The sequence below is a fragment of the Gymnodraco acuticeps genome, unplaced genomic scaffold (genome assembly GCF_902827175.1).
Source record: "Gymnodraco acuticeps unplaced genomic scaffold, fGymAcu1.1, whole genome shotgun sequence".
Taxonomy (NCBI): domain Eukaryota; kingdom Metazoa; phylum Chordata; class Actinopteri; order Perciformes; family Bathydraconidae; genus Gymnodraco; species Gymnodraco acuticeps.
This window is the reverse complement of record NW_022991091.1, coordinates 2,540,521-2,828,878: the sequence shown is the minus strand read 5'-3', so window position 1 is coordinate 2,828,878 and position 288,358 is coordinate 2,540,521. Positions and strand designations below refer to the sequence as shown.

At 40.7% G+C, this 288,358-nt stretch overlaps 2 protein-coding genes and 1 pseudogene across 2 annotated transcripts; 2 read left to right on the top strand and 1 right to left on the bottom strand.

Moving 5' to 3' along the window:
• Positions 1–11,681: 11,681 nt before the first annotated feature.
• On the top strand, positions 11,682–31,331 carry LOC117560107 (histamine N-methyltransferase-like). Its single transcript, XM_034236880.1, is given in 8 exon segments — positions 11,682–11,719; positions 14,135–14,281; positions 15,667–15,719; positions 16,543–16,650; positions 17,515–17,550; positions 17,553–17,644; positions 17,818–17,911; positions 30,610–31,331. Coding segments are annotated over 7 exon segments (882 nt in total). The 5' UTR covers positions 11,682–11,719; positions 14,135–14,144; the 3' UTR covers positions 30,972–31,331.
• A 6,770-nt stretch (positions 31,332–38,101) lies between these two features.
• LOC117560099 lies at positions 38,102–40,189 on the top strand (annotated as a pseudogene).
• A 15,286-nt stretch (positions 40,190–55,475) lies between these two features.
• Positions 55,476–231,699, bottom strand: thsd7ba (thrombospondin, type I, domain containing 7Ba). The gene is made up of 29 exons (XM_034236864.1): positions 230,843–231,699; positions 218,209–218,385; positions 185,370–186,201; positions 182,485–182,733; positions 181,449–181,618; positions 174,946–175,104; positions 165,132–165,332; positions 141,774–141,965; positions 139,339–139,570; positions 135,063–135,178; positions 133,253–133,385; positions 131,808–131,911; positions 122,803–122,994; positions 102,084–102,350; positions 101,023–101,201; positions 87,732–87,737; positions 85,840–85,973; positions 84,667–84,823; positions 72,339–72,476; positions 71,714–71,827; positions 69,853–69,973; positions 68,046–68,191; positions 65,850–66,018; positions 62,422–62,595; positions 59,305–59,400; positions 58,071–58,153; positions 56,881–57,076; positions 56,512–56,599; positions 55,476–56,203 (listed from the first exon to the last, which is right to left on the bottom strand). Exons 1-29 carry the CDS (start codon positions 231,552–231,554, stop codon positions 56,122–56,124), a joined length of 5,619 nt encoding a protein of 1,872 aa, XP_034092755.1. The 5' UTR covers positions 231,555–231,699; the 3' UTR covers positions 55,476–56,121.
• Positions 231,700–288,358: the final 56,659 nt, after the last annotated feature.

Sequence of the window (288,358 nt, the reverse complement as noted above, 5' to 3'; positions counted from 1 at the left end):
CGCGCGTTCATGTGTGTTGGAGGAGGGGCTCTGTGAGGAAGTGGCAGATTTTCCCCGGTTTGACTGCAAAATACTCTCACTTTTCTCCAAATGATCTAACCCTTACCTTTAAGAACAATTCACACACACACACACACACACACACACACACACACACACACACACACACACACACACACACACACACACACACACACACACACGTTGGAGCCCCCCCTTGATGTGGGGGTTGCGATAAGCCTGGGGTGTAAATGCCTATGTTAATTAAGACACTCTGTGAGAGGAGAAGAGAGGGATGAAGTGAATTTAAAAAAAAAAGAAATAAGCTCAAATTAAATAAAAACAGCAATTAATTTTCACTCACCTGAGTGAAAATTAACATCTAAAAACGTTATTGTCCTCTCTAGATTTGATTCAGGGTTTGTTTTAAATGGTGTGTGCTGGCTAAGGATGTTTCTTTTCAAGTTTTTGTGAAACTGTTAACTACAAGAAGTATCTGTTTGCAAAGAGGTTATTTTCAAAAGATCTTATTTAGGTTTTAATAGTGATACCTAAGGATATTCTCTTTTAGTATATGGATTTGTGAACTAATGTGTAATTACTTTTATTAACTATAATTGCACAGGATCATTCTAAGAAGAGTGAGAAGGCTAATGAGCCAGCACCATACCTCCTCTATGCATTTTCTTGACCTGTATCTGATCTTGAAAAACTTGACTCTTTTAAAAAAAGTTATTTTTCATCTATCATTTTCAACCATGCAGCAAGAGATCAAATTTAAGAATAAGTAATAGTTTGTCACGATTTTACAGGAAATAGTCAGTGCGCGATGTCACATCTTAAAGACAGCTTGAACTGGATAAATGGTTAGTCTTTTTTTCAAACATACCGTACGTTCTGCATGTTAGTATATCTGGCCAATCGATTTAGACCCTACTGCCCTAGACGCATGCCCTCATTAGGGAAGTCACGCTTTGGGAAGAGGTGTTTCATTTCACAGATCCACCTTGATTGTTGTTGTGAGGGGTGAAGGAAGAGGGACGGGGGAGGAAAATTCAGAGGATGAAGAAGCAGAAAACATAACTTGTTTGTAAAACGGACAGCACGTCAGTTTCAAGAAAGATGACACCGTGTTTATGCATGACATGCAAAATATCTTGAAGCCCTATACAAAAAAAAAAGGTACAAGTATATTGTGTTGAAAATATCGCAAAAAGTCGTAATTTTGTATAATGTATTAGTTGCATGTTGTATTTTGCTAGAAATCACTATGTAGTTTTTCAAAAAATATAATGGAAAAAGGAGAGAAAGACAAAAAACAAAATATCACAGTATGTTGAAAAAATATGAAAAAGTAATGTTTAAAATAACATGAAAGAAATCAAAGTAACGCTTCTAAAAAACATATATTTTAGAAAAGTAATGTTAGTCATGTCAAGTCATCAAGACTGCTGTGTTTCATCGAAACAGTGTTAAAATCACAAACTTGCCTTTTAGAGAGACATAAAGAAAACAAATTCCTTACAAATTAATGAATATTTTACCCGGTTAAAAAGGTTTGCATCCATTAAAGTGTAACTAAAAGTATCTTAGTAACACAAGAAAAGAGAATAAAGCATTGATGTCAACAAAACTGGATTGCTCCATTGAAATAGCGTTAAAATCAAAAAGTGCCTTTAAAGAAAATGTATTCAGATAAAGTATTTTATTTTCAGAAATGTTTAAGGTTTTTGCATACATAAAAAGTGTATCTTACAGTTCCTTAGTGAGAGAATTACACACAAATCTGCAGAGTGTCACTAAAAAGTTTTACACAGGGACTGACATTCTGTATGGGGGTTTCACCTGAGCTGCTGCGGGGGGAGGGCGTTGAAAAGGGGGTGAGTATGTTTGGCTCTCGGGGGATGGTGTGTTAAGAGTCACAGTCTTAAAGAAAATCTGTTCAGAAAAAGTACTTAACTTTCTACCAGTTGTAAAGTTCTCATACATATAAAAAAAGTAAGAGACTTACTGTTCCTTTGTGAGAGAATTACACATAAATCTGCAGTGTCTGTAAAAAGTCTTAAAATCACAAAACTTGCCTTTTAGAGTCAGAATCCTAACGAAATCTACTGACACAAAGTCTACTTCATTATCTACTTTTTCAGCTTTTATACACAAAAGTGTATCTTTCAGTAACTTTCTCAGAGAATTTAAGCATAAATCTGTCAAATGTTTAAAACAGCCTTGTTTCACTGAAATAGCCTCAAAATCACAAACTGCCATTAAGAGTCAGATTCTTAACGAAATCTACTAATACAAAGTACTTCATTATCTACTTTCAGCTTTTATACACAAAGTGTATCTTTCAGTAACTTTCTCAGAGAATTTAAGCATAAATCTGTCAAAGATTCTTAACGAAATCTACGGACACAAAGTCTACTTCATTATCTACTTTTCAGATTTTATACACAAAAGTGTATCCTTCAGTAACTTTCTCAGAGAATTTAAGCATAAATCTGCCAAATGTTTCAAAAAACAGCCTTGTTTCACTGAAATAGCCTCAAAATCACAAACTGCCATTAAGAGTCAGATGCTTTACGAAATCTAATAAAACAGAGTACTTTCATGGTAGTGGTCAGCTTTTAAAAAAGAAAAGTGTATCTTTCAAAAAATATAATGGAAAAAGGAGAGAAAGACAAAAAACAAAATATCACAGTATGTTGAAAAAATATGAAAAAGTAATGTGTTTAAAATAACATGAAATAAATCAAAGTAACGCTTCTAAAAAAACATATATTTTAGAAAAGTAATGTTAGTCATGTCAAGTTATCAAGACTGCTGTGTTTCATCGAAACAGTGTTAAAATCACAAACTTGCCTTTTAGAGAGACATAAAGAAAACAAATTGCTTACAAATTAATGAATATTTTACCCGGTTAAAAAGGTTTGCATCCATTAAAGCGTAACTAAAAGTATCTTAGTAACACAAGAAAAGAGAATAAAGCATTGATGTCAACAAAACTGGATTGCTCCCAATCAGTATAACTATTTGATTTTTGTGTGTGAAAAAATAAAAAAGTGTTTTTTTACATTTAAAAACTGTTGTCTTCATTATAGCAAGGGGGGCGTGTCTGATACATGTGTATTACAGTCCTTCTTTTTGTGTTTTTCAGTGTTTTTCTGTGTGTCTGTACACACAAAACACAAATCATTTAAAACAAACCCTGAATCAAATTTAGAGAGGACCATTAAGAGTCAGAATCTTAACGAAATCTACTAATACAAAGTACTTCATTATCTACTTTTCAGCTTTTATACACAAAAGTGTATCTTTCAGTAACTTTATCAGAGAATTTAAGCATAAATCTGTCAAATGTTCAAAACAGCCTAGCTTCACTGAAATAGCCTCAAAATCACAAACTGCCATTAAGAGTCAGATTCTTGACGAAATCTAATAAAACAGAGTACTTTCATGGTAGTGGTCAGCTTTTTTTAAAAGAAAAGTGTATCTTTCGGTAACCTTTTTTGAGAGAATTAAGCATAAATCTGTCAAATGTTCAAAACAGCCTTGTTTCACTGAAATAGCCTCAAAATCACAAAATGCCTGCACACTGGAATGTGCTATGACAGATATGGCCCTCTTGGGCACTCTGGAACAAGGTAGCGCTCCATGGAACGAGCAAACCCCCCATCCCTCAGCATACAAGCTCTTGGATTTAAAACAGAGGGAGGGCACTGTAAAGACAAAGGATCAAATGTGGAGGGCAAAGAAAATCTAAAAATCGACTTAGTATCAAATAAATCATGTTTGAGTGCAAAACGTTTAATATTTTCCTGCTAACCTTGAATTATCCTGTCCTGTCGTTTCGCTCACAGCTGTTTCTAACACATGACATGCATTGTTTTACAATTTATTACATAAGGTGAACATGTTTATGTGTTGCACAGGATATAATGGAGCCAAGTACGTATTAATAAAAACAAATGCTAGCTAACTGACTTGCATGAATCAAAATATATATGTAAACCTCTATTATCAGTCCATCCTTTATGTTCTGTTTTTTATTCCGCTAAAACCATCTTCTGTGTTTTTCTACCCTATTAAGCAAAATAACTCTTAACACTGGAAATGTTATAAAATGTTAAAAGGGCTTCTTGTGCTATATACACAATTGTCCTTCATTCAATTTGTCACTTAGGTTGCAAATAACCAACATACCCACTGACAATTGGACATCAAATCAGGTTTTTCCCCTCTTTTGGTGTAAACTGAGCTTGTGTCTAATCCATTCGAGCCAAACCAAACACGAGTAAAAGGAGAACAAGACTTTTTCACAGGCTGTGGAGAATGCTGCTGAATAAGTCAAACAGACCAACACAGAGCAGAAAAGGGAACATTTGTCGCCACATTAACATACAGACTCCTCTATCAGTTTTTGATTTATAAAGAACCTCTCCAAAACTTCACAGGCCAAATTATTCAAATTTAGACTGATGTTTTCTCATTTTGTGACCAAAAAGCGTAATTTCACACAAAAGTCCCAGTCAGTCTATTCCAACAGACCAAGTGGAAAATCTCTCAAACTATTTAAACACAAAGCGTCAATTTGGAGATTTCTTTCTTGATAGCCATATTAAAAGATACCATTGATCTTTTTGTTCAATTTGTTGGTTTGCTCTCAAGTCCTTATGGTCAAGAAAATGACTCCATTTGTGGTGGAGCAAAATCAATGCAAATTAATCCTTTTTTCATTTCCCTGTGAATAATTCAATTCTTTGTACTTTTGTTTGGGGTCCGTGAGCTAAACAAAATCATAAAAAAGTGGAGAATGTGAAAGTTTATTGGCCAGTGGAGGAGAGAGATGACCTCGCTCATCAGTGACAAAGACTCCTTTATGGCTTTGGTGTGAACCCATGACGCAGGCCTATTCCACTCTGACTGACCAGCACCACAGGACATCCAATACGTGCAAAAATGGTGCCTCAGTAAAATCAACTCTTTTTAGACGCATAATGGAGGTTAGAAAACCGAAAAAAAGCCGTAATCTTTGCCCATTCTTTAGTGCAGTGGTTCCCAAACTTTTTGTGCCCAAGGCACACCAAAGGACAAGTAAAGATCTCAAGGCACACCTATTGTGCAAAATAGCCCTTATAACACGTGTTATCACTCATATCATGTAAAATATCTGTAAATGTGCATAATTATTTACTAATGCCAAATCAAATGTGACAAAGACAACTATATTACTCATGAAATATTTATTAACGAAATATTTCAGAAATTAATTTGAAACTTTATCAAATTAGGTTTCATCAAAGCAGCAACACACTCATTTAAACCAGACAGGTCACACAATTAACATTTCAGCAATCAGCATTGAAACATGTGCTATTGTAAATATTTTGCCGATTTACAAATTAATGAGATACATGTGCCTGTCGGGGCGCGCAGCATTTTGTAATCCTTGGTGGCACTGAGGAGAGGGCCACTCGCAAGTCCTGTTCAACAGAGAGCCGTGAGTCCCGTGACCTCCTGTTGTTCTTCATGTAAATCAGAGTAGAGAACGCCAACTCCAGAGATGGGGTCGTTACGATTTTTTAAAAATATATTACATATTACTTTAAAAAAAGTAATATATTACACTACTTCGTTACTATCTACATAAAGTAACTCGTTACTTTACTCACCGAGTACGTACGAACTTGTGCATGCATGAGTGGCAATAACTTTCCTTACCAGCAGGCGGCGGTAGTGTGTATTTGTCATTCAAAACAGGCAACAACCGGAAGACATAGAAGAAGAACAGACGACGTGATATAAACAAACAACAAATAGCTGTGCGGTAGCTTCACCTTAGCATGTGTTCGTTGCAGGTGTTTGTTGAGGTTTGACGTGGTGTTTACAGCAGTGGATAACAGCTTCTGGCCTGGGCACAGTTTGCACCTCACCGTCACATTCCTGTCTATTCTTCGGACGAACTCAAAATAATGGGCATCGAAAGTTATCGCTGACTCAGCCATGTTTATGCAGCACTGCACGTGGAGATGTGGACGCGCAAGTCGCGCAGATTACGTACATATAAACCTACAAAGTACTGATATTATAGTAAATACAAAAATTATTATTTTTGTGTAGTTGTATATTGCAATAATAACGTATGGTTGTCACAAAATCCCACGGCACACCGTTTGGGAACCACTGCTTTAGTGCACATACTGAGGGTCGGGGTGACGGACTGCAGGCCTGTCGAAGACACCAACAGATTTATTATAAATGTTTCGTTTACAATACTATTACTATATATGAAAGCAAAAAATAAAACACATTTTCATAAAAAAACATTACAAAAATGAAAATGTGTTTTAATTGTTGCTTTCATATATAGTTAGCCCTAAGTTTACTCAAGTGCCTTTAATAATAAACACTTCTTAACTGTAAGTAGATTTTTCTTGAAATATAAGATGTTAAATTTACTTTTTTTTTCTAAGTGCGTTTTGTTACCTCGATTTTCCTAAGTAAATGTTACTCCCCGTTTTTTTCAGTGTACATAGCCACAGGCACAGTTCAAATTTACTTTGTAATACTTAAATATTGTTTTAGCAACCTTTTGAAATGTACTTGAGAATTTTCCTGAATGATGTGAACCGGTAAAGAGTTCAAGCTGATCATGGCTCTGTACATGACTGTTTTCTGTCCCATATTTGATTTAGATTTGGGTAATACAAACCTTCCTTCTATTGTATGTCGTGTTTGATAGTTGTCAAATTATAATAGTAGGCTATGTACATTTTAATGCAGCATTGTACAGAGGCCAACACGCCTTGTTGACTTTCGGGCATTTTGAAGTTAGTCTGTTTCATAATTGTAAGTGTTTTGTGAGTATATTTGAAATGACTAGGTTTGCTACATGAGATAGCTAGCTTACAGCAGATCTGCAATAATATCGAAGGGCATCATGCAATCAAATTGTTAAAATAGGCCAATAAAACTTATATTTTTTATTATTAGTTTCTACTGACAGTAACAGTTGGCCAACTTTATAATCCCCAAACATCCACAAGTGCTCCGGTCCCAGCTGTGTGAATCACTTATTAGTGTCCTCGTTTCTGTTGTTTTTTGAAGTATACAAGTTGGAAGTATTATGGGCTGTAGCGCGTTGATTGGTTTAAATTGTGTACAATATTTTTGTGTTTTCCCCCTTCGATTCGGAGAAACAAATCGTTTTTTGGGAGTTTAGGATGGCCGAAGACATACACTACCCATAATCCTTAGCTATTGTTTGGGACTACAGTCCCTTTGCTTGACAAACCCTGTGATTAATCTTCAAGCTCTGTGATTGGATGTTGGAGTGGCAGTGTGCCAAGGTTACGCCGAGCGTCAAACAGCTCTATGAAATGGAATGAAACCACGGCAGACTATCCAAAACTGGACTCGAACGGGTCCAGCCCCGCTCCCCTCCACCAATCAATGTTGTGTAATTAACAAGGATAAACTGATGTTTTTAGTTGATGTGTAGGCCTACTGCAGATTACTATGCAAACTTCGAGACCGGAAATACTGTTTTCACCCCAAGCTGTTGCCTGGTAACGCAATTCTGTTGATAGTTATTGTTACGGTGTGCAGGAAGCAGGACCCAAATGCAGATTTAAGTGACAAAATAATTCCTTTATTTCAAGGCTACAAGATTCAGAGACAGAACCGAACACTCACCGCAGTTTACTCACAACACAAGACAACCCGACAAAGAGAGACAGAAAACCCAGAACTTAAATACACCCAGGACTAATCACATAAACACGACAGGTGAGGAGGGAGGAGAAAACACAGAGGCACCAGGTGAACACAATCGGGTAATCAGGGAGGGAAACGGACAGAAAGCAAACAGGCAGGAAACGGGGGTGAACACTTTACAAAATAAAACAGGAAACCCAAAGATAGAAAAAGACAAGAAAAACACCAACACAGACAGATCCTAACCGTACCCCCCCCCTCAAGGGACGGATCCCAGACGTCCCAAAACAAAAAAAAGTCCAAAACCTCAACAGGGTGGATGGAGGGGGTCCGGAGGAGGGACGCATCACTAAGCCACCAGGGTGGGTGGAGGGGGTCAGGAGGACGGGACTGAACTGACCGCCCAGGGGCACGGCAGAGGACCAGGAAGGGGTCTCGGGCGGACGGCCCGGGGGCAAGGCAGAGGACCAGGAAGGGGTCTCGGGCGGACGGGACGGGGGCAAGGCAGAGTCCAAAAAGGGGAATTCGGGCGGACGGCCCGGGGGCAAGGCAGAGGACCAGGAAGGGGTCTCGGGCGGATGGCCCGGGGGCAAGGCAGAATCCAAAAAGGGGGACTCGGGCGGACGGCCCGGGGGCAAGACAGAGTCCAAGGTGGGGACCATGGAGGGGTGAAGGCAGCGGCAGGAAGAGTCAGGGGGCCGGGCCCGAGGGCGAAGGCAACGGCAGGAAGAGTCAGTGGACCGGGCCCGAGGGCGAGGACCGCGGCACTCAGGGGGCCGGGCTCGAGGGCGAAGACCGCGGCTCTCAGGGGGCCGGGCTCGAGGGCGAAGACCGGACAGCTCCGGAGGCCGGGCAGGAGCCGGTGTCGACCGGACAGGATCCGGAGCCGGTGGGACAGGTGTCGGCAAGATTCTCCACGGAAGAGGACCAGGAGCAGGACGGCAGTCGTCGGGACCCCCAACGGGACAGGACATGGGGTTGGCAGGACCCCCGGCAGAAGAGCAGTCTGCGGGACCTCCAACGGCACAGGACATGGGGTTGGCAGGACCCCCGGCAGAAGAGTAGTCTGCGGGACCTCCAACGGCACAGGACATGGGGTTGGCAGGCCCCCGGCAGAAGAGCAGTCTGCGGGACCTCCAATGGGACCTCCAACGGGACAGGACAAAGGGTTGGCAGGAGAGTAGACGGCGGGACCTCCAACGGGACAGGACAAAGGGTTGGCAGGACCCCCGGCAGGAGAGTAGACGGCGGGACCTCCAACAAGACAGGACAAAGGGTTGGCAGGACCCCCGGCAGGAGAGTAGACGGCGGGCCCTCCAACGGGACAGGACAAAGGGTTGGCAGGACCCCCGGCAGGAGAGTAGACGGCGGGGCCTCCAACGGGACAGGACAAAGGGTTGGCAGGACCCCCGGCCAGGAGAGTAGTCGGCGGGGCCTCCAACGGCACAGGACAAAGGGTTGGCAGGACCCCCCGGCAGGAGAGTAGACGGCGGGACCTCCAACGGGACAGGACAAAGGGTTGGCAGGACCCCCGGCAGGAGAGTAGTCGGCGGGGCCTCCAACGGCACAGGACAAAGGGTTGGCAGGACCCCCGGCAGGAGAGTAGACGGCGGGACCTCCAACGGGACAGAACATGGAGTTGGCAGGACCCCCAGCAGAACCTCCAACGGACCAGGACATTGGGTAGGGACTTGAGACGCGACTCGAGAGGGGACTCGAGAGGAGACTCGAGAGGGGACTAGAGGAGAGACTAGAGGAGGAACTAGAGAAGGGAACTCAAGAGGGGACTCGCGAGGGGAACTAGAGAGGGGAACTAGAGCGGGGATTTGAAGTGGGACTAAAGGAGGGACTAGAGGAGGGAACTGGAGAGGGAACTGGAGAGGGAACTGGAGAGGGAACTGGAGAGGGGACTAGAGAAGTGACCTGAGGAGGGACTAGGGAAAGGACTAGAGAAGGGAACTCGAGAGGGGACTCGAGAGGGGAACTAGAGAGGGGACTAGAGGAGGGACTAGAGAGGGGACTAGAGGAGGGACCAGAGAGGGGACTAGAGAAGTGACTAGAGATGGAACTCGAGAAGAGACTAGAGATGGAACTCGAGAGGAAACTGGAGAGGGGACTTGAGAAGAAACTTGAGAGGGGACTCGAGAGGAAACTTGAGATGGGACTGTGGCAGCTGGGGCCAGAGCTGGGGCCAGAGCTGGGTCTGGAACCATGACTGCGGGGCCGGAATTGAAGCCAGAATCATGGCTGTAAGGTCCGGTTCTGGAGCCGGAAACATGGCTGTAAGGTCCGGTTCAGGAGCCGGAAACATGGCTGAATGGGCCGGCTCTGGAGCCGGAATTGAAGCCAGAATCATGGCTGTAAGGTCCGGTTCTGGAGCCGGAAACATGGCTGTAAGGTCCGGTTCTGGAGCCGGAAACATGGCTGAATGGGCCGGCTCTGGAGCCGGAATTGAAGCCAGAATCATGGCTGTTAGGTCCGGTTCTGAAGCCGGAACCATGGCTGTAAGGTCCGGTTCTGGAGCCGGAAACATGGCTGTAAGGTCCGGTTCTGGAGCCGGAAACATGGCTGAATGGGCCGGCTCTGGAGCCGGAATTGTGGCTGCTCGGGCTGCTAGCCTGGCCTTGCGACGACTCCTCTTAGCAGCCGCCTGAATACTCCGTGGACCTCCATAAGCCAGCCGAGTTCCGGAATACAACTCCTGGACAGGAGCAGGAACTGGGGCAGAAGCACGGGTTGACTTCAGGCGGAACCCACCAAGGCGTATGGTGCCAGGTTGGGAATTGGGAGACATGGAGTTAGCATGCCTGGGGCTAGCAGGCCGAGAATCACATGTTTCAAGGAAGTCCAAAATCCAGTCAGGTAAGAACTCCACAAAACATAGTTTCTCTGCTGCCAACCGGTGCGCCTCTACCAGAGCGGCCCTCTTCTGCCGAACACTGTCGCTCCCTTCCACCAATCGAAGCAGCAAGCCAGATAGAAGGTAAAATGCTGTAATTCTACCTCCCATGGATCATCTGCTGGGTCCATTTGTTAGGTCGGTTCGTAATGTTACGGTGTGTGAAGCAGGCAGGACCCAAATGCAGATTAAAGTGAAAATTCCTTTATTTCAAGGCTAGGTGATAAACAAAGACAAAACAGAACACTCACCGACGAACTAGTCATGACACAAGACGAACCGACACTGAACACAGGGAGAGACAAGACTAAATACAGGGAGGGGTAATCACAAGACGAGAAACAGCCGGGCAAGGGAGGAGAAACACAAGGGCCACAGGTGAAAACAATCAGACAACTAGACACACCAGGGACACTAACGACGGGAGGAAAAACACAGGGAAAAGGACCCGACAATATACCCAGAGGAAAACATGACAGGGAGAACAGCAAAACACCCAAACCAAGACATAGAAAACGTCACATAACACAATAATCGTAACAGCTATAATCCAAATAAAAACTCTCTCAACCACACAGTGTTAACAACATCAGCCAAGTAAAAAAGTTATTTACACAGAGGCATCAAAAGAGTGACCTTATCTGCCTTATTAATGCTTTCTTATATGTTTGTAGAATTTACCAATATGCAATCGCAGCAGCTGTGTTTCCAGTTAAATATTTCATATGTGAATAAGGCCTGGTAAAGATAAGATAAAATGGACCTTGAATAACCCCGTATAGAAATGCAAGTGTCAAGGCAGCAACAGAATGAGAAGAAAGCACCGATATTACAAAGATGTATAAACAATAAAGATGTAGGCCTATTAACAATAAAAAATAATAATATAATAATAAGCCTGTAAATTACTTTGTGTTTTTGAGAAATACTCAAAGGCCGTTGAGGACTAAATGCAGGTATTTTTGGGCTGATTTTCTTTGCCATCTTTGGCCCTCCTCTTAAAGGAAATCCGTAATTCCAGTGGGAGGGTTCAACTGTATTCAGACCTGTATATAGTCTATGATTCAGACCTCTAGAGATCTCTACGGACTCACTCCTGCACGACATGTAAGTGTTAACTGATCGTCTTGTCTCCATTTGTGCAGCTTAAACACCATGCGAAATTATTGCGATAGTGAACGAGCGTTGTGACGTTTACTGAGCGTGCAAATATCGCCATCAGCCGTAATGTTACACATATCGAGAGACACTGACGCGACAGGCTCTCTATCTCTCTGTTTGAGGCTGTTTGAGTTTCAACTGCTGTTGGAAACATTTCTGCACACACAAGGGCAGTTGTGTTATGATAGTGAAGATATAGAGAACCGCAGTGACGCATCCTAAAACCCGGATGTAAACTCCTTCCAGTTCGTCAAAAACGCAATGCAATTTCTTCATAGGATTTTGGAAAATAGCTCAAAATAAGGTCTGTGGTTGACACACATTTAAAAGACGGATCACGTTTTGTTCAGCCGGATAATATCCACATGTCTATCCTACTTTTATAATTTTCGAAGCATAAATCTAGTCGCAAGAAGCAAAATGCTAACGTTATGCTATAAAGGAACTACAGCAGGGTCGCTGCTTCAACGTCACGCCAACTTAAGATCCATATTCAAACATACAGATTGTAAATGGTACAAGTTGAAGTGTTTGTTTGAACAGTTTGCAGGAGGCAGGTACTTGCTTTCAAGCAGAACAGGTTAAACAAACTTAGCGGGAGTGTTTTACATGTTCGGTGTAATGACGTAAAACGGCCTGGACAACTTCTGTAGTCCTATTCAGCCACTTGTTAACAACCATCGTTTTTCAGACACGTAAACTCTTCAAAAATCACCAGCTGATGTATTTAATGTCGTAGAACAAAATGTGATCTGTCTGTTCAATTTGTGTCGAACACAGACCTTATTTGGAGCTATTTTCCAAAATCCTATGGAGAAATTGCATCGCTTTTTCTCGAAGGAACCGGACGTGGTAAAAATGCTAACTTACTTCCGGGTTTTAGGACGCGTCACTGCGGTTCTCTATGACGTGCAGCAGCTGGAAACATGCTCATGTTCAGCGAACCTAGCCAAGAATGTTAGCGATCCGCCAGAATGAAGTTCGTTTCACATTGGGAGTCCGCCCTTCAATATCCAGCAACAGGTTCAACCAGTGGACTGTGTAAATATTGGAGCCGCGGCTGAGAAAATATAAGTGTGTGTGTGTGTGTGTGTGTGTGTGTGTGTGTGTGTGTGTGTGTGTGTGTGTGTGTGTGTGTGTGTGTGTGTGTGTGTGTGTGTGTGTGTGAATTGGACCTTGGCACGGTTACGTCACCATACTCGGGAAGAAAAAAATGGAAAAAGAAAAATCTCCAACGAAGCGTTTTGGGGCAGCGTAGACAGGTCTTTTCTGTGTTAGAGTTTTACTCGCTTCAGGGTGTACTTTGAGGGTTTGCTTTGCAGATCGTTTACATGCATAAAAAGCTACATAACACACAAGGGGACGGGTAATAACCAGAAAAGCATGACATGGGACCTTTTAAAAGAAATGCGCTGCAGTTTAAAATACGAAGCAAAGTAAAAAACATAACACATGGAAATGAGCTGTCACATTGGTACAAAGGTTTCTTCATTTGCATGTGTTATGGCGCATTTGTGTTTTTATGTTTGCATAGTTTTTGAAAGTGCATCAAGTTTCTCCTGATGTAAGTGTTTTGGGCTTTTTAGCGCATTTGCCCCCGGCGGCCACCATTACTTAAATACTTTGGTACAAACCATTTTAGAGGTAAATATTGTATATTTTGTATGGATGGAGTTAGACTTGTCTTGTATTTAAAATTATTTCCAACTTGACCATATCTAACCTTTTAAAGGTGGGGTAGGTCATTTTGGAGAAACCAGCTCGAGTGCGCTAGAATTTGAAAATACATAGCCGGAAAAAATCTGCCACTTCCTTACAGAGCCCCTCCTCCAACACACACGAACGCGCACATGACCAATGAGGGCACGAGATAAGTTTGTGCACAGATGGAAGGCTGACAGGCAGGTAGGCCATCCAGTTATTTTAGCCGGGCTGGCTAAAATGATTGGAGCGTGCTTTTTACAGCGCCACGGCTTCCACAGATGACTTTTTTTAATGGATTTTTTGTCAAAGCACTTCAGATATTCATTGCTATCGGGATGTTAAGAGCATTCCATGCAATATAACAAAAAGTGTATCTCGAGCCGGTTTCTCAAACTTACCTACCCCACCTTTAATTACTGTTTGCATGATGATGCTTAAAAACAATATTAGCTTAGTAATATGATGACACTATAAAGGCCCATTATGACAAACGTAATACTTTGAGTACATTTATCTGATAATGCTTTGTATTTAATTAAAAACTGTTATTGTTTCCTATACTGTAGTATTACTCCTTTTACTTATGCGAATGATATATTATATTAACATTCCGGCCCTCTTAGCTGTTAATGGAAATATGTTGTGTTTTTGTGCCAGATTATTTGCCATGGCCTCTCCACTGAAGAGTCTGGTTATTGATGATAACAGGTACCAGAAATCCTTCCAGCTTTTTCTGGAGCGCTCCTCTGAGCATCAGTGTATGCAGGACTTCATCCACAACACGCTGCCAGATATACTGGCCAGGTAATCTGCCACACACACACACACACACACACACACACACACCACACACACACACACACACACACACACACACACACACACACACACACACACACACACACAACACACACACACAACACACACACACACACACACACACACACCACACACACACACACACACCACACACACTCACACACACTTTCTATGAGTGAAGCCACAGACCTTGCCATTGACAGTATAATAAAAATCATCAGAAGTACATTCAAATATATTGATGTACTCTTCTATACTAGAGTGTTTGCCAACATTTCTGCATCAAGTTAACTGATTAACTCTCTAAAATCAGTTAGTACAAAATGCAACAAAGTACAAAAATACCCCAAATTTGTCGAGAGAAAACAGTGACATGTTTATTTTTCCGTATTTTAAATGTTTTCAAAAATGTTTGATTATGTCATTTTTGTTTGACCCGTACATCATTCTTAGATTGTCAGAACTGTCAAACATTAATATTGGCTTTAAACAATCCTGTTAAAGTCAAACCGTAGTGATACAGTATAACTTGTTATTCAAGTGTTGTGATAATATTGTTGCTGGATAACTAAATTACCATAAGCCTAGAGAGATGTTCTTAACCTTTGAGCAATCCAGGGGGGAGACATAGAAAAGATGCATTATTTAGTAGATGAAGGCAGATTAGCGGAAAATAGAAGTGATTGTGATTAACACGACAGATTCAGAGAGGCTGATTATTACTAAGGAGGATCAGCCTCATACTTCACTTGTTTTTCCTTAAACTAAAAGTAACTTTGTGCTTGCAAGAGTGTATACACCTCCAACAATTACACTGTCAAACAAAGTTAAAGAAAATGCAGTGTGAAGACTTCTGCTGCAAAGGCTACGAACAATTAAGCAGTGCAGTGTCAGTTTGTTATGACTAAACTTAGAACCCCAAACATAACATATTCATATTTTATGAGTAGCTCCTGCCTACTGTCACTGAAATGCTTACAAAAACGAAATAAATGATTGCACACATGTACATAGCTAAACAAGGTGTGCATACAGTATGTGAATGACAAGAAGTGTATATAAAATGTCCCTTCTTAAAATGTTCTATGTTCATATAAGCTTGAGCCTGAGAGAACTCTGTGAGCAGGAAGCAAATCTGGAGTGATATCACTCCCAAGTAATTAAAACAGATAATAGTGTTATTAAAATCAGTTGGTGATTGACAGAACATTTCATAGGAAGAATGAAAGCCCCGAGCCGGGAGATGCTTCAGATATAAGAACATCTCGCGATGTCAGGCAGAATTGACGGTTACAGCCCCAATCGGCAGGTAGGAAGCTGTGAGTTTTTAAGTTGAGTTCTTAAGAAGTGCTTTTCTGCTCTCCCCTCAGCATTGGAGATGGAAAGTCCCATCTAAATGTCATTGGAGTTGGAAGTGGAGCTGGTAAGAAGACTCAGTATAGGACACTTTAAGTGCCAAACGTATCTTGTGTTTTGTGTGACTGAGCGACCTCTGCTGCAGACAGCGAAGGTGAGGAGGCGTTGTAGAATCAGCCTGCAGCATTAGTTCCTTTGGTACTGCTGTTATGCGGCACTAAAAACCTTTACCCTTATTATCAGTGGTGAGAGTTTGAACCCATCTACCTGGTTGTCAGATTAATCTTTAACCTCGGTCGTGGACGGAGTGACCTCACTAGTGTGTGGTTTCACTGCATTTTGTTTTCCAGTGCTCATGACACAGCAAGTCTCATTTGTTCCTGATCAAACTCACTACATGCACATGAGTGCTATTACCCTTCACTTATGTCGGAGCCAATTCCTTTAATTTACCTGAGCTGTCATGTCAGTGTCATAATGGAGCGGCGGTACAGATTCTGTGATGGACTGTAAAATCCATTAGAATGCCTACAAGGTATTATTCAATCTAATCAGAAAGATTCAGCGCCTGTCCACATCGGATTATTTACTTGGATGTACTCTTGTACATGGAAATGTGTCAGATTCAATAACTAGAACAAAATCACCTGCATGTGGCAAAGTTATATTTGGAGAAAAATCCTAGTGAGCTTTGACTCGAGGCTTTTCTGAGATTATAGCAACATCAAATGTATAATTTCCTGCATACCTGACAAGTACAACTGTTTGAAATGTGGTGACATGCATTTACTTTTATAATTGAACAGTTTGGCTGCTGTCGGGAGAATGGGTCGAGATTTTATTAGCAAAAAATGGGTGTTTTTCAAAATAAGAACTGTTGGCTTGTGTAGGTGAGATTGACCTCGAGATGCTCTCCCAGCTCCGTCTGAAGCACCCAGGGGTGACGGTGGATAATGAGGTGGTGGAGCCTAGCAGCACGCAGCTACATCAGTACAAAGGTACAGTCTTATAGGCACACACATATCTCTCAAACCGCACATTTATACTGTGTCTGTATATTCACATGCCCCCAAAAATGTGTTCCGATATGTAATTTAACAGCATAAAAAAGGCTATATATTCACATTTGTTGTATTTCAATGCAGAGAATACATTATATGTCTGCCCTTGGCTTTCCCACTTATACATAAATAATACAGTTATACATGTATTACAGTAGCAGGGGGATGGTCCTTTGACCACCAACCCCAGAGTCTAGCCCTCATGTCAGCAAGTATCCACCTTTCAGAATCTCTTTTTGAGAAAAACTGTGACCAGGAGTTTAGAACAACTTCTACTAGTTCTACTTCGAAATATTCACACAAACAAATGTATTCAAAATGCTACCCTAATAAAAGATGTAGGCAAACTGTGATCCTGAAGTTCCTCTTTCTTATCTTTTGTGTCCATCTCTGCTGCATTGAGTGCCAACAACTATTTTATTTCCTGTGGGTGGCTCAATTACTGTAGCCAAGAGTCTGTTGACTCAAAACTTTACCAGAATTAGTGTTTTCTAAAGCGTCTTGAAATCTTTTGTGATATCAAGACTTGCCCATGCTTGCCTCCTTCGCATCGGCAGTTTAAAGAAAAATCAATGTTGGATGGAAAAAGATAGTTGAAACTAAACTTATCACAAAAAAAGATGTGTTTCCAACAATGTGACAAGCAAATGTTATAGTCGTAAATGCAGAGACTAAAATATCGAAGTAGCAGAAAAGTATTTTTCTGACCTACATAAGTTATTTTATACTTTCCCTGTGTGGTTTAAAGATGTTTCATTTACACAAAGTAACATTGATTCTGTTTTGTGTCTCTTTATATAGTTATGGTGTCACAGAAACCAAATTTAGATCACATAAATGTACCTGGAACAAGATGACTGCCTCCGAGTTTGAGGAGCAGTGGAGAGTGAAAAAGATGACTAAGAAGGCTGACTTCATTCACATGATACAGGTCGGTGACACTGACGTGTGCTTCTTGCTCACAGACTATATTTTTGACACAATCTAGGTCGTATTCGCGCTCCACAGTAATTAATCCCATTAGAACATCTGTGTAGCATAGCGTTCTAATTAGGTGCTATGTGAATCCAGTTACCAGCTCATTATCTGTGGTGAAATATACAGATGCTGTACTATGTGAAGGATCCTGGAGCTACCATCGAGTTCTTCCAGAGCCTCCTCGACAAGAAGGGGAAGCTTCTTATCATCCTAGTATCTGGTGAGTGGATGGATTTAATCTCATATTATCCATTTTTTATATTTTCTTCTCTCTGATGGCAAGGGTTGGTTATGCTGTATATAGTCAGCACACCTATTTTCTATAGATTCAGTACAGTATTCAGGGAACACAATCATTTTAGAAATATATAAATATACAAATACCATAACTGTTGTTATCAGAAGTTGTGAAAACAAGAGAAAACCCTACATGCGCAAATAAGAATTATTGTTGCTTTCATGATACAGGGATACAACTTAATATATTGCAAAACTGTCAAGCATGGTGATAGATATCACTTGAATTGAAAAAAATAATAATAACTTGAGAAAAAACAGTCAGGGTACAAGGAACACACCATCATATGCATAACATCTAAGTGGAAAAGGTTTATTTTTGTAAGCATCTAGAAAAGAGGGATCTGCTAATGATTTATCACAGTCCAAAACACTACACTTTCTGTGCTATCTCTGCCACATATCTTTGCATCTTACAATACAAAATCAATACAGTGTTTGTTAAGAGTTGACCACTGTTACACAAATCATAATTGTGATCATTTGAGACCAATTTGCTGCTAAACTAATGATATTCCCATCAGTCTCAGCTTTATTTGATATTTAGTGCCAATTAGCAAACATAGATAGATAGAGTTGGAGCTATGAAACGCCGGGTTACGTATTGTAACCCTTGTTATATTAACACAGGCGGAGCCCTCTACTGGACTCTATGGGTACTACCTTATCATGCAAGTATTCACCTACTGAGATTTCTATAGACGTAGCCGGCCCCGGGGCGGGCCTACCTGAATGCGTGCGCATCTCACTTCCGTATAAATGGAGGCCTCGCCTCCTGACCAACATCCTACACCACTCTTCAGCGAGCGGTATAGGACAGACAGTGCCCCAAGGTAGAGGGCTCCGCCTGTGTTAATATAACAAGGGTTACAATACGTAACCCGGCGTTATATCTCTCACAGGCTCCGCCCTCTACTGGACTCTATGGGTACAGTGGGCGGAGCCCCGATGTATGCACGCACTGTCGTCCAGCACACCGTTCCAACCTCACTGTCCCTGACCAGCTTTAGCAGCCGCTGCGCCTCACCTCACCTCTCCCCTCGGTTGTAACCGTGGAGAAGTTCCAGGCTGCGGCCGATAGAGCAGACCCTGACGTGCTTGCCTCGCAAAAAAAGTGTGCTCGAAAACAGTGCTGAGGGCTCCCCTGCGTCCGATTATAGGCAGACGGGGAAAGTCCGCAGCTGTATGGGTTCACTATGCACCCTCTCTCCTGAGTCCCTAAAGAGCACGGGGAGAGTGCAAGTGCCCCCTATGTCCCCACACTCAGACACTGACCCCGTGCAGAGTGTGTACGGACTATAGTATGGAGGGCTCTCCCCCCCTCCTGCCCCAGGCAGGCGAGGGGAGCCCTTTAGCCCCTAGGGCCCAAAGCGCATTAACGTCACCCCCCGCGACTCCCTCCAGGAGTCCGGAGAAAGTAAGCGCATTTACGCCCAGGGAGGGATCAGATGCAACCCGGTATCACGGCAAGACGTGAACATGTGACGATTTACCATGCTGGGAGACGTGAACATGTCACGGTTTTCGTCCCCTTAAAACGTGACAGCTACACGGTATTGTTTAACCCATGTTAACCAGTGGAGAAATAACCGGAAAATACCAAGCAAATGCTCCCCCGACGTAATGATTTATTTTTTAATAGTCACACTCATTACAGCGATTTTCTTGTTGCCCCAGCTGGTCGACACCTCTTTTAGCATAAACAAAGGCTACATTAATGTATTAAATCGATGTTAATCATGCGTGTGGATGTGGAATTAACGGACGTGACGTTGTGCGATTGAGTTGCCAAGCAACAGCTTCGGTTCATGTTAATTTACAAACTATTCAACTACAAACCGTAGTATATTTAAAAACTGTTAGAGGCCTCACAAAATACTTTAATGCACATTAAAATGTAAATGTGAAGGAATGTGTGTATAACAAATAACATCGGTCATTAAACGAAACCGGAAACAGACGTAGGCAAGATCCTCAGCTCGATGATTGGATGGTTATCCGCAATGCATGCTGGGATTTGGGTTTATGTGATGTGAAATCTGAAAACGTTTTTTAAAAATACAATAATACTTTATTCCGAGTGTGCTTGCTTTACTCTTTGAAAGTCATCACATAACGGCTTTGTAATACACGGTTCGGCTGCATTAAATATGACATATCTGCCGTAGTTCTCTATTTATAGAGCCCTGCTGAGAAGACTTCTGGACAAACAGGAGAACTGCCGCCAAAACTGAAGATGTGACGTGGATCATAAATATATAAGCAATTAAACAACATCTTACATTTATTTTCACACAATGCGTCTCCTTGCAGTATCAACACTAATTCGGCTGACTTTTATATTTGATCCAATTGGTAGATAGGCTGTATTTAAACCATAACCGTGCAGAGCTGATAGAAAGGGACACCTGGTGGTCAAAGCACGTTATTGAATTTTATTATTTTATTATTAGATATTAATAGGATCTCTATAAAGTATATTCATTACTCGTTATTCTCTACTAATAGTTCATTAAAGACTGTATATAATGACTAGTTTGAACATCCCTTTCAAGATTTCAAGATTTTATAAGCTAAGTTTTATTGACATATCATATTATACACAACTACTGTGTAGTTATGCAATGAATGAAAAACTTGGGTCGCAGGTTCCTCAACAGTGCATTACAAGACATCTATCAATATGTGTGTATACTCCACCATTAAACTGTCATTCTGCACATTTCTTATACTATCTACATACATCTTATAAGAGTATAATACATATGTATAATATCAGTTTAATAATAAACAAATAATAAACAAATAAGTGCTTAAATAGTTAACATTGCAGGAAAGCAATATATTAGACGTTAAGTACTTTGTCAGGCTTAATATTTATCTGTAGATACAAAATGTCACTGTGTGTGCTGTGTGCTCTGCATGTGTGACCATTAAAGAATCAGAATCAGAATACCTTTATTAGTTCCACAGAGGGGAAATGTGCAGCGTTACAGCAGGAAAGAGCCACAGACGTGTTGCATATCTTACATGCGTTAAAAAAGTACTAAGTTAGAATAAAATAAACAATATGCTAAAAAAGTACTAAGTTATAATATATTAAACAATATGCTAAAAAAAAGATAAAAAGTTACATAATTTTCAAAAATACAGATCAAAAACAAAACGGCATATATATTGATTTAGTGGCCAGGTATAAATTACACAGTTATTAATGGCATATATATATTGCACATATAGCACATATTGCACAAAGTTGGTTTGTATTTAGCAGCAAGGGGTGTTATAGTCTGTGTTGTGGTGTGTGTAGGAGGGTCTACTAGGGGCAGTGCTGGTTGTAAGTCTGACCGCTGCAGGAAGGAAGGACCTGCGGTTTCAAGAGGGTTTCATCCCTCCATATTCTTCTTAAAGCTTTTTTCTTATTCAAAATAAGACCTTAACCTAAAGTACTCTTTAATGTTTAAATTAAGCCTTATTAGTTTGTCTGTTTTGCACATCCTCCTATTAATATCTAATAATAAAATAATACAATTCAATAACGTGCTTTGACCACCAGGTGTCCCTTTCTATCAGCTCTGCACGGTTATGGTGTAAATACAGCCTATCTACCAATTGGATCAAATATAAAAGTCAGCCGAATTAGTGTTGATACTGCAAGGAGACGTATTGTGTGAAAATAAATGTAAGATGCTGTTTAATTGCTTATATATTTATGATCCACGTCACGTTTTCAGTTTTGGCGGCAGTTCTCCTGTTTGTCTAGAAGTCTTCTCAGCAGGGCTCTATAAATAGAGAATTACGGCAGATATGTCATATTTAATGCAGCCGAACCGTGTATTACAATGCCGTTATGTGATGACTTTCAAAGAGAAAAGCAAGCACACTCGGAATAAATTATTATTGTATTTTTAAAAAACGTTTTCAGATTTCACATCACATAAACCCAAATCCCAGCATGCATTGCGGATAACCATCCAATCATCGAGCTGAGGATCTTGCCTACGTCTGTTTCCGGTTTCGTTTAATGACCGATGTATTTTGTTATACACACATTCCTTCACATTTACATTTTAATGTGCATTAAAGTATTTTGTGAGGCCTTCTAACATGTTTTTAAATATAACTACAGTTGTAGTTGAATAGTTTGTAAATTAACATGAACCGAAGCTGTTGCTTGGCAACTCAATCGCACAACGTCACGTCCGTTAATTCCACATCCACACGCATGGATTAACATCGATTTAATACATTAATGTAGCCTTTGTTTATGCTAAAAGAGATGTCGACCAGCTGGGGCAACAAGAAAATCGCTGTAATCGAGTGTGACTATGAAAAAATAAATCATTACGTCGGGGTAGCATTTGCTTGGTATTTCCGGTTATTTCTCCACTGGTTAACATGGGTTAACAATACCGTGTAGCTGTCACGTTTGAAGGGGACGAAACCGTGATATGTTCACGTCTCCCAGCATGGTAAATCGTCACATGTTCACGTCTTGCCGTGATACCGGGTTGGTCAGATGCCCACTAACCCACATACCCCCCCTCCTCACCAGTCCTGTGTTGCCCCAGCAAGCACAGACGCTGAGAAAGAGCCAGACATATCCAAGAGATAAAACGTTATGAAGGGGCCTGGCGTTGACCAAGACGCCGCCGTGCATATGTCCTCCAAACTCACACCGTTGAATAAAGTTGTCGACGCAGCCACAGCTCGTGTGGAGTGCGCACGGACCCCTGTGGGACAGGCTCTTCCTGCCTGCTCGTAGGCGTGTGCAATGCCTCCGCAAAGCCAGCCTGCCAGGTGTTTCTTGGACAGAGCTTTTCCAGTCACCCCGCCACCGAAGCACACAAACAGCTGTTCAGTGCGTCTCAGGGTAGCTGTGCGCTCTACATAACATGCTTGCGCGCACCGGGCAGAGGAGGTGTCATTTAGCTTCCCTGGCCACACCATGGGTGGAAGACTAAATCCCCCCAACTGAATAGCCCTCGACCTGAATGCACTCCTTAGGGTCTTGGGCACAAAGGAGGGGTTCGGTCTGAGTGTCGCCCCGCCCCGGTCACCCCGAATCAGTAAACAGCTCGGGTGCACCGACAGAGCGATTAACTCGGACACTCTTTTGGCTGCCGTTAAAGGTGACATGTCATGCTTTTCCGGTTATTACCCGTCCCCTTGTGTGTTATGAAGGTTTTTATGCATGTAAATGGTGTGCAGAGTCAAAACCCTCAAAGTACACCATGTAGCGAGTAAACTCTAACACAGAAAATACCTCCCCAAAACGCCTCGTTGGAGATACGTCACTGTCCATTTGATTCTTCCGGGTACATCATGATGTCATGTCGTCCCCGGAACGAAATGGACCAATCCGTGGAGCTGTTACATTACGTCCGCGGAGCCGTTACGTTAAGCCCCCGTTGATTGGTCCAAATTGACCAATCCACGGACTTCCTCACACACTCAGTGCAGGCAGCTCTGCTGATTTCTCCTCCCTGGCTGCAGGCTGATAACAGACAGTTGGGATCGCGGCGAAATTCTCTCTGCAGACCCATTCTCACAGCGTTTATCAACCTTTTTCTTACTCAATATCAAGCCAGACTTATTGTTTTTACTTCGGCTGTGACTTTGTGTGTCTTCAGGGTGAGTTTGGCTGTGTTTCGCTGTGTATCGCTAAACAAGGAAATCACACCTCCACGGAGCTCAGCGCGATTCACAACGTCCCGACTGGTCCCGACCAATCGGAGCACACTGGGCTCACAGGGAGGGGGGGGGGGCAAGAGCTGCAACGAGCCGTTTAGTGGAGAGAGTGAATACTGCTGAATACACATATTTTACAGAGATGCTGTATGCGAAACCAATGTGAGTTTGGAAAATTGCACAGTATAAATCTATTCTAGTAGACCTCAACAATGGAATTATGATCAGTGGAAATGGCCATGACATGGGACCTTTAAGGCAAGTAGCAACGCTGTCTTCCACGACATTGCTTTCAGGGAGGAGAGTTCTAGAGGCTCAAATGGCTCTGTGACCAGAGCCTCGAGCACCAGCGGCAGGTCCCACTGCGGGGTAGAGGCGCTCCCTACTGGGCGCAGCCTCCTGACCCCCTGTAAAAACCGCAACATCAGTGGATTAGAAAAGGCTGACCTGCCGTTGAATCCCTCATGACAGGACGAGATGGCTGCTGCATACACTTTACAGTAGAATGAGCAAGTCCTCTGTCCACCAATAACTGTGAAAAGGACAAAATAGAGCCCAACTCACAATATAGGGCAGGGGTCGGCAACAGGCGGACCGCGGTCCGGATCCGGACCCAGACGCCGACCTATACGGACCCGGAGCTATAATCAATACATTAATAGGGGATTTTTTCAGCGCCTCCCGCTTTTTTAATGCTGATTTGGGTGACTTGTGTAATTCGTGGAGAACCGAAGAGTTTTCGTTTTGGGGGTGGGGGGTTGATTGATTGAAAAGTTTATTAACAGCTTGTATATTGGGTACAGTACAGTACAGCTCAAAACATACAATTGTTAAGGGGATGCAGACCAGAGAAAGACTTTCGTCTTGTTTACATCAGGGTCCCCCATTTCCAATTCATCATATCATTTAAGACATATAAGACATATTTGACATACAGATGGCTTATTTACAATTTACATACAGGTGGTTTTTTACATACAGATTGCTTATTTACAAATTTCATTTTAAATTTCGTTCTAATACATCCTAACCGGACATTTAAGACATACCAAGTCTACAGATATACAGTTAGTAACAGAGTCTAAAATGCGAGTATATACATAGATGGGGGGGGGGAAGCTGTCCATTGAACGACAGGTTGAGATTTGTACCATTACCGGGGTCAGTTTTGCAATGCTCTCCCCCGAAGGTGCTCTTTAAGAGAGGTTTTGAAGGTAAGTATAGTTTTACTTTCCTTTACAGTTGTGGGAAGAGCGTTCCACCTTGATGTGGCATAATTGCAAAACGTGTATTCCCCCTTTTTTGTGCCAAATCTGGGTTTCACATGATTTGTGGAGCTCCCTCTGGTGTTATGATCATGGTATTCCTTGACCTTTGGGAAGAATTTTGACATGTACATGGGTACCATAGAGGTGTAGTGGATCTTGTAGACCAGGCCCATTGCAAGTAGCTGTACTCTGTCGTCTACTCTAAGCCATCCTAGGTTGTCAAAGTGGGCAGAGGTGAGGTGGGTTCTAGATGAAAGGTCAAGCAGTAGTCTGACCAGTTTATTTTGCGATGTTTGAAGTTTTATTTTTAGCGCCTTGGAGGTGATATGGTACCATGACGTGCAAGCATAGTCATAGTACCCTTGAATGAGTGCTCCTGCCAGAGTTTTCAGGGTGTTTTTGTTTACCAGAGAGAAGATCCGGTATAGGAATCTAGTTCTTTGATTGACTTTTTTTATTACATTGGATGCCATTTTGTCACAGGAGAGGTTTGCCTCAAGAATAGATCCTAGGTATGTAATTTCCTTCTTACTTGTGACAATAATGTCGCCCACTGCAACTGAGAAGTCGTCGGATTTGCTGAGATTATGTTTCGAACCGAAGAGAATGTGGGTGGGGAGTCCGTCCGTCAGTCCGACTGACGGACAACTTCTCACTCCAAAAAATAAGAAGAAATCTAGACCGCAAAAATAATTAAACAAGCGAGTACCTGATTTTCCTGGCCAAGGACAGGTTCCTTGAACACAACACGAGCGTAACGTGTCTTCACGTGGTATGTCTCGTCTGAAAGGAGTGCTGACAGAGAGCACCGAAACGCCGCTCCAGCCCTTCAAATATTGCAGTACCCATAAGGAGCCGTACACATACCGCAGTGTTTGCGTGGCTGTGTCTTTAGTTGTAAGCACAGTGGCGATCTGTTGTTATTAGCATCTGGTTAGCTAGCTATGCTAACGAATTTAAAGAGCTTTTCTACAACCAGGTGGCAGAGAGCTCTCTCCTGAGAGGCTCAAATAACCTCAGCTCAGTGAGGTTAAGGCACACCTTGATATGATCATTATAGTTATTAATGAGACTAAATGAAAAACAGGTATAAAATACTATATGACAGTAACAAAAAAGTTGTTAAAAACAACAAGAATAGAGTTTAAAAGGGGAGTGATTTGTAAAATATCCAAAAAGAAAAATCTGCTTACAGTTCTGTTTCATATGGATGTTGAGAGATGTATCCATAGATCTCTTCATGTTGCTCTCAAAGTGCACCAGATTGATGCTTTTAACTTCAATATTTAATATTCCCGGAGCATGCCCCCCGGACCCCCCTAGAGGAGGTTAGGTCCCCCCCCCCCACTTAAATCATGTTCACATGGTCCAGGATAGGAAACTAAATACATTTGCACACATCTTGTGTCCATATCTTTCTGTTTTGGTGGTCATGCCACACCGTGCACGTGCATGCATGAGTCATGGTGAGATATCTGGATTAAGAGGTTGCTTTTTCTTTGCACAGCATGAAAGAAAGGCCAAATGAATGGGCTGTGATTTTAGTTTTTTTAAGCAGAGGTTGAGTTCAATCATTTGTATGGCCCTCGGAGGATGTTGTAAAAATTGAAAGGAAAAAGGTTCCCCACCCCTGCTGTAAATAATAATAAAAACCCTTGATTTATAACTCAACATCTCTGTCTCTTATTGATCTGAGTATATTATAAAGAATAGCAGTTAATTGAAGCATTATAGCACAGGCCTTTGTCAGATGGTATATTACGCTGTTTTTTTCTGCTTCGAATAGTTCTCTTTTTTCACCATACCTGTGTTTGCATCACTGTAACCAATGAGCACCTGCATGTGTATGAGAATGGCCCTGACACCATTTCAGCCCAGATTTACAAACTCCTGGCAGGACAAGCTCGAGCTCAATTCTCGCACTGAATAAAAAAAAGTGAGTGAGGGACTGCAATATATGAGGGAAAGAAAGAGAAACTTTAAAACTGTTCAATTGTTATGATGTAAATACTGATATTGTTCTATAATCGTCTGAAACAGTTAAGTCATGATGTGAAACGGTTAACAAAGAAAAAGGGAAACTCAAGCTGCTGCTACACTTTATTTTATTTATCTAAAATTAAGCACTTTAAAGATGCACATATTTTCAAAAGCTATTTTATTTATTTTCTCTATTTTATTTGTAAATGCAGCCCGAGAGGAACATTACACATATCCACAGTATTTACTGTATATCTGTATAGTTCAATGTTAATAGACAATAAATATTGTTGTTTTTGAATTGTACTTTCTTTATTTGATTGGCAGTCAGTTGTTGATTACATGCAGACCTTGATAAAGCTGCAGGCTACTTCAATATATATCACAGTAATTCATAAAGTTAGACATTTTGAATTTCCGGACCTTTGCATGGGGACATTTTCTCTAACTGGACCTCGTTGAATTTTAGTTGAATACCTCTATTTTCCGCTCCTCACACCATCGCTGGAATCCCAGCCACTTCGGCCTGTAACAGGCTGTGGTGGATCCAGCTCTAGCTGCCTGGATAGACTGAATAACGCTGTCAGACAATCCACCCTGTCTCAGCCTGTCCGTCTCAGGAGCCTGGAGAGGTTGGCCGAGAGTGGGTAACGCCCCGATTGCACCTGCCTCTTGAGACATCGCCCCCCAGAACTGGGGAATTGCCCAGGGCTGGCCCACCTTCATCTGTGTCATCTCTGAGTACCACGGAGCCCCAACGCGATCCGGCACTACCAGAATGACTGCCAGACGTTCTCGCCTCACTCTCCCCAGAGAGGGAGAATGAGACGCAGCGGTGGAAAGGCGTATAGCAGCTTCCTTGGCCATGGCTCGTGTGCAAACGCGTCCACCCCTAAAGGCGGGTCGTTGCTCAGGGCCATGGAGAACCACAGGGCACAGTGGCTGTTGCGCCGGCTGGCGAACAGATCCACTTCCGTTCTCCCGAACTGGGCCCAGATCTGCTTCACCACCTCTGGGTGAAGCGTCCATTCGCCTGGCAGGGGGCCGCCCCTCAACATGAGGTCGGCCCCCCTGTTCTCCAGTCCCGGGATATGGAGGGCTCTCAGAGATAAAACCAACTCTGAAGCCCATAACCACAGCCTCTCTGCTGTGGCCAACAAGGTGGCGGAGCGGACTCCGCCTTGCCTCTTGATATAAGCCACTGTGGTGCTGTTCTCGCTCCTGACCAATACATGTCTCCCTTGAATTAGGGGCATGAAATGCTGGAGGACTAACACTACCGCCCGTAGCTCTAGGAGGTTGCTGTGTCGTGTTTCTGTTAGAGACCAGCGCCCACCTATAGCCCTCTTCAGGCAGGTCCCTCCCCATCCTGTTCCCGTGAACACTGTGATGTAGGAGGTCATCCGTCCCAGTGGAGACCCCCTCCGGAGGCGCCCGGGAGACCCCCAGAACCGGAGGTTGCCCTCCACTGAGGGGGGGATGGTCACCAGCTGCCGTTTGTGCCTCTTGGGATCCAAACGCAGGCTGGAGAACCACCTCTGCAGGCGGCGCATATGCAGTAACCCCTGCGGACCACAATGTGAGCAGCCGTCATGAAACTCAAAGTCTGCATGACAGTTAAAGCTGTCACTGTCGCCCCCTGTCACAGCCTGTGAACCGCCCGGAGAAGGGACGCAATTCTGCTCCCTGACAGGGTGGCACGTAGCGCGCCTGCATGGAGCACCACTCCCAACTACAACGCCTGTTGGTGAGGTATGGGGGTGCTCTTTTTTCAATTGATCGCAAAGCCTAATTTGGTTAGGTGTGTGATCAATTGTGCTGTGCAAAGCATTGCCTGTTCCCTGGACCCGGCCATGACTATGAGGTCGTCTGGGTAAAAGAAAAACTCTCATGACGTGGGCGCGCAGTGGCCACACATTTACTGAACGTGCGTGGGGATAGGGAGTAGCCGAACGGTAATCTGTTGTACTCATAGGCTATCCCCTGGAAGGCAAAACACAGACACTTTCTGTGCTCTGGAGCAATTTCCACATGAAAGTATGCGTCTTTCAGGTCGATGGTGGTCAACCAATCGCACAGTTTGCCCCATTAACTGTTTTTATAGTTAACATGCAGAATTTTCTGCAGGCAATGTAGCGATTCGGGCTGCTTAGATCTAGAATAGATCTGAATTCCCCTGTCTTCCTGAGAACCAGGAAGTACATGGAATAAAGACCATTTTCTCTGTGCTAAGGGTGCACAACAGACACAGCCTGTTTCTGCTACCTGAATCTCGGCTGAGAGGAAACCAATCTCCTCCTGGGCATCCACTTTGTTAGTACACAGCTGAGTTTCCATTCCCCATAACATTGTGTTAATGGAAAGCCCTCAGCTGTGGGGCCGCAGCTATGAAGCTGTCTCTGGTGACCCGTTCCGCCGCAAAACTCCCCGTGAAGGGAAGATTTTCCCATGGAGGGTCGACAAAGAAAGGGCCGATTATTTACTGTGGTCCCTGAGCGCACCGCCGCGCGTTCCACCATAATGCTGTTTAATGCTGGCTAATAAACGTATTAGCCAGCTAAGGACGTAACCCTTTAGCTTGTTACTTGTAACAAGCTAAGCTACCAAGCACACAAACACCTACGAACGGGGTTAACATGTATTATCATTTTAGACTTCTTGGAAGTTCTGTTAGTACATTCAAGCGCACAGCACGACATTTTAATTGTCTGGTATTTGTAACAATATTCCCGAAAAGACACAATCACCACGAACACAGCTAAAGCTAAAGGGTCAAGTACAGTACTATGACTAACTAACGTTGTAGCCTCTATGGTTGTAGCCTAGCAGAGTGGACAAGTTGCTGTTAGCTGACAGTGAGGCATATACATGTCCATCAAAGTGACCACGCCCTAATTTATGCAAAAACTTTAAGACCTAATATAAATAAAAGGGTCGTGTTAGAAAACAATTCACTCACAGATTCATAATCATGAAGGTGGAATCTAACTATATCGATAATAATATTTATTGCATCCATGGGTAGAAACATGTTTTTTTCTGCTGTAAAGTTGGCCATTTTAACATGGGGGTCTATGGAAATTGCTCCTTTCTGCAGCCAGTCCCTAGCGGCCCATGTATGAACTGCAGTGTGTGGCACGTCCGTATTGGCGTCCCGGCTGTTCCCCAGAGTTTGCCGCTTGGGTAGTACCCATAGAGTCCAGTAGAGGGCGGAGCCTGTGAGAGATATAACCCTCTTTAATGGTCACACATGCATACAGCATACACAGTGAAATTTGACCTCTGTATTTAACCCATCCTAGTAGGAGCAGTGGGCAGCTATTGTACAGCGCCCGTTGAGCAATGGGAGTGGGGGGGTGGGAGGTTGTCCAGTGCCTTGCTCAAGGGCACCACACATTTAGAATGCTAGCATGCTCAGATGTTGAACAAGGTAAAAATAGTAACTGTCAAGAAAAAAAATTGGACAAGAGCACATACACATTTTGTTTGTTAATCGTGCAAACATATGAAAACGTTTACTCGCCTTGCCTATATTCGAGTAAAAAAGACCTAAAAAAGTGTGAGCATGTTAGCATGCTGAGGTTAGCATGTAGCTCTAAGCACTGGTAGGCCAGAGTAAAGCCTCGAGAGCTGCTAGCTCGGCTGTAGACTCTTATTTCTACTTTCATATAATCTTTTCTAGGTGAGAGTGGTTGGGGAAAGCGGTGGCAGACCTACAGGAGCCAGCACTGTAACACAGAAATAAGTCAGTGTGTCACCACTGGAGACATGAAAAGCTTTCTGGACTCCAAGGGTGTGAGCTACCAGAGCTACGAGCTGCCTTCTCAAATGGAAATCACCGAGTGTTTCACAGAAGGGGATGAGAAGGGAGAGCTGCTGCTTGATTTCCTCACTGAAGTGCTGGACTTCAGTAACACAGCCTCTCCTGAGCTCAAAGCCGGTGTCCTGGAGTTACTGCAGCACCCAGACTGCAGCAAGGAGTCCAACGGCAAAGTTATCTTTAACAACAACCTTGGGGTCATAGTCATAGATCCGCAAACTTAGAAACAAATGCTTAAAGGTGGGGTAGGTCATTTTGGAGAAACCAGCTCGAGTGCGCTAGAATTTGAAAATACATAGCCGGAAAAAATCTGCCACTTCCTTACAGAGCCCCTCCTCCAACACACACGAACGCGCACATGACCAATGAGGGCACGAGATACGTTTGTGCACAGATGGAAGGCTGACAGGCAGGTAGGCCATCCAGTTATTTTAGCCGGGCTGGTGTCAGTACCATATGTGCTCGGCCTACCAGATCTGCTCGGAGTCCGTTACGCTTACCAATGACGTCACGCATTGGCTGTACGGCAACCCAAGAGGTAATAATAATAATTCTAAATAAAACAGGAAGTTAACCTAAATTACATTTAAAGGTGGGGTAGGTAAGTTTCAGAAACCGGCTCGAGATACACTTTTTGTTATATTCCATGGAATGCTCTTAACATCCCGATAGCAATGAATATCTTAAGTGCTTTGACAAAAAATCCATAAAAAAATGTCATCTGTGGAAGCCGTAATACTGTAAAAAGTACAACCAATCCGTTTAGCCGGCCCGGCTAAACGGATTGGATTGCCGCCCTGTCTGTCAACCTTCCATCTTGTGCATGCACAAATGTATCTCGTGCCCTCATTGCAGCAGTACTTCAATGACTCGCCAGCAACAGGGCCACTTTCACCAGTCTGCTGACGTCATGTGCGCGTTCATGTGTGTTGGAGGAGGTGCTCTGTAAGGAAGTCTGAAGGAAGGGGCGTATTATTTTCGGCTGTGTACTTTCAAATGTTAGTGCACTCGAGACGGTTTCTGAAACTTACCTACCCCACCTTTAAGACACTGCAACGAAAGTAACACAAACAATGTAATATCCTTTTCCGTTTCACAGAACACAAATTGGGTTATTTACATAATTATGTTTACACTGGTGACATTTACGGGACACAATTCACTGGGTTATATAGTGTGTGTTGCACCACGGACGAGTTAGTGAGTGCACCTGTGTTGTGTTGTCATTCTAGCTTGTGTAGCGTGTATCCAAGATCATCCTGCTTTGCTGTAATGTGATGGAAATAAAGTGTGTTGTTCCATACTAAACACGCCGCCTACGACTCCCATTTATCGGCTCTACAACACTGTCGATTGTTCTTTTTTAACATTCAAACATAAAAAATAACAATCGACATTAATCTGAATGAGGGAGGTGATTTATTATTATCATTACAATGTAATTTCCTGATCATTTAAATATGAATATGGTGAAATACATTCTTACAATAAGCGAGAAATTGATTTAACTCCTGTTTGACAATAACTGTGAATTTATTTCCTTTTATTTAAAATTAGAAATCAAATTTGATCATACACCAATAGGGAAGGTCATACTCAGGTGCTAACATGAATCTGAAGGAAATCCTAACATGGGGGTGTCTAAATTATGTGGTTTTTTTAATGGGGAATTCAAATATGAGCTTATTTAACTCATCTCTAACCTACATCGTTTTGTATTTCTAAATTGGCAATTTTACCCTTTCGAACCTCTGTATAAGATAGTAAAAGATATAAGGGAAATAATTTATATTGACAAAGCCAAATCCTTTTTAAATATGTATTTACAGGTGAACTGCATATATAGTTGCAAGAAAAAGTATGTGAACCCTTTGGATTCTCCACACATAGCGTTGTGTGTTCCTTCCAAACAACTCAACTTTGGTTTCATCTGTCCACAGAATATTTTTGCCAGTAGTGCTGTGGAACATCCAGGTGCTCTTTTGCAAACTTCAAACGTGCAGCAATGTTTTTTCTGGACAGCAGTGGCTTCCTCCGTGGTGTCCTCCCATGAACTACATTCTTGTTCAGTGTTTTACGTATCGTAGATTCGTCAACAGAGATGTTAGCATGTGCCAGAGATTTCTTTAAGTCTCTAGCTGACACTCTAGGATTCTTCTTCACCTCATTGAGCATTCTGCGCTGTGCTCTTGCAGTCATCTTTACAGGACGGCCACTCCTAGGGAGAGTAGCAACAGTGCTGAACTTTCTCCATTTATAGACAATTTGTCTTACCGTGGACTGATGAACATCAAGGCTTTTAGAGATACTTTTGTAACCCTTTCCAGCTTTATGCAAGTCAACAATTCTTAATCGTAGGTCTTCTGAGAGCTCTTTTATGCGAGGCATGGTTCACATCTGGCAATGCTTCTTAAGAATAGCAAATTCAAAACTGGTGTGTATTTTTTCTAGAGCAGGGCAGCTTTAACCAACACCTCCAATCTCGTCTCATTGATTGGACTCCAGGTTGGCTGACTCCTGACTCCAATTAGCTCTTGAATAAGTCTTTAACCTAGGGGTTCACATACTTTTTCCACCCTGCACTGTGAATGTTTACATGGTGTGTTCAATAAAAACATGACAACATATAATTGTTTGTGTGGTATTAGTTTAAGCAGACTGTGTTTGTCTATTGTTGTGACTTAGATGAAGATCAGAACCCATTTTATGACCAACTTATGCAGAAATCCAGGTAATTCCAAAGGGTTCACATACTTTTTCTTGCAACTGTATATAACTGGATAAGATTACAAAGAGCAATCTTCTGACTTCTTGAACTTTGCCAGGTTGCACAAGTCCTGCTTTGACTCAGGCCCTTTCTCACTTCTCTTATTTTTCATTTCCTCACTCCTCGGTCTCACCGGAAGTTGATTTGTCTGCGCCATCTTATTTTTGCCGGAGGACCGAGGAACGATAATGGAGGAGCTATAATCGAGGAACCACCAGACCATCCTTCGATGAAATCCTCAGACACTCGCCCCGCCCCCTTACTGTGTATCGCTCACTGATTGGACGATGCACTGATCTGATGCTTCTTGACATGAGAGCAGTTTCCCAGCGGAGTGAAGAAAATACATGAAACTCACGGGAGTCACTCCTCAGTTTATACCGTGTTTTGTTTCAATTAATGTATCATTTAGTTACAAATATGTGATATATCTGAACAACAAAGTGGTCAAAAATCATTTTCTTCATTTATTAGAAACATTTTCATGATCGCTTTTTTCGTTTTACATTTTCATTATTGTCATTTCCATTCAGTCAGTCATTAAGTGCTATTTAAAATGAATTAATTTGCTACATATCCAAACAAACAAAGTTTGCAATCCAATGAATGTTAATCTAACTGGGTTTTGAGAGATAATCTCTTTTTCTTCTCTCAATTATTTTATTTCTATTGTGCACTCTAATCAATATTAATCCAACATAGTTCGTTTATACATTTTAAGAATGGCGTTTATCTTTTTTGATTTTATTTATTTGGGTCTACAACAGATGATACAAATGTTTGTGACAGTAAATGTGTACTAACAGAGGCGGGGGTGTTTGTGAAAACAACGGGGACAGAGCTGGCTGCTGTCAGACGATCAGCTGTGCAGCGTCATCACAAACGGACTTCGCTTCACGTGACGCCCCGGAGGAAAGGACGTCCCATTGCTCTTAAAACTCATTTCCCTGCTTCTCGTGGTTTCCTTGCGTCCCTCCATGCTTCCCTGGTGGGAGGGACTAGTCACAGGGAAACGACGCAAGTGAGGGACGCAAGGAATCCATTTAACCGAAGTGAGAAGGACCCATGGTACTGACACCGGCTAAAATGATTGGTCGTGCTTTTTACAGTACTCCTGCTATCGGGATGTTAAGAGCATTCCATGGAATATAACAAAAAGTGTATCTCGAGCTGGTTTCTCAAACTTACCTACCCCACCTTTAATAGCCTTTGGTGATTTATACATTTGCAGTAGAATAACAGCATACTTGAATCGTTTTTTTAAAGGGCGATTGATTCCCATTGTACAGTGTATTATTTACTGTATTTAATCAACAAGCGTTTAGCCTTTGTGGGATATGCAACCCGGTATCACTGAACATGTGACGATTTACCATGCTGGGAGACGTGAAGATGTCACAATTTCGTCCCTTCAAACGTGACAGTTACACGGTATTGTTAACCCATGTTAACCAGTGGAGAAATAACCGGAAATGCCAAGCAAATGCTACCCCGACGAAAGGATTGATTTTGTAATAGTCACACTCGATTACGCCGATTTTCTTGTTGCCCCAGCTGGTCGACACCTCTTTTAGCAGAAGCAAAGGCTAAATTAATGTATTAAATCGATGTGTGTGGATGTGGAACCGGAAACAGTAATAAATAATAAAATAATACAATTCAATAACGTGCTTTAACCACCAGGTGTCCCTTTCTATCAGCTGTGCACCGTTATGGTGTAAATACAGCCTATCTACCAATTGGATCAAATATAAAAGTCAGCCGAATTAGTGTTGATACTGCAAGGAGACGTATTGTGTGAAAAGAAATGTAAGATGTTGTTTAATTGCTTATATATTTATGATCCACGTCACGTATTCAGTTTTGGCGGCAGTTCTCCTGTTTGTCTAGAAGTCTTCTCATCAGGGCTCTATAAATAGAGAACGGCAGATATGTAATATTTAATGCAGCCGAACCGTGTATTACAATGCCGTTATGTGATGACTTTCAAAGAGAAAAGCAAGCACACTCGGAATAAAGTATTATTTTATTTTAAAAGAAACGTTTTCAGATAAACACCAAATCCCAGCATGCATTGTGGCTAAACCATCCAATCATCGAGCTGAGGATCTTGCCTACCTCTGTTTCCGGTTCCACATCCACACACATCGATTGAATACATTAATGTAGCCTTTGTTTCTGCTAAAAGAGGTGTCGACCAGCTGGGGCAACAAGAAAATCGGCGTAATCGAGTGTGACTATTAAAAAATAAATCCTTTCGTCGGGGTAGCATTTGCTTGGCATTTCCGGTTATTTCTCCACTGGTTAACAATACCGTATAACTGTCACGTTTGAAGGGACGAAATCGTGACATCTTCACGTCTCCCAGCATGGTAAATCGTCACATGTTCACATCTTGCCGTGATACCGGGTTGGGGATATGCTTAGTTTTACATGATTGATTTTTTCAAACAAGTTATTTTCTATAATTGTATTGTGTTTTTCTATGCCTGTGCAAAATGAATATGGCTTGATTATGTTTTTTTCTATAACACAGTGTGTTTATTTGTGTGCGCCACCCAAAATGTAAAGACCTGAGTTTTAATCGGCTTTAGACATCGTCCTCAGGTTTCATCATGAAAGCATTTGTAATGGCCAACAGCTGGCAGGCTGTGCTACCAACCCCATTACACTATGGCTCCCATTGGATCATATTACTTTGGAAGTGTAAAAATAAATGGAAAATTCAACATTGAATTTTCCATAGAGATTGAGCTATTCAATTTAATAAGCTGGAGACTCCTGCGGGAGTGTCTGCATTTTATGTCTTCGCTCTTGAATTTTATATATTGAAATGGTTGTATTATATAATATTTACATCAATGAGAGAACATGATCAAAACAAAAACCTGTTAAAGCTTGGGTTTCTGTTTTGTAAAGAAGCTGTTGTAGAATTATAATGTGAAAAAGAGAAATGATATATATATATATACACACAGTATAAATACATATATATTATAACAATTTAGCACTGTTTCAATACACAGAGCACTAATACATCTCCATTTAAAAAATAGAACATGAGATGCATAAAACTCTACACAACTTAAATAAAAAGCCTGAGAAAGCATGTTTCCTCAGCTTACAACCTTGAACACTGATATTCACATACTGATACATGTATCACTCTATAGGTCAGATAAACACTGAGGACTGTAGAAGGAAATTAGCTATAATCTGGCATAATTCATATCTTCTCTTTTCTGAGATTAATGTATTTGTATGCATGGCCTAACTCTGAGTCCAGTCAAAAATAACTGTCACTGATATATGAAGTATTGGCTCCATCTTGAGGGCATTAGCAGTAACTTTCTGTATGAGAGAGAGAGAGAGAGAGAGAGAGAGAGAGAGAGAGAGAGAGAGAGAGAGAGAGAGAGAGAAGAGAGATAAGAGAGAGAGAGAGAGAGAGAGAGAGAGAGAGAGAGAGAGAGAGAGAGAGAGAGATAGGTAGGTAGAGAGAGAGAGAGAGAGAGAGAGAGAGAGAGAGAGAGAGAGAGAGAGATTGGTCTGTGGAGTTTGGTAGTGAAGCTTTGAAGCTTTTCAGCCAATTGGTTTCCAAGGGTTCATCTCATGAGGCTTCATTTGAACACAAACCAAAGTTTTGGTCAAACTGTGTAAAACAGGCAGATTTGATGTCTCAACAGTTTAATGATTTTGATTGAAAAGCCCAAGGAGGCTGGTAAACATTGCAAAGAGGGATTTGTATTCCTTAATAATATTCGTAAACTTAACCATGTTGTTGTAGCCTGAGAAAGGCTAAACCATATCAAAGAATACATTTATTAACTACATTATCACATTTAGCTGTAGCTTTTATAAACAAACCAAAAAGACTTATTGACCAGTCTTTGAACCAGGGACTCTGCGGTTGTGAGTCAACTGCTTTCCAGCTGAGCCACAGCACTCTTACTGAATCTACCCGAAAACACTGTATCATATTTATTCCTGTTTATTCATTTAATCATGTTTTTATTCCTACATTTATGCTTTTATTTATTTATACTTATGACATGTTCCGACCTCTATATAAGTGTGGGCCTGAACTCTCTTAATTCCATCGTGTCACCGGGCCCGGAGGGGTAATATCTTTCTTATTATACATCCATGGGTATTATGAGCGTTGTGATTCAACCGAAGCACTTTCTGAAGCAGTTACGTGGTATTGAGGGGCAGCGAGGCTTCGTTTGTCATCGGTGACATCACTGGACCAAAACGATACAAGCCTCGATACAAGCTTCACAAAAAACTTCCGGGATTACTCGACACACGCTCCGAAGCCTCGGCGCAATACGTAGAGAGTTTGTTGTCCTGTCCTCACACACAACTCTAATTCATCCCGGTACCGAAGTCGGATCCGCTTTTCCGTACCCAAACCTACTTAAAAGTGAGACAAATCAACTCTTTGCCCTCCAAAAATCCGCAGTTGAATACTGACAATTTCGGATTGATGTTAAATGTTGTACAATTGTTGTCTTTTGTGGTAAAAAAAAATCATTGCAACTTCTTTTAATTCCAGCCGCTATGTGTAATTTATTGCAGGAATCAGTCATGGCTGCAAACGGAAAGCAGACCTGTTATGAGGGCAGGATTCTCCAAAATTACCAGGTATACCTAGAACAGTCTGGACTACACAAGCGCTTTCTCCAGGGTGTTCACCACATCCTGCTGGGGGAATTTAAAAGGTACAGTACAAGAGATGTCCTATTCATTAGAGGTCTTAAGACTTTTCATTTGTTTGCAGTCACTTTTACTGTAAATCATGTGTTGATGCAGAATTGGAGCTGGTAAAAGCAGCCTGGATGTTCTTGGTGTTGGAAGTGGTGGAGGTATGAGATACAGAAGCAAGTTCTGTTGTAAAAACACAACATGTTCCTTTATGCCTCTCTCACACACACACACACACACTGCTGTAATTTATTTTTTATATTTTTGGAGCAAAAGAGTCAGTGTGTGATCTCAAATCGAAAGTCTGGTGGCCTCCAGGTGAGATGGACTCTGCTGCAGTCCACATTCCCTGCAGTCCAGATCACCGCTGACATTGTGGAGGGCAGCTCAAAACTTACTGACAACTTCGAAGGTATTAACCATTTAGAGCGCTGCAAAATCAAATATATTTTTGGTACTTGTGGGTTATCTGTCGCAACTTTTTTAGTTTTTTTCAGACTGTAAATACACACTTTTTTTCCTTTGTTAAGACTCTATAAATAACCCCAACTCCTAGGATGAATGATTTTGTTATTTTGAGAAATGAAAAAGTTAATGTGGAGAAGCCAGTTTACCGCTATTAAAAAGTGACGACAGATTACCCACAAGTACCATATTTTTGTATCATTTCCTTCCACATGTGTCTTTGTCTCTTTCAGCGGATCATGCAAATACAATCCAAGTTATATATATTTGTTATAATTGTTATTTCTGTATAACTGTTGATTCAGCTCTAACAAATGTTTTTTTGGCTATTTAACATTGCATGGTGATTGTTTAAAAACATTTGGGGAGATTATTAGGTTATCCATTTTATTGGCTTACTCATAACATTTGTTTTGAATCATAAAACTAACTTCTGTGTCCTCAAAGCACTGTGGGCAATTGTGGAAGTTAATGGATTGCTAGCAACTATACCTGTTGTTCTGATGCACTGTATACGTTACATATCTTGCAATTATATTGTCTGCTTTGTTTTTGTATGTCCAATTTATAGCTTTGGTAGCAAAGACCGCCAACCTTCAGAATATCTCCTTTGCTTAGCATTTGATGAACAGTGAGGACTATGAGAGGCAAGTCAAAGCAAAAGGAGACATGAAGACATTTGACTTCATACACATGATTCAGGTAAAATAACTTAGATTTTTGGATTCTTTTTTAAATTGAAATTATTATTTTTAGGGTTCCCTTTCAGGTCTTCGTGTCCATGCATTGAGAGCAAATAAGCATTACCTTTTCTGCTGAAAAAAAAGTGTTTATCAATCATCAGTGTATAGTCTGACATATTTGTCCTAGACATGAAAACACAGACTGTGTACTTGCATGGATGCAAGCTTTAATTGAAAATATTAAAACTTTCCCATAATGCTCTCCTTCACAGATGATCTACTATGTGGATAACCTCACCGACACCATCAAGTTCTACCACAGCCTGCTGAAGAACAATGGCATCGTGGCAGCCAGTAAGAAGTTATGCTGTGTTGAGTATTGTTGAGGCTTCTGGATAAGATCATTAATGACCATGAATCCCTCTTGACTGTAATACAATTTGAAATGGTAACCATTATTAGCAATCTACAGTATTTCTTCTGGCATTAATGTATTTTTTTCATCTCAAACCGTCCAGCTAACTGTGGCAGTGACACCCTGTGGAAGGATTACAAGAAGGAGCTCTGGGTAGACTCCATCACAGATTGGGGCTCATCAGAGGAAGTTATCACCTGTCTAAAGAGCCTGGGTCTAAAATACAAGCACGCCATTCCCCACGTCTTCGACATCTTCAATCCAAACAGTCAGATCGGAGAACATCTGCTTAATTTCATAACATCCAAAGATCACTTCTACCAGTACTTCACCCCAGAGATCAGAGCGGGCATGTTGGACACTCAGCTTAAGGATGCAATTGTAAATCACAATTTCAACCGTAAATAAATGAAAAATTGAAATGAACAAACAAAAGGTTAGATATGGTCAAGTTGGAAATAATTTTAAATACAAGACAAGTCTAACTCCATCCATACAAAATATACAATATTTACCTCTAAAATGGTTTGTACCAAAGTATTTAAGTAATGGTGGCCGCCGGGGGCAAATGCGCTAAAAAGCCCAAAACACTTACATCAGGAGAAACTTGATGCACTTTCAAAAACTATGCAAACATAAAAACACAAATGCGCCATAACACATGCAAATGAAGAAACCTTTGTACCAATGTGACAGCTCATTTGCATGTGTTATGTTTTTTACTTTGCTTCGTATTTTAAACTGCAGCGCATTTCTTTTAAAAGGTCCCATGTCATGCTTTTCTGGTTATTACCCGTCCCCTTGTGTGTTATGTAGCTTTTTATGCATGTAAACGATCTGCAAAGCAAACCCTCAAAGTACACCCTGAAGCGAGTAAAACTCTAACACAGAAAAGACCTGTCTACGCTGCCCCAGAACGCCTCGTTGGAGAATTTTCTTTTTCCATTTGTTTCCAATTCACACACACACACACACACACACACACACACACACACACACACACACACACACACACACACACACACACACACACACACACACACACACACACACACACACACACACACACACACACACACACACCACACAACCCTTATCTTTTCTCAGCCGCAGCTCCGTGAATCTCCACTCACAGTTCACAGTGTGCTCAGGCTGAGTTCCGCGGTGTCTCGCAGACCCCTCGCAGCAACCAGGAAACGACACCAGTAATCCAGCTCACACTGTCCGCTCCTTGAGCCTCAAAGGGCGGGGCAGCGAGCCCCGCAACGTCCCGCCAACACGGCACCCAGACCCCACGCAGCATTCTCATCTGTTTGTCATTACTTGTGTCCTTTTCTGGTTGCTAACAAACGCCGTTGTAACGATGGTTGTAACACATAAACACACATCAGAGCACAGTGGGCTCATAGGGAGGGGGGAGGGGGGCAGGAGCGTGTAGGACAGGCGTGTAGGACAGAGAGTGAATACACATACTATACAGAGATGCTGTATGAGAAAACCAATGTGATTTTGGAACATTGAACAAAGTAAATATATTCTAGTAGACCTCAACAATGGAATTATGATCAGTAGAATAGGCCATGACAAGGGACCTTTAATCTAAGGGTTTTGTGGCCGTTCTAGAGCATCAGTATCAACACAACAGTATTTCAGAAAACATCACAGCATTTCACATTGGACGGAAAGGGTATTCCTTAGGGAGAACACTTCTTGTTTGTGATTGGACAGAGCCAGCCAGAGAAGCACTGCTGTGATTGGTTGTTTTTGCTGCCAGTCAAGAAATTACGCTTCGTGATTAGCCCAACACATCAGCCGTTAGCTGTTAGCACACACTCAGAGCTCATATCTGTTCAGAAACTGGACAAAAGTTAAAGATATACAAAACACAGACTGTCTATGTCATGGCGAATACAGTCGCTGCTTTATTTATGTCTGTATGATGTTGTTGTGAGTGTGGACGGAGCAGCTACAGGTTAGTTTAGCCTGATCGATCCGATTCCGATAGGATTTACATGGAGATACGGCCCGCCCGCTCTCTAGCGTCTTGTTTGAATGACAGGAGTAAACACAGAATTAATGCTTTATTAATTCATGGTTTTTAAGGGGCTTATCTCCATGTAAATACTATGGTAGACTACTCAATATTCGCATCGCTCTAATCACTCGAGTTTCACCGTGGCTGTCAGCTGTGTTTGCTCCTGTCATTCAAACAAGAGGCGCTGGAGAGGGGGCGGGGCGTATCTCCATGTAAATCCTATGGGAGATACCAACTAGAACAAAATCAACATATTTGACCGTGATTTAATTGTAATACACGTTTCAAAGTGATGCCGAAGTAACTACATACTGATAACGGTTAGTAAAAACCATGAATTAACGCTTTGACAAGTCTGCAGATAAGACGGCAGGCGAAAAGCTTTTAAAATGTGTGTTTTCTGAATGGAATCGGATCCATCAGGCTAAACTAACCTGTTGCTGCTCCGTCCACACTCACAACAACGTCATACAGACATAAATAAAGCAGCGACTGTATTCGCCATGACATAGACAGTCTGTGGTTTGTACATGTTTAACTTGTGTCCAGTTTCTGAACAGATATGAGGAGCTGTGAGCTCTGAGTGTGCTAACGGCTGATGTGTTGGGACCGGTTGGGACATATTTCGCTGTCGAGCGTTTACCAATCACGAAGCGTCATTTCTTGACTGGCAGCAAAAACAACCAATCACAGCAGTGCTTCTCTGGCTGGCTCTGTCCATTCATAAACAAGAAGTGTTCTCCCTAAAGGAATACCCTTTCCGTCCAATGTGAAATGCTGTGGTGTTTTCTGAAATGCTGTGGTGTTTTCTGAAATGCTTTGGTGTTTTCTGAAATGTCGTTGTGTTTTCTGAAATGCTGTGGTGTTTTCTGAAATGCTGTTGTGTTTTCTGAAATGTCGTTGTGTTTTCTGAAATGCTGTGGTGTTTTCTGAAATGCTGTGGTGTTTTCTGAAATGCTGTTGTGTTTTCTGAAATGTCGTTGTGTTTTCTGAAATGCTGTGGTGTTTTCTGAAATGCTGTGGTGTTTTCTGAAATGCTGTGGTGTTTTCTGAAATGCTGTGGTGTTTTCTGAAATGTCGTTGTGTTTTCTGAAATGCTGTGGTGTTTTCTGAAATGCTGTGGTGTTTTCTGAAATGCTGTGGTGTTTTGTGAAATGCTGCGGCGTTTAGTGAAATGCTGTTGTGTTTTGTGAAATGCTGTGGTGTCTTGCACTTCAGGGCCACCGTACAATTTAGATAGATGTTCTCCTTTCAGTCATCCCACTGCACTGCCAATATTTACACAGTCCACTGGTTGAACCTGTTGCTGGATATTGAAGGGCGGACTCCCAATGTGAAACGAACTTCATTCTGGCGGATCGCTAACATTCTTGGCTAGGTTCGCTCAGAGCTCTCTCTATATGGCGCTGGGTTCGCTGAACGTGAGCATGTTTCCAGCTGCTGCACGTCATATCTTCACTATCATAACACAGCTGCCCTTGTGTGTGCAGAAATGTTTCCAACAGCAGTTGAAACTCAAACAGCCTCAAACAGAGAGATAGAGAGCCTGTCGCGTCAGTGTCTCTCGATATGTGTAACATTACGGCTGATGGCGATATTTGCACGCTCAGTAAACGTCACAACGCTCGTTCACTATCGCAATCATTTTGCATGGTGTTTAAGCTGCACAAATGGAGACAAGACGCTCAGTTAACACTTACATGTCGTGCAGGAGTGAGTCCGTAGCGATCTCCGGTCTGAATCATAGACTATATAAAGGTCTGAATACACTTTGAACCCTCCCACTGGAATTACGGATTTCCTTTAAGAGGAGGGCCAAAGATGGCAAAGAAAATCAGCCCAAAAATACCCGCATTTAGTCCTCAACGGCCTTTGAGTATTTCTCAAAAACACAAAGTAATTTACAGGCTTATTCCTATAATTGTTTTATTGTTAATAGGCCTACATCTTTATTGTTTATACATCTTTGTAATATCGGTGCTTTCTTCTCATTCTGTTGCTGCCTTGACACTTGCATTTCTATACGGGGTTATTCAAGGTCCATTTTATCTTATCTTTACCAGGCCTTATTCACATATGAAATATTTAACTGGAAACACAGCTGCTGCGATTGCATATTGGTAGAGTAAATTCTACAAACATTGTGGTATAAGAAAGCATTAATAAGGCAGATAAGGTCACTGTGACCTTTTTACCTGTGCTTCTGCTGGTGATTTGATGTATATGAATGCACCTGCCAATTGCCTGGTCAAGTTAGATGCTGCGTATCACAGTGCACTGAGATTTGTGACAAACTGTAAAGCATTAACCCATCACTGTACCCTGTATGCAAGGGCTGGTTTACTTTCACTAACTGTACGGAGGCTCAGTCACTGGTACATTTTTATATACAAAGCCATGTTAGGGAAACTTCCATCTTATATCTGCTCCCTGATCTCACGGAAAATTGTTAGTGGCTACTGCCTGAGATCGAATGCTGTGGTTTTATTAAATGTGCCAACTGCTAGGACTGTCTTAGGGAAGACAGCTTTTAGATGCGCAGCTCCTCTGTCTTGGAATAGTCTGCAAATTAAATGGAAACTGAACAATCTGGTGCCACTAAATGTTTTTAAAGCTCGGTTGGATGCTAGTCAATCGGAAGCTATTGGTACCTGTTTATGTGGATAATTATGTAAATGATGCTGTATGATGTCCTTTTGTTGTTCTATTTATGTTTTTATGTTTCATGTGGAACTACTTGAGCAGGTCTCCCTTGAAAAAGAGATCAATGATCTCAATGGGATTTATCTGTATAAATAAAGGTTTGAAATGAAATGAAGGTCACTCTTTTGATGCCTCTGTGTAAATAACTTTATCACTTGGCTGATGTTGTTAACACTGTGTGGTTGAGAGAGTTTTTATTTGGATTATAGCTTAACAATATGGGATACGCATGGGCGTAGGAAGCATCCTGAATGAAAAAAAAATAGATTTCCTGTATTCTGGTGCATTTGGTTTGATACTTTTATGTGGCTATACTAGCATGAGGAAAATGATGGGTGCATTTTGTAATTTCATCCAGTAGTAAAGAAAGGAAACATATTTGATTATTAATTCAGAGCCGTCTTTGAATGAATAAAAAGCAGTTTAAATGCCAATTTTTTGTACATTTATATACAACAATAAATATGTGTGAGTGCATTGAGAGATATTGTTGTGGAGTCATTTATATATAAATCGCAAAATACATTTGTGAATCCTTCTGTGAGCATTTATTAATATTGAGACTGATCTGACTCCATACAGATGTTAAGTTCACCTAGGAATGGTATCATTGACTTAAATGTTCAAATAAATGTTGCTCTTCAGTCTATATTGGTCATATGATGCCCCTTGACTGAAATGTTTCCTGTTCAATATCCCCACTGATTTCCTTAACATTCTGGGATGACATGGGTCACAATTGACTCTAAACTGTCATTTCCCTTTCATCACTCACCTTAGCAACGGACCTCTCTCCACTGTCCCTGTGTTCTGCCTCTGACTCACTCTCAAGCGCCTAGATGTCAAGAGAGGTGGTGAAGTGATCATTATTTATTGAGCAGTATACTCTTTCACATTGAATCATAACAAGTCATACTGAATGTAAATAAAACTGACTCTAAAGTAAGTCCCAGGACATTTTGAAGACTCAAAGTCCCAAGCAGTAGGTAGAATATTAGCTAGTCTATGTAATGTGCACAGCAAATAAATAGTTAACTGAATACTGGGATGGAAATTGCCTATAAGCACTCAGTAAAACATAAACACACACAAAAAGCTTCTGAATGATAAGAAGTATAATTAAAACATAATGTACATTACCATTTTGAGAGAGAGTACCTAAATTAAAGAACTCAGAAAATAATCTCTTATCGAACTGAGGCCCCAGTAAAACACACTGACTGCGTCTCTACATGGACATCATGGTGTTTACATGAGCAAAGAGAGATCGGGTAATTCATGTTCCCTGTTTACATGATAAATACTAGTGACCTGGCATTTCGATGCCTTTTCTCATCTAAACTATTCAGTATTTGTATCTCTCTATCATGACATAAAGACGAAACTCCTCCCCAGAAGTGAGACGCTTTTGCCGCCGCCGCCATCACTGTTAACTGATTAACTGCTACCAGCTGAAGACTTACTTTCCTCTTCTTTGAAAAATCTTATGTCCATGTTGTCTGGGGAGAAAACATATCAAACCAAGAGATCGTCAGCTTTGATTTTCGCTGTATTAACAATGTCCTGAACATTTGGTGCGTGTGCCTTACCTCCGCTACCGGCATCGCTTCATACAACAGATATGAGCTGTCCAGTCCAACTATGACAACACTCCTTGAACATGCGCGCGCTATGGGAGAATCTGCCTTGGTACAAAGTAGCAGTGAAAACATGGTACGGAGTTTCATTGATTTGGGCATTCTCTAAATAAGAAAGTGGAATGGATTTAAGCAATCATACACGAGAGGCCGTTATTGAACGTCATTATTGGTACGACACAGTCGGCCTCAAGTGTATGATTGCGATTATATTACACAAACTATCATTGTAATCATATATCGTAAAATAATTTCATAATGTGGGCTAATTTGCTCCCAAACCTACGCTTTCTGCTTGAGTTAATCTCCGTCAGAAAGTAGTTCCGAAAGTATGTTCCCATGGTAACGATAACCGATCAATCGAACACTCCTGCTACCCCGCTTACAGTTATTGATATAATTATAGTAGGCCTAAATCATATATTATTAACCAATTTATTGAAAACAATTTATTGAAAACAATTCTTGAATTAGGCTATTTAAATATCTGAGTAATCACTGTGTGGGATTAGCGGAACAAATCAAATCAGGCTGTCCATGTGAACATTTTGGGTTCAGAATGAAGGTGGATGTTCATGCTGCCATTAAAAGTGCAATTCTTGAAACAGCTCTCCATGAACTCCATGCCAGACTTTTTTGCAGGTGGTGCTGTGGTGTTCACGGGTAGGACTACGTTATAGGAAGAGCTTTCCTCCAGTGGCCGTTTCATGGCGTGTCCCGGACCGGCAAAAAGCGCGTTGCTCCACATCTTTCTGTTGTCTAGAGATGGAGCCCAGTAGCTGCGAAGCGATGACTCGTTTTTATGTCCGCTAACGGACATGATTTCTCTGGCCTCCAACCCAACAAATCAAAATTAACTGTAAAATCTGACATTTTGTAGCTACCGATTTCCAACGAGAGACAATGTATAACAGTGTAACGGCTGTGTGTCGCTAAACGTCGCTATGGAAACCACACGATGTAGGCCAGGCCTATTCAAATGGCGGCCCGCGGGCCAGATGCGGCCCAGAACCAACTCCCGAGTGGCCCCGCCTCCCGTAGCCAAATTCCTACACTAGTGCAGACCATGAACGCAACACTCCGCGTTGCATAGAAACCACTAAACCACAACGCAGCACGTTTTTTGAAAGTGCATCTCGTGGTGCTGCTAGTAACGGTGATGATGGCAACTCTAAAACATGTCTCTCTCAACTCTGAAGCGTAAACAGAGACAAAACGGTCATTGATCTTGTGGAGCAGATGCGCGCATTCCAAGTCAAGCTGGACCTTTTCGCGACCGACTTGAGTACGGGTTGGATGCTGCATTTTCCGACGCTCCACAAACACATCACATCCCCGGCACAAATCACGGATGTGATGACAGATGTCATTGCGAGGTTGAAAGAGAACTTTGCCGGTCGATTGGATGGACTTGCTCTGCCCACAGAGGTGATGGGCTTTGTCAGAGACCCCTTCACTGTTGCAATAGAGGGGGACGTATCAACCAGAGCAAAGGAAGTGGTCCCCTGCATCGACGAGGGGACATTTACACTGGAACTTATTGACATGCAGTCATCCGTAACCATGGCACAAGAGCAGCGCACTAACGGGCCAGCGAAGTTTTGGAGTGATGTCAAAAAACAGCAGATCCCTTCATTCAAAAAGTAGCGATCTGTGTGCTCAGTATGTTTGGATCAACATACACATGTGAATCAAGCTTTTCACACATTAACTCAATAAAAGGTAGCACTCGCTGCTCCCTGACTGACAGTACTCTTCACCAATGTCTTAGGATTGCATTGACATCCTATGAGCCAAAAATCACTGCTCTTGTTCAAAACTAAAAATGTCACTTCTCCCATTGAGAAAGTCAGCGATGACAAATCACACATGAGGTGATAGTAAGCACCTAGTTTACTATAGTAGACGTGTAGTGTAGTATTCATTCATAGTTACCCTTATCCCTTGTTATGGGTTTGTGCACTGAAGGGTTTGACAGTTATTTTTGTATTCATTTAAATGCACTTTGTAATGTGTCTGGGTCAAATGTGACCAAAACGCATGATTTTTTTGTTATTACTTGAAAAGTGAAAAAATAGTATTACTATAGTAGGCTACTACCTCTTTTTGTTACATTGGAGCTCTTTAACTGTCTGTGAATGCACTTTTGATGTGCGTGTGTCATATGTATCCGATTTTATTTTGTATGTGAGGACATTTATTAAGACTGCTATTATTGTATTCAGTTAAATGCACTTTGTGATGTGCCTGGTTAAAAACAAAACCTGAATATTTGACTTCTAAAGCAAACAAATGTAATGCTACAACTGTGCATTTTTTTCAGATTCTGTTAAATTAATGCTAATTTGTTGTGTTTTTATGCACTTGTTGACGTGCCTTTGTTAGATGAACAATGAATACAAATGGCATGTTTTTCATCGCAGTAATATGTGTTGGTTTAAAATGTGTCATTACCTGCTTTTTACAGGCCGCTGAATGTCTGGCCCAGCTGAATTTTGTAGTTATAAAATCTGGCCCAACTGAATGTGTAATTGAATAGCCCTGATGTAGGCTCATGGAAGTAGTTTCGGTAGGCTAGTGGCGTGTGTAGGCCACTGGATACTTTGTGATTAGGCACGTTCTATTTGATCGTTGTTTGATCGTGGAATCAAACACGCCTATTGACCAATCAGAGAGCTTGCTCAAACCTATGTGTTATAGAATTGATAGTGAAGCACTGACACAGCGCTCTACAAAGTGCGGCGAGTGGATAGACCGATTCACGGACTTTCCACATGGTAAAAGTGGGGGGGTCTAAACTAATCATTTGAAAAAGTGGGGGGGACTTGTCCCACCCTCATATAATGGCTGCGACGCCCAAACTAATCATTTGAAAAAGTGGGGGGGACTTGTCCCACCCTCATATAATGGCTGCGACACCCATGCCACAAAGACGTTATCAGGGACAGCTGCAACAGAAGTAAACACCATTTACTGTAAAATTATAATAGTAGGCTATGTACATTTTAATGCAGCGTTGTACAGAGGCCAACACGCCTTGTTGACTTTCGGGCATTTTGAAGTTAGTCTGTTTCATAATTGTAAGTGTTTTGTGAGTAGCCTATATTTGAAATGACTAGGTTTGCTACATGAGATAGCTAGCTTACAGCAGATCTGCAATAATATCGAAGGGCATCATGCGATCACATTGTTAAAATAGGCCAATAAAACGTATATGTTTTATTATTAGTTTCTACTGACAGTAACAGTTGGCCAACTTTATAATCCCCAAACATCCACAAGTGCTCCGGTCCCAGCTGTGTGAATCACTTATTAGTGTCCTCGTTTCTGTTGTTTTTTGAAGTATACAAGTTGGAAGTATTATGGGCTGTAGCGCGTTGATTGATTGGTTTAAATTGTGTACAATATTTTTGTGTTTTCCCCCTTTGATTCTGAGAAACAAATCGTTTTTTGGGATTTTAGGATGGCCGAAGACACTACACTACCCATAATCCTTAGCTATTGTTTGGGACTATGTCCCTTTGCTTGACAAACCGTGTGATTAATCTTCAAGCTCTGTGATTGGATGTTGGAGTGGCAGTGTGCCAAGGTTACGCCGAGCGTCAAACAGCTCTATGAAATGGAATGAAACCACGGCAGACTATCCAAAACTGGACTCGAACGGGTCCAGCCCCGCTCCCCTCCACCAATCAATGTTATGTAATTAACAAGGATAAACTGATGTTTTTAGTTGATGTGTAGGCCTACTGCAGATTACTATGCAAACTTCGAGACCGGAAATACTGTTTTCACCCCAAGCTGTTGCCTGGTAATGCAATTCTGTTGATAGTTATATCATATCGCATTAACACCATATTCCAACGTGCATTGCGGCTAAAACATCCAATCACCGAGCTTCAACTATAGCTGAGGATATGGGGTAATCAGTTCAGTGGTTGTGTATTGCTTACGTCTGTTTCCGGTGACTTTATTTTGAAATTCAGTTCCTGACGGACGGCAAAAAAGCCCGATATTATAGAATTAAACAAATAAATAAAAACAAGGATAATTTTTAGCTTTTGTTATTTAGAAAAGAATAACAAATTAGAAGGAAAAAAATATTTTAAAAATACATATTTCAGTATTCTGAGCCTCATTTATTTTCCTCACGGACGGCAAAAAAAGTCCGACATTATACGATTTAAAATAAAAACAATAATCGTGGCTTGATATTGAGTAAGAACATGTTTTTATGAACCACACAGCTTCCAGTCTTTCAAGACCCGACCGGACAAAAAGACGTGGTGCAAGCATACTACCAATGGAAATACATTGTTTTTAAAATCGTTCTGTGTGACACGAAAAAAGGGGAAAATCGTGTTGGTGAACACGAATCAATAGATTAAATGTCGTGACTATAACACGAAATACCGTGAGACTGGGTTGAAGATTTGGGTACGGAGGAAAAGAGAAAGGGTTTTATTTGTTGCTGCTGCGTGAGTTCCCCGACACACCGGGACACATATTTATGTATAAAAGACATAAAAAAGTGCATTTTGCATGATAGGTCCCCTTTACATTTTTATGTATATGCACCATGACATCAAGTCGAATTCCTCGTACGTGTGAACCTACCTGGCAATAAACCCGTTTCTGATTCTGATTCATTTCTGATACTGATTCTGAAAATGTCAGCAGAATTGTGAAGCATGATATTTTATTATGTTCCAAAAGACCACTATAAGAAACAAAGATAAACTGACTTAATGCTTATTTTTCAAGGAAAGATGAAAACGTTAATACGTCTCTTGGCTGTCCATTTCTCCTTGATTTCATTGAACAGTTACTTAAATGTTAGTCTTGGAATAAACCTTTTGATCAGGGGCGGCAGGTAATGAAGCTAGATAATTCAGTCAATGATGAGATAACTATTAAGAACTTATCACTATCAGAGTGTTAACTGTTTTAAATTCTGTCAGACTTTGCAGAGGGAAGCTTAAACTTTGTTTATGCATTTCATGTTTTTGGCTTGTTGTGTTTAATTGTGTTGTTGTACAGCGCTCAACCATCAGTAACCATTTTAAATGTGTGGCAGTAGCATATTAGCCAGACATAGTTGAATGTCTGTAGCCTAATACATTACATTACATTGCATTTAGCTGACGCTTTTATCCAAAGCGACTTACAATAAGTGCGTTCGACCAGGAAGATACAACCTTGAAGAAAACAGAATCATCAGGTTTCATAGAGCCAAACATTTCAAGTGTTACTCAACTGGCTTTAGATAAGCCAGTCCTTTATATAAGTGCTTTGTTAGCAGTTCTTTGTTAGTAATTCTATCGCTCGAAGTGGAGTCGAAAGAGATGAGTTTTCAGTCTGCGCCGGAAGATGTGCAAGCTATCTGCTAATAAGCTTTTATATAGCATTATTATTGCTTTGTGTTGCATAAAAATGCATTAGCACCTGCTATACACAGTACCCTGTAGCTCCTGTGCTGTGCGTTATTGTATGTCAGTAGCTGCATATAATCACTGTTATAATACATAATTACGTCTTCTGCGGTGATTAAAACAGGTATGATAGTTTTAAATATGTGTGCACACGCCACCTATGCCTAAGCTTATATAAAATAGTGTTGCTAGAGCATGCATAACACCAGGACACTTGCTGCATCACTGTGTCGTGCCTTCATTGGCTCAGAGTTGAAGCCAGGCTGAACTTCAAAGTCCCCTCTTTAATTACACCAGCTTGCACCATCGTATCTATAAGACTTCATTGGTTTCCATGTGCCATCTCCGCACTCTCACCAAGGTGCTGGTCTTCGTATAATAAGGACCGATGTACCTGAAATCGAGATGATTAGAAGTCTTTAGGCGGAAAAAAGAATGTTTATACTGAGCTTCACATCTTTGGATTGAACTCCCTCTTGTATCTGATGAAGCAGAAACTCAGTCTGACAAACTCTGTCTGATTCAGTACTGGATACTAATTTGGATATCAAAGTAAACAGCTGCCTCTCTCTCTCACACACACACAAACATGGAGACACACATACATTATATAATGCTAAACACAAAGGTCATATTTAATGAGCGTCTACAGTCACATCTCCGTGAGGGTGTACTTACACACAGCGGTGCTTTGAGCATGAGTTTGCATACCCGCGATAAAAATGCTAATATGCTGATGTTTACCAAGCATAATGATTGCCATGTTAACCATTGCGGTTTAGAATGTTAGCATGTATTTGCTAATTAGCACTGAACATAATGTACAGCTGAGGCTGAGGGGAACATCATTAGCTGTGTAGGAATATGGTCATAGTATTATATTAACTTTATCCACAGTGGCTCTCTACATTTTCTCACGCTTAACTAAATAAATAGGGATATTTCAAACTATATTTAATAAATAATAACAGTTCAGAATAATGTATAACCAACTCAAATCACCAGAGGTAATAAACAACCATTTCAAATATTTTCTGGGGAATATTGAGTTATTGTTTTAGGAACTTTTTTGCTGGGGAATTATATAAATAATTGTTTGTATTATGTATTTTTTGTCAACAATCATACATATTTAATCTTTATTTTTCAAAGTAAGTGTTTTCTTCTCCCCGGTGCTTGGTCAGCTTTCTATAAAGTCTTTTGTAGTTTTATCTGCAAACTTTTTAGAGCTGTTCAGCAGAGAGATAAGGCTCGGAATATAATAACTCCTGTTATTGGCCACACCAAGACCTTATCCTGTAGGTTTAAACAATTATCCCAAAAAATAAAATAATGATAACACACATTTCCTAAAATGTTCCTTTACAGAAATGAATAAAATGTTAAGATTTAGCTCGACAGTACAGTATATTACAAAAAAAGTCCTGTAACCCCTAAATCAGGACCTTGCGGACCTGTGAAGCTTCAAGCAGTCCCAGGTAACCCTAACCCAGGTTGGGAAGCAGTGCACTACAAGACAAGTTAACATTTTCAAGTTATTACAATTCAACCTGAAGGAAACAGGAATATCTGTGCCAATTTTCTACTGGGGCACGCCCAGGCATTTACACCTCTTCTTGATACTTTTCTGTGACCCTTGATATAAGTATGATCCAGATACAGATATCAGGTCTGCATGCAGTTCCAGTATGATACTGTGATTCCTGGTTCATTTCAGGCTGATGACTTGTGTTGCCAGGTTTATACTTTGATAAAAAAAGGATGTTCAATAAAAGAAAATTCCATAAAGTCCAAAAAATCATGTTCAGGATGTGTTTTCTTTTTCTGGAAAATACAGTAAAATATTCAGTTTGGGAAGATAAAACTGTAAGAATTGCATCATCCGCTGTGGTGAATACAAACATATAATTCCTACCTATAATAACTCAGTAATGAATGTAAATAAGCTTTCATCATTTGAAAACGTTATGCATTGTTCCTGCTAAATATTCATTAGGTTCCATCTACAAACTACAGCATCTAGCATTTTATTAAAATGATACAGCTCGAGGAAATAAATGCATTGTGATTAAAACCAGACGCCGTCGCTATTGTCAAACTGTTCACGTTGTTCACAGAAACCTGCACATAAGTCTCAAGAGCCAATAACATGAGATGAATTGGACATGACAAGATCAGCCTGGCGATCAGATGGCCGTGACACAAGCGTTTGGATTCAACCCTCGCTTAAACAAAAGTGACAGTCTTAAATAAATGAATTTGGTGAGACAAAAGATTTAAACACCGTTTCCCTCACAACCTGCGAGCATCCTGGGACTATCAGAGCGGGAATCTGACTGGAGGGCAAGATGAATCTTATCAGCTTCTTACATATTCTGGGCTCTGCCTCGGAGCCGGTATCAGTAATTACAATTTATTAGGATTTGAGAGTCAAGGAGCCGATGAAGATCACAGCAGGACTGGAGCATCTCGCCCACATTTCACTCAGTTTGAACACGGGAATGTGCGACCAAGAGGAAAGTCTGCAGGGTTTTATTTCCACATGGTTCCACAATTTATTTTGAATTTTTGTCCAGCTCTCCATGTACACACAATAGTAACACAAATAGCATGGCACTGTAAACAATGAGTGAAGATACTTTTAGTTTTTCCTGGATACAACCCATTAGAATCAGGTCAGAAGTTGGCTGTTTTATAATGGAGATGTCACCAGATAACGTGCTTATTAGGTGATCATGTTGTCTAGAAATGTTAGATGTCTCACAATTGGATTCCACATATTCTTCACAATGTCTCGCTGTTGACCAAATGTTAGAAACAACGCATTAAAGAAAACTACTGTAAAATGTTTAGCAACTTGTAAAAAGGAATATTCGCAAAGGCATCTCGGAGCACTTTCTGTCAAAAATGGATCAAGCATGCTTACATACAATCAGCTGTGTAAATATAATTGTAACAACTATATTTGAACAGCCGTTAAGATTATAGAGTCACTGGTAAAATACATTCAGAAGGAGGTCAGATAACACAAGACCAAATCTTCATTTTGTGGAGGCAGGAAGAGCAACAGCGTAAACTCTGGTCAGTGAGAAGAACACCAAATATTAGGAACCTCGTTTTCCACTGGCTGGACGTAATAATGCACTGAAGGACCCATGCATTTATGATACTAAATAATCCAGAATTTGGGAATGACTGGTACTGTGATTACTTTTGTGCATGATCTGAACAAATACAAAAAAAGAGGTAACCTATTTAGTAAATATGTGCTCATATTTCTTTTGGCATTTGCTGTCTTTCAGGGTATTAGGATGGGATGCAAAACATGAAAATAATAACAGGAAGAAAAGAACACAACGCTCTTAAAAACTAGCTTCCCGCATTGCTCTCTGACTTTCCCTTTAGGCGTAATGGTAGGGAATTAATGGTGTGAAAAGAAACTGAAGTATGACATCCCTTTGGAAGAATTAAAACATAGTTGCTCTAAAATACACTGTGTGTGATCCAGTGGACAATTCCTCCTCTCTATTCTGCTTTGATAAACAGTTACTTTTGTTTTGTTTGATGAAAAGGTGTGTATGAGGTATGATGTATTATGCTGGTATCTGAGAAAATACATTAAAGGTTTGTGTGTGTTCTTTAAATCGTTGACAGCTGTTTTTTTATCAAAGCAGTCTGACATTTTTTAGGGCTTAATTCCACAATTTAGAAGTTGAGTTCAATGAGAATCAGGGAAGGAAAACGTACTGCATCGTTGTTTTTTGTTAAACTCAAGGCAAGCCTGCATTTGGTTTCCACATTTACACAACATATGGCATCACAATCTGACAGCAACAACTTGCATTACAATTAAAACACTAGAAAAGTCATTTGAAAGGAAAAACAGAGGTGAATCAGCACTAATGTAGTGCATAGAAAATCGTGTTTATTCTCAGGAATTCAAAAAAGGCTGTTTGTTTACCTAAAAGGTGTGTGACATTTCCTTTTACAAAGATCGGGCACTGATGAAACAAAGTCAAATGTCAAACGTTCTGTTTTTCCGTCTTTGAATGTCATGACTGCTCACTCGAGATGTTTTGTCTCCCTCTTGACACATAGACGAGACAACCCATCAGGTGGTCCCTTTGATTCTTGCCAAAACAAAAACCTTGAAAATCAACATCTGTGGATCCACTCAGTAATGGGCCTGATGACTTGTGGGTTGACACCACTTTATGTTCACATTGCAAGGAGTTAGAAAAAAGAAACTAGAGGTCCATTCATTGTGTATGTCTTGAGACCTTTTGTCTCCTTTTTCCCCATGTTCGCCTCTTCTTCCTCCGGGGGTACGGTTGGTTGGAGCCAAAGTTCTGGGCCACATCGCCCTTCAGCAGCAAATCAGGTTCGTTCTGTCCGCTGCTTTTTTTCCAGTACAGCAAATATCCCCCCCGGCTCAAAGCGGCCAACAATCAGAAGTATGTGATGGACGTGCTTGCTTACAATCTGAACGCAGTCAGGAGTGTGCGAGGTGGAGCACGTCCCTGTGAGGTATAACAGTTACATATCCAAGTCGCCATCGTAGGCCAGGGTCAGGGGTTTCTGCGGCGGGAGAGACGCCTTACTGCTTTTGGATGGATTACTGAAACAAATAGAAAAAGAAAGAAAAGTTGACAGCGTATCTGACTTAGCAGAACACGACAACCCAACTTTATTTCAGTCTTTACAAAGAGTTCCATTATCTGATAGCAGCTGCACACAGCAGACAAAATACACTGTTAGGAATATAACTCATGCTTGACAAGGTTCTTTTCAAGGAAAAGCAGATGGTTAGGACTTAGCTTCGCTTCTCGGTCTGTTCTCACCTACCATGATGGCCTACAATGGCTCTATTGTTTATTGGAATTTTGCATAGTGAGCAATCTCTTTAGAAAGCAATAAAGTACATACCAGACCAAGAAGGATAATGCAATAATGAAGAGTATTAAGAAGAATCCAACGGCGGTCACGGCGTAAACCCACAGCTTTACTCTTCCATCTGTGCAATCAAAAAGCAGCTTTATTACAAACTTTGAATATATCAACATATACAGCTTTTGACTTGAGATCTTTTTCTCTCATATGCCAGTATAAAGAAGTTATTCTCCTTTCAACAGGAGCTACTAGAGTTTCTTGACATTTGTATGGTCAACTGACAGCCAATTTAAAACATTGACACAGAATGGATTCCACCCACAACCTGGAGATCTGGGAGCTACAAAGGCAGGAAGGATCTCATTCGCACTGGCCGAGCTGTTAGAAAGATTTCCATTTCAGTACCTGGGCCAACAGGGCGCAGGGTCCACTCGCCGAAGAGGTCCTGGGCCTGAGAGGGCCCCGGCTTTAATCTTCCAGAGTTGGTTTTCACATCAGCTTTCTTGTTGTTGTCCACCCCCGGGGTCCTGGTGCAGTAGTCCAAGAAGCCGTGCGTGGTCATCACTTCAGTGTAACCCTTCTCACACCCACACACTCCGCTCTGCATCGGAGGGAGAACATCATTTTACAGCCAGCACTAGACCACCGCGATCGTTACTTTCCCACCGCAGGAAAACCAGCCTGCGATGTATAGGGACTTTTAGATTTAAATCATTTCTGCAATTAACGCAGGTTGATTGATTCCAACCGTGACATTAAACTGTGCTCCTCAGGGGGTAGGTTACAGCGCCACCACCCAGATCTCAATACTGATAAAAAAGCCAGAGCTAGACTAGAAGGAAAAAACTGAAATATAATTAATCAGATAAGAGTGATTTTTCCTTTTTTTAAATTTTTTTTTAAAATTTATTTTATACACAACATAATAAAAAACTGTTAAAATGATAATACAGAAAGTACTAATCAACAACTCAGGAAGGAAAAGGGATGAGAAAAAGTAATAACACTAACATTTGAAGGATGTATCATTAATTATCATACAAACATTAATTGTCAACAACTAACATTAGTAATTCAATAAACCTCACTCATTTTGCAAATTGTTGTTTAAGATATGAACATGATTTTTTAATTCTCATGATTATTTCCATTTCCACAGTTCATCTTCCTTGTAATTTGTTATTATAGGCTTTTTAATGCATTTGACCTGCATTAAACATCCAAAATGTCAAATGTTTCCTAAATGCTACACCTTTTTACTTTGTACGTGCAGTTACGTGCAGGGTACTCTAAGGGGCAGTAAAACTTCAAGCTAATTATTCACCATTTTCACAACAGCTTGAGTGCAGTTACCCAACCCCCCCCCCCCCCCCCCCCCCCCTTTCATCAAGGTGTAGTCCCTAACTGACACTGAGTCCCCACTCATTGGTATTAATGTGATCCTGCTTTAAATGCCTGTTCTTTACAATTAGAAGTGGCATCTGTCAAAATCCATTTAACTGCTCACGTGGAAAGTGTTAGCAGCAGGAAACAGCAAAACACACAGAGAGAATTACACAGATCACAGCTGCCTGATCAAAGAACCATGATCTTACCGGTGTGCAGTGTGAGAAGGGTTTGGTGCAGGGAGGATGGCAGTGTCTGATCGTGGTGGGCCTTTTCTGCGGGAAACAACCCCCTGGAGGAAGACAACAGGTTCTTATTTCTGTTCCTGTACCCATTGATCACTAAATGAATGCACTGTCACACCTGATTAATGGGCCCGGTTGCCTATCACGGTCCCTGATCAATTTGTGAACATTTTAATTCCAACACGGAAAATTGCATGTCAAAATATCAAAGAGTAATGCCTTGGGCTCTTGCCTTCTCTGCGGAGCGAGGTTATCCCTTTTTGGCTCATATTTGCCAGAAACACTTCCTTACAGCAATACGATCACATTCAGACGCTATTTACAGCACTTCAAGCTCGCCTAAAGCTTTTGTTCCCACAGCGCTATTACCTTTGTTCTGTTTCTCTACGCTTCTTGATTTTCTTTTTCTCCCACAAATACAAATGCATGATTATATTTATATGGATTGAAAGCCTCCAAGCTCTGGGCTATTGATTACTCATGTTAAGAGGGAGAGGAGGAATCAATGCTGGCTGTGCTGAGTATTGGCAGATCAAATAAGGTGTTAAATTCAACTAGAACGCTATACTAAAAGTATTCCTCATGTGTGTGCGTGGCTATAATTCTGTGTGCTATAACCTATTATGCATTATTTTTTAAATGATGCCAATAGATTCCCTTGCAGGGGGATACTGAACACATCTTGTGCAAAATCCAAATATTTTGTAATGATATTGAGGTTTGCGAAATGCATTTCATCTATTTTTGCATCTACCTGTCTGCCTTGTTTCCAAGCATTCAATTATCTCCAGAACTAACAAGAAAATCAATTGTAGATGTATTTCTAAACCCCCTGCTGCAAGAATCTCTGACAAAATTACCGGTGTGATATCTTTTCCCAGAATGAAAGAAGATGGATTTCCTGTCATGGTAACGCTGGCAAACTCCTCAGTGAGCATTTAAACTAGCTGCATTGTAGAACACATGTGCAATGCAGGCTATATTGAAAAATGAGACCTTGTGCAGCTTTTTGCTGTTAACACTGATTTAGTTTAGTGCCGGGGAACAAAAAAAAAGAACTGGGACACTTTGGGCTGCAGTGTGCATTAGGCAAGATATACAGTAGATAGTTATGTAAGAATTTGGGTCAGTGTGTTCCTCTGAGTGCTTCTGCGTGACACCTTTTAGGGTGAACAGAAGATATTTGGCAGCTACTCACCTGTGACATTGACACCATCGGAGCGCTGGCACCACACCGCCCGCTTGTTGTTGCTCCATCCTCCCGTCCTCCACTGGTAGCTGTGGCATTTCCCCCCTGTAGCAATGGCAGAGACGATGCTCATTAGCAGTTTGTTTCGGGCACTGGCCTGTCGTCGGGCTCCTGTGGACATTAACTACCACTTCTCCTGCTGGCCCCGCTACTTCACATGATATAAGGTAAGACATGTTGTGTTTGTAATGATAGGAAAAGTGCACATGTTTCTGCTAGAGGACAAATGCATCTTTGGAGGAAATGAGAGGGGAGAAATTGGCTGGAAAAATATGAAAAACCTCTTATTTCATAAAAGATAGGCTCTTATCTTTGGGGAGCTGAGGGGAACATTCATTTGAGAAGAGGAACAGATAAAGACACAAGAGCCTGATTTTATGAATCAAAGTAAATCTTGGCACACATGTCGTGTTAGTTATGAGTAGAAGAAACACCATAGGAAAGCACATACTTACATTAGTCACACAGCTAGCTACAAAGGTGAGCTAGAGTCAAATGAAAGCCAATACCATGATACATAGTTTAAAAAACAGCTAATAGAAAATGAAAAAATACCCCAAGACTGTGTGACATATATCAAGGTATGTAGGTAAAACATTAAAAAGAGTAAAGATTATTTAAGTAAGCAACTAAAGATGTAAAAAACGTATAATAAAGACACAAATAAATTCATCTCACAGAAACAGTGAAACACAAAGTGGACACAGATAGTCCAAAACAATAAATAAGTAATGCCTTGAGAAACACACACAGCTCCCTTGGGTCATTAAGTCATTGTAAAGCCTTCATTTATCATCAAAATGTGATAATTGGTGTGACAATCGTGACTATGTTGAAAATCGGACACTTTGATGATAACTCTTTCGTTCGTTTTGCCAACATGTGATACAGAATCAATGATGACTTTGCAAAAACAAAAATTGGCTTGAAAAGCACTTAAAACACCCTTTAGCCTTTTTGGATAGTCAGCTCCATAGTGAAACCCAAATAAATGCTCCTGTCCATTACAGTATATCTGTTATATGAGCTGTGGCAGTGTGTGAGTTGATGAGTGTTTTGTCGCAGTAATACTTCCCTCACAAATGTACGTTTAAAAGCTCACAAATACACACTGATTAAAATAGCCAAGTGAGGTATCAAGTTCAACAGGATGAAACAGAAATCTTTTGACGTGGCCCTAATAACAAGTATTTCATGTTTATTGGGGGAAAATTCTTCACTTTAATATTCAATCTTAAGAATCAGAGGCATTTGTTATATAGGTTTCTGTGCATGTGAATGGTCTGCAAAGGCTAACATCCAAAAGTTCCCTCCAGAGGGAGTTTTTCTCCCACACATTTATTTCAGTAACGTAGTGACATCACTATGTATCAATCGCGCTTCTTTTTGGCTAGCACTCCAAAAAAGTGTAAGTGATAAGCTAAGAGCCGAGACATCTCTAAGCGATTGACCAATCACAACAGAGCCGGCCAGCTAACCAATCAGAGCAGACTGGGCTCTGGTTTCAGACAGAGGGTGAAAAGAGGTGCTGCAGCACAGGCAGTATGAGAAAAATAAAGCACCTTTTGAACCTTAAATACGATAATACTTTATCATATCAAGTGTGAAGTTCTTCTTGCATGACATGTACACATGTCACAGTAGAGGGACAAAATACGAATGTGAACCTGAACATTTTCATAATTGGGCCCCTTTAAAGATCCAAGGCTTGTTGTCTAATTGTTGTATAAAAACGTTAACATAGTTTTGTTTGGTCTGGGTTCTCCACATGGCAACAGTGATGTAGAAATGTACTCAGGGTGTGTGGACATCACGGCTGTGTGTGGTAACAGGTGGAAATGTCCTTTAAACATAAGAGGTCAGTGAAACAAATACAAATGTTAATTTACCTTTTAAACGTGTTTTACAGATTATTTTCCAGGTCTGTTTAGGGTCAGAAAAATGTCCATGTTTGAAATCACACATCAATGTAATGTCTGTCCAAAATTCACTCTCCTTTAGTTGTTTTTGGACTTGACCAACTCCTGAGGGAAATATTTGGCTCTTCAGCTGATAAATGCTCCACTATGTTCGGCAGCCAGTCATTAGCTTTGTATGTCTGCTGTTTAGTGCTGGTCGAGTACTGGTTTCATCTGAGGTTTTTTTTTACTGAAAATCGAGTTGGAAGACGCTTCAATGCTCCATTGAGCTGAGGGCTGGGGGGGATAATTCACTGGCTTTGTCACCTTCAATCTTTTCAAATCCAATGCAATCCATTATTAGAGGCCCTATTATGCTTTTTTGGTGTTCTTCCTTTCCTTTTTATATAGGCTTTTTTTTTACATGTAAATGGTCTTCAAAGGCTAAAATCCCAAAGTTTTCTCCAGAGGGAGTTTCTCTCCCCCTCTCTGACACTGTTATTTTCTTCCGTAACACAGTGTCATCACCAGTGGCGGCTCCAGAGTATTTGTGTTGGGTAATCTGTGGTAGGGCTAACCCATACAGTGGTGGGGCTCAAGTCAGTATTTGCAATGTAATTACACACTCCCCTTGACAGTGAAACGCCACGCGTGAGGTTTAGATTATTTCCCTGTCTCAATCCAAATTGAACTGTATGAAATAAAAAGGCACATTTGTCTTGTAGTAAATAAAAAGGGCGACCTGGAGCCAATCCTGCAATTTCTCTAGAAGTGAAAGAGTTGACTTGCTGAAAACCCAACCCCTGCAGTGGGGTCTGGGGGGATTCTCCCCCAGGAGATTTTTTGAAATACTAACATAAAATACACATTCTGGTACTCTCTTGAGAAGACAAATAAATACATCTATTACTACATGACATATTTAATAAAATGAATGCCATTTTAGTTTTTGGTTACTTGTTGTTCTGAAAGCTGAACCTGCTGCTCCTCACAGAGAGAAGAGGGAAGAGGCTGTGAATTACTTTACATTGTGGATAAGGGTGGATAGCCCCCATTGTTCTGTGTGTCAAATGAAAGACAGCTCACACACTCATCTGATTCATTAATCCCATCGCATCCTTAAAGGTATATAAACGCATTTTTATTTCAATAACAAATGTTTCAATACCTTTACAGGGCTGGGTCTCGAACACTTGAAGTGGGCAGCTTCCCTGGTTCTCCATGACCTGAATGATCACGGCTCTAGAGCGAGCTTGGCGCCCGGTGGTCTCGAAACTCCGTCCCTCCAGGCAGGTCAGCTGGCACGAGCTCCATGACGACCACACGGTCAAATGGCAGTCTCCTGAGGGCAGAAAGAGACAGAAAAACATCACTGATAGGCACAAATCTATCAGTAACACTTATTTTTTCCAGATACTTGAGGCTGGTTTATATTATCTTGCAAAACGTATTTCAGAGAACTTTGTATTGGCTCCCCTGCTAGCTCTAGGAACATTCCAAAGAGATCAGAAACAACTTCTGCGGCTCATAATGGACCGAATTCACAAAAAACAAATTACTCAGACAGCCCAGCGCAAATTCAGAAGTAATAGACCAACCAGAGAAATACAATACAAGCTATACCTCTGAGCCGAAATACAATAGCAACACCCAATATGGAAAATGTGTCTTTTAGGAAAAGAAAATGTGTTATTAGCGGATTTAGAGTATTCTGTGTGTCAATAAATAAGTTGTCTATCAGTTTCTATCTCGTAGTTCAAGCATTGATATCCCATGTAATCCTATAAGGGTCAGCTTGTAGTGATAACATCACCCCCTCAGCCAGGAGAAACCCTCTGATTCTCTGCCCTGAAAGCCCATTAGTGAGCCACGCATATCATTATCCTTCATCTTTATATGGATCCACTCAATCAGCCCATCCCTCATGCTGTGGAAGCATGCTGTGGCTGAAGCTGGAGGACACAGCCACACACACACTGTACATCACATACATGTTGACAACCCCTCCCCCCCGGCCCCCGCGCTGCGTCTACCTCCTTCACGCTCGACAGACATACAGACACCAAAACACACACACTTCTGCTGCGGCCATCAAACACTTCTGATGCCGAGCCAAGGCTCACAGCAGAGGCGGCCCGAATGATGAATCACGGCGTGGATCAGAGGAGAGCGAGAGGCGAAAGCAAGCACTGTAAGATGTTGTCTGTTAACAGAAAAACTAACAAGAGCCATGAGACATCAGAGTTGTTCTTTTATCAGATGGTAATGATTCTCTTTTTAAAAAACAGGTATATTCTGTTACCCTTGTAGCTGGTTTGCACAGCAACTAAGTAGGCCTACAGACAATAAAGCTTCATTACACGTTTTCAGTGTGGAGACCAAGACAGTGATAAGTGAAGCAGGTTATTGCTGTCAGCTCTGTTGCCTAAAAGTGGATGAAAGAGACAATACTACAAAGGGCGTGATCTACTAGCTTCTAGGTGCTGTGGTGATTTTTATAATGATACAATTAAAAACCATCTTAATGCTTTATGGCATAGTTCTATAAATAGAACTGGAGGGAACTTTGGGATGTTAGCCTTTGCAGATCATTTATTTGCACAAAAACACAATACAGGAAAGAGAAAAGACAAAAAACAGCTTATATGGCTTAATCTGGTGCATTTTTATGATGTTCACGTGTGAATTGTTGCTTCTTAAGTAAATGAATAAAAAGAAAATAATGGGTATTTTAAAGCAGTTTGATTTAAATGTTTCAATCCATTTTTACATTTCATAAAGATGATTTTTTTCTGACAAGTGGTGACGTGATATACCTGAATACTTTTTTCTTATTACAATGACTCTATTTTTAAGGTACAGCGTGCATGCACAGTGCCCGCAGCACTCTGCCAGCACTTTTATCATTATATTTCATCGAAAAAAGCATTCTATGTGTTTGATGTGTACCACAGAAAGCCGCAGTCGCACTAAAGGGAAACAATAAGGACATTCTTCTGACACTAATCGCCAGCAGTGGCAGCCTGTGGCTGTAGGCTACTGCTAGACACATTTAAGCACATGAACATGCAGGGCCTTTTATTTAAGATTTATTTGATGTCTATGTTTAATTAGCATCTGATTTACTTAGTAATTATTGTCTGGGACATGACATCATAAATAATAAGTGTTAGTGGTGTATTTGGTCTAAGATGAAATGCTGTGTGATGCACCGAAGACAAACTCATTTGTCCCCATTGCAACAGCAGAACATAATAGTACACTAAAATAAATAAAGACAAAAAGAAACAGAGCACTGTGTGTTAGGAATATAACACAAGGAATAATATTGAAGCAAGCACATTGTACTACTTTAAATTCGGAGAATGTTTCGGTGTTTTCAACCCACACATTGCTTTAATTTTTCATGCATTTTTGCTTAACTATAGGTCATAACACATCTTCTGCAGCCAGCTACCATGCCACACAGACATATAATGAGGCATGGCCGATAGCCAATTACAGCTTGTTGTTATTGACAAATTAAATGAGCAGGTTTACAAATATATTTATTTAATGAGGCAAATGTTCCTATTTTAAGATGATGGTTCCCTAGATTTCCTTTTGTGGGGGCTATTGGATCTTGTCTTACTGTCATTTTGCTGGTCTCAAATTAGGTTGTCTTAAACTGTTATGAGGTTCATTACTTTAGCAGCTGGTAAGGGACAACACATGCAGCTCATCAGTTGCATAAAGCCCAACCACTTCCAGTATTTCCTGGGTGCCAACACTGATTTTGCTGCCAGCCCTCAGGCACTCTTACGCTTCATAATGATGCACTGCGATTATTTTCTAAGATCATCATTCCAAATGTATCAATCATTGTGATTCAAAAGGGTACATTGGGGTAAGCTGGCATATTTTTTAAAATATGTTTAGTTATCTCACATTTTAATTAAGTATTAAGTAAAAAGTTCTTGGTTTAACTAGTTTTATTATGTTGTTGCATTTGTATTACTGCCATTCGAAAATCCTTGCTTTAGCACTGGCATACAGCCTCTTGGAGTGCAGACATCTCATTGCTGTGAATGATTTTAGTTAGCAACACTGTTGTGTAAGAAACCATTAGATCTTTCAAATCATTGATTGTAAAAAATGTCAGTATTGACTTTTGCAGCATTGATGCTCTTAGGCACTGCATTAAACATACATGTGAACTTTATTCTATCCAAGTGGTCATTGTGTCCTTTTTAACAAGTTGTTACTGGACCTGATCGACCAGATAATGTTGAGTTAAAAGGTTCATTAGTTAATCTATGACATTTATTGATTTTGCAATAATTATTTATCCGTGGAAATGTCAACCGATTGGCAGAGGGGACAGTGTATCGGCAGATTCCAGCAAATTAGGTTTTCTTTTCATGAACAAGATTATTGATTATGAAGCAAGTGACCAAGGCCGAATAATTATTTCCATTACATAAATAACGTGTAGTAGTTTTGGTCTATTTGAGCCAATTATAACATACTGTATGGTAAATGCAACTAGATAAATAATAACACCTTATATAGTGAATGTTAATACATTTGAAAAGCAAATAATTAGAGCAGCTTTACCTGGGCAGGGCACGAAGCAGGGCTGCTCCATCTCCTGTTGGATCCGCTGCCTCAGCTCATCTCCACAGAGCTCCTGGTCCACTGGCTGGAGGGGGGACTCGGGCCAGCTGCCCCGGTGGACCACACATGACAGGCTCCTTTTCCGAAGCCCCTCACCACACTCTGCATCCTGTGAGGACACACACACAAATTGGTCTTTGTAAGATTTATCAAGAGATGTTTCCTCACAATATATTGAGGAAAAGGTCTTGACAGAAGCATCTATGTGACTTTGTTGGATACTCACTCCCTATGTTCATTCTATACATATATTTATGTAAATGGCATATTGTTCAATTTGTATATAGTAAAGGTGCACTGTGGACTTCAAGTCTTAACTACCAAGACACATTTTGTGTTATTTCCAAATGTCTAAAACAGTTCTGAATGCATTTCCTTCATGAAACATTTGCAAAGGCAATTTATTTGATAATTAAAACAAATATTGATTGTATTAATACATATTGAATTTCCCTTCATTCCTTTATACTAAACTAATGTTTACACATTTCACAGAGTACCTTTAATTAATATGGCAGTTCAGTCAGATGTCATTTAAACTATTAAAAAAGAGATAGAAAGAAACATGGATTGCTATTTGCTAGGGTTGCAAAATTCCGGGAATTTTCAAAGATGGAAATTTTCCACGGGAATAAACGGGAATTTATGGGAATAAACTGGGAATTTTCTAAATTGAAGGTTGGCTCTTCATAGGGAACTTAAATATAGTTGGGGAAAGTATTTTAGCATAATCTTGACTAAAACAAACAGATGCAATTCAAGTACACCTGAATATCCATGCCATAGCACACTGCTTACTGCATGGCTATTGAGACCACACAAAGGTTCGCAACAGGCTCACAAATGTGAGAGTGGAAAAACTGGACAGAGCCATCCTCATTCATTCATTTAACATTTTGAATGGGACTTTGTGGGGATTTTTGGATGGGGGTTGTAGAGTTATATTTGTATTTATTCATGTTAGCAAACTATGGATAAGCTTAAAATGGGAATAATTTGGGTAAAACTGTGAGCTGCATTTGGGGCCTGTTGACATGTGTTTTTGAGGACAAAGGAAGATGGGGGAAGGTGAGAGCATGTCCTGATTTGCATTCAACTTAGATCTAGCTACCGTGTTTGTGATATTAAGAGAGGTCCCTTGGGTTTCTCTGGTGGTTATCAATAGTAGCAGTTAAGTGAATACTGTTCAAACAATACCTGTGTTTGTGTTTTATATTGATTTCTCTGTTTTATCCTTTCATAAATGTAAGGACTACAAATGGCTATAAACATTCTGGGCTGGTTGGAGTAAACAGGGTTTTATTGCTCTGTGGGGGAGGTGTAGGTATGCAGGCCTTGAGACCTTTTGTTGGAAAGTGAGCCGGTTTGGTTTCCTGCTGGCCAGCGTTGCGTCTCCCAATGAGATGACCTGAAAAGATGACCAGCTGACCTAACACCAAACCCCTCCTTCTTACTCTGGTATATATCCGGTGGATCCCTGGCGTTCGGCCTCTTCTTCACATGCTGCCCTCGGGTGAAAGTAGCTCTGCAGTATGCGAACCAGTGCAGGAGTAAGCCGGCATTACTCCTTAAGCATTACAATATAACTGTAATATATCATGTTGTATTGTAATGATTGTATTGCATTGTGATATTGCCATTAAAGTAGATTATTGTTAACGGTTACTTTGTGGATATGGATTCCTTCCTGTATTATAAACAGCTTCATAGGAACGCGCGGAGATTTGAAAAGCGGACCAGATATCCCTTTAAATCTCCAACAGGGTGCATTTTTGTTCATTTTTGAATGAGTGAGGTTGAGGGGGATGAGTAACATTTAACTCAACATTCCTGTGTTCGTTCTTCAATGAAACAAATAATTGTTCAATAAAATAATTAAAACTAAAAAAAAAAAAAAATCATGTTTTTTTGTTTAATTTTGCATCAAATATTTCCAAAATTCCCCAGCTTACTTCCCATGGAAACTTTCCGGAAATGGGGCGGAAAGTTTCCGGTACATTTCCGGAAAGTTTCCATGGGAAGTTTGCAACCCTACTATTTGCTAATCAAAACAACATTTCTTTTTTGTAATGTCACATCAAGGTTAGACTTAGTAATCTCCAATCAAGCAAAGCATTCACAGCACAGATCGAATACCTCCACAGTGCATGTGGACCAGTCACTAAGCAGCCACGTGTAGCAAGGCCTTATGGGACACGGTTGAGTCTGGGTGACCTGGTTTGGACACGGCCGACCCTCCTCATGAGCCTCCTGCAGGATTCTCCTGGTGCGCACCGACTGACCTGCACAACAACAAAGCATATACACTGTTGGGTAACAACTGAGAAAGTATATTTATATGTAAATAACTCCAATGTTCAAGCCCTACATCCTTTATACCTATGATTCTTAAACAACATTAAGGGCCACTTTTATTATTATGACAAACTATTTCAATAAAGAACAAAACACTGTGGGATTCATAGGAGTGGAGACCATGTGATTGGTGGTGAGAGAAATAAATGCATCACTGCACAAACAAAAGGCCCCATAAAATAACTGTTAAAAACAAGTGGATGGAATGAATGATGATTTATTTAGGAGTGGAAAGACGCTGCACCTTCTCTTTAGCCCATAATATGTTTTCCTCATGACAAGCACCATACATCTGTGTCACCGTGCCACTTATGGTTTCTAGAAAAAAAAGGTGTTTGGTTCAAGTGAGTCATTTATAATGGATGAGAGGGAAGTTTGGTAAATTGCAACAGTAAGTACTGGCTGGAGTAGGTTTACTATGTTGTAACAGCTGAATGTGTGGGCCCTCTGAGGCTTAGTAAAGGAATGGCCTGGTCTCCATCAGCCTTCCAGTAAAGACAGAAGCTGTGTGTGTGTGTGTGTGTGTGTGTGTGTGTGTGTGTGTGTGTGTGTGTGTGTGTGTGTGTGTGTGTGTGTGTGTGTGTGTGTGTGTGTGTGTGTGTGTGTTCGTGTTATGCCAGGGGAGATGCTGAGCTCCATGGGCCCCAGGCTGACGTGAAAAAAAAGGACGTTCAGCCCTGCCATCTCAAAAAATCAAACCAAAACATTAGCACTCCCGCGGGATCCTGACAGAACACGATCCTTGAGTCGTCTGACACAGATACGACGCAAATCCCTCATCAAGGCTGACAGATTTGTTTCACAATGTGTGAAAATGAACACAGAGTGTGGCAGAAACAGCAATAGTGACAGATCGAAGGGAGACAGACAGACAGAGTATTAAATCCCCAGTTGGAAGCGAATGTAAGTGTGAGTTTATTGGAATGAGGGGTTAACTGCGTGGGGGGACGAAGAGCCAAATTAAAATGAATTAATTTAAGAAGATGCTGTTGAGTCTCTCTAATTAAGAGAATAACACGTTTTTGGTCCGGGGGATTGGCTTTGGGAGACCCCAGACAACAATGTATGCATCCCGGTTAAATAATTAACTTTTGCATTTTGAATGAGGTTATAACATGGCTTTCTCAAAGAGATGATGAGCATTCTACAGGTTTTTGATTACTAATTGCATTTTTGAAATCATCCTAAGGAAAGGTATATATTTGATTTAGGAGCAGTGAATCATTTATGACGTCTCTAAAGGTGACCTGTATAAAATTGAATTTAAATCAACCTGCCGTTCTTAAAAATCCAACCTCATGAAGTAAAGTCGTTTACAAAAATGAGCCTCGTACAGAATAAAGTGGGAATATTAATATACATTATTGAAGAAAGGAAAAACTCAGCACACTGTTTCCCTGTATAATAAGGCGGTGGATTACACATAAATGTAAATATTTGAATGCATTTCAAATGTATTCATGCTGAATTAACATCTTGGCATGTGCCCGAAAAGAAGGAATAATGATACCCCGCACATGTGGTCATCTTTGTTTATCAGGTTTGGGTTCACGGCGTTTGAATTAAGTTTGTTTTCTCGCGTGTTTACCTTGGTTACCGCAGGTGTGGGAACATTCAGCCCACGGCGACCATTCAGAGAGTAAACAGCTGACAGGACATTCCACGACGCAGCTCTCCATCAGCCTTGACTTGTTGATCAGACCCAACTGTGGAAAACAACAAAAGATTGAGGAGGGACGACTAATTATTTCCACTAACAAGAGAGACTGAGTACCCAGATTTGCATAATTGAAATAGGCTGCAGTTCATTTCAGGGCAGGGAAGATGAGGCAATTCAACTATTTTACCATTAACCTTGCTTTCAAATGTTATTGAGCTACATTATTTGAACATTTATGAGAGGGAATCGTGCTGTTTAAGGACATTATACCTAACACAGGTGACAATATCACATCCTTCATAGCCATAAAACTGGGTATACCAGAAGTTAACTGCAGGTTGTGCCACAAGACTGATAAATGGTTTGCAACCAACCATTACAAATAGTACAGCAACTACTGTATTGAATAGACAGTAACTTGTAGCATCTTTAAGAGTTGCATCTATCTTTGCATTAATAAATCTAGGCAATACAATTTAATAACGTTTGAGAATAAAGATGTTGATGAGATTAGATACAACATTCTCACATAAACAAATTGGTCAACTGGGCTTTCAATTATGTATAAGCCAGTGGAAACAAGAAGAAGTGTTGTGCTGCAGCACCAATCAATAGTTTACACTCTCCAAACAAAGTGCAATACAATATTCCAATTGTTCTTGTTAGGTGGCTCTATGTCATTTGGCGCTCTATTTCCTGTCCCCGTCGGCATTGGTTAAGAGTTCAAATATATGGTATATGAAAAGAAAACAAACATTAGAGTAACAATGCCTGCTTATACCTCCATGTCTATATCCATTGCCAATTAAAACAAATCTGAAAACTGGCCCTATTTAGATTTTTTCGGTTTCCCTTTCCTGCAGTGTGTTATATAGGTTTTTGTAATGGTCTTCAAAGGCTGAAATCCCAAGGTTTTCTCACACACTCCCCCGCCTGCCTGAATAGCTCCATTGGACTCCTTTGTTTACTTCTGCAACATAGTGATTATATTGGCTAGCGCTCCAACACATGGTATGTGATAGGCTAAGGGGCAGGACATCTCTGAGCGGTTGACAAATCACAACAGAGCCGGCCAGCTAACCAATCAGAGCCGACTGGGCTCTGGTTTCAGACAGAGGGTGAAAAGAGCTGCAGCACAGGCAGTATGAGAACAACTAAATTATGAACTTTTTGAACATTAAAGCAAGTAAACATGTCACAGTAGAGGCATACCAATTAAAATATGAACCTGGAAATTAGCATAATAGGGCCCCTTAAAACTAACAGGCCCTGATCAGACAAAGGAACATTTCAGCCAGGGGTCACCTTTATGGGTTTTGTTTTTAAAATGACTGTGAAGATGCAATTTTTGCTGCTGAGCACCTCACATGTTTCAGCTTTATTCACCTTGCATATTCGCAGGAGTACCCTGACACATTGAGATGAAAAATAAAATTGTGTTAAAGCGCAACTGTTGCTGGATACCCGGGAGATATATTGCTTTACCAACTGTAGAAACCACAATGCAAACAGAACACAGCAGCCTGGAGGCAAATTAGTGAGGTATTTCTCGTAATTTGTTTACATTTATTTAAACTATACAAGACAATTAAGTAATGTACAGAAAATGGTTGGGGTTACGCTAATGTTAACACTCATTTGGTGTTTGCCCAGCAAGAACAACAACACAAAAGATGCAGAAAACTGCCAAAAATGCAGATTCTTATCTGGGCTTTTTTAACAACATGCTTTCTGTTGACTGTCAGAAATGCATATGTAAATGATGTGTGACTACACAATATTACCACTGCTCGCACTTCTTCAAGCTCCACAATCTTGCCATCGCTGCGAATACAGTCCAGAGACGTAACCGAAAACCCGGACCACAGATGGCCGTTTTCACCTGAGCTGGCAAGTGCTCAGTCTGCAACACACACACACACACACACACAGCACACACACACACACACACAACACACAAACACACACCACACACACCACACACAAACACACAACACACACACACACACACACACACAACACCACACACACCACACCAATACAATCACACACACGCACACACACGACACACCCACCACACAACACACACATACACACGACACACACACACATCACACACACACCACACACACACACCAACACACACACCTACACACACACACACAGCACCACACACAACACACCCACACACACACATCACACAAACACACAACAATCATCATATTAACCATACATCTTATTCCACATTATTCACCTTCGAACAGGCAACAATGTGCTCAATTCTATAGTTTGGGAATCTTTACGTGGCCAAGCACAAATACCTCGCTTCATTCAGTTCAATACTTTGGCATTGAGATTCAAAATTCTATACTGTCTTCCTGTTCCAACTCATCCCCTTATATCCCACCTGAGACTTTGTAGTCGTAGGAGAAGCAGCTGCTGTTGAGGAGGCAGGGCTCGGTCTGGACCATCTCTGGACAGGCTGAGCTTTCAGAGGCGGGAAGGCGGAGGACGTGTCTGCTCCGGTTCCGCGCTGCTCCTTGGTCACATTGCTGCATCAACAAAAGAAGCATGTCACCGTCAAGGACACATAGTATATTTTCAGAGATGAGTGGGATGGGATGAATTAAAGGCGTCCTTCAGCAGGCCAAAGAAACCTAAAGGCCATCTCCTGCATTTATATATATTGATAATAATGCTTTCAGTTGAGGCAACCTAAAGTAAGGGTAAGGAATGAGTGCTTCTTTGTGCAATAGTTTAGATTTTTGAACACTAAATGTAAGACTTGAAGGAGTGCAACAAATAGGTTATAGTTATTATTTATATATAAGGATTTTTTTATGTGAAAAATGTACGAGTTATAACATTCTAACGTAATGAGAAAATAAATTGCCTTTTTAACAGCAGTAATATTAAACAGCCAATGTGGCTAGGTGCAAATAGCATTGTTCACTCTAGTCACTCTGTTCACTCTAGTCACTCTGTTCACTCTAGTCATCGCATCTGCCTGAATAAAATATTGTTATTCTGTATTCAGTTTTTTTGGGAAATAAAATTGAGTATGATTTTTCCACAAAACTCAAAACAACAGAGTGCCCTTTGAAGCCATGTTACATTCGATCAATCTAATATCAGAACAATAGCTTACAGTACTTACATAATTTGCTTGGATTTTGGAAAGTGGGGGTTAGTAGGATGGAATGGATTTCACCATTGGTTATAATAAAAAACGTTTCTTTCTTTTTTTGGAGAGCAGAAGTGTAGTAGCTAAATATGGTCACATTTGTATTTTCAAATGTCCTTTTGTTGAAGATGTAATTAACACATTGTGGAAGTGGTTGCTTTTTCACAATTATTTTCTTGTTTTTGAGAAGCTATGTCAATTATATAAAAGTACCGTGATTGGCATCTTAATGCGTATCCATGACCGACTTGAGTTCTGTTATAAACTACGATTTGCTTTTATGTAAATGTCAAGAGGGTTGATTTTTTGTTTGGAATGATTTTTTAAATGTCACTGAATAATTGATATGGGTAAAGTGAACATACTGTATAAAAAAAATAAGTGTGTGATACGCACATGAGATGAAACTCATTATGCTTTTAAAGCCATGGAGATTTCTTACTAGAAGATGTGTTTTTTTTAGTTTAACCATTTTAAAATAAATGTTCCTTATATCTTAATCGAGTGATATCAATACTTCTATACTACAATTGCAATTTTTTAATGAACGCTCTCCTTTCAAGCCATCCTACCCATAATTTGAGCCTATTCTGCTATGAAAGAACTTAAGGCAATTACATGCCCTCAAAGTCTGTATAGCAAGACATTTATGCTAAATTCCAATTTCAATAGTAAAACCCCATTATGCACTTTTACCATCTTAACCTCATCATCCCAACCTTGTTCCAGAATCTTGAAAATCCACACAGAAAATAATCTTTTCTCTTGATATGACATTATCTATCTAACTATGATGTACATCCTAGAGATAGTATCCTATAAATATGATCAAGTATCTCCGCGTTGTGAAACTTTAGACTTTAAAATACCTTAGTTTCTGTGTAATCCTTTTTAAACAAGGTGTTATTTCTTTTATGGGAAACTCCACAGTGTGCACATTTACTGACAGAAATCTGTATCAACATCCTCTTATATCACCCACCTGAGGCCTTTGAAAGAACTGGGACACTTGTTTGAATGGAATTCAACATAACTTGACAGGGAATAAGCTAACTGCTGCCTACAGTGTTAATAAAGGCTGTCATTTCTGTCTGAATGATCCTGCAGAGAAGGCAACATGGCAGATACCTGCATTTACTGCATTATTGACTTGTATGCAGGGCTGTTGAAGGCTGATGAAGAGGGATAATTATTAAAATATTAATTGAGTGCCACATTTACCTAGCATCTACAAGGGACATGCAATGCAAATCACCCACAACAGTGGAAATCTGTGAAGAGAGAAGGTAATAATGTGTGAAAATGTGTGGAGGAACTGTCAGCTCTGAGGAAAGAAGAAAGATTCCTCTGATACATTTCTCTGCGTTGAGCTGTATTTGCCCCTCTGCTCCTGATGCTTCACACCATGCACCTCCATCACTGTCACCTCCTAATGAGGGGCCTCTGTGTGAGGCTCATGAATCAGCTGCAGTCGTTGAGCCCCTAATGTTTTCACACCAACTGTCACACAGCCTTGCACATGCCTTTGTATGCAACAAACAGGAGATCCTACAATCGGAATGCTAAAATGCACGTTTGGTTGTTGACGTAAAAGAGCCAAAGTTTAGAAAAATCTTCATCCATGCAAATAATAATAACAATAATGGGTTCCATTTATAAAGCACTTCATATTTGATTTCAAATCCCGAAGTGCTACAAGTAGTGAGCATGAACAGTATAAATAAACATTACACAACACGGTAGAATTAATAAAGAGCAATACAAAAATAAAAAATAAATAAAAGGGTGATAAAAAGGTCTAGGCAAAGGCTCTTTTGAAGAGATGGGTTTTGAGGCCTTTTTTAAAAGCCTCCACGGTCTGTGGTGCTCTCATTTGGTCGGGGAGAGCATTCCACAGACTGGGAGCAGCCGAGCAGAAGGCCCGGTCTCCCATAGTACGGAGCTTAGTCCTGGGGGGTTTGATGAAGTTGGAGTTGCTGGAGCGGGTGGTCCGCAAGGAGGTATGGGGGGTGAGGAGTTCCTTGAGGTAGGGAGGGGCAGTTCCATGGACACCCTGGTGGGTGAGGACGGAGACCTTGAATTCGATCCTCAGTTCCACGGGTAGCCAGTGTAGTGCTTTAATGGATGGGGGTGATGTGATCATATTTGCGCACTCTCATCAGGATCCTAGCAGCGCTGTTCTGAATGTATTGGAGCTTCTGGATGCTTTGAAATTGAGGCAAAGAGGAGGCAAATCCTACTTTGATTGAGCTAAGTATCGTTGGTGTTTTTAATTTTTAATTTAGTTGTTTAGCCCCTCATGCTATAATCATGTGTATTTTCTCCATTCCTGTTCATGTGTCTTCTCGCAATTATCACTGGCCCCGTGTATCTCGTAATCGATATAACCGGCCTGCTCTCGTCTATCCCACGTGCTCCACTGAGATCCAACATCTAGTTTCTGGTGGCCTGTGGAACTGCCAGTCAGCTGTTCCTAAGGCTGACTTCATCTCTGGCTACACCTCCCTGCAGTCTCTGGATTTCCTTGCTCTCACTGAGACCTGGATTACTCCATCCAACACATCCACCCCAGCAGCTCTCTCCACTGCATATTCCTTCTCCCATACACCCAGACCCACTGGCAGAGGAGGTGGCACTGGTCTCCTGCTCTCTCCCAAATGGAGCTTTTCCCTCTTCAAGCTACCTAACTTTACTCCTTCCACCTTTGAGTTCCATGCCGTCACAGTAACCCATCCTATACAGTTAACCATTGTTGTTCTCTACCGTCCACCAGGCGCCTTGGGGGACTTCTTGGAGGAATTAGATCATCTCCTCTCACACATCCCTGAAACTGGCCCTCCCGCTGTACTTCTCGGAGACTTCAACCTCCAGATGGGGAAGATAGACGAACTAACATCTCTGTTAACCGCCTTTGCTTTCTCACTCTCTCCGTCCCCACCGACTCATAAAGCTGGCAATGTCCTTGATCTCATATTCTCAAGGAACTGCGCTACTTCTAACCTCTCTGTAAACCCGCTCCACACATCCGATCACTTCTTCATTTCATTCTCTCTATCCCTTTCCAAACATAACAAACTAATCTCTTCCCATCCTACACTTGTCCGCCGTAACCTTCGCTCCCTCTCTCCCTCTACCTTTGTCTCGTCGGTGCTCTCAGCCCTCCCTTCCTCTGATTCGTTCCAACTACTGCCTCCAAACTCTGCTGCAGAAACTCTCCTCTCTACTCTCTCATCCACTCTGGACTCGCTCTGTCCTCTGACATCTCGGCAGGCTCGTCAGTCCCCTCCGGCTCCCTGGCTAAATGATGCACTGCGTGCTAATAGAACCGTCCTTAGGGCAGCAGAGCGGAAATGGTGGAAATCCAAACACCGTGACGACCTCCTAACCTATCAAGCTCTCCTCTCCTCTTTCTCTGCTTCGATCTCTCAGGCAAAAAGCACTTTCTTTCAAGATAAGATCCAATCTTCCTATTCCAATCCTAAAAAACTATTTTCCATCTTCTCCACCCTCTTGGACCCTCCAAAAGCTCCTCCCCCCTCCTCACTTCTGTCAAGCGACTTTGTTACCCACTTTGAAAAAAAGGTTAATGATATTCGCTCTTCTTTTTCTGACTCACCTTTACTCACCGCTGGGTCACCAGACCTTCCTTCCACCAACACACTAACCTCCTTTTCCCCTCTCTCTCCAAGTGAGGTTCTTACCCTCATTACCTCTGCCCGCCCTACCACCTGTCCTCTGGACCCTATCCTTTCAAACCTCCTTCAGACTATCGCTCCTGATATTCTACCGTTTCTCACCCATTTCATCAACACTTCTCTAACTTCTGGTCACTTTCCAAACAGTCTCAAGGAGGCAAGAGTAAACCCTCTCCTAAAGAAACCCACTCTCAACCCGTCTGATGTTATAAACTACAGGCCTGTCTCTCTCCTCCCGTTCCTGTCTAAATCACTTGAACGCGCTGTCTTTAAACAACTCTCCTGTTATCTCAATCAGAACAACCTTCTGGATCCGCACCAGTCTGGTTTCAAGGCAGGTCACTCCACAGAAACTGCTCTCATTGCTGTCACGGAGGAACTGCACACTGCCAAAACTGCATCCCTCTCCTCTGTCATCATCCTGTTGGACCTGTCTGCTGCATTCGACACGGTGAATCATCAGATCCTCCTTCGCACTCTCCAAAAACTTGGAGTTTCAGGCTCTGCACTTTCCCTCCTCACCTCATACCTGAAAGACCGTACCTACAGGGTGACTTGGAGAGGGTCTGAGTCCGACCCTTGTCAATTAACTACGGGGGTCCCTCAGGGCTCTGTTCTTGGTCCCCTCCTCTTCTCCTTGTACACAAACTCGCTCGGATCAGTCATTAGCCCGCATGGTTTTTCTTACCACTGCTACGCTGACGACACCCAATTAATTCTGTCCTTTCCCCGCTCAGAGACCCAGGTCGTCGCACGCATCTCTGCTTGTCTAGCTGACATCTCTCAGTGGATGTCTGCTCACCACCTCAAGCTCAACCTTGACAAGACTGAGCTGCTCTTCCTCCCGGGAAAAGATTGTCCAACTCTTGACCTGACAATCAACATCGGCACCTCAGTTGTTTCCCCGACTCAGACTGCAAGGAATCTGGGTGTGACCCTAGATAACAACCTGTCCTTCACTGCAAACATCGCTGCTACAACCCGTTGCTGCAGATACACGCTTTACAACATCAGGAAGATACGTCCCCAGCTGACTCAGAAAGCGACTCAGGTTCTGGTCCAGGCTCTCGTCATCTCACGCCTAGACTACTGCAACTCCCTCCTGGCTGGTCTACCTGCATGTGCCATCCGACCTCTGCAGCTCATCCAGAATGCAGCGGCTCGTCTGGTTTTCAACCTTCCTAAATTCTCCCACACTACTCCGCTCCTCCGCTCCCTTCACTGGCTTCCGGTAACTGCTAGAATCCACTTCAAGACACTGGTACTTGCTTACCGTGCTGCGAATGGATCTGGCCCTTCCTACATCCAGGACATGGTTAAACCGTACACCCCAGCGCGTGCACTACGCTCTGCATCAGCCAAACGACTCGTTGCGCCCTCGCTGCGAGGGGGACCCAAGTTCCCATCGGCGAAAACACGTGGGTTTGCTGTCCTGGCTCCAAGATGGTGGAATGAGCTCCCCATTGACATCAGGACGGCAGATAGCTTGCACATCTTCCGGCGCAAACTGAAAACTCATCTCTTTCGACTCCACTTCGAGCGTTAGAACGATTAGCGAAGCACTTTTATACTAATAAAGGACTGGATTACCTAAAGCCAGTTGAGTAGCACTTGAAATGTTTGGCTCTATGAAACCTGATATACTTATATGATTCTGTTTTCTTCAAGGTTGTGTCTTCCTGGTCGAATGTACTTATTGTAAGTCGCTTTGGACAAAAGCGTCAGCTAAATGCAATGTAATGTAATGTAATGAAATTAATTTTTCCATTAATTAGCACTTATTTATTAAATATTATGAATATGTCTTTATTATCAGGCTATGTTCCACAATCATTCAAAGTAGCAGTGATAAAACCGCTTCTTAAAAAGCACAACCTCGATCCAGAGGTTTTAGCCAACTATAGACCTATTTCTAATCTTCCGTTCCTCTCAAAAATTCGTGAGAAAGCGGTCGCAAAACAGTTGTGTGATTACTTAAAAAACAATGATTTATTTGAAGCTTTTCAGTCTGGGTTTGGAACACATCATAGCACAGAGACAGCTCTGGTTAAAGTCACAAATGACATTCTAATAGCCTCTGACAAGGGACGTGTCTCTATTCTTGTTTTGCTCGATCTCAGTGCTGCATTTGATACTATCGACCATGATATCTTATTGCAAAGACTAGAGCACTTAGTTGGCATACAGGGAACTGCTTTAGACTGGTTTAGGTCCTATCTATCTGAACGCTCTCAGTTTGTACGTGTCAATGATGAATCTTCCACGCAAACCAAAATTAGCCATGGAGTGCCACAGGGCTCAGTGCTCGGACCTATTTTGTTCACATTATATATGCTTCCGTTAGGCAATATTATAAGGAATCATTCTGTAAACTTTCATTGTTATGCGGATGATACTCAACTATATTTATCAATCAAGCCTGATGAAATTAATCATCTAAATAAAATTCAAGACTGCCTTAAGGACTTAAAAACGTGGATGACCTTAAACTTTTTGATGTTAAACACGACCAAAACTGAAGTTATTGTACTTGGCCCGAAGAATCTACGAAACAAATTATCTAAGGATATACTAACTATGGATGGCATTAATTTGGCCTCCAGTGAGACTGTAAGGAATCTTGGTGTTATATTTGATCAGGATTTATCCTTTAACGCCCACATAAAATCAATTTCAAGGACCGCCTACTTCCATCTACGTAACATTGCAAAAATCAGGCATATCTTGCCTCAAAACGATGCAGAGAAACTAGTCCATGCATTTGTTACTTCAAGGCTGGATTATTGTAACTCTTTATTATCAGGGTGTACCAAGAAGTCAGTCAAGTCGCTTCAGCTGATTCAAAATGCTGCAGCTCGTGTACTAACCAGAGTTAGGAAAAGGGACCACATTACTCCTGTTCTGGCTGCCTTACACTGGCTCCCTATAGAACACAGGATATAATTTAAAATTCTTCTTCTCGCCTACAAAGCCCTTAATGGGCAGGCGCCATCTTACCTTAAAGAACTCATTATACCCTACTGTCCTACTAGGGCATTGCGTTCCAAGAATGCAGGGTTGTTGGTTGTTCCTAGAGTCTCTAAAAGTACAATGGGAGCCAGAGCCTTTTCTTATCAAGCTCCACATTTGTGGAATCAGCTTCCAGTTTGTGTTCGGGGCGGCAGACACCCTATCCGTTTTTAAGAGTGCGCTTAAGACCTTCCTTTTTGATAAAGCTTATAGTTAGGGCTGATTAGATCCAGCCCCTAGTTTTGCTGATATAGGCTTAGTTTGTCGGGGGACATCTTACTTCTTCCTTCTCTCTGTCTATACCTGTGTACTCTCATGTTCCGATTAACCCAGCTTCCCCAAATGTCTTTCTTTTTGGTGTCTATATACGCCGGGATCCGGAGTCATGGATGATCCTGCGCTCCTCTGTCCTGGATCGCGAGCCCTGGATCTTGAGTCGTGGCTGTGGTCCTGGATCATAGGTCCTGGATGGATATCCTCGTGGATTCATCTTCCTATTATACACACATGCATTTCCAAACATTTGGACTACCTATGTTGCAAATGTATTATCTTTTCAATTTACACACGGCATCTATTGCACGTCTGTCCGTCCTGGGAGAGGGATCCCTCCTCTGTTGCTCTCCCTGAGGTTTCTCCAATTTTTCCCTTTAAACTGTGGGTTTTCTCCGGAAGTTTTTCCTTGTACGATGTGAGGGTCTAAGGACAGAGGGTGTCATATTGTCATACTTATATTTTGTACAAACTGTAAAGTCCACTGAGACAAATGTAACATTTGTGATATTGGGCTATATAAATAAACATTGATTGATTGATTGATTGATTTTGTTAGGGATCCCGATGAGGAGTGCATTGCAGTAGTCCAGCCTGGAGGAGACAAAGGCATGGACCAGCTTTTCGGCGTCAGACAGAGTGAGTGTGGGGCGGAGTTTGGCGATGTTCCTGAGGTGATAAAAGGAGTTATTGCACAGCTGTTTAATGTGGGCCTCAAAGGTCAGATGGGCGTCCATTTTAACACCCAGGTTGGTGACTATTGAGGAGAGGGTAATGTCCTGGCCGGAGAAGGTGATGGTGGTGATGGTGGATGACCGAACCTGGTGTGGGGTGCCAACTATAATGGCTTCGGTCTTGGAGCTGTTGAGTTTCAGGAAGTTTTGCTTCATCCACGCCTGTATCTCCTCCAGGCAGGCAGTGAGTGTGGGTGTGGGTGAAGGCAGGGCTGCAGAGGAGGTAGGGTTGATCCTGAGGTACAGTTGGGTGTCATCAGCGTAGCAATAGAATGATACTCCATGTCGGCTGATGATAGAGCCAAGGGGGAGCATGTAGAGTGTGAAGAGGGTGGGGCCGAGAACTGATCCTTGAGGGACACCACAGGTGACGTTGTGGGTACCCGACTCTGCCTCGCCCAAGGAGACGTACTCTGTTCTCCCGGTGAGGTATGATCTGAACCAGTCAAGGGGAGAGTCAGAGAGTCCGATGGTGGAGTGCAGACGATGGACGAGGATGCCGTGATCGACGGTGTCGAAAGCTGCAGTGAGATCGAGGAGGATGAGGAGAGAGGGAGAGCCAGCATCAGCCGTCATCAGCAGGTCGTTGGTGACCCTGACCAGGGCAGTTTCTGTGCTGTGGCCTGAGCGGAAACCAGACTGGAACTTCTCAAATAAGTTGTTGGAGTTTAGGTGGTCCTGGAGCTGAGCAGCAACTAGTTTTTCCAGCACCTTTGATAGAAAAGGAAGGTTGGAAATGGGTCTGTAGTTGGCCAGGACACCCGGGTCAAGGGAAGGTTTTTTGAGACGAGGTTTGATGACAGCGGTTTTTAGGGCAGAGGGGACATGGCCAGCCTGGAGTGAGAGGTTTACGATCTTAGTGATCATGGGGCTCATGGTACAGATGTACGATTTTACAAGAGCTGACGGAAGGGGGTCCAGGACACAGGTGGAGGGCTTCATCCTCCTAATGATGCCCTCAACCTCTCGCTGAGAGATGTCCGTGAAACAGCGAAGATTTGCTAAAGCAAAAGCTTCCAAACTGTAAACTGAGTGGTGTCACAGGGAGTACGCTCACTCCTGATGTGCAGTATGTTTGCAAGATGAAAACACACACCGGTAATGAGAGCTGATGGATTTTGTTTTCCTGCCTCACAGGTCACGGTAGGCAATTTGTTTTCTCTTCATTTCAGTTCATTATATATAATATATATAAGTTTTATAACATTACTGAATACTGTTTCCTAAATTAACATATACAATTCCGAAAAAAGTGCCTCCATAAACATTCATCTGTTTGCATCTTGCTATTTATTTATCTATATCATATTTCATTTACGTGTATATAGACTCTTCTTGCACTATTTCTATTTTATTGTATTTACTTGCACATCTTACAACATTCTCTTGTAGTATTTTATTTATATTCTGTTATTTCTTGCACTATTTGTATTGGTTTTATCTGTTCTATGTCCTATATATATTCCTGTTGCATTGTTGGAGGAGCCTGGGACAGGTTTTCATTGCCATATCTACATAGTAGCTGCTGTGCATATGACAATAAAGCCTCGAATCTTGGTTTCTTTTGGCGGAAAGTGTAGGGCATTATCTCACATGAGCCTTATTTCAATAAAAATATGTATTGATGATATGTACTCATAACATAATAACATTGTGTAAAAACAAAACTTTAATGAAGTATGTTTACTTCACCATAAAGATCGCACTGTCTGGGTTTATTATCGATTGTATGGTTTTGCTTCTATTCTATAGGGTATGGCAGCTAAATGCGATCCCCCATAATAGCATTTGTATTGACACAGTTGGCTTTTACATACATAAAACATTTAGTGTTATTAAGCATTACTGTGTCACCCTCGGACCCCCACAATCCCACAATGCTCATTCCAGCTGAGTACAGGAATGGCCCAGGGCTGTACAACTACTCCATGTTCATTAAGAAAAACAGTGGACTTGCCTTTTTACACCAAACATTTCTGTGTTCACAAAAGTTAGTGTGCGAAATAAAACACTTATGTTTCTTCCAGGACATCAGGAAGTAGGATGTGTCTTTTTAAGATTAGCATTAATGTCTTGATGAATAATGACCCACTCAACAGTTGTCACAAAGGTGCTTTCTCTATGAAAGCATGGTGGGTTTATTCTGTACTTAATGGAAAGATTTAGTTGAGGAGTTTTGCAAATGTGAGGTTTATAGAACATTTGTAGAATGCAATAACTGTTAACCTTTGACTCTTCTTCTACCAGTGGTGTTTTATAATTAAAACTATGATGTATAAATGTATAGAGCCTTCGTTAGATTTAGAAACCGTTGCGGTTCAATTCATGCAGACAATTGTGAGCAGAATAAATTCACTTTGATGTGTTTTGTTCTATTGGGAAAGGGCTCGGTATATTGTAATATAAAATACATTTTATTGTTTCATTATCATTGTGTAAAATCTCACATCCCAAGTTATCTTACATATTTTTATGGTATGAGTTTCACTGCTTCCTAGTGTCCTAAAATCGATTGTTAAAGCAAAATAAACAATAAATAAACATTGATTGATTGATTGATTGAGTACCATTTCATTGTAAAACAAGACTGAATTCTTGTTTATGAGCTCTGCCTACTTCAGAAGTCATCCTCTCTACACACTGTATTGCACTACATGTGTTAAATGTTTTCTGGGTTGATTTAACTGTCGAAACAAATCACCAGTAACAGTTTATAAGGCTGTCACAGTTTAATGAGCTTTCTAGTGAACAGTTTAAGCATTATTTTATAGGCAAATTCATTAGATGGCTCATTTTTACTGATGTTAAAATGTCTGCCAAAGCTTGCTCACTAAAAGATTGAATGAGACAAAATGTCTGTGGAGAAAACTCGGACTAAGTAAGTCATCTCTCTCTCTATCTCTTTTTCCCACTCTGCTCTTGCTCTGACTCCAATGTTCCGGTCCACTGAGCTGTTGTGTTTGACAGGAAACATATAACACGCCTACGTGGCCGGGTGACCAGTAGCCTGGGGCTGGACACACAGGGCGACCTGTGCTAAGTTTAAGACTGAGGGCATCGAAAATTGGAGGCACATTATTACACTCAATTTCATTTGCAGTACCAAAAGAGCAGTTTCAAACCACACAAGGTTACAGAGCAGCTGCTGGTACACTCAAGAGATCTTAAGAACATTTACTTTTATTAGTAACAATTACAAACATCTCCATCATGTGTAATTAAAATATGTAGAATATATCAACCTATATTAAAAAATATTTTTAACCTTACATTTTTTAGAAAGACTTATGAAACATTCTTGTTTTTTTTTACTGTTTTAATCTGCAGCTGTTGATCATTTGAATTGCTAAATCTATTGCAAGACTAAATAATTGGAGTGGCGTCTAATTACAAACATCACAAATGTCAATGTCACAAACCAGTTGAAACTGGAAATGTGATGACTTATGACCAGCAGCCCAACAACCCATTCATTTGAAATGATATGTACAGGTTTAAAAAGTGAGAAAGACAGACATTTTGTTTTAGCGTATCTTAAACAATTAGCTCACTTTTCTGAATATTAACAAAGAAAAATAATTAAATAATAAATATTTAACTACATGACAAAATGGAAAAACATGTCAAATATAACTTCCCACTAAGATATTAAATACAATATTTATTTCAAATACACCAATAATGTCATGGATGTTTAAAAATGTGTAAAAAAACTAAAAACTTCTCTGAAAAAACTGTGTTCGCTTTTATGCTGATAACACTGGACATGTTTTCAATGATACCAATAAATGATCCCACTTTGCACGTCAACCTATCAACCAACCAAGGAAACAGTAAGTCAACTCACCACAGGGCAGTTGGTCCAGGAACCCCAGGGTGCCATGACGCAGTCGTTGGGGCAGGCCAGGAAGCAGACCTGAGCTGTGGGGGGGGTTTCCTCCTGATCACACAGACTGTCCTCCAGCGTGCTGTTCTCCCCACTTGCTGCAGTCTGCCTCACACACCTAGCAGAGCAGCAGATGCAGCTTTATAACTAGTCTCATGGGCACTCCTAACTGGGTCCTTTTTTGAGTTTTCATACACATTTATAAGTTTCTACAGTTGCGTTTTTGCAAGTTGTTTATTTCAAAAGTCTCCACAATTTTGTTTTCAATGTGTCTAGGCTCTCCAAATATGTTGCTGCATAAAACTGAAATGGTTTTGATAAAAAGTACTCTTTTCACTACATCAATGGCAACTTTGTTTTTAATTTCAAAAGACTGAGTATTGCATGAAAACAGACTGTAATATTTACCATTGAATCTAGACCTTAGGCTGTAAACAGATTAGATATTTAGAAAATAATGGTGTGTGTGGTAAAATCATCACAAATCAGATACACTTTTAGCATATTTTCTCTTCCTGTTAAAAGATGTGACAAACCTGAAAAACAGGCAGGTGTTTAAGTTTCAAACTGTATGCACATTTAAAAAATGTGGAAAATAAGAGGCAATTTCTAACTCCAAGATTGTTGGTCTACCAAAATGCAGATGTATAAGCCTTTTCAACAGCTAGGTAGTTGGTTGGGACTCATTTACCTCACACTCAAAGGTAGGCTTATACTAAACAAGACCAATTAAATTGCTTTTCACACAATAACACCCACCCTCTGATGGAGCATAATCCAAAACCAACACTTGTAGATGTTTCCTGCAGAAAAAAGGACATACCTTCACTGCTTCCCTCTGTGGCAATTTTAAACAGCACTAAAAAGGCACTGTGGAAAACCTAACAACTCTCATTAGTAAGCAGCAGTTTGTTTCAACTGTTTGTTTTCCCCTGGCATTACAAGTGTCAGGATGGGTGTGAGTGCCAGCTACAGGTGTGAGTGCCAGCTACAGGTGTGAGTGCCAGCTACAGGTGTGAGTGCCAGCTACAGGTGTGAGTGCCAGCTACAGGTGTGAGTGCCAGCTACAGGACTGTTGCCAGTGTGTGTTGTGGTGCCAGGCTAGCAGCGCACTAAGCTAACCCGCTCACTGACCTGATCTTGCGACTCTGGACTCCCTCCCCGCAGGCTGGCAGGTCGTCCACAGTGTTGATGGTACAAATGGACCAGTGCTCGATCCTCCACTCATATTGGCCGCAGTCACGGTGGCACGGCACAGCCTCGTACACCTGCACACGTACATGCAAATCCACGCATGAACAAATTCACACACATACACACAAGGAAAAGGACACACATGGGGGATTATAGAACGTTTTGGGGAATATAAAACATATTTGGGACACTTTCACTTTCATAATACACAATACATAATGTAACACTAAGAGAAAAAGCAACAAGGCATCATTTCTTGCCCTTTTCTTGAAACCATATGTCAACATGCCACTTGAAATTACAACATATGGTAGCATTCTCTTCTTGTATTCAAAATCAAACACTTGCCCTTTATGACATTTTGTCCCTGTGGACGTTAGTTTAGTATACATTACCCAGTAATCCTTTTTGTATCTGGAAAAGGACCCTGATATTTTCTACATTCAGTGTTGGAATATAATGTGAGTATCAGAAATGAAAAGGATTATTCAACTCCAGAAAAGAGCACCTTTTACCACAGTGGGGCTCTGAACTTACAAATGAGCACTGCAGGAAAGGACACAAATGTATTATGACTAACACTATTCATACTTTAATAAGACCCATGTATAATATGGAGGGAACAGCATGCGATGTGTGAAAGGAAAATGACCATGGCAGTAAGGCCCTTCAGCCGAGGATGCAGTTGGCTGGATGTAGAGCCTATTCTCTTCCTCCCTCTCAACCTGTGACTCTGGCATGGCTCTGTTACCAAGGGAGCAGCTAGCGCAATGCTCCTGTAAACACATGTTTACTCTCTATTTATGTAACAGTCTGCCACAGTAAAAGGTATACTCTAGAGGACAATTTGTGGAAAAAGCTATGACAAGCTGTAATGGGTGTGCAAGTGTGTGTGTGTGTGTGTGTGTGTGTGTGTGTGTGTGTGTGTGTGTGTGTGTGTGTGTGTGTGTGTGTGTGTGTGTGTGTGTGTGTGTGTGTGTGTGTGTGTGTGTGTGTGTGCTACAGACTGTAGAGAGGGAATGAGTGTTGAGTATTCCCTCTCCTAGAGGCCACACAGATGCCTATTACACACCCTCATCATCTCCCATCTGTCCCTGCAGATGCCCCTGTTGGGTAAACTGGCAAATGCTCTGCACTTTCTACACCACTACTGTAGAAACACAATTCCAGCTTAACAGGGCATTTTCAAAAAAAGCAATACGATAATCTAGTTACTTCCCTGAAATGCAGACACTTTTTACTGAGCACCTATGCAATTTCTATAATCAGAAATCATGTGACCATTACACTCGCAACATTGGTTATAGTGGCATAACACAAAAGGTGTCAAACGTTTTTTCGGTGCATTCCGACACGGAAGTACTGGATTCTAGACTGAAGTACATCTTACAGTAGGTCGCACACATTTACGAAGATGAATAGGCTATCATAAAAAATCAGCTAATAGAGAGTAGACCAACATCTCTCATTGGTTAAATGAGCAATATCGATTAATCTCTATCCTCTGCTCTTTTGCTCGGCTTTAGACACTTTTGATAGCTAATACAAAATGATATTACACGGCTCTGCACACCCTCAAAAACTTTATCCTACTATTGGAATAATTGTGTAAAGTAAGTCCTTCTTTAGAAAATGCCAATCTGAGTCTCTCCAGTTAATACGCAGATGAAATATCATCCCAATGCACTTCACATCCATGTATCACTCTCTCTTTTAAACTAATGTTATTTTTCTCGACCAAAAGGGTCACAGGAGTGTATGTGACACATCCAACATGCATTTAGTCTTCATTAGCTATAGCAGAGTATATGTACAGAATGAACGGCACTGACCTGAGCCTGCGTGGATGTCCATATTAGCAGTGCATGACAAGCCAGAAGTTGGGCAGGGGAGAGAAGAACAATGATATGATCATTAGTTTAGATTTTGCCCGCAGTGACAGCAATGCATAGTTTTGCGCAAATTAGATTTGTTTTCTTCTCGAAAAACTGCATTCTGCTGCTGAGTGTTTCATTAATGACGGTATAAGAGGATGAAATACTTCATCATTTGCAGTGAATCTAGAGATATTTTGCCAAACTGAATGATTCATTTTAAGTGCTGCAGTTGGTTGCAACAGCTGTGCAATGGCCGGCCCTGCAGCTGAAGGCGACTCTGAGAAATTAATTTGTCTTGAGATGGCGAGAGGGAAGTCAGCGCGAATGAGCATATATCGGAGGTGTGCTCTGTATCCAAACAAGGTTACTAAAAGTGATTGTTGTGTTGTCGACAAGAAAACCAATTTTTCACAGTTAAAGGAACTTTATAAAATCAAATCTCTGACCCAAGACAGAACTAAGTTTGCTGCCTGTAATGATACAACCTAAGATACTGGTCTATCTGTCTCACAGAAAGCTAAATATGGTAAGCTTAATGCAGTGACAAATGGTCATAGCTATATGTATGCTGCAAAGCATATAATCTGTCTTCATTCATTCCTTCATGCACTCGCCCTGGATCAGCTTAAAAGTATCCTAATTCCTGTTCTTAAATGGCAAAATAATGTCTGTGCATTGAAATGTCTCAGCAAACGTGTATTGCATGTAAAGTAAATTGCACTATTTGGAAACTTTCTACATTTTTTCTCTTTAGAAAAACGAAATACAACTTCAAACGTGCTAAAAACTCCATGCAAACATACATCATGTAAATATAGGCTGTTGGTGCGTACAACAATATATATGTATACAAGTAAACACACATACAGAAAGACACATGAGAGGCAGCAACAACCCCTCTGCAGGAATGGCACATTCTTATTATTGTAAACAGAGAGAGCCTTAGAGAGGAGCACAGTCTTCGTTAAATCTCATTAACTGTCATAGTGTGACTACAACTTCAAATAGACCGCGCTATAACTGTCAAAAGGCCCACGGATGAGTTCGAAACAATGGGTCTTATGAGGAACAGTGGGTCTATTCCCATGTGATGATGACCTCTCAAGTACACCCATGAAAAGAAAAGTTGAAAATGTGCCAACACATAAAGCCACCATTAGGATGGCTGCCTGTGTGAGTAAGACTATGTGCTCAGTTTTTGCTGGAAAAATACATCTAAGCAACTGTAAATGATTTACATTAGAGCATGTAAGATTAAAGGCAGCCACAAACAACCTGATCCAATAAACCAACACACTGTATCAACAAATGTCAAATTACCCGTTCATTTGGAAAGCATAAAATATGATAGCAAAATCCGCAAAACAACGTCAGAGCAACAAGAGACTCTGTATCAAGGCAGTGAGAAGTCTCAGTTTGTCATCTGCTCTTAAGCCGAGCTGACACACTGATCCCTTAACACTTCCTGATGAATTAAGGCTGGGGGGGATAATATAGCTGGTCTCCTCAGGGGAGCACGACTGCCACGAAAAAAAAAATAAGAGATCAAAGCAGCATGGTATGCTACGGGAAAATCAAAAGATGTTTTTCTGTGGAACTTGGCGTACGGAGCTACTCACCCTCTTACTGTGTTCGACATAAGGCAGCAAGCTAAATTTCCCTGGCATGCATAATAACCCTGGCCATGTTTGGTATCTATCTACAGCATAATATTGTTGTACTGTAGGCTTGTATTAAAATGTTAGCAACACCTAGTGGCACAATTGTACAACACTCACAGTGAACCTGCAATGTTATATCAGCTTTATTTTTCCATGTATTCAGAATCACATTAGCACTCACCCATAGCCTCGAGAAACACGACCGTCACTGCTCCAAAATTAATTTGAGCGACTAAGTTGGTTTACATGTCATACTCTCTCCCTCTCTTACAGTCTTCCAGCTAGGTCACTTACCATCAAGAATGTCAATGAACCTTACGAGGCCTTACAAGATGTATGCCTGTCATCCTTCCTGGGCTGCTGTGTTGACTCTATTGCAGGGAAATGGACCATGAAGCGCTATTTCCATACATCTCTGAAATAATTTCATTTTCTCATTTACTTTGTATTATATTACCAGGACACAGCTGAACCAGAAAGGAGTGCGTTAGCAGAGACGTTTAACTGGCACTTCATTCTGCATTCACTTTGAATGGTGAAAGGTCTTTATCACATATTTACACACACACTTGGGAATGAGCTCTAAATCACGTAATAGCCAATTAAATCTTTCTTAAACAATGGTAAATCCAGAATACAGTTCAGTCACAACAACACTTGCCAGCCCCATGGGTCTGACTGTATACTGTTATTCTGTCTCTAGCTTTCGAGACTAGTATTTTAGGGATTTCTTCGTTATTTTAATCGTTTCAAGAAAGAGTAACTTCTGGGTCTGAAAGTGAAATTTATGTGAAAGTGGCTTTAACCTGGATTATTTTTAATGTCCAGAAAGGTATGACTCAACTGGTTGCAAAAAGAAGTCTGATTGTATAGAAGCCTATGAGAAAATGACCTTATAACTTGATTTATTAGGCTCATGGTCTTAATCACTTGTTTAAAATGTTTTTAAATACATCATGATGATCATTTTGTAAATTATGCTCCCATTTAGAGTAAATAAGACAATAAGGCAGAGCTTGGTTAGGGTATGGCTACCTTGTGATTGATAAATTGTTAGCATTATAACTACCACAGCATTCTTTCCAATAAGAACCAGTAATTTGCTAGCTTCAGTATCACAAATGATACCAGTTAAAGTTAAGTGTGGCACCATGATAACCAAGCTACCTAGCTAAGCTGGTTCACCAGGTCTCACTGTCGCTCAAATCAACAGTCTTGTCCAAAAATGCTCACTTCTGATTCCAAACAACTCTGCAGAACTCAAGGCTTTAAAACAGCAGTCAAAAATGCAATAAGTGATGTCCTAGGTTCTTAAGCAGCCATTTGGTAAATACTTAAATATAAAAAGAACATGTATGGTGTAAACACTACTAGAAAAACCTTACATTCTAATTAGTTTACTCTTTCTGAATTAATGTGAATAAAAGCTAAAGGTTGGTGATTCTATTCATGTTTTAATGATTACATAATTCACTGCAAATGGGCAACAATTGTGTCTTTAAAAAAAATCCTTCAAGTTATCGAATGATGAGCATGATGAGCATCCCATTCACCGTTTTCTAATTAGCAGATAGAAGCTTTGATTAACCTTTGTATCGGAAATAAATGCTGTGGACCATCTGGGTGTCTGGAGGCTTTACGCTAAGATCGAGAGGCTCATAAATGAAGCCTTTTCTTGGTGACAGTGCTTTAAGCTGCCTTAATAATATGCATGATTTGTAATGCAAGGAGACACCTCACTTTTTGAACTGGGCCTAAAGGGGGAGAAAAACACATGCCCAAGTACTGCTCTACATTAATTACACCTCATTGGCCTTACAGCCCGTCCACACAGCGGCGTGCGTTGACGCTTGCCGGCGGGCGTGTCTGACACTCGACCAACAACCAATCACATGAATCTCCCGCCCCTGACACACAAGCAGCGGTTTGATTGGCTAGAGCTTGTACTGGCATATGATTCGATTGGCTGACGCTTCTGCCGAGGCGTCAAAAGTTGAACATTGCTCAACTTTTGCAGCGAGCCACGCCAGCAACGCTCCGTGTCGCTTCCCACGATGCAGTTCGGCTAAAAGTGACGTCACCCCATTCAAAGTGAATGGGCAGAAGCGTTGGAAGCTTCAACGCATGCCGCTGTGTGGACGGGTCGTTACCCCCAGTTTCCACTGGGTCCGTCTGCGCCGCGTCACGGCTGCGCCGCGGTTTTGGTCCGACCTCCTCTAGCGCCATAACCCACCGGACGCGTCCCAGAAGCGTTTCAGAAGCGTAGCGTCGTGCGTATAGGCTCACAGTTTTGTTATTGATTCAGGCATCCTGGACATTTGTACTTCTACAAGAAAGTAAGTAGGCTACGTAGTTAAATGTTTTATTTTTGTGTCAGGTTTAAATTGTGTTTATTGAATGGCTCTTTACTGTACCTACAAGTATTAATTAACTTTAAAACATTAATATGTAGTTGTTACCTTCCACTCCATAAACTGCAGCGACTAAAAACCAGGCCTTGTCCTTTCTGATGTTGTCCTTGTAGTAAGCATTGGTTACATCATATAAAATAGTGTTTTTCCACTTCCATGATAAAAACCTCGTCATCCATTGTGCGTATCGTAGTGGAGGTGTTGTGATGAAGGAGGGGGGTCTGCTAAATTAGTATATGTGGGGGATGGGCCTGGCCCGGATGCTCACCTTTCCACTTCCTGCGAGGGGGGGCTGCCTGCCCGACCTTATGTTACGGCTGTGCCGCGGCAAAAATAGGATTCATCCTAATTTTAGAGAAGCGCTGCGCCGAGCCGCTTCTGGGCCGCTTCTGGGCCGCTTCTGGGCCGCTTCTGGGCCGCTTCTGGGCCGCTTCTGGGCCGCTTCTGGGCCGCTTCTGGGCCGCTTCTGGGCTGCTTCTGGGCCGCTTCTGGGACGCTTCTGGGACGCTTCTGGGACGCGTCTGAGCCGTAACACGGCGCGTGTGGTGGAATAGCACCCATTGACTAGAGTGGCCGGGACCCTTACGACCGCCGCGGCGCAGCGCGGCGCAGACGGACCCGGTGGAAACTGGGGGTTAGGTAGCTCTATCAGCAGTTGGCTCCAAATGTATTTCTTCTTAATGAAGGAGAGAGACAATTTTAGCACCTGGGCGTAAAAACAAGAACATGTTTCTCTTTTATCTCTTTCTGATATTTGGGATACATGTCATCTAATATATAGAAATGCCATGGGCTGTTGAGTCTTATGAAATGAAAGATGGTAATAGATCCCAAGCAATGCATTCAAGGCTCTCCTGGTACCCACATAGACTGTATATATAAAGTGTACTCCCTTATATCAGTGAGAAAGAAGCCAACTTCTCTCTCGTGACATAAAGTAATACAATACAAAGGTACAGTAAATGTAGGTCCATCCTCATTTTTTATTTCACCAATGGTCATAAAGGGTGGGTCATGACCTAAAGAACAAGATTGCCTACAGTAAAACACAGCAGAGTGGAGGGAAATAGTTAAAATGAGTAAACATGTAATTGGTAAGTGACTCAACAGAGACTTGTATTTGGAATCAAGCAGAGCCTATTGTGTTGTTATTGTTGACAGATGTCCTGTGTAGGCCTATAATAGCAGACATTGATAGTGTTTAGTGAGGCAGAGTACATTACCAGATGTCTAAAGGCAAACTGGGAGCAAAAGTCAAATGCAGTTAAAAACACCTGGACGTTAAGCATGTCTGATAATCAGGTGATCAGTGTTATTGTGGTCTATGCGGGTAGCAGTGGCTGTAGAGACTTCAAACAGCAGGTATAGGTGTCTCTTTCATGTAATCTATATGGAGCATCACCGGAGGAGCTGCCAGAAGCACTTCTACGCAGTGGGTAGCAGGTGTTGAACTTAAAAGATAGCTCGATCATCACTCTTTCAATCCCACATACTCTTGATGCAAACAAGCATCCCAGGACAGAACCAACTTTCTTCATCCGTTGACCGGCCTCATGAGAGTCTATGCTCATCTAGTCAACATATACAATTGTTCTTGAATAGACGCAGGACACTAAAAACCTCCTGGTTGTGCCAATGCTTTTCTGTATTTTTAACCTTGTGTGTTTGGCACTGCTACTTGCCTTTAATATTGCACTGGAGGCAGGTCCAGATAACTAGGAAGTGGTGAACTTACGTGACAAATAAGATTATGCTTAGGTTAACATCATTTAGTGGGAATGCTGTTAACAGCATTACAACTATCTGTTCTTCTACGCACAAAATTATTTATTCTTATTATTCCGCCCGTTATTTTGCCGGTCTTCTCCTCCCGCATTGAACATTGCAGAAACTCCGTTCAAACATCAAAACGTTCAGCTCGGTCGGGAATCGATTGCTATTACTTTTATCATTCATAACTTTCATAATTCCAAAGATACATCCCATAATTCATCCCAATGAATGAATTAAATGGAGAAATTCTTCAGACTTCAAAAAATCTTCATGCGACTTCAACTGCAAACTGTTCATTCATAGTTTCACTCAGAAACCTCATTCCAACTTTAAAATGTTACACATTGACGCAATGACGTCTTTGAGCATTTTAGATGCAATGACATGCCTAAAAGGAGAGCTTTGTGGAAGGAATATAAACCCCTCAACAAATGAATGCCTTGAATTAACTGTATCTGACTGTTTCTAGGTGCTCTTTAAATCTCAAAGTACCTTGATAAAAACAGCCAGCTGCATATGCATAGCTTACTGACATTTGCAAAGTTCACCCACACCCAGCTGACTGAGCCAAGACATCCAATAAGTACAAGTAAGCCCCTCAAAAGCACTACATGGTTAGTTTGGTGAACTAGCAGCAAGCTCTGGAACTTTAAATTGATAATGTTAATATATACGGTAAATAAAAGCATTTGTCAAATAGACACTCACAAAGAAAAACAATGACTTATACTCGTCTCTCGTTGTGCGCATTTTGTGGGCATCCATTCATGTTAAATTGGTCATTGCTCGAAATCGCAAAATGCGCTCTTCAGCAGTGATTGTGGAGCGCACACATGATTATGTCCTTCATGAATCTGTTCAGAAGTGGCATGATCAGGATGTTGGAAGGCATTAGCAGCTAGGTGGTGAAAAGTGTTGAGAGCAAGACAGAGGAATGCGTTGTATGTTCATGTTAGACCGCCGCGGCATACTATCAGGTGTGCGCATCTTTGGAATCGTATGTCTAATGTTTACAGGCTTGCCATTAAGCAGCTGATTCTTTTTTGTATTAGTTATGATTTTAATATTACAATGTTTGCTAAAGAGGCAATTCATTACTGCCAAAACACAACACCTCTATTCAACATATTTTACATTTACCTTGTGTTTTCACACATAACTTGAACCCACGTTACCCATCATACAAAGTGTTTGCACATGAAAGTGACGTAATTATTAAGTACTGTAAATTATCCAGAGATGGGTAGGCCTACTCGAGTGCCGATTTTCGGGACTCGTGACTCGACTCGGACTCGCGCACTGATTGACGCGACTCGGACTTGGACTTGTGAATTCTTGCGCATGATGACTTGAACTCGGACTCGTGAATTCCTCCCCCCCCCCCCCCCCCCACGATGACTCGGACTCGACTTGGACATTGACGCTCCGATTTGGACTCGGACTCGAGCAAGTTTTCTCTGGAGTCTGATGTCCTCTATCCTGGCTTGTGCACCTGTGAGGCGAGTTCACGTACTGGCCCCCGCTGTTCCAGTCAAAACATGTCTAGGACACACCCCGCATCATGCTGTATGCTTTCACACATTCTGCTTCCACATTGGAAAAGAGCAGCGCAAAATGCTTGTTATGTGGAAACAAGATTGAAGAGAAGGCTCCATAACACATTACTCTAAGGATCGAGTTCAGACATATAGGCTGTGTTGAACACTATCATCAGAGTAACGTGATCTAATCAATAAATAAAGATTCAGCCGATAACACGAAAGCACATGGCTACTTAGCATGCACAATGAAGTCATTCTGCATGCTAAGTAGCCATGTGCTTTCTGGGGCTTAATCTTTATCTTAACCGGTAAAAGTTCCTTCAAAATAAGAGTCCCGATCGTATTACTATCAAAATAAAAGTGCAAAACGAAAACTTTACCATAGAAAAATATTGGCATACAAATATAATCATTTCTCTAAAAGTTAACTCATTTTAAATATAGTTGGACATATTAACGGTCATTTACAATAATAATATTAATATTAGTAATAAGCTTTATATTTGTAGAGCACCTATTACAAGAATTGTAGCCAAACTCGCTTCACAGTAGTTCAATAGACAGATTAGTATAACATGACAGGATAAAAGCAATGTAGAGGAGCAGCTATACATTTCAACACATATATCCACAAAGATTAATACATGAAGACTTGTGACTCGGACTTGACTTGGACTCGAACACAGGTAATGATGACTCGGACTCTGACTCAACTCGGACACTCCTTGGGTGACTCGGACTTGGACTCGGACTCGAACACAGGTAATGATGACTCGGACTCGACTTGGACACTCCTTGGGTGACTCGGACTTGGACTCGGACTCAAACACAGGTAATGTAGACTCGGACTCGACTCGGACACTCCTTGGGTGACTCGGACTTGTACTCGGACTCAACTACGACTCTCCCTTGGTGGCTCGGACTTGGACTCGGACTCGAAGAGTGGTGACTCGAGAGTGACTTGGACTCGTGAATTGGTGACTTGACTACAACACTGAAATTATCTGATCATTATTTTTCTCTGAGCTCAATCTAGCTAAGTGTTGTAAATAGCAAGTATGAGAAATGTATCTGTCAGCCTTCCATCTGTGCATACACTTATCTCGTGCCCTCATTGGTCATGTGCGCGTTTGTGTGTGTTGGAGGAGGGGCTCTGTAAGGAAGTCTGAAGGAAGGGGCAGATTTTTCCCGGTTGTGTACTTTCAAATTCTAGCGCACTCGAGCTGGTTTCTCCATTCTTACCTACCCTACCTTTAAGGCACAGAGGGCCACAGCGCTTATTAAAAGAGTCTTTATTCTCCAATCAAAGCTCATTCTCTGTCAATACACCATGCGGCATTAATACAACGCAAAAATCTGTGAAACAGAAAGCATCAAGGCAAAACATCCTATTCAACCAGCCTTGTTTCATTACCACTGTGACCTTCACAAAGCAGATTCAAACATTAGAGCACAAATGGACGATGTACTGATTCAGCTGCATTCTAGCTGCAGACCATTGCAGCTAAAGTCCAACAATCATCAAATCATGCAATTATAATGACAGGGAATATTATTAAGATATTTAACTGTATGGAGCATTTTGTCCCCCAAAAAATATTGAGTTATTTGAAAAAGTGAAAAAGAGGAATGGTGAAATGCTTTTCCCCTGTGTCCCATTCTAGCTCATCACCCAAAAATAGACCGCTCTCACACACACACACCTCCAACCACACACACCATATGCTAGAGCAGGGGTGCCCAACCAGCCGATCGCGATCGACCGGTCGATCACGGGGAGATTCCCAGTCGATTGCGAGATGTGTCTAAAAATAGAACAACAATATTCTGTTTTATCGTTAATGTCCTATAACATAATCTTCCTGTGCCAGAATAATGCACTTGAACGCATCAAAGCTTTGTGATTGGCCGGCTAGACCCCATGTGTCGGGGCGTGGCTGGTCGGCAGTGGGCACTATTTCGCTGAGGTTGTCCGTGTCAACAGGAGTGACAGTCCGCACACACACAAGACCGCAATTATGGCAGAAGCAAAAAAGCCCAAAATATATCATTTTCACCCCGAGTGGGAGGATGATTGTTTTTGTATCTATTCCAATTCAAAGTCCATCTGTCTCTCATCTCCAATGCGAGCGTAGCTTTATCGAAGAAGGGTAATTTAGGAGCGGCATTTCAAAACAGTGCACAAACGCTACGAGACGGAATTCCCTCCTAATTCTGCCCTACGCTCCCAAAAGGGGAGGGGCCTGAAAGGACAGCTAAATGCACAGCAGTCCATTTCCACCAGGCCCAACAACAAGAGCAAGGCTGCTACCAGAGCATCTTATCGTGCCGACGCGCTTTTGGGGGACAGTAAAAATAACAGTAGCATTTCAACAGGTTTTTGATATGATAAAAACTCAAGTTAGATACCGTTATTAATCAGCTGTAAGTTTTATTTTGTTTGAACTTATTCATTATAATTATTGTACAAAATGGTATAAGAATGCAAACTTAAATTGATTATAGTCTATTATCAATTCAGGTTAAGAAACTAGTGTTGCTTGCATCCTATTTTAAAGGGATTTCTTTTTATACTCTACTAAAATGCAACAAAAAAAGGGTTTGATTCTATTAATGTTGACTTTTTTATTGCACTTTGGCAACAGATTCCTGTAGCTTGAGATCTGAGTTGTCTTATTAGTAAGCCTAATTTTAATGCCAAAGAAAGGGTTCAGAGTCTTTTCTTTTTTCCTGTGTCACATTACCCACTGTAGTGACGTGTGAATAAACTCCAACTCTGTATCAACAACACTGTTGTGTAACTTCAGTTAAATACTTGTATGTGTGTAGATTAGAAAGAGCAGGTAAGATAAAGGATCTGCAGTATTTTATGGAGTATTAATCGTACAAAAGTCAGTTTTATACAAGTAGAAGTGTGTATTTACCTGGTAGTTTACCTGGTCAGTAATGGCTACGCCTCTCTATTTGGACTGGTAGATCTCGGCAGACTGGCAACTTTAAAAGTAGCTCTCGGTTCAAAAAAGGTTGGGCACCCCTGTGCTAGAGGGTCCTCTGAGGTGGACAGGAAGGATGTTCCTCCATAGAATAGGGCCAGTGTGAAGAGAGTGGAGGCCCCAGGCGTTATTAAAATGAAAAATAACTATCTGCCTGGCACAGTGGCTGGCAGACAGTTCTGTTGCATTACTGTATATGGAAATATACAACTTGATATCCCAGCATTTGGCGGTAAACTCATGTGGGACTTTTGATGAAATTCAAATCTCCTGTAATTATAGATCCCATTTGTGTGTTCTGCATTGACATCTCTCTGAAGCAGTCTCTCAGGGCATCTTTATTAAAATATGGGCTACAAATAGCTGTATTTTCCAATCAATCTGTGAAGATCCCTTCATCAGCAATTGGATGTTTGCTGGTAGTTTTAAATGAAAAAAAAAAAAGCTGTGAAATGTTTTTTATTTTAATTTTATTAAAATAGATTCTAGTCAACAACTTTCTTGCACACCAGGGAGTTTAACAGACAATTTATTCTAATACAAATATTTTGACATTATATTTTGAAATAGATTGGATGCGTCAGTTTGACTCTATTAAATTAAAATAGAGATTTGACATTCCACATTCAATCTGTCATTAATCAATTTACTTGTACCTTCAGAATACTTTTTCGTTAATTAACTTTTCTACTTCTGAAAAGCTTCCCTTTTAATGTAAAATGTACAATGATAAAAGCGAAGGAAGTACAAATTAATGCAGGCCTACTTAGCTCACATAATTGACCAAGTAAGACAGAAGTTATGATGCTATGTTCTGCGTGTGTAAACAGCACATTTCACTTTTAATGTTACAAGACAAAAGGTGTGTATCGGGGTGTGGAGGGTGAACGTAACCTAATCTAATAAAGAGCGGAACAGGTCTTATTACAGCCCAATGCACACCGCTTCAACAACTTAGAGAAATCAAAGTTGACAGGCCTGCTGTGCCGATTACAGTTGCCAAGCTGTGATTAGACAATTGCTGTACTGGGGTTTTAGGGTTTATTGAAAACACGCCTAAAGTAGAATGAGTAAAAATCCAGTGGAATATAGTTCTTCATTTATTCTATTCCCAACACTCAAATATGAGGGAACTAAGAGATCCAAAATGATTGTTCTTGGTGAGTGACACATGAATTATTCATCTACATTTTTAGTTTTTTTGCATATAATCTTAAGGCCTACCACATTAACAGCACTCTTACAATTTACTTCACTCCCACACACTCTGTTCGGCATTGTGGCCATTTTTGCTCATTATTTTAATGGTGGCACTTTCTCTTACTCGTTGTCTCCCTCTCTATCTCTCCCCCTATCTTACTTGCTCACTCAGCCATGTGATGAGAGGATGAGTCGCGACGCACTGTAAATTCCATCTCAGTCAAGCCGGTCACTTCTGGCCGGGGCTCGAGGCGAAACATCTGCCGGTGGGAGCGAGGCCACACTTTGGCTAAAGAGGAGCTCACAGCAGGCGATAACGGAAAGAGGTGGCTATCCATTAGGAATGAGAATAATATCTCTCATGCTGCACCCAAACAGAGACTAAATGAAGTGCTTGGCAGCAGTTGTGAATAGAGCTGTGAAGTGCACCCGTTTTATTTTTAAAACCCTGTCAAGAAGTTGAGTTTCCTTGTATAAAACAACATGCTTATTGAACAAGAGTAGAGGTTACACTATCTTTCCACCCACACTTTGGACAGGTGTAATTTTCCATAAACGGCCAATTTGATTGAGTCAACAATGGGGCCCCGTCCACCCTCAGGATAAAAGAGGTCATGGGCAATATCGAGCTCCAATTTCATTGGCGAGGGTTATTACAGTGCATTACTACGGGGGCCATATAGACCTTGTTAGTGGGCACTTAACCATCTGTACACAAATCTCCACTTGAACACACTGGAATATTTTTCACACAGCCATGCTCATCTCCTTACTGACCTCTACAACAAAGTGTCCTTTCAAGCCCATTCAGGCATACAGGCAGCATTCATAAAACACGTCCCCTCTTTAAACCGTGACCTCATGAGAGAGGTGTGCTGTCACAAAATATTCAGCGCTACGGATAAAATCTGACTACGGAATATCAAACGCTCCCATCTGTCCACTTCTCCCTCTCTGCCCACAAACCCCCCTTCTTTTGTTACTTGACACCGCCATGTTTTAATTCCAAGGAAAGGGCATGTCTTGCAAGGCAAATTATTTGGTCTGACTGGAGACACCAGAAAATGAACAGGTCATCCAGGAGGCCCACTGGCAGATGGGTGGTAAACCTTATCATTGAAATGTGAGCAGAATGCAACAGTGCCACTGTGTATTCATGCGACTGAAACAGAGCTGGAGCGCACTGGAGATGTGTGAATAATTTGAATGAACTACAGCATGCACCGTACTAATGTTTCCAGTAAGAGAATGATGTATGTGAAGTAGCAGTGCTAACGCTATTAGAATAACAAGCATATTTTACCACATTTAGCATGGACTCTCTGCCCATTACATGTATTATGGTGGTGGACTGAGACCTCATCTGCATTCAATTATATGAGCCACCGGAAACAATCAAATCCGGGAAGAAGAACAATGTAGATGGATGATGAACTCAAGCTTGTTTGGTCATTTCTGCTGTATCTCAATATAAAAGGTCCATAAACTGTATAATACCAAGTGTTGGACAGTCTAACAATGGGTCTTAAGAAATTCCATTATGAGCTAATTTTCATTTTAAGACAGACTCATAACATAGATATCTGTGTGCTGTCACAATAGCAGTGACCTTCCAGAATGTGTACTGTACTGTGGGTATACTTTATAAGCACCGGTGCACACCTTACCTGATTTTTCAGATCCAGCTTGGGGCATGGGCGTCCCCCGTTGAAAGCTTTCTCCCTGAGCCACTTGGACCTGATCTTCAGCCCGCTGCCACAGGAAGCACTGCAGGAGGACCAGGCTGACCAATCGCTGAGCTTACAGTCCAGGGGGCAAGGGATGTGGCAAACCTCCACCATGTAGCCTGAAATTGAACATTGGAAGGGGAAGCCTGATTCAGACTTGCTTAGCGGCTGCAGTGAGGATCAAATTAATAATGTCAGACAGACATGCCACTGGCTTGCACCCCGCCAGACCTTGGACTTGCTCTCTCTGACGCCAGGAGATAATTACCTGACTAATGATTGTTTCACGCATACAGTGTGCCAACACAGCATAGTGAGACTGCTTAAGGGTTAGCACACTCTATAAATAAAGTGTTTTGTTTGTCTCCTGTAGGGCAGCAACTAACAATTGTTTTTATCATCAATTTATCTGCCTATTATGTCTCTAATGGTTTACTCCATATTTGAAGGTGATGTCTGTAAATGCCTTGTTTTTCATTGTAATATAAATATATGCAGTTCAATATGATAATAAATCAGAAATGTCAATATTTAAGGGACTGAAAGGAGCATTTCCTGCCAATATTACATCGAAGATTACCTTAACAATTACATTACATTGCCAATATTTTTTCTCAAATGATCCATCGATTATTAAAGTAAACAAGCAGCTGTAGTTTCTAGACAACTTAGAAAAAAGAGGACAAAGGTGCTAAAACTAAACAAAACAGCCTAAACATTTCAATTAAAACCTATCCACAAGTTTGCATTTCAATGTCATATAATTAAAATGGTATTATCTCATAATCTGGCTTTAACAATATCACCATTTCTGATTATTCTGACCATTTATTTTAAATTAAAAAAATAGGGCTGTGACTCACAGCTGACTTGTTAGATCAAAATTAAATAACCAGAGCCACCCAACAAGAAATCCTTATCCAGAACACAATGTGAGCCCCAATTATAGTTCAAAAACAGTAAAATACCAAGTAACTGCAGCATACTCCTGTGCTTCCTACCTGAGTCTGTGCAGAGTGAGGGGTTAACCAGGTGTCCCTGCTGGTTGATGCAGGCCACAGCCCTGTAGCGCAGCCCGTGGCCGCACTCCTTCACCTCTCTCTGGCTCATCCAGCCCTGCAGGGAGCCCGGGGCCGAGGGGTCAGGGAGGATGCATGCGGACCAGTTACCAAAAGGCTGTGACAAAAACTCATCACAGGGACACGTCTCGCTGTGCTCGAGCGGGTACAAGTCCTTATCCAGACAATGTTCCTTCTTTTTACTACGACCTAAAGGAGAAGATGGACAAAACAATACAGAGTTACTGAGCACTGGCTGGGTGACGAATGTATATGAATAGTGCTACAGAATGCATTAATACATTTATTTAAATATCAGTTTATAGAGAGCCAACTGGAATGGCAAAAGGGGATCTCTGATCAACATGTTAATACAAATGTTAAGCACAAACACTTATTTTGTTTATTTATTTATGATCATATATAATGCATCCCGTATCATATAGCAGTTCAGCAAACTAGAGTACGATCAAACCATAAACTGAGTGTTCATTGTTAAAACCACTCTGGAGTCGGCCGGAAAACATTTTAAAATAATAAAATAATACTTAATTCCGAGTGCTCTTGCTTTTCTCTTTGAAAGCCATCACATAACGGCATTGTAATACACGGTTCGGCTGCATTGTATATTACAGATCTGCCGTAGTTCTTTATTTATAGAGCCCTGATGAGAAGACCTTTGGAAAAACTGAAAAAATGCCGCCAAAACTGAATACTTGACGTGGATCATAAATATATCAACAATTAAACAACATCTTCAATTTCTCTTCACACAATACGTCTCCTTGCAGTATCAACACTAATTCGGTTGGTCAAGCAACACACCAATCAGAGAGCAGCAGTGAGCACAGCTCGGGCTGTGTTTTATATTTGTATTCTTTATTTCTGACGTATTTCACACAAAAAACCTTTAGTGGAAACGTTTTCACTTATATGATTTTTTTTTTTAAACGGCAAAGTGGCAAGGCTTGCCCACCCTGCGTTGAGGGGGCACAGTGACTCATTTGGGGGGGCATGGCCCGCGAATGACCCCCCATGACGCCGACCCTGAGTAATAGTGTACTGGCAATGTGTGGGGAATACCGCGAAAATGAACAATAGGTTTATTGATATATATTTTTTATCGATAGTCATGAACTTTTTATTGGGACAAAATAGACCCTCCATTAGCAAACGTTTACTCTGTGTTAACGTTATTTTGGTGTGTAAAAGTGAGATTACATGTTTAGATGATTAAATTAATCAATTATTCGTCCCACAACGGAGACATTTACAGTGACATGTTTTTGCCATCGATTATTTTATCATACTGTTCTGTACAGATGAGACTTTGTCATAGATTTATTTATATGTGTGCCTGTTATTGTATACTGAATGTAAAGTAACTGGAAATACCTGTGTGTGTGTGTGTGTGTGTGTGTGTGTGTGTGTGTGTGTGTGTGTGTGTGTGTGAGAGAGAGAGAGAGAGAGAGAGAGAGAGAGAGAGAGAGAGAGAGAGAGAGAGAGAGAGAGAGAGAGGAGAGAGAGAGAGAGAGAGAGAGAGAGAGAGACTCCTTCTCCAACCTCCCAAACTTTCTTTTTATGTGTACATTGTTATTTGTGCTTGAGCAACATTTTACTTGAACTTTCAATGAAATTAGTTGTAATTATTGTCCTACATTTTAATTTGTTTTACAGAGAGGTTTCACAGCTGTCTGGGCCTAGTGGCCTACAGGTGGCGGCGTTTATCCAGCAGCCAGAACATCCATCTGTGCCGGCCCCCAGGTCAAGATCTACTGTGGCTCAAGGGCCTTCACCAGAGCCATCACCACCTGGACCAGCAGACCAGCATCACTACAGCTGCCTCCACCTCCATCTGCGGCTGCCACCAGGTCAAGATACACCTCAGCACAAAGGCTCCACCACAGCCATCACCTTCAACCCAGTCAGCAAGGAGGTCTCGTATAGCACTTGTTCCCCCCACCTACACAGCAGCCCATGCACCATCACCCCCATCTTCACAGCAGCCAGACCCACTGTCTTGGAAGACAGACAAAGACCTTGACACTGTCTTGACATTTATAATGAATAGTTGGTTGAAAGTTCTGATGTTCAATATTGTAAATAGTTAGATTTTCCAGTTTCTTATATTTATATAAATAGTTGGTTGAAAAAAACATTTATAATAAATTGTTGGTTGAAAAAAAAGGTTGAATGCTCAATTTGTATTTGTACACATCACATGAACCTTGTTATGTAATATGAAGTCATTATTCAGTCCTGATGTATCTCAGTCCCTGCTGTGGTGAAAGTAGAGTGATAAACACCTTTACTCAAAATTCAAATTAATTTGTTTTCATTTGAGACATGAATAACACATTTATATACAGTTTAATTCAAATATTTCACTGCTTTTGTGATCCTAAGACTTTATAACCTAATCTAAAACACCAAAACAATTCGATCACATGAGTACATTTGTGTTTTCACAAGAGTTTTGAAGATGTTCCGAAAATCGGATGTCAAATGTTAAGCTTTTGAGCTTTTTGATATGTAACACATGGGGTGCCATGTTAGAAGAAATACATTTAAAAGGTGATTTAAGAAAACATCTAAAAATCGAGAAAATACCCTTAGACTCCAGAGGGTTAAATTGTATTATTGCCATTGTCATTGACACTGGCCACATGGGGCTGATTCTGTGGCAAATGCACTGCAGCTGACCACGCCCCCCTGCAAAGGAGGGGGGCGAGGCATGAGCGTCATGTTACCATGCTGTTACCATGCCACGTAACCTCTCATTCCCCTGATAGGTGGAGAGTTGCCCATATAGGCGGAGCTCCCCGTTTCTGACTTCAGAACAATTTCAAATCTGTATCAGATCCATTGCAGCCCCGTTTTTAGAGATTTGGGTAAGGAGGAAAAGAGAGAGGGTTGTGTTTTCTGACACACCGGGGGACACATCTTCATGTATAAATGACGTACTAAAGTGCATTTTGCATGATAGGTCCCCTTTAATATCTCAAAAAGAAAATGTAACATTACAAAGTAACACAGCAACACTCACTCATTGAATGGAGAAACATACTTGATTGTTTACATCATTGTTTTTAACAGTGACTGAGGCACAAATGGCAATATAGATATGAATAAAAAGCAATACAATACAACTATAAATGTAAACATACATGTAGATAATGTGAAGAATACTATTTGGATTCAATTGTGTATACCACTTGGCAGTGGAAACACTATCAAAATGTCATAGACTTTGAATTGATTTACATTTCAGAAAGTAAGTTTCAAACACTAGCGACGTGTGGTTTTATCCCAATCTTAAATCCCATACTTTGTTGTGATGCATTTAAATCACTACATTTAATCTAAGAAAAATCCATTACATCATCAATGGGAATGTTACCTTTTTATTTCTAAGAACAGGCAGTTGGATATAAATGTGTTCACCACTGTTTCCATCGCAGGAGTTAATTAAAAGCTCTTTCTACGTTTCTGATTACATAACACAAATGGTTTCCAAGTTTTGACGATTGGATTAATGTACTCTTCCTTGGAGTTTGACTTTAATCATAACAAATGCCAATCAGTCAAACAAGCTGGACGCCCGGTGGCAGGAAGCCCTTTCCCCTGTAGTGCATATTCAGAAGCACTTTAATTGACCTCAGGGAATGATTAGTGCTATTTGAAAGCATATTCAACTTTATTTTTTGTTGCGAAGCCAGGGAATGTTTCACACTTAATGTCTGTTAAACTCCACTTCATCTAAACTCTCTGGATGTTAGACCAGAGTAATTGCCATATCGAAACAGCACATTCACAGTAAGTAGAATGCAAATACAAACAACATTATCGTTCAACTTGAACACCTTTATTATGTCATTTGTATGCAAATGTGGTATATTTAGGCATCAAACTTACAGTAAGGACATAGTGTGCGACTATAAAGACCTGAAAGACTAAATGATACTTCAGTTGAGAGAAAATACAGAAAGACAATTTATTTCTATTTGAAAAGCTCTTGCCTTTTTTCCTCCTAATGCACGTCTCTATATTTTTCATCCATGACTTCTCACCAGCACAGAGTGGTTGCTGTTTATTATTAATGATTAACGGAACAAAATTGATGTTAAATCTAAAAACAAAATGTGTTTATTATATGAGTGTTGTTAGACTTTTGGAGAACCGAACCTAAGGGAGCGTTGGTGGTGTGTTACAGTTGTGCTTAATATATTTTACAGGCTACCCCTTAGGTCACATGTGGCCTAAAACCCCATTGGTGATGTTTATATCACTCAGCAATTGGATAGTTTTCATACAATGCTTATGGCAATTCCCTAAAAACCTGTTATTTCTGTTCCCAGCCTTACAACTCATGAAACATAAGATGTCTTCAGGATGTCATGAAATATTCTAAGGCTTGTTCTGATGGACCATTTGGTGCCATTTCAACAACCAACAATCAATTCATATTAGAACATTTCCTTTAAAATGTAATATACACCTCATGACTCCAGCACAAAATCTTTTGTCTTAGGGGGAGGATTATCTTTTCATTTCAAGCTATCTCGGTTAACATCTCCATTATGACTATTAGAGCTAACCTCTCAATAAATTCCACATCAGGCTTCAAATAATTAGTCCTGTTCATTATGTTCATGATGAGTAATAATAGATTGAGTGTGAGCAGCAAGGTAACATCACAGCTGAAAGGCATGTGATGCTCTCGAAACACTGTCATTTTTAATATCCGGGGAAGAAACAGACGCAAACAGTCAAGCTGTCCAAATGCTTCACATCATTGAATAGAGTTATATAACAGAGCAATGGGGTTTTGTTTTTAACAGCTATCAATATTCCGCAGTCATTAACATTATAGTGTTGCTGCAGTACATTGTTTTCTAAAACATGTTTAGAGAGTCAATGCTGTCAACGGCTCTTGGTGTAAATGTCAACACTAACCAAATCACGCATTTGATGAGAGCGCCGCACCACATGAAGGATCTGCATTCAGTTATGTAGTAGAGAGAGACAATACAAGCAAAGGAAACTGTCTGGATTGGATTAAAGGTTAAAGCTTCTGACATATCTTTATATATTATGATGCAAAATGCTATTAAAATAAGTTTCCCCAACTCATTGACTACATTTAAAATTGGATTTATAGACAGACACGGCCCATTTTTAAGGGTCTAAGAAACATGAATGCAAACATTTTTCAAACGTAATACCTTGACTTGAGCCAGGTGGAAAGAAGTAAAGAAACACACACACACACACACGCAAGCACATACACATTCAATTAAATTCCTTTATTTATCCAGGTGAAATCCCATTGAGATCAATGATCTCTTTTTCAAGGGAGACCTGCAGCAGTAGGTTCCACATGAAGACATAAAAACATAAACAACAGAACAACAAAAGGACATCATACAGCAAAATCATCCAACAAACATCCAAAGTCTGGTGAAAGAGTTGCATCGCATTTTTTCTAATCCTGGTGTACTGGTGCCTCCCTATTTGTTTCATGGATCCTGGGTGTCCCGGCCTCCTGTGTGCCCAGTGAGCAGCCCATCTGTTTCTGGAGTGGGGCTGATTGCAAACATTCCACACAGATTGTGAACTCACTGCCATCGCACTGCAATTCACCAACAATCTGTTTCATCTACGCACACTGCTGGTGGTTGAGTGTAGAGTGCCAGAGTAACATCACTTCACTTTGACAACTACATTACTGGCAATATCACCACATAGACCAACAGTCACACAACAATCTGCATGTGAGACGCCAATATCTAACTTGGTTTAGCCTTATGCATTTTAATTAAACCCACATTTTCATAATGATCTTTGTGTAATATCTGTTAAGCTGATGCGCCATTAGCAGGCATGATACTGTATAATCTTCTTTTGCCCTGAAACACTGTCAGAAAAGTGCTGAAAAGTATCAGCAAATGTGGATCGAGTGAAAGAGCTTCAGCTTATTATAGAATAGCCATGTTTGAATGAGCTTGAAAGACATGTCAATAAGTAGGCAAAAAATGATTGATGTCTCCTTCAAGGAAATGTTAACACAAACCTTTCTGCCTTCCTGTCTGTTATGGTCTAACTGAAATGTTTAAAACTATAAAAATCTGTTGTTGCACAATCATGTTGGAATTTCCGTTGGCAATTCTTAGATTTATTAATGTCAGTCCATGTAGTGTGCATGCATTCATGCAGCCTGCTGCAGTTGCTTCTGCTAGGTTGTTACTCTTTTTCCACTTTTAGGTTTCTTAGTTTATAGTACTTTTTATTTTTCTACTTGCAACTTCCTACACCCTCTCCTAACCTGCGTGGAGGTGGAGTTTTTGTTTCTTGTATCCCACTCGCCACTGTTGCATAGTGACAAACACTTTGCTGCCTTGTTTACACCAGGGACCGGCTGACATGTATGCCATGTCTCCCCCTCTCATCTTGGCCAGCGTAAGATCACTAGCTAAGAAAATGGACGAGCTAATGGCGTAAGCTAGGAGTGAAACCAAATATCTGGAGTGTAGGTCAATGACGACAACCTTTCAATCGACGGCTTCCGGTCTTTAGAGGGTCCCTAGGCTGTGGAGGACGATCCTGTGCCTAAGACGCCATGTCCCAGTGGCTACACTGACTTTCATTGCACTGTTTTACTTGAACCCCATAAAAAGGTTTGTATATATTTTATTCTTAAATTATGCAACTGTCACGAAAACGAAATTCCTGATTCTGATATGATCTTAAGTTAAGTTTGAGCACATTAAAACATTTCTGAGGGTTTGAGGCATACGACTAGACCCATCAGCATGATATTTCTGTGCCAGTTTATGACTGCTAAACATCAGCTTCAATTGGGAAAGTCGTTTCTGTCAAAGTTACAGATAACAAATTGTTCCTGTCCAGATTTGCAAGCCTTCAGTAGTAACACTCCATCAATGCTGAAATGTTTCATTGTAGCTCAATGGAGCAGTGTTTAGCGTTTGTGTCTAGCAGTTCTTGGTTGAGTGAGGGAGAGACAGAAGCTGCACAAGGGGCCTCACCTGATTGGAGCAGAGGCTAAGGTCAGCATTGAAGTTGTCTGGTGGCAGTAAATATACACTGGACGTTTGTCCATGAATAAACAATGCAGCACCAAAATACCTAGGAAGACTCCGTGTCTTGCTCACCAGCTGCTAGACGAAACTGAAAAGGAGAATCTCTAACCCCGGCACTAAATAAAACTATATATATTTATGTAATGCCTTTTTGTTAAGCATTACCTCAAGTGTGCTTGTAGGCTTACTGTCAAGAAAATATACTTAAATTGTACATACACCCGAGAAACAAGTGTTTTATTTTTATATTAAAGATTTTTTGCTTTTAAAATATTTTATGAATTATGGTATATATGGCTGTCAGGAAAACAGTCGCAGAAAAGTTGCATCATAAAAGAAGCAAGTCTCTATTTCAGTGGGCTTCAGCTCTCCTGTAACATAATGCCTCGTAAAAAACCCATGTACTCTGTGGGATAGGTACATAATAAATACCAGTGAATTTCTCTCCAGCCCTATCATATACTTTCAGTTATGATATCTTGCACTCAACCCCCTCAAACACACACATATTTCTTAATATTTTACTAAATTATATATTTCTCAATACTATTAAATTATCAAATGTAGTTAAACGATCAAATATAAGCATGCTATCAGACCATTTAGGAGAAGAAATGCTCGTGAAGTACAGAAAAGAACAACGGCAAAGATAAAACTGAATTGTGAATATTACGTTCCCTTTTTGGGTCTAGGGGATCCAAAGGGAAGAAACACGACCAGAGTAGAATTGGTATGAATTATAAGTGGTTTTATTATACCTCTTCGTGGTAAAACAAAATAACAAGGCAGGCCGGGCACAAACAAAGGGACCAGATGCTCATTAACAACAACCAAAATAAAGAGACTCCAAAAGAGAGTTTAAGAGATTATCCAGGGTACTATTTAAAGGGGAAAACAAAACCTCACGTTAACCGTGGTACAACTGAACTGAGGAAGGCTGCACACCCACAGCTGTAGCTGATCAACAGGTGCTAGTTACCTGGGTCTAAGCTGTTTCACACTGTCCCTAATTCTAAATGCTGTTCAACAGGAGCTAAGCAACCTGGGTCTAAGCTTACACAATATCACACACAACACACTACTTAGCACTCTGCAAAGCAGTCTAACTAAGCATAGAATTACAGAGTTTACGGACACAACAAATAATGTAGTAGGAGGCTAGAGGCGTCTGTCTATCCACACAGAGCCTCCAGAATGATGTCCTTGCCCGGCCTTTATACTCCTCCCCCGGGTGACGTGGCAGAAGCGGGCGGGGATGTTGTGAAGGCGGGACGGCCAATGACAGCTGACGGACTGCACAGCTCATTCACATATACACACAAAACAGAGTTAAGGGCACAAGGTAACAGCGGCTGTAACAGTGACATTTAAAAAAATCACTTCCCTTAACCCTCTATGGTACGCACTATGATGCCATTTGGGAAAAAAATGTTTGGAGTGTTTTTTTGTCATATAATAGACTAAATAAACATAATCTAAAGACATTTTAAATAAATAATTATTTGGGGGTACTTTTTGGGGTACGTTGCCTTGAGGCAACAACGTACCATAATGGTAAGTTATGAAAAAGAGAGTTATTGTTTCAAATTTGAACAAAATGTATTTAAAAACAAATGCAAAATACTACATAGCCTTAACAGGTTAAATTGCATGCCAATTCAAATGTGAAAATCTTTATTTTTTATATTTTAACAAGATTACATGTCTGAAAGTTGCCTGCAGGCACATTGTACAATTGTGAAACAACCTTTAGCAATAAATACGCTTAGAGCCTAGGCATCTTTCATCAAACTTTATTGAGCCATTTGACTAAATAGACTCACTGCTTGTGGAAGTTCATGAAGCAGTTATTGTCAGCAGTGTACGTGTACAGGTACGTGACACACTTTGATCACTGCACTTTCACCCTTACAGCCAGGTTATTTGCACCGGCCCTTTTTCTCCACCCACACAGGCCAATGGTCAGTGTGGTCTTGATGCACATGTGTTGATGGCACTGATGAGGAAGAACCTCTGTGCTTCTTCTCAGCCAGGTCTCTGTCAACATTATGAGATGGTCTCCCCCTCTTTTTCAAGACTTTCCTCTCGTTGCAAAGACAACTTGCAACTTCAGCTTTGAATTTCAGCAGGCTGTACATTTCTTTCTTGGGGATGCACTTCCTTGACATGATCTTTGTTCTGTAGAGAGCAATCAGCGAGTCTAGAAGATCCACTCCTCCCATACTTTTATTGTATGCATGCACGACACTTGGGCATGTAACCTGCAATGTTTCTTTCTTTTTCTTATCCCATCTTTGCACAGATCATTGGGTTGGCTTTAACATCAAATGTATCTTGGTTAAATTGTAGAGATCTATGATGAATGGTATGCTTTTGAACAGTTTATACCTAAACACACAATACCCCAATATCATGGTGAATCCATAATGGTACGGTGTTGCCTCAAGGCAACATTTACAATTGACCATAATGGTACGATGTTGCCTCCAGGCAACATTTGCATTTTAACAAGTTTCCATTACCTAATTAGCAAATTAAGTATATTAAACTATTAGAAAATAAGGTTTACTCACCTATTATTGTGAATACATTTTTTTCCAGACAAGAAATGCGCAGGAAATGACGTTTTTAGACACATTTCTTGGAGAGAAATGGCTGAGCTGATCCTTGTGGGAAAGGCGGCAAACAGGGTCTTCAAATTGGCCACCAGAGAGTCTTGGGACAAATTCAAACACTACTATTGGTTCCTTATGGTCCTGCCTCTTTTTTAAAGTATTGCATCATAATTTGAGATGTATTGTGTGAATGTAAAAGGCAAAAAATGGGTATGTTGCCTGGAGGCAACATCATATAGTACCATAGAGGGTTAAGCAAATTGACCATTTGAACTGCAGTAGTTGTATAAAAGGCCCGGCTAAAATGATACCCATGGGGTACTTAAAAGCTTATTCTGACAAAGAAGAGAGTTGGAGCAATTTTAAATGGCTCAGTAACAAAGCTGTATAGTGTAGCTAAACCATTTATCTGCAGTTCAGCTTTTACAGAGACACACACAAACTCTGCTCTCTAATCTTTGAATTGAATACCCATACAACATTCAACATGCTGATTGACGAGAAATGATACTCAATGCAAATAAAGCAATGCAGAAAAAATGAAAATCCATAATTTAAAAGAAATAAATTCCACCCAAAACAAATCAGATTCTATCCTGAGACAATTTTTACTACACCAGTATCTCCATAAATGTGTGATATTAAAACACATCATTATGTTATCATATAAACGTTTAGAAATCACTATAATGAATTAAAGTAAACTGGCAACATAAAGTATAGAGTAAAGGCCCCTACACACCAAGCCGATTTCGGCCGTCGATAGATGTCGATAGATGTCTGGCCGTCGATGAGCGTCCTGTCACCCTCAGATTGGTGTGTCCCGCACATGGATGCATAATAATAACTGGATACAGCATGGGAGGCGGGGCCTAATTCATTCCTATGAGAGTTGCTCATTGGCGCATGAAGACAAAATGGTCCAACTTTTAAGAGAGCGAAACGTCACGAAAGTATTCATATAATCCGTTCTTATTGTGCATCCATGGGTAAAGGTAAAACTCATGTAGTACTGAACACGTCACATGAACGTGCTGGGCGGCGTGGTCCCGTGGGTTAGATGCGCGTTCATAATGCAGAGGAAAATAACTCAGAATAACGTTATTAGCACATTGTACAACTTGAGGACCGAATGTTTTTGATAAGGGCTATACAAGTGTTCATACTGGGTTGTTTATTTAGTTTAAAAAAAATTATCCAACGATTTACAGACATCTCTTTCCCAATGTTAGTCAATGGGAAAAAGTCTTTCCGGGCCCAGCGACTGATACGGAAGTGTAGTACCGTCGTTTGGCCACAACGAATATTTTCCTGAGAGTCCGGCGCACTTCCTGGGGGCTTGGTCCCGCCCTGTTGTGTCTTTTCGGCCATGCCGACACCCATGCCCGGCGCCGTGGGAGGGCCAAGGAGGGCCAGGCCGGGTAATCTATGGTAGGGCTAACCCATACAGTGGTGGGGCTCAAGTCAGTATTTGCAATGTAATTACATACACACTATATCGCCCCCCTTGACAGTGAAACGCCACGCGTGAGGTTTAGATTATTTCCCTGTCTCAATCTAAATTGAACTGTATGAAATAAAAAGGCACATTTGTCTTGTAGTAAATAAAAAGGGCGACCTGGAGCCAATCCTGCAATTTCCCCACAGGTGAAAGAGTTGACTTGCTGAAAACCCAACCCCTGCAGGGGGGTCTGGGGGGATTCACCCCCAGGAGATTTTTTGAAATACTAACATAAAATACACATTCTGGTACTCTCTTGAGAAGAAAAATAAATAAATCTATTACTACACGACATATTTAAAAAAATAAATGCCATTTTAGTTTGTTGTTACTTTGTTCTGAAAGCTGAACCTGCTGCTCCTCACAGAGAGAAGAGGGAAGAGGCTGTGTGAACTACTTTACATTGTGGATAAGGGTGGATAGCCCCCATTGTTCTGTGTGTCAAAATGAAAGACAGCCCACACACCTATCCAGGGGCGGACTGGCCATCGGGACGAATCCCGATGGGCTGGTACTGAAGTGGGCCGGTCGGACGATGTGGGTCTGCCAGTAACCGGCCTGGGCTCGACATTATAAATGGCCCGCTGGCCCGGAAGCACTATTTAGACACCCCGGGTCAGCATAACGTAGCCTACTTTCCACTTGCCCGCTCAGGCCACTAAAAATATTGCTTTAAAAAAATTGTCCTGTGGTATAGGTATTTTGACTAGCAATTTAGTTAAATTGTTTAGTTTATCAACGCTACAACATAGCGTTCCGTGAGTTGTTGGATGAAAAGCAAACAGCTGTTTGCTGCGGAGCGCAGCGCGAGCAGGCTCCCGTGAGTGGGAGCGCGTTCCTTCACTACAGACTATTGTATTCGCCAAAAATGTTTTTAATACCAGCAGTAACCGGCCAAGCGCCGGGCAAAAAACAATCTTCAAATAAAAGAAAGTCACCGGAGGAGTTAAAGGAGAGTGACAGAGAGCATGAGAAGAAGAGGGAGAGAAAGTTTCAGCCAGCTTGATCGATGGAGTTGGCTTCTAGTGGTGCAGTGACGCATCCTAAAACCCTTTTATAATCTATCGATTAGATTTATGATTCGAAAATTATAAAAGTAGGGTAGACATGTGGAGATTATCCGGCTGAACAAAACGTGCATTTATCAAACAGGTTTGTTTTCCACAGACCTTATTTCCAGCTATTTTCCAAAACCCTGTGGAGAAATCCCATTGCTTTTTGTCGAGGGAACCAGCAGCTTACTTCCTGGTTTTAGGATGCGTCACTGGCTGCACCTCTCAATATGATGCCAATATAAACAAGGTCTTCTGTCTGCTCTGTACATCAATGCCGACCTATGCTGACAAGTAGACTAAGTGAAGAGTAGACAATATAAAGGTATTGGCGAAATGTCCCAGCAGTTTAGGATAATGAGGGTTCTAATCTAATCTACTACATAGCCATTACATTTCTAACTCCTAATGACAGGAAGGCAGAAAGTGCATTATACAAATAATAATACTCATAATAATAGCAGAATTTGTTTTAACAATGACCACAATATCATTATTTTAATAAACCAAATATGAACAATTGAGGAAAATGTGGAAGAACTGATGATTCAAATGTTATAGTACAAGTAGTAATGTAGTTAGTGCATACATTACTATTGCAAGAAATGTGTTCATTTTCTTCATTATTAGTAGATTTTTTTTTTTGGACGAATGCTCCGGGCCAGTGGTTACAATGGTGGGGCCAGTGATAATACAAGTCCGGGCCGGTGGACTTACCCTTAATGTCTACCTCTGCGTCACTAGCACCCCCCCCCCCCCGACAATTTACTAGCGGTATTTAGCTACTTGCGGTACCGCGGTGGGCCGGCGGTACCGTAGTGGGCCGTTCGAGAGTCCCGGGCTGATTTGTAGTCCCAGTCCGCCCCTGCACCTATCAATCATCAAACCGTGGGGTCTTATTTCATTACGTGTTGACTTCTATCAACACGTAATGTTGTATCGATGTATATAGAGATGTACTACCGCAAAAGTATTCTCCGTCGGGACTTCCTGCAACAACACCACGCCGTTATCTTAATTCTGATTGGCCAGAAGACATTATCAAAGATGTTTTATTGAGAAGAGATCACTACGTGACAAAAGTTTTCAAAACCGTTTCTAGTCTTCGGTATTTCCAGACAAGTGGCTACTGAAATCAATCTTACTAACCAGAGATGTTCACAAGTCTTTTTTTGCAAGTCCAAGTCAAGTCTCAAGTCTTTGGTCACGAGTCCAAGTCAAGTCTCAAGTCTTTGTGGGGTGAGACTTGATCAAGTCTCAAGTCTTTGGTCACGAGTCCAAGTCAAGTCTCAAGTCTCTAAAAAATAAAAGTCTCATGTCTCTTCTGGTTGTAATAAGCCTTATATTGTCTGCTGCTATCCAGTCTGTTAAGAATACTGCACAGATATCTAAGAAATTCAAAGCATTTACTGTATTATTATCACTCCTATATCTATTAGCATACAGTATCAGTACTGATTAGTTGTTTGTTATATGATCACTTTAAACAGGCTATTGCAATGCAATATGAGGAAAAACATCACACTTTAGCTAAATGCAAACAACTTATAAGCAAAACACTTCAGAATCAGAAATCAGTATCACAAATACTTTATTAATCCCCCGCAGGGAAACTGTGTTAAAAGTACTTAAAAGTATACATTTGTTCTGTGCCATTTGCAACTAAAAAACTATTGCTGCAATATTATCTGAAATATACTGAACTGGTGATATTAAAACATGACCTGTTCCAAAAGAGATATCTACCATTAACACCATTTACCAGCCAAATGCTGGTAAATCATGCAAGTGGCTGGTACTGTATGTTGCACGCACCAGCCAAAAATAACAATGGCAATCTATTGAGTGGCTGGTAACATTTCAACATTCACTAGGCTAGCCATTTGGCCAGTGGACAAAAATGTTAAAATTTGACCTCTGCAACCGTATTGTTTAATTACACTGGGTCTCTAATTACATCTTTTAAGTCTACTATACAGTAAATAAACATATTCCTCTATCCTCTCACTCAAACCCAGTGTAATGGTAACCTGATAAACCTGTAACATTAACGTTACGTGGTCAACAATAAACCTGTAACCTGCCTATAAACCGACAGATGTATTTATGTATGTAACTATGTATTTTTCTACGTTTAACGTTAGCCAGTAATGATTAACGTTACCGACCTTTTTTATGTCATGTCAAGAGTTGGATGTCAACGCCACTCAACGCAAACAAGTGTGACAAGCAAACATTCACTCATCTTTTCAAATATTCAGTTACAAAGCTAGTAGCAAGCTAAGTTAACATTATATAGCTGATGCTGAGCTAAACATGTTTGCTAACCGTCCATATGCGTTAATGTGACTGACCTCTCCGGGTGAGTTTTCAAGTGCCTGATGAAATTTGACGTTGTTGCACCAGCATCATTGATTTTAATATTGCAGACTTTGCAGTGTGCGCTCTTTTTGTTGGTGCCGCCGGCGTTTTGTTCAAAGTTTTTATAGTTGAACCTAATTAAAAGCGGTCCAGCTGCAGGTGTCCCGCCGGTCGCCATGGTGTGACCATGATGTTAATGTTAAAGGTGGGGTAGGTAAGTTTGAGAAACCGGCTCGAGATACACTTTTTGTTATATTCCATGGAATGCTCTTAACATCCCGATAGCTGGCCCGGCTAAAGTAACTGGATGGCCTACCTGCCTGTCAGCCTTCCATCGGGGCACAAACTTATCTCGTGCCCTCATTGGTCATGTGCGCGTTCGTGTGTTGGAGGAGGGGCTCTGTGAGGAAGTGGCAGATTTTCTCCGGTTGTGTATTTTCAAATTCTAGCGATCTCGAGCTGGTTTCTCAAACTTACCTACCCCACCTTTAATACGCCAAAAATAGAAAACACAATGATTGTTCACGAGTCCCAAAATACGAGTCCAAGTCAAGTCCGAAGTCTTTTGAGCAGGAGTCCAAGTCAAGTCTGAAGTCTCTGTGTGTGCGACTTAAGTGCGACTCGAGTCCGAGTCACAAACTCGAGTCCCCATCTCTGTTACTAACTGCCGTCTGTGCAATTTACTCCGCGCGAGTTGGTGGACTTTATTTAGCTTACTTTAACATCATTTTTCATGGTGGGGCTAAGCCATTTCTTGGTATGGCTATAGCCTACCCCAGCCATACCCTGGCGCCGCCACTGCTCTCCGAGTGCAACGATGAGGAAGCTGCCATCCTTAACCAGTGTGCCTTGCTCGTGATTTACCAGTGTTTGTGCTGCCACACACACAATGTTTCAAAAGTGGTTTCTATGTTGCCCTTTATTTATGTATGTATTTGCGATAAGTGTGTCTTTGCGCAATGCTGTTGGCCTTGCTGTTTGATATATATATTGTGCCGCAGGCCCGCAGCACGTGACGGTGTTGTGTGCCCTCCTATGAAAATCATATGCCCTCCCTTTAGATTTGTTCTGGCGCCGGGTCTGCCGACACCTTCCGGGTCTGATTCACCTTGTTGAATCGGCCGTGGAGCCTGCGGAGGCTGTCGGCAAAATAAATCATTCTGATTGGCTGCAGCTTAGCGAAATACTATTTGCCTGAATAGAGTGCCACAGTGACGTCACAGTGACGTCCTAAAACCCGGAAGTAAACTCTTTCCGGTTCCTTCAACAAAAACCAATGCAATTTCTCCATACAATTTTGGAAAATAGATCAAAATAAGGTCTGTGGTTGAAACAAATTGAAGAGACAGATCACGTTTTGTTCAGCCGGATAATATCCACTTGTCTACTCTACATTTATAATTTTCTAATCATAAATCTAATCGATAGATTTATGATCGATAGATAAATGATTAGAAAATGATCTGGCTGAACAAAACGTGATCTGTCTCTTCAATTTGTGATTACAAATAATATACTGTTAGTAGGCTAGTTAAACCAATAATAATTATACGGCTACAACTGACAGTTATGTAGGCACATTTTTATTTGTTCTTAACGCTGTGTGATTAAAAGAATAAACACAAATAGCAGGATAGGCACACATATTTGCTACATCTTGCCCCACTGATAAGGCACTGCTGATACTGTTAAAATATTGGCATAGTTCATCCCTGTGCTGCTTGGCTCAAGCTGTAGCATGTAGCTATTTGTTGTTCACAGTCTGTCTTCTGGTTGCCTCTTTTGAATGACGAATACACACTACCGCCGCCTGCTGGTAAGGAGAGTCATTGTGAATCAAGCATGCACAGTGCGTACGTGCTTATTGGCCGTCGGCTAAAGTCTTTGCTGTGTGTTCCAGTGCGACTGTTTGGCCAAGACGCAGGAGACGTGAGGCGACACAACAGTCGTGTTCTGTCGGGACGTGTTCTTTGGTGTTTGTTTGGTGTGCAGGGGCCTTTAAATGTTAAAGTTTTCAGAGCTCTTAAAAAGGAGTTCTAAATGTGTTAAATGAAAATTAGATCTTCATTTTGTGTTTTGCTGATATTGAGACCTTCAATCTTTTCTACCATGGTGTCATTTAGTCTATTCGTTACAAGTACAGTATCAGTAACATACAACAATGATGTATGAGGGATCACACTAATCTAAAAAGGCTGTGATTGCCACTGTGACTCAGAAGTCGGCACATCCAACATTAGAGCTAGGCCCCGTGTACACGGAGACGAAACGGGTGTTATCCGCTACAGTTCTCTATATCGTATGGACGGTTCGTTCACACGATGCCGTAACGGAACCGCGGAAACTGAGCCCTCAAGCGATAACGGGTCCCAAGGTGGGTAGATCTGCGGACGGAACGCTCTGGGGGGTCAAACGGCTCAGTGTGTACGCCCGATACGCCACAGCCCCGCCTCTCCCCACCTCTCCTGCTCACTCCCGTCATTGCTGATGTGTTTCGCCAACAACAACAACAGTGTTCCGAGTGTTTCGAGCCAGGTCCCAGTATCTCGCAGGACAGTGCACCCAGCAGGAGCCTCCAGCAGACCCCCCCGCACGGCAAAGTTTCCGTTAGCCGGTAATTACCGGACTATGACCGGTAAAATATGCTGAAGACCGGCAAATCTAAATCTCTCCGGTCAAAATGTTGCTTATTGTTTAGGTGTCCTTTGACACGCAGGCAGTCATATAGAGATCAGCTGCTGCTGACGGAGATACGCAGCTCTGCATGATCACCTGCAGCTCCACCCGCTGTGATGGAGCGGTGAGCGGAGCAAAACACACGCTTCAAGTTAGATCATCTCACTTAGCTATGTTAATTACCTCTCAAACTACCTAAACTAGTTATAAATATGTTTATTTTTACTGTCGGGTCACTCATTAGTGGATCAGCAGCTGCATGAGACGGATACTGATGGGCTGTCAGGAGATGGGGAGGAAATGAGAGGCTCCTTGTATTATTCTTATATTATTATATAGTGTCATTATTCATTTGTTTTAAAGCTCAATAAATAACAAAGAAGACCTTTGACCGGCACTTTTCTAATTTTGTCCAGGAGATTTAAACTTTGACGGACATATTCTAAAAATGATAACGGAAACTATGCCGCACGGTTCCCTCGTCCCTTGGAAGAGGCGGATAGGTGGGTGTTTTTCATCTGCTGGTGGACTACCGGGGAGATTGAACGTCCTGCCCGGGAGCCAGGCTCAGAGTTAGTGGCAGTGGGTGCGGTGCACCTGCCTTTTACAGCAGGAGCACACGCTCGCCTCGGGGAGGGAGACAAAGAGAAACAGAGGCCGCCGAAAACATTGGTTCAAGTAGTTTAGGAGTGTATCTGAGCATGCAATCATCAACAAGCAAGAGAGCAAAATGCACCTCAGACCAGTCTACTGATTAAATATAAAGCAAAAGGATAAGCCATAACACAGCTACTATGCAGTAACGAAGCACACATTGAGAAATAGGCGATGGTACATATTCGTCCCTATGGCCGATATAGAAATATTCACTTAACCTAATTTGAATTTCTTTGGACTTCAGAGGAAACCTCCACAGGATAAAGATGCCTTTCAAAAAGACTCCTCTTTGGACTCCAGAACATTCCTAAGCCACCTATAATGCTGTTTGAAAGGTCCCATGACATGGCCATTTCTACTGATCATAATTCCATTGTTGAGGTCTACTAGAATAGATTTACATTGTGCAATTTTCCAAACTCACATTGGTTTCTCATACAGCATCTCTGTATAGTATGTGTATTCACTCTCTGTCCTACACAGCTTGTTGGAGCTCCTGTCCCCCCCCTCCCTGTGAGCCCAGTGTGCTCTGATTGGTCAGCTCGCCCACTCTGTTCTGATGAGTCCACCACCGTTACAGTGGAACATCAGTGAGTATGTGTTACTATGGCGTTAGCAACCAGAAAATGACACCAGTAATGACAAACAGATGAGAATGATGCATGAGGTCTGGGTGCCATGTTGGCGGGACGTTGCGCGGCTCCCTGCCGTTTCCTGGTTGCTGCGTGGGGTCTGCGAGACAGCGAGACATCGCGAAACACAGCCTGAACTCAGCCTGAGCACCATGGATGCGGGAAGGGGGGGTGCTGAGGGGGCTGCAGCACCCCCATCTGCGAGGCTCCACTAGTACCCGCAAACACGGCGGACCTACAGTGTAAGCGCGCCAGAGTTTCGCCGCTGCGAGGCTCCACCAGCACCCCCTCCAGCGCGTCACAGTTTTGCCGCTGAGAGAGTGTGTGTGTGTGTGAGGAGCTCCACGGATTGACCAATGGGTCCACTTGGGTATGGTCACGTCACTGTACCCAGGAAGAAAAAGAAAAATCTCCAACGAGGCGTATAGACAGGTCTTTTCTGTGTTAGAGATTTACTCGCTACAGGGTGTACTTTGAGGGTTTGTGACTTTGCCAGAAAAGCATGACATGGGACCTTTAATATGAATACACATAAGATGTACAGCTATGCTCCTTTTCATGTGAATGGCCCAGTATGCATGCTTCATGACACAGTGGTCTGATGATCAGAAGGAAAACCAGTCAAACAGATAGCAAAACTCTACCAAAAGTCAAGCAATCACATGGTTTTCTGAGCGAGATAGTAAACATCAGAGGCGTCACCTTAACAAGCCAAGGTACAAATCCAATAAATGTGTGTTTGTGAGTGCAAAGGAGGTTTGGGATGTCTGAAGCTGACAAAACAGTAAACGGTTACAATGTGCTGAGGCGTGGCTGCTCATTTTATGTCTTTGTCCTTTCAAGCCCTCAATTAGTTTAGCGTGTAAACACACTGTGCTATGGGTGATAAGTGGCAAGATACGATGGGGGCTGGTGAATTGTGACAAAACAAAAATGACACTGGAGAAACAAATTAGATGTATTCATTGTGTCCTTTGTACCTTTTCCTGCACGAGCATCTTGCCACTATCCAACCTCCATTTTATTGTATTCGTAACAGGGCTACTTTGATAGGGTTAGGGTTATACTGAAGCATTAACCCATTCTTTATGTATGAATGTAGTTGGGTCCAACATAGAAAATCCAAAGAGACATACACTGCCACGAAGAGCATTTCCTTAAACCATCTTTTGGAACATTACAATGATTACTGCAATATGGCCTAAGGATGCTTTAAACATGGCTGTATTATGCAAGCGGCTGTATTATGCAAGCAGATGTGTTGGTTGACAACTTTCTTAACCACACACTTAAAACCTAGCTTAAAACCCACAGTGGTTTCACTTTCCATCACCTGACAGAGAAATTAAAGCAAGTGTTAAAGTGGGCAGTGAAGAGTTTGAAAGCAGAGCTATAATGACCATAAGGACGCGCTGAACACAAACACACGCTCTTTCCCAAATGAAGCCTACCGCAGAGCTCCGGGCTGATTCCACGTGCTATATTCTACGATTCTTATAGAAGGAGACAGGATGTGTTTACTACAACCCCTCCAGCATCAGATCAAATATTCATGAAGACAAATAGTATCCAGCCTGGTCTGCAACCACAGCATGTAATTCTTATTTTGCCATCTGCACTGGAATAAGGGATTACACGCTGTGAGGGACCTAATTTAGACCAGACATAACACAACGGGGACAGTAGGAAGCTACAGTAACAGAACAAGAACCAGAAAGAGGCTTGGCTGGATTGCAGTACTGCATGTACGCCTGTCAAAGAGCAAGTGGTTTCAAGTGCACGAGAATATGCTGCCATGACAACAACCCTGAAGATCAAGGAATGTAGACCAGTTTCTCTTGGACTGACTGTACAAGGTGACTACTTTCTGTTTCCAACTGTGGTGCAAGCTACAAGGTTGTAGTAGGGCAATGACACTGGCTGATGGAGAGGTAGAGAAATATAAACAGCAACAGATATCCAGCGTTAAAATATGGACTGAGGTTTTACAGTGTGAGAATGCATGAGCTAAGAATCCAATCTCCAATCCAATGTTGCCTGAGAGATATCTATGAAGAAAAGTCTTTACCTGTGAGTGAACGCTTGCGACTGTGGGAGCTGCCACATCCAGCGCATTCAGAGAACTTGGACCAAGCAGTTAGAGTGCAGTCATCCTTGCAAGTTATCCGGCACCCTCTGATCTGGGGGGGGACGGGGCCGGCCCATCGCAGGCAGTCTGTCATGTTGGCCGACTCACCGCTCTCCTCTACACAACTGATTCCTGCAAACATAGATGAAAGCAACGATGTCATTCCAATTACACACATAACAGATCACATCACAATCATCCGTGGGGTTCTACATTTTCCGACATATTTTTTGAATGGTTTTCTGGCTAGGATAAGCTTGATTGAAGGACATATTTATCTTCACGGTTTGATTGAGCAGAAAATGGGAGGGGCAGGTGTATTCAGTTCTTTATGTTAGGTTGAATGGTCTTACAAAGGAAGACATAATTGTTATTGTATAATTCATAGCTTTCTGCTTTCATGTTAAGATCTAGTGAAATGCTAATTCAACCTTTAAGCACAACATATTGTGCCAATTATGATTTATTAAGTAAACACAATGCATTCATGATATTCGATTAACCTGAATGCTAAATACTTCTGACAGAATGATGTATATACCTTCCGATCAGAGTATTGGTATTTAATCAAAGAGGGATAAAGACATCACAACCGAGTGTTGCAGCAGCAATATCTTCCTCTGTGTGCTAAGAATAATCACTTAGAGAACACAGTAGGAGCAGATGGGTTACTATTTATTTTTGAAATACTACTATAATGAAACACACTAAATCAACTGAAAGCAGTCCAATGCGGTTGCTTTTGATGAGTTTGGAAAATATTCAATTGAACACATTTTAGATTTTTTCTTTGCATACTCAACATTTTTAAAGAAGCAAGGCCACTCTGCCAGAAAGGTTTATGTAGTTAAGAAAAAAATAACATTATGCAGTTTTACGAATTGAAGGTAGGTATATGAAAATACTTCAAAAATAATATATCCACTTTAAAACACAAAGCCTTAACTTCAAGTCTCCTATTTTACAAAAAAATTAACATGTGATTCCTAAAAGAATGATCTAATCTGTGGCAAAAACTTTCAACATACAAATGTTTTAGAATCAAACTGGTAAATATCTTCTCAGGGATGGAAGCGTCAATATTTTAGAGATGTAGACGTTTTTATTTGTCTTATTTGCATTGCCATTTTTATTGTTTATATGGCAGGATATTGAGCAAACACACTATTTGTTCTGGATTACATTATATATCCAACTGTCTATCAAGCATAACCTTCCATTTGCTCTCTCAAATGCTGATATGATTGGACTAAGGCTCAATAATGCATGTGGGCTGTATATCATAGTTAGATAAAGATGTTTACAGGTTTATCAAAGCATCTATTCTACAGAGGGGATGCTGTGGTCCAAGCATTACATTTCTTGAAGTATGGCTCATAAGAATAAACTAAACACATGTGTTTTCAGGATGTGAATAGTCATTGTAATAATGTAAATCAAGTGGGAAACCTAATTGAAACACTCCCAAGATAATTTGAATTACAATGATCAGAAGACCTACAAGGTGGGAAAGTAATAACTCTCCTAATTTCCAACACTGATACCCGAGCCTGCATTTAACCTGGCATGAATGTTTGCAGTGATTATTATAACAGTAGCTCAGCCCTGGCTTAGAGGGAAGCAGCATACATGAGGAACCTTAGCAGTGATACATCTGTAATGAGTTAATTAACATCAATTAAATAAAGAAGAAAACAAAATGAGTAGTTGTTTGGATGCTGGCTGAAGAGAGAGAGGAAGGAGCATGTTATTTTTATTTTTTCCAAGGTGACACTGATAAGGCAGGAGTATTTGATTGGATTGTAGCTTCCTTAAACATTTTAATTAGAGCACGACAAAGGATAAAACCATGTTCAAAACATTGCTGTCTCATGGACACTAGGACTAGAAGAAACGTTTGCCAGTAAAGGAAACTTCTCCTCCCCCCCAACGCCTCAACGCCTCTGCGGATCCACTGATACACAAACATGTCTTCAAACATCCATTCCATTGATTTCTATTTGACTTTCAAATTTTGCCCTCTGACAAAAACGGTTGGGTTTTCTACATGTCTGTCGAGGATGTGTGGGATGGTCATTTACATACAAGGTCTCCACAAAGGTATTGCATGGGAGCTGATAGCTTCACTAAAGTGCCTTTATGTAACAGCTGCAATCACAGCGGTAAAAAAACAACCTTTTATTTTGAGATGTACAGGTTAGAGCGATGATACTATAATGACCGATCAAAGGTGAATCTTACTTTCGATTAGACAAACCTGTTTGATACAAAGCTGATAGAGTATAAGTCCAATAACCACTACTGTAGGAATCGTTTCACGTCCATATGGTATTTCCTTTTGTCTATTTGACTTAAATAGTGTTTTTTCACCAGTGAAAGCGTCATCCCCAATTTGTTTTATAAGCAAAGCCAAGTACTGACATTTTGATTTTGAACCCAGAGCCATCCATTTTTAACATGTTTATTTCAACCAAAGCCCATTTTTGTGGCTTTTCACCATCTCCTCTCACAAATGGTAACAATTGATGTCACAGTACGCCACTGACAGGGATCATCTTTAATTATACAGCTACTGAGAAAAGGTGAACACTTTTGAGGGTTGGTTGAAAGGACAAGCTTTGAAGCGGCTCGACACTTTCCTGGATAATGTTGTAGACTTTGAGCACATCCTTTTGATTTTATATTTATATTATTTTATTTAATAATGTTTTGTTTCAACTGAAAGCTTTTATCAATCTGACTCAGAAAATGTTCTATCATTATTTTAAAGACAACCTTTTTGAATCCACTTAAAAACCCCTGCCATAAGATATTCTTTATGTTAAAGACGGACTGCTTGTATAATGTTTTTCTATATAATGCCTTGTGAGGAGCGATGTGGATTCATCATACCCATTAACTCTCCTTTTTCCCTGCAGCAGAAGATCAATCATCACCATGACTCATTTTCTAGTGAATCACTGCTCAAAACAGTTTGATTGCGACTCAGGGAGCGATACAACACATCCATCTGGTTAGGAGCCACAAGTTGGCCGAATGCAGTCACAGCGGGGTGTAGTTATTTTAAAAATCCATTGGCTCACTCACTCACTCCAAGGTATCAGCTGTAACATAATACAGCATTTCCTAGCCGGTTGCATTTAGCAGAAGATGTTCTTCAGGCAAGGTTAAGATTCATCTTCTCAAATCTTGTCTTATTTAGTAACAGCTCTTATCTGTGACCTCCAGCGTGTCGGATCACCGTTTGTACAGCAACACTCACCTCACTTGGTTCAGACATTTGCATTCATTCAACATGCAGGCCTGTATCCGACAAGGGGCCAGACACTCTGAGGTGGGAGGAAGCATTCACTCAAGCCAAGGGCATTTTGGCTTTGTAAAGCACAAAACCAATTGTGTGCTGAAACTTGGCCCAGATTCTAACCTTACAGTACATGCCTGAGCCAACGTCCAGCGGTCTGACAGACTGCGCTGTAGATCCCCGGTTGCTAATTGAACTGTTCTGTAACTGCTATTTGAATGTTTCATCATCAGTAACTGTTTCCCAGGGCAGTGTAATGTTTCTTATAAAGAGTCCAATTTCCAACCAACGCTCCCGTACAGTAATCCTCCCAGGGAAGCCAACCTGGCACCAAGAGTGATGCTTACCTCAAGAAAAATAAAACAGATTTCAGCAGTGGCTGTGTGCCTGGTTCTGCCTCACAGTTATGTTAGTTCAGCCAGAATGTCACTGATGATGCAAAACACATAGGTATACTTGTAATTAAAAGAAAATGTAGCCATTTGTGGGTGTCCAACTAGTGAATGCAGTCATTTGAAGCAATACAATTACTCAGTGCTGTTTCCATGCTGCACCAACTGCATCCAGCAGCATTATTTTATCCCTCTATGGCATACTGTTGCCCTCAGGCAACAAACCACTTATTTCGACCTCACACTGGCCCTCTAAATATTGTAATTATTTTAAATATACACAATGTCACCTGACATGCTGGTGTCCAATAAAATGAGGGAATTATATGGGTGTGGCATTTTGTCTGGGTGGAGCATATACAGTCTATGGGGTGGAGCAGTCCTTTCTGCAAGCACAGCTGCAGGGGACTCAGGGCCACCACTTGGTAAGATACATTTCACTTTTTAACATATTAGAAATGTACACAACTTAAAATAAAAAATACATGCATGTGCAAGAATACGTAAAGAAGTATATTTGATTGTTTAAAGACTTATTATGTATTTATTAATTAGCTAAAATTATGTTTTTTTGTTCGTTGCCTCAGGGCAACACTGTGCCACTTGGACCACTTTTTTCCAGGCAATATCATACAAGTGTGCTCAGCTGTAAAATGATAAACCTCATCAATGTTTTTAGCTCTACTGATATTTACAGGAAATGGACAACAAAACATGTCATGGGCAGAAGGGACACGATCAGGCTGTTAGGGCTATTCCGTCTGACAATGAGGACAGTGAAGGTCAAGATAGGTTTACACACACACACACACACACACACACACACACACACACACACACACACACACACACACACACACACACACACACACACATACACACACACACACACACACACACACACACACACACACACACACACACACACACACACAAAGAAAGAAAACCTTTTGAGTTGTTTTTTCTATTGCTTCTGAATTGTAGAAATTCTTGGTGTTTCAATACCCTCGTAGCACAGTGTTGCCCTGAGGCAACAAACCAACCCCTGGTTGAGGGGTGAGGGGGGGTCACATTTTATAATTTATATAATATCAGGGACCCCTAAGCTCCTAAAACACATGGTGAAACATTTTCCTCCCAAAATAAAAAGTCATGCCATAGAGGGTTCATTTGTAAGCCTTACTGTTGTTTACATTTGTACCATGTCTGTCTTTCTTTTCGCTGCTGAAGAAGGATACATCGTACATGTAACCATTGATGGTCCAAATGTTATGGCCACATTGTATAAAAGCTGTACGATTCTCTCTTGGCTATAAGGAGCAATAATTCTATCTCTTATACTATTTTACAACAACAAAAGCTTTAGCTTCAATTAACTGTGACTCTGTTTATATTGTGTTATGTTTTAATGTCCTGTGTGTTAAGGTACTGGATCCACAACAGTTTTAGCAACGTCATTTGTTGTGTTTGTCATTGTTACAAGGCGGTGCACTCTTTATTTCCCCTCAGAAACAGACTTCCTAAACTCAGCCGGTTGCAAGACTAGATACCTAGAATTTCAATTTTGTATTGTAAACTTGTTACTTCATACATCCTTGGTTAAGTTTGAAGTTATCTTGGGTTGTGTAACTCCGTACAAAGGCAGGAGCTGATAAGATGGTCGTAAAGAAATCTCGGGAAACTGAGTGCCTGGAAACTTCTGAAATCAGCCTGTCTCAGAAGTTATACACAGAGCTGCAGCAAATGTCGAAGCAGACAGGCGGCAATAACATCCATTTTCTGTTTGATCAAAAGACAGTGTAGCTTGACCAAAAAATATATTCTCTTGTAGTTAGGAATACATGTTTATCTCGCTTTCCCATGAAACGCTTAAGGATAGGATAAGGATCATTGGGTTTGCTAATATGTTGAAATGGTGTAGCTATAAGCACTTGTAAATGTTTAATTCATATAAAAAGTCATCTTAAAGCTCCTATATTCTACATTCATGCATTCTCAATACCGTGCAGAACTTTAGAGAGAGATGGGATCAATTATCATTTAATAAAAAATGCTTTATTGATTATTTTAATACATTTTTTATTAGGAAAGTATATCTTAATAACGAGTAATAAAGTACACCGGATATAAAAGCACCACTGACTCTTTGCTAAATATATCAAATGTATTTATCTATGGCTAATATGACGTATAAGACATGTAGGTTTTAGTTGAAAGACTTCTTAGACATTAGTCACCACGAGATGCTGCTGAAGAAAATGCAGAGGAGAAGGTGACCTATTTAGCGTTCCAGGATGAATATCTGACTTGATAATGCAGCACAACCTGCTTTTTCAAATGCAGCTTTTTCAATGAAGGGAGATATCTGAAGTAGATACCATCTGGCACACACTTCCCACAGGATGTGAATACTAATACTAGAACTACAGTGAATATGAACTGCATGGAAAATAACATTGTTGAATATTATGAGTGTTAGTGAGATGTATGTTAAGGAAATCTGAATTGCAAGCAGCAAAACAGAGAAGCAAAGAGGCGCTCCAAAAGGGAATAACGCATAATGTGACATTGGACTTCATAACATGCAAGAGTTATTACATGAACACAATAAAAGCTGTACAATGTCATCAGTAGTAGAATTATCTAAATTAGATTGTATTATATATTCTGAGTGTGGGTGGATAGAGGATATAAAGAGCTCTCTTCGGGCATCATAATCACATCTCCTTGAAAACACAATGAGAAACCCCTGCTATAACTTGCTGTCATTACATTTTTGATATGCCCTTATCCAATTAGCTTATTCCCCGAATATGGCCATATTCCGAGCAGCTGTGTCCTAATTATGCTCCATTTTGGCATTTATATGTTATTTTGCATTGAGTTGGTTCAGCCATCCACTGAGTAAAAGAAAACCCTAGATAAAATCTTTGTTGCTTCAAATCTATATTTAAATCCAGTGTTTCTACTGTCTGCAAATTCCAAACCCATGCTTCAGTTTTTGAAATGTCACAGGTATTTAACTAAGTCATTTTCTAATCATATTCAAATAGGAAGCTTTAAAGGTCAACGAGGCATGCTCCTAACCTGAACACTACAGACACTTCCCCCCTCCTCACTCAAAAGTCATAGAAATTCACTCGTGAAATGTCAGTGATATTTATACTGCCAGGTTAAAGTGAAAGCCGAAATGCTAGAAAGTTCTCAAGGCAGCAAAGTCAGCCCCTGGAAACTTCCCTTGAATCACACCAGTAAATTAGATAGAACAGCCAGTTTCTGGGATTTATTGGGACATTTTGCCCTCCACTAAACGAGTCTGAAATGATCCAATTAACACTCTAGCGCTTTAACGATTTGCCAACTCCACTCAGAAAAAACGCAGTTCTTTTTGAAGGGCAGTGAGCAGTTATCTGCACAGTCCAAAAGACGCTCAACACAGCAAACACTCGCAGAGCACACTTAATCAGAGGTGTTAATCACAGGGATACAGTACTGGAGAATACTTATTATACTTATCAATACGGTATCATGCCAACAGTAATGATTGTAATGTAGTTCAGGCAATATGGGGGCTACAGCAGACAAACAGCAGCAGCACATCATTATCAGTTGTATAACAAAAGAGAACAATTTCCCCCAATGCAAAAACATGTGTTTTGCATTCAGCAGGAACCATGTCGTAGGAAACTGTTTTACGAAATAGTTAAATGTCAGTAAGTAAAAATAAACATGCAATTATCTTGTAGCTTTGATTTGTTGGAAATAGCTTGTTTCAAGTGAGGTATACGGGTGCATCTGAAAAACAACTTAATATATTTAAGTACCAGGAAATCAAGTTCATAATACGTTTCTACCGTGTGTATTTATGTTGTATACAAAGCATTGTACAGCAATGTACACGTACAACCAGTGTGTTCTATTGCAGATTGTTATATTGACAGTCCACAATCACTAAGAACATGTGTAAGATAACCACAAAAAAACTTTAAATATATACCATACATCATTATATTTAAGTAGAGTAACTAAAGCATGAAAAGGTGAAAAAAAATGTATTGAAATCTATACGTTCTTTGTTCAAAAATATGACATATGTCATGTCATAAATTTTCCTAATCATACTTTTACTTATGTACTATTTTTGATGCAGTACTTGAAAATGAAAATGTTTACAGTGTGGTTGCAGTTATTTTTCTCAAGTAAAACATCTGAATACTTTCCACCACTGGTTGTTTGTACTTTGACCCTTTATGCTGACAAGGAAAGATTCCAAGCTCATCATTAATGGGAAAACATGTAAGAAACAACAGGGAGAGCGACTTTTGCGCAATCTTTCTCCCAGGATTGACACTGATGTGTGTACAGAGGTTAAAAAAACATAGTACAATTACAACATAGACAAGACATATGACAACAATGTATCCAGGTGGATGCAAATAAAGTTTCAGGCACAGCAAACTAAAATATTGTAGGCGTCCAGCTGGACAACGGTAAGAAACTACAGGCAATTAAATCCACAAAATAAGTGGCAATTTACTAATGCACGTCTATGTGCCCATATTTTGCTGGGAAAATGCACGTGGGTGCGTAGAAATGTTGGACAGAAAATGATTTGCATCCATTTCGGGTGAAGCAAGGTTCACTTACCACTGTTTACAAGTCACAAGTGACAAACCTTCTTTCTGTTAATTAGGAATAATGCATGTTTACAGCTTTGTTCTTATCCTGTTACATTATTAATGGATTGTGTTCACTGAGAGGTTATTTTATTGCTAATTTGCGACTGTATGACACCAGAATCTGAAACCGTGCAGCACATATTCGTCATTTCATAAAAAGCCTCGATTGGAAGAGCACTATTGTATGCAATTTCCTAAAGTTTATTGCGTGAGTACTTCTCCACGTCTGTATGTATGGTTTGTGTTGGTTTAGTGTGTAACACGGCTGATTGTTTTTTGTCAACCTGCTGATGTGCTTGTAGCCATCTGACTTGCTGCATTCATTAATAAGAAACTCGAGTCGTGATAAGATCATCAAGACAACAGACGGAAAGGTTCATCTCGTTACACTCTCTGGACAAATTGCCTCCATCTTTTATGCTTCCATCACTTGCTTGTTAAAAGGAGCAGTTCTGAAAAGGGCTATTAGGTCTCATTAAATAAGGAAAGTAAATAGATGGAGGAGCAAGGTTTAAAATGGCCGCGGCTGACAAGTGTACAGAGCATGATAGCAGAGAAGAGAAAAACACTCGCCTCTTGTTTCCAGACCGTTTCCACAGGCTTCTGCCGGTCCAGATAATCCACGGCGAACAGACTCTGGAACCAAACTGCAGCTGTGCCACTTGTGTGTTCTCCACCTGCACGGAAACAGACAGACTGTGGGTTGACAGTGGGCTGCTTTTAGAGCTTCATTTACACAGCAAGTAAAGGATGGCCCAATCTTGTGTTGTTTATTTTGGTTTATAATTCTAGATCTGCACCACATTCATGCAATGCAACCTTTATATAGGCAGGGAAAACTGCCATGTGTCATCACTGATGGTGCAATAAATGAAAAAAATGTTGCAATGTGTCTGAGCCACACTGCTAACGTAATTGGTTATCCGGAGGAAAAGGTGTGATACATTTTGGTGTTACTCTACTTGAATGTCTTTTCAATTTCACTGCCAGGAATACAATGAACTGATAGATACTATTGGTAATTCATTCAAACTTTAAAACATATATTTATAAACTCCTTATTATAATTTGATAATTGAAAGTCATTATTAACAATCTAGAAAGGCATTTTCATGACATGCATTGTTCCACTTTACTTCATTTCTCTGACAGCTGGAAAGATTTGAGTTTTGAATCCCACACTGTCCATTTAAAAATCAGGACTCGTGTCCAGAAGAGTTGAATCTGAATATTCACGAGGATAAAGTTCCTTTGTGTGTTGAGAACAGTGTCCCACTTCTTCAACTGTAAAACCCATTTTGGATCAGCTGGATATGCATATTCACAAAGTTTAAAAACAGGTTGGTTTTTTTGAACTCATGAAGGATACATGGTTCTCACAGGAAACAACAATACTTTACAAACATATGATAATCCTAAGTAATATAATGTATTCCTGTAGAACTAATTAACAAACAATGTTAGCACAACCCTATGTGTAAAGCAGTAAAATACAAATACACATAAATCCATCAGTATTATATAATCCCTCAAAGTTAAACATAGATATCTAAAGGAGTCCCATTCCAACATTAAATATGACAGCTTTTTATAGAAATGTAATTTCCAGTCGCTGCTGGGTGGTGTTAGCCTATCATTTCAGAGTTTTATTTAGATTTCCATATTTTAACCAATATGCAACATACATATTATTTTACTATAGTTTTAAACCAAAACGGTATTTTGCTTTTTCATCACAGCTGTCATTCAATTCCTTTCCTAATAGGTGTGATTTAAAGATGATGATGTTATGTTGAAAGGTTTCCGAAATGTATGTATCTGACAATTTATCTGAACAAGCACAAATATGCAGCAATGTTTAACAGTAGTTAGTTACGTTACATTATAAGCTGTGAGATAATGTATGTCAAAAGCTAAAGTATCCATCAAAAACAACCTTGAGTTGCAGTTATACTACTATACAGCAGACAAACTTATTCTTGGATAGGAAAGAAAAATGGTTTAAACAGTGTTTTTACCTATAGTCCAGACACACAGGAAGCGATTCACACTCTCTTTCCTCATACAGTGTGTCTGGGCACTCTTGACCTCCATTAGCAGACCTCTGAATGATGGTCCTGTATCGAGACTGTGTAGCAGCAGTGTCATTTCCTGTTGAACGTGGAACACAATCTTCACAAAAAGGCTGCATCAGGTGGCAGAGTAGTTGCACAGTTGTATTCAAATGAATGTTTTCCAGGAGGAAGAGAAAGGAATGAGACTAAAAGGCTGACTTGTGTTGTTTGGGACACTATATAAATGGTGACACAATATCAGCAGTGCAGTGTAAGGTCTTAAAGTTGGATTATTATCTGGCCCTGCTTCTGTGATGTCCTCCACTTCACTGCGGTCTGTTTTTGGACACACTGCAATGTAATGGCTTCATTTGGCTCACGCTCCAAGGCTCATTACACAACGCTAATTACTAAACATTGAAAATGGTGCAATTAAGACAGTGATTACATCATCAGTGCACCCGAGACGAGATGCCTGCTCAATTCTTATTATTATTAAAAACAATTAAACCTTTTTTATTTTATTTCCATGATACTCACAGTACACATATTGAAACCCATTAAAAATCAATTTTCTTCTTCATGTGTCGGCTTAATGTAATGGACAGTTAACATTGTCATTTACACTTAAATGTGATTATTGAACACACTGGAGACGTCAAGGAAGAGCATATTTGTAAAGCGGCATTTTAGTATTTAGCAGCATTTAAATACTTGATAATGCTTGCCTCATATTCACAACAAATGTAAGTATATGCTGAATAACTTACTATTATTTTCACGTTAGATTAGTATGCCTATTACTTTTTTAATTTCTTCATCAATTGTTTGAGCTAAATAGTATTTTTAGTTTTATTAGGAAAACATATATATTTTTTATTTTGGAATAAATCAGTCAATCAATTGTAAGCCATCGCTATGGTATCAATTTACTGATACATAATCATACTATTTTTAGCTCTAATATTTAGTAACATACCAGTATGTAACTGTAAATATGTAATTGTTGTTGTACTATTAACAGTACACTTAGGTTTTGATTTACTCTATTTTGAAGTACACTATATTTACCAGGGCCATACCCAATAGTTTGAAGCTTCATTAATTACAATGAAACCCTAATGTATGAATCAACGTTTAATGCTTCTCTATTCATTCAGTTTAAACCCTGTGTGTCTTCACAGGTCATGAGGCTACACTAATGCTATTTGTATACTCTAAATGTATAGGACTAAATTCCACTGGAGGCTGTTTCAGACTCCATTATCAATAAATCCAAGAGTGTTGTGAAGTTCAAACGTCATAATCGATTCATAAAAATACCTAATGATGCTAAAAACTACACCATTTTTTAACGTGACAACATTATCAGCTTCAATTCATATTCCCTGGTGTAAACATCATGTTTACCATGATCAGAAAACAAAGTGCTCCACTGCTTGTCACACACAAAGAGAGATAACCTGTATTTATGGTGCAGTCTAGAAGCAATTTAACAACACCATAAATCAAATGTATAAATACATTTTTTTCTTTCAATTATTTTATAGTGATAACGTCATCATATATCAGATCTGAAAGCTTCATTTGAAAAGCTAGAGTATTTGTGTTTAATAAGAACAAACAAAACCTTTTTCAAAACATTTCAATACTTACCAATAATTATAGGAGGACTTTTATATTAGAATAGAAGAGTAATTTGTGTAAAAGTGTTGTTGTTGATGTGTTAGACAGGCATTACCAGGAGTTAATATAAATGCATGAGGAGAGCTACCTGGCATACAGGTTGATGGGCAGGCCGTCCATTCGCTGAAGGGTGTAACAACGCAGTCTGTCTTGCAGGGGAGCAAACAGGGCCGGACGGTTTGTGGACGAGCAGAATCTGAGCACCTAAACATGCAGACAAACAGAGGTCTTAAATCCCCTTCACTCCCCAGGCGATAAATGATAAATGTCCTGGGTCTCGCTGTTAACAGGAGAGTGCAGTGAAACTACTGCCCTGTCCTTGACATCACACATCTCCCCACAGAAAACATAATTGATGACATGCCACCCCCCACCCCCCGCCTGCACGCTCAGGAAAAAAGGAAGAGAAATATAAAAATTGCAGCTTTCACTCACATTCAGTTGAAAACCAGAGCACAAAGAATGCCTTATGAAAAGAAAAATCCTCCCGCCATTCAAGCACACAACTAATTTGTTTACTTTTAAAGCCAAGTTATCTTAAGGTTGGACACATAAACATGTTTATATTGATCAAAGAACAAAATGTCTGGCTTGTGGACAAACTCATAGAGAATGATCCCCTGGTTAAAACTGATCTGATTGTAGTTCTCAATTGTAAACACATATCCCAGCCAGCATGTTTCCTTGTTGAACGAAGATTTTCCAACACATCTTGTTGTGTCTGATACAGGAATAGTTCATTTGCTAACATATATAAACTTCTTAATATGATAATATGCCACTCGTGTAGCTAAAGTAGGGGAAACCTGGTGAGTGCATTTATCTCTTCATATACACGCATAGCGCAGCCACAGAAGTCTTTTGCTGTCACCAAGGAGACAGAGTGTTCTGGGAGGAAAATCAATCAATGTCCACAGCACGACTGCTAATTAAACCTGAGGATATGCAAACGGTTTACCAATGAATCACTCCTGCTATACCAAGGACACTATAACCAGGTTTTAAAGAGCTCTTACCAGACCTCTACCAATTTGTTTGTCTCAAGATAGAAAATAATCACGTATTACCTCTATTATAAGCTGCTATGTCTTGTGTTCCATATAGATAATGGAGCTTTTGGCTGTGTTGTATTTGGCACATTGTGCAAACATGAGGAGGTGTGGATTAATGCAGCTATGTTAAATCTTGAGCTTTGATGGGTTCATCAACAAGCAGAAGACATCCCCACCAACAACACACAGACACACACAGGAACACGCACCGCGACACACAGACAGCACAATTTTGTTTCAGAGTGAATGACTTTCTTTGACAACCAGATCCAGGTCTCACTAGACCCAGCATGGTGCCACATCACACTAACCGCAGAGAGCCAGCATGCACGGGAATGAGATCAAAGTATGCCAAAGGAGGCATGATGCAAAACCCCATCCTTTCTCAGATTCATCCCTCTTCTTCTCTCTCCCTCTTTGCAGAGATGCATGCCAGAGGGCATGGGAACGCAGCGGAGCAGCTGGGGGAATACTGTGCAGAACGCCAAGAAAGAGAGTCAGACCTACAGTGAGGCCGTGCAATCTGACTGTGACAAGGTTGGGAACATTAAATGTCCCTCAGGAAGTCATGATAATTATATATGCAATCAAATATGAATCAATAAGAAGATATTCTGATTAATTATGCACATTTATATACATTTGTTTGGAAAAAGCCGTTTCATTATGAAGGCAAATGAGTAAACACTGAAACTTATAATGTGTAATATAAAAAAGGGACATTAGTAAAGCAATGAATAGTTTTATGTCCAATCATTTCTATCAAATGCATGTCTTTTTTACTTTAACAGTTAAACAAATATGTGTATTCATATGAAACACTATGGCACCAATGTGGCCATAAGTCTTTTTAACCATTTGTTTAATACTAATTTAATTTAATTTACACAGCAACTTACAGCAGCATCTACACATCAATTAATTAACATAAACAATGAATAATATTACATGTGTTTCTTATGATTTTTCCTTTCTAATCTAATCAAATGTAAAAAGTTATGTTCACAGCCATAGAAAGCCGTACAATAAGTATCAATGCAAAATACAACATGTTATTATAACCAAAGCTATAGTTAGTTATTTTAATTACTTTGTTGAAACAAAGGGGAGCGAAAATTACATTTCAAAATTAATATTATGTGATGACTGGGGGCTATAAACTAAAAACCAGATAGACCCACTAATTCATTGAGCCAGTGTGCCCATGGAGATTGTTGCTAAGAAGGAAATGCTTCTTTGTTTGCAGACAGAAGTGACCCTTTTAAAGTATCAAAACATCCAATATATTCTGGGGCCATCTCCTTCTGATGGGAAGTATTTGGTAGTAATTATACACATTATTTTAGACATATTCTGAGATAAAGGAGGAATGACGCACTGGAAATGACTGAGTCTGAACGCTCCTGTGTATCCCTGTGTGGTCCTTTTTCAGTCCATGCTATCATAGTGTATCTGTCAACTGGAGAATTATCTTATCATATGAAGCTTGGGAAGTTATACAAGATATATGCTGTTCTATATGGACACCCTGATTATGTCTTCATACTGCACATTATGAAAAGACAGCAGAAAGGCCTGTTCTGGTGTAACTGAGTGAATAGTTATATACTGTATGCATCGGATGCTGTTCCATTAAATGGACACTCTGCAGTTATATATGAATAGCAAAGAAGTGATTGACTTCCCAGTGTACTGTACAGGCGAGATGTGTTGGTGGAGCAGAATTGACAGCATTCATTAAAGCCTCTGTGCTGGGAGATAGGACATTCATAAGAAAAAAGCCTCTCCATAATCCACTTTACGGCCCTGTCAATAATGTATTGCGCTAAATAAGGGCAAACTTTGTGAATTATTTATAAATTCATCTTCCTGGTGTGGGCTCCAACATCATTACAGAGACAGCACAAAAGCCCTTATTAGTGTTTGATATTGTATCGCTGAAAGAGGAGTAGATAATGGTGGAGCATAAGCAAAATGGATCTCACGTTCACAAAGAAATCCTAAACACAGGCAGAAAACCTAAATGAAGAGCTTAATGTACAAAACTCTGGGGATGTGTTTTCACAGTGCATCAAATCCTCTGGGTCATTTGTCAGTAAGTAAGACCACACACAATATCTTTAAGGGAGACACTTCTGGAAACTATGATCACATCTCAACTCCTCCCTCAGATTTCACAAAGCTCTTTTACTCCTCACTCATCATTTATTGTTTGTTTCTCTCGGGACCCATGTTCTAGTATCTAAAACAAGTAGCTGTGTCATATAAGTACAGAAGAAGAAAATATCCCGTTGCCAATCTGGCACAAGACAATGTTTTCGGGATTTGGAGACATCTATTGAACTCTGCTTTATTCAGAGTAGGGAAACACTGCTTGTTGGTGGGCTGAAACTACATTTATCTACCATCAGTACATATTTAAAAAAGAACACCTGCTCAATGCTTACAACAACTAGATCTGAAGTGACACAAAGCTTGTCGTGACAAAGGACGCCGAGGAAAAAGTCAAGTGTTACAGTAATGCAAACACTGTGTGAGCAGACCGGCTCAACACCATCCCAAGGTAACAGGAGAAAAAAAGGTGAGAAGTTATTGATTCGCCTCTCAACAGACCCTGAAAAACATGCCTGCAACGACATGCCCACCACATTAAGCTGTAAAGACACAGTGCTGCCCTGAAAACACATCTCACCTCGTTAAAAAAATCATTGCATGTATTGTTTGAACGTATGTGCAAAAACTCGATAATATGCTAACGTATAGAATTGAAGAACATATACATTGCTGCAGGAATGAGTCCTCAACCCAGAAATGAGTTAGTATCGTAGCATTTGTGGGCTGCTTTGTCTCAAAGGCAGGCTCTGCAATAATAACAATAGGGTGTTAATACAGGCTTACACAATTTGTTATATGATTTATACTTTTTCTCATTTGAAATAAAGCGTGTTAGTAAACAGCCCACTTGGGAATTTTTGAAGGTGTCTTTAAAAAGGGAAGTTGCTAAGTGTCAAAAGGAGACCACGTGTCCACCTTTAGCTTAGCGGTGTTGAGAAGTAATACAACCACCATGTAGTGTGTTTATAGCATTACCGTACATCTAATGCTGTTGGGTTGCATTTACGCAAAAGTGTTGTTAATATGCGGAGATTATCCTGCTGAACAAACTGTGTTAGATCTCTATTTGCCACAGATCTTATTTTCTGCAATATTATAAAATCCATAACTAAATGTATTGTAGTCTAGGGAAGCCCTTGCAATGCACCACTCTATTGCAATAACACATTAGTAATTGGCTAAGGTCAGAGAGTTTACCTTTTACTTGTGACAGGTCCAACGTTCTTCTTTATGCAGCTGACTTTGCGGATCTGAACCCCCATGGCACAGGTGAGAGTCCCGTTCAGGAAGCTGGTTCCATTGAGGTCCATGGGGGAATCCTCAATACAGGGTCCCCACGCTGACGCCTCCCAATACAGCATCATACAAGGGTGGTCGTTGCAGACCCTCCACTCCTCCAGGGCTGGAGCTGCAGGACACCCCCTTCCCTCTGGGCACCGGAACACAGGACACAACCACAGTCACAGAAATGAACACTAATGAGTGACTCTATAACTGCTGAGTATTTTAGGATTTTCCTGTGTTTACGAACAAGCTGCAACTGCTCATGCCCTTCTAAAAAAGCAGGATCATTATGCAGATTGCATGTGATTGGCACTGAATATAAAATACATTTCTTCTAAAGTAACAGGCTGCAGTTAGCAGCTGGAAGTCAAATGCTAATATTATCATTGACCGCTGGCTGCACAGCTACAAAACAAATGTTTGTCCGGGTTAGCTGAGCAGACACTTTACAAGTTACAACAAGTTTGTATAACAAATTAAAAGTGACAGTAAGGTTACTGTAACAGAATGAACAGGCAAATGCAAACACTTCCCACAATCCCACTGCTTTTTCTAGCCCCTGCTACTTGTATCCTGATCCATATATCTAGTCACGTTTCTAGTTTAGTCTAGTTTGAAAACATACTGTACTGTTCTGTATTTAAACTCAAAATGGCTGTTCGATTGGCTTACACAGCAAAGTATCACCACAGTGAGACATTATAATCACCTCCTAAGTGACTCATACCTTCTCCATTTGTAGAAAGGTGACATCGCCAGTTCAATAGGATCATGCTGAGGTGAATGCTCACATGTAGTGTATAGAAGTAACAAATGTGCAAATATGTGGTAATTGAGCAGTCCTTTACTGTGGAAATAATTCATTTGTAATTTAATGTGTTTTTAATTAAAAAAATGATCTGTGTTTGAAAATGTTTACTTTTTGTTTTATTTCATAGGTTTTTAAATCCTAATGTGTCATTTCAGATCCCACCCTTCTTTTTAATGTGTACGTATTGGGCGAAATAAAGTACTGTTTTATGATCAACTGATCACATCATCCAAAGGATTAACATATTGATGTGTCACATACACATTCATGTATATGTGAGCACAAAGACCACAAGTACACATTGGGTGGGGGGTATTTATTAACAATATACTTGGGACCACTTTGGTTGGGATCTGTCCAATCTACCTAGAGGTGAAACAAGGGACAGCTCTCTAGGAGTAGCATCAGAGGTGTCATCTGCAGAGGAGTAAGTGCACTAAAGTGAACTGTGACTCACAGAAGGGACGAGGATGACTTTGTCACTGAACCAACTGCCCCCTCCAGTCTGTTTCCTATCCACCAGCTCTTCCACACTGACACGCAACATGTAGGCACATAAACCAAATTACAGCAAACATTCACACACACATGCTTCCGCCTGTCAAGCAGATAGCCAGCAACATGCTATTAAACAACCCAGTGTGAAACACGGCTTAAGCTGCAAGATTCTTTCATCAGCTGCTCCTGCAGATAGGCGTTTGGTTACAGGGATTAATGGGTAGCAGCTAGCTGCAAAGATGCCAACGTTTGAAGTACAACAAAAATACCGGCCAGAGAAAGACCCTGGGATAATGGATGGTCAACTCAAATGTTTTTAGGATGAAAAATGTCTAAATCGACAGAAATAAAAGCCCAAATAATCCCACTGTGTTGGTGAAGCACTCTTTGGCTCAATTCACTTTTATTTTTTGTTTGCCAAGTTAAACTTTAGGTTTCTTAGTTTTGACTCCTCCTAGTGGCAATGTATCATGGATCCTGCAATCTATTATCTGTACCACAGATGGTAATACAAAAAGAGTATGCCCCTGATTTAGCATTGCACTCCTGCCAAAATCTGCAGCCTACGTTAACCATAATGCAACATGACCAAAGGCAGTTCAGTTGGAGATGTAACCTAAAATGACATCATTAACTGCAATGTATTAGTATTACTTCCCATGAATTGTAGGACGCTGTATTTTAGAGTTAGTGTCCCATTTGCGATGTCTGCTGTCAATTATGCAATTTCGACTCCCAGGCACCCTTTCACCCTTATAACTCTAATTAAGGCGTTCTTTGGCTTGAAAAATATCTTTAAAAAAAGAAAATGAGGTGAATAATTGATGGGGCTCCCCCTTAAGTAATAAACCTGTTTTGTCAACCAAGTTGTGCTCAAATATCCTGTTTAATCTTCCATGAGCAGTATACTGTAGTGTAGATATTAAATGTAACTGAGAATTACTAAACGGCATGTAAAAATGTGTTCCTCTCCCACCTAAAGTCTTGTATTTTTCCGGTGGAAAAGGGTTTGAAAGAAACTGTGGAGAAGTTGCAGTACCGTTCCCTGGGATGGCCAGCACAGTGCGAGTGCGGCTCTGTCGACCCTCGGCTGTCTTGGTGGCACAGCTGTGTGAGCAGGGTAACCAGGACGACCAGGGGCCAACCACACAGTCTGCAGGACAGGCCACCTCGCAGGACACTGCTGTGGGGGGGTGGTCGTCTACACAGTGAGCAACGGGCACATCCTCCCCTGAGGAAGACAGGATAGATGAAATTGAGATGGGTTCCATATAAATCATGATTAGAATAGTTACACTACATGCATCTTCACTTTATTAGACAGCAATCAGAAAAGGCTTCAAATCCTGATTCCGGTAAAGGATGCAAGGTTATATCAGAAGCACAGACAAAGTGTAACATTATAACAGATGTAAAAGGCTAGGTCAAAATCTACATAGCAGTTGCCTAAAATACATATGTAAACTGAGTTGCAAAGATTAATCGATTGGTTGTCAATTTTTTAATTATCATCAGCTATAATAATCAGTTTGAGTTCATTTTCAAGGAAAATAGTACAAATTATCTGATTCCAGCTTCTTAAATGTGAATTTTGTCTGGTTTCTGTAAACTGAAAATATTTGACAAAGGATATTCAAGTACGTCTTCTTGAGCTTGGCTGTCTGACATTTCAGAAACCCAACAATTAATCAAATAATCAGGAAGGAAATCAAATTAAACTGATGTCAATGTAAAGCCCTACATATGAAAAATAAATGGACAGATGAATTGTGAACAAAATACACAAAACAGCTTGAGAGAGGAGGTCAATTTTATTCTTAACACCTTGAAAAATATAGTGTAAATGGAGTTCACACAGAGTACCACTTCTCTGACATATTCTGCTTGTCAAGGGTTTCAGTTGTTTACCATTTTCTGTCAGGGTAGAGGAATGTGCAGAGAGAGGTGTGCAGTCGTGGCATGGAAATAGATGATGATGGGATCTCATTGTTGACACTGTAGCAATGTTGATGCCAGGCGTAAACATAATCAGGCTTACTCTAAATACAATCTAAATATGAAAACATGATAATGCAGGTGAGTAAGAGGCTTACTGTAGGTGGTTGTTATTAGTAACAAATGTAAGACTCAGATATTACTATTTGTGGTGGTGATAATGAGTTTTTCTTCTATTTTGGAAGGGGTTGAAATGTATAAATAAACACATTTCCTTTCATTCACATTAAACTAAGGCAGGAATCCTTTTTGAGCGTTAGGAAAATTGTGTCAAACAAAAATAGAGCTTCATTTTGTCTAAAGAAAATTATCAGGCCATCCAATTGGTATTCTGAGCTAGTTCTAAAAGCTATCCTTCAGCTTTCATCTTGCAGTCATGCTATTAAATATGTATCACAGCTTCCAGGATTGAAACAGCTACAGAAATGACAGAGCATTTTCTCCTTACTGTACTGCCGTGATAATGACTCTCAGTGTCTAATTAAACTCTGAAATTAAATATTCCCACATTAATTCCCTTGGTAAAAAACAAAAACATCCCTTGTATTTTTGTCAGACTTGAACATATTTTTAGACAGTCTTTCTCTGCCCAACAGAGAATCAGATCAATTTCAGAAACATGGATGCCATCCTAATGTCAAAACAATGCCAGCAGCAGCAGAAGCATTGTTTTTGTATACACACTGCAGTATCATTAACTTGGATGAACTCTGCCACTACATCATGCTATTATGGTTTAACAATAACAACCCCAGGGCAGATTTGTCATCAATTTCTCTTTTTTCTTTCTTCTCTGAGCGAGTACCTTTGATGCAGAGGAGGGCAGTGGAGAGAGCAAACGCTGGTGTCGCCTCATCAGACAGATGGGAAATACTCCCTTGGGGAGTTTGAAAACCTTTCACTCATGAAGTTAAAGCGTCAGAGACGTCCAGCCATCAAAGTAACTGGTGTGTATACAGCCAGAGATGTTAGTCTGCTTGAAGATGTGGGGAAGTCCCAAAAGGATACTGTGTGGGAAGCATTAGTCCTTTTGTAAGTAAGTAGAAATAAGAATAACAACAGAAGAGCTGATGCATTTTGTGGAAGTGAGACTTTTTCAGAAGTACACGATGGAGTAAGTATTATAAAGTACAATAATACATTACATGGAACATTTCCGGAAGTGAATAATCTTTATAATTATACATCTCCAACTACACCTGATCTGGAGGCAGCTGCACTTGAATATGAATTTTACTGATACTTTACATAATTATTTTGAGCTGGAAGTGAGATTTTTAGCTGGGGCAAATCTATTGTCTCTGCTCAGCATGGCTCCCACCAGGTTATTATTTCAGGTGTATAAAGCATGGACCCCTGAATGTGAGCATAAAAGAGAGTAATAGGAATTGCCAATTTGAAAATGTAATCTTAAATGAAACCTTTACTGTATCAAGGAATGGTTGAAGAATATTTCCAAGTGTACGCTAAGAACAGAGATGTCGAAACGATTATTTTCAGGTAGGATATCCAAAAATAATCATAATTGAAGCCTTACTTTACCATGTATGTAACTCTGACAATAATTGTTTGCTGCAAATTGATACCATACAAATAAATGTAGCACAGTATTATATAATTAATTGTCAAATCAATGCCGTTCAAAAATACTGGTTCTAAAAAAATAGATCTAAATAATATATTAAGGAGAAGCATCTGAAGGTAACATAAGCTCCCAAGCAACACGTTTCATAATTCAGGACATAGAAGAAACAAACAAAAGAGACAAACATAAACACTTTATTTAAAGCACAATGACATGTTTGTACATTGGACAATGGCATATCCAAGGCTACTCAATGTCTGCTTTTTACATGTGAAATCCTCCAGGAAACATAGACTCCTATTTTTTTCAAAGCTATGAGATACAAACGATTCATATAGCCACTATTCCCTGAATGAGCAGAAAATTAAATGTCCATTTTAATTGTTTTTAATTAATACTCTGCATACAGAACAAAACACGATGGGTTCGTTCTCTTTCTCCAGTTTGCAAACACATGGTAGCAGTTGTTAAGCCAAATAGCCGCTACAATACTGTTAAATGGATGTATTGTTTCAGCAAAACGCATTGCCAGAAGAAGAGCAGAAGGCAGCCAGAGCCTCACACAATAGTGCACAAAGGGGTGTGCAAGAATACAAACCCTATGTTCAGCTAAGCCTCCTTACTGAGGCAACATTATAGGAAGCTATTTTGACATACTGTATGTATATTAATACTTTTGGTGTTCCATAAACCAATGTGCAAAAGACTATGCAGCGCTGTTATGTCATGCGAACAAATGTCAGGTTTCCTGCTCTCGGCTGTTTTTAAGGAATTATTTAGATGTATTATTGCCAACAGTGGAAAAATGAGTAATTATTAAACAAATGTTCTGCTTGAGAGTCACAAAGGACTAGCAAACAAAACTAACAAACGACTTGCCTAGAAACAGTGCCTAAAGAAAAATGGAATGAAAACATGACTCCTTATACACAACTGGTGTATTTGTGAGTGTGTGAGACTACATGTGTGTGTGTGGGGGGGGAGGACTCTGCAAATAGATGGCTGCCCTAGGGGTCCTTTTGCATTATTAATACTGGGATCTGTAGTTGGGGCTCTTACTCAGATATAATACTGCATGCAATTTCAACATGATTCCCATTCTGCTCGCCCACCTACCAATTAATCTTCATCATTGTTAATATTCAGGTAGATGTAGAAAAAATGTTCGCCTTTGCTTAAACGTTCATAATCACATCACTTTTTAAGACAAAGCTGGCAATGAAATAGGGAAATTGTAGAAAATCACTCTGACATCAAAGTAGCCTGGGTCACTAATTTATGTTTTCGCCTGTCTATCATATAAGTTCAGTCTCACAGCAAAGTTTAGTGCTGCTTTCCTACAGTATATTCATCGAGTAATATTGACCAGTTGAGGCTGATGGTTACCATTCAGTGCTGCTGGGATATTGGGTTTACAAATGTCAGAGCCTCAGTATGTTTGGGAAGATTGGCCAACATTCATCTATGTCAGCTGTCAGTCACAGGTGCACCCAATATGTTGGAGTCAGCATGCCCCATGGTGTGTGCTTAGTGCTGGGAAATGGGACTGACTTCTACTGTTGGCTGTGCAGAGTGGGAGCTGTCAAAACAACTTCACCAAGCCTGAGGGCAGAAAATGCATCGGGTCGGGCGAACACAGCACTTTTTCTTTCTTTCTTTGACGTAGTTTACAGCCCAATAACGTTAAGGGAATACAAAAAGCACCCATTAGCCTCTCTGTGTGAGATGCCATATTATTTTATGGCAGTTTGCAACAATTGTCAAAGACAGCATGAGAGGCAAATCCCTAGCCACTTACTGTATGACACATATGAGAATAAGGGTGATAATTGTGTTTTTCTTAACATGAGTGTTCAATCTTTCTCCTGCCACCTGCCTTTGTAAACAGACAAATCAAATGCTAATGTGCACATGCAGCTTAATTTGACTCATTGAAAAGTACGTATTCACAAGAATATTGCAAGGTTTATGCAAAATATATTGAAATAATTTGGAAAATGCAATTGCAGTGAAATAGAAAAAGCAACAAAGCTACGAAAAATAACAAAAGAAGGATATTAAAAGCCTTATAATTAGAACAAAAGTACAATCCCCCATGGTATTAACATAATAATAGTCTCATTTACTGAGAGCCGAAAGATCTGAAAGAGTAAATAACACCATTTCATCCATACCTGAGGGGCTTTAGGAATTACCTCATGTATTTCCTGAGCAATACAAGCCAGGCTGTGAGTGATAGAAGATATTTTCTGATTGCTTGAGCAGCCATAGATAATATTTTAAACCCCATCAGATAAACTTTGTCGGGAAAGTGCCGTCTCTCCCCCTTCAAAGGCATACACTTTCCCTGACAGCTTAAAAAAAAAATGTTTAAGATTTGAAATGCAGAGTAGTTTTATGCTGAGAAACTGAAAAATAAATGCTTACTCAATCAAGGAGTAAAGTAGAGAAAACACTCAATATCTCTTTGGCGCCTCTCTTTTCATTGAAGTTCACAGGCTTAAACGGTTCCTGCACTTTGGTGTAAATATATTTTCACATCTACAAATTATTTTCACAGCTAACCATTTGTTTTTCTTTGGAATATCTTCATGAAATATCTAACAAATGCGGCTGCACACTGGGAGCATTGTGAACCCCATGCTCCAAGTGACTCAATACACACTGACAATAAACTGAACCATTGAAAAAAGGTCAGCAGTTTTTATGTTCAGTGCATAAAAGCGTGGTCCTAATGGAGCACCTTCTAAAGGACGGCGAACAATTGTTGTCAGCCAAGAAAAGCCTGACCTTTCCACATGCGCCTGCCCTCAGCAATACATGAGAGGAACTGAGAGCATTTATATTTATTGCAGGCAAAAATTTACAACAAAGTGCCTGGTTAAGGATTTCAACATTCAGAATTCAGAATTTCACATTGTGTTTGGTGGGGGGGACAGCCAATGTGAATCCCATCATTTAAGACGATTAGCTTTATTTATAGAGCAAATAAAAACAACTACAACTCATCTAAAAGGAAGTGGAAGACATAGTAGAACACAGAGAGCAAGCACAATGAAATGAAAAGCATACATTAAAGGCCATGTTAAAACACTTTGACTTCAAATCTAATTAAAGCTGCAAGCAGCGTTGAGCGGGTCTTCGACGCTCCGCAGGCTGTTGTCCGCACGTCGACGTGTGTGTCTAGGTGTCTCGAGGACTCGGCCTATGGCAAACGTGGGAAGTTTCAGGCCGATCGGACAATGTCTTTGAGTTACAGCAGTAACACAAACATTGTGTTTGACGGCGAGTGATCTGTCGCCATGGCAACGGAATTTAATGACACCCCATAATACGCCTAGATGTGTTGAGGGCTGCATCGTTATGAAACCTGTGAAGTTTTGTGCCGTTTGGAGCATGTTAACTGGAGTTATGAGAAAACCGTGTTTCACGGCGACCATTTTGTTACCATAGCAACGACATTTGAAGAAATCTCAAAACTAACACATATATGTGTCTAGGGCTTGACGGTTAGCACACGTGAAGTTTGGGGCCGTTTGGACGATTTTCCATTGAATTACGACAACACTGGTTTTTTTGGCGAGGGATGCGTTGCCATGGAAACGGCATATGATGACATCCCATAATTTGCGTAGAGCTGTTGAGGGCCGGACCATTAGCCATCATCTGAAGTCTGGTGCCGTTTGGACCATTTTCATAGGAGTAACAGCGACACCGTGTTTCATGGCGAGGGATCTGTTGCCATGGAAACGGCATATGATGACATCCCATAATGGACGTAGAACGGTTGAGGGCCGGACCACTAATGATAGTTTGAAGTCTGGTGCCGTTCGGACGATTTTCCATTGAATTATGACAACACCATGTTTCATGGCGAGGGATCTGTTGCCATGGCAACGACATATGATGACATCCCTTAACGGCCCGTCCACACAGTGGCGTGCGTTGAAGCTTCCAACGCTTCTGCCCATTCACTTTGAATGGGGTGACGTCACTTTTAGCCGAACTGCATCGTGGGAAGCGACGCGGAGCGTCGCTGGCGTGACTCGCTGCAAAAGTTGAGCAATGTTCAACTCTTGACGCCTCGGCAGAGGCGTCAGCCAATCGAATCATATGCCAGTCCAAGCTCTAGCCAATCAAACCGCTGCTTGTGTGTCAGGGGCGGGAGATTCATGTGATTGGTTGTTGATCGAGTGTCAGACACGCCCGCCGGCAAGCGTCAACGCACGCCGCTGTGTGGACGGGCCGTAATTGACATAGAGCTGTTGAGGGCCGGACCATTAAAGATAGTCTGAAGTCTGGTGCTGTTTGGACCATTTTCCATTGAATTACAACAACATCGTATTTTTTGGCGAAGGATGTGTTGCCATGGAAACGGCATATGGTGAGATCTCAGATTTAATGGAGAGCTGTTGAGGCATGGACCGGTGATATAAAAGTGAAGATTGGGGGACGATGGGACCGTGTCCATTGGAGTTACAGCGACACCGTGTTTTATGGCGAAGGATCCGTTACCATGGTAACGCCATATTAAGTAACATCAGATTTGACGTAGAGCTTTTCAGGGCTGCAGTGTTAACCATCATGTGAAGTTTGGTGGTGTTCTGAGCAAGTCAATTTGAGTTATGACATCATCGTGTTCCATGGCGAGGGATCGCCTAGCATCGAGCGAACGCGAACTTTGGCGCCAAATCACGGCTATGCCGTGCGAAATCATTTTTTTCTTTTTTCTTTAGTTTTTTCTTTAATTTAGTCGCTCCGCGAGCGACTAAATTGATCATAACGATATCAATTATGCAAGTTGCAGTCACGTGAATCCGCCCACGTGACTGGGCTTGCGCGGCCTATCAGCCGTCATGATTTCCGAACCTTTTCTGTGCTTTTGCCGGTCGTTTTCCCTGTTTTTGGGTGTGTTTCGCTGCGTGACCGATTTCAATAGGGTCTTCGCCGACCTCTGGTCTCAGACCCTAATAAATATTCAGCCACTGTTGACCACACAGTGAGGTAAATGACTCCAGTGGTTACGATTTAAAACTCCACACGCTGGATGAATGGAGCATAAAGCAGACTTTACGTGAATAAGAGAACAAGCTGTGGCTGAAGATGCGGGACACTGAGCGACTGACTTATTTCGAGATTTCCTCTGAGAAACAGGGCAAGCCTACATGAGCTAGATTGCAAACAGGTTCTGTTTTCTGTTTATTCTTCCCAGAGAACTTTCCCTTCTGATCCATAAACAGCTCTGAACTCCAGCTGAATCATCTGTGACTCCTCTCAAACATAGCTTCAGACAAAGACAGGCCAGCTGATTTGTTTGGAGGATTAGAAGGCAAGCTGCTTCTATACTAATATGTTGACACGCACACAAATCACAGATGCTTCCTGACATCATATCAGATTATGGTATACAATCCTTTTATCATGGCAGGATTGCCACTTCTTCCTCTCCTGTCTCTCGCTCCTCTCCACCTGTCTCATCTTGTCATCTTTTTCTTTGTAGCATTAGGAAGTGAAATGGATTGAAGCCGAGCAGCCAACAGTGCCTGTGTATGCAGGCACTTTACTCTCCACTGTCAGTCTACATATCTCTGCCGTAGCAGCTCCAGACTCCCACAGCTCTTTCCAAAGAACTGTGAAACACTGTAACATGTTATTTGAAACTCTTCACATAATCCCACCACAGGGACATAAAGCTTAGAAGATAAAGCTATTATCAATCCACGGACAGTCGTTAGTTTAACTTAATTTTGAATGAAACTGTGGCTAAAAGTATCCAAGATGAGTGGGGTTTTAAAACACTTGTTTTAACAAACATTGGTTACAATTGAAACAGTGTATTCAGTTCAATCTGTAATTGTAATCATTATACAATTCTAACTGTTTAAAGTTTTCAATTCTTTTTTTACTAAAATGATCTGTTCCATGTAATTTCTATGAGAATAATATGAATGCACTGAATGTTTGATACCTAATACCCACCAAATATTTCTGTAAGTATTATTTCCCCAAAGTAATTAAAGAGGCCCTTTTATGGTTTTTCTTTCGCAGGGATCACCAACTACATTTGTCCAAGGGCCGAAATGTAATCAATAGACACTATCGCGGGCCAGCGATTTTTATATAGCCCAGAATTTTATAAATAGTATTCAGATTACTTTTACAGATGGGTATGTTTTGGTGAACAGGAGACACTTATTTTACTGTTTTCATGGCTTATCAAGAACTCAAACACAACATTGGTGTCATTCTGGACAGCTCTCTCATCTGCACCCCACATAAAAAACATCACCCGGACTGCATTCTTTGTACTGTCTTAAAACCTTTCCTTGGAATATGTTATGAATTGTAAGGTGTCCTTGGGTGCTTTGAAAGGCGCCCCTAAATAGAATGAATTATCATTATTATGTATTATCTGAAACGATGTAATAACTTTTAAAACTTTTTCCAGTCACTTGCCCCATGCATTCAGCAGCAGCAGGCCATTCACTTTGATTTCATCCCGTTATGAAATGTCATCATTTCGACAATAAAGAAATGCTACATAAACGTTATCTTGCACTTTTTATCTAACCATCTCCGTTTCTAACTTTCAATATATTTTAAAAGAGATCCCTCTCTCATCTGCGTGCGGGGGCGGGGCCTCACAGACACGCTGCATCTCTCTCTCGCTCACAGACATGCTGCAGCGCTGTGCAGTGTGCACACAGTTCTGCCGGTAATGAATATTACATTTTGTGAGGAAACTTTTCCACCAATAATTCCAATAAGTATTCCAAAATGTATTCACTTCAGGTTTACGAAAGTAACTGTATTCAGATTACTCGTTTTTCAAAGTAACGCCAGCTGAATACAGTTAGCCTATTTGATGTTTGTATTCTGATTACGTAACGCCGTTATGTATTCCGTTACAACCCAACCCTGCTTCTAGGCTACTGTCCCGCAGCTCCAGCCTCTCTGTTGGACTCTGTCGCAGCGGGGCTACTGCTGTGCTGCGGAGCGCATTAACCAGACTCTTCACAACGAAGGATCACTTCTTCTTCAGGGGAGGGAAGGTTTCGCAGTACGCAGTCTACTGTCCCGCAGCTGCTGCCTCTCTGTTGGACTCCGGTACTGCACCTTACTCACGAGACGTTGTAAACAAAGAAATGGGTGGGGGGCGAACGCAGTAACCACTCCGCCAACGCCACAGTCACCCCCGTCGTGCGGGCCGGATGAGAATGTCTGGCGGGCCGGATGTGGCCCGCGGGCCGCCAGTTGGTGGTCACTGCGTGTGTTATACAGGTTTTTGTGCATGTCCTTTTAAAACAGCCCTTTCACAACTGAAAAAGAGTTATTGTGGCATTCAGATTGTTCTGGTTTATATTTTGAGAATATGGTAGTTCTATTTCATCCTTACTGACCACCAGAGGTGGTGCTTAGCACTGAATATCTTCTGTCTCGCGCATGCGCAGGTCGAATATGTATATCAACAAAGTCACATGTGACCTCGTTTGACCCCGGAAGGCATAAGTTCCGGTGTTGTCAACTAGTTCAGTCCTTTTTCATCTTCTCGCTGCACAGGTTACTACTTTATGAGTAGAAGCCAAGCTAGCTTATTGAAAATTAGATTCTAGCTCATCGCTACCTGTAGCCTTGTGATCGTCTCGATCGGAGCTGCGGGCTAGAAAACGCTCGCCCTCCAAAGGCTGCGACGAGCTATCAGCCTCCCAAGGGAGGGGACCGCAATGTTTACCGCTCGGACACCAGGAGCTCCGGACCGGTAAAGAGCGGACGCTCCTGCACGTCAGTTGGTGAGATCGCTACCATTTATTGCTGTTGTGCCAGTGCTTGAATTGGAATGAAAAAGGTGCCAGTACTCTAAAATCAGCAACTTTTTCAAGTCAATTTTATATATACAGCCCACAAACAAGAATTTGGCTACTACAATGCTGGTGGGTTTGTCTCTTTACTACTGTATATTTTAGAAAGGTTCACTGTACTTAACATTTTTTATGATAGGCAGCGGATATGGCTAAAGCTCAGTAAGGTCAATATTAACTGAAAATATAGCAATCAAAGTCTAGATCTTCTGCTGAAGACACATGAAGCAGAGACCTTTCAGGTGAGAGCCCCTCTGGTGGTGTTCAACATTAATGACAAGGAAACAAAGCTCTGGTCAGAAGCATTTTTTATAAAAAGCTTTAACAAAATTAAGTATTTCTGTACATTTTGAATGCAATCTAACTTTCCAACTCAGAAAACGAAAAAGTGCCAAAAGTCTTCTCACATGGCTGAGCTGCTTTGCAATATACTTCACCACTGAAGAATACAAATATGTATAAAGTAAACTATGATGCAATCTAACTTTCCAACTCAGAAAAATGATAAAGAGCATGAACAAAGAACATGTAAAAACAAATGCAAAATTTGCACAATCTAAAATGAGAAACTGTAACTGCAAGTAACAAAGTCTGAGCCATGGTAAAGAGTTACATTGAACACCAAGCTGATCAGATAACTCCCTGGTTGGTCTGAAGTCCTTCTATCTCCAGGATCTGTACAAATCGGCACATTATGCCAAAAGTCTTCTCACTGGGTGAGCTGCTTTGCAATATACTTCACATTGTTAGAAAAGGCTCCAGAAGGCCTTGGGGACATCAGTATCAGGGGCTGGAGCTGGACAGGCTCTTTCATCAGCACTTCTCCTTCCCTTTGCCAGCCAGGACCTCACATACTGTTCCGGATTGAACTGTCCTAGTGATGGTCCATTACATTTAATGAAAACCAGGCTGGACAGTCGGCTGACAGAGAGAGCATTCCTTTTTGCAGTAAGGATATCGTTCATGCAGCTGAATGCCCGCTCACACTCACTAGTGGAGACAGCAATGGTTCGGACTGCTTTCAGTAGAGGCTCCATGGCAGCAGGTGTACGGGATGCCCTGGTTTCCTTGTATTCACGAAAGCCCTAAACAGTCTCTCTTCTGTCCACTTTCAGCACTTCGCACAAACGTAGCACCTCTACGTCCCCATACTGTACGTCTAACTCCTCTTCAGGCCAACTTCCAGGATGGATAACTTTCATGTCCTGGATTAGCTGATTGTCCCGGGCCTCCCGGCCATGTAATGGGATTTCTCTTGTGCTGACATGAGAGGAGGTTGTGGAAGTCATTCTGTGTCTCAGATTCTCTACCATACTGCGGAAAAACTGACCTGCATGAATCTGTACAAGCCTGCCATTCTCACGCAGGGCAACACCCTTGAAGGACTTCTCAGCTAGAGCTGTATGAACTGTAGTCATGTGTGGGCCAGGCATGGTGACCATGGATTCAAAAACTCGTATTTCTCGAGTTAAGAGCCTATCTGCTGTAGGCAGTGTCATCTCTCTTTTTTGGAGTTGCCGAGAGAGGTCGCTGAGCTCTGTGAGCGCATCGTACATCAGTCCCAGATTGCTGACAAACGTTGCAGATGTGAGCACATCATCCAGGCCCTTGTACTTTGCTCTGTCTCTGGAATCCCTGCTCGTGTCGTTTGCAGCATTTGTGAAGTGATCATGAAGCACTCGGTAGTTTTCCCAGACTGCTCTGACGCTCCTTTCACTTGAAGCCACCCAGCGGATGGACAAAACACGCCCTATCACCAGGAGACGCTGTCCGACTGCTTGCGCACACTGCGCTAACTGCCTCTGATTTTTGGGGGAGGCATGGAACAAGGAATAGAGTTTGTCAAAAAAGATCTGGAAATGATTGAGCCCTGAGACCTCCTTGACCACATCCCCAACTGCCAGCTCTAGACGATGATTGGAGCAGTGCCACACAAACAGGCTTGGGAATTTACTACACAACTGGGTAGCAACGCCTGTTCTCTTCCCTAGCATGACTGAAGCCCCATCACATGCAAAAGAAACGAAACACTGACCTAAAAAGTCCTCGTTAAAATCTCTTCCAAGACACTCCATTAACGCCTTTGTGATGTCATCAGCCGTTGTTCCATCCAACTCGATCAGCTCCCAAAAAAACGTTTCGGGCTCAGCATCAGCTAATGCTGAGCGTAGACACACAACAAGCACCGTTTTACCACTAATAGTGGTAGATTCATCGACCAAAACACAGAGTTTTCTTTGGTTTTCTTTAATGTCTTTTGCCAATTTTTTCTTCAGCTCATGAGCTATGTGGTCGATGATTTCGCCACAGGTTTTATTGGAGTGCAAAACCCTGCCCACGTTCAGCCCATTCAGTTTCTGTACATTAAAATCAATTGGCATGTCTGTGAATGGCCGGCTATGTTGGCCAATTTTATATGCCGTTCGAAAAACTCTGATAGTGGTGTCTAATTCAGATTTATGCATAGACTGCACTTGATGTTGAATAGTTTCACGTGAAGCAGATGTAAGGATGTCAGCAGCTTTTACATGGGCTTGTGATTCTTTATGTTCTTTGATTTTTTTTCTCAGGCTAGCTTGTTGTTTGCCCTTGTCAACACCGAAATTAGACACTGCACACTCACCCCATTCAGTTGACAGTTTCAGTCCTTGTCCAGTGTGTATTCCCAAAGATTTGACATCTCTGCATATCCGACATCCTAGCTTCTTATCTTTAAGAAGGAGCCATGCATTGGTCTTGCAAAAATATTGCACCTGGTCCGTTGTCCAGCAGTCAGGTGCATCGCTTTGCCCGGTGTTGGTGGTGGCAGTTGCGCCAGCAGCAGCTAACGTTAGAGGCTCTGGAGGAGGCGGCGGAGCTAGTGCTAATGCTAATGCACTAGAACTTGGAGCAGGAGGATCAACCAAAGAAAGCTCCCCATCAGACACAATTTCCAACACAGGCACAGCATTCTCTGTATTTGAAGTTTCTTCCGGCGACAACCGCTGTCTTTTTGCACTTTTATTAATCCACGCTAACATTTTAGAAATGCTAATTTGTGACGTGACTTGCTTTCCTTCTCTCGGGGGCGTGCCTGCTCTGTTCTATCACTCTACATAGCCACCCACTGGGTGGGAGTTGCACTGCATAAACACAACACACGTGCATCTAGTTATGTAAATTGTAAAGCATTAAAACATGGTTTTACTAACAGTTTTCAGTATGTTGTTACTTCGGCATTATTATTATTATTATTATTATTATTTTGAAACGTGTATTACTATTAAATCACGGTCAAATAGGTTAATTTTGACATAGTCGTTTCCACCACAGTATTTACATGGAGAAGATAAGCCCCGCCCCCTCTCCAGCACGTTCTGTTTGAATGACAGGAGTAAACAGCTGACAGCCGCTGTGAAACTCCAGCGGTTAGAGCGATGAGAATGTCCGTTCGGCACCTCATGACGCATCTACTGAGTACCGGGCGGCTGTATATATATATATTAGGAGTGTAACGGTACACGTACCTGTACCGAAATTATTCGGTACGGGCCCTTCGGTTCGGTACAGGTGTGTACCGAAGTGTACCGAACGAATATAACGTTGAACGTAAACAATTGAGAACGTGAACAACTTCTTGGAAGTAATCTCAGGTGCTGCGTCGCAGCATTCAGAGTAATTTGCTCACATTGGGTTCAACGCGTCATAGAGCGAGCAAGTCATTTCATTGGATGAGAGGCATACTATAAGAGCTGGTCAGAGGGATGCGTTCAAATGTAGTCAGTAATTTGAGGAACTGTTGAAAATTAATGGCGAACGCAGATAAAGTTGAGCTCGAAAATCCTCCAGCATCATTGAAGTCTCCGGTTTGGGAACATTTTGGTTTTGCAGTTACGTACAAGGATGACGGACAAAGACAGGTGGACCGAACCAAAGCTGTTTGTCGGCATTGTTCAACTAAAATTGGTTACGCGGCTGGCAATTCATCAAACTTGCACACTCTTGAAAAGGCATCACCCGAACGTGAATATCACCGGTACCAAAAGAAAAAAGACTGAAGTGCAAACCCAACTCCCACTAGCATTTAAGCCTCCACCACTCGCAGAGAGTTCAGACCGAGCCAAAGCTATTACAAACACCAAATATCCTTATATTGCCATGTTAGCAAAGCGCTACCTGGCTGTATTTGCTACCTCTGTCCCTAGAGAGAGGGTGTTCTCCACAGCAGGAGACATTGTTGGTGCCAGCAGATCTGCCCTTTCGGCAAGCAATGTGGACAAGTTCATCTTTCTTTAAACAACAAAATACAATGACAAGCAAGTCATAATGTCAAACTGGCTGCTTAGGTGCTAGTACAGTAGGCTACAGTTCAAATACAGATTATTTCAGTTCATCGAAATGCTGCACCTTAATGTTCATTTTATTATATTTTGTATTTATTTGAGTGAATATTCACAGTTTAATAATAATTAAAAACCCAAAACTAATAGTTTATGTTTTGTGAGTACTAGTACAGTAAAGTTCAAATACAGATTATTTCAGTTCATCGAAATGCTGCACCTTAATGTTTATTTTATTATATGTTGTATTTATTTGAGTGAATACATTATTCACAGTTTAATAATAATAAATATATATATATATGTTTTGTTTTGTGAAAAAAAATTATGCTGTACCGAAAACGTACCGAACCGAACCGTGACCAAAAAACCGAGGTACGTACCGAACCGAAATGTTTGTGAACCGTTACACCCCTAATATATATGGATGTATAATAAGAACGGCGGGAGAGTGTTGAGTACTGGCACGGTGCATGAGTACCGGAGTACCGCCAGCATGCCGGTACTGAGCAAGAAGTGCCGGTACTCCATGGGTCAGAACCAGAAGTGCCGGTACTGCGTACCGGTGAGTACCGGCCCAATTCCAGCATTGTGTTGTGCTATCTATTCTCAAGCTAATGAGATAATTGTGTCCAAGTTAGTCGAGTGCTCTCGCTCAAGCTAATTTGTTACTGCACTAGTGAAGAGAGTGTCTCTGCTCCCCTCTCACTGCACACATTTGGTTCCTTATCTGTTCCATCCTCCAGTTAGCTGAGTGCTCTCGCTCAAGCTAACTGTTACGGCGCTAGTGAAGAGAGCGTCTCCGCTCCCCTCTCACTGAACACATTTGGTTCCTTACCTGTTCCACCCTCCAGTTAGCTGAGTGCTCTCGCTCAAGCTAGCTGTTACGGCACTAGTGAAGAGAGTGTCTTCGCTCCCCTCTCACGGCACACAATTGGTTCCTGTTCCATCCTCCAGTTAGCCGAGTGCTCTCGCTTGCTACAGCGCTAGAGAAGAGAGTGTTTCCGCTCCCCTCTCACTGCACACAGTTGATTTAATACCCGTTCCATCTTCAGTTAGCTGAGTGCTCTCGCTCAGGCTAACTCGCTACGGCGCTAGTGGAGAGAGTATTCCCGCTCTCTTCTCACGGCAGATATACCATTAACGGACTTCATTTTTCTCACCCTATAGTTATAGTTAGCAAAGTGCTCACGCTACAGTAACTACTATTGTGCTCACTCCCCTCCACTGCGGATATTGTTTCCTGGTCAGCTGAGTGCTCTCGCTCAGACTGACTTAAGCTGCCAGCAGCAATTAGTCTGGAGTTTTTTCATTGGTGCTGTCGCTATGTCTAACGGCTGTAACACCTGTATGGCTTCTCTTCAACCAGAGGATGGCCATGACCTTTGCCCCTCTTGTCTTGGCCTTGAGCATCTGAGGGAGGGCCTTTCGGAGTACCCGTGCATGCATTTCACCATCATGCCTCGTGTGGTAAGAGCTGCTAGACTAGCCAAGGTTGAACTACTGACTGAGGGTGGCCTTCCCCTAGGCGTCGGGCCGCAGAGGCTGCGGGTGCCCCGCCCAAGAAGAGGACTAAGCCTGATGGGCTGTCCTCCAGGGTGGACCTGTAAGAGAATATTTTCATCTGATCTGTTTATAGAGTTTCTTATTGTTTTATAGAATCTGTGATACTGCAAACATCTGCTTGTAGTCAGTCAAAGACCCCTGTGTAGGTTGAGGCTTGTCTGGATCTCTTTGAGACAAGTAGACTATTGTCTCACATCTGCTACTAATTAGGTATACGCGGGCTTTCTGGGAGCCCGCCTCTCCTCGTGTTGGTTAGATGTTTTGTGTCTTTTGGGGCAGAGATTACCTTGGTGGAGCACAAGGACAGTGTGAAACTAGGATGATCTCCCGGCCGTACGTAATTGTCTGTCTCTCAATAAATATCAGTGTATCTACAGGCGAATCCAGTTTCCCTCATTTGATGATGCGCTCAACATTGCTGCAAAGAAGTTTTTACTTCACAGGACCTACTCACTACTGAGCTAGCCCAGATGAAGTTACTCCTCTTGGCTCTCCATTCTGGTGCCAGTACAGAGCATGCCGCTGCACCCAATCCACCCATGGCTGAGCTGGTTCCAGATGACGATGTGTTCTCGATGGCAGCTTCAGCCACTCAATGTAATGAGTATGACGGGGAGGGCCCATCCCATGCTTCTGGGCCTGGCTCCTGTACCTCAGCTCATGGATCCTCGGAGGGGGCAGAGGACGGCTCCATGGGTACCGTCATTCGCATGGCACTGGCTCGCCAGCAGCTGAATGTGCAGCAGCCCGAAACAGCGCCTGCCAGTGCTTTCTTCAGGCGCACTTTGGCACTCGCCACCTTTACCGTTCCTCCCTCTTGTGAGTATCTGAGGGAATTACATGCATGCTGGAGGGACACTAAGGCTCTTTCCCATCTTACGTCTGATGGCCGAGCCCTGGCAGCCATGCTGGATGCGGCAAGAGGCCTTGACCACATGCCGGCTGTTGAGCCTACCATTGCTTCCCTCATAGTTTCCCCTGACGAAGCTCTGAGGTTGGAGGCCAGGTGACCTCGACCCCAATGTCGGGTCACTGATGACCTGCTCACTAAGGCTTATGATGCAGCGGCGCACATGGGCCGTATAGGCAATTCCCTCTCACCTCATGCTCGCCCTCTCAGCTTCCCTGCAGCAGGAGGCTCTCAGCGCTTCCTCTACTCTGATGTCTAGAGAGGTTGGGCGCCTGATGTCCACGCACGTCCAGACTCGTCGTCAGGTTTGGCTGGCACAGTCACCCTTATCAGAGGAATATAGGAGGACTCTCCGTGCTGTCCCAGTGGAGCCGGGGGAGCTGTTCGGTTCAGCTGGAACGGACTGTCCAAGCTAGTCAGACCAGGCAACAGTTATTAGCTCTTCGCAGAGACATTCCCGCGCCCCCGGCAGAGTCCTGCGTCGGGTCGGGTACCCGACGGGTGACCCGCAAAAAAGGTGATTCGCGGGTGGTATTTTTTCAAACGCTTTTTTCCGGGTTCGGTTCTGGGTAAAACAAAGATGATGCGGGTCGGGTCGCGGGTATTGCATAATAAATATATTACAATAATAATAAATTAGTTTAATGTTTAAAATCCTCAGACCTCTCCCCCGCGGGACCGCGTATAATCATAACCTCTGCAGCGCATCAATCTGCTGCTGTGCGCGCCACATTCGAAATGGCTGAGGTGAAGCTCTCTAGCGGAGAATACAGCATTTTCAATAACACTTCCTCAAGAGCGAAATCCAACGTCTGGGAGGCTTTTTGTGTCATCCTAGATGGAGGAAATAACCAACATCCCACGCTTTCTGAGACAAATATGAAACTGCGTGTGTTAATAATTGCACGTTTTCACTGCTCATAGGCTATGCGGGTTCGGGTCGGGTTGCGGATCTTGTGCCGACGGGTCGGGTCGGGTTGCGGAACTAATTGGCAATATGTGCGGGTAGCGGGGCGGGTTCGGTATTGCACGTCGCGGGTGCGGGGCGGGAGCGGGTCTTGAAAATCAGACCCGTGCAGGACTCTGGCCCCCGGTAGGCCTAGAGGTTCCGCGTCTGCCTCCCGAGGCCGCTCCAATCCACCGGCTCACCCCGGTGCCCGCCATGGGCCTCAGCGTCTCACGAGGGGTCCGGCCCGCTACGGTCCTGTTAACTCGCCCCCAAGGCAGCCTCGGTATCCGATACCTAACCGTCGCCCCCCCCAGAGCCTCCAGAGGCCGGGGGCAATGTACTGAGGGTCTAGGGCCGGCTATCGGTTATTTCTCCCAGCAGCAGCTCAACTACTGGGTAGCTCAAGCTTCAGACCCCTGGGTGGTTTCCACCTTAACCCAAGGGTACAAGCTTCAGTTCCGACGCCGGCCCCCAGCCCTCTGGCAAAAGAAGTCACCCTAAACCAGGAGCTGTCAGTCCTCCTTGCCAAGGGTGCAATCGAGTCCGTGGACCCCATCTCACAGCCTCTACACAACCAACTTCCTGGTAAGGAAGAAAGGCGGTGGACTTCGCCCAATCCTCGATCTGAGGGGACTCAACAAGTTCCTAAAGATTTTACCTTTCCATATGCTGAGCACAACGGACGTTCTTCGTACCGTTGACAGGGGGGAATGGTTCACGTCCGTCGACTTGAAGGGCGCTTATTTTCATGTGCCTATTGTGCCTCATCACAGGCAGTTTCTTCACTTTGCCTTCAGAGGCCGTCATTTCCAGTTCAGGGTGCTCCCATTCGGACTCTCCCTCTCCCCAAGGGTGTTTACCAGGTGTGTCGCGGCAGCCCTCTCGCCCCTGCAGTCTCAGGGTATGAAGATTCTGCCATACTTAGACGACTGGTTAATCTGCCTCTTGGGCAAGCTGACAAGCTGACAGCTGCCTCAACTGTCGTTCCCTTGGGCTTGTTGTCACTGCGCCCCCTGCAGAGATGGCTGAACGGCCTCCACTTAGACCCCAAGTTGCACAGGCACAGAAAAATCAGGGTGTCACAACAGTGCCTCTCCACTCTATACCCATGGAGCGAGAGGTCGCATATGTTGAGGGGCGTGGCCACGGGCTCCGTCCTTTTCCGCAGAGAGACCGTTACGACGGATGCCAGCCTCTCGGGATGGGGTGCAGTGTGGCAAAACAGGACAGCCCGGGCCCGGGCAGTGGTCTGCTCAGGACTGCACAGAACACATCAACGTGCTAGAGCTGCGAGCTGTGCACCTAGCACTCAGGCACTTCCTGCCATACCTGAGGGGGAGGCATGTCCTTGTCCGCTCGGACAACACTACAACGGTGTATCACATAAACCACCAGGGGGGTTTAGGTAAGGAACCAGTGGCCACCCCTGCCGCCTCCAGCTGTGGGTCTGGCCACTGGAGGGCCCGACCCACTGCTGAGCAACTGCATAGAGCCTGTCAGGAGGACTATTCTCAATGCTAGGGCACCATCTACTCGTAGGCAGTACGAAAACAGGTGGAAACTGTTTTCTGACTGGTGCCAAGGGCGAAATGAGGACCCAGTACATTGCTCGGTGCCTACTACCCTTGAGTTACTGCAGTCCCTCCTGGACGACGGCCGGTGTCCCGCTACCGTCAGGGTGTATGTGGCTGCTATATCAGCTCAACATGCAAGGGTTGACAACAACACAGTGGGGAGCCATAGGCTGGTATGCCTCTTTTTAAAAGGGAGCTCTGAGGCATCGCCCCCCGAACATCCCAAGGGCTCCTACATGGGACCTGCCCTTGGTGCTGGATGCCCTATGCTCGGCTCCCTTTGAACCCTTGTAACAGGCAGAACTGAGGTGGCTCTCAGCTAAGACTGCTTTCCTTCTTGCCATCACCTCAGCAAAGCGTGTAAGCAAGCTTCAGGCCTTGTCCGTGAACAGTTTGTGTCTGAGGTGGAACTCAGATGGCTCAGGTGTCACCTTATGGCCGAACACAGCGTTCCTCCCTAAGGTGCTGGCACGCTCTCATTTTAATCGGCCTATCCAGCTGGCAAGGTTTGACCCCCCCATCAGGAGAGGGGGAAGAGAGGTCAAGACTCCTATGCCTGGTGCGGGCCCTTAGAGCTTATGTCCAGACTACCGCAGGCATGCATCAGTCTGAACAGCTCTTTCTGTGTTATGGTGGTCCTAGAAGGGGCCGTGCGCTCTCAAAACAGCGCTTGTCCCACTGGATCGTGGACGTCATTGCCCAGGCATACAAGGCGAATGACCGTTCCTTGCCATCCAGAGTAAAGTGCCACTCTACCAGGAGTGTCTCCACGTCATGGGCGACCTTGAGAGGTGTGCCCCTGGAGGACATATGTGCCGCGGCCACATGGGCATCTCCGAGCACATTCGCCAGATACTACAGGGTGAATGTTGCCGCCCCTCACCTGCTGGGTGTGGTCCTCCTGCAGAGTCCACCTAGGCCATCCATATAGGGTAAGTATTCAGACTTCCTCGTGACTCTGTTGGTATAAGTCATCCAGTGCTAAGCACCGCCTCTGGCGGTCAGTAAGGATGAAATAGAACGATAGTTACGTATGTAACTACGGTTCTATGAATCCTGGATGACCGCCAGAGTTCTTGGTCACTCGGAATCTCGTGTTTCCGCGAGAAGATTCCATAGGACTGAACTCGTTGACAACACCGGAACTTATGCCTTCCGGGGTCATACGAGGTCACACGTGACTTTGTTGATATAAATATTCGACCTGCGCATGCGCGAGACAGAAGATATTCAGTGCTATTCATAGAACCGTAGTTACATACGTAACTATCGTAATAATGTGAAGTGGCCGCCATGGTCAGTTATGTTTTGCTTTTGTGTTCTTTATTTAGCTGTTTGTATTCATTATTCACCCTGAGAGACTTAAGATGAGAGGAGAGTGGGAGAAGGCCAGGTCAAACGTATTTCAACTGTGTGCTGAACTGTTCTTTTTATACAGTATACAGTAAGATGTATATATATATACAGAAAGCTCTATATATATATATATTTATATATATATATATATATATATATATATATATATATATATATATGATAAAGGTTGTTTTGTGTTGATATTGGGAATATTTTGTTCTGCAGCTTTAAATAATCTCTGACCTTAAAAGTATTTTTAAAACCTTGAACCTTTTAGCAGTAGCGAAGCATTTCTGCCTTTTTCCAACATTTCAGTATAACAAAGACAAATTGTGCATCATCTCTTGTTGTGGCACGGCTGAAAGGGAGAGCTTTCTGTCGAGTCTGGATGTAGGGACAGATAGCAATTAGCGAGTGCTTTCTCAGAGGTCTACGGATGTTATATGTCAAGCAGAAAACAGAAGAGTAACTAAAGGCGTATTCTATGTTTATAAAATCTTAACCATAATCAGAAGTGCACACTGAGATAAAATAATAATCATAGCAACTTGTCACAGTCTGATTCATCATACATTTTAGTAAAGAAAACATTTGAAAAATAGTATACTTGTTAGGCTTTAGTAGGAGTTATGGGCATGAAGATGGTGCATTTTATTTGAAAACACAACATCTGCTTCTGGCCAAACATCTTTCCTCATTAAAGTCATATTTTACCAGAGGAACTGTAAAAACAAACTGCAAGATGCTTCATTTCTACAACAATATGTACTCATCAAATGATACAAAACAGCCATTTCATATTTTAAAATAAACTCAAAGTATAGTGTCTGAGTAGAAATGGAAAGCATGATTTTTTTTATTTAAATCTTAAGGATGGAAATAAAACAAGGTAATGACAGTGTTTTGGAATTGTATTGGACAACTTCAATTGGGGTTTAACAGGATACAGAACCAACGGTAACCAATATTTCAAAGTAAGCGTTTAACTTGCATTACTTAACAATCTAGTCTTGACACCTATGTGACGTTTATGGGAAAATAACTCGCCATGCTTGAAAGGTGAATCTAATAAACCAATTGAAGAAGCAAAATTAAACAACTTGTCAACAATCTCTAACAATAAATCCGCTGCAGATAATTTCATAAGCCTTTGCCTCAAACTCGCCAAAGCCTGAATTCTTGGTTGTCCTGTCAAAACTCATTAGACTCTCCTGTTTGCTAATAAATGTGGACCCTCCGCTGCCTTCCTGATAAACATACACATCATCCATTGTGACAGAATAATAAAACAGAGGCAAAAAAGAGTGCAATTAGGTTTATAATCTATGGAGATGAGCAATTAATGCCTGGTAGGAAGCTGTGATTCTGACTTTTAATCAGGCCAATGTTTCCTGCGCCCATAAACTCGGTGATGGACCCTCATGAATATTGCGGGCCTCGTTAGCGCTGATGTTCCTATCACGCAACGCGAGGATACGTCTGAGCACAATGGATCAAATTATACCTGAGAGTACATGCATGACAGTGTTACTGATAACTTCACGTTCCTTTACCACAGCATTGATGATTTTACTTCTCTAGTCTAAATACTGTTGCAATCTGTGGTTATCACCCTTTTAAAGTGACAGAAACAAACATGGAGCTATAATACTAATAATTTAATCAAAACCGAGGGAGACAAAAATCAATGTAGTCCGTCAGTAGAACAATATGTTGACTATACGAACGAATGGCATATGGCTAAGAGTTGAGCAGAAAATATTGATGACCTTTTAATGTGTAGGAAATACTTTTATTTTATGTGGTTTGAAAATTATCTTCACTGTATTATCAGTGATATATTATCAGTGATATTATCAGTATTATCAGTGTAATTATCTTCATTATCTTCACTTCACTTCATCTTCAATTATCTTCACTTCACTTCAATTATCTTCACTTTAGAAGGTAAGAGAAGATTGATACCACTTTAATGTTATTTGTATACCAAGTGGTTAGCCTAGGTTGGTTTAGGTTAGCTTAGCATTGCAAAAAACTGTAAACTAAGGGAAATAGCTAGCCTGGCTCTGTCAAAAGTAACAAAAGAAAAACTTGTGTTATTGTTGTCATCAGACTCTGGACAACAAAGCAAACATATTTGCTTCCTGAAGAATCAATAATGTTCCTTTTGATAGGCTTTAGCTGAAAGAGTGCCACATTAAACAACCATTAAAAAAACTATTCAGTGTGAGGGTTTCCATTTGTATGTTACCTATTTCTTTATGATACAAATCGTTATCTTTACCTTCAGCGCTGATACAGGTCACATTCCGGGCTGCAGATCCCGCACCACAGGAGCTGTTATTGGGGACACATCTTTCTTCCTGTTGGACCTTCCACAGGTAGCAGGCGGGATCCTCACAGGGGATAGACTCCACCAAATAAGGGCAGGTCTCCGGAGGACTGCTGGACTCCCACAATACCTCTCTCCTCCTCTGTCTGAAACCTGACAGAGAACAGGAGGGTGAGGGAGGAACAGAACATGGAAACATTGTCAGAAAAGCAATTGGTATTCCTGTACAAAAAAATAAGGCAACAGTGAGTATTGTCTCATACAAAGAACACAGAGCCCCTTTTAGTGAATCAATAGAAAACAGTATTAGATGTCGACTTTACCTGTCTTTTATTCCTGTGATCAATTATGTAGGTGTTCCATAATGTATACTATAGTCAGCTTCAGCACCTCCTTAAAATAAGCTCTGTGCTAACCATGCAAATGTTGAGTAAATTATTAAAACAGGAGTGTGAGGGAAGACAGGTTTGAAGAGTTTGTGTTTTGTACCTTGTTAGCCATCTCAAGACCGCCATCGATTTGTGTTATTGTTTTGTATAAAGCAAAACTGTTCTTGTTAGAAATTAATGTATGTTTATTGTTGTACTGTAAGCACTTCTTAGACTCGGTTTCAGCATCAGGAGCTGTCCACAGCCTGAATAGGGTGAAACTAAAATCCATTTCCACTTCCTCCACATGCATTATTAAGCAACATATTGAAATTCAAAATACATTTCATGCAGTTTTGCCTTGTATTGATTTTGTAAATGTATGGTAAATTCATGAAACTTTTAAAAGTTTTGATATACCCAAAAAGTGCATATTGGAAAAGGGCCAGAAATAATTTCGTTTGGGTGGTTGTTGGAAATCCATTTACTCTGCCAGAGTGTGCCTTTAAAAAAAAAGAATGTCCTTCACCTGGATTTGGATACACCAGGCATGTGCAATTGACACATTTCTGGTAAAACTGAAAAAGCAACTCACATTGGAGTACATTTAATTGTTTGCCTCTTTTTAAGTTTTGTTGGTTTTGCGAGATTACTTGTTATTGTTAGAATTCATATAATATAAATAATATATATATAAATATATTTATATATATCAAATATATTTTATTATTAACAACATTTACTTCTGACTTGAAATTACCACATGTAAATTAGTGTGACAGTTTTAACACGTTTTGTTCATGTTTTCTTGCTGCAACAGATGCTGTTTGTTTAAAAATTAGTTTAAAAGATTTCAACAGCACATATGTATAACCTTTCCTTATCTCACGTTCAACACAAAAAAACAAACACAAAACACACCTATACTTTTGAATTAAACCTTAAAAACACATTTTATCTTAGTTTTTAATGAAGAAACATAAATACGGAGTACGGATTTCATGGCTTGGAGGGACTAATTGAATGAATTAATGGAGAGATCTCCACCTGGATTCTTTTCCCAAGAGAGAAGAGAGGAAATGGGAAGTGAGGGAGATAATGAACAAACCGGCATGGCTGAGGAGAAGGTGGTTAAAAAAGATACCTGGAAAGTGGGAGTGATTGGGGTCAAGTTACAATGACTGGCAAGCCGCTCACAATGACACCTGTCGCTCCAATTACTGAGTCTCACTGTCTTTTCACTACTGCTGCCACTGCTTCTGTTTCTAAATGTGGGACTGCCAGCTGAGGCTCCACACTGGCATCTACTGATCGTCTCTGTAGTGGTTAAACAACGGAATGTCCATCATAACAGCCCATTTCTATAGGGCTCGGAAAGAGATAGGAAAAATATGTTATGTTGTCCCAAAACGATGGGAGGTAAAAAAAAAAGAGAAATACTTTTTTTTTTAAGCTGCTTTGAAAAAGGTTTGCATTTTCTCAAGATAGATCACGAGTGGAAAAAGGATTCCTCCTTGTGCCGGAACAAAAAGAGTCCTTTTTTCAAAATGTTAAGTTAAAAAATAAAAGTTGGAAAGTGTATAGCTTTGTGTTGAAAGACAGAAATTAGCCTTTGCAAAGACCTGAGTCTTAGAAATGGTGCAGTTTGTAGTTACATGGAAACATAAAGGACATTTCAAGGTTTTTATGGAAAGTCAAAGCAACGTTAGGAAAACAATTCAGGTAGACTAGGGAAAGTCTAAACAAAGGTCTCTAGATCAAAGTTACATGTGCACATTTCGATAAACTAATAGATTAAATGATGATAATTAAAAAAACTGTAAACTGATGCTGAAGCTGAAAACTGGTTGAATAGAGCATACTATGCATCAGTGCATCTGACTTTTGCTAGTTCCTGAAACTTTCATTTTCCTCTAAACAGACAGACTACAGGCCTTCAAAAATAAGTACTTCATTAGTTTAATCGAACATAACACAAAACAATGGACCAGCTGTTAGCCAATTATACTCAAACATGTTCCACAATCAAGCCGGAGACGAGGGAGGCAATTCAAATGTATTTATACTGCTTTGTTGAATTATGTTGTTGGGTCTTTAACAGAGCTCCTGTAAAGTGACCTGACATGCAACAATGATCTTTAGTGTTGTCGCTAAATAGTTTTCATTGTGTGAACTAAACATTAGAAGGCTAGCATTGACATCTCTTATTGGACCTGGGTAAAGTCTATGCCCCTCTGTGTTTGTCTAATAAAAGGTGCCAATGATTTTTACAGTTTCCCCTGAGGGAGCTGGCAGTGACAAATCAGGTGTAGCAGCTAGTGGTATGACTTTCTCTGCTTTCTTCCCAGACTGTTTGTGCCAAAAATACTTATTTACTTGACTGTCAATTAACTTCTACCTCAGTTGCACAGCACCTTAGTGTAGGGCTTCAGTAAATACGAATAAGGGGATTCAAAATAGAAATAACTGCAGATTTTACACATTTTTAACAACATACTTTATGTTTGGTTTACTGTTATATTTTGTTTTGGTTATGCAGTTTCTAGGCAGAATTGACTTCAGATCATATGTGTCCATCATGACAATGTCAGTGAGATCTTAAAGGGGAGTTAATGTTAAATTGCCCTAAATATAGATGAAATAAGCACATTTACGATTCCTTTCTTGGCAAAAAAAGCTGTTTTTTACATGAAATACATAGTTCTTAGTGAAAAAATGACTTCCCGAGTGGACACCTCATGCTCTAATCCAGGGGTTGGCAACAGGCGGACCGCAGTCCAGATCCGGACCCAGACGCCGACCTATACGGACCCGGAGCTATAATCAATACATTAATAGGGGATTTTTCGGCGCCTCCCGCTTTTTTAATGCTGATTTGGGTGACTTGTGTAGTTCGTGGAGAACCGAAGAGTTTTCGTTTTGGGGGTGGGGAGCAGTGGCGGCGCTAGGGGGTGGCTACTTGGGCTCAAGCCCCGGATGTTTTCTGAAAAGCCCCGGATGTTTCACTTAAAAAATAATATTAATAATTTAATTTTTTTTTTTTTTTTTTAAACGTCTCGGGAGTAATGTGCATTACCGGAGTCCACCAGAGAGGCAGCCACTGTGGGACATTAGCCTGCGTACTGCGTAGCCTGCCCTGAAGAAGAAGTGATCCTTCCTAGTGCCTGATGAGTTTTAAGCTAATAGCATATACAGTTATGGATATTAGAAAGTTATTGTCATCGAAGCAGGCCACAAGCTGCAGCAGCAGCAGTATCAGCAGCTGACAACAATGTCATCACCAGCAGTCAAGAAATGGATGATGTTTCAGGTTTGTTAATCTAATGGTGATATCTGCACTCTGGCTGACTGAGTAAGAAGTGAAAAAGAGTGATGTAACGTTAATGTTATAGCTAGTAAACATGGAGTAACCACACTAAGTATACCCTTATATGTTAGTATGTATACAGAACATGACTAAAAATGATCCTAAGATGTAACGTTAACCCTTCATAACTCAGTCTACTTTTAAGACACTAAAATAACGTATTCCAATTTTTATTTTGTTTTCACGCGTGGAATTATACCGGCTCTCGTTTCAGTACACATAACAACAGAACTGACAGGCAACCCTCTGAATCAGACTCCGATTGGCTGTGACTGCATCCACTCAGAGTGTCCGATTCAGAAACGTGACTCTTACGGCCCGTCCACACAGCGGCATGCGTTGAAGCTTCCAACACTTCTGCCCATTCACTTTGAATGGGGTGACGTCACTTTTAGCCGAACTGCATCGTGGGAAGCGACGCAGAGCGTTGCTGAGGTGGCTCGCTGCAAAAGTTGAGCAATGCTCAACTTTTGACGCGTCAGCCAATCGAATCATATGCCAGTACAAGCCAATCAAACCGCTGCTTCTGTGTCAGGGGTGGGAGATTCATGTGATTGGTTGTTGGTCGAGTGTCAGACACGCCCGCCGGCAAGCGTCAACGCACGCCGCTGTGTGGACGGGCCGTTACACTCTTTATGTCACAAACAAAGATGGTGGATGAGAATAGATCTATAAAACGATGAGCAATGCGCCAGAATCAAGGTGAGACTATCCGCATCCTTTAAAACTCTATGCACATTCGTTTCACCTTAATAAGTAAACGACTATTTGAGTGAGTTAAGGCATTAGTTTGCTTCATTAAAGGGTGTTAATGAGTGTTCTCCAGTGCCTTTTGTCCGCTTTAAGGTGTTATTAAGGTAGGGTTAATGTTGCTCTCAAAGTGCACCAGATTGATGCTTTCAACTTCAATATTTTAAAAAAAATCTTCCCGGGGGAGCATGCCCCCGGACCCCCCTAGAGTAGACGACGACCCCCCTAAAAGGATGTTCGGTCCACCCCCCACTTATAAAAAATAGCACTGTACCTCTGCACCCCCCCCCCCAACCCAACGACTCCTGGGCTAAGCCCCGGATCTCCTACAATCCTAAATCCGCCTCTGGTGGGGAGTCCTTCCGACTGACGGACAACTTCTCACTTCAAAAAAGAAGAAGAAATCTAGACTGCAAAAATAATTAAACAAGCGAGTGCCTGTTTTTCCTGGCCAAGGACAGGTTCCTTGAACACAACACGAGCGTAACGTGTCTTCACGTGGTATATGTCTCGTCTGAAAGGAGTGCTGACAGAGAGCACCGGAACGCCGCTCCAGCCCTTCAAATATTGCAGTAGCCTACCCATAAGGAGCCGTACACATGCCACAGTGTTTACGTGGCTGTGTCTTTAGTTGTAAGCACAGTGGCGATCTGTTGTTATTAGCATCTGGTTAGCTAGCTATGCTAACGAATTTAAAGAGCTTTTCTACAACCAGGTGGAAGAGAGCTCTCTCCTGAGAGGCTCAAATAACCTCAGCTCAGTGAGGTTAAGGCACACCTTGATATGATCATTATAGTTATTAATGAGACTAGATGAAAAACAGGTAGGCTATAAAATACTATATGACAGTAACAAAAAAGTTGTTACAAATAACAAGAATAGAGTTTAAATGGGGAGTGATTTGTAAAATATCCAAAAACAAAAATCTGCTTACAGTTCTGTTTCATATGGGTATTGAGAGATGTATCCATAGATCTCTTAATGTTGCTCTTAAAGTGCACCAGATTGATGCTTTTAACTTCAATATTTAATATTGAAGTTATTAAATCTTAAATCATGTTCACATGGTCCAGGATAGGAAACTAAATACATTTGCACACATCTTGTGTCCATATCTTTGTTGTGGTGGTCATGCCACACCGTGCACGTGCATGCATGCATGAGTCATGGTGAGATATCTGGATTAAGAGGTTGCTTTTTCTTTGCACAGCATGAAAGAAAGGCCAAATGAATGGGCTGTGATTTTAGTTTTTTTAAGCAGAGGTTGAGTTCAATCATTTGTACGGCCCTCGGAGGATGTTGTAAAAATTGAAAGGAAAAAAGGTTCCCCACCCCTGCTGTAAATAATAATAAAAACGCTTGATTTATAACTTAACATCTCTGTCTCTTATTGATCTGAGTATATTATAAAGAATAGCAGTTAATTGAAGCACTATAGCACAGGCCTTTGTCAGATGGTATATTACGCTGTTTTTTTTCTGCTTCGAATAGTTCTCTCTTTTTTCACCATACCTGTGTTTGCATCACTGAAACCAATGAGCACCTGCATGTGTATGAGAATGGCCCTGACACAATTTCAGCCCAGATCTAAACTCCTGGCAGGACAAGCTCGAGCTCAATTCTCACACTGAATTTAAAAAAAGTGAGTGAGGGACTGCAATATAAGAGGGAAATAAAGAGAAACTTTAAAACGGTTCAATTGTTATGATGTAAAGACTGATATTGTTCTATAATCGTCTGAAACTGTTAAGTCATGATGTGAAACGGTTAACAAAGAAAAAGGGAAACTCAAGCTGCTGCTATACTTTATTTTATTTATCTAAAATTAAGCACTTTAAAGATGCACATATTTTCAAAAGCTATTTTATTTATTTTCTCTATTTTATTTGTAAATGCAGCCCGAGAGGAACATTACACATATCCACAGTATTTACTGTATATCTGTATAGTTCAATGTTAATTGACAATAAATATTGTTGTTTTTGAATTGTACTTTCTTTATTTGATTGGCAGTCAGTTGTTGATTACATGCAGACGTTGATAAAGCTACAGGTTACTTCAATATATATCACACTAATTCATAAAGCAACTTAGACATTTTGATGTTCCGGACCTTTGCATGGGGACATTTTCTCTAACTGGACCTCGTTGAATTTTAGTTGAATACCCCTGCTCTAATCTAATGTATCTATCACCAACTAAGCTTCAGTCTTTGTTGATGAATAATGATTGTATAAAATGGCTTCTCTATGCTGCAGCAGCTCACCCAGTATATATCTATATCATTGGAGCAGCAGCAGATTTAAATTTTTTGAGGAATGCTGATTTCACCACAGCTCAGACACATGGCAGAAAGGTCCCACATTATTTCCCTCTACCGATGGATCTGTCTGACACCGGGATGCCCACTGTGCAAATGACCATCTGGTGTGAGTCCGATCCGGGCGCTGCTGCTCTCTCAGAGCAAAGAGTGTGTGTATTGATTGCAGTATTGCCCAGAGCATTTATTGCTGCTCAGATACAAACTGCAAAAAACAGTTTGGTGTGGGAATGCCCCTTTGGATTTTAATAATTGAAAGCTTTAATGGTCATGCTTAACTTGAGGGAAACAAGGCCCATCCAGCTACTTTCAGCATACTTTTATTCAGAAATGCTCTGATTTCTAGAAGAGGCATTAATACAATTCTCGTCACTAACTTCCCGTGCTCAATTCATGTTCCCACATAGCAGCAAAATGTGATAGGCCAAGATAAGTTGGAAAAATGTGAAAAGCACAAAAAGCTTCTGCGAGGCAATTTAAATGTGTAATTTTCCGGGGAGCAAAGCAGCAGCTGCATAAGCACCTAGGCTGGTCGGCTCTTCTACCTGAACACTGGGCTCCCGCGGGTCTGTCGTTTAGAGACGGATCAGAGTTTATTCTGATGTTGTGAAACATAAAGGCTGAGTGTACATTCAATAGAAGCAAAGAATTCCCTTCAGCTCAAGGACTACGGGCGAACGACTTGGATCATAACAACGCCCTACTACTCAATAACTGTTCATTGCTTCGCAGACAACCGAGCTCAGTGCGAGTGATTTTCTATTTGTTTCATACTCCATCGACTGTGGATCTTTATGAATGCCATCAAAAGATGCCGTGCCACAGGAGAGCCCTGTGTGAAACAGCAGATGCTGTGTTTTCCACTCTTGGAAATATATTAATGACACTTTCTGCGAGAGACGCCGGCTCATCCCGTAGAGATCCAGCGTCAGGAGTGTGGGCACTGACCTGAACAATCCACACTTCACTCGCTTCCCAGGGGGCTTTCATGCACATTTACTCATGGCAGGAGCGAGGTCACGTCGCCCTTTTAGCACAGCGCTAACACACCAACAGCTCCTCAACCCGCTGAAACACACACACTACGTTATGCACACAATGCCTCTCGAAAGCAGTCAGATATGACACTCGCTCACCTGTGAAAAAAGACAAGAACATTCAGACAGCACGGGCGCGCCAAATACTTGAGCGCACGCACGCACACGCACACGCACACACACACACACACACAGGCATAGAGGAGGCACCTTATCTGCTGTAGCTCCTCTAACCCCTCCTGGGACTGAGAGCTGAACTACAGGTGTGCTCTCTTTCTGTCTTTCTGTGGCGGTACTGTCTTCTTCCAGGGCACACTTCTTTTCAGCCAGCTTCTTATCATCAAACAATTTACAATTCAAACATTTACTGCCTCTCTGCTGCTCTGACAAAATCACCTTCTCTGTAGCAATACGGCACTTTCTTCTAGTTTCACTGTTGCAATGTATTGTATAGACATTAAAACATTGTGTAACGCAAATTTATTTTAACAATGTTAGTTCAAAGCCCCTTGTTGAGCATATTGAAGGTACTCATCTCGCAATTATTCCCTGCACAGCTGATGGTAAATCTACTACAGTGTCTGCAATAGAGCTCAACTTTAATTGTGTTTTGACTGAGTGCTTATGATTTCACCACTGGCCCATCTGTGCAAATGATCAGTGTCCATTTAAAATCATCTCAGCTTGTTAGCTAGCTATCTGTCGTTCGGATGGCCTGTGTTCATCCCTCTGTCCGTCCATCTGTCAGACACGATTCGGAGAGAACAGCTAATGGAAAACGGTTGGAAGGCATGATGCATCTTGGCATCCATTTTTGTTGGCGTTTAAAATATTACCTTGATCATTTTTTTGTTAGATTGTTACATTATGCTACAGCAGCTATGCTTTTTCCAATGTGCACATGAGCTATCTGATTATAACTGATGTTAGCAGTCATTGGTAAATAATCGTACAAACTGGTAATGGTAGCAGACTTTGTTGGTACTGTAGGAAGTGATATTTGTGAAAACCTAGACTTTCTAAAATAGTATAATAAATTCCCGCCAATAATTAATTTTAATTACATTTGTTGGTCAGTAGGAGAAGAGGAACAAATACTGGCCTGATTTTTTTTGTATTCATGAAAGACAGTTATAAGCCAATATAGAACCCATTTAAATGTGTAATGGATCCAAATGAAGGGGCTGATACTCAAACGTAGTCTCACTTTTGTTGATACATAGGGGGTTGCATTCATGTGCTGGCTGAAAATTACTTACAGACTGGGAAAAGTCACATGAACGCCCCTCAAGCCAGGACAAAAACGTTGTTCATGTTTATGACTCATATCCACATTACGACTCAATGCACACATACTTAGGAGGATTTCCCTTCTCTGAAAACAGGACAATCGAAAAATATATAAATCACCATAAAATCTCACTGAAATAAAATGTTAAAGTAAGATCTTTTTGATGTTGTTAAAGGACCAATAACTAAAGCAGAGGGTCGTTTTTTTTTACAATGATACATTTGCGTGTAATAGTCACCTCAATAACATCCTACACAATCAACACAAATATGTTTAAAATGTTGACATTTTTATGTTTTTACTACTAAAACAGCCTGGAGAACACCGATGCGTACAAAGTGCGTACAGGACATGTTCATGTTCATTTTATGTTGTTTACCCATTAGTCCGCACTAAATTAGGAAAAGTCATGAAATACTAAGCAAAAAAATGTGAACCATTTTTTTTTAGATATGTTAAACATTGAATGGGGTCAAATTTACCCCAAGGATAACAGGAGGGTTAATTACCACTTTAGTAATTCTCTGTTTTAAAACATGTTTCAGATATAATTACTATTTTCTGCAGGTGGCTCTGCAAAACTTTCAAAAGCAAACGCGTGTTCTCTCTCATACTAAATTAAGTCCATCATACCTTTCTTCCCCTGTGGTTCTTTGCAGTTGTCATGTAGGCAGGTGCCCCAGGGGGACCACTGGGAGAGCAAGCAGAGGGGCTGGCAGGGGATGGAGCACTGCTGAACGGCCGAGGGGGGGTCTTCACCCGCGCACAGCCTGTCAATCACAGGCCTGGACACTGAACAGGAAGAGGAACACAGAAAAGGAGCAGGATTAAATCAGGATCAGACACAGGCAGTGGTGGAGTGAGTGCGTCTCTGTGTGGTTTTCAGTTATTAAAGTAATCTAAGAAAAGAGCAATACAAACTTTTTTTGTTGCTAAAACATGCAGTTAATAGATTAATACTGAGGTCTTAAAAGACACATAAGGAACAACAATACTAAAACAAATAACTAAATGGGAAAATAGCCAAACCCAATCATTTATTTCAATCACTGAAAGATGGCACTTCATAAAAAAACTTTAAACTACAATGACTTATTTTCACAATGTGAATGTTTCCATTGCCTGTCATCACATATTTGCATATATATAGAGAGAGATATATTGAAAAATACGAAGAAGAATCAAAGTCTTCAAATTGAAAACATATGTATGTTAGTTGTCATTTTGAAGATAGGAGAGTATGTATTAGTGAAAGCTATTACTGTAGTTTCAAATATTGTGCATTATGGTGAGAAGCAGGCTCTATTTAGCAAAGCTTTTTGTGCCGAAGGAAATAAAAGGAAGAAAGAACAGAAGGGAAATTGCTCTTCTTATTCCATGTCTGGCTCAGGAGAATATTAAATAGAGGACAGTGACCAGCTATGGGAGTAAACAGGGAGATATTAAGGCAATACACGGTATTACCGAGGCACCGATAAGCATGGCTGCTATCATTTGGAGATCAGAGAAAGCTCAGCAACCTGTAATGGGCTCTGACATAAGTCGCTCACGCAAAAAAGAGAGGGTACTTTCTGCCTTCCCACAACACTGGGATTTATTCAAATCTAATATTCCATTTTGATGCACCTCCGCATTTCATTGAAGCACATTTCCATTTATATGAGAGCCCAAAGAGAAATTCACTAAATGTCCACCGTGCATTTTGTCTTCTTACCAAAGTAATTGACATGGTGTTTGATCTCCTTTGTTAATATTAGATTCTTGCTTAACCACGTTGATAAAGTGAGTTACACAGATTTGTCTGCTTTGTTCCGTAGATTGAAATGTCTTTTATTTGTCGATTGCATTACTGCAGTAGATAGACACTGAAGCAAATTGTTTCACACGTTATACCAGGAGCCTTCCATATTGCAGGTATGCAGCCACATCTGTTTGCATTAGCTAAAGCTGTGCCGGTCACGTTAAGATAAACATTGCAGTTGACGTACAGTATTGATCGTTGTCCCACACATCCATTGGTCCAAAGAGCTGTCTTCATTGATATTCTATTTTCAGCTAACATATTCACTGTCCAAATACACCTCGAATCCACACATCTGCTGAGATGAAGAGGCATCCCACTGCCAGAACACCTCATGACACAACGAGTAGGCACCATAACAAAATAGGGTTGAGGCAAAATGAATGTGTTTTTATTAAATAAATGGTTATGTTTATAAGGCAGAAGTGTGATTAGGAAAAAAAGCACCTTATAGTTAAAATTCATTAAAAAATACCCACTGTGCTTAATTAAAAACATAGATGAATTATTTGGTTTGCAATCCCCTGCGATTGTTGTGATGATTTTATAAGCCTAAACGTTTTGTTTTGTCTGATTGAAGTTTTGTGAAAAATAGGATAATTTTTCACTGAGTGAATTTGTCTGCTTTTGTGATTTGCCTTTTTATTTTCAGTTCCATGTATTTGCAGTTATTTGTGAAAGTTTGAGAAAGTAATTAGATTAGATTCAAAAGAAAGTTTACTTAACGTCATGAATAATATATGGAAAAAAATAGCTTTGACAACTTACTTACCCTATTAGGCTTTTGGCTTTACCCTTGAAATGAGCATTACAGAGGCTGAATGGGTTCTGGGGAAGCCCTCAGTGACAATACATAAACACAATAAAAATCAATACAACCAACAAATTGGCAATCATTGACTCATTATTAAACATTTAACAGATTTTAACTAATTGAATCCTGCATTATTATAATTTCACATTTTCGAACATGGAGGTGATCAATTGAAAAGCATGTATTAATCTTACATTACAACTGTTGTATAAACAGCCAAACAATAAATAAAATAGCCTAAAACTAGACAAATTCTGATTCATATCACAAGCTGGTTAGTAAGAACGTTTACAATATAAAACCTGGCTAGACATTAACCACTTATTGATATTATATTTAATTGGTACATTGTTTTCTTTAATATTCTATTATTACAGAGACATTTTGGATTCTACCCAAAGGTGTTGAGGTTCAATAACCTGTTTTAAAGGTTACTAGCATTAAATAATAAATATAGATTGAGTGTGAGCAGCTACATGCTGTGAGTTTCCAACAACTATCAGGTCAAATTTTGCTGAACTACCTTCAACTTTACCTCAGTGGTTTTCATTTCATCATGTTTCCTGAGGGATGTATTGAAAAGTAGAAGAAGCCGCCGTCTGGCTACACCTTAACCATCTCCACCCTGAGCTTAAAATGTCTTTAAGACAATAAACCTCAGTATGAGTTGTGGTTCTCTCCAACTGACTGAAATAACTGTCTCCTGAAGTTACATTCTCTATATTGAATTACTTCAATATCGTAAGCCACCTGTCTACATTAATAAACACTTTTAAAATCTGCATGATACTAAGAAAAACGCATAATAACTTCTACATAATTCACAGGGGGAGGGATGATGAAATTCCTTGCAATGTTCAAAGTAAATCAATTCATCCACTTATTTAATCAAATGTGAAAACACACTGCCCTGCAAGTCTGTATGAACCCCATAAGACCTTTCTACTACTAAAAATAACGAAATTCACTAAATGTCCACCGTGCATTTTGTCTTCTTACCAAAGTAATTGACATGGTGTTTGATCTCCTTTGTTAATATTAGATTCTTGCTTAACCACGTTGATAATAAAGTGAGTTGCACAGATTTGTCTGCTTTGTTCCGTAGATTGAAATGTCTTTTATTTGTCGATTGCATTACTGCAGTAGATAGACACTGAAGCAAATTGTTTCACACGTTATACCAGGAGCCTTCCATATTGCAGGTATGCAGCCACATCTGTTTGCATTAGCTAAAGCTGTGCCGGTCACGTCAAGATAAACATTGCAGTTGACGTATTGATCGTTGTCCCACAAATCCATTGGTCCAAAGAGCTGTCTTCATTGATATTCTATGTTCAGCTAACATATTCACTGTCCAAACTTTTCCCCATAATGACCGCCTCGCTGCACATTATCCCGCTTATTACACGGCCAGATACTAAACAAACTAAGGAATCGATATCATTCCAATATTAATTGAAATGATTTTATTGACTTAAAAATGATCGTATTTCTACCGCTAAGACAAAAAAACACTCTGTTCCACGGAGCACCAACGGCTGGAACTGCGACAACAACAACTTTATGGCACAACTCTGTTCACAGTTTTTGATCCACTAACAAGTCCTTAAACACTGCAGAGTATACAGTTAAATCGACCAAACTTCTTTCTGCAGATGTGAGCGTCCTTAACAACGGTCAATAAGTCCTTGACAGCGGTCTGTCTGTTCTGGATTAAGTAGAAGGTAAATGATAGAAATATAGAATAGAAAACATGAAGAAGCTACTGTAGTGATCTCTACAATAAAACAGTTTAGTGCAGGACGTCCAAAGATATTAACAGGAGGATGTGCAAAACAGACAAACTAATAAGGCTTTATTTAAACATTAAAGAATACTTTAAGGTCTTATTTTGAATAAGAACACAACTTTGGGGGTATCAAAAGATAAATATTAAGTCTGATAAAGTACTTAACATCTAATATATTGCATAGTTTATGTTGGCACTTGACAATCACCTTCCCTGAATTTGACTCAGGTGTAACTAAAGTCTGCTTTAAGGGTTGTTTATATTTCACATCATTAATCAGAATCTGCAAAGTAACTAAAATAAATGTAGTGGAGTAAAAATACCAGGTTAACCTCTGAATTGTAGTGGAGTAGAACAAAGTAGTACAGTACATGTGCTGCTGTAACAACAACATTTCCCAACTTGGGATCAATAAAGTATATCTTATCTTATCTTATCTTAAGCTGATCGATGGCTACTGCCATATTTGCAAAATGTGCCTCTGAAACTTGACAAGTGCATGTTTCAGGCTTATTAATTAACAACAGGAGGGGTCACAGACAGAAGACCAGCTATTAAATAAAGCTATTCTGACCTTAGCTGTCATGTGGATATATATTAATACTGCCCATTATGGACACAAGTAATTTTCACCCATTTATTAATTTTATGTTTTAAATTTGATAACACCGCTGTGTTTCGTATCCCCTAAACCTCCAGGGATGTACACAGTTTAATACTGGCAACTTCTAATTATGGGAAATACGAAAACGGCTTTTCAAATGTTGCGAAACACAAGTAGCCAGCATGGGTAGTTCTGGGGGGTGGGGCTGGAACCGTTCGAGTCCAGTTTTGGATAGTCTGCCGTGGTTTCATTCCATTTCAAAGAGCTGACACTCGGCGTAACCTTGGCGCATTGCCACTCCAACATCGAATCACAGAGCTTGAGGATTAATTACGGGGTTTGTCAAGCAAAGAGGATGTTGTAGTCCCAAACGATAGATGAGGATTATGGGTAGTGTAGTGTCTTAGGCCATCCCAAACTTCGAAAAAACTATTTGTTTCTCAGAATCGAAGGTTAAAAACACAAAAGCATTGTACACCAGGGGTGTAACGGTAGCCGTATTCGTCCCGTACCGTCACAGTTCAGACGTCACAGTTCGGCACATGCAGTCACACGGCGAATACGCCTTTTTTTTACGAGTGGGGCACTCAGGGCAGTATTACACTATATATAATCCAGGGGGCGGTATTGCGCCTAAAAGCCAGCCGCCCGTAAATAACAAATGAAGAACAAGAACAAAACACAACAAAACGAACACAATATATGAAGAAGAAAATTTAGTAGCCTAGCTATGGCGAGTTCACAGAACACACAGGAGCTAGAAGACCCACCTGCTTCTTTTAAATCAGGTGTGTGGTAACATTTCGGGTTCCCTGTGGACTACAACAATGATGGGGTGCGAGTTGTGGATCGGACTAGGACGGTGTGTCGGCGTTGTTCGACAGCGGTGCGGTATGCTAGTGGTAACACGTCAGACATGCTCAATCACATCCGAGTCAGTCTCAGTCCCCAGCGAGAGGGTTTTCTCGACGGCAGGTGACATAGCTACCGCCAACAGATCTGCCCTCACTACTGACAATGTAGACAAACTCATCTTTTTGAAGAAAAACTTGAAAATAGAGTAAAGCTTGAGTACCTTTATTTAGGCATAACGGCCTCACACACTCACAAGTTAATTACACATGTTAGACATTGCTCCTAAAGGTACAGATTTTATTTTCTTATTATTTATTTCAAGACATTCTTTTTAGTTGTACAGCTTATTTAACCTTTTTGTTTGACATCAGCCATTATAAATATTATGGCCATCTGTGTGTTACTGTTTGTGGTTTGTTTTTAACTGTGTAATACAGTTAATGATTCCAAATGTTAAGAGTTCCTTATTTTCATACCAAAACTTGCACTACTGTTAAAAATAAATAACAGCAAAAAAATTATGCATTTGGGACTTCTTTTTGCTTTTCCTTGTTGTACCGAACCCGTACCGAACCGTGACCCCCAAACCGAGGTATGAACCGAACCGTGACTTCTGTGAACCGTTACACCCCTATTGCACACAATTTAAACCAATCAATGTTGTGTAATTAACAAGGATAAACTGATGTTTTTTAGTGGATGAGTAATGCAGATATCACTGTGTAATCATTTGATAGTGAGGGGAATACTTCCGGTTTTATTATGAAAACTTAGAGACCGAGAATACTGTTTTCACCCCGTGAGCGTTGACGCCAACTTTACATGGACGCTGAATAGGGGAAAGACGTAGTATATACACGTTCTCCTGGCGGGACCTCAAATCATGTTCGTAATATCTATCAAACTATAGATCCTACACATCCACTGGACGTGGATTCTAAAAGTACAATATACACTTTTTGCTAGAAATCTGATCAAAAAGCATTTTAATGACCAAACTATCCTACAATTTAGGATTTTCCAGAGAGGGTTATTTGTGAATATACGACCCTCCGGAGCGTTTGCAATCAACGGGAGAATCAGCCCATATGCCGCAAATTGTTGTTTCTTACACGACCACTAGAGGTGCTACATTTTAAAACGTGACTATAGGTCGTAATAAGCTGCTGAACAATCGACCTTATTTGGTCGTTTTTTGGAGGAGGACAGGCTGGTTTAGACAGAATGTATTTATGGTTTAACTTTTGCATCACCAAGTGGCGTGAGATCTTACCCTCCTTCCTGTGATGTGGTGCTGAGTTGTCGGGGACCTGAACACAGTAGGTCTTCCTGGTCTGGATCCCACTTCCACACAGGATGGAGATGTTGGCCAGCCGCTGGTCCTGATGGCTCAGTAAGGGGAGGATTCGACAGTCGTCCCAGTCAGTGGCCCTCCACACATACCTGACGGAAAAACACGAGAAGATATCAGTGTCAGGAGTCACTGTTTGATAAGTCTTGTTTGTGTACTCTTATGAATACAGGCACAATCCAATCAGAAACAATGTATAATTGACTGATTAAAAAAAGAAAGTGTCAGCATATACAGAGTAGTGGCAGTTGTTTTCTGAAAATGTACAGAAAGAAAAAGATGAATTAGCGGGAGCAGTCTCCGGAAATAGTCTCTCACAGTATGTCAGCTTGAAGGAGGCATGATTACTTGGATTTCAGAACTTCTCAACAAATGTTTGGTTTCAACTAGGAAATATGCAGCGGTGCGGAAAAGCAATAATATTGGATGGGTCCACTATGACAACAGCCTGTAGTAATCTATCGAATGCTTAATTTCCGTAATGAGTTTTCCCTAATCATGTAAATCCTCTGCTCGCAGGCCCTCCATGTAGATTTAGCAAATAAAACAATCTACCGGCAGGGAAGAGAAAAAACTCTATTGATTTACTTTGTTTACTGCACGTAATATTAGCTTAAGCCTAACTCAAACTGTTATAGGACTGTCCTGTCACGTCCAGTGGGTTCGGAACTCCCAACAGGACATAACATTATTGTAAGTGGCACAACATAATTGAGCTAATCCCAAAAAAAAGTAATTCAACAGTGAAATCATGAATTATTGCAGCCTCTAGGCTTTCTTTCATAATCACTCAGGTGAAAAAAGCTCAGAGAAGCTAAATTAAAAGTCATTATTTGGTTTTTAGACTTTGACACTTAACGCATTAGCATCTGCATCAGGAGATTACCGGTGAACAAAGCTTTTGTTTCTGGGGATTGTGAGCTGAATTGAGATGATAACCACTGTCATGAATAACTACCTCGGGCAGTTTGGAAGCAAATCTCCTATGATGTTGCACGCTTCTTTTTCCTCAAGGGCAGGACAGCGCTCCCCCCCTCGGACGGGGATCTGCGTCATGATGCGTGACCGGAGGCGGTAACCAGGCGACAGGTCGGCGGAGCGGCAGGTCTTGGAGCAGGGACTCCACGATGACCAATCAGAAGTGTGACAGTCTTTGGGCATCACACAGGCCTGAAAGGTCAAGGGGGCATTGTCCCTGGTACAGAGGCTGAAGATTGAGAAAAAGTAAGAAAATGTTAAGATAAAATACCTCAATTAAAATCCTAGAATCACATAAAGAATACAACTTAACTAGGTAACACCTTCACAGTGTATGAGTAGAGTTGCTGTGCAGAGAGTGAGATAGCGGGAACGATGTTACATTTGTTAAATATACCTGTGAATACATTTTATGCAGTGAGAATCTAAGAAATCAAATAAAACATGCTGCTGACTACCTGTTAAGCACATGTCCTTTACAGCTTCCCCTTCCCTACATGACTATATTCAAAGCTGTTATACATGATATTTTGGGGAGGTCGAGACAAATCACATTGTTTGGTGGATGCAGTTTGAACCAGTGTAGCAGCATGGAGGTCGGATCGTCACCAACATAAATAAATAAGTGGTCCGAAAAAGGTTAATGACAAAATAAATACACATAGCCTTCCTCAGGCAGTGTGTTTGTACCGGGGACAGGAGACCCCCCCTTGATGAGAAACTCTAAGAAATGATCGGGGAATCCCTCCGGAGTGGAGTCATGACGACTGGATCTGAATTATTTGTTTGTATTTGGTGGTTTGTGTCCCAGCTGTCGATCAGCTGTGCGCAGCGTCTCCACTGCAGCCTGTGCATCTCAACCCCCCCCCGCAGCAACTCTATATCCACCAGTTAAAGGAAATACAACTAATGTGTTGTGTTATATCAGCTGTACAATTTACCACATATGGTGTTCTTAGTTTCCATACCTCCTCCTGTGTTGTACGAGCGACTTATCAAGTCTTGGCAAATGGCATAAAACACGATTAAACGTGATAGTATAAAACCATGCTCGTATCTACAACCTATAGAAATGCAAAACGGCGTCAGTTTAGACGTAATTCTGTCCTCCTGCTTACCCCATCATTTATGAGAAAACATTTCATAACATTAACACAACATATTCGAGGTGGTTTTAAATAACATATCCGTATTTATTTATTTCTCCAAGTTATGTTTTTATTTCCACATATTTCTCTCCATTCTTCCTTCTGCCAACGGTGTCGCAGTTTCTCGTCTCTCCCGTTTTTGTGCTTAGAGCGTACGCATGGGTTAGAGTTTGCGTGGAGGACCGCACGTTCTCCCGTCAAGTTAGTATTTTATAAATCGCAAACATTGTGTAGAAACTGGCGTACACCATTTTTTGAGCGTATATCCCTTTATAAATGAGGCCCCAGAGCATTAGTCAAGTCATTACAATTCCATTGTTTAATTTGAACAATTTAATTAGGTAGGTTATTAAGATGCGAGTACAATGCTCATTTAAGAATTTTACTTTCTAATTAGGCTGTAATTAGAAAAGCAGAATGAGGCAGAACTCAGGTGGGAAATCCATATTCAAAAGCCCCGATCGCACTTCTTAGCAAGTGCCATGCTAATCAGCCACCGAACTATAAATGGTCTCTTCACAATCAAGTCATAAAGCCAGGGAGCCTGCCTTGTTGGGGATATTAAGGGGCAAATATCAAACACATAACTAGACAGCCTATCTTAAGCCCTTTAAACAAAATTTACAACATCAAAACAACAATGATACTTCTTAAAACCCCTAAATCTGACACGGCTAAGCTTTTATTTAGCTGTACACAACTGCAATGCACTGTCCATGACTCTAAATATAAAATGTAATGCTCCCACAGTAACTTATGTTAAGTGGTTCTGATACCACAGCCTCCAAGAATGGAAGTTAACAATTGATTTCAGCAGTCAGTTAATAGTGTCACCTTGCACTAAGATAAGGGTCGAGTATGTAGTCAATATAATTTATATGTAATGATTTTCTATTTCCTTGATATAATGGATGCAGTGGTATGTTGTTTATTTCTGCATGTGTTTGAATGAGTGTGTTTTCGCTCTGAGCAGTAACATCCATTCTTATCAAATCTAAATACCATGGTTTGCTCAAACAGCAGGGACAGGAGGGGAGCAGCACTTGACATTTACCATAATAGTGACTCACCACCATGCTAATATGCTGCTGAAACACCAGCTCCCACATAATCCAGTTATAATTGAATAAATAACCACCATCAATACAAAACATTTAGTTTCACAGAATACTCCTCTGCACGAGGAAAAAATTACCCGCCGGGATCATGAAGGAGGATGGTCATTGATCATGTCCCTCTCGTGTTATTAAACAATATGAGTGTGAAAGAGCCGTAAAAGCAATCAACTCCATTAGGACTATTTCAAATTGCAGACGCCCACATAGAGTAGAAGAGCAGCCTCAACACATGGAAAAAGAGATTTATGTCGAGGTCTGTCCCCCAGATCTACAACAAACCAGTTTATTTAACACAGCGACACTGACGAAAACTGAAACATTGACTTTAACTAAATGTATTATGTCAACAAATTTCATCTAATTTACACCAAATATATTTGAATAAAACTTAATATTATTGCTTTCATCTACCCTAATACAGTTATGTGAAAAATGTTGACATAATACATTTAATTAAAGTCAATGTTTCAGTTTTCCAGTGTGCCCTTCTTTCGTCATAATCGTGGATTAATCTTAGACCAATAGAAATGTCAGTTTCACTATTTCTCATTCTCGCTGTATGAAAGGTGCAGCACATGGTAGCATGTGTAATGTCTTACCTCAGCATAGCGTTCTTGCCGTCGCTCCGTGTGCAGCGGACTTGTCGTGTCTGGTATCCCACCTCCAGCTCCCATGACATGGGGTTATCGTGGTGGTGGTGGTGGGCGTGGTGGTGGGAGGTCTGCATGTGCAATGTGACTGTGTTGTTCTCATTGGAGCTGAAGTCCACTGTGGTCCTGCCACTCAACAGGGCGTCCTTGTGATACGGAAGTCGGCACTCGCTCCAGGCCCCTACTTTAAGGCTGTACTGGTACTCCCCCTCCCCAGCAGGGCAGTCAACATAACCAGAACAAGTCCTGGTCTCTGTCAAATTGGGGCAGCTTTCCCCTCCGAACATTGGCGTGGCCAGAACATGTCGAGTCCGATGCTGCATGCCTGTGCCGCACGTTTTGCTGCAACTGGACCAGGACGTAAAGTCTGAAACTACACAGTCCTGGGGGCAGGGGATGAGGCACGCCTGCTCCACAGGTGGCTTCTGGGAAAAGAACTCACATATCCTCAAATTGACTGTGGTACGGTTTGAAGTGCGCACACAGTGGACTTTGCGCCTCTGGATGCCGTGCTGCGCCGTTACGCACTCAGCCATCCTCAGCTTGAGCTCGTTGGAGAAGAAAGGGACGAGAACACAGCCCCCCCAGTCTGACACCTCCCACTCAAACAGGTTCTGGTGCCAGTCGCAGACCTTAAAGCAGTGACGCTGGCTTTCTGGCTTGTCCATGTGCTGGCAGTGGGTATGGTGGGTGGTCCAGCCCTCCGTGTGAACACACCATATTGTCCTTGACTGAACCCCACCAGAACCACACTGCTCCCCGATACACTGACCCCACTGGCCTGCAAACCAAGAAAAGAAACACATGGAGAGGGCATTTTCATTCAAATCTGAGGATATAGAAAAAAATAGGATGATTTAAATAGCAGCAATCTGGTAGCTTGCAATCAAGCACAATTCAAGGCCATTCACTTAACCTCCGTGATTGCTTTATTCATGAACTGAGGAAGAAAGGAACAAAAGTGAAAAATAAAGTAATCAAACCAGCAGCGGACGTCAATATAACATTTACATAAAATATGAGGTTAGTTTCTCGTCAAAAAGGACTTGATTTACTTATGTAAGGGAAACTTCTGCAGCAATGGAGAGTCAGGACTCATAGAGACACGAGGAGAGTTGGAGCTTTGATGTCAAACAATGATAGTTTATTACAAGTCAACGGCCGGATAATTCATATCACAAGTCACAGCAGCAAAAGGTTCTGACTGCACGGGTGGGTTGTCATGTCAATTCTGCTCAGCCTATCTCTCGATAGACCTTTTATCTAGTTTACAGAGAGTTAATGAGCATATTGGGGGAGGCGTAAACATCTGTGGAGCTACAGGAGATGTCTCTTAGAAAGCCAGTGTTCCCACAGTCGTAAACTCCCCTATCAGGCCATAAAACTTGACACTAAGTGCTGGAGCACATTCCTTAAAGCTGGCGTCACAAACAGGATTGGTTATTAACGTCAACAGGCAATAAGGTTAAATATCTTAGGAGTAAGGAAGAATTATTCTCTAACAGTCCTCTGTTATCATCTTTGATAACCTGAAAACATTAGTCTAATAATAATTTGGTCAATACTTAAATCAATAGGCGTCTTCAGATTTGAGTGTGGTCTCACCGTACTGTACATCAATTACATCACAAAGTAGAATAAGATTGAAACATTCAATCACAATGATTGCTCAGCCAATCATAATAAAAATCATCTCTCATCAATGTTTGGATTTGGAACCCAAACAGATCAATGGCTTGTGTACTTAAAGATACAAAGACAAGTTTAAGTTTGCTCAGGTAGTATTGAAAGATATGTTCTGCTCACAGTACACAGAGGATTTGGGTTTTCTTTATATGCATTGCTTTGATTTAAGAATACACTCAAACGATTAATATTATGAAATTGGGCAGTAAAGAAGAACAAACTTCCCTAATTGAGCCCTTTTCAGTGTTAAGAGGATAAAGGGAAATCCTATTTTAATGGTGATAGCTTTAGGTACATTCAATAACATCACAGTTGGAAAGGTCAACCAGCAAACATGCCTAATTTTGGGTCATTCCAGAATTGGAGGACATTTCATGTCCCCCATATAAAAAATCTAATAATCCATGCCCAAAATGCTAAAGCATGCACTTGTTGTGTTAAACATACTTGTCTTGAGACAAAATGTATATCAAGTTGTAGAAAAAGTGGTTTCAAAATATTATTTAAATGATCAAATAGCTCTCGAACATCCCCTAAAATGGCATTTTTCTCTTGTCCCCGCTTCTTGGTGACCAACTTGCATGTCAAATATAACATTTAAAATAGGGATTTTATTTACTTTTTTTGGTATTATTCTATTGATATATGTCTCTTGTAATGGCAAAATCAATTTGTTAAATCATAAACATATTTTAAATAACAGTAATTTTGCACAGAAGGTGTGTCCCTCAACATGCGTTCAACCCTGTTACCCAAACCTTTTTAGATTGGCACAGGAAGTGAACAAACTGTAAATCAGATGACACAGTGGAAGTGACATCAGCAAGCCATGTGCTAGTGCCATGGGTAGACCAAAACTAAGTCCTCTTTTATTTTTCATATTTTTACAATCTTTTCAGTCTTAAAAGAGTGTGGCACTCTAACCCACTCAACACTGTTACTGATATTATCAGAATAAAGCATATTCATTTCAAAGTTATCTTTCTTGCATTAGATATCCAAGTGTGTCCTTGCCTTGAAAGTAGCATTACATGCTACATCTAGCAATACTTCCTGAGGTTAAAACTCAAATTAGCATTGATTGTCAACCCTGTTACTATAATTAGAGTAACAGGGGTAATTCTTCATTGGAAAATATACATTTGATGCCTAGCTGGGCAAATCACTTTTTTTGATGATTTATAATCTGTTTTTCCTAAATACATAAAAAAAATGTTTTAAATAAAAGGTTCATTTTTCAAAAATGTTGGAGTCTAAATTGTCCTCCAATTCTGGAATGACCCAATTACATGTCATATCTCAGGCAGAAGTTGATCCAGTTGATAAACCTGAGAATAGCGTGTTCCTTATAAATAAAATGTGTTCTAAAACATAACTCTTATTTCTGTTCTCAGTACATCTGATATAACAGACTCTGAAACAGAGATATTGTGGACACAAACTAACTGTGTGAACATTATGATCAGTCATTCTGACATTCAAAGCTTGGGGTGTTGTTAGGCAACTATAAACTAAGCAGCAAAGTCAAGCTATGCTCACAAAAAAGGTGTAAAATCCTGTTCTACTCCTCAGGAAAGTGTTCAGTCAAATAAATGTCAGACACTAGGAAGTTATGAAAGAGAGAGACAACTTCATTCTCAGTTATACACCCTTGTATCGGAGTGATGATGTGGTTGATTTTGGCACTGTGAAAGAGAACTGCTCTTGCAGTCAATACTAGGTAACATCAAAGTGTTTGTGACAAAAGCACAGTGATTTTCCACCTCTGACAAATAGCACAAACTAAAAGTACTCTGTGTGGTCAGAGAGAGAACAAAATAGCTGATTCCTCCCACTGTGAAGAGACTTTGTCAGCGTCAAAATGTAGCTTTAAATGTAATATTTATATGGATTCCAGTCTGACCACAGCCTCTATATTTTTGGAGAGTGGTCCTACAAACAAAGGAAAAAAGTCTACAAATGATAAGGGTGCAATACTAAAAGATTTTGGATATAACTTTCACCAACAAAGAAAAGAAAGCTTTGTATTCATATGGAGGTGCGGATATGGATACTGACAAATATAGAACAATTCTTTTAATCTTTGATGTTAAACACATTTTCTTACACATATAGCATATTACACTTCCATCAATTGTATAATATACAATGCATCTGATGTTCAGTCTGATGAAAATAATTGTCAGTCATGTTTAAATGATATGTTTGCAACCTACTGCACCGTCTCTTTTGTTGCTGTAATTACTTGAGGAAGTGGATTTTGCGCGTAGCACCTGTTGAATATGAATGCTTATTTTGTTGAAGGCTTTGAATCAAGCTCTGACTTTCTAATTTCATAACGTTTTCTAATATTAAAAAGAACATGCGTGACATAGCGATCCCTGCTGTGTTCACATCTGCAGAATGTGTAGGTTCAATTGAAAAGGCTAATTAAATAGCAATTTCATTAAAAAAAAAAAGCTAGATTAATGTGTGATTTATTAAACCCAATAACAATGTGTGACATGCTAATTTAGTTTTTGACCTTTTGTGTTCATTTTTTTAACAAGGAGTGATGAATCAGAAAAACAAATGAATTAAGTCAATTTGCCGATATGATGTTTTGTATCTATGCCAGTCATTTTGCCGCATGCTATGAAAGGGATCATTTCATTCATTCCCTCTAATTGGAATGAAATTGATGTAATAATGAGATCCTACTGCTTCCCTAAATTGCTTTTGAATGACAACTCGCTGAAACAGTTTTTTTTTTTTTTGCACAAGTGAAATCTGTTGTTAACACTCTGTTCCCACGACAACACACTTCGAAGCAGTTGCATTTTGCTTAAGGGAGCAATATATCAAACTGCTGAATTGTTTCATAGTTCATCAGAGCACATCATTGAGTTTATTCGTCTTGGCTTTGCGATGTTAATGGGGCTCACGGTGTAACTAACATCATTACGCTCATATGAGCTTTTCGTCCAACACGACTCAGGGGACGAGAAATCTAAAATCGTTAATACTTTTATTAACATAGATGTTTTGCACATTGGAACATTTTGTTATGTTTGTCCTTTGGCTTGATTTGAGACATTAGGTAAGATATGCACATAAACATGAAGATGTGCAGTAATGAGAACACGGCCATTATTGACACAGTGGGAAACACATTGAGTGTGTTCAACCACATGCAGTCATTGTGTTCGGTAGACACTGATAAATAGTTCCATAGCAAATACTAGCATCCTTTTGTCTTAAAGGTCACCTATTGTGCAAAATCTGCTTTTTCATGTTTTTTATACATAAATATGTATAAGTATGTTAAGAGATTCGGCAACAATCAGATGTACCCACTTTGTGACATCACAACTGCTTTTAGTGTTGGGCAACCATTAGCCACTAAAAGGTAATCCTGTTATCACCAGAATCTCCTCCTAGAGCACTATTGGGTTTCTTTTAACCAAATACTTTGCAGATGTATTATGGTTTGCCTTTTAAAGGTACAACAAACACATAGTTCAGAGAAAGCCTCATAACAAGTTCTAGGAGACGCACTGGAATGCAGCAGCCATTACAAACACAGCAGACTGATAAATAATGAGCAAGACCTGTGGCATCATGGGAAGGGAGCTCTATTAAAATACTGCAACACGTCATTCCATGTCACCTGCTCCACAGAAGAAAGGGGCATTATTGTACCTCTACTCCTGTGAGGCATAGGATCTTAATTCACAGGTAAATAAAAAGCTCACAACTAACTGACAGCAGAGGGACAATGACTACAATTTGAGTGGCTAAGACTCTGAGGTAACGTTAAACAACACTTCTATTTTATAATCGTCATGAGTTGGGTTACCCTGTAGTTAATGTCTGCCATTTGTTATGCTTTACACTACACATTGCACATTCAAGAGATCACATTTGAAATACTTAAGGTTTAAAATGTGTTTGGTTACATCAGCCTTTCTTAACAATTAACATTCCATTTGTGGAGATATAATAAAAAGGAAGAACATGAAAAGTAACTACACACAGTATGAGGCCAAACAAAAATAGATAATAGATAGTGAGTCAACCACAGCCGCAAATCTTGGGTATTGAACTTGTAAAATGACCATAGCCCATTCAACTTGTTCCATGTTCATGAATTGAAGTGGAGCTTTACCATAAATGTGCACTTGTGAATAAGAAATACATGAGTATGTGCAAATGGCTACCCTGCCTTTTTCTTTTATACATGCCTGTTAATATTATGTCTTACTTTTGAATACATCTTTACAGAGCAGCAAGTTGCATTAATCTGAATGAACATGCCTCAGTTGTAATTGATAGTTTGAGCTATGATGTGTGGACTCAGGCTATTTGTTTACAACCTCAAAGACACTTGAAACGCTTTGAACGGTAGAGACATGTTGTTTCTGTCAGAAGAGGCTACACAAGATCACTTGAAGCTAAGAAGACATCATGATAGATCATATTTTAATTGGGCACTAGAACACTAGACACTAGAACTCACTAGGTATTCATTTCAAAAAGGGGCATTTGTGTCCCTTATTCCCACATTCCTCCGCACTGTGTGAAAAGACATCCTCAATTGAGTCAAAGCTCACAAAAGCAAACAAATCTTATATGGGTTACACCCAAACATGGACATGAAAGCGCTGCACAATGTGAAGATATGAGGAGCAATTCACAGCTGAGCTTAAAGACCTTTGGTGTCAACTACAAGCTGAGTGTACTGCCCTTGGGGTGTATGATGGCACTCTTCATGATAACCACTCTTTCATCAGCATGACCACCTTTGCTCGGTGTTGCTGTTTTCATGCTGTTCCAGGATATGTGTCCCTGATTTATAGAGGTGTGATTGGGAGTGATTTGGCTGCCAGGGGAGCTGGCAACACACGCGCTAGTTCATCTCCTAAGCTCTGAATAATCACTCCCTCAATCTGTCAGCATCAGCATCTGTCAGCCCCTCAGGAGGAACCAGTCACCCACCGCTCCTTCATTCCTGACGCAATTAAGACGTCGTGCCTACCCCCTCGAGAGGGCTCCGGTATCCCCGGGGGGGCCCTGCTATATTTACTATTTCATTTGCATCCAGGATGTAAGAGGAAACCCTAATTGCCAAGAGGCTGAGCAGACTTCTTTATAACACAGGAAAAGAGAAGAATTAAAGTTAGCCGGTGTAGCGTGACAGAAATGTCTTCTCTCTTTCAGCAGTTGGAACCTTAAGTTGGACAAATGATGGCAAAGCTGTACGACAATAACACAACAAAAGCAATCTCCATCGTGCCCCGAAACCAGACAGACGGAGACAAAGCAAACAGCGACGGAGTAAAGTGTCTCTTAAACAGAAGCTAAATCTGTTGCTTCTCTGGTTGCTTTAGTTACATTTGGTAGAAACATCAGGTCAGTAAAGTCCTGAAGCATTTCTGGCTGCTGAACTTTTAAACTTCATGCCGCCATTTTGGGGCAACTAATGTGCGATTTCTGATTGTGCACCAGAACAGCCAAAGACGCTCCCGTAAGCCACGCTTGGGCTTCAATGTATTGATCATATTGATCTACTGCACTGTCCTGAGCACTGTTTGGCTTGTATGAAAAACACCATTTACCATAGTTCTGACGACACCTCTCTGATAACAATGCTCAATACTGAAACTTGAACAGAACAGCACCACACTTTTGATTACATGTTCATCATTTTCTGATTTGCTGACATAGAGAGCACAGTATGTTTTTTCTCTACGCCGCAGTTCTTCCACAATTTCTCTCACACACCTGCTCAGTTTACTCACCATCCATCTTCAACTTCCCTTCCCTTAAGTTTGACTGTTTGGTTACGTGCGTCCTTTGTCAAAAAAACGTTTTAATTAAATGATACCTATGCCTTTGCGCCTCATTATGCACGGAGCCGTCCCTCATGCCACACTTCCATCAGTTGTAATTTATGAGCGGCGAGGTGCATTCTCAATTACAAGCTGCATATATGCAGAAATTCATCAGATTATCAACAGGCAGTCAATCCATCTCCACAACGCTGAATTAGCTCCTTATAGCCAAGTGTTTATGGGACAGGAAATGTGAGAAAGGAAGTTCAAAATCATCGCAGGGACAGGGACAATTCACAAACAAATTAAGTGACAAAAAACTCATCACCTGCAGCCAAATATAAAGTTATGGGGAAAGAAATGTGCCACTGGGAGAGTTTTGACCTTCCTGCTTGAATATAAATCGTATATTTCCATAAAGATGCTCAATAAGTGAATGCATTATGGTATTTGTGTTTTGCCTTGACAATGGGATGCTTATTGCAGCTTGCATTATCCAGAGGAAACGCATCGAATGCAGATTCAATATCCCACATTAATGAATTTGGTACCTCGGGGCTGCAATACCATACACGTGGCCCCAAAGCGATTCTGTTATAACTCAACATTCAGCCCTACAGCATCAGTGCTAGACCTACTTGAATGCCTAATCACTAACTGATGGCCACAGTTTAAATACAAAAGGACGATAACACATGTAGTGCCCATTAAATGATGTAATGACCACTCAGTAACTAACCAAATACAGGCTGAAATGCAATCCCCTCTTCAGCCAAACAACATTATTTTAAAATTGCCTAAGTGCACCAACGACCATCGTTCCCTTACAAAAAAATATTGATTAGTGGTGCCCGAGATATCATGTGTGATAAATATACCCACAGACTGATCCAGAGTCTTCTGGCTGATTTCAGTGGTGGGAGCCAGTTTCACACTCCATGAAAGAATGATGCAGGATCTACAAGCTCCTCTGGCTCTGATTTATCTCAAATCCATAACGCAGTAAATCATGAAGAGGATCATTTTAATGCCAGCATGAAGACTTGTAAGTGAATAATCAATCATCTTTAGTAAGTATTAGCATGATTCCTTCAGAGAGTTATCACTGTGTGGGGTAAGCACTGTATTGAAATGGCACAGCAGTCAGATCACATAGCAAGGTGGAGAAATTCACAAGCTTCTTTTGATGTATTCACTTCCTGTTTGGTGGAGTTAATTCCCCCTTTCTGCTCTGGCTTAAACAAGCGACGCATGCTACGACCGGCTGCATGATTATGCCAATGGAAACTGTCATTTTGAATAATACTGTAGTATGTTATACATGATGGTTCCTTTCGCACACTGACAGGCGCTGTGCACAAACACACTGATGCTGGAATACAAAACATCCGAGACTACTGTGGAGAACTTTTTAAGATTCAAACATCACAACATTGATTGATTACTGTGTTCCAGGATCAGCAAATCTACAGACCCTAAACATCACAATACAATATGATGGATCCATAGAGGTAGAAAGTGTCATTTGAGTGAGGAGTATTGACATACAGAGTTGATGTATGACTCAAAGGAAGATCCAGGATACGTTTAAGCTAATTAAGTACTTTGTGTGTGCCAAAGAAAGCTGACATTGCATTAATATAAATTACAAACAATACTAGGAGAACACATAATTTACTTATATATACACAGGCACACATTTGCAATATTTTCTATGTAGATTGTTATGTAAATTAAAGTGCATATACTTACATTTAGAGGCACAACAGCACACTTTTACCTGAAGGGAACCCTTGGAACCTTGAAAAGCTTAATATGTATATATGACTGCATATGCATAGATGAAGAATAATTGTTCATTTCTTATTTTTCCTTCCACCTGATCCTTTTTCCGGATCATTGCTTGAGTCACATTTGTCTTTGTTTCTGCTCTGTATATGCTAACCTGCCCACAGCAGTGTGCTGTCAGAAAGTGTTAAATCTGTTATGCGGAAAACACACGCTCCTTTCTGTAAAAAGCTGGGTAGGTAACATTGGAGAAGCCAACAAGAGTAAGCTAGATTTATTAATAATTAAAGAGAAGTTCAACAAATACACAAAAACAATGTTTCTAAAAGACATTACCCACACTTGCTTTAAGTCACGATGGATCATGCACAGTTGGGTGGAGGAATATTTTAAGATAGCTGGCACAAACATTATTTTCCTGGGAAGTTTTTGTAGGGAATTATTAACATTTGAAAAGTATTGTAATTTTTTGGAAGATTTGCCTGTTGGTTCCGCAACTATAATGACACTTTATTTTCAAATGTAATTACTGATATGAGCAAAACACAGCTTCACTTCCCCATCAGACTCAGTGGTTATTCATTAACTTCATTGTTATCAAACCAAAGATGTCATTTTCAAATGTGTAAAAACTGTTTCAGTTTGACGATTGGTAATGTCAGCACAGCAGGGTATGAGTTTGTTATAGTCAAGTTCGGCAATACATCTAATTCCAGTGATATTTTCTTTTTTAACATCTGGATAACAGGGTGTCCCTTTTTCTCTGAATAAAATCAATCTTTGGCTGTTCCATTATCTGGCCTTTGGAGACCTGGTAGTTCATCTACAAGGCAGATAGTGCATTTCCTCTAAGATCTCGTTTATACTCATTGATCCAACTTTGATTTTAGGTTGCCTCTGGGGTTTTCTCTGACAAATCAATGTGTTTACACGTATAAATGCCTCAGCACTTCAGTACATATCACTTTAAGACATATAAACTACAGCGGGGACTGGCAGAGGTGAGCTATGCCTCTGTGGTGATCAGAATCTTTTTTCCATGTAATTGCTTGTCTCATGTGGTCTCCTCAGGTCCCTGCACCAGCATGTGTAGAGGTGACACCTAATTGGATAGGATGTCATTCACTCCTCTGTCTCTTTGTCTTCCACTGACCTGGGATTTCTCTCCCGTAAGCACAGGAGCAGAACTAATGGGCATATCTAGGTAGCAACCCGAGGAAAGACCCTGGTGTTTTGATAATGCAGGTGAAAGGGGCCTTGGGATAAAGGACAGTGATAAAGTGACAATTGTATCTCTGGCAATGCAGAAAAATCTGCTTTTTATTCTAAAAAAATCTGTTTAATGTTACTGTGCATTTCTCTGAAATGTTGTCAGGCTTTTGACCCCAATAATATATTAAGGCAAGGCAAGTATATTTATATAGCCCCTTTCAACACAAGGCAATTCAAAGTGCTTTACAAAAATGAAAGACATTAAGAAAATGGCATTTAAAAACAGTCATTAAAAAGCAAAGATAATAAAATAAACATTAAAAGAAAAAATACATTAATAATCTATTTATTTACAGAAAAGGACAATTTGACATGAAATAGACTTGAAGGGGAAAAAAGAGACCTCTTTTAGCTGATTTGGAAATAACTGCAGGGTAAGTAAGGGAATTAAAGGGACTGACAAAGCCATGAAGTAAGGAATACTGCTCATACGTGTTTGAGGAGACTTGGCAAAGCCTTCATGTTTGAACATGCTGATATTTCATTTGAGCACTGATTGCTGACACACCACAGAGCCTTTCTTTGAGCAGTGATTCCTGAAGTGCTACTCTATTTCTGCTCAAGTGTGAGGTGAGAGCACTTCATGATGAGGCAGGTGAGTTTCATGAATTGTACCAGGACAATGTAAACAATTAAGAGCTTGTAAATAAACAACGAAAACGGTCCTTAAAAGATACTTCATGTTGTATCTATAACATTGTTGTGTTTAGACAGCCAAAACTACTGGATTTAGGGCATGGAAAGCAATTAAACCAAATCAATGTGTTGAAGCTGCACTAATCGATATTTTTATATAAACGATGGAGCTTCAAATTAATGCTAACATGTCTGCTGGATGTTTAAATACAGATTTGTTTGCTAGGACATTCAACAACTATATAAAGGTAAAATATGTCAAATCACATGTTACAGGTTGTTTTTCTGTGGCAAAGAAATCAATGAATAGTGCTTTAAGGAAAGATTGGCAATATAATTAAGGAAAGGGATATTTACTGTTATACGAGACAGGACTCAAGCCTGGGGCTGTCAGAGTCAAAGACTTTTCATCATGACCTCCAAACCCTCATTCTTCACTTTCTCACCATATCCTGCAAGTCGGTACTTTTGGATAGTGGATAGCCTCACTACTGCACACTTCTCCAAAATGATATTTCAAAGCGTCTGGACAGCAGTAAACCGTACATTAAATTATAAATAAGTAAGTCTATTTGTTCAACACTGTTTACACATTCTTAGCATCTAACACTTGCTGAAAACCTTGCAAAATGTCTGTAAGATGGGATTCACAAAAGGAGACATCAGGATCCAATGTATTAACACGTTAGTATTGATCTTCCCAAACTAACAAACAATCTGCCTGTCAATGTAAATGGCAGGTCATGAATACACTGCTGTTTTTTAAAGCGTCTTTGTCTGCAGGGCATTCACGTTCCACAGTCAGTCCATGGTGCACACTTAAATCAGAGCAATTTGGTTTTCCCTTTAATCAACCACAAACTGCCCTGCAGGTGAGTTGAGGACAAATTCAATGTGGACTTCGACCAAAGAGAGTCTCTCTGGCAGAAGAAGCGATTACGCGAGTCAGGCAGCCTGCAGTGTGTAACCTGCAGTGGCTAAATACTTCATCTATCCTCCATCTGTCATCTGTGTTCCCTTTGTCCCTCAGTTATTAATCCGATGCTACCTTGTTTTATAGTTATCCATGGGAGGTCAAATGAAAAATGACTGGATAATGTACAACTGCGAGCGTCCCTATCAATTCTAATTTAACTGACAGCAAATAACATATAGCATAAAAGACACCATTATTGTGAAGTCTTTTTTTCTTTCTTGATGCCAGAGACAACAAAAGCTCAGTGTTTGGCGACAATAAACCTACTTTTTTCTCCTATTTTGTACCTTGGTTCATTGTCCATCCATCCATCTTCTCCCGCTTATCCGTGGTTGGTTCATTGTGAAATAAAAAAATCGCTCAATAAACTCTATAAGGCAACTGTATGCATTGATAACAACATGATCACCTCAGCCAAAAACACAAAAGTCTCTGGTCTGTCTTTATCAGGGATCCAAACAAAGCCATCAGCTGCTGTTCAGCCGCAGTAGTTGTTATCACGGAGTCCATTAGAGATGTGCAGGCACCTCCGACTGCATTCCTCTGGGAGGCTTATAAGAAAGGACAGGAAACTAATGAATGGTTTAGAAGTTCTGATAGTTAGAGGTTCACCTTTTATCCATCTCCCTTCAATAACACAGAGGATACTGTGGCTGTGGTGTGCAAATAAGACAAAGTCAAATACATTGTGGAAATGTTTGAATGGCACCAACCATTTGATTATTTCTGGCTGTTCTGCTGGCCCTTTCAGTCGTTCATTTGTAATGAGATATTGAGTTTAAAATATTTGTATTGCAGTTGGTGAGATATCTTTATTGACTTACTAACCATTGACCTTAACATTGATATCAATTACACAAGGCCATATGCAGAAAGCAACACTTCAGTAATACATCGGCAGAATCTTCAACCTTACATCAGTGTGAATGCTTTCGGTAAGCTGCAACATTAAAACATCTATTCACTATAACGCAAAAAAAACAGACCAAAAATACACTTGAAATGTAAAAATATATTCCAAGTGCAGCAGTTGCACAGCCTGTATAAATGGCAGACCTTTAAAAATAGACGCGTATATGTTTGGTAATGTAACCGTAGCAATCAGAATCTGTCCTTTAACTGTCACACTGTGATGCAATGTGTACTGAGATCTTGTTGAGTCAGAGAGCCTGGCACTGTCTTCCTCATTCTTGAATACACGCACAGTGAGAAAGGCTGTTATGTAATGGTGGGCACACATCAGGGAGAGGCGTGGGTGTGATGCATGGATTTTAAACGACATTAAGCCTGCTGCAGCCCGACCCGAGAAGCAGCTGTGTGGCTTGGATTTTGTGGCTCATAACTCAAGGCAGAAATTGAGGCCAGACATTCACAGCTCTGAGCATGAATTGAAAATGCCCTACTATGCACTGTGCTACCAGATTATTCTGTTATGAAATGCAATACAATAGCCCTGCAGTAAACCCAATGTATATGAAGTGTTATATGTTCAGTTTTTGTTGAAATTGTGTCAGTTAAGTTTCCATTTTAGAGACATTTTGGAGGCTATAGTTGGTGTTGAATTGTATTGTTTTGTTATATTGTTTACAGTCTCACACAGCAAAATGACTATTAGTTACATAAAGATGTGTCTTTTTAGTGTGACCTTACACATCCTGCAGAGGAATATCTGTCAGATACGAACACTCTTTGGGCTCATTTTTGTGTAACTGAAGTAAAGTCACATAATCCACATCTTGAAGTATCCAATCTCAGCTGTGTGAACATAAATCTGGCTAAAGCTACAATACTGACAGCAACGACATTCACTTTATTTCATGTTTCACTGTGAAGGAACAGGAAGGATAAGTCAATGTGCTGAGACTCAGCACAAGGCTCTGCTTTAACGCTGTTCGCATGGTGAGTACCACACAATAGAAGAATGCCATTGGAGCCTTTCACTCCCTATGGGATGTCCAATATCCATCTACTGATGCCCAAACTATGCAGGCGGAAGGGAAAAATAAGAAATGAACAATTATTCTTCTTCTATGCATATGCAGTCATTTATACACATATTAAGCTTTTCGAGGTACCAGTGAGCCACGGTTTTACTTCAGGTAAAAGTGTGCTGTTGTTCCCCAAAATGTAAGCATATGTGCTTTGTATTACATAAAAATATAGAAATATTGCAAACGTGTGCCTGTATACATTAGTTAATTATGTGTTCTCCTAGTGTTGTTTGTAATTGATATTAGTGCATTGTCAGCTTTCCTTGGCACAATAATATTAAAACCTAAAATAAAATAAACTTATAATTCACCCATTCTATTTAGTATTCATTTGGATTGCTATATTTGTATTCAGAATGTTTTATAGCAGTGACATTCTGCTGTAGATCTTGATATTAGAGTCTAAAACATGGTTTGAAGTAAGGTTGCATTTTCCAACAAAGCTTTTCTATACCATCCCTTGTGGAGAGAAGAGTGCAGAACAAAGGTGGAGCTGAGAGGGAAGGTATTAAATGCTGAAAGAAAATTGCAGATATGTTCACAACAAGGGACATGATATGAGAAAAATACACGTTAAAATATTTCAACTATCCCTCCAGAGTCGATTCTATTTCTTAAATATTAGTAAATGGCCTCAATACTTATTTGCCATGTAGCACCTCCAGTTACACATATCTGCAGTCTCGTGATACTCAGTCCAATCAGAGCTCTGGGGGAATTGCCTTGTGTAAAACAAGCAGTACAAGAGTGCTCAAAAATCAAACATATAAATATGTATTCCTGTAGCCTTGATTGATGAAGTGCAATTGACTTCTTGAAACTGAAGAGCATGTGTGTGCTCAAAAGAATAAAAGGTATTCTACTGTAAGCATAAACTGAAAAAACATGTCAACAAAACAATAGTTTATGTGGTCTGTTGTTAATAGATAAATGTTAGGGTTCCATAAATGTATTTTGTGTCTCTATTCTGACATGTCTCCATTCTTTAATGTTCAAAAAGCTCTTTCTTTTTCTCATACTGCCTGCGCTGCAGCATCTCTGTTCACCCTCTGTCTGAAACCAGAGCCAAGTCTGCTCTGATTGATTAGCTGGCCGGCTCTGTCGTGATTGGTGAACTGCTTATGTATTTTCCACCCCTTAGCCCATCACGTACAATGTGTTGGAGCACTAGACAATAGAAGCGCTAGTGTTACATATTGCTCACATGTTCATGTTATGTGAACAGGAGGGAACTTTGGGATTTTAGCTTTTGCACACCATTTACATTTACAAAACCTACGCATGTAACACATTACAGGAAAGGGAAACCACCCAAAAAGCATAATAGGGCCCCTTCAAATATGTCTATAACATCTGTAACATCCTTAAGATGTGATCATTCAATTCAAGATCTTATCGCAAAGACTGGAATAAAGAGGAAACGGTTCCCTTCTGTCAACAGAAAGAAAAAATAAGTGAACTAGCTAGTTTTTTTATTTTAATTATGATTGTCTTTGCAGACCATTCACATGCACAACAACTTATATAACACTCTACAGGGAAGGGAAATAATCATGATTTGTTTTACTTTTTGAAGTTGATGGTGGGTATAGCAAGCAACCCCAGACTGAAAACACATTGTATGATTTCCTGAGTCAGCATTCTGCTAGCTCTTTGGATCAGAAAGACAAATGCCATTAACCTGTTTACAGCCTGGCAAGTTAGTATTCATTAAAACAATCAGAAACATAGAGTCGGGGGGGGGATAACATTTCTGCTGACATTTTAAGTACCAAAGGACATTAATAAGAGCACTTCTACAGAAGTTACTGAAGAAAAGATTAAGGAAAGTCCAATGTTCTCACACAGTTGGAAAGAGAGCTTTATAGCCAATTATGTTTTTTGAGAGCTCTTCTTTTGGGAATTTCCACAGATCCCACCTGTCCTCTGCAGGAAGATAATAATTCACACGGATTAAAAGACAGTTTGGTAATGAAAAGTCTTAAATATCCCTTTCATATTTTAAGATAGCAGCTGCTGTTTCCCAGTGGCTTACCCTAAAAAGACCAAGTCATTGTATTCTCAGTTCCTCCACAATACACTGAGCACATTACCCAAAAGGAATACTTAAAAAAACGACAGCACAGCTATGATTATTAATCTGTTTCTGCAGACATGGAGAAGACGGTTTCTGGATCAAAGTAAGCCATTACTGCCATTGTCCCAGTTGCAATCCCCAGATAAAGAGGGTTGATATAACAATGTTTCTTTAAAGCAGCCGGCATGTGCAAAAACTGTATCTGTATGAGCTATAATTCAAGAGATACATTAATTAGTTAAGCCTCTTGGAGCACCAGGTAAAAGAATATGTGGTCATTAAACTCCAAAAATGTCTTCCTGTAGGTGCGAAGCTAAGGTTTGATATCCACAGAAAAGCGGCGGCCATCATATTACCTCCCGGGCAGAGGTAATCAAAGATCAAACACCACTCTACAAATCCTAATTAAAAGTTCACATGGTTTCTCTCGCCATGATTAAGGGCTGGGCGGTTGGGGTAGGAAAATGAGGCATGGCATATCCTTCATGTATTAATTATGTGCAAGTATTCCAGGCAAACTGACATCCTGCAAACGTGTGGTTAAGCACCTTTTCTTGTATCACACTTTTGCAGAACACCCCCAAACATCCTTTTAGATGGCGTAGCTAAGAATGTGTGCTTGTTTCTTCTCAGGAATTAATGAAAATGCCTCGGGAGCAGATTGAGGCCTTTTCTGTTGTTGATATTTTGATCATTGCAATATGTTAGCATTATGGGGAACCACACATGTGAAGAGAATTTGATGCACGTTAATATTTACATTTCAGTTCCCATTAATCAAGTTAATTAGAGAGAAGTAAAAGATAATTGCTGCCTTTCACATACTGAGTACAAGTCAATGCAGCATCCTCTATTAGCTTGTTTTGAAACATTGTCAGTTCACTGATACTTTTTTCCATTTGATGTGCCAAATTAGACTGTGCAGGCTACACGGTATGCTCAGTCTATTTCTGTTCCCATAACACATTGGGCTTGTTATAGCAGCCCAGGTCCAGTCCCTGACTCCCTGCTGATCCTATGGTCAGCTAATGGCTAAAGATGATCTGCTTGTCAGCTAGTCTGATGGTTGAATCATGAATACTGACCAGAGCTGTCAAATGTCATTATAGAGATGCGTTGATCCAAAACATAATGTAAGTGTATTTCTGTTGTTGAATAAGTCAGGTCTCGTGGTAAATACAAATCATGACAAACAAGGTTAGTTTATTCAGTCAGACATACTGCTGTATTGAATTTGAGCATATTTATATGTATGAAACGGTTGTGTTATGTGTCAGGGGGGGCTGCTTTTCATTATCATTATCTGCAAGGTTATTTACATCGACAAAAAGCAAAAGCCCTATTCGATACATACTGTATCCCTGACAAATAAATCCCCCTTTGCACAGAAACAGCAGTCGTATAAAAAAAACAACAATAAAAAGTTGGTCACAAAAAAAAGAAAAAAGAAACAGCAGTGACTCATTATGAACGTAATGCTATCGCTATCTGTGGCAAGTTTTTAATCATCTCTTTATACAAGTATAGATTGGTGAGGTGATTTTCAATACTTTTTGTAATATATTGCCTGCTGATTAAAATAGTATTTTAATTCTAAATAATGGTATTTATCCAGACTACCTTTTTGTCACGAAGGTAAACAAGCTCAACGGACAAGAGGGTGATATATAGCTTTAGCTACTTTTCCACCTAAACTAGCTTTTCAGGCCTCAGTTCCTTGGTGATGAGTAGCTTCTCTGGATAGTCTGACTGTCATTGAGTTGCTTTCTGCTTCTCAGGACTCACGGAGCCTACACACGGCGGCGTGCGTTGCCGCTTCAACGCTTCTGCCCATTCACTTTGAATGGGGTGACGTCACGATTCGCCGAACTGCATTGTGGGAGCAAAGCGTAGCTTCTCTCGCGGTGCTCGCTGCAAAAGTAGAGCAATGTTCTACTTTTGCCGCCTCGATGGAGGCGTCAGCCAATCAAATCCCGCGTATACAAATCTGACATTACAAGCGCTAGCCAATCAAACCGCGTGTATGTTGGGAGAGCCAGACCGCAGTTATTTCCCATGTCAAAAAATGGAGGAGAAAATGATCGTGGCGGTACTATATGACCAGTCCCTCTTTACATACAGGGATACAAACCGGAGGAGCCAGGCATGGGGGGAGGTGGCAGAGACAGTGGGTGAAACTGGTAGGTGTTCGCCTGTTTGGGGAGTTTATATCCAGTGTACTTCGTTTGAATGGACAGCTAGCAAGCATAGACAGTATATTTAGCCAGCATGGATGTAGCATGAATGCTTTGCTTTGTATGTCCGGGGCGGGACATTCATGTGATTGGTTGTTGGTCGCGTTGTTCGTAATAAATCCCCAAGCTTCAGACACGCCCACCGCCAAGCAGTAACGCACGCCGCCGTGTGTAGGGGCCGTGAGAGCATGATCCCTGATCAAGGAAAGCCCCCCGAGCAGCCCTACAGCGAAACCCACCAGCACCCTTTTCCCATCGCTGTCTGTTTATCATTACACTAGTGTTCTCTCCCCCAGTAAAATCGTATTGCAACTTTGTGAGCTCCTCATTTAAATCTCTGTGAACTACATCCCCACTTGACTTCTGAATAAGTTCAATATTACAACTTCACATTTGTGAAATTCAGTCAAAAGAAATTCCAACAGAGTTTGAAGGCTAGGGAGATGTAGTCCTAAGGTAAAGTCACTTTGCCTAAACTTTGAATAATTACAAAACCATGTGGGCAAACTCCCCCTAAAGGCATTAGGAGACTTCTTAAGATCTGCAATGTGGTACTATTTCAACATAAGTGCAATTTCTGTCTAAGCATTTTGTGAAATTACTCTTTTACATAAATACTATTGATCATAATATTTAACAGTAAAAAAGACAGACATTTTCTGAAGCGCAGATATGAGGTTAATATTTATGTTTTTTAGTAAAATGTCTACAAAATAAGGGATAGCTCGACATGAATGTTGATTAATAACTTAAATTATCTGCTGCCTTTTATTAGAGCGCCATAGAGGTCAAAATTCCTATACAGTACATTAGCGTCAAGTGATAGCACTAATTAGCAAATGTTGACAATACAAAAACAATGACATTCACTAATTATTTCCATTTCTTCATATCTTCCTTTGATTGACCTTCTTCATACATAACTCCACTCTTTAATGAATGAAGGAAAAACAGAAAAAGCCGTTGTTTTGTGCAATAAATTGTTCTAAAGTTTTAGGCTTTAGCCGTCCAAGTTAGCCAAATCAAACAGCTTTTTCCCCAATATGTTTCTTATAGCTACCCTGTCCCTAATACTGACAGTATGAGAACTAGAGTTTATTTTGCTTGAAAATGATCAGGAAGTGTTAAAATTGCAATGACATAAATGTTTAGTTTAACTCCTGTGGAATCATTCATCTCACTTCTTTAGTAAAGCTGAAAATTGCAAACGGTGAAGTCAACACTTTGATTAAGAAGTCACCCACAGAAAATATTCAACAGCCATGCTAAACAAAAAAAGAGAGGATGAAAGGCGAGCATTAGCAGAATTAATTACATTGGTTTGTTGTTCCCATTGAGGCCAATAGGTCGATCCAGCTCTGCCTCTACTTTCAACAACAAAGAATAATTCAGCTGCTCATCCCAGGAAGGGAGAAAGTAAACTGATAAGTAACTCTGAATGAAATGTATGTTGCAGAGATATACCTGGTCAATGGCCAAATTCACAAACAAATAGATGCTGCATAACATCTCCAAACCTCATAAGTCACTGTATCAGTACCGTGTAAAAGTCATGTTTAAAGGGGCCTCATTATGCTTTTTGGGGTTCTCCCTTTCCTGTGGTGTGTCATATAGGTTTTTGTGCATGTAAATGTTCTGCACAGAGGGTGAACCATAGGGAGTTTCTCTCCCACACACTCCCTCAACCAGCCTGAAATGCATCAATTGGATAACTTTGTTTAATGTTATAACATAGTGACATCACTATGTAACATTTGTGTTTATATTGGCTAGCACTCCAATGGCCTATGCCAAATGACGTGATAGGCTAAGGGGCGGGACATGTCTAAGCAGTTGACCAATCACAACAGAGCAGGCCAGCTAACCACCCAGAGCAGACTGGGCTCTGGTTTCAGACAGAGGGTGAAAAGAGGTAGTTACTTGTATGTATTTACCTAGGAAATAAGAATCTAGTGTAACATTTCAAATTAAGTAGAATTTTGAAGCATTCAGGGAAAGGTGTGCCCCTTGCTCAAAACTCTGCCTGTTGAAGAACGTTTCAATGACCTATTTTCATGACTCTTTATTTTTTTAGAAATCACTGAGCAGAAGAGAAGAGAAATAGTCTCTCTTGGGGATACAAATTACAGGTTACCCCTAACATTGGGAACAAACAAATAAATACAATTGAATTCAACATTAATACTGATACTATCAGCTTACTATCAGTTTACTTTATTGGTTTGATGAGCCTGTGATATAGATGATGACTCAAAGACTGGAAGCAATCCCTTAGTCATATGCTCTGTCCTCTCTCTTATCCACTCTTTCCTTGCAGCCTACATCCTCTTTTCCGACTTGTCTGTTTCAGCACAGCAGATGATCAGAGGGTAAAATAAAACAAGCGTTCTTGATAGGCAGTGCTCTGCAATCACACAATGACTCATATGGGAGTTGTTTTCCTTTTTCCAGGTAAGAATAAAATCCATTTCACCTCGCTGTCTCTCCAATGTGTTCCCCACTGGGCCAAATACACAGTAAATAGAGTAGGCTACTTTGACAGGTCCCTGTAGATGTGATTGTTCACATACAGAGAACATTATTAACATGTTCCTTCAGTAAAGAGTCTCCATCTTTAATTTCCCTGAGGAGATCATTTTTAGGTGAAGTGAAACATTCACCGCAGGAAACACATATCATGTCATTAACTATCAAACAGAGGAGGACATGGTGATAGAAACTTGCAAGAAGAAATGAGAAATCTTATCAGTTGGTAACCTATTTACTTCCAGCTCAGTCTGCAGCAGGGGGTATAAGCAGTTGTGCTGACAAAGACAGAGCACTCCAGCATGGAGAGCAGCTTGTCAAGGAAACTGCTCCATGAAGAAGATGAACACAAAAGAGGTTTTTGTTTTAGCTTTTAGTTCCCTCTGTATATTCTGCAGCTTCTCTCTGGACTCACAGTGAATTGGTCTGGCTGAGACCTTCAGGCTTACAGTGTTTTGTTGTTAAACAAAGAGGAGTTCATCTCATTAAAACTATTATAATTACAATAAGCATGTCGTGTTTTGTTAGCAGCAAATAGCCTTTTTTATGAACGGAAAGTACAATAAAGCCTCCTCACTAGAGACCGTTTATAGAGCATATTAAGAACCCTGACAAAAAGAAGGAACAAAATGATGGAGTAATAATGCCATGCGCCACTGCGAAGATTAATTTATTTTGTAGTGTGTAGCAGAGGAAGTCAGATGCTTTGTCCTTCATTCCACGCAGTGCCAACTTATTTTTATGGTCTCTTTAAGTGCTTGACCTTCACACGGACACGCCTAACCCACAAAGTACAAGGTCACTGACATCAGCCTCAAAGCTCAATACTCGTAACTTCCAGTGAAACATCAAAGAGCAGGACATGCTACTGACTGGCTCTCCTTGCAGCTGATTTGCTGGAAATCTTTGCACTTGGGCCAGTTCGCAGCAGCGGAACAGGAAAAGCTCCTGTCAGCAGGTTTAATCTCATTTGCATTTAAGGAGTTGAAGCTGTCGACTAATCACATTTTGGTATTGTGGCTTTTTTGTCACGGAGGTACTGTATGACTGTTCCTAAAATTCCTTCTGAATAACTAGTTTGCTAGAGTTTCTATTTCAACTCATCTGCAAGACTAACTGTCCTTGTGTAGCGAGCTATTAGCACAGAATATTTTAAAGAGTGCGTATTTGTTTCCTTGTGTACAAAAAGGACAGTTCACAATCATTTCAAAAGCTGGAAAGATGGAAGGACACTATTCTACACATGGAGCTTTATTAAACATAAATTACAAGCTCAAGCAATGGCCTTTATGTATTTCAATCTTAGTATTAATTGAACCTGCAGGAGTAATTTAGTAATGAGATGACCTTCTGTCTTTGATTCCAATCACTTACACAATGGCGCCTCCAGACTTGATTTTCCCAGTAGCTACAGGAACTCTTTCTAATTACTTCTGTCCTCAGTTACAAGCTAGTCAAGCCCGTTTGTCTTTCCCATTTTCGTCCTTCAAGCCTCTAATAGAGAAATTAGACTGTGGGAGATTTGACCAGAATTGGAACGTTTTGTATGAGGGTGATGTGAAAAGCCTGCGCTGCTTGAAGGGGACTTGAAAGGATAGCTCTTCTGTGAGAATATTCCTATGGGATTAGGAATCTGACTGCTAGGGAATCTCTTTCCTTGTAGCTCTCATGAGACAAGCCGCCAGCCTTTTTGACAGCCTCAATCAGACAGTCAGAAGGAGGCACACAAGTTCAAAATGAGATCTCAATTGAATAATCAATGCGAAGGGCTTTTGAGGAGGCACGTCAGATTGTGCGAAGGTCGCTTTGATGGATGCAATGCTCGGTTTACTCTAATAAATATGGTGATTTGACTGCTGATCAAATTCAAATTAAACAAAGCAGAGCATCCATTCTTTTTTCACTTCACTGTTTGGGTTTTCTGTCAAAGATAAGCCAGAGGCATTTTTTAACAAATGTAGAGTGGATGTGTTTGGGATATAGAATATATTTTTTAATTGGAGCTACGCATTACAATATCAGATCAATACCGAACATTGAAATTGTATTCACCTCCATCCTAATCAGGCTCACTCTGTGTACTACATGTAGCCTACCCAGGGGAGATGTGTGGGGAGGCCGATAACAAACCATATATTTCTTATTTTGATTTTTAATAGAACAGTATTTGTGCTCATCTGGAGGAATTTACTGAATTGAAATGCCCAGCTGCATACTTGATACTCTTTGAATGTAACAGGAGAAACAACTTGAAAGCTTTCAGTGTTTACAAAAGCAGGAAGGAAACATTTAAATCAAGAGTTTCACTTCAAGCGTTTGTGTGGAAGTAAAAGCTCGCCAGGATGTGGATGTTGTCTATAAGCTCCTGTGTTTGTACTGAAGGTGTTTTGGACAGTCATAATTAAAAGAAAACTATAGCTTGTTCACTTATAATTTACTTCTATTTACAGAAGGGAATAATTTCCTCTTTATTCCAGGTTTGCGATAAGACAGTTAGAACACATCTTCAATTATCACATCCAAAGGGTGCTATAAGCCGCTTTCACACCGCAGGACTTGCCGTACTTTAGTGCCGGCACTAAAGTACCACGGCACTGAATCCGCCAGGGGGCTAGTGCCAATCGCATTCACACCGCAGTACTTTCCCTGAGGCAAGATTATGCTGATGTCACTTCGTCTTCTTCTTCTTCTCTGGGTTTACTGGCAGGCCGCAAAACCACTTCACGGCGAGTACAAAAAAAAACGAGAGAAGAAGAACTACACGGGGGAGGGGGGTATAAAGCCCACCCGCTGTATGAGGCGTTTGTTTACTTTCCGACCTCAGACATGATGGAGTTCATAAGGGTAATTAGGGTAATTTACAAATAAAATACCCCATTATAACAATGGACTTTATCTGTATGTATTTATTATATATTACCCCCTCAGGCTGATTTTGGAAAAGGACATTAACCCTTGTTTGGTGTTTTTCCCTTATTTATCTAAAACAAATGGCATGATAAATTACTTGTGTTTATGTGTGTAAGACTTGTGTTTCTGCCCCTGCCATTGCTGCACAAGGTTGCAACATTGTAGATAAATTCAACCACCGACACCTGTCTGCTCTCACATTCTTCTATTCTGCAAATTTGGGGTGGGACACAATAAATAAAGCTTCGCCAGTTTGTTTGTTTTATTGCACAGTCAAGACATAACAATAACGGCATCATGCTGTTCCAGGTGTGTCGTATGCATGTAAATTGAAGTTAAATAAAAGTGTGAAATGTAAAATAAAGTGTAAGTAGTTTCAAAACAATGTAACAGTGGCAATAGATATAGCAGCAGACACACCTTAGTGCAAGTTAGGTGTCAGTATTAAAAAACAGTGGCAATATATATATATATAATAACAATAGAAAATCGTTACCACCATTAAAGACCACTTATTGTGGTCTTTAATTTTGTTATAGTCCTGCCTGAGTTTCTTTATTTTTACCCGGCATCCGTGTGCACTGTGCACGATTCCCAGCTCAAGTAGCTTTTGCGAACATCGCTCAAAACATTTGGAGTTGGGAACTGCTTTCTGTAGAAGCTGCTGCATCCCGTCCTCGGAGTAAATTGCCAGAAGCGCCGACACTTCCTCATCATTCCACCGCTCAGGTGTTGTAGTACGTGTGGTCATAACTGCTTTAAAGTACAAAAAACTACTCGCTCAGGTGTGGATGTGGTTTTGTAGCGAGGAAAAAAATGGCTGCCTAACAAAAAAAATTCAGAGTCTAACGGGGCGTGGTTTGCAATTCGCCCAGCCAATAGAAATAGAATAGAAATTGGCACTCTTTTATCACCAGGTTCGTACCACCTCTATAGCAGGGACTGAAAATGGCCAAAAGAGTTCCCGGCACTGAGTAGTCCCGGCGGTGTGAACTCGACATTATTGGTACTAACGGAACTAAAGAACCAAAGTACCAGGGAAAGTCCTGCGGTGTGAATGCGGCAATAGACATATTTGAAGAGGCCCTATTCTGCTTTTTGGGCTTTTCTCTTCATGTCGTTTGTTATAGGTAAATGTAAATGGTCTGCAAAGGCTAAAATCCCAAAGTTCCCTCTCTCCCACACACTCGCAAACACCTCCATTGGTCTCCTTTGTTTATATCTGCGACATAGTGACATCACTATGCTCTCACATTTCTATTGGCTAGCACTCCCACACATTGTACTTGATGTGATGTGTGCTAAGGGGCGGGACATCTCTAAGTGGTTGAACAATCACAACAGCCGGCCAACAATTAAAACTTGTCAGACACTTAAGACACTAAAATTACAAAATAATTTGTCATATTTTTCACTACAACAAAACGTCTATCATTACTATCTATCTATCGCTTATTATTTTTGTTTAATTTGCAGACACAGATAGAGGTCAGTACAGTGGACAGATATTCAAAAGGTGTTTTCTTGTATATGCATGGGCTTTGATGGCATAGTTGCACATTAGCCACTACGGTGGACCCTATTGAATCATCCCATACACTGCCACTCAGTGGCAAGTCAGTGTAAGTGCATGATAGTTCTCTAAACCAAGATGGACGACAGACAGCCAAATGAACCAAGGGTGTTTCTCAATGTCGAGGAAGGCTCCTCCAGAGCCACTATTTCAAAGATGCTACATTATCGAATCCCGCCGAAGGACTGTTCCAATGTTCAGGTTCCTTGGAATTCTACCGAGGACTGAATCCTTCGGTATGGGAAATTTCTAGGATGCATCAGTGTATCCTCCGGTATACGGTCTTAAAATCCCCACAATGCTTTGCGCACGGACCAATTTCCAAAATCTTTGGCAGAAAATGTAAGGCGGGGCCTCTCATATGACTCACACCTGCACACTTGCTAGCCTGTCCCACTCTTCGTTCTCCGAATGAAAGGAAGGATTATTGCCTAGCCTCTGAAAGACCTGACTCGTAGGGACATGTCCTACCAAGAAAGCGTCCTCGACATTGAGAAACACCCCTCGTCACTCGTCGATATCTTGCCAATCCTTTTATGGAAAGCGTCCCCTGCAGGCATAAAAATATTGGTGACATCAAGTAACAACTAAGGAGTCATATAATTCATAAATTGTCAAAGTATTGATTTTATGTTGGGATTATGATTAATCATCTGTCCACTAAAGTGAACGTCATGCATCACTGGCTATAATCCAATTCATACTGTTACTGCTACTGTTGTTCTTGAAAATGCTTCATCTGCAATATCTTTTTGGGCAGTAAATCAATATATTTATGTTATTATAATGTGATTTTAAGGTTGCACATCTTTATTTATCATTTTTTCAATATTTACATTTCTTCAGTTCAAACTTAAATGCATGCGATCCACTAAAGTTAAAATCTTGTTTTTCATGCCCCAAGAGCAATAAAAACACTTGGTACAAAAATCCTGACTGAGGTTGTCATAATTCATGCATGAAAGGGTTAACTTTACCTCACAACAATAATGAGAGAGAGGCTGGTTCAATGAAAGGGAATTGTGTAGTAGGGTTAGCGTTAGGGTGGTTTATCTTCCATTTCCATAAAGCACTAACGATAATAGGACTTACTAATAAACCCCATGACAATCTAGAATTTCAAACTGTAGCTGGTTTTTTCTTTTTTATCAGTTTGTCAGCTGCTCGCACACAATGCTCTGACATCACTGAACGGCAGAGGGTTTTGTTCAGAGGGGGCAGTGCAGCACAGCAGTTTCCTGACCCATGTGAATCATTGCCTATTTACTTTTAAAGCTCTATGGAGCAGAATAATCCATCCAGCTTCTCCCGCTTATCCGTGGTCGGGTCGCGGAGGTAGCAGTTCCAGCAGAGAGCCCCAAACTTTCTTTTCCCTGGCCACATCAACCAGCTCTGACTGGGGGATCCCAAGGCGCTCCCAGGCCAGCGAAGAGATATAATCCCTCCACCTGGTCCTAGGTCTACCCCTTGGTCTCTTTCCAGCTGGACGTGCCTGGAACACCTCCCTAGGGAGGCGCCCAGGTGGCATCCTAACTAGGTGCCCGAACCACCTCAACTGGCTCCTTTCGACGCGAATGAGGCCATAGGGAAAATCTGCTTTTTTGTAATGAAAGCATTAAAATACAAGTGAGTTCTGAGGATGTATCTCCAAAGTTGTTAACAAACAAGCCAACTCTGTTGCCAACACATTTGCGTGTTTCCATTAGTTTCTTATATCATTACATAGAAAGTAAGACCTAATGACTCAAAGTAAACCTGTTATGCAGTATCAACATGAGCAAAGAGTTACTATCCAAGCTGGATCTGAGTTACAAGACTATGGTGATTTCTAGCAACTCCTAAGTCCGCACACAACACTTTGTAATTCCAGATTTTGCCAAACGGCAAGATAACCCACCAAAGACACATATAGTGCTGTATGTCCATCGAGCGATGGGGGTTGGAGAAATGGGAGAGGGGAATTTAAATAATAGCCATAATACTTTTACAGTGGTTTAAATATGGCCTTTATTCTGTTGGAGAACTGTAGATGACTTTGTCTATGTATTAGCCGTGCTTATGTTGTCATCAGGGCTGCAGATGGTGCAAGATTTTAAATAGTTTCTTCTGTCCAAATGTTATGTTATAACACTTGCAAACTTGTTACAAAATGAATGCATCACCTTTCCTTCTGGATTGTATTGCTATTAAACTACTAGTTCTAACAGTTACTCTACTCAATCTTTAGCAAGTAGGATAGTGCTACATCTTCATAGCTGTAAAAATAGCTTAATGCAAAATTAGACTAAAATGTAAATGAAAGGAGTTAGTGTTCACAGTCCATTCAGGTCGTAAGGAAAAACCATGTGCTTGTATGTGGTTTCCATATTCAATTTGAATTCAGCCCCACCTGAGTATCATATTATGTCAATGCATGTCAAATAGAATCTCCAATTTCCTACAATAACCTGTTTTCTCAGCATGTCATTTACAGCTGATAAGCTCCGTTAGAGGTCCCTATACAAATAGCACGGGCTACATGATGCGTCGGTATATATCTGTATATTCTCTGGTGCATAATTCAATGTCTCAAATGTCAAAAGAACGCATCTCCTGGCCATTTTCGTACATGGCATTTACTGAGCATAACAAGACTCCCGGAGCGATGTAGAGGGCTGTGACGTCAGCGGCCCGCTTTTGGTTGCGTTTCCACTTGGCCTAGTACCGGCTAGCGGGTCCTAATTCACAGTTTTTCTGGCCCCATAAAATCAGGGTTCTAGGGCCAGGAACAACCAGACTGTGACGTCACTCTCGACTGCTGATTGGTCAGAGAGAATTACGAGTTACAAGTTACGATGTTCCTATACTTTATTGCAGATGACAAGATCCAGCGGGAGCTCGACGGGACAACTCGCAATATGAAAGTATTTCAGGAGGTCTCTACACTGATGTGCGGAAGCGGTTACTCGAGGACTGTCTTGCAGTGTAGGGAAAAACTGAAAAGATGAAGAGTGAGTATGGCGTAGTGAAGGACACCAACAAGCCGATCGCTCCGCCTACACTGCGTTACTATAGATAATACCCCAGTTCCTAAACTGTAATGGAAACGTGCCATAAGTGGGCCAGTCCTGGAAACGCGCCATAAGAGTTGGATCTCTGGATTGTTCCTCCAGCAACACCATCAAAAACAAGCTTGACTCATTTTATAAAACAATTTTATCATCCACAAGGTACAATATGGACTGTGAAAGTAACAGCTGACAGGGCGCTTTGCTGCAAAAAGAAGATAGTATAAGTGTAACGAGATATTGTACGCTTGCAATAGGCTAAATAAATGCATTTGTCTGATGTGCTTTTATTCCAATGACACTGTTAAAGTGAAAAAGCCCTCGGTAAATTATTCAGTGCAATTTGGTTAAATGTGAAATCCTGGTGAAGCGGTTTCTAGCACACTGCCGCTTTTGAGCTTATTTTTTCAGAAACAACAGAAGCTCACTGCGGCAGTGATGTTTGATTTCAGCTTTGATGGTGCAACTGTGTGGTGAAATATACTCAGAGACTGAAATGAAATGTAAATGTTGCCTGACTGTATCACCCCACATATGGGTTCTTCTTGCAGTCACAAGGCCCCTGGAAAGACAGGAGCTCCAGCCCTGTAAATTCTTTGAATAATCCATCAGGGGCTGAGAGAGATCCCTCTCATTAAGAAAAACCTTTATTGATTTCTCAATCTTTTGAAAATCATTGCCCCTCAGCTCAAAGTTCCCACATAATTTCGATGAACATTAGCCGGCTTTAATTATTCAACCCTCAAGGGAACACTGGCAGGATTTATGAAAACGACAGATATCATTTGTATGATTACAAGCAGAAGAAATATGAATGAAACAGGTAAGTGAATCTTGAAATACTTAAAAAATACAAATACTTTCTTCTAATCAAAGTGTTCACTGCAGTCTTAAAACTGTACACACTTTCAAATGCATTTTTGAAAGAATGTAGAATATCAAAAGTTTCTTCTCAAGGAAACAGATACCTCACTATCTTGAACTAGTTGGATTCCCATACGGTGTTTTTGTTCTTTTATAAGAAGGAGAAGCTTTGATGCAAAATACAGCCCCATTTGGGATGTGTCTAAGAATAAAGCAGCTATTTTCCTATTTGTTAAACTAAGCTGTGAAAAACACAAATACCTTCTGATAGGTGAACCTCAGCGATTTAAAGACTTTCTGCAGAAAACTTCATTTCAAAGATGCCAAATGAAAACCAGAGAGGGGATTTGACTTCTTCAGACGACTAAGGGTGTTTCTCAATGTCGAGGAAGGCTCCTCCAGAGCCACTATTTCAAGGATACTACGTCATCGAGTCCCGCCGAAGGACTGTTCCAATGTCCAGGATCCTTGGAATTCTACAGAGGCCGGTGTCATTCGTTGCGGGACATTTCGAGGCGTAACATGTGTTTCCTCCGCGGCCTTAAAATCCCCACAATGCTTTGTGCATGGACCAATTTTCAAAATCTTTGGCGGAAATCGCGCTCCATATGAAGCACACCTGCACACCTGTTAGCCTGTTCCACCATTCTTCGTTTTCCGAGGCTAGGAAGGATTCTTGCCTCGCTTCTGAAGGACCTGGGTGTTTCTCAATGTCGAGGACGCTTCCTTGGTAGGACATGTCTTCCGAGTCAGGTCCTTCAGAAGCGAGGCAAGAATCCTTCCTAGCCTCGGAAAACGAAGAATGGTCGGAACAGGCTAACAGGTGTGCGTCATATGAGAGGCCCGCCTTACATTTTCCACAAAAGATTTTGGAAATTGGTCCGTGCGCAAAGCATTGTGGGGATTTTAAGTCCGCGGAGGATACACATGTGCAGCCTCGAAATTTCCCGCAACGAAGGACTCCGGCCTCGGTAGAATTCCAGGGATCCTGGACATTGGAACAGTCCTTCGGCGGGACTCGATGACGTAGCATCCTTGAAATAGTGGCTCTAGAGGAGCCTTCCTCGACATTGAGAAACACCCTAAAGCTGACTGGATGAGCACCATGGCTTGCTGCTGTGTTTAAATGCAGATGTATATGAAAGTCAAAAATAAATCCAATTGTAACGCTCTGTTGTGGAGCATTCTGAGGCACCCCTTACATTTTAAAAACAACATTTAAAAAGGAAAAACTACAGTGTGCACATTTTCACTCGCCTGCCGTTATATTCTTAAATCAATTCTCCCCAAAAACGTAAACTATGTGCAATGGACAGCAGAGCAACAACTAGAACAGAAACACTAGATCAATGCAAATCACACTGTGCTTTACCAGAAGACAGCGCTGATTTGTTGTGGATTTAATAAGCAGCGACAACATCAAGTCCTTATCTTATGTGATGCCTCCTATAGAATTATTCTCACACACTGAGATATGTAAAATGGTTTGCTACCTATAGTTGAAGTAAAAAGCCTTACATGATTACATGGCGGTTTTACCTCCATTACCGTCTCAGGATCTATTCTGGAGGACTGCCTCTCAGTGCAGTGTGAGTAATTGATAAATGTATACCTAGCTGTTAAAATGCCAAGTATGGCTGTTTAAAGCGGTCGTCTTTGAAATGTCCCTTTAAAGAGTTAAATAATAGTTCCATTAGCAGCAATGTTTCAGCGCTACATTCTGCTCTCCAAGACGCTGATGAAGGTCAGGCTTAAAAGGCTCCAGTTTTCTTTTTCAGCCAGAGGCTCCCAGCTTAGCCACAGCTCTGGGAGCTGCCTCACACAAAAGATTTACCCCACAATGCTGCTGGCCTAGATATACACACCAAACACACAATAGGTTGGCTGTGCATAATTTAGAGCACATCCTTTCTACGTTGACAAGACCAAAATTAAAAACGAAGCTTGTCAGCCATTTTAAGAATTCAAAGACTATGTGTTTGGTGGTGAAGGGAAAGTTAAATAATTTGCCAACATAAACGTAGTACTGTATGTGATATAAAGCCTGGAGCTGCCACAGAAACAGTGAGACTCACATGACTCCGAGGAATGTTTGCTCATTTACAATATACCAAATACGTACTCGTAACACAACACCTTTTATTGTGCAACTTCTTCAATAGAAGTGTCTGTTGTTGGAAGATACAGTCCCTCAGTTTCCCCTGGAGTCAAACAGTCATAAGGAGATGGATGACTGAATATATTCAAAGATATTAGGTTTGAGATTTCCTTCTGAAAGTGGTTTTATTTCGAGTCAAGTAACAACCCATAAGCCTTCTTAGCCCTGCAAGGATGTCAAATCCTCACTCTCGGTGTTCCGGTAACATCCCCTTTGAACATACGCTGTTTCAAGTGGAATTAATCAATCTCTTTATCACTTGGGCAGTGTCATTACCCAACCACAGAGTGAGAAATGAAAGTGCTAATCGCACAGCAAGTGGGGCGGTTGTGTGGGAAGGCCAAGTTTCCCTCTTAGAGCTGCTTTCGGAAATGCGTTTTGAATTGAATTTGTTAATCATGTGAAGGATGAATCGTGAGATTACCTCAAATATCTTTAAAAAGAGAGTAAGGAGGTCATCAGCTTTCAATTATGTTATCGAAACGTGATCCTATCAGATACATGCTAAAGTTTGTGAATAATACATTGCAGAGATGCTCACAAAAGCGTTTGAAACACAAGAAGCACATTCAAATCAATATTTTTAGACTCAACATTTACAACAAAATACATGTACTGTGCAGCATGCTGTTTTGTATTGTATGACATTATTATTTACCAGGTCACAATGTCTCATTAACCATGTCACATAACTGCAGCACACACATCATTATGTTAACAATTGAAGCCTCGCTTGTCACCACGGGGCTGGAGATGGATAGTCAGAAAGAAGGTATTAATATTCTAACTGTCCAGGCGTATGGCCTTCTGGCATGATGTCCTTCTGGCATGATGTCCACTAGCATCCTAAAGTGTATGCCCCCCAACAATGTGGATCAGAAAGAGGAGGATTACTTTGCCTGCAAAAGTGGTTGCACTAAAAATGACTGGATTTGTCTCCTATAATGAGAACTAAAGACTGAGTCTTAGTGTGTATAGCATATCCAATGTGCTGCATTTCCAGTTAAACTCTGTGAACCTTACCAGGTTCAGAGAGGGTGTCTTTTATAAAGGTAAAAGTATTTTGCAGAGCATTGGAGCAACCTTGGCAAATTACAAACTAAGTGTAATGTGTGGAATTATAAGTAAGCACATTCGCTGATATTGCTCCAGTGATGAAATACCTGGATGTTTGTATTGGACTATTCCAAAGGGGGGGTGGATTTACACAAAGAAGAAGAAGAATTAGACATTTTACCTGCTTTCCATGAAAAATGATGGTCCTTAGGAAACACAATGTCTGACTGGACTGAAATGGAAACGAGGGAGAAGAGGAGAAGGAAGCCGAGGCAGTTCCCAGCTCGCCGTGTCCAGGAAATGACCCCAAAGTCATCTTTTAGAGTCATAGTCCAGCCCATTGCTTCCTCTCTTACTCCTGTGGGAAGAACATGAAATTCATCAGTAAGTCACTCCTAAAAATGGAGAGACACATGGGGCGCAGGAACCAGAGGAATAGACTGTGGGTAAGCTCTGTACAAATGAGGGAAGTGGAGAAAGTGTCAGACAGGCTGCAGTGAAGAAAATGTCCCACTGAAACCTGCAGCCCAGAAACATGACTTTCACTATCACCTTCCAAAGTGAAAAATACTCTCTCCCACATGAATCATAGTGGTCTTCTTCTTTCTTTCTTTTTTAATCCATCATATGAGTGTGATACCATGTCTGCTTCTCATCCCACATAGAGCAGAAATAATTAGTCAGAGAGGCTTGAGAATATCAGCCTCCCAAGGTAGAAGTGGTCGCATGTATTGAAGGAAGGGGAGACTTTAAGCTTGAAGTAATACGGGGTATTAGTACCTTTTTATTGCAGCTAATTTATTCCTATCTTCTGCTACTGTAATTCATGTCCTACGAGTGTTACGGATTAGTCCTGGATTCACGAGGCCTCTAATTGTGTTGCACCAACACACAGCCAAGTTAATGAATATGGAATTAAATCTGTAACACCTGAAACTTTGAGAGATTCATGTAAGGATGTTCATGACATCTGTGACTGATTTTCTCAAAACAAACGCAGCTGCGTCACTGTAGCAGTATTCCAAAAAGTAAAAAAAGCGTATTGATATTGAGTGCACTTGGAAAATATAAACTGTTTGTTGTTTTGATTCCATATTTATTTAATGCCGTGCTAGGCAACTTTTGAAGAAGAAAAGAAGAAGAAAACCATTACATTAATTGGGTTGGATAGCAACGATGTATTATTAAAGGTCACCTGTTACGCAAAATCTTTTTTATGTATTTTATACATAAACATGTGTCCCCGCTGTGTAAAGAGATTCTGAAAGTTTCAGGATAAAAGATTCCCTCACTTTTTGTCCTGATCCATTTATATAAAAACATGTCTGAAAATGAGCTGATCAGATTTTGGCCACTTTATGATTTCATAATGTTTTTTGGGTTGTGCAACCATTAGCCAATAACCAACCAAGGTAACCCACGCCCACCTTATCACCTGAATCTCCTCCGAGAGCACCATTGTGTATTTTTAAACCAATCATCTCTCAGAGGGGCGTGGCCAGCAGCAGCTCATTAGCATTTAAAGCTAAGGACACAGCATCAGCACTTTTGAAACAGGGCTGAAACAGAGGGGTTTATGGGATGCTACAATGCATGATCTGTTTGGTATTTTGAGCCAAACACGTCAGAGACGTGTTTTGTATATATCTGAGACCTATTATATATTCTTGAAAAATAGTATAGGGGACCTTTACGGGTCCTGATCAAAACTTGTTTAACGTTAAATCAATTTATGCCACATTTTGTGAGCACTTCTCATTGAGAGAGTATGAGCCACAGTGAGTTGTCGATCCAAACGGGGTCACAAGTGCAGTTACACTATTCACACATTGAAGCTGCATACGTACTGTAGGAATACAAAAATGACCGGGACGACAAACAAAACACACGGCAGCGATATCACTTTGCCCTGGTGACAGACTGACAGGCTGGAGGTTTTAATCACGGGTGGTTTTAATTGATGTGCCTTATATAAATAAATAAATAAATAGTTTAAATAAATAACAATGTTGAAATGTAAGAGTTAGGATCAATGTCTTAAAAACTGTACTGATATCATTGTTGTATTTACAGAAATAGTAAAACTGCAAAAAGGTATTGTTAGTACCAGCAATGCTATTGATTTGATGTGAACACACATAGGTACACAGGCAGATAGGCCATCCAATCATTGCATGAGAGCAGAATGAAATAATTGAATAGGCTTATTACAAGCCTGCAACAGAGCATTTGATTTATTGATTGCTGGAAAATAGAATTTCAACAATATAACATAAAGGCTTCTGAAATAAATTGCATATCCTTGCTTTAACTTTGCAGTTCACCACAACACGGTGGGTTTTACATTTTGCCTCAATAACTTAGTATCATAGAGAGTATTTGATGCTAGATTAACTACTGAGAGGCGGCATTTGAAATTAAAGATTATTTACACATGGTGTGCCTGTGGAAGCGCTGGGGGCTTGATTATTTGTTTGCTTGATTTCATTAAGGAAAATTAGATTTTGCCTTTTCTGCTATAGCTGAATTTTGGTAGGGGTGAAATGTGTTTAATGAGAAAGAATTGCAGGGTGGAGATGGCGTGGTGCCCAGAAGTGAGATACCAGATGCTGGGTGTTGATGGACTGTCCAATTCTCTTCAGAGTTTGATGTGTTATTCTATATTTTAAAGTGTTTTGCTCTCGGTGTCTAAGAGGGGCTTTTAAGCTCAAATTCGGGCGTTTGGCAACTCAACATACAGCTTTTGTTTCTAATGTCCTTTCAATCAATCTGCAGCATGAGTTTCAAACATACAAGCCCATGTAGGGCCACCATTTGAATTCTTACAACTCAAAGAAGGGTTTATTGTTCTTTCTGATTTAAAGAACTCATCCACTTTGAATAAAAGGTTTGCACTTGTATTGTTTTGTTTTATTCAAGCTGCCTTTGTCTCACATGTAGAGATGCCAGGAATTCATTCTGTTTGGATGAGTGAGCAGAGTATTCTGGCACCCGGGCAGCCATATGCCAATTAGACACCTCTGCTTTCTGATTACTAGCCAACCTCTCCGGCTGCACCGCTCTGAAAGCCATACCTGACTGCACCCAGATTACATCCTCCCTCCAGCCAGTCTAATTTGACTATTCACGGGACAAGAAGCGATCTCAACAGGCTGAAAGAACATGTCACAACTGATTGGAAAACATGGTCTGGAACAAAAACAAGCTATGGAAGCCAGCCTAACCCCAAGGCATCCCAGCATTGTTTCTTGAAAGACAGACATTTGAGATTACCCCAGTGTTAGATATGGTTTGTCAGAGGACCTGTTACTGTTTCTCCAAGCCTGTCAGTTTAAAGAATTACAGGCTATTGTGTTCATACAGCTCAAGCTCGGATTCATTCAATCCGTGCCTCTCAGAAAAAGGGGAATGCAGGCTATCCTGAAAAATCTTTAAAAAGAAAAAAGCGGCTAAATATCTGGGTCAAAGGAATCATGCCAGGCTCTCAGTGGTCACAGAAAACCTGGCAAACAGCAGTGTGGCTCAGATGCTGCTGTGCATCCTATTACATACTCCGTGATCTGATGGAATGCAATCTGCTTCTCTGTCTCCGGTGGTCCTTGTTTCTCACATGCTGGAATCGGAGAGCGAGTACCCTGCAGCTACCATGAGGGAACAGATGAGCAGGCCTTCTCTTTCACAGGTGGTCACCATAATTAATGTTTGATCAAATCTTTCCAAATGAATGTCAAAAGCTAATTTGGTGTGCCGAGGCTCTGAACAATCACTGTCCACCCGCCTCTCTAAAAACAAGCCAAACACACCAGTTCTGTCTGGAGTGGAAACAAAGGAATTTCATCCCACTACACATCATTTTCCAGAGTTGCCAACCTCTTCCCTGGATTTCAACATCATTATGTAGCCAACCAGCTCATTCTCTCTTCACATGATAGCATAAATGCATGCCCATATCCCTGTGCTCTTCCTTCTGTACTGCATCCAGTATTCAGGTTAACGCAGCTGCAAGTGTTTTCTCCATGTTATGGTGCATGTAATTGTTTTTGATTGGCTTTGGCAATATCTAAAACAGAAATTCATTCTCACCCAAAGATTTTTGCAGATGTTTCCATTGGCAGAATGACCATGACAACATTGAAACAATCAGAAATGTGATTCACAACACAGCTTTTTGTATTCATTGTATCACAGGCTTGTGGGTACAGCTGCAAAGACCTTTCACCGCAGGACCAATGTTACTGTCCGACTCCAATGTATTACTTTATACTGGCACAGTTTCTATTCTAATCAGAACTGCAACAAAAAGAAGACTTCCATATTTGCTTGGCCTGAACAGATGATGACTCTGAGACATACTGTGTATTTCCAAAAAGGTTTAGCCTCTTCTGACTTTTTATCATGACTGTACAACAAATAGACACGGATGAATAAGGAGGTATTGAAAACATGCATGCATAGATAGTAGGGGTGTAACGGTTCACAAACATTTCGGTTCGGTACGTACCTCGGTTTTTTGGTCACGGTTCGGTTCGGTACGTTTTCGGTACAGCAGAATTTTTTTTCACAAAACAAAACATATATATATATATATTTATTATTATTATTAAACTGTGAATAATGTATTCACTCAAATAAATACAAAATATAATAAAATAAACATTAAGGTGCAGCATTTCGATGAACTGAAATAATCTGTATTTGAACTTTACTGTACTAGTACTCACAAAACATAAACTATTAGTTTTGGGTTTTTAATTATTATTAAACTGTGAATATTCACTCAAATAAATACAAAATATAATAAAATGAACATTAAGGTGCAGCATGTCGATGAACTGAAATAATCTGTATTTGAACTGAACTGTACTAGCACCTAAGCAGCCAGTTTGACATTATGACTTGCTTGTCATTGTATTTTCATGTTGTTTAAAGAAAGATGAACTTGTCCACATTGCTTGCCGAAAGGGCAGATCTGCTGGCACTAACAATGTCTCCTGCTGTGGAGAACACCCTCTCTAGGGACAGAGGTAGCAGACACAGCCAGGTAGCGCTTTGCTAACATGGCAACATAAGGATATTTGGCGTTTGTAATAGCTTTGGCTCGGTCTGAACTCTCTGCGAGTGGTGGAGGCTTAAATGCTAGTGGGAGTTGGGTTTGCACTTCAGTCATTTTTTCTTTTGGTACCGGTGATATTCACGTTCGGGTGATGCCTTTTCAAGAGTGTGCAAGTTTGATGTATTGCCAGACGCGTAACCAATGTTAGTTGAACAATGCCGACAAACAGCTTTGGTTCAGTCCACCTGTCTTTGTCCGTCATCCTTGTTCGTAACTGCAAAACCAAAATGTTCCCAAACCGGAGACTTCAATGATGCTGGAGGATTTTCGAGCTCAACTTCAGCTCAGTTCCTCAAATTACTGACTACATTTGAACGCATCCCTCTGACCAGCTCTCATAGTATGCCTCTCATCCAATTAAATGACTTGCTCGCTCTATGACGCGTTGAACCCAATGTGAGCAAATTACTCTGAATGCTGCGACGCAGCACCTGAGATTACTTCCAAAAAGTTATTCACGTTCTCAATTTTTTACGTTTAACGTTATATTCGTTCGGTACACTTCGGTACACACCTGTACCGAACCGAAGGGCCCGTACCGAATAATTTCGGTACGGGTACGTGTACCGTTACACCCCTAATAGATAGACAGATTAGCTCAGTATACTAGAAATTACGTCATCATCTCACAATTTACATACAATGCCAATGATCAGTGCCAAAGCAGGAAGTAGTATTCCCTTTACATAGCCAGAAGCATTGGAGTTTTTTAGCCCATCATAGTCGGCAATTCATTGAATAATTCAAATGAAAGTCTTTTTTTTATGTAACCACGATCCTTTACAGCTGCCTAACGCTTAAAGGTGGGGTAGGTAAGTTTGAGAAACCGGCTCGAGATACACTTTTTGTTATAATCCATGGAATGCTCTTAACATCCCGATAGCAATGAATATCTTAAGTGCTTTGACAAAAAATCCATTAAAAATGTAATCTGTGGAAGCTGTAGTACTGTAAAAAGCACAACCAATCATCTGAGCCGGCCCGGCTAAAATAACTGGATGGCCTACCTGCCTGTCAGCCTTCCATCTGGGCACAAACTTATCTCGTGCCCTCATTGGTCATGTGCGCGTTCATGTGAGTTGGAGGAGGGGCTCTGTAAGGAAGTGGCAGATTTATTCCGGTTGTGTATTTTCAAATTCTAGCGCACTTGAGCTGGTTTCTCCAAAATTACCTACCCCACCTTTCAAGGTCCCATGACATGCTTTTCCGGTTATTACCCGTCCCCTTGTGTGTTATGTAGCTTTTTCTGAATGGTCTGCAGAGTCAAAAACCCTCAAAGTACACCCTGTAGCGAGTAAAACTCTAACACAGAAAAGACCTGTCTACGCTGCCCCAGAACGCCTCGTTTTCCATTTTTTTCAAATGGACCAATCCGCGGAACCGTTACGTTACTCAGCTGCAGCTCCGCGGATTTCTCAGCCTGAGACGGCGGGACGCGGCGAGGCTGTGAGTGTGTGTGTGTGTGTGTGTGTGTGTGTGCTCGGGCTGGTTTCGGGCTGGGTTTCGCTGTGTCTCGAAGACCCCACGCAGCTACCAGGAAACAACACCAGTAAGCCAGCTCACACGGCACCCAGACCCCACGCAGCATTCTCATCTGTTTGTCATTGCTGGTGTCCTTTTTGTTTTGTTTGTTGGTCTATTAATGAACTGACTCGTGCTCCATGCTAAAGTGTTAGCCAAGTTTAATCAAGAGGTCTTGTTCGGGTCCCTTACCGTACATGTGGATTTAAACATAGGTCACAAATGTGGCGACACCTTGTGGTAGGAGTGTGTATCTATCTAATCAACACATCCCCCTTTCTTTGAGGTAATATAAACAAATAGTGCAACATCGATTTTAACCAAACATTTTGATTTCTCTACCATGCCATAACAAATAAACATCTGGTCTAAATGTACTCAGAATGCTAACTAGCACAAACTTGGAAATTGTCTAAACATTTACACCATGTTAACATCCATTAAATCAGTCTCTCAATTACAGATTCAGTCTATCTGGTTTTCTGATTTCCCTTGTAGATCTTCTGACCACATGTTCACTTGGAGTGTTAGTATCACAGTCTGTCTGTGGTGAAGGTGTGAACTCAGACTCAATGATGGATTCACTGAGCTGTTGACCAGCTTCTTTTGTTTTCATAAGACTGCGACGATCGCGTCTGAAGATTTGTCCTTCCTCTGTCCTCAGTGAAAGATCGCGGTGCTACTTCCTGAAGAACAGTGGCTTTAGTTCTCCATCCATCAGGACCCTCAATCCTGACTGTGTCATTACTTGATAGCAATGGAAGCTGCTTAGCTGTTTTGTCATACCATGTTTTCTGCTTCATCTTTTGTTGTTGTAGTTGGTGTTGCAGCTTTGGGTGTCTCTTTTGCTTTGAATAGCTTGGCAGTGTGGTGCGCAACTTACGATTCATCAGAAGTTCAGCAGGTGACAGTCCACACTCCAGAGGTGAGGCTGGGTAGCTGAGTAAAGCGAGGTATGGGTCTGAGCCACTCTCATCAGCTTTCTTTAGAAGTTGCTTGAGAATGTGAACTCCCTTTTCAGCTTTCCCATTTGACTGTGGATAATGAGGACTTGAGGTCACATGCTTAAAGTCATACTGTTCTGCAAATTCTTGCCACTCTCTGCTGTTGAAACACGGTCCGTTGTCACTCACTACTGTGTTAGGTATGCCATGTCTTGCAAAAATTGATTTTGAATGTGTTATGACACATGTTGATGATGAGTTTGATAGTAGTGCCATTTCAGGAAAGTTTGAGTAATAGTCAATGACCACTAAATAGTCTTTACCTTTGAGATGAAACAAATCCATTCCACCTTTATCCCATGGTGCTGTTGGCACATCAGTCACTATCATGGGCTCTTTAGTCTGTTTGTTTCTGTGTGTCTGGCATGTGTTACACGTACCAATCAGTCTCTCGATGTCTTTATTTACTCCAGGCCAGAAAACACTGTCTCTCGCCCGTCTTTTGCATTTTTCAACACCCAGATGACCTTCATGTATTTTTTTTAGGGCCGGGACTTTAACGCGTTAATTAAGATTAATTAATTACACAAAAATTAACGCGTTAAAAAAATTAACGCATTTTAATCGCACTTATTTTTGCACCGCGGAACGTTTCTCACTGGATGAGTTTCAGGCGTACCGATTATACTGGAGCACCAACTAACGTTCATGACTTCAGACAACAACAAACCACAGTGAACAACAGTGGGAAATGTTGTTTTAAAAAACGGACGGATGGAAGCGTCGATAAAAGCACGGTTGTGTGCAAATTATGCAAAAAGGAATTCGCATATCACCGCAGCACATCAAGCCTCAAATATCACCTCAATGCAAAACATATAGCAGCTAGCGTGGAAGCTAGCGTGGACGTTAGCCTCTTTTATCGCGTTCACACCAAAAAGAGCCGGTACTAAAATTAGTTAATGAGAACCTTTTTACCCCCACGAAAGTCCCTGCTAGAGAGCAGAGAGCTGCTAGAGAGCAGGGACTTTCGTGCGGCTCTCTTGTGAGAAAAGAGCTATATTTCTGATTGGCTGGGCGGATTGCAAACCACGCCCCGTAAAACTCCCAAAAAGTGTTGTGAAGCCGCCATTTTAGCGCAGAAACGCAGAGAGACTAACTTATGGCAACACAAAATAAAACATGGGAGCGGTGGAGATGAGGAGGTGTCGGCGTTCTGGTGATTTACTCGGAAGGCTCCCAGCAGCTTCTACTGAAGCCAGTCCCTAACTCCGGGGACTTCCGGCCGGGGACTTTGGGCGGCAGTATACGCCGTGAAGTGGTTTGCGGCCTGCCAGTAAACCCAAAGCAGAAGAAGAAGAAGTGACGTCAGCGGCTTCATTTGCCTAATCCACCTCCAGGTTCAAAGAGTTCTCATGAACTAAATTCTCATGAACCTTTGTGGGAAAAGTACTGCGGTGTGAATGTGCCTAATGGTATACTAAAATCCATGTGAAAAAAATTGCTTCTCACTGTTCTCAGGTCAAATATTTATATGTGATTAAAAATGCGATTAATTTCGATTAATTAATTACAAAGCCTCTAATTAATTAGATTCATTTTTTTAATCGAGTCCCGGCCCTAATTTTTTTTAGTACTTCCTGTCTCAATGCACGTGGAATGACAATCCTGTGTTGTTTCAGTAATAGTCCATCCACGACACTCAGTTCACCTCTGATGTGGTAGAAGAGCGGACAGGAACCTACAGGCCATCCATTTTGCATATTTGCAATGACACACTGCAGCTCTGTGTCTTTTGCTGTTTCTTCAGCTATCTGTCTGGACTTTGTGTCTGATACAGGAAGAGCAGCAGACACCATGTTCACATGACTTTTCACATCCTCTTCAGTTGTACTCACATAATCCACTGTAGGTGCTCGTGAGAGAGCGTCAGCAAGTATCAGGTGCTTTCCAGGTGTGTAGATCAGCTCAAAGTCATATCTCTGCATCTTCATCATGAGACGCTGTATCCTTGGTGTCATTTCACTTAAATTATTTTTAATGATGGATACAAGTGGACGATGTTTTGTCTCTACTGTGAATGAAGGTAGGCCATATACGTAGCTGTGGAACTTCTCCAAGCCATAAACCAGTCCCAGACATTATTTTTCTATTTGAGCATATCTGCACTCAGTCTGTGTCATTGACCTGGATGCATAGGCCACTGGTTTCCAATGCTCGCCTTCAACTTGTAGGAGCACTGCGCCTATTCCATCCTTTGAAGCATCTGTTGAAACTTTAATTTTCTTTGTTGGGTCAAAGAATGTCAATACAGGTGCAGTTGTGAGTGTCTGTCTGAGTGTTTTCCACTCTTGCTCATGTTTGACTGTCCATTTAAACTCAAGCTTGTCTCCGAGAAAGACAACTTCTTGAACTCCAAACTCGCATTTGCTCTTGTTAAGCTTGAGTCCATACTTGTGTATGCGCTCCAGCACCTTTTTCAGCCTCTCATTGTGTTCTTGTCGTGTAGAGCCCCACACAATGATGTCATCAACATATGCTCTAACACCGTCCAGCCCCTCAATGATGTGCTCCATCGCTCTGTGAAATATTTCGGATGCTGAGATGATCCCAAAGGGCAGTCTGAGGAAGCAATATCTGCAGAATGGTGTATTAAAAGGTGCAATATTTGGTGCTGCTTTCATCCAGTTTCAGCTGCCAAAAGCCTTGAGACGCATCAAGCTTTGTGAAGAAGCTGGCACCTGCCATTTCACTTGTGATTTCCTCACGCTTGGGTATCTGATAATGTTCACGCTTGATGTTTTCATTAAGATCTTTTGGGTCCATACACACTCTTAAATCACCACTTTTCTTCTTTACACAGACCATCGAGTTAACCCAGTCTGTTGGCTCCTCAACTTTTTTTATCACTCCGAGCATTGTCATTCTGTCGAGCTCTTTCTTTAAGCGATCTCTGAGTGGCGCTGGAACTCTTCTTGCAGCATGCACAACTGGCTGTGCATTTTCTTTGAGCTGGATTTTGTATGTGAAGGGCAACACACCAAAACCCTTAAACACATCTGCATACAATCAATTGAGTCATTTGGTGTACTCACAGTTGTGTTGATGCAATACACTCTCTTGACAAGTTCCAAATCTTCACATGCTTTATCACTCAGCAGTGAATCAGTCCATCAGCGACAACAGAGAAAAGTAGGTGGTGCACTTTACCTTTTGAGGTTACCTTTAATATGCACACACCCAAACTGTTGATTTTCTTTCCATTATAATCTTTTAGTGCCTGTGTTCTTTTTTTAATTTGTGGCTTATCTTTCATTGCCTTGATGTCAGACAGGCTCATCAGGTTTGCTTTTGCACCAGTATCCAGTTTCATAGTTATTATTGTCCCGTTAATCATCAGTGGAGCTATCCATTTGTCTTCTCTGATTGCATTAACCTCTTTTTGCTCGGTTTCACAGTTCATCATGCCAACAAAAAATGTCTCACTTAAATCATCGTCTTGTGGTGCCGAGAGATAGGGAGTCGGAGGCGGTGCAATGGAGGTGCAAAAGGGTAATTTATTAGAGTGTAGAAAAGGACATGTTGTCCGGTTGCAGTCCGGGAAGAAGAGAGAGAAGCCAGGAGGGCACACAACATATATAGTCAACACACAACATGTCCGTGTGGAAACAAAACCCAAACTGTAGTTCCATGTGTGAATTATGAACCAGTGTATTAATAGGTGGTCACCACACAAGCCCCCCCAGAATTCAAACATAGCACAATCCTCGCGTCTGGGAGGAAGCACCACAGGGGCCGAGGAGGGCGGGGTTGCAGGTGAGGGCCGGGCCATGGAACGGGCCGTCGGAAAGGGGCCGCAGGAGAGGGTAGGGGCCCTAATGAGGGCATCCCCACCGGGGGCGGGCCGGAACGGGCTGTCGTAAGGAGACCGCAGCAGGCGTCGTGGCGAACGAAGAACTCACCCGCCAGTCGGTGAAAGCCGGGTCGCTGAGCCGCGACGGGCGTGAATAACCCGGTGGTCCCCAGCAGGGACCTCGGGAGGAAAGAACCGGGTCCCCGGGGGGCAGGAGCAGCACCCCCAGGAGGAAGGAGCCGTGGACAGGAGAGAGGCCAGACAAGGGGCCGTCCGAAGCTGCCGTCGAGGCGAAGGAAGAGGCCAGACAGGGTCCCGGAGCGCGCCACCCACGGGCCAACGAAGGCATGGGCGACGTCCGAAACTGTCGAGGCGAGACGGGGTCCAGAAGCACGCCACCCAGGCGCCGATGAGAGCGCGGGTGGCGTCCGAAGCCGCCGTCGAGGTGATGAAAAGGCAGAGGGTCCACACGAGGCCAACCAGCCATGGTCGAACCTCCTCTCAGGCACCAGAAAAAGCTCAAAAAGGGCCGTACTGTCCACGGTCCAAAAAACGTAGGTGAAATCGTGAGAGGATCCACACAAGGGCGACCAGACATGGTCGAATCTCCTCTCAGGCACCAGGGAAAAAACTCAAAAGGTCGATAGCCGTTAGCAGCTAGCCGTTAGCTGTGGCCGTTAGCCGCTAGCTGGCAGCCATCGGTAGCCGTTAGCCAACGTGGTTAGCTGCTAGTCGTCGATAGCTAGCGCAGCCTGGACTTGCAGCCGCACGCCCCGAAGAAACAACCCCACGTGGAAGGAGTCTGGTTCTCTCCCCTACCCAGCAGGTCGTGCATCGACTCCTCTGTAGTCGGAAGGCAGATGCGAGAATGGCGAGCAACATCCCCAGCCATTCGGCGAGGCGCGCACCGAGCCTCCGTCCGCGTGCCTGTAGCAGCCACGGTCGACTCCAAAAAAATCCCCGGCATTTCGAGAAAGAAACCTTAGTTTCCTTTGCCGTGTTCGGGTCCGTCTCGGAAACTTCCCAAGACGCTGTCAGGGTCACCAATGTAGTGCCGAGAGATAGGGAGTCGGAGGCGGTGCAATGGAGGTGCAAAAGGGTAATTTATTAGAGTGTAGAAAAGGACATGTTGTCCGGTTGCAGTCCGGGAAGAACAGAGAGAAGCCAGGAGGGCACACAACATATATAGTCAACACACAACATGTCCGTGTGGAAACAAAACCCCAACTGTAGTTCCATGTGTGAATTATGAACCAGTGTATTAATAGGTGGTCACCACAGTCTTCCACTATGTTTACAGACTTTCCTTTCTTCCTCTCATTTCCTTTTGAGAAGCACTGCTTAGCAAAATGGTTCTGGCCCTGGCAATTAGAGCATTGCTTACCAAATGCCGGACACTGTCGTGGTTTGTGCTTCGAGCCGCAGCGCTTACAGCTGAATGTTCCTTCTTCTGACCGCTGTGTAGGCCGCGTCTGTGCGCGCCATTTGCCTTGGCTGGAGACCGCACCAACTGCTGCGCCATCACTCACGTTAGCCGCGCCCGCCATCTCGCTGAAAGTCCTGACGTGCATTTGGGACAGCTCGCTTGCATGGCAGATTTTTATAGCTGCTTCACATGTCAGCTCCGTTTCCCTTGGTAGCCTTTCTCTGACCTTTTTATCCTCCACGCCAAAAACGATCTGGTCCCGAATCATGGAGTCCCTCAGCGTAGCAAAGTTGCATGACTGTGCTTTTAGCTTCAGGTCAGTCAGAAAGCTATCAAAAGGCTCATGCTGCTGCACACGTGAACGGAATACATATCTCTCGTATGTTTCGTTCTTTCTGGGAGAGCAGTGGGCATCACATTTCTCGAGCACTTTATCCAGTTTGTCTTTATCAGCCTGCTCTTCATACACAAAAGTATTGTACACTTCTATCGCCTGTGGGCCTGCTATAGTTAGCAGTAGCGCTACCTTCCTAGCATCCGGCTTAGTTTCCAGTCCCATGGCCGTGATGTAAAGCTGGAACTGCTGCTGGAACTGCTGCTTGAAGGTCCGCCAGTTGCTGTCGACATTTCCCGAAAGTTTTAGCGTCTCCGGTGGCTTTAATGAATCCATGTCGCTTGTCACAACTCCTCACTTAATGTGTTTTTATTTTTACTTCATAATTTACTCCTGGTACCATGTTTTGTGTGTTGGTCTATTAATGAACTGACTCGTTCTTCATGCTAAAGTGTTAGCCAAGTTTAATCAAGCGGTCTTGTTCGGGTCCCTTACCGTACATGTGGATTTAAACATAGGTCACAACTATGTGGCGACACCTTGTGGTAGGAGTGTGTATCTATCTAATCCACACACTTTTCTGGCTGCTAACGCCATTGTAACACATAATCACTTATGTTCCGCTGTAACGGTGGTGGACTCATCAGAACAGAGTGGGCGAGCTGACTAATCAGATCACATTGGGCTCATAGGGAGGGGAGGATGGAGGGGAGGATGGGGGGAGGGATGGGAGGGATGGGAGGAGGATGGGAGGAGGGGAGGAGGGATGGGAGGAGGGATGGGAGGATGGGAGGAGGAGGGATGGGAGGAGGGGAGGAGGGAAGGATGGAGGATGGGAGGATGGGAGGATGGGGGGGGGAGGGAGCTCCAACAAGCCGTTCACAGAGAGTGAATACACAGAGATGCTGTATGAGGAACCAAAGGGATTTTGGAACATTGAACAATGTAAATCTATTCTAGTATACCTCAACAATGGAATTATGATCAGTAGAAATGGCCATGACTTTTAACATAACTTGACATGTATTTAACATAACAGCAATATTTGAGATTGTTAGAAGAAAAAGACTTGAAGAATAAAAAACATTCTTATTAAATGTCATCGAGGGTTTTTCAAATGTGTCCAATATAAATGTTGTGTCTGAAGATGAGGTTAAATGTAATTTCACAAGACTTTTTATTTTAGTTTATTTTAGAATTTCCATCTAACACGTGATGCATTTTCTTTATTGTAAGCATTTTGAGGCTGTTGCCATCTTTGTTGTGTACTGATGCCATGATTATGTGCCCTGTCTATCACCATTTGGTGACAAAAGCGTGTGTGTCGTTGTCCATACACACCGTGTCCATGTGACTCAGAACTGCTGTCTCTGTCATTCCTGCTCACGAGCATTACCGCAGCTACCTGCCCCTGCCTCCCCCCACTGCAGTAAATCATTCAGGATTGGATTCACTCACCTGTACACTAAAATCATGTTCATTGTTTGGCTTTAGCTTGAGAGGAGATGCCAAAAGTCATCTAACATCACTGATATTTCTCTTGCAAATGTCTAGAGGAAGATTTAGATGGTTGACCGCTAACATTTATCGTAGAACTGACTCCCTGCTCCAGATAAGCAGCAGAAGCCGTCTGAGAGTAATGTTCAAAATATATTCACAGCACCTGATAAGAAGTTTCATTAGCTTATTAAACAAATTTCAGCATGCTGCCTGACTAGATTTGTATATTTTTGGATTTTCCCCAGCACTTTTGATACTCCTTTTTGTCTAAACTTCAGTGGATTACATCTAGAAATAAATAGACATATTTTGGGTGGTGGGGGATACTGTTTTAGAAATCATAAGCCTGAAGACTTTATGATTCCACAGGCCATTGATGAAAACATTTATTTTTAAAGATTTGTGGGCAACCAGTGCCTTTATTAAGTGAATCAGTAGTGACAAAGAGGGCTGTAAACTAATATTTTTGGTCAGTTACCATTGAAAATGAACACTTGTTGGGACAGATATGACAACATAATGTATTCTCCCAAGAATAGAACACAGAAATGATCAAATAGCATCACATTACACATCTAAACTGCAAGCACACTTAAATACAAAGTATTCCTGGTCGAATGTACTTATTGTAAGTCGCTTTGGATAAAAGCGTCAGCTAAATGTAATGTAATGTATTTGACTAATCAGGATTTGCCTCACCTTAGCCAGTTGACTGCCAGTCATCACTTTAGGTGATCTGCTTGGTGCAGTGGCAGATGCTTTATCCAAGTCCTTCCACAGAAGACAGGAGCAGGGCAGAGGAGGCCTCCAAAGACGTTAAGTCTGACAGTAAATCAGCTGTGCCAGGCCTTCCGCCTAAAGCATCATGCAGTGGCTTAATCCTGTGTGAATCAATGTGCAGAGGGCTGGGACTGTGTCACACCTCCAGCAGCACGGAGTGGAATTAACTCCCTGGCGCTGCCTCTGTCAAGTACCCACCCACTGATGTTCCCACCAGGGTTGGCACAAGAGTCAGCCTGGGCTACAAGGTCTGAGTAAAAGGAAGACAAAAGAGAAAAGAACAAAGACACATTGATATAAACATCTTATACCATAGCGAGTCAAATATGACACTTCATACAATGACATTCTCAAGATTATATTTCTTTCACATGAAGCATTGGTGATGGCTATCATGCTTTGCAGAAGCCTACAAACTGCAAAGAAAGATATGAATGATTTACAATCCTTTCATCCGTTCGGACTATTTATCTCAGAAAAAGTGTCCGCGCATGTAAATGAGGATGATTATGTTTCCCAAGTTTAGACGTGATGTTATTGCTCGGGCAAGGTCTGCATCATTTGTGCATTTTTTTAGAACAAAGTGTGGTTGCTGTTTGAGAATGTTACATTATAACTGGAAGGTTTATGGCCATGATTTGTCACTGCCTGTATCATATTTCGACAGTAATATCAAAGACAAGAGTGCAGTCCAAGAGCAGCAGCTTGGGTTTTTACTCTCCTATGACATCCAATGATTACATGTCAACCTTGCAGCCGAACGCATTCTCAGAGCTCATCCACAGGAAACTCTGATTCTATTAACACCTCCTGCCCTTGTCTCTCATCCGCCCCAACCGCTTCCCCAATGGCCCCACCTCTAAGCTTCTCCCCCGTATTGACCTTCCTGGCCACGCTCCTGAAAACCCCAGATCCCAGTGACCCAGACCTTATTTCCCAAGGCTTTTAAGTGCCTTGCCTCACCATAGCAATGTGGCTCAAATGAGCTTGTCTCCGTAGATGCACTTCTCATACCCTGGTTGGCTACTAACTAAATAATAGCCAACACATGGGATGGAAGAAAGGAGCTCCTGGTGGATGAAACAAAATCAATTCCTAACATGCAGTTTCAAGTAGGGACAAGCAATTCATTTAAACTGTATTCAATCTCAACTTTAGACTTGTATTACAGTTAAAATGGGTGTGCTTCCATTTACTATTATCTCACCTCTTAAGGCTTTCTGCATCTTGCAGTGGTATACAAAGAAAAACTGTAAAACTGTCTAAGAAATCAGAACAAATTGAACAGAGAATAGGTTTCTGTTGACATAAGGTGAGACAGAGTCTGTCTCCAAGTCTGTCCAAGAATTAAGTACAAACTGAAACATTGCAAAAAACTATTGGTAAAAACATGAACATGAGCCAACCTCCTATCCATCCCCACCCGCACCAATCACCGGACCTGGGGGGACAGAGCCTTCTCCGTCGCTGCCCCCTCCCTCTGGAACTCACTCCCCCAACCCATCAGAGACTGCACTGACCTCACCACCTTCAACAAACTCACAAAAACTCACCTCTTCAATCTGGCTTTTAATGTGTGATTGTTTTTGTATTATTTGACTTTAACTTTAACTATATATTTATTTGTTGTTCCTTCCTTTTCTTTTCCCTTCACTATATCTGTAAAGCATCTTTGAGCACCTGCAAAAGCGCTAACAAATTAAATCTATTATTATATTATTATTATTATGAATGGTCCCCTCAGGATGAATTGATAACTTTGTCAATATCTTCCTTAAGTGCTATCGCCAAACTCAAATATTCCCATCAGCCTCAGAAGTATGTTTGTGCTGACTAGCAATGTTAACATGCAAGCACAATATTAAAGGTCACCTATTATGCAAAATCCACTTTTTCATGTCTTTTGTACATAAATATGTGTTCCCTCTAAATTAAGAGATTCTGCAAAAGGAAAAAAATATACGCTCTCTTTTAGTCCTGATCCATTTATATAAAAACTTGTCTGAAAATGAGCTGATCAGATTTTGGCCACTTTATGATGTCATAACGTTTTTTTTGGCTTGTGTAACCATTAGCCAATAACCAACCAAGGTAACATCCCCCCACCACCACCACCTTATCACCTGAATCTCCTCTTAGAGCACCATTGTGGTTTTTTTAACCAAATATCTCTCAGAGGGGCGTGGGGAGTGGCTCCTTATTTTCATCTAAAGTAACAGTAATCAGCACTTTTGAAACAGGTCTGAAACAGAGGGGATTATGGGATGCTACAATGATCTGTTTGGTATTTCGAGCCAAACACTAAAGAGAAATATTTTGTATATGTTTGAGACCTATAATATATTGATGAAAAACAGTAAAATAGGGGACCTTTAAGATCTTGAACATAGCAAACATTATTCCTGCTCACCATTTTAACATTGTCGCTCCATGCATGTTAGCATACTGTCATGAGCAATTAGCTTGAAGCAAAGCTGTCACAGCGACTTCAGCATGTTGATTCTTAGTCTAACAATATCCTCTCAATTAGAATAAGTTAATTTCAGTAATGGATAACGTTAGGTTTTAAACTCGGTCGCCAGTTTATTCCAGGTGCACATACAGTAGTTACAACAAAGCAGTCTTTACTAAACGCTGCAAACTGATATTTGCTGGGTCCAGGCTCAAGGGCGTATGGCACTCTCAACTCTTTCCAGGACATGCCGGGGCCCTGCCTGCCTGTAGCTTTACCGATATCTGTGTTGATAGGTAATAGATTAAGAGCGGTGAATCAGCTTAGATACAGGAAGCGCTCAAACGTTTGTGTGAGTTTATCTAATTTAGCAGTGATTCCATGTCAGCCACAGCTTGTTACAAACAACATGACTGATAGTGTGTCTAACGAAATTAAACTAGCTTTATTAAATGTCAGGTCTTTGGCAGGAAAAACATTTTTAATCAATGATTTTATCACTGAGCACAATCTCGATTTTATGTTTTTAACAGAAACTTGGATTGAACAAAATAACAGTGCAGCTGTTCTTATCGAATCAACCCCTCCCAACTTTAGTTTTATGAGTCAGGAAAGAATGCATAAGAAAGGGGGTGGAGTTGCTATTCTGTTCAATGATTCCCTTCAATGCAGGAAGACATCTTATGGGAACTTTGATTCTTTTGAATATGTGGCCCTTCAGCTGAAATGCTCCTCTCGAGCTCTGTTCCTAAATATCTATAGACCACCCAAATACTGTGCAAGCTTTTTTGATGACTTTACTGAACTGCTGTCTATAGTGTGTATTGACTTTGACCGTCTAGTCATTGTTGGTGATTTTAACATCCATGTTGACAACCCCCAGGACAGAGGGGCAAAATAACTGTTTTGTGTTCTTGATAGCTATGGACTGACTCAGCATGTGACGGAGCCCACGCACAATAAGGGGCACACTCTGGACTTAATTATCTCAAAGGGTCTGAATATCTCTAAGGTTGTGGTGACAGATGTTGCACTCTCTGACCATTCCTGTGTTTTTTTTTGAGAGCTCTATTTCTGTTCACAATTTTTTTCAAAAAGAGGTAACCACAAAGCGATATTTAGCTGAAAATACTAGGGAAATGTTTACTCAGAATTTTTCTTCCACACTTGCCCCTGCTAACATCTCAGTAAATGAGCTAGTAGATCATTTTAATTCAAAAATTCAAAATGTTATAGATGCCATTGCTCCAACTAAGGTAAAGGAAGTGTCTGGCAAGAAAATATCTCCATGGAGAAAGGCCATGAGCGTGAAAACAGAAAAAAGAGAATGTCGAAAAGCTGAACGCAGGTGGCGAAAAACAAATCTCCAGGTTCACTTTGAAATCTATAAAGAGAGACTTGGCCTTTATAATTTGGAATTGAAAAACGCACGACAATCGTTCTTCTCTGACATCATTACCAAAAACAAAAACAACGCACGTGCCTTGTTTGCTACCGTCATGCCCGGCGCCGTGGGAGGGCCAGGGAGGGCCAAGCCCTCCCATTTGACATTCCTGCCCTCCCCCAATAAACACGTTTTTTATTATTTATAAAAATTAAAAAATATATATATTTTATTTTTTTAATTATAAATAAACTGTGAACTTTTATGCTACGATGTATGTGATGTCAGAACAACAACAAAAAATTGCAGGCTACGTCAAATAAATGCATGTGTCTGTTGTGATTTGTGATTCGTCCCCATTTAGACCAATCACAGCGTCACACTCTGCCGCCTATTCTGGATTTGTTTATTGTGCATTCTGTAGACTCCCATTTCTGTTTGAATTACAAAATGAACATAAAAAATTGGCTTAAAAGGTCTAAGGATTTATTAAAAACGAAATAGCGATGAAAGAACTGCAGCCGATGGTGCTGCACCTGCCGTTGCCAACCCGGTATCACGGCAAGACGTGAACATGTGACGATTTACCATGCTGGGAGACGTGAAGATGTCACGGTTTCGTCCCCTTCAAACGTGACAGCTACACGGTATTGTTAACCCATGTTAACCAGTGGAGAAATAACCGGAAATACCAAGCAAATGCTACCCCGACGTAATGATTTATTTTTTAATAGTCACACTCGATTACAGCGATTTTCTTGTTGCCCCAGCTGGTCGACACCTCTTTTAGCATAAACAAAGGCTACATTAATGTATTAAATCGATGTTAATCCATGCGTGTGGATGTGGAATTAACGGACGTGACGTTGTGCAATTGAGTTGCCAAGCAACAGCTTCGGTTCATGTTAATTTACAAACTATTCAACTACAACCGTAGTTATATTTAAAAACATGTTAGAAGGCCTCACGAAATACTTTAATGCACATTAAAATGTAAATGTGAAGGAATGTGTGTATAACAAAATACATCGGTCATTAAACGAAACCGGAAACAGACGTAGGCAAGATCCTCAGCTCGATGATTGGATGGTTATCCGCAATGCATGCTGGGATTTGGTGTTTATGTGATGTGAATTCTGAAAACGTTTTTTTAAAAATACAATAATACTTTATTCCGAGTGTGCTTGCTTTACTCTTTGAAAGTCATCACATAACGGCATTGTAATACACGGTTCGGCTGCATTAAATATGACATATCTGCCGTAGTTCTCTATTTATAGAGCCCTGCTGAGAAGACTTCTGGACAAACAGGAGAACTGCCGCCAAAACTGAAGATGTGACGTGGATCATAAATATATAAGCAATTATACAACATCTTACATTTCTTTTCACACAATGTCTGTTTTGCACATCCTCCTATTAATATCTAATAATAAAATAATACAATTCAATAACCTGCTTTGACCACCAGGTGTCCCTTTCTATCAGCTCTGCACGGTTATGGTGTAAATACAGCCTATCTACCAATTGGATCAAATATAAAAGTCAGCCGAATTAGTGTTGATACTGCAAGGAGACGTATTGTGTGAAAATAAATGTAAGATGCTGTTTAATTGCTTATATATTTATGATCCATGTCACGTTTTCAGTTTTGGCGGCAGTTCTCCTGTTTGTCTAGAAGTCTTCTCAGCAGGGCTCTATAAATAGAGAATTACGGCAGATATGTAATATTTAATGCCGCCGAACCGTGTATTACAATGCCGTTATGTGATGACTTTCAAAGAGAAAAGCAAGCACACTCGGAATAAAGTATTATTGTATTTTTAAAAAACGTTTTCAGATGTCACATCACATAAACACCAAATCCCAGCATGCATTGCGGATAACCATCCAATCATCGAGCTGAGGATCTTGCCTACGTCTGTTTCCGGTTTCGTTTAATGACCGATGTATTTTGTTATACACACATTCCTTCACATTTACATTTTAATGTGCATTAAAGTATTTCGTGAGGCCTTCTAACATGTTTTTAAATATAACTACGGTTGTAGTTGAATAGTTTGTAAATTAACATGAACCGAAGCTGTTGCTTGGCAACTCAATCGCACAACGTCACGTCCGTTAATTCCACATCCACACGCATGGATTAACATCGATTTAATACATTAATGTAGCCTTTGTTTATGCTAAAAGAGGTGTCGACCAGCTGGGGCAACAAGAAAATCGCTGTAATCGAGTGTGACTATTAAAAAATAAATCATTACGTCGGGGTAGCATTTGCTTGGTATTTCCGGTTATTTCTCCACTGGTTAACATGGGTTAACAATACCGTGTAGCTGTCACGTTTGAAGGGGACGAAACCGTGACATCTTCACGTCTCCCAGCATGGTAAATCATCACATGTTCACGTCTTGCCGTGATACCGGGTTGGCCGTTGCAGCAGCACGCCTTAATGTCACAAGCTTGACCTCGGCAAACCCCGGGACTGAGTTAGCGATGATCTTGGGGTTAATAAACTCAAGCAGGTGAAGCTGGATCGTTATCCAGGGAGATTGTTTCCAGGAAAGAAGCACACTTTTGCCGCTGCATGGTACAACAACAGACCATGGCTTGAATATTCGTTAAAAGCAGACGCAGCCTTTTGTTTCCGCTGTAGACAGTTTAAAGTAAATACGTCTTCATCTGATGCGGCTTTTACTGTCAAAGGTTTTTGCGACTGGAAACACGCATTACAGACTGCTAAGGCATGCCGCATTAAAAGAACACATTTCATGTGAGAGTTTGTGGAGAGAGAGACAAATACGAGAGGAAACAAATAAGGAAATTAGAACTTTGGTGCAGATCAGCTGGCACGGAGCCGTTATTACGTGTCAGCTGTCGTTGATATTATAGCTTTTTTTAGCTGTCAACCAACTCCCTCTCAGAGGTGACTCGATTCACTCCACAGCATGTCCGAGTGCAGTGCATAGAAACATAAACCATGCCCAAGGCGGGCTACACAGTTCATCGTCGACGTCTCTACTATTTCTCTCCGAGTGCAGCGATGAGGAAGCTGCCATCCGTAACCAGTGTGCCTTGCTCGTTATTTACCAGTGCCTGTGCTGCCACACACACAATGTTTCAAAGTGGTTGCTATGTTGCCCTTTATTTGTGTATGTTTGCGATAAGTGTGCGTCTTTACGCAATGCTGTTGGCCTTGCTGTTTGATATATATTGTGCCACAGGCCCGCAGCACGTGACGGTTTTGTGTGCCCTCCCATGAAAATCATATGCCCTCCCTTTAGATTTGTTCTGGCGCCGGGTCTGGCTACCGTCGACAGACTAACTAACCCCCCAGTGTCAGTAGCCTCTGAATTTCTATCCACCAGGGCGTGCAATGATTTTGCCTCCTTTTTCACTGACAAAATTCAGAAAATCAGACAAGCAGTCAGTGCCTCTGCATCAGGAACAGCAAATGTGTTGTCTCTGTGTCCACCTAACATCAATTCAAACACCATGACACAATTCCATCAGATTAATGATAAAAATGTATCATTATACAATTTCTGAAATCCTCCTCCTGCTGCCTTGATATTATTCCAATAGGATTTTTTAAAGATGTTTTGCCTTGCATGGCCTCAAATCTACTTCATACGGTAAACAAATCTCTTCACTCAGGTATTTTTCCACAGGCCCTGAAAACTGCAGTCATTAAACCACTCTTAAAAAAGAATAATCTAGATGCTTCAGTAATGAACAATTACAGGCCCATATCAAACCTCCCATTTCTAGGTAAAATCATTGAAAAAGTTGTTTTTCAACAGTTGAGTAATTTCTTGCATTTAAATAGCTGTTTGGATGTGTTCCAGTCAGGCTTTCGTCCAAACCACAGCACTGAGACTGCTCTTGTAAAGGTCTTTAATGACATCCACTTAAACACAGACAGTGGCAGAACTTCAGTGTTAGTATCATTAGATCTCAGTGCTGCGTTTGACACTGTTGACCACAACATATTACTAGACCGATTGGAAAACTGGGTGGGACTTTCGGAAACAGTTCTAAATTGGTTTGAATCCTACTTAAAGGACAGAAACAACTTTGTTTCTATAGGTAAATACACATCTGAGTTGACAAATATGACATGTGGGGTTCCTCAAGGCTCCATCTTGGGGCCTCTTCTTTTTAACATCTACATGCTACCACTGGCTCAGATAATGAAAAACAACAAAATAAGTTACCATAGCTATGCAGATGACACACAAATTTACGTAACAATTTCACCAGGAGACTATGCTCCAATTCAAACACTGAGTAAGTGCATTGAACAAATCAATGACTGGATGTGTCAGAACTTTCTCCAATTAAACAAAGATAAAACTGAGGTAATGGTTTTTGGAGCCAATTCAGAACGTATAAAAGTTAGTGCTGAGCTTCAGTCTGCAATGTTCAAAACAACAGATAAAGCCAGAAATCTAGGTGTAGTCATGGACTCTGACCTGAGTTTCAACAGTCACATTAAAACAGTTACTAAATCAGCCTACTATCACCTAAAGAATATATCTAGGATTAAAAGACTAATGTCACAGCAGGATTTGGAAAAACTTGTCCATGCGTTTATCTTCAGTAGACTCGACTACTGCAATGGTGTCTTCACAGGTCTCACTAAAAAATATATTAGGAAGCTGCAGCTGATTCAGAACGCCGCTGCTCGAGTCCTCACTAACACTAAGAAAGTGGATCACATCACTCCTGTTCTGAAGTCTTTACACTGGCTTCCTGTGTGTCAAAGAATAGATTTCAAAATACTGCTGCTGGTTTATAAAGCACTGAATGGTTTAGGCCCAAAATACATTTCTGACCTCCTGCTAAATTATGAACCATCCAGATCTCTCAGGTCTTCAGGGACTGGTCAGCTTTCTGTCCCCAGAGTCAGAACTAAACATGGTAAAGCAGCGTTCAGTTATTATGCTCCAAATATCTGGAACAAACTTCCAGAAACCTGCAGGTCCGCTGCAACTCTTACTACTTTTAAATCCAGGCTGAAGACTTTTCTTTTTGTCGCTGCTTTTTTAATTGAACTATTCATATCTTAGACTGCACTGTAACTTTTATCCATGTACTTTTTCTTTTAATGTTTAATTGAACTATTCATATCTTAGACTGCACTGTAACTTTTATCCATGTATTTTTTCTTTTAATGTTTATTTTATTAGCTTTTCTTTTTAATGACTGATTTTAAATGCCATTTTCTTAATGTCTTTCATTTTTTGTAAAGCACTTTGAATTGCCTTGTGTTGAAAAGTGCTATATAAATAAACTTGCCTTGCCTTGCCTTTGAATCATACTAAGGAAGGTTTAAGTCAGCTTAACTGTTTTGGAGAGATGTTTAGATAATATTAAAAAAATGTGAGAGGTTGTAGTTTCTTATGTTGTTTTTTATGTTATGTTGCAATATACGATTGCAACAACCACGATAATATCAAGACCCCCTTGCAATCATAGCAACATCAAATTAGGCTAAAAATAGGAAACCGGCAATCTTGTTGAACATAAACACCTGACAAAGGGCTAAAAAGTCCTCAGGAGTAGTTTCCACGACAGCAGGTGTTTTCACGGACCATGTTTTGCCATGCTGACAGACACCCAGACTCACAAGGTTGTAAAGATACTAGCCCCACACTGTTAGTTTAACAGTTGGAAAGAAAGTTTAATATTCTCTAAGGGATCATTGAAGTCTAGTGGAACCTGCATAAAGAAATGATTCATTCTAGCACTATTGTATTAGGCTACAATAGTGTCAGCAAGGTGTGCCAATGTTAGGTTAACTTACTGTTCCATATCAAAATGTCACTGTGGGACAGTGAAGCAGAGTTAACAAGTGAAGTCCAAAGACAGAAGTGTCTGCCAATCTATGTCTCCGTCCTCGATCTGCCTGAGTCTTCTCACCTTGCTTCCGGAGCCGGTTACATCACCAGGTTGGCTCTATCCTCCAGTCCCACAGCCAAAAGCCATCTTGACACAACTACAGACACTTTGCTTAACATCACAGGCATGGATTTCTTTAATATCCATTCAAGAGACTTCATGTATCCTCTGTGGTGTGTCTAACTGGCCAGTTTTCCAACAGCTCACTGCACATTGTGGTTGCAAGACTTTTCTTTTTTTAATTCTGCAAGTTTAATAGGTAAGAGACAACTGCAAGTTAAAAAAGTTAGAGACAACTGCAAGTTGTTACAGCATATGAATATTGCCCAGCATTGGCAATATCTCATACTACATACTATGATACGATATGGTGGTCGTTGCATCCATTCATAAAACCAAAAGATTAAGAGGAAGATTAAAAGAAAGGAGACACGCTAAAATGAGAGCCAAAATGAAAAAGAGAGAGATTTATGTTTAATCAGCCAGGGAACCCACTGTGTTGTGTCACTTCCTATGAAATACTGTTAGAATCAACTAGTCCTTTATTTCCATAAAGAGCAGGCAAACTACGCCAACTGTCTTTGCCACTCATAACATGTTATATAACTGCGGCTTGTTTTTAGTTTGTTGAAGTTAAAATGTGAAAAAGGCCTAGGAAATATTTTATTTTTAAATGTTTTGTTATCAGGCTTTTAGACAAAAAAAGTTATTTTTGGAGATGGGTATGATAATTTGCATTTGTTTTGTCATTTTGAAAATATTTGTGGGTGGATGCTGAACTTTACAATCTCCCACACATCACCATCTGTCAAATGATTAGTTGCATTTCGCTTACAATTCACTGTTTATTTAATATATACAAATATATGAATATTTAAGCAGATACATTCATCTCATTCATTTCATCTGCGTCAAAACAGACAGTTTTTCATGCTTAGACATGGGAGTATTCATACAGTCAAACTTTTCTACCGCTGCCCATCAGCATCCACGTTGCCTATAATCAGATCACTAAAGCACACCATAAATGATGAAATCCTTCAAAAATTTGAAAATATTTTCCCCAGACTGTTGATGCTGTATATATTGGCAGAAAGAGAGAGGTATCTCCACACTGCCAACACCTCAAACTGTCTGGCAGTGGAGGCGGCTGCTCCTGAAGCCAGGGTTGTGAACTCAATCAGCTGCATGTTTGTCGTTGTGGCACGAAACATACTATGGCTCTTTCTGCCGGCCTCAATGTGCTGTAGGAGCGGCAGTTTAGCAAGCTGACAGGGTCACACCATTGATAACAGCAGGAGAGAATTTTAACCTAGCCTCCGCACCGCCAAGCCTCACCAAACAAAGATCATTTCACTGATACCATCCAGCTACTCCCAAGCATCATTTTTTCCCAAAAATGTCTCTCCATCTCAATTTTCTTTTTAGATTCTTGTTTTGGTCTAGATTGGAAATTGAATCCTTGAATTAGCTGGTCTGGAAACACGTGCTTCTTTAGAAGATTGCCAAAGTGATTAATTACAAAGTGAATGAGATCAGACAACGTAAATTCAAAAAAGGGGAAAATGTGGCTCCGGGATGTTTAAATATGGACGAGATGCGGCAATCTCCTAATCAAATTAGTCAAGTACTATTATAGAGTGGAAATCTTTACTTCAGTACACTTACTGTAAGTGTATTTCTAATTTCAATCACAATTGACATTCAAAAACTATTTCATTTACATTATTTTTTGGGAAGTAATCAACATCTGATTAAAGTGAAATGAAATGAAGCTTAAACTCACAACTGTTTGAGCATCCATGCTCTTCCATTATGTTGCTCAAAATTAAACATCCAGATCCAGAATCAGTTCTCAGTCTGATCTAGCGCTCACACTCATATGTTAAATCAGTCCAGTCAGCCACGGACAGAAGAGCATCTCAAAAGAAAAATGAATGTAGTTAAACGCTTGATATGATGTTTAAAACCATGTTACATTAAAGCTACTCTAAGGATTTAAAAGGTGTTTAATTCTGTGGCTGGATTTGTATATTCAAAGCAAATCAATAGCCTTTAGAGTAAAATGGGGCTAATTGTTGCGATGCCTGAAACAAAACCACAGAACATTAAGTTGTTTTTCACACCATAAATACTTCATCAGACATGAAAAGGATCTCCAAGAAAAATTAGCACAGAACAAAAGCTGCTAAATGATAAGTGTTGTTTTATTTACTGGTGTGAACATGCTCGATAACGTCTCCAAGGGAAAAAAGTGGATATGGCTGAAGTTGCTTTAGGAGAAAACATATCCGTCATCTCTGAGCTGTACAGAGGACTAATTAGTCATATTTCACTTGTGAAAAGAACAAAATCTAACTACGCCCCCCACTTGGTGAGCTGCGACTATGTGCAAAATAGAACAAAAAAGGATTTGGAGCAAAAAACAGACACCAAAAACAAATGTCTGCTTTCTGAAGCGGAGGGAACCAATTCCACAAAAGACAGAATGGGGGACAGAGTCTGAAAGAGAAACAACCGGTTCCTGGGTAATCGGATTTGTCTTGTGTGGCTTTTCCACCTGGCCTCCCAGCCCCTACCTCCCATTCATTAAAAAAGCTTATAATTAACACAGCAGTGGATGTAATCCCGGTCACTCTGCCTCCCCTTTTCAATTGATAGGAGTGTCCTGTGGGACTGGGGTATGCAGGTGAGCATGTCTGAGTCCCGACTGCAGAGGATCCAGAGGGGATTGTCCCCAAAAGAGGGAGCCATCAGTGTGAGCGAGGGTGGGGGGGGGGGGGGGGGGGGGGGGGGGGGGTTGGGGGGGGGGTTGGGGGGGGGGTTGGGGGGGCATGACGGCGCCAGGATTAATTTAAAGGGAGGCCTGGTTGCTGAGGCGGGCTGATAACATGGGTCAGCAGTTGCAGAGACACCTGGACCCTGAAGCCACGAGTGCCTCTCTGGAAAATAACTGTTAATGTACTGAGAGCTGTGCGTGTGCGTGTGCGTGTGCGTGTGCGTGTGCGTGTGCGTGTGCGTGTGTATGTGTGTGTGTGTGTGTGTGTGTGTGTGGTGCGTGAGAGAGAGAGAGAGGGGGCGGGGGTTGAGGAGGGTGCAATACCTGCCTAGCCTGCAGAAGATGTCCAGAGATGGCTTGAAACCTGCAAACAGTCAATTATACAGAGGAAATGTGGAGGTGAGGGGAACCATGGGTGAAATTAAAAGCCTGGTTCTTGTGATAAGTGGTGACGATGTGAAGTCTTCACAAAAAACTAAGTAGAAAAAGAAAAGTCAAATGTTCCAGCATGTTGCAGGAGGAAGAGGTTTCATGGTGTGTTAAAGAGAGCTGGAAACTTATCGTAACTTGACACAACATGTAGCTATTTTCTTTGTGAACATCAACACAATAATAACAATTAACAAAAGGCCTTCACTGATTTTTTTTTCTACGGATAGTTTAGAATTTCCTCTCTAAAAGCAGCACATTTTTAGATCAAGGCCCAGTCGAGACATTGCAAAGATTAGAAAATAGAGCGTATGTAAACAAGGCCGCCATAACAAATCAACCAGCACAAGACGGGCCACAAAAAAAGCCACAAACAAAACAAACTCCGACTTAAATAGTGAATCATCAAACAATGCTTTGCAGCTTCTAAGACAAGACTTTTGTTCATTCACCAATTTGCGTATTTTGAGTCATCAAAAACATCATTATTATCTTTTGCACTCTCAGTTCTAAATGTCAGAACATTATGTTCACTTTGTTCACTGACCTTTCCAAACCCATCAACACTGTCAGCAGCGCTAATAACCTCGACATGCACAGCTATGATTCTATCTCATGCTGTGCTATCTCCATGTTTAAAACAATGAGCCAATTGCTATGCGCTGAATTATTGTTCATCAATGTGCTTCATACAACATGTGCATGTTTGACATTATCAATCCAAAGCCGTTTGGTGGATAAGACGAGAAGAAGTGCAATATGAAGGCTTGTTTTTTCACCTAATTGAAAATACACTTTAACAGAGGTCTTCTATGCACAGACATTCACAATAGTTTATTTATTTCGTAATATTTAAGGGCACTAACAAACACTCAGATTGTCGATCTGTTCAGATCCATGAAACAACACAAAGACATGTGCTAATAGGCAAGGACAACACACACACACACACACACACACACACACACACACACACACACACACACACACACACACACACACACACACACACACACACACACACACTTCTACTTCAAAGTCTCTTTCATAAAACGTCTAAGCTCCACTGCGTCAGAGCTCAAAGTTCACATTTTGAGGGGTGAGGGGAAGCAAGTTGGCGCTTTGTGCTTTAAGGGAGGCGCCAGTATTGTGCAGAGAGATAAGAGTTCAGGACAATAGAAAAAAGGCCGCCTGAGAGACTGGACTGCAGTCTGTAGCCGGATTATCAGAGTGAAGGAAAGGAGAGCAGAGGAGAAGGGAGTAGGCCGCCCCGTGTCTGGGAATCATGGTTCCATGTAGAAAGGCACTCAAATGGGTGACTTCCTGTATTGATTGATGGGTGTTCCAGGGATTAAACCCTAACCTTGTATTGATCCAGTTCACTTTGGCAGTGTGGGGGATGGCTGTGGCCTCAATACAGCCGTCACTGGTTTCTTAATTTGAATAGACTATTTATCCCGTGTGTATGCATGAACCAATGGACAACAGGGTTAAAATAAGAAACCCGGGGGAAGAACATTGGATAAAAACTAAGTTCCAGGGTTAAAGGGATTGAGAATAGACACCATTTTATGAACAGATTTAACAAAAACTACAAATTTAGTATGATGCTTTATCTGGTTTGCTTTTTGCTCGATTGCCATCAGGTGTGCCTTTACATAATCAGGTTTCAAAAGACAATAGTTCTATTTATATGTTTGAATGTAAATATCTAATTCTATCATACACAATTTGATTCTAAAGTGTACATTTCCATAAGTTGATAAAACACAATAAATGTCAGAGTACAATGGAGGATGAGTAGATCCAGAATGCATTTCAATAAGATCGCATAATATGAATACAAACAATATAATAAGATAATACCAGAAACTAGCTGGAAATATAAATATATTTACATATATAAAAGAAAGACGATACTATACATAATGAATTATTCATTAAGATATATTACAAAGTCTTGGGAGGTTAATACTTTATACTGAGAAGAATCCAGGGTGAGTTGAAAGGAAAATAGTGGCGCTACCATAAAAATCCACCAGTCAGTTCCTCCACCAAAGAAAATAAATATGATTTACAAACAATGACCGACCCAGATCTGACAGGCTGTCATTTGCACTGCAAAGAAGGCAGCGCTGTTAGTTCAACAACAAGAAAACTGCTGTCACTCACAAGTGTTGGCGCTCCACAGGGCTGATGAGCAGGAAATGGAGATGATAGAATGCAATTTGTCACTCACCACACATACACTTATGCGGCTGTCGCATGAAAGGGAATAAGTGCCTACTCGTGTACATGTATCTAGTACACAGACAGACAATGTTTTGGCAGCTGTGATTAGGTTCTTCGCTGAGTGGGTGAGCATTTGATAGGAATTGTCTTCCTTCCTTGCAGGCTTTTAAAGAATACACAATAATTTGAGAAGATAAGTGTCTGAATGATAGCTAACATTTATGGATGTACTGGTAGATGATTGGCTGCCATGTGTGATACTCACGGCAACAAGAGAAAAAGGATTGTGATTGAAATAATGCTTCTCCTGATGTTTCTTCATGACTTTAGAAGAACCTCATACAAGGTCTTTACAAAGAGCATCATCAGTTCACTTGTTTTCTTAAGTGCTTTTACGATCTCAAAGCTTTTTTCTGATTGTAAATTGGATTGATTGTATGCGTGACCTTGTGTGGCTGTTGCATTTTCTCTATTCAATCAATCCTTTCTGTTTTGATAATCGCTATACTGTATAACCTTTACCTACTATTCAGTATTAACATGCTCTATAATTGATTTCAGTGGTTACTGCTTCAGGCCATGAGGAAACAAAATGATTCTGCAAAAAAGGGGAATAGATGAATAATCATGATATAACTCTATAGACTATTTGTAGGGTAATTACCTCAAATGTGGTTCTGGTTGCAAGCTACATCTTCCTTACATCCTTCCCTATCCCACACATAAAGACAAAGGTCCTTTACGGGCTGACCAACAAGAACATGGTCAATAAAGAAATGGTCCATGGTGCAGAAAGGTCAGCCCCCCTGCTGTGTTCTACTGCTGGGTTTCATTATTTTGCTTATTAAAGCTGCTGTAAGAATCCACCATGGTGGATGGTGTAAATCAGCAGGCTACATAATTTATAATCTATACTTTATATAATTGATGGAATCTTTTTTATAGTTACAAAATAAAGACCCTTTTTTATTGTATTAAAATGTAACTTAGAAGGCTGTGATAACCACTTTTTAATCCAAACCATTTACTTGAATAAATCTAACCAAGTGATGTAAACCATAACCAAGTATTTGCTTCGCCTCTTTTTTTAATCATGTGTGTGTGCGTGTGTGTGTGTGTGTGTGTGTGTGTGTGTGACGATTAAAAGAGGATTACATTCCAATCCTCCATTTTCATTTCCCCTTCCAAAAACCAAATGTGCTTACTAAAATGCATGACGCAACACACCATGTGATAAAAGGAGTGCTGGACTTATTTAACCATAAGTGTAATTTTGACAGCAAAGTTTATTGTAAAATAAAAACAAAAAACGGTATGATGATCCTTGAACTATGCAAAAGGGTATTATTTAAATATGTCTCTAGCTAATGCTTTCTGAAGCATGTGTTTATGTTTTTCTTTTAGGGCAGCTGCAATGTTTATTTTGCAGCCAGAAAAATAAAGATAAACTTCACTCAACCTGAGAGGGATTAGGATTTAGGGAAAGTGACACCATTTCTGGTCCAAGAAAGGCCAGTCATTTTCTTCTCAGTCTGCACGTTGTGTTACAAAAATAGCACCAATGGTTGCTGAAGAGACTTGTACAAAGTGAATAAGACACTCAAAGGAAGGCTTCTTTCTTAGCCAGTTAATCTGCCACACTGCCGAGTCAGAGCATGAAAGATGGAGAAAGAATATGTGGATAACGTGGATAAATGGCACTTCACTACAGCTTTATTATACTATCATGCTGGAAGAATGCAAACAAAGAAATTGTTTTAATATTAGTAATTGGATTTTGATTGGAAAAGCGACTTTAAGTTGTCTTACAATTTTTCTATTTCACTTAATGAGTATGTCAGTATTGATTTAATAAGTTATTACGATGCTCTGGGATGGAAACGTATATCATCTTCTGGATGAATTCATTATCTCATACAATGATTGTAATAATTGATCCGCTATTAGTAACAGCTTAACCTTTATATAAGCAATCTGCACCACTAGGCCACATTATCTTTAAATGATTTTCCTTCCTTGCAAGAGAACAATTCAGTGGAGATGCTTCTACAAAAAACATAGCCACTCAGGGTTTCCCACACATAGACTATATATGTATATATATATATATACTTGGGCGGGCCGCCCAAGTATATTTCGCGACCCATTTAGTTTTTTTTTGTTTTTTTTTCGTCCGTGACCACGATGCCATCTGCGATTGATTTACTTGTGGACAATGATCCCTTGCTCTACGCCTCCTGTACCCAGTCCGGGACTGGCCATCAGGAGGACCGTAGGGTTTCCCGATGGCCTGGCCTGTTAAGTGGCCTGCCTCACACAGGGTGACTGGCTGTCTACATGATGTGGCCTGCCGACATGGCTACTGTCATACAGATCATAGATCAGAGCCCTTGATTGGTCTCTGTGTGTCATTCAAGCTCGGGATAACCTCAGCTCAGGTGAGGTAAAGCACTCTGAGTGTTTAGATAGTTAACTTAGTCTAAGTTCTCAGTGGGTCTCAAACGGTTTGATCACCATTTATGTAAACACATATTTCCATTTGAGGGGGGAGTGATTAGTAAAATATGCATGAATAAATATAAAAAAAGTTAAGTAGGTGAAAAAAGGTAAGATACACTTTTAAAACTTGTTGAGAGCTAAAACTAGTCTTTGCTGCTGCCTCAACGAGGAGCAGGGGGAGAGGAGGGAGACAGGAGAGGCTGATTCAGGAGCACAGACACACAACTATAAAACTATAAATGAACCAAAAACAAATAAATAAACAAGTTTCAGTGTTTTTTTCATATTGGAAATGGTATGTTATTGGTTATGGCCATGATTTTATGATTATTGAAATGTATACAGTTATGTTTCATATAGGTGTTCCCATAGATCTAGTCTCTTTATTTTCCCACCAGATTGATGCATTTAACTAAAAAAGAAAAGAAAAAATCTTACTAGGGGAGCATGCCCCCGGACACCCCAAGAGGATTTGAGGTCCACCCCCACTTAAAATCACATGGATAGGTTCCTAAATACATTTACCATTTTAAAAAAAATGGTAATCCATGTCCATATGTTTATTTGTGGGTAGCAGATTTAAACTATAGGGCTATCACTATGGGCCCTGCCTGTTCGCTCTGTCATCGCGTGAATGGTCTGCTAACAAGCGACCAACTGAAAGGTTAATGTTGTTGCACGTCACCTCAACCCCCCCCCCCCTGTTAGCACCCCCCCCCCCCCCCCAAGTATATTTCAGATCTGTGGGAAACACTGCCACTGCATGATTGCATCACATCTCTTAAACCACCCAGATGTATACATCAAGTGTACCAGATGTCCCCCATAGCTCTATTTCAGATGTAAATATAGCTATATAACATCGAAAGGATAAAAAGATAAGACATTTTTGATGAAATGTAAAAAGTTAAATGCATCTGTAATTAAAGAAACTTAAATTAATTGGCAAGTTTGGAAGAGGGATCATCAGATAATGTTTACACACTTTTGCATTCATTTAAATTACAACCAAGTAAATGAGTTTAATTTTAGAAGCATTGTCTCTCCATCAAAACATGAAACGAATCATCCATAACATCTCAGCTAATTAAGTGTTTTCAAAGAAATGTAGCGCATCTAGACATTTTAATTACAGAATTTGAGTCACATGCAAAACAATCAAACGGTATAGTGCAATTAGTCAGCTGTACAGTGAATTTAATGAGCAAATACTTTTTCTTTTTGGTTTGAACAGCAGGGGAAAGGTTTTCAAAGTGACTATAAGGCCAAGAAAACACTTTTAGGGAAGGTAATGTACCAGAAATACACCTCCTTAGTAGTAAAATAAGTAGAAATCCATAAGGTCAATGGCTAAAGACACTTTACAAGTTATACCTGTTAACATACAGGTTCAGGTTCAGGTTATTTATTTGTACCCGTAGGTAGATTCTGTTTGCAGAGAAAAAGACAAGGGTTCCATCCTGACACTAAAAATAAATACAAACAACAGACACATCTCTAATAAAGGACTAGTAAAAGTACAAGTACAAGCAAATCTCAAAATATTTAAAAAAAAAAATAAATACATTTTAAGAAGGAAAACACTAGTACAAACATGGACATTCAAAATTCACAATTAAATAAATAAATAAAAATAGGCATCTGTGTGACGCTCCTATGATGTGTTAATTTGTGCAATAGCTGCTGGGATAAAACTGTTTTTATACCGCTTCGTTCTACTCCTTGGGACAAGTAACCTCCGGCCCGAAGGAAGAAGCTTGAATTCTGAGTGCAGAGGGTGGGAGTCATCGTCTAATATGGAGCTGGATAACCGCTGTAACTGCCTGAGGTACAGGGTCTCCAGGTTTAGCTGTGGCTCACCAATCAGTCTGCTGGACCACTTTATGATCTGACTCAGAGAGTTTCTGCTCTTTAAAGTCAACCATGACATTAGTGAAAAAGACAGAATTGACTCGATAAAAGCACGATAAAACATGATCATCATGGTTTTGTCAATGTTAAAATAGGACAATTTCCTAAGACAGTACAAACGCTGGTGCCCCCTTTTGCACACAGCCTCACAGTTTGGATCAGAGCTCAATTTTGAGTCAATAATTGTCCCGAGATATTTGTATGATTGCACAAATTCTACTTTCTAATTCTGGATTGTTAAGACTTCATGTATGTGGGGATGTCTTCTAAAATCAATGATCATGTCCTTGGTTTTGCTTATGTTCAGTTGTAGATAGGACTCCTCACACCACCTGACAAAGTCGTCAATGACAGGGCCGTGGCTGGTCTCATTGTCCTGGAGCCTACTAACAATTACAGAGTCATCTGCATACTTTAAAATAGTCCTATTTTCCCACCTACTTTGACACATATTAGTGTAAAGTATAAATAGTAGTGGTGAAAGGACACATACATTTATGAACTGGGCCGTGCTTATCAAGAATGTGTTTTAGAATTGTAGGACTCAAAGTATTCATACATCAGAACGGGACATTCAAATAAGCTGGAGTTGCATCAGCATGAGGTCAGACTTAAATCTATGCATACACACAGAATCGACATCTCCGACCAGGGCGGCCCTCCGATGTATAAATCATTCACAGCCCCCTTACAGTACAACTCACTATTCAAAGGCTCTTTCATCGAACAACTCTTCCTGCTAATGCCATTGAGACAAGACATAATCAGTTACAGCTAGCTAAACAATGCCTGCCATAATTGTACTGTGTTCAATAGCATTGTGATTCACAGACTCGTAAAACTGACTCTGATCTGATGCCAATGATCCATGAATTATATTTTGAATCCTCAAACATTAGTGGAGCTTGGAGGATAATTCTTAGTGCTTTGAGGTGTTTGCAGCCAGATAAATGGCTATGCTTTTGCTGGATCTGTCTTTCATATGAGCTATAACACCCTTAGCTCAAGGAGCAAGCAAACACAGATGATGAACTCAAAACACACACCTAAAAAGGTTGAATGCTGTAGGAGATAATCATAGGTGCCCTGCGGAAGTGACATGAATAGTACAAAATGAAAACCTATAGTCTGAATTCAAAAGACGGCTTTCAGCCATGGTTATATAAATGTTCCTGAAAGACCTCAAGAAACTTTATCTTAAAGGTCACCTATCATGCTATTTTTAGGCATATATTATGGGTCTCAGATATATAAAAATATATAAAAACATGTCAATGAGGTGTTTTGCTCAAAATACCAAACAGATGATGCATTTTAGACATCCCTCATATCCCTCTATTCCAGCCCTGTTAGAGAAACGCTGATTTTGGGTCCGTAGGAAAAGAGAGAGGGTTTTGTTTTCTGACACTTTGTGAGTTCCCTGACACACCGGGGACACATATTTATGTATAAAAGACATACAAAAGTGCATTTTGCATGATAGGTCCCGTTTTAACATCATAATTTAAATGTAGGCAACCAATTCCAGTTGTAAATTATGTAGTTGGAGTTTCAATCCTTGATAAATGTACTTGGAATGATATGTTTATTTAAAGAAATGTAATTTATATGATTTAAAATTTTACACAAAGTGCACAGACAAAAAAAAGATCGAGCTGATGACGATGATGTGTTTTGACTGTGCGAGGGGTTAGGCTTGGAGGTAAAAAAAGAGTCTGCTAATAAAAGGATGAAAGAAACGTTAACCACATTTGGGTTCATTTCACAAGATGTCAAAGTAGCAAAGAATCAGAACCTATGTCTGTCTGTAAAACACAGTAGTTCACAATAGATACACAATGAACTGCATTGCAATACCACTGTGTATATAACAACAATTACATTTGTTTGGACAGATACTTCATGGTTATGACTTGCTTTAAAACGAACCGGATTGAAATAAAGGCTTGAAAATGTAGCTCTGTGGAAAGAAAATGATTGACTGACATGTAAAACCTCCACCAGCCTGATAGCAGCCTCACCCCAGAGAGGAGATGAATTTATTCTAGGTGTATGTGTATAGATTCTGACAGGGGCTGTGCATCAGCAGCGCGCTCTGTCTGACCTTCCCTGCTGCTGAGCCCATTACGCTTCAATTAACGACAGCGGCCTGCTGCGACCAGAAGGAACAGCTGCTGAGCCCACATGGTGGTAATTCAATGAGAGTCCCAGACAGGGGGACACAAAACTTGATCCACCAATCAGACGCACCTATGCACAAGGGGATACAAATGTACTGTGCTGTATTGAGCTTTAAGACGGAGGAGTGAGAAGCGTGACCTGGACGCCATGAGGCCCTCACAGTATGCTAGGGATGGTCAGAAATATTGCTGAGCTTCACCATATGGGTAATTTGATTTTGCATGAAACTAAATCTGATTAGGAGCCATGCTCTCAGCTAATGGTTCCTCAAAGTTCATGTTAAAGCACTGCGGAGATTCTTTCAGATTGTGTTGAGTTGGTGATTATGGTTTCGTTGTTTAAAATGGGCCTTCTGCTACATTGTCTTATTTTAACCTTATAAGAAGCGTTTCCAAAATTGATATAATTCTATGTTTTCCATTTCAAATGAATAACGAATATGCCACTCCAGTTGACTTCACCTACTCTGGAATTCATCATTTTAAAAAGACAAAACTATTGTTCATTCTGAACCTGGCAAAACATGTTTACCTCAGGTAAACCTCACGTTTATTCTGATAACCAAATTAGGATTATTCATATCCCCAGCTAAGAGGAATACTTGGTAAAAACCTATAAGAAATTAGAACCCCGGTATAAATGAAAGGCTGTTGGGGAACTTAGATTTTGTGCAATATCAGTTATACTGTATTCTGAAAAGAGTGGGAAATTAGAGATTGAAAAATCCATAATGAAGCCAATGACTTAATTTAAATATGTATCATAAAAAAGCATGCATTTAGCACACAAAGCTTTTTACACGAGCAACTTGTAGCACAAAAAGTCACCTTGAAACGTTGTGCTTATGATGCAAAGCAACAACCAAATCCTGACAATGCAATTAACATGAAAAATGTGAAACAATTAGTTTGTGTGTAGACAGTGTTTCCCCAAAGCCCCTAACAGTGACCACACCTTATCTGTTACTTCACCAGAAGTCTTGGCGAGTGTAATTACACCGGGGCCCGCCAGCCTGGGACACTGCTGTGGGCCTGATTGGATCTCTCCTTGACTTGACCTCTTCGACCCAGGGTGACTGAAACAACTCTCTACATCTCGACAAGGAACAATGCATTAGTTAATCAACTGATAAAAGCTACAGATAAAAGTGTCCTGATCCCATTAGAGCTAGAAATAACTCTCCACCCTCGGCTGGCAGTTTTACTATTGCAAAGGATGTACTGTGGCATTGTATAGGGCCAGTATCTTTCACTGTGGGCCCTAAATGAGAAACTTTCTTAAAGTGGAGTCAGCAGAACGCAGACAGATGCAGAAATGAAACTTTTTTTCATCTTATCAGTGTTGTCCTATAGGTCACCCGAGAGCCATAGTTCTATTTGTATACCAAGATAAAATGGACAGACTTATTTTCTACATGTGGACAGTTAATCCTGAGCTAACTTAATTTGTACGTCTTTGTCCCTAGATATACACATTTTATCAGAGCCACAACCCACTAGATAAGGCGCTGTTTGCAAATTTAAATGGAAAAGATTACAGACTCACTTATCCCAAGTGCATACACACAGAGCTTTAAATAGCTGCTGTTTGATGAAAAGCTAAGACAAAAAACAAGGTGATTGAAATGTTGTTAACTGTGCTGATGATTCATTTTCATTTGTAATTTACATGTTACCTTAACTAATTAAAGTAATTCAACCTGGCTTTAACCCCTGCAAATTCAAACCGTTTTAGGGAATGAAAGAGTTAGTAGTAGTGTAGAAGTGCCATCTTGTACAATGGTATGATATACAGTATAGTTGTAATTTTCTTATCGAGTTAACATATGAAGAAAAGAGCGTAGCACTTTGAAATAGCAGTAACAGCCATGAGAATATGTTGACAGAGAGAAAGAGAGTGTTAGGTTAAATAAAATGGCACCAAAGAAGTGAAAAAACACACCTGGCATTGCCATTGTGAATATTTCTGTCATAAGAATGACTGAGTGTAACTTCCAAGAAGGTATGAAACTAAGAAACAATTGCTTTCAGGTTCATAGCATCACACCGTTGTTATATGGGGACTTATTAGAAAGATACAGGTGAATGCTCTCTGGAGGAATTTAGCAGCATGTGAAGCATGTGAATCACAACAGTCTACAGTGCGGGGATGGGACTGTCTTTGTCTCTTTGAATCCCATAATCTACTCAGACCTTCGGTGGCAGAGCGTTGCGACAGTTACTTCACAACTCTCACATTTGAATAAACGAGTCTGAAACAGGAAATGCAGTCTTGGATCAACAATCACCAACCAACAATTGCTGTACTGAATAATGCATTCCACATAACAATAGTGTGCGGCAAACACATGGGAGATAGAGTAGAGGAGGGCGCTGCCTGCTGTGAAATACATGGTCATTGAACATTTGACAAGTAACACTCAAGTCTCGAAAGTAATTGATAGGGTATAAAAGAGGACATTGAAGTCATTTTTAAATCTGTAACAAGACAGACAATTTGGAGCCCTGTCTACAAAATGCCCTCTGTCTCCAGCATGGCCCTGGTGGAAGTGAACAACAAGAGATCAGCAGACACTGGGCTCAAAAGAAATCTAAGGATAAAAGGTGCCAGGCAAACCTATGCCTGTAACCTTTCAAATGTATTCTACAAGCAAAAGCAAACCAGTAAAAACGAGTGAAAAAATTGCAAACGCACTAAAACTTTCTCTATCTTGTGAGTTGCAGCTAAGCCTTCAAAAACCTGCAGACGGTCAATTGATCTCTGGAGCAGGCCCAAGAATAAAGAACTACTGTATCCTAATCGGGCGGAAAAAGAGGCTTGATCAAAGATTTGTGCATCTTGGAATGAAACAAGTGATCCTATCTTTGCGAAATAAGTGATCCTATCTTTATTGTGTTGCTATAATGTTCACTGAAAATGACTTGAGGTTCAATAAAAAAAATCAACCCAAGGTTTCTAGCATTATGTTCTCTGTAAAAACTAGTGAAATATATCATGGTTGCAAGTAATTGTATTTATCAGTATAAGAATAACAGTGATAACTAATATTATGGTTTGGAATTATATAAGTATATATGGTAAATAAAACCAAAAAGGACCAATAATAATAATAATAGAGCCCTGGGAGATCCCATAAGAAAGTGCTTCTTTGGCAAAAAATACTGTCTTACTATATGTGCCAGACCAAAACATCTTGTAAGAGATTTCTTGATCCAATAGAAGGGATGAGTCCCTTACAATTTCCTTGGCTTATGTTTTAACATTGCTGGAAGCACCAGATCTGTCAAAATTGCAATTCTATTGTATCATCTTTTCAACTAGCTCATTATCGAGTCCTCGCTGAATCAATACATCCATATATCTATCTTCTCCCGCTTATCCGTGGTCGGGTCGCGGAGGTAGCAGTTCCAGCACAGAGCCCCAAACGTTCCTTTCCCTGGCCACATCAACCAGCTCTGACTGGGGGATTATATCAATGAATCAATACATAGCTTAACTAATTCCAAATTCTATGTTTCCCTTTCCTGGCCATTATATAATATTTCGATTTAAAAATGTACTTGATACTATGCATATTTAAAGTATTTAATTTCATCAACAGGTCTGCAGCATCCTGAATTTAGAAAAGAGCTATCAACATAATTACAGCCCTTGTGCAGGGAGATATGCTTCCACTAGGTAAAGAAATGTGTTCAAAACATCAAATCAAAACAAAACAAGGTCAACTTTGCATAACATTGGGCAATCTGGGTGTGATGGTATGGAAATGATGGACCTGTATAAACATGCAATTAATCTGAGTGCAGCTGACATTCATGAGCCTCTCTAAGAATAACTGTGCTATACAATTAAAGCCCAGATCTGATGCTTACATCACTGTGAATCATGTCCTTGAGCAGGCTTTTTGAATAGAAAAATATGAAGACCACATTATAGTACATCACATGAATTTCATCCTTCAGAGAATCAGTCTCTTGACCAGAGAGCAAAGTATCCATCTGTCCCTGTTGCTAAGATTCAACTCTCAACCCTTTGTTCCCCTTTCCTGACAGGGCTGTCCATGTTTGGCATATGCTGTCTTTTCATTGAGACTGTTCCCATTGACATGTTGTATAATTCTGCAGCATGTGTGACCTGCAACTGTTATTCAGGAACAGATCCTTTTTGAGCTTCGCTTCGACTTGTGTTGCCTATGTGAATCCCTGTTAACATTTGCACTTTTATCGTGTATTTACCCGAGTAAAGGCACTGTTCCATTTTCTACATTAAAGAGAAGGAAAATGAAATGGTTTGTACAACTTCAGCCTTATGTTTTCACGCAATACTAAACACCTCTTTAGATTTATATCCTAGCGATAAGATATACACACATCATGTCCAACAGTTAGAAACGATAAAGAAAGGCCCACTTTGATGAGCAGTTAGCATTTAAATTAAGATATACACCATATTAAATAATTGTATCAGCTTCAAAGTAGGTTTATATTCAGAAATGTGCTGATAATACAGATAGCGTTCTATTGAATAAATGCTCACATAGCCAGCAGGGTGCAAGTTAACTGAGAAGCCCCCAGGACTATATATTACACATTGAGAACAATTAAAAGATTATTTAACCTCCTACACAAGCTCTAATTGTTCCTATCAACTCCTCGGTGGGAAGATGCTGCGTGACATATGGACTATGGCGTGAGAGCTCTATCTCCTTTGTTGGGGGAGGCACTTATCTGATTGTGCTTCCTGGATAAGAGAGGGAGGATAAAAGAGAAGCTGAAAGTGGGACTTTATTGAACATTCTGTCTCTGTGGAGAACCCTGGGTTGGCTCACTTTGTGAAAGCAGAGACCTCGCAGAGACCTCACCATGGCCAAATCCAATCAAATGTTTTGAGGGCTGACAGGTCTAATCAGTCAGCGGTTGGTTGTTGCTCACCTCTCGGGTTCAGTTTAGGAGGAAAGCTTCAGGTTTTGGAATTTCAAAGGCGCAGAAGCAAAAAAATGTTGGTGAAAAAAACCTAGACTAGGAACAAGATAAAACTGAAAATATATTGTTTCTCCTGGTCTTCCGCCATCTTGATGGCATCCTTTTTTTTTTGTAGAGCAACATAAAAATGTGCTGCTCCATCATTCCAACAAGACAATTCGCTTGTAACACAGCAAGTGTAGCTTGGTAGCCGTTTCATCACCATTATAGTAAGCACAGTATAATAGCATCTTGTGACCATTAATTCAGATTTATATTGTGACTGAAATGTATTATTCTAGCAATTCAAAGCAGTTCTCAGCGTGTTAAGAGCTCTTTGCCCCTACGGACTTGTTTTTATCAATGTCTTTGATAATAACATTTTAGGCTGAGATTACACACAAAATAACAAAACCTGTCTCTGAAATCTATGTCAGATCAGCAGGTGGGTATTTGATGTTGGCAGAGGTACAATAAATGCAGCTTGAGCTCTCCAGCGAAGGTGCATTCAAACCAAGTTATTGAAAATCTTTTTCTTTTCAGTTTGGCTCAGCTGCCTGGTATACATTATTGTGCCTTTCCTCCTAACATACCAACAATAATACATTTACTTGGAGCTGCTCTCTTTTGGAAATACTGTGTGGCAGTCATTGGGAGTAAAAATGCTTTGCATTTCATAACACAATGGTATTCATGCTTAGCAATATACAAAGAAACTTCAAAATATCCTACTCAGAATTATTTGGACAGTCATTTCCCTGCACAATACAGTCAAAACTTCGGTTCATTAAAACTGCATAATATACATCTACAAAAGTAACATATAGAGTGCAATGCTTTGTATATATAAATGCAAATAAATTAATGTGGGGGTGTGATCACAGGCTGCCGAACACCATGATAAAAAGGTCCAATAACAGATCACAATGTGTGAAAAACATTCCTCCTTTTCAAGTAGGTGGCAAAAAACCGACTTGTGATTTTGTTAACAGTAATGTTGAAGTGTAATCATAATAATATAATTATATTATTCACTTTGTCAGACCCTGCTTGTTGGCTGTCAATGTGTGGATAGTGATGACAACACTAATGTTATTATAATGATCTTTATGATATAGAGTCAAGACATAAAGCACAGCAGAAGAAGCTAAATCGGATGGTGTGCAAGAGTAATAGATTATATCAACAATAATTAATAATAAATCATCCTGATGGCGTAGTTTGTTCATCAGATTAAATGCTGATGCTACATCTGCCATTTATAGTCAACCTGAGCCACAATCAATAGACACGCTAATCTAGATTCACATGCCATCTGTGGCTTTACCCAGTCGCCCAGGACAGTGATAAAACCAGCCTATTCTCAAAAGACTGTAGCACAAGGAACTCTAAAGATATTCTGCTATACAGTATGCTTCATCCACCTCTGACTGCAACTTTAAGAAAAGGAAGGTGAAACAACTGTAACAAAATAATTCTCTGTGTGCCATTAAATCCAAGAAGTTTCAAACTGACAGCTCGCTTGATTAACGGTGAGCCATGGCTTTTGTACTTCCATAGAATGTGATGTGTGGGAAATAGACACAATGTAATAAAAAAACTGGAAGACACTTTGGTTCAGCTGATTGGCCAAGAGACATTCCATTTGAACCATTGTTTACAGCAAGTGAACTTGTAACCTAGAAACACTCCATCAAGACAACATTCTAGGCCCTCTCAGGCCAGGATAATACAAATACATTTCATTGGAGCAATGCAATATTTAAGAGAACTTAAAACAACTGTTTGTCATACTTTAAGAAAACTTGTATTGTTTTTAGTGAACAGTTTCTATCAAAAAAAGTCAGGTTCTGCAAGAGTTTTGGTAGACATGAGCGAGGTCTAGAAGGAGCCATAGAGTTTGAGTTGGTGAAAGAAGCATTCAGGTTATTTACTTTAGTACAATAATCAATTAAACAGTACTAATTACAAGAACATTTTCATGTGTGTCAATTTTACTTGTTTTGATGTTATCAGCAAATATTGTGTCAATTTAAGCACAATTGGGAGACATTTTGTCCAATCAATTGTCCTTTAATCCAATCAACTTTCACTTTAAACCACAATTTGAACATTGATTGGTTCGGAAAATCTTTTTATTTATTTTTATTTTGTCTCAGACAGATATGTTCCTACGACCTTAATTCAGATATAATTGTAGGCTACTATGCTTAGTTTGGGAACCTTTGGCTGATTTTATTGTAGGAAATGAGCCTCTTAAATAATCTCATAATGATGTCACCAGTTCAGATATCTCAGGTTACAAATCACCCTGTAAAAGATCATATATTAAGAGCCAATTTGAACTCAGAATCACATGCCGCAGACCTCACCCACCTCTCCAGTTAGAGGAGAGCTAGTGTAGTCACTGTCCATTTCCAGAGTTCCTGCTCTGGGGATGAGATGTAAAACAGTCGGAGTGCAATAACCAAACATTGGGAAAGCTGCGCTCATCTCGTTTTATTTGACTAGGTTGTAAAGAACTTAAGATGTCATTTAGAATTGGGATATAAGCAGAACAATTCATCCTCAACAATATTGGTGCAACATATTCGTAAAGTAAAAATGCAAGTCAGACTTTATTCTATTATTTAGAGGTCAAAAGACTTTTAATAAAGACATACTTAATTAAACGTTATTAGAAATATAAACAATATGTAACCCCTTGTATTTCCAGTTACTTTTCCTTTAATAAAGAATAACTTCTAAAATGTACTTAGTCGTTGGTTTATAGTTTATAATAATGGTATTAGAGTTATTACTTTCCGACACTGGGAATTTGTTACATATTAGTGTTAAAATTATCCAAACTCACAGTCACACTTGAGCTTGTCTTTTTTTCTATAATAATTAGCAAAGTTTGTTGGCATGTTAGTTGTAACATACAACTCAGCTCAGCGCTAACTTTTAAACGTTCTGCCTTGGCTCCAAAAACCTTTGTTTAATTGGAGAAAGTTCTGACACATCCAGTCATTGATTTGTTCAATGCACTTACTCAGTGTCTGAATTGGAGCATAGTCTCCTGGTGAAATTGTTAAGTAAATTTGTGTGTCATCTGCATAGCTATGGTAACTTATTTTGTTGTTTTTCATTATCTGAGCCAGTGGTAGCATGTAGATGTTAAAAAGAAGAGGCCCCAAGATGGAGCCTTGAGGAACCCCACATGTCATATTTGTCAACTCAGATGTGTATTTACCTATAGAAACAAAGTTGTTTCTGTCCTTTAAGTAGGATTCAAACCAATTTAGAACTGTTTCCGAAAGTCCCACCCAGTTTTCCAGTCGGTCTAGTAATATGTTGTGGTCAACAGTGTCAAACGCAGCACTGAGATCTAATAATACTAACACTGAAGTTCTGCCACTGTCTGTGTTTAAGTGGATGTCATTGAAGACCTTTACAAGAGCAGTCTCAGTGCTGTGGTTTGGACGAAAGCCTGACTGGAACACATCGAAACAGTAATTTAAATGCAAGAAGTTACTCAACTGTTGAAAAACAACTTTTTCAATGAGTTTACCTAGAAATGGGAGGTTTGATATGGGCCTGTAATTGTTCATTACTGAAGCATCTAGATTATTCTTTTTAAGAGCGGTTTAATGACTGCAGTTTTCAGGGCCTGTGGAAAAATACCTGAGTGAAGAGATTTGTTTACTATATGAAGTAGATCTGAGGCCATGCAAGGCTAAACATCTTTGAAAAATCCTGTTGGAATAATATCAAGGCAGCAGGAGGAGGATTTCAGAAGTTGAATAATGTCCTCCAGGTTTTTATCATTAATCTGATGGAATTGTGTCATGGTGTTTGAATTGATGTTAGGTGGACATAGGGACAACACATGTGCTGTACCTGATACAGAGGCACTGACTGCTTGTCTGATTTTCTGAATTTTGTCAGTGAAGAAGGAGGCAAAATCATTGCACGCCCTGGTGGATAGAAATTCAGAGGCTACTGACACTGGGGGGTTAGTTAGTCTGTCGACGGTAGCAAACAAGGCACGTGCGTTGTTTTTGTTTTTGGTAATGATGTCAAAGAAGAACGATTGTCGTGCGTTTTTCAATTCCAAATGATAAAGGCCAAGTCTCTCTTTATAGATTTCAAAGTGAACCTGGAGATTTGTTTTTCGCCACCTGCATTCAGCTTTTCGACATTCTCTTTTTTCTGTTCTCACGGTCATGGCCTTTCTCCATGGAGATATTTTCTTGCCAGACACTTCCTTTACCTTAGTTGGAGCAATGGCATCTATAACATTTTTAATTTTTGAATTAAAATGATCTACTAGCTCATTTACTGAGATGTTAGCAGGGGCAAGTGTGGAAGAAAAATTCTGAGTAAACATTTCCCTAGTATTTTCAGCTAAATATCGCTTTGTGGTTACCTCTTTTTGAAAGTGTTTGTGAACAGAAATAGAGCTCTCAAAAAAAAACACAGGAATGGTCAGAGAGTGCAACATCAGTCACCACAACCTTAGAGATATTCAGACCCTTTGAGATAATTAAGTCCAGAGTGTGCCCCTTATTGTGCGTGGGCTCCGTCACATGCTGAGTCAGTCCATAGCTATCAAGAACACAAAACAGTTATTTTGCCCCTCTGTCCTGGGGGTTGTCAACATGGATGTTAAAATCACCAACAATGACTAGACGGTCAAAGTCAATACACACTATAGACAATAGTTCAGTAAAGTCATCAAAAAAGCTTGCACAGTATTTGGGTGGTCTATAGATATTTATGAACAGAGCTCGAGAGGAGCATTTCAACTGAAGGGCCACATATTCAAAAGAAGTAAAGTTCCCATAAGATGTCTTCCTGCATTGAAGGGAATCATTGAACAGAATAGCAACTCCACCCCCTTTCTTATGCATTCTTTCCTGACTCATAAAACTAAAGTTGGGAGGGGTTGATTCGATAAGAACAGCTGCACTGTTATTTTGTTCAATCCAAGTTTCTGTTAAAAACATAAAATCGAGATTGTGCTCAGTGATAAAATCATTGATTACAAATGTTTTTCCTGCCAAAGACCTGACATTTAATAAAGCTAGTTTAAGTTCGTTAAACACACTATCAGTCAGGTTTTTTGTAACAAGCTGTGGCTGACATGGAATCACTGCTAAATTAGATAAACTCACACAAACGTTTGAGCGCTTCCTGTATCTAAGCTGATTCACCGCTCTTAATCTATTACCTATCAACACAGATATCGGCAAAGCTACAGGCAGGCAGGGCCCCGGCATGTCCTGGAAAGAGTTGAGACTGCCATACGCCCTTGAGCCTGGACCCAGTAAATATCAGTTTGCAGCGTTTTGTACACACACATCCCTATCAGGCTTTGAAGGGGAGGGAGGACCCACCACCCTGCTCCTCTCATCATAGGAGGGCAGAGTGAGGGCTACACTGTAGAAAGGGGGGTTTGGAAATCTGCTTCCATCTTCCTTGTATTGTTTTGGTTTGGATGATTGTGGTAGGCAAGTCTCAGGTCTTTGCGCTCAAGTCCGAGTCAAGTCTCAAGTCAGGATGGGCAAGTTCAAGTCAAGTCCAAATCCTAGACTTTGAAAAACTGAGTCTTTAACAAGTCATTATGTGCTTTTCACCAAATGTAATGACACCCATCAACAGAATAATACTTAATATTCAAACTGCTCTTTATTAGTCACATTAATAATGTAATAATCTCTCTGCTGGTAAAGTAACGTTTTTTTTCTATTTTAAGAGGGATAAGTAAGGTAAGGCTACCGTGACGGTTTGATTCAGAAGGAGTTTAATTTATAAGATCCATGATGTTAAGGTGACCAGAATGTTTATTTCCACTGTGTACAACATGTTATAAGGGACCCACAATCTATCTTTATGCAAGGGATAATGTGCAGCGAGGCGGTCTCTATAAAGAACACCTGCATCTAGATCCCTCTGCAGGTGGTACTTTAAGTATATTTTGATGCTAATACTTTTGTACTTTTACTTGTAACATTTTGAATGAAGGACTTTTTATTGTAACCGAGTATTCTTACACTCAGGTACTTATACTTAAGTATAAGATCTGAACTTCTCCCACCTCTGACAATAAATCCCGAGTGGATACCAACAAAAAAAGAAGGTTATTTTCATTTTTATAAATCCTGCACTCAGCTTTGCTTTCTCCAATATCATTGAAATGCAGCCAGATGCTGCTTCTTTTTTCGGTTTTCCCATGTACTTGCATTTAAATCCGGCTCCCTGTCTCCCCGTCACTCTGTGTAGCTGGCCTGTACCACTACACTTGCTGTCTTTAGAGCGTCTGCGCACATAATGGTACGATCCTAGTGTGTCCTCGCATATGATTGGCCGCATGGTGGCTCAGCAAAATAAAGTCCCGCCCCTGCCTGCATGGATTCACAGCAAGACTTGGAGCGGCTGAAGATTCTGCTCTCCCCGACAGGAGTCTGCTCTCCTCGCGGTAGCTCGCGATCAACGTGTTGGAGACCCATCAATTAAGTAGCAAGTCACCTCAAGTCAGAAGGCTCAAGTCCAAGTCAAGTCCCGAGTCAATGGTGTTCAAGTCCAAGTCGAGTCGCAAGTGTTTTGTGATTTTGTCAAGTCGAGTCCAAAGTCATCAAATTGGTGACTCGAGTCCACACCTCTGCTGTATACTGTAAAGCACTTTGTACATTCGGGTGCTATATAAATAAAGTTTTACTTACTTACAACTGTTTGTGGAGACTTTTTGGAAGCTAGGAGCTTATCACACGTGTGTGAGAGCGCTTTTACAAACAAAAACACACTCACACACCTTGTTTGTGCCTTTGTTAAACAATCGGATGAAAAATATGTTTCTTAAACACAACATTGTGTTTTGGTTTCCTAATAGGTTCCCCCTTCTATGTTTGCATCACACAAACAGGACTCTTATAACAGTCTCATACTGTATTCTGAATGTTGTTTGTATGAACTGATGTACATGTTGTTGCAAGACATGACAGACTTGCTAATTTGCTAGTCAAGGACATGAGGTCGTATCAACTTCATCTTTGATGATGTTAAAATATTCCTGGGTTGTGTTCGAACTGTGCGATAGGCCATTTGTTAACTTTAAATATTTCACAGTTCATACGGCAGATGTCGTCAATGAAGGCAGCGGGCAGGTGTTTGTTTAGGATGTTGCCTGTTTGACCAAAGCTTTGAAAAGGTGCTCCTCACCAAGGTTACAAAGTGTGTGACTAGTTCTCAAGATGTATTTGAATTGAATACAGAATGCTTCTTTTACTTTGGGGTTGTCAATGTCTAGTGGTTTGTATAGAGTCTGTGGATGATGAAAATGTAAAGACAACTAATTTTATACCAGAACAAATGTTAAGTCCATATAAAGGGTATATTTGTTCTGGCTTGCTCTGCATGCCAGTTAATAAACCCTATCCCTAATTAAGATCTATATCCGTCACTTATATTTTATCACATCATGCATGTGTGATTAATCAACTAGAACCTGGTCTATGTACTGGAAACAGCCAGGCTGTATACTGCTGCTGAACTGATTGGGCTGTAAAAGAACGATACAGAGCCAATGAAAGTCAATGGCAATTAAATATCTTCATAATTTGATTAACATTTCCTATTGCAAAAGTCCTTTGATGAAGGATAGAACCTGGGATCATTATTAGCATTTAATACTGTAAAATAATAATTTCATTTTGGTGTGATTGATCCCAAAGCTAAAGAATATAAATAGTGTTTTGTTGTGAGTGCATGGATCTATGAGACTCTTCCCATCAAAATGTCCAATCTTCAAAAGAATATAATCTTAATATTTGTAATCCTATTTTTACTATTTTAACACTTCAAAAAGGTATGTACTGTAAAACCTGTAGGAGGGAAAAGTGAGTATTGATTACCAGAAATTCAATACGCTCTTAGAAAACACTTGCCAACAACTGCCGTATTCCAGAGGAAAGAATTAGCACAGTCAGTTTACAGTGTTGCTTGTATGGCTCTTGCTGTTCATGCAGACATTTATATTTCAATATTTTTTAGGCAAAAAAAAGAATAAAAGATTTGGATTTGAAAGGAAATAGCGGCTCCACAGGGTCTCATTCTCATATCCCCATGTCATTAATCGAGGTTGGCATGGCTTGGTTGGAAAATGGCTTCAGTTTTCATGAGTAACCTTGCATACTTCTGCTCTAATACAAAAGCAATCCACCATTAAACCCACTTCATTCACAACACAAACCGTTATGCATGTAGAAAGTCTATGAATGGCAAAGCTCTCACCAAAATGACCCTTGATTAGCCAAAATTACTGAAGCTAATTATGTATCATGAGATCAATTGAGTACAATGTGTGATACTCAATTGTAACTGTCAATCATGCGTTTTGAAACTTCATAATGCATGACTGTATTTCTTTGAATTTCAAACAAATGTGTCTTAATGCTACATAGCTCAAACTCAAACATGAAGGAATATGTGAATGTGTCTATTCTCATGCAGTTTTTTTATACGTTTCTTTCCAACAGTGGATATACAAACTGCTTAAACATTGAGTTTGCTGTCAATAAAAATACACGTGTTATAGAAAGATTAAGATGGTCCTGCGAAGAAGAGAAGTCTAGCGGTTGAGTTTAGAAGCTCAGGTGTTATTCAACAACATCAGACTATAAAAAATATATATATATTTGTTGTTGGTGAAGTGTATAACCGATGAGCACTAGCATGCCCTGGCACTTGTAACTGTACCACAGTTGTGTGTATGGAGTTATTCCCTTTCCAAGGCACTGGCACTTGGCTAGGAGACACTCAGCAACAGCACAAGAAACCAGCAAGTGCCAGTCATTATCTCATTGTTTAGAGGCACCCAGCCTGTCCTAATTAGATGCAAAAGAGAATGGAAACTGTATTTAGTGGCACTGCAAATGAGTAAAGAGAATACCTCACACAGCCTACTGTTGCAGGCTGGAATATAATGAAATAATGATCTACCATGGGATCTCCCGTGGAGAGCAAATCATATCAACAGGTGGACTTTTGAAACGGGCTGAAAAGAACCAAGGGCCATAAAAAAAAAAGGACTGTATCAACGAAACTTGCACCCAGGTGTCGGGGCACAAAAGTGAAATTATTAAACTGATCTTCACAGCGGCTCTTCTTAGAAAAATACACCATCACACAGCTGTAAATAAAACCATTAGGATATTTCAGTAAATATGTGTATGTGTACTTGGATGTATTCCTTACAAACTTGGCATTAGATGTGGTCCACTTTCATTGTATTTGCTGCAGCTTCATACAGTATAACCCTGTCACAATAGACAAGATGACATCTGATCCAACATTAATTTCAAAGAGTGCTTTGTTTGCATACAAAGCCTGCAAACTATAAGCACAGCTTGAAATTGTAACTAGGTTGTGTCTGTCAGTTCCTTTTGCTATGAAGGCAGGTAGCCAAGAGTTTGCTCAAACAGTATTTTCTATGCTGCTAGATTTAAGTCATACAATAAACACTGCATTTACTTGTCTCACTGATTCAATTGTTTCATGGCCTCATTAAAAGTAATGCATGTAAGTATTCTAAACCAGAAAGTGGTGTGATAGTGTTGGGCATAACATATTTTTGTAGTACTTATATTTAAATATAAATGAAACGTGAGTGTTAGTTCTTTATGTTCTGAACACTAATGCTTGTCCGCTGTTTGTCAAATGCAGCAGAAAGAAAAGGATGGAAGGATCACTGACATCAGTTGGTTACCAACTTCGTAAGACTACGGCTCTGGGCTACCAAATCCTAACCCTCATTTACACACGTGCCTTGACAAAAACACTGATGAATATTTTAAAACTATTCAAACTGAAGGTGAGGGCTCATTGTCAATACGCCTGCATCATTTAAAACATTCTTTCCAAAGTCAAAAATGTGAGGTTGTACATCTGTGTGTGGACATCTTTGTCTGTTTAAAGACACAGGGCCAGAAATGTCAATGGCAATCTAACTGGATACTCAGAATAATATGGACTGCACAAAGGCAGCGGCGGAGCTGGGGGGTGAATCTAGCTGAATCCTGGCCACCCCAAACACCCTCACCACGGGGGCCCAAACAATTTTAGAACATTAAGAAAAAAACGTTTAAGTAACCTTTCATCATTCATCAAGAATTAACATTAATAGGACGTTATATCGATAATGTACTCACTAAACTTACAATTAATTTAACTTATTTTCTTCCAAAAGTTAATTATCCAAAGCCTCTGTACACCCCCTTCTATTTACATGTAATGGTTTGGTCCCGCCTCCAAACGCAGTGCAGCACCGCCGGCACTTTCTAGCAGAGAGAGAGCATGTGAGGAGCAGGGATGCTAGTACTTACGTGTGTGCCATGTCTCAACGACTAACAAAGTCAGGCTTTCAAAAGAGAAAAGAAAGGAGAGAAAGACAAGAGAGAGGGACTAAAGGGCGACAGTATGTCACCCAGTTTTTCAAAAGAAAAGGTGGGTGTGGTCCATGAGTGGTGGAAATGTGTCTGTTAGCTAAGCGTAGTCCATTGTAACCCAGCTTCCCCAAATTTCTTTCTTTTTGGTGTCTATATACGCTGGGATCCGGAGTCATGGATGATCCTGCGGTCCTGTGTCCTGCATCGCGAGCCCTGGATCTTGAGTCGTGGCTGTGGTCCTGGATCATAGGTCCTGGATGGATATCCTCGTGGATTCATCTTCCTATTATACACACATGCATTTCCAAACATTTTGACTACCTATGTTGCAAATGTATTATCTTTTCAATTTACACACGGCATCTATTGCACGTCTGTCCGTCCTGGGAGAGGGATCCCTCCTCTGTTGCTCTCCCTGAGGTTTCTCCAATTTTTCCCTTTAAACTGTGGGTTTTCTCCGGAAGTTTTTCCTTGTACGATGTGAGGGTCTAAGGACAGAGGGTGTCGTATTGTCATACTGATATTCTGTACAAACTGTGAAGTCCACTGAGACAAATGTAACATTTGTGATATTGGGCTATATAAATAAACATTGATTGATTGATTGATTGATTGATTGATTGATTGTAAATAATATGTTGTATGTATTTTTTTACTAAGCTGACATTAAGTACTGTTAATATATATCCAGAAAATTCAGAGGTTTTTCATTTCACTGCTCTTTTAGCTGACATTTAATAAATGCAGGTACATTTTTTGCAGCTATTCATACTAAATCAGTTGTCCCTCCCTCTGGTGCCAGGACCAACAGATCCATCTCTAGGCTCAGCAGCCCTGTCCCCCCATAATGCTGAACCTGAACCATATTTTCTCCCAACTGAAGGAGGTGAGCAGCATTGTGTTGAATGCCATGCCCCTTAACATATCTGAAGAGAGACTAGAATACAAAATAGATATATATATATATCAAAACAAAAAGCTAACATCTAATTTAAATTACACATTTCAAACAGTATTTTTCCACATATTTAAGTTATATTTATTTGGATTTATGCATTCATGTTGAGAATGTTCCATTCAAAAATGTTATTATTAAAAAATACATTTACACCATAAAAGATGACTATTGAGATCTATTGTCAGGAATGTTAGTCTTATATCAAATAGTGAATTCTACTGCAGCAGAATGTTGCACGTCTGCACAGTGTTACATTTTCACTAGAGATTGGTGAGTCCTGATTCATCCGGATCATTAACCCGGATCCTAGTAATGAGCTGGTTGTGACGAGTCTCCCCTCTCGATTAACCCGAGTCCTACACCTGGTGACGTACAAATTAAAACTATAAATTGCGTCACTCGTTACTCTTTTTATAACATCCATCTGCCTAGCCTTTAGCAAGTAGGATAGTTGCCAGAAGTTATCGTTTGGCTCATGGGAGTGGACGCGGATCAGTGAAACTTCCAGTTCCTGCAGACTCGTGCGGACTCAGAGCCGTAACCGTAGCAGATCCAGAGATCCAGGCAGACTCATCATGCACGAGTCAACAGCAGACTCAGATTCGCAAATCCTGACTCACTGAATCAAGGGAACTTCTTTCACTTCCTGCAGACTTGTGGGGACTCAGAGTCGTAACCGTATAGCAGATCCAGAGATCCAGACTCGTCATGAACGAGCATAGCCGCGGGAACTGGGAAGTCATTTTACTTAGAGGGTGCGGACAAAAGTGAGGAGAGATTTCAACTACAGTAACATGTACACCATTCGCAGCCCCGCCTCCAGCACCCCTACTTCCCGCGGCTATTGTGCACGAGTCAACAGCAGACTCAGAGATTCGCAAATCCTGACTCAGTGTGCAAAACATAGCAGACTCGTGCGGACTCAGAGCCGTAACCGTATTGCAGCAGATCCAGAGATCCAGCAGACTCGTCGTCATGCACGGGTCAACAGCAGACTCAGATTCGCCAAATAACCCTTTTTTTATAACATTTTATTAAAGCAAAATGCACTGTGTAGCAGAGGTTAATGTAACGTTAGTTTAATATGTTCGTGAAATGCAACAACTTTTCGGTTTCACCAGTAGGATTTCTACGCTCTTGGTGATGCTGACTGATATGACTCGTATGATCCGGATCTCTTCAATGACTGACTCAGAAGACTCCGAGTCCGTAAAAGGATCCGGATTTGCCATCTCTAATTTTCACAGGTCAGTGTCAGTAAATATTGTGCAGTTAGTATTGGACTACAAGATAGATGCAAGCCTGTACAGGTAGAGTTATTTAAAGCATAAATTAGTCGGTTGGGTTCTGGAGGTGTGGTTACAGTAATTGTGCTTGGTTGGCGTGGCCTGGGCCTGGTGGTGGGGCCCAATGTGATATATTTTCATGGGGCCCAAAATCCCTGGTGTGTATGGCCAGAGGGCAGGACCTTTAAACACATGTACTACCCAATACCATTGTGAGGCTGAACAAAGGGACCTTTTAAAAAAACTAAAAATGTATTGACTTTTTTAGGATAGCTTAAAGTAATGTTGTAAAATTACAACCAGGGGCCTTACAGGGTTAAGGGCTATTTACTTTAAGATGTTTATTCTTAACCAATCATTTAATAAAAAAACTCTTATTTAAATGATGTGTGTGTGTCTCTGTATTCCTGATGATACACTGAGAGAATGAGCTCATAGTGCTGCTGATCACCATAAGCTAAACAGTCTATTGCATTACATTTGTATAATGTAAGCTTCGTTGATACTTTGCCTGCAGGAATACGAAAAAAATAGTTAGATATACTGAATATTATTTGATCTATTCCACCACTTAATCCCAAATAATGTAGAGGTGTGTTGTAGGTGCCTTAAATAACCCCTTATTTTCTAGTGAGATGTATTTTGATGTTCATATAATAGTAATTTCAATGCCACCCCAAAATGATCACTGGTTCCATCCTGGCCACCCCACTGAATATGTCCTGGCTCCGCCACTTCACAAAGGGACGGGACATAGGAATGCACATCTCTGCGAGCATTAGGAATGGCATACAGCTGCAGTACAAAACAGGCAGTACAAGAAAGGATAAAGAGAAGCATTATCTTGTCAGTACATCCACAAAGGAAGCTAATTAAAATGTCAATGTATTCATACACTGCTGCAAAGCTGACTGTCATCATTAATGTGTAACTTTTTAAAACGATTAATCAAATTTAGTTAGGGACTTTTTAAGACATTTTATTGAACACATGACATTATATTGCATGGTCATTTGCAAACTGATACTAATTATACTTGTGTTATTATAGAAAATATCCTATGAGTAAACCAAAACCAACAGGTGCTGCCTGTGCAATCATCCCTGATGATTTATTATAGTTGTATTGTAAATCTGTTATGTAGTGGAGACACATCCAATTTTTAAATCTGAGGCATAACTTTATATATAAATATAATATTTATAAGTGTCCTGTCAGAGCCCCTTTGTGTCTTTCCATTTCATGTTAGATGTTGTTTTGACTCACTAGATGTAGGGATTCGTGTAAATGTCGAGACATTGGAAGAGATAGTCAGTGACTTGCCATCCATGGGGAATCGTCTTCAGCCTTGGTAACACCAGATGTGCAATTTTAGAGCCTCTAAGATTTCCATATAACATATTCCCATCTTATTGGTAATTTCACCTGAAGATAGCTTCTAATCATGGCAAATCAGAAAGATGCGACAGTGGCATTAAAAAGAGACTCAGTGAATCAGAAGTACTTTTCTTTTAAGTAGCTCCAATGGGATCACTCTGGGCTCTCACCTCTGCAGTCTAAGTCTGTATTAATAAGCGGGTATACACTTTCCACTTAGCAGTTATTGCTTGTGACATCCTCTTATGTAAAATGTCTTCTCTTACTCAATCCATAGGACACAAAAGGGTGTTTGAAACCTGTGCTAACCCCTGAATATCAAAGTGGCATCGCATCAAATCTGACTGACTGCAGCTGCACATTTCTATTATAGGAGATAGCAGGAACAGCATGTTTTCACTAAGGTCATGTGTTCTCTTCAGGTGAACAACTCTTTTCCTCTTTCATTAGATGTAATTACTGGTGACACCTCAAACTCAGCAGGAGAATAACAAAAAAGATAATGTCAAGTGAGACAGAGGGTCTTGTACGGGAAGGAAAAAAGACGTATTTGACCGTTAAGGAAGAACTGTTTTGCTGCACTAATTCTATTACGCGGAAGGAAGATTTAGTGAATATAGCCAGTGATCCACAGTTAATAGGGGTGACGGAGATCTAGCTAAAGGCCAGTGGGCCGGCAGGAGGCTGGCCGGTTTCCGTGACAGCTTCCTTCAGCTGCCTGACAACTGCATAACAGCCAAAGAATAACCTGAGTGGTCAGTTGGAAAGAGCCACAGACAAATAAGCCGGTTACTTGACAAAGACCCTTGAGATAAGGCTCCTACATTTGTATTCCAAGTGGAAAGGGGGGTTGGGGCTAATGTAATTGAAAACTGTTGGGGTGTTGGGGGTCAGCAAATTCAATAGACTATGGAAAAAACGTGTTTGTGTTCCGAGCAGCGAGTGAAGTAGCAATAGTCCGGCTGAGCACAACGATTCCCCTGCACAAATAATAGCTTCCAAATTCTGCCCTCTATCACACTGATGTGAAGAGGGATGGGAGCATGAAATCATTGTTGCTAACTATGTCAAGGATAACACTTGCTAAGAGAGGTTTCCGGCTAAATAGGATTTATTTAAGTGGATACTTTTTAAGCCATAGGGAAAAAAGGTGACAATTTATTTGCCATAACCAATCTTTCTCGATTCAGTTCCTTTGCCTCTTTGTCGACTTGGAGCATTCAGCAGTCATTTAAAGAGGTTATTTACAGCTTGCAGTTTTACTTACTAATGAATTAAAATGAATGAATGAAACATAAGAAGTGAAATACTTCAGTGTGGTGAGCATCAGTATTGGTCCACCTTGAGTGATTTGACCTTCAGCTGGCGTTGAATTTATGCTTTACTACCCGTGTCAGCAAAGGTAATGATATCAAGGAATCCCTGGATGCCCCTATCATGGATAATTACTTGATGAACACACACACACACAAATATGATCTTTAAAATAATGTAGAAATCCACCCCAAAAAAGCTACAACTAAACATGCTAATGGTTTGTTCAGCACCTCACTTATGAAGATGTATATAGCCAAATCTAAATTGACAATGGACTATCAATACAGGGTTAAGGGCTATCAATACCACAAGAGCACATTAAATGGGCGTATTAAAAAAGAACCACATGAATACAACAGCTATCTGTATTATATTTTCCCATTCAGCTTATCCCAACACATGTTATTCAGGATGAATGTGGTGCCTATTCAAATCTTTGATGATTATTTATAGTCTATGCATACAGTATATTTACTCTAGAATATTCATATGTGATGTGAGGAAACTCTCCGTGGAGTTGAAACTAGCCCATCCCTGTTTGCCTATTTGTTGAGTTTCATTATTTCCTATGGACTTTTCAGAAAATTAAACCATTTTTAAGTTTGGAGCGGAAAGCAAAAGCTAACAATGCCCTCTATCACAAGAAAACCAATACACATGCTCAAAAGAATTGATGTGAAAGCAAAACTCACTAAAAGCAATCCTTTGTAATCGGCAAGAAATCCACTAAACCATAGCATGAACGAGGGTTACCAAAATGTTGTCGTCCACCTTTTAAGTCTGCAGGGGGTGAGTAATTGGTACTGGAAACACTTTTGAGGTAGGCTATTGGTACAAAGGCAATGCTCAGACTTGGTAAATGTAGGTCTCTCTGATCACAGCAGCGGTAAAGGTCAAGCCATGTCAAGTAAAAAAAAGTGTGATGGGGTGGGGGGGTGAATAGCAGTGCATCAGACCTATGAAGTACTCCTGTTGACAACGGAATGTAACCGCCATACTTTATAGAGAATGCAGGAAATTAATAATGTGTCCGATAATTCACATAGACAGTCCTCTCCCCAAAGTGTTACCATCGAAGGAAGGCGTTATGCAGGTTTTACATTTTAATAAACAACTTTGTGTGTGTGTTTGTCACATTACTCATCAGTACTGGAAGACTATTCATATCAATATTGTGAAATGTTACCATTACCATCTTCTGCCAGCCCTAGTATATATGTCAGTGTTTTATTAAGAAAGCTAGGATATTGACTGATAGACTGAGGTGTTCATAATCTTACACTTAGATGATCAATTCACCGAATGAAAAAATGTAATTTACCAAACATCCATGCAAGCTCTAGAAATGGTTATATTATTAAGCATCTTTGCATTGATATGTATATCAACTGCAAACGGTCATTTTGAGTGCTTTACGGATGCATCTGATCCTATTAGCAGAGGGACGTCATTGACAAGTCAGCTTTGAACTTGTTCTGCCCTTTCATTGCATCACATCATTTCGGATATACTGTAATTCAAAGACTCCTTTGTGATAAATATGTATGACTACACCATAAGTCCCCTGTTCATCTTTATGTAGCAAAGCTCTAACATTAAAGAAAAGAAAAAAGTGAATTAAGGTTTAATTTGCAACACAGAGCACCTGTTCGTGGTTCACGACCTATATTGCGCTGTATACAGAAAACGTATTGTCCATTACTCAGTGGAACTCAGAGTCTTTTTGCCTTTCGAAGTGGCTAAGAATCAAGGTTGCTCTTAAGAAAAATAAATGAATGATTATAAAAGTGCAGCGAAATATTCAAATGTTCTTTTTATTAAAATCACCTTGATTAGCCCTATTTAATTGACCATTGGGGCAATCATTACACCTACACATAGCAGAATTGCACTCAGATTGTAATCATTGAAAGGGCTTTTGATTGTGGTAATAATACTCTGTGTGGCTCGGACTGCTATTAATTCCTAAAGTCACAATGCAAGACTGCCATCAATGTTAAAAGACAGCCGTCTCTATGAGTGGAATAGCTTGAACTCCTTTTGTTCCATTTATATCTAAATTTGCCTATCAATAAACAACATTCAGATATGTTTTTAATACGTTTATTTAAGGGATTTGTGTCTTTATGTAGCAGTGTGTAAAAGTCCAATTCTTGTTTGTATTTTTTTTTTGCTATGGTAGAGACAGTTGTGGTTTGACTTGTTGATTAAATATTGAGGAATTATGATTTTATTGTATATTGTTATGGTAGTTTAATATTGGTTAACGTTTCATAACTAGCAGCGTAGGTGGATCTGTAAAATGAAATTGTACAATGAGTTTAACCCCCTCCCTTGCTTGCTGGCCAGATATGCTGTTGGATGAAGTTTATTTACCAAGATACACTCTGCTTTACTGTACAAACTGTAATGTAATCTCTTGGCCTTGACTCCTGGTTATGTGCCCTGATAGGCTTATAAAAGATTAATTATCACATAAAGTCTCTAGCATTAGTACAAATCCCCTATGATGCCGGATTGAAATATAGCGCACGCACACACACGCACACACACGCACACACACACACACACACACACACACACACACACACACACACACACACACACACACACACACACACACACACACACACACACACACACACACACACACACACACACACACACACACACACACACACACACACACACAGTCATGCTTTGCATTCAAAACGTTTGTTTGCTGAAGTCAAATCATTGATCGCTCGTACTTGTAGTAATGGCGCCTGTAACTTGACCACCAGCCTCAGTGGGTGGAACACACCGCCTGCCTCCAGGAGTCTAATATAATACCACCCTCATGTTTTAATCAATAATCAGGGTGGGATGCAATTAGTAACTCGGACGGGTTGTGATAGTCACGTGACAGAGAGGCGGCACACTCATTGGGGTGATTCACAGCCCAACAGTTTGTCCCCCGCTCAGCCTGAATCCATGCCGTCTATCTTCTTTAGATGAAGCATTCAAGGCTGGAAATATGCATCTGTCAAACGTCCCCCATTACTCCCGCTGCCTGTCACACCTGGGGCAGCTCACAACCAACCAGAAAAAAGACAGAGTGTAGCTGTCAGCGGAGAACCCTCAACGGACTGAAAAGGCACCAGCTTTTCCCATTTCTCTGACTCTAATTTCCTCAAAACGTGGATATTTTTCTGGGTCTGTGGCTGACTGCTGGTTAATGACCGAGGCTGTGTCAAGCAAGGAGCTGAGGCAGCTCCTTTTTGCTCCAGATAACATTAACACATTGTTTTATTTGCTAAACCAGATGCCAAATGTATACACTGCACTTCATTAGTAGTACACTGTGGCTGTGTATCTGAAGTTCAAGAATGTGTGATTAATACGGTTTAAGTTTTGTGTCGTTAAAAAGCCTAAACAGGAATCCTTCTCACTTCTGTGTGCAACGTGGGTTGCAGTGCCCACCAAATGTTTGTAAGGCTACAAATCTGCTACATGGTGGCTCAGTGGTTGTGAAAAGTGGCTATGACACAGTTCAAATAAACAAGTCTCAGTGCAAGTCCTTACAATTAAAGTGCAGATAATGCTTAATCTCCTGCTATTATTGTTTTCCACTGTGGCGTTTCTGGATGTTCTCTCAGTGCAACAACCAACGTCTTTGCCCATTACAAAGCTATTTCTCTCCATAGTCCAAGAGCGAGCTGCAAACTATGTCATGAATGAAATATAAGCACACCGCTGTATTACTTATGAGACCTAACGCAATTTTGCTCTGAGCTATTTTCAGATCTCATTTAAATTCATCAGTGTGATGAATATTCTTATTCCACAGACGCAGACGATAGGGTCAGTCCGCGACAAAATATTAGCAAAAGATGAACTTCAGAGATTACTTATCAGCCATGACCACCTTTCAACTAACCAATAATGCCTACATCAATCATTACAGTAAAAGCCTTCTTACAAAGCTCCACCAAGTATAACTAAGGCAGTGCAAACAGTGCCCAACATAAGACATGATTCAAGTGACACTAATGTGCTTCACTGTTGAATTTCAGATGTACCCTTGCATTGTACTAATGTTTATTTAAACTTCAAAGGCTGAACATTGCCCATGGACATCTTAATCTCATGTATACATCTCCCTTATCACAAAGACAAAGTAATGGCTACTTCAGTCATTTAGGCTAATTTACATGTTCATTTCACAAATACTATAAATATCAATGAATAGCATACTATAAAACCTCAATTTTATAATTAACGTATTTTTCAGTTTTACACAGCGATGGACTGTATCTAATGATCCTCTTTCTACGGCACATTAGGGGTTAATGTTCCATGCACACAGATTTACAATTTGTGTCAATTAGTGGGTAGCAGAAAATCCATTCCAACATACATTCACACATGTTCAGACACACAGAGGGTGTGCGGATGAAAGCAAGCTTCCTTTATCTTTTATACTTGCACCAAAAACACAGACTGAGAGACTCCCAGCTGGATCTCTTTGCTGTATATGAAGTCCCATCCGAACACATAATTGTACCAAAGAGACAGTCTCTCATCAGCTTCTCTGGATTTTGCCTCAGCTTAGTTCTGGGAGAATGCCAGCTCCAGATCAATAGAGTCCACTCGTCACCTGCTGATCTGTGAGCGAACACCTGAGCTCATGCTCAGCCGCAACTCTTAACTCACTTCCTACCAAGCAGCTTTTGATCAGCAGAAGCCGATCTGCTAGTTCTGCCACTGTATCTTTGCCTTTCTCTCTGCCTCTTTCCCTATCTCTGTTTCTGTATGATGCCTATCTGTGATTTGATCCCAACAATCCTACACGCACTTCTCAGTGAGACTCTTATGCTTGAAGCCAGATTCCTGAAGTTGTCGTGTCACAGCTTATCAACAATAAAAACACTTGTAAAAACCCGTTTGAGTGCCTCAGTAATAAGGTATGAAACAACTTTCATACTCCCACTGCCCCTCTTAACACAATCAGATCTCTACTTCAAATCCATCACGACAAATCAGAGTAAACTAAAAATGTAAAGAAATCAATCTTTGCACATTGAGATCAAGAGCCAGCAATAAATATTTATATTTTCAGTTTTAAGCCCATCAGTGCAAAGTGAATAAATCACAAAAAAGGTCTTACCTGGGCTCTTGGTGTGGCTGCTGCTGTGTGTAACAGATTATATCTCTGCCTGTGGGACAGAGTCAGAGAGAAAGAGAAAGAGGAGGGGAAGAAAGCGAAGAGAGAGGAGGGGCGAGCAGAGGGACCACGAGCGCAGATAGAGAGAGGGAGAGAAGGCAGGGAGAAGGCGAGAAAGTGTCTGTGGACAATGAGAGCAAAACACTGACAGAGAGGAGAGAGCAGTGACAGTGGTGCTCTCACACAGCGCTGCATTACACTGAAGGGGATGTGCTGAATGTGGGAGGTGGTACTTCTCAGTCAAATGACATCTGCCTCTCGCTTAAAAACCATTGGCTAAGAGGGATCATTTCCTAATAAGCCATCCTGCTGTCTCCAAGTGAACACACCCTCTCCTTTTTTTCCCACTGCACATGCATACGGAATGCGTGGACACACACAGGAATTATTTTACTGTGCAGCGTACTAAAAGTGTCTTTGCCATCCCCTTTTCTATTCTCCCTAGTCTATCCTGTCCCGCAGCACTTTCACATCTCTTTATTCTCTATATAGGTCCTGGCATTGTCATTTTTCACAATTGTTGCAGGAAGTGTTTTTATCATGCAATTGCTTTAAATCCCTATTGTGCCCTCTGGTAAAAAGGGTAGTTTTCAAAAACTGTAAAAAATAAAGAAAAAAGAGTTTGGCCTTTCACTTTCTATATAATTCATAGATGTATCTTTCAAAGGTATGCCATCTTTCAGCAAATAGACAGAACCACTCTTGGTATAACCATGATCTCACTGAAAATCCATTTTAGATTAAAAAAAAAAAAAAGCTCTCCATTTAACAAATGCTAAAGTGGCTGAGATGTGTGAGAATTTGAGTTTTTTTTTTTTATCAGGTTTGATGGAGATTCAACATAGGTCAGTAATTAATTTTGAGCAATTAGACCAATTAAATAACCTACTAGGTTAATTTGGTTACATCTGTAAATCGACCACTTATACATTTATAGATTTGTTTTACTCCAACAGTGTGGGAGGTAAAACATGATGGAATACTGGACATCAGTGCAATTAAAGTGTTCAAGTAGTGTCATTGACTAATTGAGTGTGATTATACAGTAGCTTTTACTGCCTACTCAAAGTAATTGTTATTGGCAGATCTGTGGAAAATGGCCAAAAACTCAGAATTGCTTCACCACCACCAAATGTCCAAGAAAAACAAAACCATGTTTAATTGTTGTAGGTACGATATGGTTATATGGGCAAGCGCAAAAAAAGGAGAGACAACAAAAATTCACAAACTCAGCTTCAAAGACAATACATGTTATGTTGACTACCATTTAACAGTTTGACTATAATACATTTCAATCATCAGCACTTCAAGAAGGCCAGTCTATTGGTTTTAAAATTGCAAGTACAGCAACATTGAACATATAAGCAGGCAGTAGATGAATAAACACCAAACTGGCAAAAACAAAAGTGGTTGCAAGTCAAAGCTCAACAACAGATGGTCAGCACTTAACAGCATGATGATGTTTTTAAGATGAGCAGCCTTAAAAGTACCACAATTGACAGAAGTGTTCTAATAACAACCCCAAAGCAATGAAAAAGGTATGGTTTAGTGAGTCATCCCATTCAATATGTTCTTCTTCTGTATGACTTTTGCTTTTAGAAAGCCTAAAGATGGTCAAAGGTTGCATGTAACCCACAATGTTGCCAACTGTTGTGATCTGTAATGTTGTGGGCAGCCACAGTAATTACAATGCCTCTTCGGTTGTATAAAACCAAGAAATATGAGACCACTGTATGGTGCAACACTCTCTCAATGATTAGTGAATGATTATAGTAATAACTAAACAAATTCAAGACTGGTTTAATGACAATCAAGACACGGCCAAATACACACATTTCCACACCTAAACTATATGGACATTTTCTGCCATACTTTTAAAATGCTATATAAGTAGCACTGGTATTGCACGAAAGTCAACAAATGAGCTGTGAAGCAGCAGCCTATTGGACCTATTAAACAGTAACAGCTTAATTACTATTTTTAGATGTCCAAAGCAAAGCTCAAATACAATTAAATAGGCCTACCTTTTTTTGTGAAATAGCAGGAAGTCAAACGTCCTTCAACCTCATCCAACGTAATATACTTTTGCTGTTCGATGTACCACACCTGGACCAGCATTTTACTAAAACATGAAAGAAAGTTTAACAACTTGACACGTGCGTGTGGGGACATGTTTTTTGCGGCTCCTCTGACTTAAAAAAGCCTTAGGTCTAGCCTTAATTGTATACAATAATAAAAACCTAAAGCTTTGTTTTCCATTGCTTTGAGCAAAAGGTTGGAGACGTGAAATTAGCTAGCTAACGTAGATAGATATCTAGATAGCTAACATTAGCTAGCTACCATAGACATTCAGCTTACATTAGCTAACCTCACCTCGAAATACCTGGCAACGAACAAACTTAGAAAAAGCACATCGTAAAGTAGAAATATATATCAATAGAGTATCGAAGGAATGCACAATATTAAGAATAAGTGAAAAGTCTCTCTAATTTTAGAAGAAACGTATAGACATAGGTTATATACATAACAAGGCATTTAGGATCCTATCCATGTAAACATCTTTTAATTAGGGGGTAGACTATTAGATAGATTAAGTTGTTTCTTGGAAAAAACGTGTTTACTTTAACCAAAACGTTTGAGAACCACTGAGCTCACTAAGGCCTCGTTTACATAGACGGTTCGGGTTGTATCTGCTACTTTTTTCTATCGTATAGACCAGGGGTAGCCAACACGGTGCACTTAGTCGCCTGCAGGGGCAACGTGAGTCATGTTCTAAAAATAGCTCGCCAAGCAAATCCAAAATGTAAAAAATACACAAAACAAAAAAGGAAATGTAATTAAAAGAATCGGTAACACTTTATATTAAGGTACACAAATTAACCATCAATTAGTTGTTAATTAACATGCATATCAGCAGTATATTGGCAACAACTTCCTTACTTGCAATAAATAAGCACTAATTAGAGGGTTATTGAGGGAAAACTCTCATCTAATGGCTTATTACTTGTAGAATATGGTCATGTAGAATAAGGCATTAATAAGTGTTTTATAATGACTAAAAAAGAGCCAATATACTGCTAATATGCATATAAAGTGTTACCAAAGAATCTACCCTACGCATAAACGAAACCTCAATCATAGCGAACTCTATCTACTTACTACATCTCTATATCTAACACCCGTCGTCCCCCCACCCCACAATAAATATCGACCAATCACGTTCTTGCTTGATTTGCGGGACCAGCATTGCAGTCGGGAAGAAAAGCAATGTGGAGCGGCAGCTCACCGCACACTGAGTGTGTAAGGAGTTTGACCGTGATTTTCCTTCTGGCAGAATCTACACAACACATCAGCCCCATTGAATAGCCTATCGTGCCAGCCTATACAACACATGAGGCGCAGAGCTTTACTCTGTGTGTGTGTTGCAACTTGCATATTTATTTATTGCACTTGACGCACACACACGCATGGCGTAATGTTCACTGGAGACAGGGGGGACATGTCCCCCCCACTTTTAGAAATCCCGTTTATGTCCCCCCACTTTACAAATATGTGTATTTAATTTTTTTTAACGCAAGCCGTCATCATCACGGAGGAGCACACAGCCTCTGTGAGCGAGCGAGACAGAGCGAGACAGAGAGCGAGCGAGAGAGCTAGGGAGGGAGGGAGAGAGAGAGAGACGGAGAGAGAGAGAGAGCTAGGGAGAGCACACCTTTATCTATTTAATATAGATAAAGTAAGAAATCATTCCAATGAGTAGGCTACTATAGGACAGTAAAAAAACAAAAAACTGTTTAAAAGGGGAGTGATTAGTAAAATATGCCTAAATAGAAAGAATGCTATAGGTAACATAAGATAAGAATAAACCAGTTTAAATGATTTGTTATTGGTTGTGATAATATTCTAAAGATTTTTGGATCATTGAAAAGTATACAGCTCCCTTTCATATGAGTGTTGAGAGCTGTATCCATAAATACATGTTGTGCTCAAAGTGCACCAGATTGATGCATTTGACTTCAACATTTAAAAAGAAATCTTCCAGGATGTGAGGTCCACCCCCAAATAAAGCAGGTTAAACTAATTAAATTGCATACATTTTCTTTTAGTAAACACTGAAAACGGGTCCCACAGACCGAAACAGCACACACAGGTTAAAGGTAAGCATATAATAATGTTAAAATGTGCTAAATATATACACTGCAAAAAATAGAGTAAAAGTAGCCCCCGACTTGTTTTATTTTTCTGAAAGTAGCTCTCATCCTAAAAAAGGTTGGTGACCCCTGATCTAAACACTCAGAGTCCTTTACCTTACCTGAGCTGTAGTTCTCTGAGCAGAGTCTGTCAGTCAGGAGAGGACTCTCCCTCCACCTTGTAGTGGAAAAGGTATGTTATAACCGTTAGCGCAGCTAGCTAGCACCAGATGCTAACAATAACAATCCATAACCTGTGCGCAGTCTCTCTCTCTCTAGCTCACTCACACAAAATGTGCTTGTATCACACAAACATAGAGGGGGGGGGGGGGGCAGTGTATAGGCGCTGTGCGCAATGTAGGCTTAGTTATGTTGTTGTTCATATTTATTATAAATAGTAGAAGTAGGAAAAAAGTTTTTAAAAATTAAGTCCCACCCCCCTGTTAGCGGCGCCCCCCACGGAGGCGCCTACTACTGCCTATATGTCATGAGCCAGCCCTGGCTATAATCACCTTGACAGTTCTGGCAACAAACTTATAAAAAGCACATATTCACTGTAGATCTTAAACATTTTACATACTTCAAAGCATTGTTTTTTTTGTTGTAGTTTGACTTAATATTAGCATAATTGCTTAGTATTTAAAGTATAATTGCTTACAAACTTTAAACACCCAGAAAACCCACAACCAAAGCAACCGTGCACTGAGAGGAACTACACCAAACCAATACAATTCTGCTACTCCATGTGTCCACTTATACCCAAGGTCTATTATAAAGACAAGCGGTTGACTCCTGGGATTCTCTTAAATTGCCATGTTCCGCACACAATCACAGGACTTTTCAGAACATTTGAGCTATCTTGAACCGGCGTTGTTTTCACCCATTAAATGCATGCCATCATCAACTGTTACTTAAGAAGCCACCTAAAATGTATACTTAAAACAATGAAATCAGTTAAACCTCTTATTGGCCAAGGTTTTTGGAAAAAGGTAGTTGCAGAAGCTGATTGCTCCCATGATTAGGAATGGTCTTTTTGAGATCTATCATTCTGATTTTAGAGCAACAGACAACTGTAAAAATACAAATGATTTATTTTTTGCTGCTGATGCAAGGAAGTACTCCGTAACATTTATTTTATATCCTACTGCATTAGATCCTCCTCAAATGCCCTAAATATTTAAATGCCTTTTACATAAAAACCTGCATGACCTGCAGGTCTTTGTGGGTTGCAAGATTGATAATGTCCGTTGACATCTGTAAGATTGACATATATGAATCTACTGATGCGGAACTTAAAACAAGTTAGAGTTATCAGCGCAGATATAGATGTTGACCATATTTCAAATAATTGTTGGTGCAGATAAGCCAATAATAATGTTCAAATAAACTCCTATGTGCTTAAATCTCAGCACCATTAAGTTGTGAAACAGACTTTATTTTTTGTTTGATTATACAATTGGTGGAATGCCCATTTGTCATTATAATTAAAGTACAATATTAATGTCTCTGTTGTATCTTGGTTGCATCCATATGTTGTAATTCATGCCTATTAATGACCATATGGGAGGCACAGCCATCGTCTTGTTGTATGCATAATTGTACAGTTTAGTGTCTTAGTGTTTGGACAAAAGTGTATCTGTTGGCTGTTTCACGTCCTCCGTAATTGCATTTTTGATGGAATCCTTTTGTTTGACCCATACTTTTCTCTGACCCATTGTGGGGTAATTGGCTGAGCTAGTGATAACCCCCTTGAGTTCTTGTCATTCTGCCCTGACATCCCTCTGCCACCCCTTACTTCTATCCAAAGAGAAATATAACCTAGGATAATTGGAATTGTTCTCTTTCTTCAGTATCCGTCAACTTGCCTTAGTTACTCTTCCGAAACAAGAAACTTTCCTTTTGACAAGAAGCACAAAAAAGCTGACACATCATGCAGCCGGGTTTGTACTGCACTGGCTCATACACAATGATTATAACTGGAACAATGCTAATTAATCAGACAGCAAAAGAGCATAAAAAAGATTTTATAAATCCCTAAAAAATAAGGTTTGCTCATTTATGAAGGGGAAAGAATATTCAGCAAAGCTCTTGACCTCAAGCAGTCAGAAAAAACGGAGCTGACCACTAGTTGTCCCAATTCATTTGTTATCACAAAGAATTTCATTTTGAGATTCACATGCGATAAGGCTGTACTTTGTAGTGCAGAAGAAGAAATGCCTATTTTGAAGTTCTCACCTCACAAAAGGAATAATGGTGAGACTTCCCATAGTATTCCCCCTAGCTACACAGATTGGAAAACCCTCTCTGAATAGCCACAGACCAAATCGAAATCTAGGGATGGCATTAATCCTGACAGTAAATTCAAATCACGCGATGCTGCTGGGGCTGATAGCTGACTGACTCCTTTAAACCATGGAAACACAGAGTACTATGCCTGGCTGGCTGCAGTTTGCAATCTGATTATGCGTTTTATTTAAAGCTGTTCTTTCCAAGTACCAATCAGGCTTTCCATCAAGTTGCCTGTCTGTTTGCCTTTGAAGTATTTAACCTCACATGTCAGTGTCAGCCAGAGGCAAGCTCCTGAAGCCATATCTTAAAAAAATGATGTGGTTAAATTCACTAATCATATAGCCACTATTGGAACTCATTGCTATCAGCTTCTTCATGCAATGGAATATATCATTACTTTCCCTCAAGCTATGGGGAATGAGATAGCTTATCATCTACTTTTAAAATAGTATACATCACCAACCCCCTGACATTTACTGTGCTAATTAAGCCCAGACAAGGCAGCAAGTAAACACACAATATTTGCCTAAAAGTATAAGGGATAAGTGGGTAAGGGAAAACATTTGGTTAAAAAAAGCCCTGTTATTCTCAACATTAACACAGAAACAAACTTTTGCATAATGCCATGTTATTCAGTGTGCAGGTTTCACTCAAAATCTTGAAAATGAAAAGAATGGATGGTTTAAAAGTGGAGTAAAAACTGGAGTGTCTATTACTTAATGTAAGTGTTAATAGTGGCAGTAAAATGTGATTCAAAAGTGATGAAAAAAACATAAAGCTCTCATGAGTACAATCAAAATGGAAGATGATATTAGAGTCAAAATATGCCAAGAAATAACTCAAATGTAATTATGAACCATTCCCGATATGATGGTTTCTGTTAATGCTTCTTCCCCATCTATCAGTTATTATTCAATTGTCCATTGGTTGCAGTTGGTCAGATTTTCTCAGGTGTGATTAACCTGGTGACATAACATGGCTTAGTTTGGTTTTGGTTGCTTTGGAAACACAAAGTTAGTGGGTTTTTTCCAAGGTCAAGAATGCATCTTAGTGTCCATCAAGGTTAATGGATGTATGG

What these genes read in the sequence shown, in the direction of transcription:
- thsd7ba (XM_034236864.1), bottom strand. Translation starts at nt 231,554, where the DNA reads ATGGATTCATTAAAGCCACCGGAGACGCTAAAACTTTCGGGAAATGTC. An exon ending in ACGACAGTGTCCGGCATTTG is followed by an intron (nt 218,386 to 230,842) that starts GTAAGCAATGCT and finishes TTCTTCCCACAG; the next exon opens with GAGTAAGAGAGGAAGCAATG. An exon ending in CCTGCGCCCTGTTGGCCCAG is followed by an intron (nt 56,600 to 56,880) that starts GTACTGAAATGG and finishes TTGATTGCACAG; the next exon opens with ATGGAAGAGTAAAGCTGTGG.